Source organism: Anolis carolinensis, chromosome 2, assembly GCF_035594765.1.
Source record: "Anolis carolinensis isolate JA03-04 chromosome 2, rAnoCar3.1.pri, whole genome shotgun sequence".
Classification (NCBI taxonomy): Eukaryota; Metazoa; Chordata; class Lepidosauria; order Squamata; family Dactyloidae; genus Anolis; species Anolis carolinensis.
Window position 1 is genome coordinate 165,508,085 of NC_085842.1, and position 248,578 is coordinate 165,756,662.

The 248,578-nt window shown below is 41.9% G+C and overlaps 4 protein-coding genes and 1 long non-coding RNA gene across 14 annotated transcripts; 2 read left to right on the forward strand and 3 right to left on the reverse strand.

Moving 5' to 3' along the window:
* Positions 1-1,262: 1,262 nt before the first annotated feature.
* On the reverse strand, positions 1,263-12,528 carry bloc1s1 (biogenesis of lysosomal organelles complex 1 subunit 1). 3 transcript variants are annotated; one of them, XM_062971019.1, is made up of 6 exons: positions 12,355-12,528; positions 9,649-9,721; positions 8,031-8,096; positions 4,689-4,821; positions 3,848-3,878; positions 1,263-1,754 (listed from the first exon to the last, which is right to left on the reverse strand). In XM_062971019.1, the coding sequence occupies exons 1-6, from the start codon at positions 12,413-12,415 to the stop codon at positions 1,744-1,746; spliced, it is 375 nt and encodes a 124-aa protein (XP_062827089.1). In that variant the 5' UTR covers positions 12,416-12,528; the 3' UTR covers positions 1,263-1,743. The 3 variants fall into 3 exon arrangements, with proteins under 3 accessions (XP_062827089.1, XP_003223234.1, XP_008112604.1); XM_003223186.4 differs by lacking the exon at positions 3,848-3,878 and having other exon boundaries at positions 12,355-12,513; XM_008114397.3 differs by lacking the exons at positions 3,848-3,878; positions 8,031-8,096 and having other exon boundaries at positions 12,355-12,513.
* A 17,399-nt stretch (positions 12,529-29,927) lies between these two features.
* itga7 (integrin subunit alpha 7) lies at positions 29,928-103,330 on the forward strand. Of its 5 annotated transcripts, XM_062971020.1 has the most exons (26): positions 29,928-30,343; positions 63,946-64,073; positions 66,358-66,437; positions 68,729-68,984; positions 70,399-70,521; positions 70,967-71,086; positions 78,158-78,365; positions 80,876-81,069; positions 82,251-82,339; positions 82,520-82,647; positions 84,433-84,528; positions 85,823-85,884; positions 86,395-86,564; positions 87,336-87,485; positions 87,743-87,855; positions 89,049-89,238; positions 90,780-90,863; positions 90,973-91,052; positions 91,394-91,471; positions 93,897-93,999; positions 95,409-95,591; positions 96,361-96,459; positions 97,573-97,686; positions 98,544-98,642; positions 99,204-99,329; positions 102,395-103,330. In XM_062971020.1, the coding sequence occupies exons 1-26, from the start codon at positions 30,174-30,176 to the stop codon at positions 102,572-102,574; spliced, it is 3,423 nt and encodes a 1,140-aa protein (XP_062827090.1). In that variant the 5' UTR covers positions 29,928-30,173; the 3' UTR covers positions 102,575-103,330. The 5 variants fall into 5 exon arrangements, with proteins under 5 accessions (XP_062827090.1, XP_008112607.1, XP_016850467.1 ...); XM_008114400.3 differs by lacking the exons at positions 70,967-71,086; positions 102,395-103,330 and adding an exon at positions 99,811-99,921; XM_016994978.2 differs by lacking the exon at positions 70,967-71,086 and having other exon boundaries at positions 29,929-30,343.
* LOC134296339 (uncharacterized) lies at positions 89,184-96,366 on the reverse strand. Its single transcript, XR_010003051.1, has 3 exons — positions 95,719-96,366; positions 94,870-95,172; positions 89,184-89,279 (listed from the first exon to the last, which is right to left on the reverse strand). It is a non-coding gene; the product is annotated as an uncharacterized LOC134296339 (long non-coding RNA).
* A 3,668-nt stretch (positions 103,331-106,998) lies between the features above and the next one.
* On the forward strand, positions 106,999-119,040 carry mcrs1 (microspherule protein 1). Of its 2 annotated transcripts, XM_003223187.4 has the most exons (15): positions 106,999-107,141; positions 109,247-109,337; positions 109,966-110,095; positions 110,792-110,930; positions 111,187-111,345; positions 111,934-112,043; positions 112,868-112,976; positions 113,294-113,432; positions 113,526-113,601; positions 115,151-115,179; positions 115,560-115,652; positions 115,872-115,954; positions 117,186-117,273; positions 117,954-118,081; positions 118,531-119,040. In XM_003223187.4, the coding sequence occupies exons 3-15, from the start codon at positions 109,986-109,988 to the stop codon at positions 118,615-118,617; spliced, it is 1,350 nt and encodes a 449-aa protein (XP_003223235.2). In that variant the 5' UTR covers positions 106,999-107,141; positions 109,247-109,337; positions 109,966-109,985; the 3' UTR covers positions 118,618-119,040. The 2 variants fall into 2 exon arrangements, with proteins under 2 accessions (XP_003223235.2, XP_062827093.1); XM_062971023.1 differs by lacking the exons at positions 106,999-107,141; positions 109,247-109,337; positions 110,792-110,930 and having other exon boundaries at positions 109,965-110,095.
* A 1,391-nt stretch (positions 119,041-120,431) lies between these two features.
* Positions 120,432-192,884, reverse strand: kcnh3 (potassium voltage-gated channel subfamily H member 3). 3 transcript variants are annotated; one of them, XM_062971021.1, is made up of 15 exons: positions 192,281-192,876; positions 145,893-146,126; positions 144,229-144,441; positions 139,221-139,351; positions 136,778-137,030; positions 134,741-134,898; positions 132,260-132,467; positions 130,702-130,968; positions 129,126-129,325; positions 126,549-126,798; positions 125,508-125,722; positions 123,667-123,950; positions 123,042-123,145; positions 122,857-122,924; positions 120,432-121,766 (listed from the first exon to the last, which is right to left on the reverse strand). In XM_062971021.1, the coding sequence occupies exons 1-15, from the start codon at positions 192,354-192,356 to the stop codon at positions 121,197-121,199; spliced, it is 3,231 nt and encodes a 1,076-aa protein (XP_062827091.1). In that variant the 5' UTR covers positions 192,357-192,876; the 3' UTR covers positions 120,432-121,196. The 3 variants fall into 3 exon arrangements, with proteins under 3 accessions (XP_062827091.1, XP_003223275.2, XP_062827092.1); XM_003223227.4 differs by having other exon boundaries at positions 144,307-144,441; positions 192,281-192,875; XM_062971022.1 differs by lacking the exons at positions 120,432-121,766; positions 122,857-122,924; positions 123,042-123,145 and having other exon boundaries at positions 123,738-123,950; positions 125,549-125,722; positions 192,281-192,884.
* Positions 192,885-248,578: the final 55,694 nt, after the last annotated feature.

A 248,578-nucleotide genomic window follows, 5' to 3' on the forward strand; every position in this document is an offset into this window, starting at 1 on the left:
ATGATTCTATAAATGTCTGTCAGAGGTTCTGCTGGTAGCTAGCCACAGAATTACACTAGAGAGAACACTTCTCAAGATATCACTAGGTCCTTAAGGGAATTCTGCTATGTTTGGCTGGAAGCCCAAGACATTGTTCATTTCAGGAAGTAGGATTCCAGATTATACAAGAAAATCATATAATTTGAGTCCTTGTGTAATATGTGGATTTACTGTATTTGCTTTTCAGTTTAAAGGCTACAGACTAAATCAGATGTACATCAAATTCCCTGTTTATCCACCCCATTTCACTTTAAGCTGCACACTCTGTTGGAAGCAGTGGAATGAGAGTAAGAATATTTGCACTACAGCCTCAGTGTGGAAGTGCATCCCACTTCAGCAAGCAGTTCAAGTGGCTTTAAAATCTGGATCTCATAACTGGGAATTTCATGATCCTTGGGAAGTCGAACTAGACAATAACATATAACCCTTATTCTATTAAATGGGATGAAGCTTCTTCCTGAGTTTGACAGACAGCCTCCTGTTGATACCAGAAGATGAGAAGGTCTCATAATGGGGAAGAAGTTGGTAGGGCCATGGAAAGCGCAGAGAGCTGGGATACAATTGCCAAATCGTGACTCCTAATCTTGTGATCTTCAGGGCTGTTGCTTAGAAAGACTGTAATGAAAAGGCATTATTGATTCAAGAGCTCTCCATCCCTGTAGCTAGGAAGCAGATGGCAAGTGGTAGCTGTGCACAGAGGGGAGGGGAGGCAGGAAATTTGCCAGCTAAAACCTTCTTTAAGAGGGTGGCCAGGCTAAACATTGGGCCAAAACGTAGGAGTAGCATGGGACAAGGGAGCTTCCTTGAGCAAGGACTCTTCCTTGGCCACTTTTGGATTACCCCGTCTTCAATGCAATGAGACTGGCAAAAAATGTGGGTGAGAATTTTTTATGGGTGAAGACTGAACCCACTCCCTCCTTCCATGCCACCCCATTTATAAAGCGTGTACTGCATGTTGAATCACAGTAGATTAGAACAAACCACCCAGAGAAGGGTTCCTTTGTTAAGGTTTCAAAAGGACCTCAGAGAAGGATTTAAGAACTAAAGAGGATGAGGAGGCCACTCTGGGAGAGGTAATGGGCAGTAGGCCAACCCCACACTGAAGTACTCCAACTCCATGTGGTTGCCTTGTTTGGACATGGCAAACAGGAATGGCATCCTTCCTCGTTCTATTCAGAATGACTCTGGGTGCTCCATTTAGTGACTCACATAACACTTGCACAGTGTGTTCAAACAGTCTGTTTTTATTCCATTATTTCCAACTTTACAGCAAAGATCAATACAAACGTACCCAGAAGAGCCAAGCCCTTCATCTTTCAGTGCAATGTGAATACTGTTTTCGCCTCACTCCATCCAGCTCTTGTTTTTGTTTCCCCAGAAACAAGGCATTACCTCACTTGCGCAGAAGAAACACAACCACATCCCCACAGCAATTGAGGCAGTAGAGGAGGGATCTCTTTCCCTACTCTACAACATAGCCAAAGATACGTAGCAATAGTTTGCAGATATACAGCTTGCCACTTCACTGCCATTGGCTATCAAAAGAGAATGGGAGAAGGAACCCAAGCTCTGCAGGTACCAAGGACTGGCAGGCAGGTGTGCATTCAAGAGGTGGAAGGCTGCAGCTGCCCCTTGTAAACATACTCCAGTGCAGTGGCAATGGTCCGCATATCCATCTCAATGCTACGAGCCCAGTTTTCCACGTCACCAATTTCCTGCCAAGAGAGAAGAAATCACAATCAAAACTCTGTCTTCTTATGTTTTTCAATGTACACCCACATGCTCACCTCACTCCCAGAGACTCAGATTGGACTGAAGATACTTTTGTGGCTTTTGAATGAATTGAGATGAATTCCAGAATTGCTCCTCTATTCACCCTAATTTTAATTAAGTCTTTGGCATAACTTATTTGCACACCTTACTGCATTTTCTCCTATTTACCTTCATATATTTGCTGCCTCCTAAACAACCTGAATTTAGATTGCAGGCTTACTGGGGCAGGGAAATATCTATTTTCCTTAGGTTTCTCTGTAAAATGCCATGCTCACTGAGAATAATGAAGACATGCATGCAATTTACCAGTAACTACAGCTGCAATTCCATTTTAACAGGTCAAACTGTAACAAAAGTATATAATATGAACAATACAGTCATGACTATTTTTATAATACTGCCACATGCTATAAAGGAAGGCTTTGTTTGAGAACTCCACGATTAGAAAGCACAGTAAGCCCATAAATATTATATCCATTTGACTGGTCTTTTTTGGAGTCTAGATAAAATACTACCAAATCCACCCCATGACTATATCAGGACAGTAAAAAGGCACATCACCCAAAAAACAGGGGAATTCCAGACAGGAAGCAATCAGGGCCTCCGAACAAAGGATCCCCCCATAGGAAGCAGCCAGGCTTTGAAGCTGAAAGGGTATTCAATGCTAATCAAGGTGGTCAATTGCAATATTCACACTTGCCTCAAGCAGACAAGAGTTCTTTCTCCCACCCCGGACACTCCACAGATATATAGACCCCATTTGCCTAGTTTCCAACAGATCTCACAACTTCTGAGGACGACTGCCATAAACATGGGCAAAATGTCAGGAGAGAATGCTTCTGGAACATGGTCATATAGCCCAGAAAACTCACAGCAACCCAGTTTCAATCCTTTCTTGCCAAATTAATACCTATGTCCGGCAGGTGGTGCTGTACACCTAGTTACTATCAGAACTATCTGTTGGTCTGAAGCAGCAAGCAAAGTTCTAGTGTGACTGGAACCATCTCAACAGGGAATTATATCGTTTTTGATAGTGAATTTCTTCTAAATTGCTCTGAATAGAAGCATGCAGGTTCTTACTCTTCCCAGATTGCTCAACACCCATTCAATTATTTTAGCCGGGGCTTTCCTTGCTATGCTTTCCCGCTCTTATGATTTCATGTTCAACTCTGTACTATGTTTTCATCTGTGGCCCTCATTAGCTACTTGCTGTGGCAAATTTAATTCTTTCCCTGCGCCATGCTCAACCCACCATCTCAATGCAGATCAAGCTAGTTTTCTGTGGCTCTACACATGCAAAGCCCAAGGCCATCCAGATGTTTTGGTCTTCAGCTCCCAGAATTCCTGACCACTGGACAAGCTGGCTAGGGCTTCTGGGAGTTGGGGAGTCCCATACACCTGGGGGACCGCAGGTGTAGGACAAGGAGCACTGGATTGAAATTGCAGGAAAAGAGATTCCACCTAAACATCAGGAAGTTCCTAATGGTAAGATCTATTTGGCAGTGGAATATGCTGCTTCCTCACGAGTCCAGTGAGTCTCCTTCTTTGGAGGTTTTTAAGCAGAGGCTAGATGGCCATCTGTCAAGTGTGCTTTGATTGGATTTTCCTACATGGAAGGGGGTTGGACTGGATGGTCCTTGGGGTCTTTTCCAACTCTGTTATTATGTATGCCAGTTGAGTGACAAGTGTACATGGGCAAGGGATGAGAGGAATGCACAGGTAAGCCTATGAAGGAAGAAAAACACTGGCCTCTTATGGGGAACTGCAGTAACAATCTCTAATGGGGAACAGCAGTAGCAATAATCATTGGCAGCTGATATCCAAGAGAGAAAGTGCACCTCTGGCCAGACTGAATACAGCCAAGGAGACATGAATAGAAAATGATGCCATGCTGCAAGAATTGGAGGGGGTGCAAAGAACCTTTATGACCCAGGCTTCCACTCACTACTTCATTGCCCCTGTTTTGCCAGACATGGAAGCTGTACCAGGAGCAAGTGAATTTAACTGGTATCTGCAGATTAGAAAAGGCCCTTACGTCCTTGCAAAGATTCCTCAAGAAGGGGCAACAGCAAAAGGAAAGAAATTGTTAACCCTTTTCCGATTTTAGTTCACAGGATAGTTTTTGAGATAAACACAGAAGAAAGCAGTGTTCACATGAATAGGTGACAGGAAAAAAAACTAATCATGTCTTCTCTTTTCCAATGCAAGTTGCCTCCTGAGAGCAATGGGTGATGAAAAAGTGGAAAACATGCCTTTGTTAAACACAGCTGTAATAAAATGCAAAATCCACTTCTTAAGTAGAAAAATAATCCCAGGAATACTTATGCAACCCATACTTAGATGCTGCTTGAAACAAGGAAACATCTCATCCTATTTATGCAGTTACAAGGCCCTTGTATTCAACACAGCAAACCAGCATAAACTTTGTGTTACAAGCACAAGACAACTGAATACTTTGTTTTCACATATGTTGTGATGATACCCTGTGTAGAGGTGTGTAGAGGTGTGAATACTGTCAGTGATCAAGCCTAACTGGAAATTATATACTCCGGTCAAACAAAGTCTGGCCCTCCTGATGATGCAGGACTACAACTCTCAGCACATCTCACTATTGGCCATGTTGGCTAGGGCTGATGAGCATTGCAGTCCACTAACAACTGAAGGGTTGAACCTTGCCCACCACTTTTAGGGATAAACTCAGGATCAAGCATAGTTTTATCTATGCCAATTCCCCATTATTGTCCCTGAACCCAAGCCTTTTCCTTTGTATAAACTTGTCCTCCCTTCTTGAACCTAATCTTGTCCTTTCATATTGAGATGGAGTTAAACTTGTCTGGAATTTGTGCATTCTTCATTCATGTAGCCATCCCACTAACCTTCAAAGCCTGGTTGAAGTTTTCCACCATGCTGATCCACTGGCCTGTCTGCTTGGCAAACTGAGCCGCCTGGATCTGCAGTGTCTTCACTTCATGGTCAAGCTTCCTTTGGTTTACATAGGCTTGTGCAACCCTAAAGTGGGAGAAAGTTTCAGCAATAAATGTGATGAGAAAAAGAACAGGATAAACGTCCCCTCCCTGTTATTTCTCCCCACCAAGTGGCTTCCCAGCTCAGAGCAAGCTAACCCCAGGGGCAGAAGCAGGCGCTGGGAGTCTGCAGCTGGGTAAGTTCCCAAGCTGTAGCGGATTTAGGGGCTAAGCAACATCTGGCAATCATTATGCAGCACTGGGAACATCTGGATCCAATCATGGACTTAGGCAAAGGCAGGTGAAAGGTTGGGCATACTAAGGCGGGTGTGTGATTTCCCTCTCCAAGGGAGATAAAGGAATCACCCACAGAAGGGTGGATCTAGGGGAAGGGCTGCTTGATTGCCTTGTAAATATGGCAAGAAATCTGGCAAAAGGGTGTGTGTGCGAGTGCGTGTAGGAGGAGATATGGACAGTAACAGTAGGTCTAAAATGGTGGCCGAACTGTAATACAGAAAGAGAGAAACCAAATCTGAAGCAGTGCAAAGAATATCTTTTATTAGTACTGCATTTAAACAAATAAAACCCTCCCCCTCTGAAGCGCAGATCTATCCAAGTCAGTGGCCCTTAGTCCTGCAAAAACTACAGGCCCATCAGACTATGTTGTTTTGTAGGACATATGCAGCACACTGATGCAGAAAGGCCTCATTTTGCTTCACTGAACTGCCTTAATTTTCAGATACTAGGGTATCTTTTCCATCTGCTGTAGCAACTAAAAGAATCTAGTGCTCTCCAGATACTTTGAACTATGACTCCCATAAGGATAAGTTAGCATGGATTACGATCAGAAACTATGGAACTCATGGACCAAAATGTGGAGAGTGCCTATTGCTTGCTTCCAGGCATGAATGGGACAGAATGGGAGAGACAAAGTACTAAGGCACCAAGAACATTCTGTAAGCACTGAACTGTTCCACAAACTTCTCAGATAGCAAAGCATCTGGAGGCCACTCATACATCACTCTTTGATTTAGTTGTATCAATCATTCAGCCAAGGGTAGACTGTAGAAAATACAACAGGAAGGAAAAGAAGCTATTGCATGTCTTGGTCTTCCTTCCTGGAATATTTAATAACTACTGATACCACAGGTTTGTGGAGCTCTGCTTCCTAGGAACTGGAAGAAGACAATGCAGTTTTGATCCAGACTAGTTGAAGAGATGGGTGTGCCTTCTTGTCTAGTAAGATTATAAAGAAAGCAAACTACCACAAGGTTGTGCTGCCAGACATCAGGCAGAAAGCTTAGGTCCCTTTGTGGTAAGTCTTAAGGTCATGGAGAGAGAGGCTATTGGGGCTGTACTGCATGAAGATAGAGTGTGCCTCTTGTACGCCTCCATACATCTGAAAAAGGTTGTGAGACACCCAAATAAGGCATGCAGCTGAAATACTTGCAATTCTTGACTAGCAACTGTTGTCCTCTTGTTCTTGTTTTTGAGATAAATAATATCCAAAAAAAGAGAAGGATTTCTTGAAACTTTTAGATCCTGAATACTTCAATGCTTATGAAGTTTGCAATGTCAGTTGCTAGCCTATGGTTTGTCTTTCCTCAGGATGCACAAAGCCTCTGGCTGAAGTGCAGTTGTTTGCCTGCTTTGTATTTCATCTCTGAGTGAACTGCATTGTTATATATAGTCTTTCTAACATCTTGAGTGTTTCAATAGGAATCTAATCTTTATTTTTCTTCAATTAACAGCTTTCAACAGCTCTTCATGAAATCATGCTCCTGTCTAATGAACTAGGTCAATTAAAACTCTTTAATAGTCTATAGTGAATTAGGTTCCAATCCAGTCCTCCCCTTAATCAACCGGGCATTTATTCAAGTGTTTCCTCCTTAATCAAAAGTATTGTTTTGAGAACAAGTCCTTAGCTTTTAGTGAATTATTACAATTTGCCATATTTTCTTCTTTAACAAGCCATTTAATTAAGTCAATAGTTCTAGATTTATTATTACAATATTTTCTTATTGGAATGAACAATCAGTATTTCCTTTACGTGGAATACAATGGAAGGCAGCAACAGATGTGTATAGTGAACTGTGCAAAACCTCAGGGAGGCTCATATAGGAAGAAAATGTTCTCTCTACCACAACGTCCTCCCTTACATTCAGTCTTATTTCCCATGGACAACTATCTTCACTAAAGGCATTACTATCCTGTTATCCAAAATTATACCAGATCTGACAATCATGCAGAGTTTTAGTAATCTGGCCAAATGCACAATAATTAGTTCACCTAAAGTTAAAAGGGAAATTCTTGAACAAAGCTGATGTATTTTCCTTTATCCCTGAAGAATGTAAAGATCCCTATGTGAAACCCATATCATAGTTTCACTTACCCAAGCCTGGGGAAAAATGGACTTTCTAGGAATTTCCTGGGTCCTCCAGAGAATTATATGGTATGCTTCCCCAGAAGTTACTAAAGAGTTGCATTTGAGGACCCAGCAAGAAGATATTTCTTTAGAATCTCTAGGTTCTTCAACACAACTCTATGGTGTGCTAAGCCCATAAATCAGATAATTTAATGGCAGTCAATCATATCCAAACAAATATGGGAATGTATCCCCTTTGCATAAAGGTGTCTTTCTGTATTTACATTTGATCAGAGAACTAGTTAAAATTGTAATGATTTGACAAAAGATGCTTCTACTGCAAGGACTTTTCGCAGGAAGCAGAGACCGATTTTGTTGTTGTTGGAGACTGTTCTAGTGAGGTTTTCCACCCTATAGGAACTTCTCTGGATGTCCAGGTTTTAAGGAAAAGGTTTTCTCTTGGCCCACTACCATCAAAGGCACATTTGATGGGAATGTGAGATAGGCCTTCATGGTGGCTCCTGTGGAGCTCTCTCTCATGGAAAGCTGGCTCGGCCTTCTCTCCTTTTCTTCTACTACCAAGCCAATGCCTTTTTATTTAGGCAGGCTTTGGACATTTATTGTTTTGTGGAAGAGTTTTCAAAGTTATATTTTAGGTTTTTCTTTCTCATCTACTATGTTTTAAATACTTCAAACCTTTAAGTCAGTGCTGTCATAGATGGAAAGTTGCTGTGATAGATTTTTAGCTGCACTCCCTTTTAATCCATGTTGTAAGACACTTTGAGTTCCACATTGGGAGACTAGCAGGATATAAATAAAATTTTAAAATCCACTTTATTCTTTGTACAATCTGAGGATGTTAACAGTTTAAATAATCTGGTAAAACCAACCTGCTTGGGCCTCCCTGCAGCCTGGGGGTGCTGAGTGAGCCTCTTCCCAATTCCACTTTTAAAGGACTTGTGGGGGACAAGAAAAGAGGGGTATAAGATAGCATTCCTTTTCTCTAGGTCTCTTGGATACAATGATTAACTCCAATAGCAAGGCCAACGGGAGTTATAGTCCAACACATATGAATGCCATCAGATTGAGGAAGATCTTCACAGCACTGGCTATTCTAGTTTTATTCCTAATCTCAGAATGTTACAGGGGTAAAAGATCAACTTTCTACAGCTCAGTGCCAGCTTTAGGTCTGAATAGCATGGCACTTTACAATGTCTGAGCTATAACAGAGTTAATAAGACTGACAGATCATATCCACCTAACCCTGGAACTCAGGCAGCTGGAATCCAAGCAACTTTCCCAGGGAAGCTAAATGCAGTTAGCATTTGGAAGCAGTGATATGATATGCATTTCAAAATAGCAGGCGGAAAGATGAATAGAATGCATACAGTTTTTTTTACACAGAAGTAATGACATCCAAAAATGTACTTCAGGGCTGTATTCCTTCTTTCCCTCCAGATACACCATGCAGCAATACCACATAGGAAGTCCTTGCCAAATCATTTCTCCCACCATCCCAAGTAATTGCTTTGGACTTGCACTGCAGATGAAAACCCCTGGGGAAGCAAAAGCCTGGAAAATGAAGAGGCAGAAGCAGCTTCCTCCCTCCCCACCAGCTAACCACAGAGCTAGATGGCGCCAACAGCAGAGCTTGGACATGGTTTGTCAAGGATAGAAATCATGCCTTAAAACTGTAGGAACTCTAATTTCCCATTTAAATAAACACAGTAGAAAAGCAAGTGGGGAGGTGTGTAGCTTGAATAAGGCAGTGGGTTAAGGACATTTGCACCCACAATAAAGATAATTTTAAATATGATATGAGCTACAAAGAGTTCAGCTCCTCCAAACTGTGAAAGTACCAGACTCCCAAACTTCAGAAACTTGCTAGTGTAAGGCATCTTTCCTTTTTTTAAAATGCTTTTCTGATACAGCTGTATAATTCCTGGCAATTTCTTTTTCCGATTTGTGGACTTTGGACTTATGCTTCCAAAACTACTCTGTGTTATCATAATACAAAGAGATAAACATATACTATATTTGTAAAGCAAGAATTCTTGCATTCCTAGGCTAGGCAAATTGCTTTTTTGAGCAGCACAGAGATCCTAGCTATAGGAGTATTAAACATTGCCAAGCTAATTCAAGCAACAGAGGATTTCTCTAACTAAGCAAGATCCAAACAGCTTGAAGTTCAAAGCATTCACACTGAGATGATGCTAGGGGATCATATAGAAAGGGAATGGCTAGAAACATAACCAGACAGCTGTATATAGAAATACTGGGACCTCTTCAATTGAGAATACAGATAGGTGTGTGTAGTGGAAGGGTACATTATTCATAGATATTTATTAAAGAGTAAATGGTGGTATGAACAAAACAGATAAAGTCGCTGAAAAAAACCATGTATTTTGATTCTAACTCACAAACTAGAATAGTAACACTCATGTATATAATAATTATTAACAATGCTTTGCTGGGTCTTAGAATTCCGCTTTGCCCAAGAACACTTACCCTACATTCAAGTGGTCAACCAAAGCTTCTGTTACGCAAGTGGCTGCAGCAATGGCCTCCCGTCGCCGCCGTTCTAGAAAGAAAAACAGAGGCCCTTTCACTATTACATAATGTAACACGAGTTTTGTTCCTGGGTTATACATGTCATTTCCTAATTGGTTCTATTATCAAAAAACATGGAAAAAGTTTATTTAACTGCAAAAACTTTGTTTTTGCTGTATATCCTGCAGCACATGTTGTTATGGTTTTTCAATGACTATTTCACAGATTCAACCAATTCAAAATAGTTTGTGGCAGTCACAAAAACAAAGTTTCTGTAGTATAACAATTACTTTCAAAGCAAGTACCACACAATTAAACAGGAAATAACATTTTAAAACCAGAAACAGATTTTTTTTTCAAATTTTGTTACATAGTTTTATCTGAAAAGGATCATACATTTTTGGGTGGGGTCTAAATGAGAGATGCATCCACTTTCATGACATTTTGCTTCATTACTATCTGAGAGCAAAATTATAACACAGAGAGGATAATAATAATAATTTTATTTCTTACCCGCCTCTCCTTGTGGATCGAGGCGGGTTACGAAATAATTAAAACACATACACATTGTAAAAATACCACAAATACATGTATTAAAATGTATTTTAGGTAAGATACATATTAAAATGTATTTCTCTAAAATACGTATTAAAATACACAAAACAGAGATTAAACGAAGGTTTGTGGTTTTTTAACTTTTAATGTGTTTCAATGGACACATTAAATTGGGAATTTTTAATACTGGTTATATTTAATCCTGTTTTAATGTTCATATATTGGTATATTTTTAAATTGTTATGCTGATGCTTTTATTTAAGCTGCTTTGAGTTCCCTTCGGGGGAGATAAAGTGGGGTATAAATATAATGACGATGATGATTAAAATCCATGATTTACAACTGGCTGGGTAGGCCTGACAGAAGAGATAGGTCTAGATCAGTGGTTTTCAACCTGTGGGTCCCCAAGTGTTTTGGCCTACAACTCCCAGAAATCCCAGCCAGTTTACCAGCTGTTAGGATTTCTGGGAGGTGAAGGCCAAAAACATCTGGGGACCTAACAGGGTGAGAACCACTGGTCTAGACAGATATGTGTGTTGACTTTTCTTTTAAACACATGATTCATTCCTCCAGTTATTATTGGTGAGCATTACGTTACATGTGCACAATTGCAATGCCACTCCAGCAGTTTGACTCAGTGAGAAGCATTACGATAAAATCAGAGGTAACTGATAGGATTCAAAGACATGGCCATGTCAGGCCCCTCCCACACAGCGGAATAAAATCGCACATTGTCTGATTTGAACTGGAATATATGGCAGTGCAGACTCAGATAACCCAGTTCAAAGCAAATATTATGGGATTTTCTACCTTGATATTCTGGGTTATATGGCTGTTTGGAAGGGCCCCCAGTCTGGAATATCAGTATGCAAAGGGATCTTGTAGTAACTAAGAGGCTGAGTGAATGAAGTTGGTGGCATCAACCTTTGTAGATTACATCTTTCTTGGATGCAGGTAGTAGGCATTGTGTATCTACACCAGGCATGGGCAAACGTTTTTGCCTTGGGGCCGCATTGTGGGCCTGAACGAAAGGGCCGGGATGGGGAGTGGCTGGGAACTCACTGGGTGGGATGTGCTTGGAAGGAAGAGGGCCTGTGAGAGGGTGAGGCTGGGAGGGGGTGGGACGAGCCTGGGTCATCCTCAGGTTCTCCAGGCATAAGGATGGGTCTGCTCACCCCATCCTATGCGGGGAGAAAAACGAGGTGGAGGAGGGCGAGACATGCTGTGGCTGAGAGTGCTCCAGAGGGCTCTCAGCTGCTGTGTGGCTTCCTCCTCCAGTCCGTTATGCATAAGGATGTGACGGGCCACCACGTCCTTATGCTGAGAGGACAGGGAAAATAGAGGGCCTCAGGTAAGTGCCCAAGGGGCTGCATCAGGCCGCTGGACCTTAATTTGCCCATGCCTGATCTACACTGTAGAATTAATGCAGTTTGACACCGTGTTAGCTGTCAAGTCTCAATGTCATGGGATCCTGGGAATTGTAGTGAGTGCCTTGGCACCGTTTGGCATAGAAGGCTAAAGACTTTGCAAAACCATGTCTCCCATGGTTCCACCTCATTGAGACATGGCAATTAAAGCAGGATCAAACTGCACTGATTGTACAGTATAGGGCGGGCATGGGCCAACTGGAACTCACCAGGTGTTTGGGACTTCAACTTCCACAATTCTTAACAGCCTACCAAAACACCCAGAGGGCCAAAGTTTGCCCATGCCTGGCACTCCATTGCTGCAACTCTGTGGACAATCCTGTGTATAGCAGGCATGGGCAAACTTGGGCCCTCCAGGTGTTTTGGACTTCAACTCCCAGTGGGAGTTGAAGTCCAAAACACCTGGAGGGCCCAAGTTTGCCCATGCCTGGTGTATAGTGTTATACATATAGCATGTGGACGGGGGCTGGGGAAGTGATGCCTTCTAGACGCAACTGGAGTCCAACTTCCAGCAGGCCCAGCTAGCCTGGAGGACTTCACAACGTCTCTAGCGAGCCCTGCTGGGAAAGTGTCCGAAGGCCGCAGGAGGCAGAAGGGCTGAGCAACAACTCCTTCAAGTGGCCCGCCCCTTGGGTCCAGCCCCAACTCAATCGAGGGACGGAGGAACTGAGCCCTCCCTCACCTTGCAGCTCTTTCCTCTCGCCCTGCTTCGCCTGGTGTTCCCTCAGCAGCCGAGAGAGCATGGCGGCGATCTCCGCTTCCTCAGCTGCAGGGCCTCCGCTGTGGCCCCTTCCCCGTCACGTGACGCAGCCCAGATCTCACGTGACCACGTAGGCGGGCTGTCTCTCTCTCGCGCGCGCCCTGTTACCCGCAGGCGCGCTCCTTTGAAGAAGAGAAAGCAAATAAGAGCTGTAAGGATCCTCTCACTCTGCAGGAGTCTGCCCTATACCATACAGCTGTGGACAAGTCTACACAGGAACCACCAAATGCAGCAGCATTGTTCAGACACGAATCAAGGAACAAAAACGGCACTGCAGGCTAATACAACCAGAGAAGTCAGCCATAACAGAACAATGTGTTGTCGAAGGCTTTCATGGCCGGGATCACAGGGTTGTTGTATGTCTTTCGGGCTGTGTGGCCATGTTCCAGAAGCATTCTCTCCTGACGTTTCGCCCACATCTATGGCAGGCATCCTCAGAGGTTGTGAGGTATGGAGAAAACTAAGCAAAGAGGTTAATATATATCTGTGGAAAGTCTAGGGTGAGAGAGGTCAGTATGAATGTAGTGTAGTTAATCACTTAAATTAGCATTGAAAAGCTTATCTGCTGTCTTCTTCCTGCCTCTGGGGCATCCTTTGTTTAGAGTCGTTAACTGCCCTTGGTTGATTCATGTCTGGAAACCCTCTGTTTTCAGAGTATTGCTTTTTATTTACTGTTCTGATTTTTGAGTTTTGTAATACTGGTAGCCAGATTTTGTTCATTTTCATGGTTTCTTCCTTTCTGTTGAAGTTGTCCACATGCTTGTGGATTTCAATGGCTTCTCTGTGTAGTCTGACATGATAGTTGTTAGAATGGTCCAGCATTTTTGTGTTCTCAAATAGTATTCTGTGTCCAGGCTGGTTCATCAAATGCTCTGCTATGGCTGATTTCTCTGGTTGAATTAGTCTGCAGTGCCTTTCATGTTCTTTGACTCTTGTTTGGGCGCTGCGTTTGGTGGTCCCTATGTAGACTTGTCCACAGCTGCATGGTATCCGGTAGACTCCTGCAGAAGAGAGAGGATCCCTCTTGTCCTTCGCTGACCGTAGCATTTGTCAGACTACACAGAGAAGCCATTGAAATCCACAAGCATGTGGACAACTTCAACAGAAAGGAAGAAACCATGAAAATGAACAAAATCTGGCTACCAGTATTACAAAACTCAAAAATCAGAACAGTAAATAAAAAGCAATACTCTGAAAACAGAGGGTTTCCAGACATGAATCAACCAAGGGCAGTTAACGACTCTAAACAAAGGATGCCCCAGAGGCAGGAAGAAGACAGCAGATAAGCTTTTCAATGCTAATTTAAGTGATTAACTACACTACATTCATACTGACCTCTCTCACCCTAGACTTTCCACAGATATATATTAACCTCTTTGCTTAGTTTTCTCCATACCTCACAACCTCTGAGGATGCCTGCCATAGATGTGGGCGAAACGTCAGGAGAGAATGCTTCTGGAACATGGCCACACAGCCCGAAAGACATACAACAACCCCATAACAGAACACTTGATGAACCAACCTGGACACAGCATATTATGTGAGAACACAGAAATGCCAGACCACTCTAACAACCACCATGTGAAGCCATTGAAATCCACATGCATGTGGACAATATATTTATTTACTGTAGCGTCTCGCTTATCCAACATAAACGGGCCGGCAGAATGTTGGGTAAGCGAATATGTTGAATAATAAGGAGGGATTAAGGAAAAGCCTATTAAACCTCAAATTAGGTTATGATTTTACAAATTAAGCACCAAAACATCATGTTATACAACAAATTTGACAGAAAAAGTAGTTCAATACGCAGTAATACTATGTAGTAATTACTGTATTTACGAATTTAGCACCAAAACGTCACGATGTATTGAAAACATTGACTACAAAAATGTGTTGGATAATCCAGAACCTTGGATAAGTGAGAGACTACTGTATTTACCATATTTATATCCCACCTTTCTCAACCCCTGGGGGGACTCAAGGCGGTTTACAACCGGCACTACATAGTGCCTACAGCATAAACATAAGAAGTTACATTAAAATTAAAAGAAGAATACATAAAAACATGTTTAAATCTTAACAATCTCAACAGAAAGGAGGAAACCATGAAAATGAACACAATCTGGTTACCAGTATTTAAAAAAACCCCTCTAAATCAGGACAGTAAATGAAGAACAACACTCAGGATACATGGGAATTCCAGACAGGAAACAATCAGGGCCAGCTATCACCGCCAAACAAAGGATTCCCCCAGGCAGGAAGCAGCCAGGCTTCAAATCTGCAAGGCTATTCAATGCTAATAAAGGTGGCCATTTGCAACATTCATACCTGCCTCAGGCAGACAAGAGTTCTTTCTCCCACCCAGAATATTATTCCGCAGAGATATATATATATCCCATTCAGGGCCGTAGCCAGAAAAGAATTTCCGGGGGGGGGGGGGGGGTGTTGAAAATTTCCGGGGGGGGGGGGGTTGAACCCCTAGCACCCCCACCCCCGCTACAAACCTGTCAATATCTGCTTGAGATAGTGCCTGGAGGGACTCTTAGTGTTTTGCGTCTCATAGATTTAGCATGGGGATTTGGTTAACCAGTTTAAATTTATGAGTAAACCAGGGTTTTTTTTATAACCTGAAAAATTTCGGGGGGGGGGGTTGAACCCCTAACCCCCCCCTCGCTACAGGCCTGACCCCATTTGCCTAGTTTCCAACCTCACAACCTCTGAGGATACCTGCCATAGATTTGGGCGAAATGTCAGGAGAGAATGCTCTGGAACATGACTATACAGCCTGGAAAACTCAGCAATCCAGCTGTAGCTTTTCTTGTGTGAGTGTGGAGCGCAAGGGAGGGGAAAAAAGAAAGAAAAAGGAGGGCAAGGCAGGAAAGGAGAAGGGTGTCCCTTTCGGGGAGATGGGGTGGGATATAAGAATAAAGATATTATTATAGTATTATTATAAGGGAGAGGAGAAAGAAAGAAAAAGGAGGGGACAAAGGAAGTGGGCAGCAGTTCCAATGACACCCAAGCAACGCCTGGTAGATGTTTATGTGTGTGTATATATATACATAAAATAAAAATAAATATCTACAAAACACACATATAAATCTACACATGAATGTGTATGTGTGTTTTGTGCGGACCACTGCCCCTCTGCTTTCATCTACAGTAGAGTCTCACTTATCCAAGACTTGCTTATCCAAGGTTCTGGATTATCCAAGGCATTTTTGTAGTCAATGTTTTCAATCTATCATGATATTTTGGTGCTAAATTCGTAAATACAGTAATTGCAACATAACATTACTGCGTATTGAACTACTTTTTCTGTCAAATCTGTTGTATAACATGATGTTTTGGTGCTTAATTTGTAAAATCATAACCTAATTTGATGTTTAATAGGCTTTTCCTTAATCCCTCCTTATTATCCAAGATATTTGCTTATCCAAGGTTCTGCTGGCCCGTTTAGCTTGGATAAGTGAGACTCTACTGTACTTCCCTTCCTTCATGAAACTGATCAATTTAAAAGGGGTCGCGGATAGTGAGATCCCGACAGCAGATAGCAAAACCCAAAGTGTGAATACCGAGATCTGTTAAGCGGATAACAGGTCCTGGCAGCGGGCCTCCTGTGGATCTGTGCCTGGTGAGATGAAGAAACTATAACCCAATGTTCCCCAATCAAGAAGTCCTACCAGTTGAAGCAGAAGCCACCAAAGTAATTATTCAATCCAGCTGGACAGCTCACGGTAAGCCGCAAAAGGAAGCCAACATGTTTGGCAAGAGTAAAACAGGCATTTTTATGCAGTGAGGTTTTTTGTTTTCCCCGTACCCATCTACCTGGAGTTGGCTTTGCTCTGATTGGCAGAGCCATATTGACGTCACAGCCAGCTGGGGAGGATTCCCTCTGTGAGGCGGGCCTGATTCCAGAGGTGATGGGTGCTTGAGTCTATTGTGATTAAGCGATGACCAGGAAAACTGCTGGAGAGGATTCCAGCGTCAAGAGGTGTTGGTGAAAGGTTACCAGAATCTTGCTTCAGTGGCTTCAGATCTCCAAAAATTTATAAAACATAAAATATTATATGGTACACACCCAGAAGGTGTCTGTAGATACTGGGGGAACTCAATTATGGGAGCCAGGGTAGCCCCGGGGGCAAGGGTCGGTTTGGGGTGAAGGAAGGTTATATTCTGGGGAAAAGGAGGAGGGGAGCCCCGCTTTGAGGGCTGTGCAGTTACAGGGCCAGCTGCAAGAGGCAAAAGAAGAGAAAGAGAGAAGGATACAGGAGGCAAAAAGGATACAAAAAATCAAGTATGAGGATAACACACGGAAGTGACTTTGTAATAAAAGGAGGAAAGAAAGTTTCCAGACTGCATGGCCAGTCAGCTGGGTCCAGGAGTCTTCCCACTGTGGTTTCAACTTCGTATTTTTATTAATTTGATCGGGGGGGGGGGGGGGTCGTGCTCAACCCCACACAAACCCTCCCTTCAGTCCTTTTTCTTTCTTTCCTGCTCCCTCCCTCCCTTCTCCCTTCCTTTCTTTCCCTTTTTCTCTTTCCTTCCTCTCTTCCTCTCCCCTTTCTCCCTTCTCCAGCTCTTGAGAAGGCCTATCACACAATGTCTCCATGGCAACATAGCTTCCTTGTTTCCTTCCTTCCCTTCATATGCATGTCACCTTTCTTTCCCAGTGACATCACAAAGGGCCAATTCTAGCAGCAGACTTTATGGTCCAAATAGACAGATATATTTTCACACACACACGCACATGTATACTTACATATCTTGTTTTTCTTTGTTTCTTTGTCTTTGTCTTTGTTCTTTGTTTTTCTTTGTCTATATTTTCTATTAGAAATTACCCTCCTTCTTTTGCTCTCAAAAGAAGAATAACCATAGTCTTGCCTTTATTTATATACTTCTCTCTCTTAATTTCCTTTTCTTTTTTCTATAGCTTATCCAGCATTCTGTATTATCCAGTGTAGTCTGCCTTTTAGTAGTCAATGTTTTTGTAGTCAATGTTTTCAATACATTCAGATATTTTGGTGCTAAATTCGTAAATACCGTAATTACTACATAACATGACCATGTATGGAACTGCTTTTTCTGTCAGTTTATTGTAATACATGATGTTTTAGTGCTTAATTTGTAAAATCATAACGTAATTTGATGTTTAATAGGATTTTCCTTAATCCCTCCTTATTATCCAACATTTTTGCTTATCCAACGTTCTGCTGGCCCATTTATGTTGGATAAGCGAGACTTATTTCTTCCACCCTGGCCCTTGCACAGATATATAAAGAGAAGCCTCCCATAAGATGGTTAATCATCTGGCCGTCCCCTGGGTAACATCCTTGCTGATGACCAATTGTCTCACACCAGAAGTGCCTTGCAGTTAGTGAAGTCGCTCCTGACACCCTTTCCATGGCCAGGCCTCAGAGCCTCTTCCTTGCATAACTCCTCATGAGTGGTGAGGAGGCGGGCTTAGCTTTCCCTTGCGGCCCCACCCACACTGGTTGCTAAAGGTTGGCGTCTGCTTGGCTGTTGCTTGCATCGTTACTAAGGGGAGGAGCCATCTGTTATGACAGTTACTAAGGGAGGAGTTGAGTGCTTGGCCATTGCTAAGGTGAGAAGCCGTCTGTTAGGTTGGTAGCTAAGGGAGAAGGAGACTGATTGGCTTTGCTTAGGGGTATGATTTTACCTTTCTCAGGTGTGTCAGGTTTGTGAGAGTAGGCTTAAAACAGACGGCAGTTTGAATGCTATGTTGTGTCCAAATTTCATAGCATTCTGTAGAGTAGTTAGAGAGATATGAGGTCCCTCACTGATGGACATTACATATTTATTTATATAGAAGATATATTCACACACATGCACAAGTATTGGGAATGTTTTATTTTTTCTGCAGAAAGACAAGAGCTCTCACTATCTAACAGTTTTTTTAAAAAAAAATCCATTCCTGGTTTGAAAGTGTTATTTTCTGTTTAATTGTGCGGTATTTACTTTGAAAATAATATAATATAATTAATAAAACATTATTTATATCCCACACCTATCCCTGAGGGGACTCAGAGCGGTTTCTAACAAAATAATGGCAAACATTAAAAGTAGTTGTCATTCTCGAGAAACTTCATTTTTGTGACTGCCACAAACTATGTTGAATTGGTTGAGATGACGTATTCATTGAAAAACTATAGCAAAATGTGCTGCAGGTTGTCCCACCAAAAACAAAAAATGCAGTTTAATCAACTTTTCCCATGTCTTTATGATAGAAACAATTGGGAAATAACATTTATAACCCAGGAACAAAAATTACATAGTGTCTCTGACTAAGACAGGAACTTTATCCATGTCAACTAAATCATCCAGTTTTAACTCCCAACCGTCTTTTCTTAGAGGACTGTAGCTAGAGCTATAGCCTTGCTGAGGCACTTGTAAAATGTGACTGTTTTCCACTCCTGGGTTTTATGTTATTAGCAGCTGAGTCACTGGGCAAAAATATAGGAACTCCCTCAGCATGCAGACACAGTGAAGGGAAAAGTTTTCACTTGCTGAATTTCATCCTGTTTAACATCTGCACATTAAATATCTCCTTGTCTCTCTAAGGGTCCTTCTACACTGTAGAATTAATGCAGTTTGTCACCATTTTAATTTCCATGGCTCAGTGCTATGGAATTGTGGTAGTTGTAGTTTTATCTTGTAACACCCTGCCATTTGAGGAGGGTACGGGAAAAGGGCATTTGGGCAATTAGTCCAAACAGTAATAACCATACTGGAAATGATGATGAACTAAACTGAATTATGGTTAATAGACTGGCTGTCATTTGAAGGAACCAGGGTAAACTTGGCCTTTGTTGCTGAAAAAGCCAAGGAGCATTACAGGAATTCAGTGTCCCTGGCTGTGCCTTGTCATCGCATATCTGTCCAATAGGGTGAATCAGCAAAAGATGACACAGTGGTCTGATGATCTCACTGGATTGATTGATGTGTGATTCAAAGCTGGAGCTGAATCAAGGGGAGGCAGGAAGAGATTGTAATCTTGGACTGAAATAAAGTTGTGGATTGTGATGTCTAAGGTGGGGAGCAAAACAAGAATATCGAAGAAGGCACAGAAAAAAGTCCAGGAATGATTAAGGAATTAAAAAAAGCCCCACTTACCTTATAAAATCCTGTGGAATTCATGGAGTTTGGAGAGCTCCAAGTTGGGAAAAGATGGGCTAGATGATTGTTTTTGTTAATACCACTGACTTGAGTCAGGTGTATGTGCTTAGGATAGCAGCCTTGCAGAACCGTCTTCTGCCTGGAGTTAGATCCCACTATGTCCAATAGGGCTTACTTCAAAGTGAGTGTAGAACTTCTGTCTTACATCACAATCTATTGAATCCAATGGGACTTACTCCATGATAAGTGTATAGCAGTGGTTCTCAACCTAGGTCTCCAGGTGTTTTGGCCTACAACTCCCAGAAATCCCAACCAGTTTACCAACTGTTAGGATTTCTGGGAGTTGAAGGCCAAAACATCTGGGGACACACAGGTTGAGAACCACTGGTGTATTAGATTGCAGCCTTCATTATTTATATCAGGCTTGCACAACTTGTGGCCCTCCAGCTGTTTTGGCCTCCCAGAAGCCCTAGCCATCTTCTCTAATAGCCAGGAATTTTGAGAGTTGGAGGCCAAAACACCTGGTGGGCTGAAGGTTGTGCAGATGTATATAGTACATCCAATCAAACATCTTGGCTTTTTTTATCAGTGTTAAACTTTGGATGCTTAAGTAAATGCATAGACTGAACTCTAAACTATCAATCTACATCCCAACCCCACTACTTTCCATAAACTAGTAGACAAATGGATTGATTTTCCTTCCTGCAATTTTTTGCTGTTTGGAGGTTACAATCCATGATGAGTAACTGATGATGGACATGTTCTGTTTTAGTTTATAATATGCAACAATCCCTCAATTAATTTGTGGAGGAGTGATTGAAAGTATCTTGGGGATAATGAGTTCTACTGGTTGAGCCACAAGGAGAGGCGGGTAAGAAATAAAATTAGTATTATTATCATTGATTATGATATTTGTTTATTTATTTAGTACTTCAAACATTTATTAAGTGCTTTGCAGGACTAATTGGTCCCTGCCAGAATGGCTTTTAGGTTAGCAGAAATAATTAAAAAGGAAGAAAGAGCACACTAAAGAAGAAGGAAATAAGCATACTGAGATACTTCCCTTAATGTAAAAGAAGTTTAAATGGCCACTGACTGGTGGTGTCTTTTTTTTTTTTTTGAAGGTAAGAGGTTGAGTTTAGTGAAGGGGATGAAAACTCTGTTGAAACTGGCTCTGGTTTTTAGGATCACAGGTACTTAGTGCAGGCCAAATGTGCCAGCTGTGAGTACAACAAAGGGTAATCCATATACCAGCTCCCTCCATAACCCAAGACACAGGATGATGTAAGCTGACTTTTTTTGGTTAGTGTAAGAGGTCCTGTAAAGCCAGAGTTGACAATGATTCTGGTATTATTTTCTTTGCAGGCAGAAAGGGTTGCAACTATATTGAAAGCTATGTCTCAGCTCAGTGTGATGAAGAAGCGCTTCATCAGATTCCCACTTGTCCCCTACATACTCTTTTGCTTCATCCATCTTGGAGCCTGGAATGCCAACATAAAATTCTGAAGTGATTTGACCCCTCATTAATTAATATTCAAAGTGTTGTTTGAACAATTTTCTCTGTTTTTCTTTGCCTCATCTTGCATTTACAGTACAGACCCTGTATCTGTGGGGATTACGCACTTCACACAGATAGGCAAACCCATAGATAACAGTGACTCCTAATGAAATGAAGGACTTCTGACTCAATAATATCCTAGAGTCATGCTGGAGGACCTAGAAAATGCCCAGAGAGGACATTTTTTGTTAGATGTGGAAAATTACACTTTACATATTGATCCCATGGATATAGGGTTGTACTGTACCTGGAAAATTCAAATGGGGGTAGTACCAGTAATTCAGCCTGTGCTGAATTAACAAAAACGAATACTCAATCTTTGGCTGGCTCCTGCTTTGGCTATCAAAGTCTCATATCCTAATTTGTGAAATGTTGATCTCATACTTTGGCTGCCTGTTGAAAACTAGCATGAACAGGAGCTGGACTTTCTGGAAATTTTTGCTAACATCAAGAAAGGTTTTAGGGGCTAATAGTGTATTCCAAGCCAGGCATTGTTTTCCTTTCTTTGATTCACTGGTACCACTTCCAGGCTTTTTTAGAGAGAGCTGTCACCAGAATGTGATGGGAGAGTGAGCTCTGCTAAACCTAATTTGGAAGTTGGCATTTGGATTCTAAGGAATATTTCCCATGCAACTGGGGGCGGGGGGAAACTTGTATCTCTTCCAAGAGGAATGTATATACTTTCTGTCATCTGGAGGCAATAAGAATAGCCAACATTTATATAGCAATTTTCGTTCTTTCAGAAAGGCTGTTCAGAGCCAGCTAGAGAGCAATCCCCTTACTCACCAACTGCCATGTAGTTTCCTCTACTACCAAACAAGGCAATTCTGTTAGGATTCTCTCCCTCCCTCTTTGGTAGTAAGATTATAAAAAGTAGAGAGAAGATGGTTATGGCAGGCTATAAGAGATAAGGGACTTTTTAGAAAGGAAAGAGAAGGTTATGCTTGGTATTCAGGTCCTCAGTTCTCTCCCCTTTCCACTTCAAAATCATTTCAGTGATACTTCAGTGTGACTTACTCGCATCACTTGATCCCATATATGTTGTTTAAAAACCCCCGGAAGTGACTTCTCTTTTTTCTCAATGTGTGGTTTAGAGTTCTGTTGCCAAGACCATTTATTTATGTATTTATTTATGTATTTATTTATTTATTTAGTTATTTATTTATTTATTTATTTATTTTCTTCATTTATATCCTGCCCTTCTCACCCCGAAGGGGACTCAGAACAGCCTTATAAAATAGGCAGCAATTCAATGTCATGAACAAACATACAATAACATAAACAGTTACACGTAGAGCGTGTTGCAGTAGTCTATTCTAGATGTAACAAGAGCATGGGCTACTGTGGCCAGGTCTGGCTTCTCCAGATACAGGTGCAACTGGTGCACAAGTTTTAATTGTGCAAAAGCTCCCCTGGCCACCACAGACTCAACAATGAATCCAGGAGAACTCCCAAGCTGCGAACCTGTGTCTTCAGGGGGAGTGCGACCCCGTCCAACACAGGCTGTAACCCCTATACCCTGTTCGGCCTTTCGACTGACCAGGAGTACCTCTGTCTTGTCTGGATTCAATTTCAATTTGTTCGCCCTCATCCAGACTGTCACAGCTGCCAAGCACTGGTTCAGGACCTGAACAGCCTCCTTAGTAGTAGGTGGAAAGGAGTGATTGAGTTGGATGTCATCTGCATATAGATGACATTGAATGCCAAAACTCTGGATGATCTTTCCCAACGGCTTCATGTAGGTGTTAAACAACATGGGGGACAATACTGAGGCCTGCGGGACCCAACAAGACAAAGGCTGTGGGGCCAAGCAATGTCCCCCAACAACACCTTCTGGGAACAGTCCTCCAGAAGGGACCGGAGCCACTGCAAAACAATGCCCCCAAGATCCATTCCTGCGAGGTGTCCCAGAAAGATACCATGGTCTACATTATCAAAGGCCACTGAGAGGTCCAGGAGAATCAATAGGGACACACTCCCCTTACCTTTTTCTTACCTTTTGTGGGTTTTGGTTGCATTTATCAAGAAGTAAAGGTGTTCTTCATAATCGGGGAGCAACCTTTGCCATTCCAGATTCACCTCCATAATCTCTTAATCATTGACTAGGCTGCTTTAGATTACTGGGAGTTCAAGTTCAAAACATTTAGACAGCCAATGTATACTGTCCTAGTATATATTATTAAGATGGGCGGGGGGGGGGTGTCTTTTTTTTCTTTTTTTTCAGAGAAAAACTGAGAGAAAGAGATGGATCTTATAAAGGAGCACTAAGTCCCTCCGGGGAGATAGGACGGAATATAAAGTAGTAGTAGTAGTAGTAGTTGTTGTTGTTGTTAAGTTTGAAAACAAGCAATTGCACCTTACAATAATGTATTCAGATGGCAAGTGCTGACAGAAATGGAGCTGGAACATCATAACATCATCACTGAGAAACGAGTAAGAAACTGCATGCTCGGTAGATCTCTTCCCAAGGTTTCCAGTAAAAAAAATAATTCCAGAAAAGAAAACAGGCAAATAAGCAAATCTCTTAACATGCTGACTAATACCAAATGTCATTTGGATAAAAAGATGGCAAATGCAGTTTCTTTCAGGAAGAAAATACTGTCTTGGCCCTTAAATGGGAGCACTGTGGCTTTTTATTTCAAGTCCACTTGTTCCTCAATCATCATAATCAGAAAATTTGTCAAACAACAAGCTGATGAAGAAGTGTTGGCTAAGGAAGAAGGGAATGAATACTGGGGAAACAAAATAATAGTTCGATATTCATGAAAGGCCAAGACTCAGTCTTAGGAGCAAAGGTGTGGATACTACTGACAATATTAAAACCTAGTGTGATTTGTTTTGATCTGTGTGCATGGGTATATGTGCACCCTGAGTCCCTTTGGAGAGATAGGGCAGGTTATAAATATTTTGTTGTTGTTTATTTGTTGTCACTTCCGACTCTTCGTGACCTCATGGACCAGCCCATGCCAGAGCTCCCTGTCAGCAATCACCACCCTCAGCTCCTTCAAGGTCAAGCCAGTCACTTCAAGGATACCATTCATCCATCTTACCCTTGGTTGGCCCCTCTTCCTTTTTCCTTCCATTTTCCCCAGCATCATTCTCTTCCATAGGCTTTGCTGTCTTCTCATTATGTGGCCAAATATTTTTGCCTCTAAAATCCTTCCCTCCAGTGAGCATTATTTCCTGGAGTATGGACTGGTTGGATCTTCTTGCAGTCCAAGGCACTCTCAGAAGTTTCCTTCAACACCACAATTCAAAAGTGTCTATCTTCCTTCGCCCAGCCTTCCTTATGGTCCAGCTTTCGCATCCATACTACGGGGAATACCATTGCTTTAACTATGTGGACCTTCATTGCCAGTGTGATGTCTGTACTTTTCATTATTTTGTTGAGATTGGTCATTGCTGTCCTCCGAAGAAGTAAATGTCTTCTGATTTCCTGTCTGCAGTATGCGTCTGCAGTAATCTTTGCACCTAGAAATACAAAGTCTGCCACTGCCTCCACGTTTTCTCCCTCTATTTGCCAGTTATCAATCAATCTGGTTGCCATAATCTTGGTTTTCTTGTTTAACTGCAACCCAGGTTTTGCTCTTTCTTCTTTCACCTCCTCACTTTCAGCCATCAGAGTGGCATCATCTGCATATCTAAGGTTGTTAATGTTTCTTCCAGCAATTTTAACTCCAGCCTTGGATTCATCAAGCCCCGCATGTCGCATGATGTATTCTGCATACAAGTTGAACAGGTAGGGTGAAAGTATACAGTTTTGCCGTACTCCTTTCCCAATCTTGAACCAGTATGTTGTTCTGTGGTCTGTTTTTACTGTTGCCACTTGGTTGTTATACAGATTCCTCAGGAGACAGACAAGGTGACTTGGTATCCCCATACCACCAAGAACCTGCCACAGTTTATTATGATTCACACTGTCAAAGGCTTTAGAATAGTCAATAAAACAGAAATATATGTTTTTCTGAAACTCCCTGGCTTCCTCCATTATCCAGCGGATATTGGCAATTTGTTCTTTCGTTCCTCTGCCTTTTCTAAACCCAGTTTGTACTTCTGGCAACTCAATTTCCATGTACTGCTGGAGTCTACTTGCAGGATCTTGAGCATAACCTTACTGGCATGGGAAATAAATGCCACTGTACGAAAGTTTGAGCATTCTTTAGTGTTTCCCTTTTTTGGTATGAGGATATAAATTGATTTTTTCCCCAATCTGATGGCCATTCTTGTGTTTTCCATATTTGCTGGCATATGGCATGCATCACCTTGACAGCATCATCTTTCAAGATTTTAAACAATTCAGCTGGGATCCCGTCATCTCCTGCTGCCTTGTTATTAGCAATGCTTCTTAAGGCCCATTCAACCTCACTCCTCAGGACGTCTGGTTCTAATTCACTCACCACACTGTCAAAGCTATCCTCTATATTATCCTTTCTATACAGATCTTCTGTATATTCTCGCCACCTTTTCTTGATCTCTTCAGCTTCTGTTAGGTCCTTGCCATCTTTATTTTTGATCATGCCCATTTTTGCCTGAAATTTGCCTCCAATATTTCTAATTTTCTGGAAGTGGTCTCTTGTCCTTCCTATTACATTGTCTTCTTCCACTTCCATGCATTGCTTGTTTAAAAATAGTTCCTTATCTCTTCTGGCTAACCTCTGGAATTGTGCATTTAATTGGACATGTCTCCCTCTATCACTGTTTCCTTTAGCTTTCCTTCTTTCTTTTTATTTTTAAATAAAATAAAGTATTATTATAATATTATTATTATTTTGCATCCCTGTGTGCTACATAAAGTGTATGGATGTGTCTATAGACATGGAAATGAAGCAAATATTTGGAAAGTAGCGTTTCTCCTGGCATACAGAGACAGTGATGGAAAATGTTCCACTTGCCTTGGCATGCCACTCTTCAACACAGAGGACCTATGCCAGGAAAAATGTAGTAGTTTCACTCACTGCAAAATAATACAGTTCTAAGGTAATGGTGGGAGGGATTGGTGGACAGGTAATGGCTGTCATGTTAGGATAGTACATGCTCTGTGTGGCGTAAGGTGCCTTTAAGATACAGCCCTTTGTTAATACAGCTGCAGTGTATTTAGTGCCTGAAATAAGCAACTACCTTACAAGATACTGTACTCTGTTGGGTGGTGAGCCTGTTCATCCACCGGTTCAACAGTGAACATGACATTCTGTGTGTGTGTGTGTGTGTGTGTGTGTGTGTGCGTGTTAAGTGTTAGCCCTTCCTTTTGAAGCAACTCCCCAGTACGGTGGCTGCTGTCCTCCAAACAGGTTCAGAACTTCAGACAGCAACTTAATAGTTCATACTGGAATGTACTTAGTATTCCACTGGTATGGGAGCCATCAGCCATCACTGGACCAAACCATATTCAGCAAAATGGGAAATTCACATTTCCTCAGTGAATTCTAGAACAAAGGGTAATGCACTGTGAGCCCGACAGTCAACCAGATTGCTCCAAATAAGAAGGATGGGGATTGTAGGTGTCACCCTGGTGAAGCTTTGTGATCAAGTTTAAGAAAAAACAGTCTCCCCCTCCAGACCCTAATCTGATACGTTTTGCAAAAGAATTATTACGGTAACTCACTAGAAGAGAAGCTATCTTTACATTACCTGTGAAATATCTTCGGGGACGAAAAACCTGAAATGCATCAGATTATGTCTGATCGTGAAAACTAAGGTGTCTGCTGTGGCAGCCCGAGGCTCACCTGGAAGGTGATGCCATCAAATCCAGTTTTAGTCCAGCTTTTCCACTACCGATCCCAAGACGTTGTACTCTTGTGCTCCCTGACTCTATATTCTGTTTATAAGCTGGTCTGTGATCCTGACTCCCTCCTCTCTCAAGGGACATTTAAAATGTTACTGAGTGGGAAGGGCATGCGAGCTGGAATCTTTGTTTCTGAGTCTATCTGCCTGATATAGCATGAAGCATCTATTCAAAGCATGCTCTGTATATGTGTGTGTGCGTGTGTGTGCATGTGCATGTGTAAAGTGTTGGCGTTTAGGAATAAATAAACATTCTCTCTGGGGTCCACAGAATTGGGCCAATTCTCAGATTCTGTTCAGAAAAAGAGACCCGGTGTTCAGCAATTAGTATGGCAAGGTTACAGCAGTTTTGATAAACTGTAGGAAAAACAGTGAGACAATTAAGTAGATGAAACTGAATTTTTAGAAAAGGCAGGGCACTGGAATGAAGATGGAAAGAACCCCACCCCCCAGCAAGCAATAGCTCTATTTTTTGACAGTTGAGAAAAAAAAAAACCTCAAACAGTGAAAAGGGCAGCTCGCTAAAAAGCAACAGAAATCCTAAGGGATTGAGGACTTCCAAGTTTTTCCTGTGATGCTTGGGCTGTTCCTTTGCTGCTGCGTCCTGTAAATGATCCGGATTCCCAGGGACATGGGGCCTTTGCCAACACTCCAATGTCACTTCAAGCTTTCACAGTTATTTAAAAATAGCCTCTGTGTACTGGAAAATGTGATGGCTGCTTTTTCTCCTTTATGTGCCTCATGGTGGGAGCTGAAGCAACACTATTCTTAGTTGTCCTTTTTTTTTTTTGGCCTATAGGCATCCCTGGGGCATCTTGATTTGACATAGGGTCTGCAATAGGTCATAAAATTAGAAAAGCCTAGAGATCCCAAGGGCCATCCAGTCCAACACAGTCTGCTATATGGGAATACACAATCCAAACACTCCTGACAGATAGCCATCCAGCCTTTGTATAAAAAACCTCTAGAGAAGGAGGTCGGAGCCTCCAAGGCTTCTCAGTGTTGGCATTCAACCATCAAATATACAAAGTGTGGCATTAGTCTTTCATTTGAAGAAGACATGTTCAGGTTCAGCAAAATATTTCCTTTTCTAGTTTAGGATTTCAAGATGTTTGGACTAGAGCCCAGAGTGAATTTATCATTTATTTGGCAAGGGAGCCACCAGTTGTCACTAGTGAATCAGGTGAGTTATGTTCAGGTAATAAACCAAAGGTACCTGATGCCTTTAAGGCTGCTCTATGTAACCATCCTGCCTCTTGCTGTGCTGAAGAAAATACCAGTAGCTAAGGTTATATTTGCATATGTGATCGGAGGCAATTCTCAGGAAGAAGGTATTTTCAAAAATCAAGCTCAGCAGATTACCTTGCATTCACAGATAGCATTAGCACAGTTTACCACTGTTAGTCATGTTTTTGTCAGTGGCAACTAGACTTCATGCAGTCCTACTTTGGAAAAAAAAATCCCAAATGAGTTAGATCCTTAATCAGTGGAGAACTGTACTTGTCAGAATACTGACAAATGCTGTAGAATCATGAAGTGACGAGAACAGTGGTTCTCAACCTGGGGTCCCCAGATATTTTTGGCCTACAACTCCCAGAAATCCCAGCCAGTTTACCAGCTGTGAGGATTTCTGGGAGTTGAATGCCGAAAACATTTGGGGACCCCAGGTTGAGAACCACTGGACTAGAAGGAAAGAGGTTTGTTTGAGAGCATATGGTTCAAGTTTGTAAAGTATGTTACTTTCCTGAATTATTTCAGAGTAATTTCCCTGCAATCCTGTGGATGCAAATTGAAGGATTTAATAGACAACCAGCAAAAGGCGTATCTTCCCTTGGAAGCTTCAAAAATGCCTGCCACTTTTGGATTCTCGCTTGCTGATGTGTTCCTCGAGTATCTCTGTAGATCTTAGGAAGCTATTTCTTGATTCGACCTGCTGGCTGATATCCGAACAGGGGATGGGCCAGAGATGTCACTGCCTTGGTCCTTTCATAATTGGATTCTACTTTCCAGCGGATGTCAGGTATTGCAATACCGGCTAAACAGTATAGTTTCTCCAGTGGTGTAGAGCGTAGACATAAAATGAATACATCAAAATATATTTGATTGCAGTCAATATCTTGATATGCTCCACTGGCATTCTAAGGACTAGAAAGTTAAACCTGCCAAAAGTTACATTTTTTTGGAATTTTTATTACAACTGCCAGAATAGGAGTTTGCAGAAATCTGGACACTGTCCAAAAAAGGAGCTTCCTCCATGTACATATGTATAAAATTGTACTTAAATTCCTTTTTTGCATCTTTAAGAGTTTGAGATAGGTTACAGTACCCCTTTCTCAAAGTTCAAAGTAGTTTGAAAATGTTATCTGGTTTATCCTTCTCTCTTATGGCTAATAACACGTACATGTTTTTGTGTATTTAAAAAACTTTTTGAACAGGGCAAACATATGCTGTGTTATAGTACTGGAAATCAAATTACAGGGAAAAAAAACTTGCTTGCTTGCTTTCTTTTTTCTTTTCTTTCTTTCTCTCCCCTTTCATTCTTTTCTCTCTTCTTCCTTCTCTCCCTCCCTCTCTTTTTTCTTCCTTTCTTCTCTGGACCCTTCCTTCCGCATAACCCAGAATATCAAAGCAGAAAATCCCACAATATCTGCTTTGAACTGGGTTATCTAAGTCCACACTGCCATATGTCCCAACTCAAAGAAGAAAATGTGGGATTTTATTCAGCTGTGTGAATGAGGCCTCTGTCTCTTCCTTCCTTCCTTCCTTCCTTCCTTCCTTCCTTCCTTCCTTCCTTCCTTCCTTCCTTTCTTCTCTGTCTATCTCCCTTTTTTCCTTCCTTCCTTCCTTTTATCCTGTCTGCATTTTGTGACTAAAGTTTTATTTATAGTCTCTGGATTTGTGGCCTTTGGGTTTTTCTGCACCTGCTTTTCTTTTCTGGTTTCCCTCTTCATGATGTCCAGTGGTGAATTTGTAGGAAGGGGCGTGTTAGCTGTTTGAAAGCTGTGCTCCTCCTACCTGCACACTACAGAATGGAAGAGGAGAGGGAGAGGGAAAGCCATGTGAGGCAAGGTTGCCTGAGGATTGTACAGCATCAGTCCGGCTGGGCAGTCACGGTCAGTCAGCCCAGGGAGCGAGACAGAGAGAGCCGAGGGCGTGTGAGCCAACCAGGCAGCAGTCTGTCTCCTCCAAAGCCTCCCAGAAGAGAAAGGCTGGGAAGAGTTGCAGTGTCAGCTCCAAGTATTGTGCCTACTACCAGCTCCTCAGCATGCCTGGAGCTCTCCACTTTTCTCTTTTGTGCTTCAGTCTCCATTTCCTGGGGAGCTCAGCCTTCAACCTAGACATCACCGAAACCATCCTCAAGTATGGAGACAACGGCAGCTTCTTTGGCTTCTCAGTGGCTTTGCACCAGCAGCTCAGACCTCAGCCTGTCAGTTGGTGAGTCCCATGCTTTGCATGGCAAGAACGTATTTCTATTTCTCTCTGCATAGGTCTGAAAGGTGGTGTGTAAGCCGCAGGATCTGTAAAGTGAATGATCCTCATGCACAAGACTGATGAGGCTGAAAAGTCGCTCTCCTGCTTTCAGGCTGAATGACAAGGGCCACAAATCTTGCCGGGAGAGCTTCTTAATTTAGCAAGTCAGTTTTAAGCCTGGACTCTCCCCCTCTCTTTCTGTGTATGGGGAAGAGAGTGAGAGAGTGGGAGGAAAACCAGCACTTTAAATGCCTAAATCCCTGGTCATTGACATTAAAACGTATACCATTTGTGTCTGCTCCTTTGGGACTGCAATATATGAAATGGATATTCTGTGAGATTTTGTTGGCAGCAGCATTCACTGTTGCTGTTGCTGCCGCTGCCGCCAAGTTATTTACAAGGTGTTCTTTCCTTCCCTGCCCAGCCCTTTGGCTTTAGCCAAAGGTGCTGATGATGGTAATAATAATAATTTCTTTCCTCTAACCCTCTGGTGGGTGTTGATTGTTTCTTGAAATTCCATTCTTCTGATGCTTTTAGTACATTATTTTCAGGGCGGGAAGGTGGACACTCACAGGCCCTCCTTACATTCCCAATCCTGCCCAACCCTAAATATTTATAATGCTTCTGCAGAGAGGGTGCCTTTGACCTGCAGCTTATGTGCCAGAGTTTGCATTACTGTGTTGCTAGCTATTGTCCAAATAGGCTGCTTACCTTTTCCCCACAGTCTTTTCACACACTCCTTCTAATTTCACTAATAATCCATCTGGTAGATTTTGAAATATGTTCTTCTTCCATAAATGAGTGCTATTTTCTGCCATCTATCCTCCCCTTTTCTGTATCCTGGAACAGGCAGGAAAGATCTAATTCTGAACAATTTCCAAAGATACATGCAGACTCATTCCTTTGACTGAGCAGCCAAATCAGTGTTGAATCTGAGGACTCCCTTTTCCGGGACTGAAACCCAGAAATAGATTCTCATCTTATTTCCTCAGTTAATAAATATAGACTCCCTTCTTAATTATTGTGAGCTTGATATTTCCAAGAGTTAAATGCAAAAATCGCTGTGTGGTACTCAAGCTTTTGGATTTGGTTGCATTTTCCCCTTGCTCTGCTTGGCTATAGGTACACAGAGTGAGCAAAGGAGAAGCTGGCCATGTAGTACAAAATTAAGAGAGAGAAACCATGTTGGTCATCTCTCTTCCTGGTAGCTATGCAAAATGCATTAGGAAGGCTTGACTGGTATCATCACTAAGAGGCTTGTAGTCCCTAAAGGCTGGAGAGTGATTATCTGCCCTTAATTGGGTGGAACAGTAAATGTGGAGAACAGGAATTGTAGTGACTCTTTGAATTGTTTTGACTTTTGTCATAGCATAAGTCCCCCAATTGCTTTGCTTGCGCTCTTAAGCCCCTTCTTTTCAACAGACTTCCTGCTGAGCCTCCTTGTTTGACCCTCTGACTACCAGCCTGCCTCTTCTCTTCCCGTTCCTCTGAAAAGGGCTCCTGTTGTCTCTAGTGAGAGCTGGGAAAAGTTACTTTATTTGGACTTCAGGAATTTTCCCAGCTTTCATGGCTGTCAGGATTATAATAGCTTGGAGAGGAAGTCATATACCAACAGCTTTAAGAAGAGGAAACTCCACAGAGGAAGCAAGTCCTAGTGCCAATAACTGTAGCCACTCTGCTTGAGTGTGTGAGTGCATTAGAGAGTTGTAGTTTTAAAAACCCATTTTGAAACATACTCTTAATCAATGCTAGTCCTTTTGGTACTGTTATTTATTTATTTATTTATTTATTTACAGTATTTATATTCCGCCCTTCTCACCCCGAAGGGGACTCAGGGCAGATCACATTATATACATATAGGGCAAACATTCAATGCCAATATACACATAGAACCGAGACAGAGACAGACGCAGAGGCAATTTAACCTTCTCCTGAGGAGATGTTCAATTCTGGCCACAGGGGGGAGCAGCTGCTTCATCATCCACTGTGGCGGCACTTCCTCTTTCCAACGTCGTAAATTAATTAAATTTGCCTCCCCAATTTATAAGTGGTACCTTATTTCCTACTTGATAGATGCAACTATCTTTCGGGTTGCTAGGTCATCAACGAGCAGGAGCTATTTTTTATTTTTTAATTGACGGGTGCTCACCCCGCACTGGCTGGCCTCGAACTCATGACCTCATGGTCAGAGTGATTTATAGCAGCAGGCTGCTCACCAGCCTCTGCCACAGCCTGGCCTGTTATCTTGAAATTTACATATATTTGTAGTTGATTGTATAGCATAATAATACTAATATAATAATAACTTTATTTTTGTATCCCGCCCCATCTCCCTGGAGGGACTCGGGCGGCTTACATGGGAACAAAGCCTGGTACATCATAAAATACAGTATCAACACATTTAAAACAAGAACACATACAACAAGCACGTAAAACAAGCATAAAACAATTTTCTTCAGGACTGAATCACAGACTATCTCTGAAATATGAATTGTACATGACAAAGGATGGATGGCCCCAAGATGACAGGTCAAGGTCTCAGCTTGCTGCTTCAACAGTTTTGAGTAACACTGTCTTAATGCAGGCTTCCTCTGTACCTTCCCACTCAGCGGCTATTAGTACATCATTTTTGGCCAAGATATGGCCCTTGGGCTGCAGAGAAAGGAGCTCTATTGTTATTCTTTAGCAGTGTGGCCTAGTGTTGAAGCTGTTGAAGCTTGAGCTCAAGTATTTTATTTTCAAAAGTCCATCTATACTTTGGGAATAATTGCGAATGTAGAGGAATCAGAAAGCCATCCAGATATTGGCTGTGAAAGTTTTGCAGCTGAAGTCTGTATTGCGATGATACATTTAGTAGACCAGAAAGCCATAAGGTTGCATAATAAAGTGCTTGAAATGATTTATATGTTTAAAAATTATCTTGATTTAAGTGCAGCTCAGTGCAACTTATAGAGTTCTCGGGTAACATGCCCTATAAGATCACCTTAGCTTCAGCAACAGAACTTAAACCATTTGCTTTCTTACCACAGTGAGGACCGTGTAATGGTTACTGGAAGACAGAAGGCTGTTTTCTCAAATGGAAAATTTGGTGCACAGTTATTGCCTTCCATTGAAGATTTGTGGGTGTCCAGTGCAGACTTGATACAATTAGACATTGGGCACCCTTGTTGTATTAGTGCCTTCCCACAATCTGTACTGTGGACAGGGTTTTTCTATACCAGCATTTTTCAACCTGGGGTCGTGAGGGGGTGTCAGAGGGGTCCCCAAAGCCCATCAGAAAATACATAGGTATTTGTGCCAAATTTGGTCCAGATCCATCGTTATTTGGGTTCATAGTGTTCTCTGGATGTAGCTGAACTATAACTCCGAAACTCTAGATCATTGCTCACCAAACCCTTCCAGTATTTTTTGTTGGTCATGGGAGTTCTGTAAGCCAAGTTTGGTTCAATTCCATTGTTGTTGGAGTTCAGAATGCTCTTTGATTGTAGGTTAACTATAAATCCCAGCGACTCCAACTCCAAAATAACAACATAAATCCCACTCAATCCTACCAGTATTCAAATCGTATCGAGTATGTGTGCCAAATTTTGTCCAGTGAATGAAAATACATCCTGCATATCAGATATTTACATCACGATTCATAGCAGTAGCAAAATGACAGTTACGAAGTAGCATAAAATAATTTTATGGTTGGGGGTCAGCACAGCATGAGGAACTGTATTAAGGGGCCATGGCATTACGAAGGTTGAGAACCACTGTTCTATACTATGTTGTTCTTTCCTAAGTAGCAGTCTTTTGTAAGGATATTGTTTCTCTTCTAAGAGTGCTGAGAAGCAGGTAAAGGGTAACCACAACAATATGTAGGAGGAATTCATGCAAATTTAGTTGCTTGGGAATCTAGCACTTGTGGTGTAGCAATTCCATATTCTAACTGCATCAGGTCGTCTTCCTAATCTTGATTTATAACCAGAGCTGTCCAGAATCAGATCCCATACAGTGCCTACAAACAAGAAGATCATCTTATCGCTCACTCCATGTTTACCAGAAAGCTTCTGAGGCTCTCAAGCATTTTGTCAGTGCAGCAAGGATAGTGAATTTCAACAAGATTTAATATCAGAAGAGTCACACAGTCCCCTACCTCTGCTTTATGCAGTGTTCTGGGAGCCAGAACTGAATCCTGCTGCACAAACTTAGTAGTAAGACTTTCACAATTGTGGAGCAAGTGTGCTCGGACAAGGAAAGGCATTATATGCAAAATCCATATTAAAGTGTGGGCTCATTTCTCTCTCACATAACTTGGAAATATTTATTTTTCTCATGGCTTAAACACCACAGTTTTTGTTGAACCAATCCAATTTGCAGCCTATTCTCTGCACATCAGTGCATCAAAGGCCAGGAGCTAATGGACACCCTCCAAAAATTCTTTCCCATCAGAATTCCCTCCCAATAATTCATAAGGAGGAACTTCTTTATGGTAATTGCTATTCAACCATGAAATAGACTACCTCAAAAGCTAATGGCCTCTCATTGTTGTCATGTGGCTTCAAGTTGTTTCTGACTTATGGCAACCCTAAAATGAACCTATTGCAGGGTTTTCTTGGCAAGGTTTGTTCAAAGGGGTTTGCCTTTGCCTTCATTTGAGGCTGAGAGTATGTGACCCAGTCACTCAGTGGCCAAGTGGAAATTTGAACTCTGTTCCTCAGAGTCATAGCCCAAAGCTCAAATCAACACACTACTCTGGCTTCTCTTATTGTTAGGAGATTTCTAAACACATTTTTGAATGGCTATCTGTGTGAAATGCTTTAGCAGTGAATTCCTGAAAGGGATGAGGAGCTAAAAAGTATTTAAAAATCCACAGTAGGGTAATTTGTTGGGCTGCCTTTGTTAGGCCAACTTCAGGTTCACACTTGCTTTGAGGTCTCCGGATTTCTTTGTCAGTCAAGAAGTTACAAAAAGCGAACATGGAAGGTGGTTTCAAGGTGGTTTCAAGATGGAATGGAGGAGGAAGGGGCAGCAAACATTCAAGTTAGACTCTATCTTATAATATGAGGGTTTCAGGCTGTATTGAAACAAAAAAGGAATAAACATGGGGGGTAATCTCCCCTCCATTAAAAACATTTAGTAGTCATTCAGTGCTCCTTTCATCCTTGTGCAAAATACACGGCTTCCTTAGTCAATGGGAAATAGAATTATAGGGAATCTGGATTGTTTTTATATAGTACTAGCAATGCTGGAGATAATTTTAGATGGTGTCCCTGGTGTGGATAAGAAATAGAAGTTAATGTAGTTAACTTGAATTAGTAATTCCTGTTGCAATGCTGTCATCGCTGGCTCTATTTCCTGTGTTGTGCCTGCTCCACTGACTATACTCAAAATGAATGGGAATTTCCCTCTGCACCATCTCCCTGCCATAAATTATTTCCACTGTTGCTAATAAAACCATTCACCTTGAAGTGTCTAAAGACACTGCTTGAGTTTGGGAAGCAGACTCTGAAGTAGGTGTGGCTAGGCTTGCTCAAATAATTCGTTTTCCCCGTTAACCGTTATTAATTCGTTATTTTCGTTTGTTTTGAAGCAATTTTGAAGCATTGGTTGTCACACGTCTGGATATCGCGGTTTCGAATCGCGAGAGGCCGTTTTTCGTTATGTCGTCGTTTTTTTCGTTAGGAAAAAAAAGCTTTTGCAAAGCACCCAAACTCCCACCATTCAGGCCCTTCCCTTTTGCCCCTCAGCAAAAGGGGCGTCACGGGCTCAGCCAATGGGAGGGGGCGAGGGGGAAGGAGGCCGAGGAGGAGGAGGAAGACGGAGGGGGGAAATGGCCGCCGCCGCCTCGCCTCAGCAGCTGATAATAATTTATTATTATTACCTCCCAAGGGTGATCTCCCAATAGCCTACCGAGGAAGGACTGGGCCAGGTTTCTGTCTTCGGGAGGGAGGCTCTCGCTTGTCAGCGCCCAGGAAGGCGAGGCCCGCACGTCGGAAAGGAGGCGCGTCCACGTGTCTTTCCTTTCTTCTTCCAGGAGGGAAGGAGGGGGAGAGGGAGGTCCCCCCTTGGTTGCCCTCTTTCCCTCCCGAAGTGGCTCTTGAAAATGGGGCGCTTTTCCCCTTCCCTTCCCGCGACCTTCCCCAAGGTCTCCCCCGAAGAGCCCACCGGAGCCTCTCCTCCTCCTCCTCGGAAGCCTTGCGGGGAGGATGGGGCTGGGAGGGAGGGAGGGAGGGTCGCTTAGGAGGCGGAAGGCGAAGGCGGGCGAGGGGCGCGGGCGGCGCTGCTCATGCCTCCCTCACTGCCTGCCTCTGCTTCTCCCTCTGCCGCCCCCTCCTCCGCTTCCTCCGCCTCCTCCTCGCAAGGCGCATCCAGGCGGGCGGAGGCAGCGGATCGAGACCCCTTCCCCTCTGCTTCGTCCTCCTCCGGCGGCTGTCCTCCCTTCGCTCGCTCGCCCTTCCCTGCCTGCCAGGCCTGATACTCAGAGGTTTTGACGTCTGTGCGAAGCTAGGCAAGTGGGGTTTATATATCTGTGGAAGGTCCAGGGTGGGAGAAAGAACTCTTGTCTGTGGGAGGCAAGTGTGAATGTTGCAATTGGTCACCTTGATTAGCATTGAATAGCCTTGCAGCTTCAAAGCCTGGCTGCTTCCTACCTGGGGGAATCCTTTGTTGGGAGGTATTAGCTGGCCCTGATTGTTTCCTGTCTGGAATTCCCATTTTCTGGGTGTTTCTGGGAAGGTAATGGCACTCCATGTAGTCATGCCGGCCACATGACCTTGGAGGTGTCTATGGACAACACTGGCTCTTGGGCTTAGAAATGGAGATGAGCACCAACCCCCAGAGTCAGACATGACTGAACTTAACGTCAAGGGATACCTTTACCTTTACCTATACACACACACACATTATGCAGGGACTATATATTATATATATACACAGTATATATCACACACACACCAATTTAACAAAGTTTCAGCCACAAAAACAAAGTTTCTGAAGTAGAACAATGACTTTCACAGTAAAGACAACCCAATTTAACAGGAAATAAGACTTTCAAACCAGGAACAGATTTCTGCAATTATTAAAAAATGGTTTATTATAAAAGCTATGAAAATTCTCCAAAAATCAGAGGATAAGGGAAACGTTCCAAATTTTGGTGAGCTATCAGTTTTAAATGTGTTCTACCACTGTACAAAGTTGGAAGAAGATCACTCAAAAAATGAGGGTGGGAGAGTCCTGTAAAGTCCTCTCCCTCTGTGCTGTTTTTGGGAATTGCGCATGCGCGTCCGCCATTAACGAATTAATTTAGAAAATAACGAATTTTCGTTAATTTCGAAAATTTTTGGGGGCCAAATTCGTAAATAGCAACAAAAACGAAAAACTGCCCCCTCTAGTTTTGAAACGAGTTTAGAATCAAATTTTTCATGGATCGATCAAGCCTAGGTGTGGCAGAGTCCTATCCTTTTCTTTGAACAAACGGCACTCGCTTGAGAGCAGTGTCAATGTCGAGAACTGTTCTTCGCATCATTCTTTCCTTTAAAATGTTTGACAGAATCTACTTTATTAATAGGTGAAACTTTTAAAATATACCATTGGTCTACATACAGTAGAGTTTCACTTATCCAACACTCGCTTATCCAACATTCTGGATTATCCAATGCATTTTTGTAGTCAATGTTTTCAATACATCGTGATATTTTGGTGCTAACTTTGTAAATACAGTAATTACTACATAGCATTACTGTGTATTGAATTACTTTTTCTGTCAAATTTGTTGTATAACATGATGTTTTGGTGCTTAATTTATAAAATCATAACCTAATTTAATGTTTAATAGGCTTTTCCTTAATCCCTTCTTATTATCCAACATATTCGCTTATCCAACGTTCTGCCAGCCCGTTTACGTTGGATAAGCGAGACTCTACTGTATATGCAGTCCACCTCCAATGACTTTGACTGCCTCTTGTCAGCTGAAGTATAGGGAAAGTGTCTAAAAATGCATGGGTGTTTTATTTGTTATTGCCTGCATTGGAAAGCTAACTGCAGTTTCAAAGAAAATAATGCATGTTCAAAGGTCACATTATGTCCTGCTTCTGTGTGTTCTTGCATCGTAATGTTTTCTGCATGGGGAAGATCCTTAGGGCAAGATAACTTTATCTCCAGGATTTTTCCCACGCAGAAAACAATATTGTGCAAGTGAACATATGGAAGATGATTTTAAGGCCAAAATACTATAAGGCAGGGGTCTCAAACTTCCAAAGCCAAGGTCCGGTTCATGGTCCCCCAGATTGTTGGAGAGCTGAACTATCGTGTGAAAAAAAAATGAATAAATTCTTATGTACACTGCACATATTTTATTTGTAGTGCAAAAACTCCATGAAAGAACTATACAATATTTTAAATGAAGAACAATTTCAACCAACATCCCAGTATTTCAATGGGAAGTATGACCTGCTTTTAGCTGAAAGACCGTCAAGATTGTTGTTGTTGTGGTGGTGTGCCTTCAAGTTGTTTTAAGTTTTGGATGACCTTAAATCTAAAGTTTCGGGCAGGAGCTAGGTAATTTTTTTTTTTCGCGTCAGGAGCGACTTGAGAAACTGCAAGTCGCTTCTGGTGTGAGATAATTGGCCGTCTGCAAAGACGTTGCCCAGGGGACACCCGGATGTTTTGATGTTTTTACCATCCTTGTGGGAGGCTTCTCTCATGTCCCTGCATGGAGCTGGAGCTGATAGAGGGAGCTCATCCACTCTCTCCCTGAGTTGGATTCGAACCTGGCAGCCTTCAGGCCAGCAACCCAACCTTCAAGTCACAAGGCTTTAACCCACTATGCCATCGGGGGCTCCAGCTAGGTAAATGACTTTGGAGGGCCACATCTGGCCTGTGGAGCTCAGTTTGGGGACCCTGCCTCAAAGGCACTAGATTTCATCTGATCTTGGAAGCTAAGCAGAACCAGCTCTCATTGCTCCTTGAACAGAAGACTGTAAAGATATACCAGATGGTTTAGACTACGTTTTAGAGTAAGATATTGACAAAACCACCTTATGAGTACAGTATTGCTTACCTATGAAAACTCCATGAAATTATTGACAGGAATTGACAGGCGACTTGAAGGCACATGCACACACAATATGAGTTTTATTTCCCACTTAGCCTTCTCTGCTAAAGGAGTTGTAATACTGAAAAGGGATGCACAGAATTAATGGATGTAGTGATGAATATTTATAGCACAGCTTCCCGAGCCACTGGCTGCACGTAGAATAACTAATGGGACATTTGAGCAATGACACTGAAATCCACAGCTTCCCTCCTCCCTCCCGTCCTCCCTTCCCCACCTGGACACAGAGGCACATATGTTCCACTCTGGCCTTCACCATGAAGCCTCCCAAGGGGTGAAATGTACCCCACATATAGTAACCGGGGATGTGCCTTCCTGCTTTACATTGCCACTGCTTCTTCTTAGAGAACTGCCTTCCCCCACCTTTCACTCCTCAATTATTGAAAGGCAGCTAAAATCAATAGTCCAGATGGAAATGGGAAATCGGCCTAGCTCATAATAAGACCTATGGGCACAAGATGAATAAACAAACAAAATCCATATGCATACTTTTAAAGGTGATCTGACAGCCTTAATATGGTTTTATTGTATAATTTGTATGGCAGGTTTCGTTTGGCTAAGTGGTAGGAAGGGGGAAATGAGACATATGGCACTGTATACATAACATTTTAAATCATTAAGGACTGCAGTGGTGCAGTGTGTTAAAGCGCTGAGCTACTAAACTTGCAGACCAAAAGGTCGCAGGTTCAAATCCGGGGAGCGGAGTGAACACCCACTGAAAGCTCCAGCTTCTGCCAACCTAGCAGTTTGAAAACATGCCAATGTGAGTAGATCAATAGGTACCACTCCGGTGGGAAGGTAACGGCGCTCCATGCAGTCATGCCGGCCACATGACCTTAGAGGTGTCTGTGGACAATGCCGGCTCTTCAGCTTAGAAATGGAGATGAGCACCAACCCCCAGAGTCAGTCATGACTGGACTTAATGTCAGGGGAAACCTCTACTTTTACTTACATTTTATTAATATTGATTATTATTTGTTTTGGGAATGTGAAATCCAGGTGTTGTCACACATCCTCCTACAGTCCTATAATTAGTAAAAACAAATTAAATGTGCCCATATACAACTAATAAAAACAGATAAGAGTAAATAGGTCAGTATAAATCACATTTGAAATCCTAGACAGAAGAGATAAAGAATGACTAATATTTCTTTGCAGAAGTTGTCATCTACATAATTCAGATTCATTTTGGAGTATTTATTCCAGGCTAAAGCCTGATGTAACAAATGCTATAACACAATGAGGGTCTTGAAAAAATATTTTCAGAGATGCTATAACTTCCAGACATCCCCCCCCCCTCCCAAAGCCAACATGGTTAGGCTGGTTGGGAGATTTTGGAAGTGATCATTCAAAAAGTCATATGTCAATCAAAGTTAATCAAGACAGGTCTTCTCTTGTTTCTGTCCCAGTACAACTGTGAAAATGGCTCCTCAGGAGCATTTGGTGCTCATCAGATCGTCTCAGTCAAATATCTGTTCTGACTATGTTGGTAACAGGCAAGGCAGTTGTAAAGATCCAAACATACAAAACTGGATACGTCTTTTCTAACCCTCCTGACCTATGGGATGTCTTCTACTTCTGGAACCTTGTTTTTCTTACCAATGTCTCTTTGCTATATAAAAAGGACTCATGAGTCTTCTTTTGTTATTTCCCTCCCCAACTATATCCCATTTGCATGAAGTATAAATTAAACTCAAACAGAGAGATATTGATATGCCATGGATCATTTGTGTCTCCTATTGCAGTGCTCTATTTACATACTCTCCTTCCATCCCATCTGTGGCTCCATGTACACTATTGCTCATAGAGCAAAAATAGATGTGATGCAGGACATCCACAATCAAAGCTTCCCTATTAACAATAACAATTTCAAAGTGTCTGTAATGGTTTCTGACTCTGAGCCAGACCCTTGATCCCTCTAACTCAGGGTTATCTATGTACATTGACTCATAGAGGCTCTCCTCTCTTTCAAAGAGGGTTCTTTCCCAGTCTTAATTCCCACTGAGCTCTGCAACCCAGTTATCACTCTTACTGATGCATCTAACTCAGGGGTCCCCAAACTTTTTAAACTGGGGGCCACTTCACGATCCTTCGGACCGTTGGAGGGCCGGACTATAGTTGGCCACCAAGCAATAATAATAATAATAATAATAATAATAATAATAATAAAAAGAGGGTTGGAAGAGACCCTTTGGGCCATTGAGTCCAATCCCCTTCTGCCTTTGGGCACCAAAAGCACAAGCAAAGCACCCCTGACAGATGGCCTCCCAGCCTCAATGTTAATAATAATAAAATAATAATAATAATTTTCCTTGACAAAACTGAAAAAAAAAGCTGATAAGGAGAAGACCTGGCTATGGCTCACGAATGGGACACTGAAGAAGGAGACAGAAGGCCTGATCTTTACAGCCCAGGAGCAAGCCATCAGAACAAATGCAATTAAGGCCAAGATCGAAAAATCAGCAGATGACCCAAAATGCAGACTGTGCAAGGAAGCCGATGAAACCATTGATCATATCCTCAGCTGCTGTAAGAAAATCACACAGACAGACTACAAACAGAGGCACAACTACGTGGCCCAAATGATTCACTGGAACTTATGCCACAAGTACCATCTCCCAGCAGCAAAGAACTGGTGGGATCACAAACCTGCAAAAGTATTGGAAGATGAGCACGCAAAGATACTGTGGGACTTCCGAATCCAGACTGACAAAGTTCTGGAACACAACACACCAGACATCACAGTTGTGGAAAAGAAAAAGGTTTGGATCGTTGATGTTGCCATCCCAGGTGACAGTTGCATTGACGAAAAACAACAGGAAAAACTCAGCCGCTATCAGGACCTCAAGGTTGAACTTCAAAGACTCTGGCAGAAACCAGTGTAGGTGGTCCCGGTGGTGATGGGCACACTGGGTGCTGTGCCAAAAGATCTCAACCGGCATTTGGAAACAATAGACATTGACAAAATTATGATCTGTCAACTGCAAAAGGCCACCCTGCTTGGATCTGTGCGCATCATCTGAAAATACATCACACAGTCCTAGACACTTGGGAAGTGTTCAACTTGTGATTTTGTGATACGAAATCCAGCATATCTATCTTGTTTGCTGTGTCATACAATAAAATAAAAATAATAGTTGGAAGAGAAGAAGAGAACCCTTGGGTCTTTTAGCCCAACCCCCTTCTGCCTTTGTGCCGTGGGGGGCGGATAAATGCCTTCGATGGGCCACATGTGGCCCCCGGGCCTTAGTTTGGGGACCCCTGATCTAACTGGATCAGATTGTTGTAGTTGGGAAGGGAGAGAATACAGCCTCTCACCTGTCTCGCTCCAGTTGGTGCTGTAACCCTGCAGCTCCTGGCTGCCCTATTCACTTCTGCTGCGAAGGAGCATTTGGCTACTCGGCACCCTTGAAGAACCATGCTGGCTGAAGAATCTTGAAAGCTGTACTCTAGAAAAGTAACTTTTCAAAATTCAAACTGGCAGACTAGTGAGAGAGCGGATGGGATGTGGACAGCTCTCTTTTTTGGGAAGCGGGTAGTAGGCCAAAATAACACCTGCTGGCCGGTGACTGAATCAGAAGAGGCACCAGGCATTTCCAGTGCCCACAGTCGAGCTCAATGTGAGTCAGAGCCTGAGCTGGAAGCCGCAGGAGGAATGTGCTGCAAGGGCACCTTGGTATCCCCAGCTCCATGTGTAAGCCCTTTGTTTGATAGCTGCTGGGGTTAGGCAAGCGCCCACTGAGAGATTCCAGGAGCATGGTATTCACCGGCTTCCTGGCACAACTGCCTTTGCCTCTGGCAGTAGGAGTTTTGTCTTGCCTCCAGCTTGTGCCCACAGCTGTGAATCTCTTCCATTCAGTCCCAGTCTAAGACAAATTCCTGCTGATCAAAGTGTGACGGACTCTGCAAGCTTTTTCACACTATTAGGGAGTAGCTTTAGAGATGTGTTGCAGAGAGGTACCAAAGGAACATCTTGTTCCTTGAGCCCAACTTTCTGTCTGGCTCATGAAAGGGGGGCACCATTCTGTTATTTACATCTTGTCTTTTGGAGCTGAAGCTAGAGGTTGCAATAAAGTTTTAAAAAGCTCCTTGTTGGGTTACAACTCCAAGGATTCCTTGTCTAAATGGTCAGCATGGGGATTCTGGAATTGTAGTCTGAGAAAGAAACTTTCAAAATTCGATCCAGACTGTGGCTGTTTCATTTATAGGCTCCATAGGGTGGAGCCTAGAAAGTGGGTGCTTCTTCTCCCTGCAAGAATTGGCTTTGATACCTGCTATACATGTACAGTCCACGGGAAATATATTCCTGAACTTCGTGTGAATACCTGAAACCATGGATAACAGTGACCACTATTCAGAGCCATCCCGAGGTAATTTTTGGGAGTAGGTGACTGGAATTTTGGCGCCTCTCCTGAATTTTGCTGCCCCCCAAATGTTGATAAATACTGGCGCCGTTGACCTGGGAGTTTTAGTTCTCCCTTCCCCAGAGGGCCCTGCACCCAGCCAAGGACGGGCTTGGCCCTCGCCTCCCAACACAGGGCGCACCTCCTCCTCCTCACAACCCCACGCGAGAAGGCAGAGAGACCCACAAACAAGGAAGGCATGTCCCCAATCTTCCTCCCTCCCTCAGGGCTTCTCCTTCTCCTTCTCTCCGAGGCCTCCATCTTTCTCTCCCTCTCTCTCTCACTCTGCCCACACCAGCCCCTCCTTGCTGCCCGTCAATCAAGGCCGGAGAGTGGTACGCAGCCAATGGAGGGCCTCCGGTGGTCGGGGCATCATGGGCTCAGCCAATGGGAGGGGGTGGGGGCGGGCTCCGGGGAAGGAGGCTGAGGACAATGGTCGATGGTCCTATGCACATGCGCAGACCGTCCAGTCGACCCCGCAGTCGATTGAAAGGCCTGTGCACACGCACAGGACCATCGATGGGCGGGCGGCGGGCGACAGCGAGGGAGAGCAGGAGGGTGGCCGTGCGGATGGATGGCTAGGCTTTCTAAAGGCACCACCACCGCCTTGACAGCATCCCCGCATGGTCTGCGCCACAAGCAACGGCTTAATTGGCCTTAATGTTGGACCGTCTCTGCCCCTATTGAAATAAAAGATATTTGACCCAGGAATACCATAGAGTCATACTGGAGGAAGTAAAAAATGTCTAGAGAGGACGAATTTTATTGTTAGTAGATAAATGGCATGGATATAGGTCCTGCAAATACAGGGATTGTACAGTACATCACTATTAGCAAGGAGCTTAACTGGAGCCAAGATGCTTGCCTTGTGTTTTCCTGAGTGGCATAGTGTTTGTGTGTATATGTATCTTTATCTCTGTGTATATGAGAGAGCATCAGTTGCATTATTTTTCTCTACTGTAAACCCCCCACCAAACATTCTCTGCATTCCTCTTCCCTGAGGGGATTTGCTGAGACTTTCCACTGAAGGGACAGACGGCAAGACAGCAGCTTAGTGTGAATAAATAAGCTCTCTTTTCCCTTCACAGCAAAGGGCATGGCGACCCTGGAGGCTTTGGAGAGGTTTCCCTCCATCACCTCTTGTACGGGGCTCTGGCATGCTCTGCTTGAGTTCAGCTGCTTAGAGGAGTGGATGGATGTTTTCTCATGTGATCAGTCTCTTTTTCTTATCTGATTCTCCAGGCCCCTGCAGCCAGATGATTACCCAAGTAGGCAGGATCTTTCCGGATTTCATCTGATAATTAATTTATCAGAAGAAAGCTATGTCATTAGGATTCCTCTGTTGCACGCTTGATAAAGTGATATTTAGGCCTCTGACCAGGGCTTGATTTCAGCTGGATTCTAGGCCTGAAACTCACTTTGAATGCTTAGACCAGGGCTCCATGCTAAAGATATAACCTTAGCACATGCAAAGCAAAACTGCATTTATTTATTTGTGTACAGGTCAAGTATTCCTTTGGTGAAATTCAAAATGTTCCAAAACTTATCCCCATGGGTGGCTGAGATAGTGACGCTTTTTGCTTTTTGATGGTTCAATTTACACAAACTTTGTTTCAGGAACAAAAAATTATATTAAAATATTGTGTATAAAATTATCTTAGGTGATGTGTATAAAGAATACATGAAACATAAATGATTTTTGTGTTTAGATATTTCATTTAAAATATATTGTGTTAAGTTTATGCAAATATTGCAAAATCTGAAAAGAATCTGGAATTCGAAACACTTCTGGTTCCAAGCATTTCGGAGAAGGTGTACTTAACCTTTTATCTCTCCTTTCCTATATAGTCCGGAATCCAGTTGCTAGCCCAAAAAGAGCAATCCCATTGAATCAAACTCTGGAGGTGAAGTTAACATGTGTAAATTCTATTGGTTCAGTGTATTTTTACACTCCCCTTGAAGCACAGTTTGGAAGATCACTGTGAATATCCCTTCATGATGTGATTTAACCATACTGCCTCATTGATCAGATGGAGCCAAGGTTAAAGCAATTATTGTTCCAAAGAGGTAAATTGAAATGTCTTTAAAAACACCCTCCAAATTTGTTCTTACATGCTGGCTGAGAAGCAGATGCCTGACCTAATCTGGCCGGAGTAACAGGGCACTAGACATTCTTCGCATTGCTATAGTTATTTTTGATTGTCCTTTGCTTGTACTTATTGTCTCCGTTGGGCAGCAGGGGCTCAATGTTCTGTCTCACTCGCTCAGTCATTGGCATTTAGGGACAGGCAGGTGGTGATGTCATCGTCCTTTTTGTTGTTGTCATCACCACTACTACCACCACCACCACAACAACCAGTCCTTTAGAATTGCAGTAGAATAAGGCAGGGGGCCCAAGACATACATGAGGCACTCACCATGTTGTAGGATATGGGCTAGGTTTATTTATTTACTTCATTTCTATCCCGCCTTTCTCACCCAAAGGTATCAAGGTGGCTTACAAATCTGGCAAAAATTCAATGCCGATAAAAACCAACAATAACAGTAAAACATAAAACAGTTAAAAACTATTAACATTAAGCAATAATACACATAAAACAGTATACAAAATTTAAAAGCATATAAAGTGCATAGTTCCATTCATCCAAAAACCTTGCTCATAATCCTTAATCCACATCATGTTGAAGCTGTAGAAACGTATTCTTTAAACGATTGTGCGCAGGGCCAGGTCTTCTGCTTTTGTCTAAAACCCAGAAGGGATAGCGCCTGCCTGATGTCGCTGGGGAGGGAGTTCCACGGCCGAGGAGCCACCACTGAGAAGGCCTTGTCTCTTGTCCCACCAATCATGTTTGCGAAGCAAAGGGACCGAGAGCAGGGCTTCTCCAGACAATCTGAAGGTTCTAGTAGGCTCATAAGAGGAGATGAGTATGGACAGGTAAGTTAGACCAGTTTGGTCATCTTAAGAGGAGATGCATTCAGACAGGCAGGTTGGCTAGTTTGCACTAAGACATTTAGAGTTGTAGGCTGAATAAAGTAACATTCCCAGACGCTTGTAAAAATGTAATAATCACAAACTCTACAAATCGTCAATCTCCTGCTTCCTGGTGGCACTATTCATAAATGTATTGGGCAAATGGAAAGAAAGGGGCCTTGATGGAACAGCCAAAGGGGCTTCTTTTAGCAGTAGTGCTGGTGGCCATAAGGTGTATCTACATCTTATGGAGCTCCCAGTGGTGCAGCGAGTTAAACCGCTGAGCTGCTAAACTTGCTGACCGAAAGGTCGGACGTTTGAATCCGGTGAGCGGGGTGTGCTCCTGCTTTTAGCCCCAGCTTCTGGCAACCTAGCAATTAGAAAACATGCAAATGTGAGTAGATCAATAGGTACTGTTCAGCAGGAAGGTAACAGTGCTTCATGCGGTCATGCCAGCCACGTGACCTTAGAGGCGTCTACAGACAACGCCGGCTATTCAGCTTAGAAATGGAGATGAGCACCAACCCCCAAGGTTGGACATGACTAGACTTAATGTCAGGGGAAAAATTTTACCTTTACCTACACTGTAGAATGTAGTTTGACCTCACTTTAACTGCCATGGTTCAAAGATGTGGAATCCTGGGATTCGTAGGTTGTAAAAATACAACTCTCATAATCCCATAGCACTGAGCCATAGCAGTTAAAGTGGTGTCAAACCGCATTAACTGCACCATGTAGGTACATCCATAGAGTCCCCCTCACATTTCTTCATAATCCCGAGAAAGGTTGGGAGGAGGGTATGTTAGAAATTTGGGAGCGGGCACTTCCAGTCAAATACATGGCCACACAGCCCAAAAGACATACAACAACCCTGTGATCCCGACCATGAAAGCCTTCGACAATTCTTGAAAAGTGTTTGTGGGTGGTTCAGTCTCCATGTCCCTTGAATTGTGGAACACTGATGATACCCCATGGGCAGAAAGCATACACACATATACACAGTGGTATGAATATTTCTAGGCCCCCTCCTTTTTAGGACATGCTGAAGGCTGAGTTATTTTGAGTAAATTCCTGTTTATTTTTACCATCTCTCTCTTTCCCTGAACCTCCTCTCCCCCTCCACTCTTCTTCGCCACTCTGGCTCCTTCCTGTAGCTAAATTAACGTCCTCCCTGAGCCAGATCTATAGTAGTCAAAATGGGAATTCTTGGTGAGCCCGATCATAGGAACAGGGACTGCAGTGTTGCAGGGTGAGGTGTGGGAGCCAGGAGGAAATGGAGGAGGAATACTTGCTGGCTACAATTTTCACTAACATTTCACTCTAGATATGATTATCTTTACTCCTAACACTTAGGTCAGTATCTACACTTTCCATTACACTTCCGCATGCATGCTAATTAACACTTTTGGGGTGTCTTTCTACTGCTCTCTTTGCTATGACCTTGCAGAACTTTACTTTCCTGATTTAAAGTTAGCTTCTGTAAAGTCATACCAAAAAGAAATTGCACTGGCCATAAGAAAAACTCCATAATTAATACTGTGATGCTGATGTTGATTAAGCAAAAAACTCACATTTTCATGATGTTTTGGTTAACAAAAAATAATTACAGCAATGAGGAGTTTGGAATTTGTAAAGTCAGTCTCAGCGAGGTGGGGATCTTTGCTCCTCCAGATGTTTTCGTTTGTAATACCAGTCTCCTGACCAGCTAAGGACTTGTAGGAACAGTAGTCTAAAATGTCTGGAGGGCCACAGGCCCTTCACTACTGCTGGAGACCCATACTTGAATGGGTAGTGTTGGTTGTAGTTTAAAAAGTACCAAAAGGTATGATCATTTGTCTACACCAGCGGTTCTCAACCTGGGGGTCCCCAGATGTTTTTGGCTGACAACTCCCAGAAATCCCAGCCAGTTTACCAGCTGTTAGGATTTCTGAGAGTTGAAGGCCAAAACATCTGGGGACCCTAGGTTGAGAACCACTGGTCTACACTAACATTACTACAAGTGTTTAGCATCACTGTAATTTGTGTTCTCAAAAACTTTATTTCTTTAGATTAGATTTGGATTACCCTCATCTTTCAATGGGGGCGATGTAAAACTATATATATATATATATATATATATATATATATATATATAGTACAGAGTTGGACAAGGTAATCTGAGAGAACTGCCATATCCATATGAGAAAACCAGGAATTAATAGTAAAAGCAGCATGACATTTACTATCAAAAGCTGGTTGGCTCAATGAGAGCCTTACTAGCAGTTTTTATGGACAATAAAGAGGAAAGTGAATGTTAGTCCTTAGGGAGGAAGTTGCACATCTGTGATACCACGGTAGGAAAATCTCAAATACCTACCAATACCACCTTAATAAGTGAAGTGGGACATATAACAAGATCTCTGCTGCTAAATGCAAAGTTCAGGCAGGAACAAATAGGAAGAGGTAGTCTTTGATGAGTGTGGCTCTTGCCAGTTAGTGTTTCATAGGTAAGCACATGCTTAAACTTTTATATAATGTGATTTTATTTTGTAATGGTATCTGTTTTTATATGAATTGTTGTTTTGTACATTGTCTTATATGAATTGTTGTTTTGTACATTATTTTTAGGCACTGAATTTTTGCCTACTTATTGTAAGCCATCTTAAGTCCCCTCGGGGAGAAAGGCGGGGTAAAAGTGATGCAAATAAATAAATAAGCACAAATCCATTGATTTGGATTCAGAAATGAACTAGACTCCAGTGTAACTGTTTATTTCACATGCTTTTGTGGAAATTTTTTATCTGGCCACCACAATTTGAAACTAACTTCAGTGCAGATGGGGCCTGAGGCAGAGCAGCAAGTGGCTTCCCTTCCTCTTGTACTTGGTCAAGGTGCTAAGTTATTTTCATACGTAGAGAAGAAATTCCAGAAGCATCCCTTCCTCCTCTCTTGGGAGTTAAAAACACAGTAATAACAGATTAATACTGAGTTATTTATTGCCTCTCCCCCAAATCTGTGGCTTAAAGACAAGTGCTTCACTTTGCTGATGGTGTTGTCGACCGCGTTTTAGGGGATCGGGGCCCTTAAGGAGAGACCCGATCCGGTTCTGAGAGAACGGACCTTGGTGGAGCCAATAGGAAAATATGAGCCGCAATACAACCTGAAGCCGAAATGAAGAAGGTCCGCCAAAGTTGAAGGAAAATCCGCCAAGGAGTCTTTATTGAGCAATTCAGCTGAAGAGGACTCTAGTAGCGATCATTCGGTCTACTAGGGTACCATACAATCAAAATAAAGCCATATTTATACAAAATTTCAGTCTGACAGCCCTTTGAATTTCCCGCCCTGCTCCCCCGCCCATCTGATCGTTGATAGGCTAGAAGGTTGAGCGAGGCGGGCTTTCGTTTCCCGCCTTGCTCCGTTGGCCCAATAGGAAGCTGCCTTTTGTCTCTACTCGGGCCAATCAGGAAAGAGAAAGCGGGAGTTATTGAAACAATGAGGTGACAGGGCAGGAACTGTCGGATTAAGTCCTGCTAGACCGATTTCTAAAAGGGTGCTTAATTTATTAATGGCAGCAATCAAGGGTGTCTGGGTTTCTGTCACGTATACAGATTTTAGATATGCCTTGGGGTGTCAGAGGTGGAAGCAAAGATGGGTGGTGATGAGCCATATTGACAGGCTCTGCAGGGCGCCTTCCTGAGGCGTCCTGGTTTTTCCTTTGGGTGAGATATGACAATGTTTGCCTTGGGGCGAATCACCTTTAGGTCAACACTCCGAATTCGGCGACTCAAGCCCTATATTGTCCATGCAATTTGAATTTGATTGGGTTTAGCGGTGGCAGATTATCCTTTTGTTTTTGGGAAGGGAAGCCTGGGTCATAGGAAATGGGATAAGTTCTGGGGTTCAGGTTGAGTTCAAAATATTTCCTATTTGATTTCATGACTTGACAATTATATGAAATAAAATGAAAAATAAAATAAAGTTGGAATATAAACCATGCTGGGAAAAATACATATTTTCCGGGGATCCCAAAGAGTACAAATACATATAGGCAGATAGATAGCTTTCATGGAAATAAGGGAGAATCCATAAAAGTGAGTTACATTGCATAAAGGGGAATCATGAATGATATAAACAATTGAAAATATTTGATAAGAACGAAGTTCATAACATCTGGAGAACCCAGCATGGAAATTCATAAAAGTGGAGTTTTAGCAGCATGATTTTACAATTCATGAAGTTGTTATCTCTTGCCTCAGGCTAAAAGGTCAAACACCTTTTGTGCAGAGAGTCACAGTAAACTCCAGTAAAAAGTCTCAATCACCTTCTACTATAAATATATGGAATATAGAACATAAAGTCTTGATTTTTGAACTATCTTTTACAAAGTCCTGGGGGGGGGGGGGGGTGGTCACCTCGATCACAATGGTAGGGCCTAGTTTTCAGTTTCAGATCTTTCAAGCTGAATCCACACTAGGGCTGTATTCTAGTTTCAATGTGCAGTATCCTGTCCTGGTTTAATCCTGATAGTGTCACAGTCTTTTTGAAGTCCAAACTTAATTTGGTGTTCCCATCTGAAGCCACATCAGTGTAGAAGGGTATTTTCTACCATGGCCAAGTGTGTTAAAAAGTTAGTTTTTCCAAGCAAGGTTTCACTTTAAAATTAGCGGAGTGTCATGTGTTCCAACGGAACGGATCAAGGTAAAGGCAAATTATTTTGCAGTTGTGGATTCAGAATTAGTGATTACTACAAAATCCCCCCCAGTCCCAGTTAATATACATTGTCACTGTTCAGACGTCATGCTTTTCAGATATGTGGGACTGTTTGCACAACTGTTCAGAGAGATGTCTGAGCTTCCATATGTTTAACTGTCCTGTCCTACATGCACATACATGTGTTTTGCGACTATGGTGTGGAATTAAGCAACACCTCCCCCTCCATACACACACAAAAGAACAGCATTGCAAACACTGGTTTGTGTGCAGATGTACACACCTGTTATTTTCTGTCTTGAACCAAACCACATTTTTTTTGGCTTTGCTTTTGGTGGATGTGTACTTGTTGAAGTGAATAACAAATGGTTTTCCTGAGCTTAACACATTCAGGCTTTACCCTGTATCAGAGGCTTCATGGGATGAGCTGCATTGTAGGCGATAAACAGGGAAAAACAAATTGTATTGATTTCATCCCATTAGGACAGTGCAAATGCACGTGCACATTATGTGCAGAAACCACAACAGCTGCACAAATGTTATGAGCTCAACATGCATTCTCCCTGCAAAGAATGTACCTTCCCAACAAAAGCCCATTAGGATATAAGGTGTAAGAGTCGCAGCAGTGGGACAGCTGTCCTTGAGGCTGATTTTCCTTTTGATTTCTGTTATGTGATTATTTCTGGCTTCTGAACGGCACTGTTCCTTGGTGCTTATTTAGGACTCACTTGGGAAGCTATTGTAATCATTCTAGAGTGTCCTTTGCCTGTTTCTTTTGATCAGGATTCCCAACCCAACTGTAGACTCTTGAAAGTGGGCTTCCGTGGCTGAGCATGGATTCAAAGCCTAGTTCTTAGTCTAGTGTGCAAACTGTTAAACTACACTGGCTCTTACTCTCTGATCAGACGTTTCTTCTATGTCCCCAGCCGTGTGTACTGCATACTCACTCTGGATTAAAGTCAGAGCAGCCCCCGAGAGAGCAGTTGGTTCTTTGCAGACTGTAAATTGTCCAGACTATCGTGATTTTTATTGCAGAGGGGCTGCTGAAATCAAAAAGGTTTATTTGGCTAAGTTTCTGCAGCCTATACACAATTATAACACTATGATTCCAATTCAACCTCCATGATTCCCTTCTAAGGAATCCTGGGATTGGCAGTGGAGGGAGGAAAATGTAAAGCTCAGCCAGTGCTCCTCTTGTGCCTCTTGCCAAAATGCAAACTCTTCAGGATTTAGCCATGGCAGTTGAAGTGGAATCCATAGCACTACAACTAGGTATTGTAAAGGAAATCAAGGATGGGGTTGTTCTCCTGGCACATCCATCTTTCTCTTACTCACCATGATGCCTCATCTCTTGGAGATTAATTACTCAGAGGCTACTTTTTATTATGCATACCACTTCCTGGCATTGACATAGCTGTGCTCATTGGGTGCTTTATTACCAATACAGCCCTCTGATTAGATTGCCATCGGATCAGCACTCAAGATAACATTTTGCTGTCGGATCCTCTGCAATGCCAGGATAGAGCTGCACAGAAGGGTTGCTAAACCTTTCTTTATTGAGTATCCCCTTATGCTTGAAGCTCTATGTATCAAGTTTCAATAAGGGCGGAGGACAGGTGGTTGAATACAAATCCCTACCCTTTGGCTCGGAAATGTTCTGGAGACATATTTTCCAGAGTGGAATGAGCCTGCCATTGCTGCAACTACTATTTCTGATAAAGAATGAATTATTAGGTAACACTCCATTTAGGAACTAGAGGCCAGTTTGAGATGCATGAATCAAAAGAAAGAAAATAGTATTTATCTTCTCATCTGAACACCTGGGATAGTCTAGTCTTGCCCTGGGATAAAAAGCAGGATTCAACCTACCCAGTCCCATTGATGGAGGGGAGAACCTGAATCTGGTCTGCTAGGTTTCTCCAGGTTGTTATGATCCTTTCTCTACAATATTGTCATTTGATGGTCTTCCGGCTTGTGTGTGATTGTCCCCTGATTGAGAGAATGAGGTGGGCAATACTTACGGCAAATGAGAGCTCAAAAATTGAGCATGACCACCTAAAAACGGTAGAATGAGCAGCGGGACTACAGCCATTTGTAAATTTGGTGCTGTTCATATAAATACCCTAAAGGCAACCCATCCACCTGATCTTGGAAACTAATCACGATTAGCCCTGATTGTTACATGGAGTATTCCTTGCCTATCAAAACCGTATGAAACTCACAGGGCAGACATATGCACACTATCCACTGGGAATTTAGCTGAAATTCAATCCCACCCTTTAGCTTTGCTGTAGACATTAGGAGAGTCATTCTATATGTTAATGCCATTAATTCTGTTGATGAAAGTCTAGCTATGTTTTTAGCTGTCAGCTCTGCCTAAACCTAAAAGATAAAACTAGAGGCTTTCAGACACATTCTTCTTCAACTGTATGTAAAATGGGAAACATTTTATACATCTCGTCCATCTGGGGTTTCCTGGCAAAGAGAACCATAAAGGAAACTTGTTGATCCTATCTGGCTGCTTTCCTCGGTGGGCTTTCAGATGACATTTAATCAGCATGATAAATTAAATCTCTGCCTAATCTGAAACAGCGACTGGAAAGGATTTTTATTGGTTCAACACTACTTAATGCGTGATGTTGTGATCGGAGTTTGGAAACAGTTATTTTTGGACTATAAGCCCCACAACCCCTCAAGCATCATAACTGGTGAGAGATGTAATTAAAAAAGTGAGTTTTCCAGGCTCTAGAGACAATACATATTTGAAAACCAAATGAATGTTCCCCTTTTATTGCCTTTTGTTGCCAACATGAGAAACAAACAGGAATGGCCCTTGTTTGAAAGCCATGTCATATGTGGCTGTGATGCCTGTTTTGTTCTTTGACAGAAGCAAAGGATGGCCAACAAACCTTTGAGTGTTGGAAACTTTTGATCAGAATTTTTAAAATTTGCCATGACTTCTAGCCATTTACTTTCTCTAGTGAAGCCAAACTTCTGTGTTTATGTCATTTTTTGTTCATTCTTTTCTTAAATAGACCTACTCTCTGTCTGAAACTACCCCTTTTCTCCTCCCCCTTCCTGAAAATTCCCACTTTCCAATCATGTCACCATATTATTTCTTTGAATTCAGGAAAACTTAGTTTTGAGTAGAGGTGCATCGGCTTGTACTGTTTGGTGAACACAGCACTTTTTTGCATCTCATTCAAAGCAATGAGCAGTGCCCCTTCTCCACTCCAAGAGTTGTTCTGGGCTTTATATTCTGCTTGTTTTTTTCCCAGTCTTCTTCAGGCAGCAGATAATTTTAAAAAATTGAAAGTCATGCTGCCCCAGCTATTTCATGAACATTGCTCCAAACAAAGAAAGACCTAGTCCATGTGCCGCCTCTGCTTCTGAGCTCTTAAGACAGAAATGAATACTGTGCTGTGAGTTTGACATTATTAGAACTGTGATAAAAGATACATACATAAAATTGTTGTAGATTATACAGTAGAGTCCAATTAGATCTGAACTCAAGCAACCAGCAAAAAATTTGAAGAAATAATCCCACAATTATAAAGCTGTTTTTATAATACAGTGAAACCGTGTTAAATTACTTTAAGTTCATCTTTGTCTTCATTTACTTTTAATTACTGAATTTCAATATTAATATCAAGTCTGTGAAGAATTTCCGGTATAGTACGGTATGGGGTATAATATTAGGCCAGAAATTACATTTATCCGGCATGTACAGATCCCCAAAGGTGCTGATTAACTGGGAGTCTTTTGCATATTGTATTAACTATTTCCTCATTTGTCCTGTTATACAAAAGCTTACAAAGTGACATAGACCAGGAACACTTTCCACCACTGTGTCTCTGTTGGGGATGGCAAATCCAATTGAAAGCTTTACAGGGAAGTGGGGAAATGAGTGGGTTTTTCTCATTCCAACCAGAGAACAGATTTAGGATTGTTCATTTTTTTTGCTGGTTCCTCTGTGCTTTGCATAATTGTGCAGGAGAATGCATAGCTACATACTGTTTTCATAGTTTCTGTCTGTTGTTTTTGAAGATCCTCTAAAACTCTAGAGATTTCTGCATGTATATGTCCTGTGAAAATTTTGATGTACCGTAAGTGAAAGAAAACTGTAATGCAGAGTAAACCTTAAGTTTTTAGTTTTTTTGTGTCAGGAGTGACTTGAGAAACTACAAGTCACTTCTGGTGTGAGAGAATTGGCCATCTGCAAGAACGTTGCCCAGGGGACGCCCGGATATTAATATGTTTTTACCATCCTTGTGGGAGGCTTCTCTCATGTCCCCGCATGCAGCTGGAACTGATAGAGGGAGCTCATCCGTGATCTCCCCGGGTTGGATTCAACCTTCAGGTCAACAACCCAACTGTGATGACTCATGGGCCATGTAGTCCCGTTCCTAGTGCTGTTGTGAATGATGAAGAGGAAAACTTGGGTTTTCCACCATTTCAGCCAGAAAAGGAACTATCCCAGCCAGAAATTGAGCCTTTGCACCTGCAGGAGGCTTGTCTTCCAGAAATCTGCCAAACAAGCCCTGAGTCGAGTTCTCCCCCTTTTTCGCGCCGTAATTATTATCTCCAGCAAAAAGGAGTGCAACAAGCTAATCGCAGGAGTTTGAGAATTGCAGCAAAGCATTCAGATGATTAAGCCTGCTGCCATGAGAAATTTTAGGGAGTCATACATCTGGACACAGAGATTGACTTTTGTTTCTGATTCCCCAGAGAAGTGTTCTCTGGTGGGAAAACGAGGCCTATTTAGGTTCCTTGCTCCCGAAGGAATCTTGCGGAGTCAATTCGTCAGCTACCGGAGCAGCGTGTGTGGACAGCTACTCCTGCTTTCAAGCCTTTGTTCCTGTTCCAAGCCTTCGTTCTCAGCCTTGTTTTCTCCCCGGATCTTGCCTTGTTTTCCGGACCTCGCCAAGTAATTACCACGGATCTTGTTCTTGCTCCTCGTTTCCTTGTTGCCTTGAATCAAGCTTTGTGTGCCAAGAATCAAGTTATTTCCTAGCCTTGCTCAAGTTCATGGACTAAAGGACCTTGTCATCTCCCCTCACTTGCTTGGCAAGTGAGTGTTTCGGTTATTGGATTACAACTTTGGACCTTAATATTTCATATTGGACATTACTTTTTTGGACTAATTTTGACCTTTCCTGAAAGGTCTACTTCTGGACTATTTCCTATACTTGTTTTTATTAACTTTATATATTTCCTTAATAAAGATATTAGATAGATTCTGGCCTCTGTGTATGGTTATTGGTGCTCTGCAGCCTGGGTCGTGACACCAACCTTCAAGTCATCACCCTGCCGGCACAAGGGTTTAACCCACTGCACTGAAGTTTTTAGATGAAAACACTAGAGTCAATCCCACTATTAGGCAGATTGAGGCAGCTGCCACAGGGGGCACATTTGGAGTAACATGAGAAGACAGAGATTTTAAAGTTATTTTATTGTTGTTTACTGCATGAGGGCTTTTCAGCAGTGGAACTCGCTGCCCCAGAGTGTGATGGAGGATCCTTCTTTGGAGGTTTTTAAACAGAGGCTGGATGGTCATCTGTTGGGGGTGCTTTGCATGTGATTTTCCTGTTTCTTGGCAGGAGGTTGGACTGAATGGCCCATAAGGTCCCTTCCAAATCTATAATTCTATGAATCACACTTGGCCTGTTGCAAGTTCACAGCCTTGCCTTTTTCACCAGATCATTGCAAATAATTTTTTTAGTGGCCTTCAACTACCAGCTGGTAAACTGGTTGGGATTTCTGTGAGTTGTAGGCCAAAACACATGGGGACCTTAGGTTGAGAACTACTGCACTAAGGGGATGTCTGCCATCATCCCACTGTACTGGGCAGTAGGGCTAGTAAGTTGTCGTTCTGATTTTCTCACAGTGACCTTATCAATTGTGGGAAATTTGAAACAGATGCTGGAAGCTCACTAATGTAGGAAGACTCCACCAGAAAGGACTTTAAAAGTGTGATATCATCAGGCCCAGATGATTTGCCTTCTAGATACAGTACTGGATATGTTACACATCTCCTTTGAAGCTAGGATGTACTACTTACTGGAATGTTCAGCAATCCACATTTGATGGCAGATATAAGATTTTTACACGGTGCCTCAGGAAGATGACTAGTATTGACTCCTTGCTCCATGTGTTTGCTCTCTCTTGGTTCAGCCTCATCCAATGGCCACTTTCACTATTCTGTTGGACACTAGTCATGAACCATTCATCCTTTGCATGTATTGTAAAGCTACCTACACAGCCTTAATAAGTGTGTTTGCATGTATCCTAAATTCATGTAGTGTTTAGAACATTGCACTGGGATTTGGAAAATGTTAGTCAGTCATTACAGTACAATAGAGTCTCACTTATCCAACATAAACGGGCCGACAGAATGTTGGTTAAGGGAATATGTTGCATAATAAGGAGGGATTAAGGAAAAGCCTATTAAACAACAAATTAGGTAATGATTTTACAAATTAAGCACCAAAACATCATGTTATACAACAAATTTGACAGAAAAAGTAGTTCAATACGCAGTAATGCTATATAGCAATTGCTGTATTTACGAATTTAGCACCAAAATATCATGATATATTGAAAACATTGACTACAAAAATGTGTTGGATAATCCAGAATGTTGGATAAGTGAGACTCTACTGTATCTCTCAAAATGCATTCATTCTACAGAGTAGAATGAGACAGGAGCCACCAGCTACTATTGGAGGAAGAAAATCACACCTGCTACTTTGAGAGAATTGAAAAAAAAGAAGGAATGTAGATAAAACATATTTATTTATTTATTTTTCTTTTATCTATATTCCTTCTTTCTCTTGACATGGAAACCAAGGTGGCTCAGATCTTGAATTAAGACAAGATATATCTGAATAGCATAATGATGATAAAGTTTAAAATTAAATAAATCACTATATTAAAACATCAATATTTTTTTAAAAGGTAAAATACCATACAGAATGGCAACTTAGAAAATCAAATGCCTGTTATATTAAAAAAGGGTCTTTACTTGCTGGTGGATAAATTTTGAAAACATCTAATTAAAATTACTAATGAGTAATAATTAATAAAATAATTATTCTAGAGAGATGGGTTATCAGTGGTTTGAAAGATCAAACTGAGGTAGGTCATCTATGGTCTGGAAGATCAAGCTGAAGCAAATTGTGCAGTAGGAAACAAGACTAAACTTGGCTGGGGCTTCCTTGTTCCTGGCACAGCCTAGATCGAAGAACCGGTGCAGCTGTTCAGCCATGCTGAATTATTGTATTGGCCATGGTGCGTAGGTGGTTGTGTTGATCCACCCATCACTCTTTTACCCTGTTTTGAAGCATTCTGGCATCTAACTGTCATGCATAGTTATGTTGGATTCTGACATGCCTCTCTTGACCAAAGCTACATCTATACAGGGAGAGGTTTCTAATGCAGACACTCCTTTGGCCATCTTCATGGAAAAATCTCTGTCCAGAAGCTTGGACATCCCAGTGGGAAGAGCATTTGGTCCCTGAGAGGAGGAGAAGCAGGAAGCTGGGTGTGGGGAGAAAGGATTGGCCTTTGCAAACTTCATTCCCCAAAGGATTTGACATCCACAAGGGCTGTTGAAGGGTTTGTACTCTTTGCAAAGGGCAGTGTTCTCCCTGGGGTCTGTGAATACTGCCGTGGAACCAGAGTAATGCTGTATGGGTGGATCACATGAGGAACCACAGCGACCACTGCTGATTTCAACTTCAGGCACTTTGCTCCAGTTTCAGCACAGTTCTAGTTGAAATAGGAAACAGTGGATGCAGGTGATGAACTTTTCCTCAAAACATTAACTGTCTCGCAGGAACACGAGATAAACATTCAGCAGGGTTTTAAGCTTTGATCCATTCCTAGATCATCAGGGAATGAAACTGGTTCTTCCTTTTCTGCAGTTCTTAGATTCCCTCAAGTCCCTAGCAGGCTACATACCTTTCTGTGAATACTTACCAATCATTTAGCCTGTTTTTCACAATGAATCAAAATATTTTACCAGAAATCAGGACAGGGAATTATGTAGCCCTCCAAAGATTTATTAGACTGCAACTCCCAGTGTTTCTCACTTGTTGGCAAGGGCTGCTGAGACTGGCAGTCCAAAGGTGATTATTGATTATTAAATTGTCTATGTGTTGTCGAAGGCTTTCGTGGTTGGGATCACTGGGTTGTTGTATGTTTTCCGGGCTGTATGGCCATGTTCCAGAAGTATTATCTCCTGATGTTTCGCCCACATCTATGGCAGGCATCCTCAGAGTTTGTGAGATATGTCTCACAGTTATGTTGTTTGCCTTCAAACCATTTCTGATTTATGGCCACTCTAAGCTTTTTAGGGTTGGGAGTGTGTGACTTGCCCAGGGTCATCCAATGGTTTTCCATGGCTGAAAAGGGAATGAAACTCTGGTCTCCAGAATAGCACATTACTCAAACCACGACTCAACAAATACTTCAGTATCATTGCAAACGTATGACCTTCCTATTAGAAATTCATGCTATAAATCATGTATATTTTTCTGCTCATACTCCACATAAAAGACAATGTTTTTGCAACTCATCTTAATTAACAGTCGTACTTTACTGGTGCTGTTTCCATATCCACCAACACAGTTTCAACCAGCTTTCTCCCCAAAGCTGCCTTTCAGGTGATGCTTCCTTATGGCTGTGTAGTCTAATACGTCCGATGAAGACTAGATTAGAGTCCAAGGGTTTTCCATTTACGTGTATTGAAAGTACAAAGAAAAACTACTTTTCTGTCATGGTATTTATATGACAGAGCAGATAAGGAATGTTAAGGATAAGCTAGTTGTAACTATATACGCAAGCCATTGCATCTAACTATATATGTATTGTGACTACAGACAAGAATAGGCTACAACTGACTGGCTTATAGGCAAACAGCAAACCTTATAAAATGGTTCTCAGCCTGTTAACCTTATATTTTTGGACCTAGCTCTGGCATGTGACTGGGCAGGACTATGAGGCAAAGGCCGCTTTGTTTTGAGAGGCAAGCATGAAATCGTTTGCTCCAAATCACATTATGTCCTTAGCTAAGAATCCCAGGAGCTGAAATAGGAGGGAGGGAGGGAGGGGTGACAGACAACTGTGGTAGACATCCAGCAACAGGTGATGGATGTCAGTGATGCAATGGTGTTGGGGCATGCATTTCAATGGTGCTGATCAGATGTTTTCTTATATCCCGGTGGAAAGCTTAAAAGATCTGCTATTGCTCACTGCTTCCTCCATTCTCCCACACTAAAACAAATAAAATAAAAATAAAGAGTGATGGTGATAAAATGTGATTAATGAAGCACATTAATGTCTTGAGAATGGCCCAAGGTGGGTGGGGATGCCGAGACTATCTGTGGCATAGCACATAGGAGATAAGCAGGTACTACCTCAGTAGAAATCCAGTTCCCAGTTGGTTTTTATCCATAATTATTCCCTGCTCCAACACTTTTTTTTTGTATTTGCTGTATTTTCTATTAGTCTGGGGCCCCTGGTGGCACAGTGTGTTAAAGCGCTGAGCTGCTGAACTTGCAGAGCGAAAGGTCCCAGGTTCAAATCCTGGGAGCGGAATGAGCGCCCGCTGTTAGCCCCAGCTCCTGTCAAGTTAGCAGTTCGAAAACATGCAAATGTGAGTAGATCAGTAGGTACCGCTCTGGCGGGAAGGTAACAGCTCTCCATGCAGTCATGCCGGCCACATGACCTTGAAGGTGTCTACGGACAACGGCGGCTTTTTGGCTTAGAAATGGAGATGAGCACCAACCCCCAGAATTGGTCATGACTGGACTTAATTTCAGGGGAAACCTTTACCTTTACCCTCTCTATTAGTCTAATTTTCTTTCGTGTACATCTTTGTCCTGGGACAGTTCCTCTTCTGATCATTTTTTGCTCTGATCTATTCAACCTACGCTTTGAGACTTGGATTTTGTTTTGTTTTGTTTTGTTCTTTTCTCTTGAAAGCTGTTTCTCAGTAAACTCTCAGCTTTCCTCTGCTTTCTGCTTCAACTCAGTCCTCCCATTCCATTCCTGAAATTCAGTCTCGTATTTTAAATTAACGTTGCCTGTTTTTCATTTTGCATCTTTTGTACCTTAAAGCCAGTTGAACTCAGCTGGGCTTACTTTTGAGTATGGAGGATTATATTGTGAAACTGGGAAGATAAACGGAAAGGTGTGAAAGCATGAATAACTGGCTAGCCTCATATATCTGAAGCTGGATAACAGTTATGAAATCAGAACATATCCAGTTTTGTATAATTTTGAATACTAAGTGGGATTAGACCAATTGGTTATTACCTAAGGGCCTTCCACACAACCATATAACCCAGAACATCAAGGCAGGAAATCCCACAATATCTGCTTTGAACTGGGTTATCTGAGCCCACACTGCCATATATTTCAGTTCCAAGCAAATATTGTGGTATCTGGGCTGGGCTGTGGCGCAGGCTGGTGAGCAGCCTGCTGCAATAAATCACTCTAACCATGAGGTCATGAGTTTGAGGCCAGCCCGTGGCAGGGTGAGCACCCATCAATTAAAAAATAAAAAATAGCCCCTGCTCATTGCTGACCTAACAACCCGAAAGATAGTTGCAAATAGGAAATAAGGTACCACTTATAAAGTGGGGAGGCAAATTTAACTAATTTACGACGTTGGAATGAGGAAGTGCCGTCACAGTGGATGATGAAGCAGCTGCTCCCCCCGTGGCCAGAATCGAACATCCCCTCAGGAGAAGGTTAAATTACCTCTGCGTTTGTCTCTGTCTCAGTTCTATGTGTATATGGGCATTGAATGTTTGCCCTATATGTATATAATGTGATCCGCCCTGAGTGAGAAGGGCGGAATATAAATACTGTAAATAAATAAAAAAGTAAATAAATAAATATTTCCTGCCTTGATGTTCTGGGTTCAGTATTCATTTACAAGTGTTTTCTAGTCAGAATGATTCATTACAATTTTTAAATTAATGAAAATTCAAAGGAAAATTAATGAGTGCTTTTGCTTTTGCTGTGATTGTCAATCATGTCACATTACAAAAATAAAGAAACAAAAATACTTCTAGAATGGATAATTTCCTTACTCTTCAAGCAGAATGGGAAGGCCACCTGAGCCAGCCTTCCTTCTTTCATGACTGGGAGCAGCTTTGGGAGAGTCCAGGACTGTTTATGAACAATGGCTATGTCTTTATTTTATTTTATTTTATTTATTTACAGTATTTCTATTCTGCCCTTCTCACCCCGAAGGGGACTCAGGGCGGATCACATTGTACACATATGAGGCAAACATTCAATGCCATATAACATAGAACAGAGACAGAGACAGACGCAAAGGCAATTTAAACCTTCTCCAGCTTCCAGTTTCCAGAGGGTATGCTTGATTCCGGCCACAGGGGGAGCAGCTGCTTCATCATCCACTGCGACGGTGCTTCCTCATTCCAACGGCGGCTGGATGATTTTTATGGTGTCGGAAATTAGCCTCCCCACATATAAGGGGTACCTAAATTTCCTACTTGATAGAAACAACTATCTTTCGGGTTGCATAGGTCAGCAACGAGCAGGCGCTATATATATTTTTTTTAATTGTCAAGTGCTCACCCCAACACGGGCTGGCCTTGAACTCATGACCTCTTGGTCAGAGTGATTTATTGCAGCTGACTGCTAACCAGCCTGTGCCACAGCCCGGCTGGTGATGTGTTTAATAATGTTTAATGTTTTATTAGGGGAGGGTCAACTTTGATGTTTTATACTGTTTTTATCAAGGGCATTGAATGGTTGCCAACACTTTGAACCGTCCTGAGTCTCTTTCGGGGTTGAGAAGAGTGGTAAAATAAATATCGCAAATAAATAAATAAACAATGGACCAAATGTTGTAACTCAGAAGACAGCTTCCTAAGGAGGTTTCAGTGTCTGGTATCTGGCTTTTGTTTTTTTACATTTTTCCATAACCAACAAAAGTTAAGAGAGGCTACAGAAAGAAGAGTGCAAAATATCAATTCAACTTCAAATTAACATAACTACAAATTACTATAAATCATGCAGTCCATTTTTTGTTATTATAGATTTTAATTCCCTTGGCAATTAATGTTTTTTCACAAAATGTAATATGTCCTTATGGGCTTTTAAAGAATACAACATTTGTTGTTGTTGTTGTTGTGTGTCTTGGAGTTATTTCTGCCTTATGTGACCCTAAGGCTCTGATGGGATTTTCTTGGCAAGATTTGTTCTGAAGAGGGGTTTGCTTTGGCCGCATAGGGCTGCCCTATATTGCACCGCTAGCACAGGCTCATTAACAGCCATGAATTGGAACTGAGTCATTTTCTCCTTCCATCAGTGAACTTCTCCAAGCTTCCTGGTCCCCTGAATTCCATGTTCTGCTTTCTTTCAGGTTATTGGTGGGAGCACCACAGGCTGCTGCTTTGCAAGGTCAAAAGGCTAACAGGACTGGTGGCTTGTATGCGTGTCCCTTGACTCACGAGACCAATGATTGCAAACGTCTAACTATTGATGAGGGAGGTAAGGAAGCATCCTGGTTGTGTTTGCTTGAATGAAAACAATCTCCTTCATAAACAGTCATTCAGTGTTGGGTGTGGATCAGGCTTAATCTGGGATTACCCCTGAATGTATATTGGACACAATCCCTTCCAGAGTTGATAAAGTTACTTTTTTGAATTACAACAGCCACAATTCCTCAAGTAGATCGCATCTTTGCCTCCTATATATGGCTTCATTTATGCACAAGGCAAGGAATGCATCTGGGATCTGTTTCATTCAGTACTAGTACTCTGGTGAAGAATATATGAATCAAAATTAGGAAAAAGGATCAAGCGCCTTAAATGTATATTTAAATGCATAATTATGTATATTTTAATGTAATTTTTAATCTTGATGGATTTTTAAATTTGATGAACATTGTTTTTTGATGTGTATGTTTATATTGTAAGCCGCCCTGAGTCCCTTGATGGGTGAGAAGGGAGGGGTAGAAGTGATGTAATAAATAAATAAATAAATAAATAAATAAACAAACATGTAAACTATCTCAATATAACTATTGCCTCCTTCTCCTATGGTCAGAAATTAGAGACAGGGTCAGCAAGTTCCCAGAGTTGGGGGTCTAGATTGTCACCCAAATCCATCTGGGCAAAACATAACCCTGGTTCTTAAATTTGCCACAGCAGAAGTAAAAAAGGCATTTTTAATAGCACCATTTTCCTTTAGAACAAAGCAGTTGCATGCTACATACTTTTGATTGCAAGCAGATTAATGACTCCAGGTGGTTTCTAGGAATATGCATCTGTTTAAAAATCTCTCTGTGTGTGTATATTCATATATACATTCTTACTGATTTAAAGGCAAAACACTGCTTTTCTCATAATGGGGGCAAAGGACCTTTAGGATGTGGAAAACATTGCCAAAAATGAACAGTTGGTTGCATGTACAGCTTGTGGATGCCCACTCATTATCCAAATTCTGTGGTTTATGGATAGGTTTTCTCTTCAGGATCTTATGTTTTAGAAATTTAGCACTAGATGCACGGAAATTAGTTAAGATCTACACTTGATCCAGTTCAGTTGAGATTTGATATGTGCTAGTTATGGGAGAAGAGTGTGATGAGGAAGAGCTTCAAATGGAGTTCCCCAGAACCCTTTACTTGATGTTTATTCAATATTCATAATCTAGATTGGAGCAATTGTTGTTGTTGTTCTTATTATTTATTATTTATTATTTATGTTTATATGTTTTAAATGTTTTTATGTGATTGTATTTTATTGTGTATTGCTGGGTTTGATCCCCATGTGAGCCATCACGAGTCCCTTTGGGGAAAAGGGGCAGGATATAAGAATAAAGTTATATTATTATTATTATTATTATTATTATTATTATTATTATTATTATTGTATGACACAGCAAACAAGATAGATATGTTGGATTTCGTTTCACAAAATCACAAGTCAAACACTTCCCAAATTGTTATTATTATTATTATTATTATTTTCATGTATACACCACTTTCCTCTCTTAAACGAGACACAATCATTGTGTGTGATGATTTAACTTTCCCCCTCACCTTGTAGCTCCATGTTAGTCCCTCTGGAGCTGCTGTTAGTGTTGAACTTGTATGTGTTCCTCCTATCTATAATTAATACAGGCAGTCCCCAAGTTACAAGCAAGACAGGTTCTGTAGACTGGTTCTTAAGTTGAATTTATACATACAAACTGGCACTTTTTAAAGTGTAACTCCAGCTCTCTCTATATATATATATGAAATTTTGAAAAATGTGGTTCGTTGTGGAAACAAGGATTAGTGATAAAGCTTCAGTAGTGACATCTTTTCCCCATGATAACTTTTTCAGGAGTGGATTTCCCTTCTTGGGGGTAGATTTCCTCTCACTTCCTGTTGTCTCATTCTTGTTTGTAACTATGAGTCATTTGTAAGTCAGATGTTTGTAACTTGGGGACTGCCTGTAGATGCTTTGAGAGTATTTGAACAGAAGAAGTGGATTTGTGGGTGAGGTTAAGCTCCTTCCCCATTCTGTGACCTTTACCCAAATAGAGTTCTATGCATTCAATGACCTCTAACAAAAAGGAAATACAGTAGAGCGCCCAACCATTGATTTCTTGAGTAACATGTGTAGCTTGTTCTTAGTTCGCCTATCATGTGAGTCCTAAATGTGGTAGGCTACCTTCTAGCCTATTGTATTAAGAGAAGAGAATGTTCTTTGTGTGCTTAGCATCAGAAGAGAGTCCACTTCTTAAACTGAGATTGACAGAGTTCCTCCACCCTTTTCATATCTTGCAGTTGATCTGAAGAAGGAGAGCAAGGAGAATCAATGGCTGGGAGTCACCGTTAAGAGCCAAGGGCCTGGCGGCAAGATTGTGGTCAGTGGCCATGGCTGGCTGGGTGGGTGGTCATTCTGTTTAACCCCTTTGGACCTGGATTGCAAAGTATAATTTGTCCTCTCCCTTAGAGCAAGAGATAGAAACCTTTGTTATAAGTTATTCTTGTGGGTGAGATATTCAGAATGGTGTTGTGTACTTCTTTATTGCATAAACTCTCGGGTACAAGGAGGTAATTTCCTCCACTTTTTCTATATAAGAAGAGCCATGCTCTCCAAAGTATGTGAGGATATCTGAATCTGCTCTACTTTCTGGAGAAGAAATTGTCTGCCTCTCTGTGTAGTAAAACAAAAGGACTCTAGCGCAGGATGAAGGTGAAAAAAGCCCTACTCAGGTAACCCATGTGAACACATTATTCTTGACTGGAATGATCAAAGGGTTTTGTGGTTCCTTAAAGGGAATAGCATAAGCTTTTATAGATTTCAGGTCATGTCTTCAGGTGTGTGTCATATTAGAAAAGTGTGGTAGTGCTTCTAACAAAGAATACAAACTTTTGCCAGAAGGAGACATGGTGTAAAGCAGGGGTCCCCAAACTTTTTAAGCAGAGGGCCGGTCCACAATCCTTCAGACTGTGGACGGGCCGAATTATCATTTGAAAAAAAAAATACAAACAAATTCCTATGCATACTGCACATGTCTTATTTGTAGTGCAACAACAACAACAACAACAACGAAAGAACAATACAATATTTAAAAATGAAAACAATTTTAACCAACATAAATCTATTAGGATTTCAATGGAAAGTGTGGGCCTGCTACTGGCCAATGAGATAGTCAAGTTAATTAGGATTGTTGTTGTTGTTGTTGTTGTTGTTGTTGTTGTTGTTGTGTGCCTTCAAGTCATGTCAGACTTTGGCCGAGCCTAAGTCTAAAATTATTTATTTATTTACTGCATTTTTTTACTACATTTATATCCCACCCTTCTCACCCCAAAGGGGACTCAGAGCAGCTGTATGTACATCTATATATATAAAAGGGTAATGGAATCATGGCACCGGACAAAACAACTAAACTAAATGCCCCACAACCTCGAAAATTGACAGCACAACCTCTCAGCCACGCCTCTACGTTCATACAACAAAAAGAAAAGAAAAATTAAGTCTTAGCCACAGCAACGCGTGGCCGGGCACAGCTATACAATATATTATATTATTAGCATAACCCAATATTAGCATTATATATTACTATATTGAACTATACCACTATACTATTATATAATATGTAATATATAACATATAATTAATATTATTATATGGTATTACTATTAGTATTATATTGTATAACATAAGATTATTATCAATATTATATGTATATACAATATATTATATTATTAAAACTGATATAAAAATATTATATTATAAAACTGAGGGCGGGGGCCAGGTAAATGACCTTGGAGGGCCGCATCCGGCCCCCGGGCCTTTGTTTGGGGACCCCTGGTGTAAAGAGATCCATACCTGGTGTTAGGAGTCTCATAGGCTGAGGCTGGGACAAGGTCAAATCAGCTATGCATATTGGTCGGTGCTTCCGTTCCCAAACCCGCCCTGGGTAACATCCCTGGAAATAACATACCTCTGGACCAGTGATTCTCAACCTATGGGTCCCCAGGTGTTTTGGCCAGCCAGTTTACCAGCTGTTAGGATTTCTGGGAGTTGAAGGCCAAAACATATGGGAACCCACAGGTTGAGAACCACTGCTCTGGACTGACTAGCCCAATGGCAAGGAATCTGGCCCTCTACCTGTGCCTGGTCAACACAACCTGGCAACCTAGTGAGCTTTTATTTCAGCTCTGCCTTTTGACTCCAGGATTGACCCTGGGTTGGACACAACCTTCCTACACATCCTGTAGTTTGCTTTCAATGTGGCTTCCACACATCCAGGGTGGTTTCTGGCAAGGTTTTTTTGTTGTATTTCTCTCATTCAATGGATTTGAAGAGAGTTCCAGGCAATGTCTTCTCCCATTTATAGCCTTCCTGACCTTTTGCACAGCTTTCTCCATCTTTTCACATGAAATCCACTAAGGAGGAAAAGATGGAGCAGCTGCCCTGTGGTTTTTTGTTGGTTAACTTTAAGAACTTGCCATCTGGCAGCATCTTGGCAATCCTTCACTGAAACCTCAAATAGTACATTCCAGGAACAGAGACATATCAGTGTCTAGGGGCAACATAGGTTTGTTTCTTTCTGCTTTGCAGGTTAGTTTTCTTCAAAATTGAATCTTAACATGACATGCTTTCTAATCCACTGTGTCTTGTTGTTTCCCTTTTCATGTATCCCAGACCTGTGCGCACTTGTATGAAGCACGGAACCGGGTAAACGAACCTCTGGAGACAAGAGATGTGATTGGCCGCTGTTATGTACTCAGCGAGGGGCTGGAGGTGTCTGATGAATTTGATGGTGGCGAGTGGAAGTTCTGTGAAGGGCGCCCACAGGGTCACGATCGCTTTGGCTTCTGCCAGCAGGGGATGGCAACTGGCTTTACTGCAGACAGGCATTATATCCTGTTTGGAGCACCTGGTACCTACAACTGGAAGGGTAAGCTGATAAACATGCCCAGCCCAAGGGATATTCAACAAGATAGATGTCTCTTTTGTTTTTTAGCCCAGCTGAAAGCTGCAGTAGCTTCCAGGAGAGATTAATCTGCATCCCAAGTAAATGAATTGAATGTGACCATTAGCACCATTCTTGCCAGTATGATAATATATCCACATATTTGCATTATTTGCATAGGACCAGAAAAGGAGCACCAAGTCACTCCACTCTATGCTAGATGGATTGGCAGTATCCTCCCAAGGGTTCAGATAGAATCCGTCACTAATCCTACTGGAGAGACTGAGGACTGAAATGGAAATTTTCTGTATTCAGATCATATGCTGTGCCTATGACTTATAGCCTTTTTGCAATGCAATCAATATTGGTTGTCAGACAGGTTCTGAGATGGAAGAGATACTGAGTGTGCTCATTGGATCATAGCTTTTCTGCTGCTCAGTCTTGGTGTTGACCATGTCCACCTGCAAGTACTCCAAGGAATACTTAGGGCCCTTCCACACAGCCGTATATCCCAGAATATCAAGGCAGAATATCCCACAATATCTGCTTTGAACTGGGTTATCTGAGTCCATACTCAGATAATGTGGGATTTTCTGCCTTGATATTCTGGGATATACGGCCGTGTATAAGGGCCCTTCCAGACAGGCTCTATATCCCAGGATCTGATCCCAGGTTTTCTGCTTTAAACTGGATTATATGAGTCTCCACTACCAGAAAATCTGGGATAAACAGAAAATCTGGGATCAGATCCTGGGATATATGACCTGCCTGGAAAAACTCTTAGGTCCCTTCTACACTATCATACAATCTAAATTATCAAAGAAGATAATCCACATTATCTGATTTTAACTAAATTATTTGAGTCTACACTGCCATATAATACAGTTCAAAGCAGATAATCTGGCTTTTATATGGCAGTGTAGAAAGGGCCTTAGTAGAGAATGTGGCAGTTTTAAATTTCAGTTCCCAACTGGCCAGGGAAATTGGTAAAATTGTTGAAAAACAAATCCACTGTGTGTGAAGTGGGAAACACTCCTGGGCATATCTATTTCTGTAACATTTAGAAGACCCTGGAGTGGAAGTTGGAGGACCATTGACCTGCCAGATGTTTTGGGCAGCACTTCCTTGTAATCTCTTATCACTGCCCGCACAGCCTAGGGCATCTGGAAGTTGACATCCAAAACATCTGGAGGGCTAAAGTTTCTTCACTTTTGCCCTAATGAATGTTCCAGTTCTCAGCCGCATGTAGGCCTGTTACTACTTCAGATCTCATTAAGAGAGGGACAAACTGACGTGCCTCTGTACCAAAATACATGTCTTCCTTATTGTGTTGTGAGGCTGGACATCTCCCTGCAACTCTCCCATCCTGCCAATCACTAACAGGAGTTTGGTTTGGCAGGGACCATACGGGCAGAGCTGAGTGGCTTGGATTTAAGTCACTACGACGACGGGCCGTATGAAGCCGGGGGAGAAAAGGACCAGGACCCCTCGCTCATCCCCTTGCCTGCCAACAGCTACCTTGGTATGGGGCTGTGCCCAGCAGAGCAAGCACTACAGAGCAGTCAAGCAGGCCAACACAGGGCAGGGGCTAGTCACATCTGGAGACCAAAACTACCTTGATGGCATGGGGGGGGGGATTATGGCTTAAAGCAGACTCATAAATTTACCCAATATGCCCTGGGCAGATTTGGACTGAAGAAGTAACCCACTGTGGAGGAGTTCTCAATAAGCAGGCATTTTAATCTCTTGATCTTAAGAAGTGAAACATGGGCAAACCATTGTTCACAGAGGGGATAACAGTTCGGTAGGGCTAGAAAGAAGCCCACCTGAGGGTGCTGGGCATGAGTTTGGCCCAAGTCCTGCTAGTCCTGCCCAATGCTCTGTGGTGCTTCTCTGACTGGGTGCCAAAGTTTCTCATGCTGCTAACCCTCTTTCTCTTTCTCTCTTTCCTTCCGTTGGCCTTGCAGGGATATTGTTTGTGACAAACATTGATAGCTCAGACCCTGACCAGCTGGTCTATAAAACGCCAGAGCCCAGTGAACGGGTCCCCGGGAGTGTTGGAGATGTGGCCCAGAATAGCTACTTAGGTTTGTAAGGTGTTGGTGTGCCCGTCTCAGTGGTTTCTCCCCCTTGCCCCTCTCCTCCCTTCAGTACTTTTTTTTTAGCTAGTTTCTGTTGTTTCCCCCTTATGTTGTGTTTTGTCATTCCCCCTGCTCCCCCTTGGCCAAAAGATACATGACATTACAGCTCCTAAGTAGTACTCCTCTGAAACAGTTCTGTCTATAGTTCCTTCTAAGGTTTCTGTAGTTGTTGTATGCCTTCAAGTTGTTTCTGACTTGCGTCAGACCTATAATGGAGTTTTTTTGGCTAGATGTGTTCAATAGTAAGTTATAAGGCAGATGAGATGTTTGTTGACCAGAAGGGGAGACACGTGAAAAACAGTATTCTAAATGACTTAATAATAATGATTGACCTCTAATTAAGATTGACCTCTTAATTCAGAAAGAATTAGCATAGAAATATTGGTGTGTGTGTTTTAAAAGGTAAAGGTAAAGGTTTCCCCGACGTTAAGTCCAGTCGTGTCTGACTCTGGGGGGTTGGTGCTCATCTCCATTTCTAAGCCGAAGAGCCGGCGTTGTCCGTAGACACCTCCAAGGTCATGTGGCCAGCATGACTGCATGGAACGCCGTTACCTTCCCGCCAGAGCGGTACCTATTGATCTACTCACATTTGCATGTTTTCAAACTGCTAGGTTGGCAGAAGTTGGAGCTAACAGCGGGCGCTCACTCCGCTCCCCGGGTTTGAACCTGGGACTTTTCAGTCTGCAAGTTCAGCAGCTCAGCGCTTTAACACACTGAGCCACCGGAGGCTCCAAACAGTTAGGAAAGTGGTAAATAATGTGACAGTTTCTGTGTCTCTTTCAGAGAACATGCTGTTTATTCCCAGTGGCGTAGCGGGTTAAACTGCTGAGCTGCTGAACTTGCTGACTGAAAAGTTGGCCGTTCAAATCCGAGGTGCGGGGTGAGCTCCCACTGTTAGCCCAAGCTTCTGCCAACCTAACAGTTTGAAAACATACAAATGTAAATAGATCAATAGGTACCACTCCGGTGGGAAGGTAACAGTGCTCCATGCAGTTATGTCAGCCACAATCATCAGACACAATTAGACTTAATGTCAGGGGAAAACCTTTACTTTTACTTGTATGGGAATGAAAACTTTGTCCTCTATAGAAATGAAGGCATTTGTTCATAGTTACTTGTTTCCCTCATGTTCCAAAATAAATATGCTTCAATTTGAATGCAGTATTACGGTTTTTGTGAGTTTGAGAAGGAACATAATAGAAAAAAGTATATGCAGAACTGAAAACTTGTATATTTACAGCTCTATGTCATTGAAAGAATTAGCTGCTTGCCATTAAAATTACCTTAGAAAGATGCCAAAATACTCTACGGAAAGGGTTACTTAAAGCCTGTGAGCCACAAGTTCTTTAATGATGATATCTAGGAATAGAAAGAAACTTGCTGTGGGGCTATGAGAGAATGGATATAAGGCCACGAAGAGCAGATCTGAGCTTGAGCTCAGAGTTTCTGTTTTCTTAATACTTATGTGTTCCTTAGAATATTCAGAACTGGAAACCTGAAATGTGGTCTTGTTAAGAGTTAAGCTCTTTTAAGACAGAGTTGTTGCTGGGAGAAATGGAACCACATTTTCCCAGTGAATTTCATGTGAAGTGCTTAAGGCTGACTGGATTATATGTTGGCTGTTTAAGAAATGAAAACTAAGATTCTTGTGAGTATATCTAAAATAATCCATGACACTTTATAAAAATAAACAAAATGTAAAACCGGTTGAAGGCAAATTGCCCAGTGCATCAATAGGAGCATTACACGCATGTTCTCATGTTTACATTGTAGTACTAAAGAAGTTAAAAGGAGTAAAAAGTTTTATGGAGGCCATACAGAAAAAGGACATTATATGAAGAAAACGGTGACATGTATTACAGCAATGGTACAAATGTTTTAGAGATCATTACAAAAATAACTTTCACTGCAGAAGGAAAGTCCTGAAGACCTGGAGGCAAGGATAGAAATGAGTCAGGGGCAGATGGTGGGCTTCAAAAACACAAAAGGTTGACAACTGCAGCCTGCATTATAACACATTATTACAAAATGATATGAACTGAAACCATAGGTGTACAGATAGATCTGGAACCCAAAATGTACTAGAAGAAAAGAAAAGCTGCTGCATTCAGCTGAGGAGGAGTAAAAACTATGATAATAGATTGGTATTACCAGGAAATTATCTGCTATTAAGTGTAGTTTGGATTTCAAAATAAAATCTGTAATCACAGCAATAAAAATGGCAATTTGAGCAGTTATCCAGATGTGCTTCATAATCTCAGAGAGTTGAGAGCAAATGAAGTTAGCAGTTTATGTTAGAATGAGAACTGCTGTTTAGATTTTATCACAAACCATTGCAGTGTCCAGGCAATATGGATGAAATGATAAATGAGAGAGGAAACCCCAAAGCAGTCTTTTGTGGTTGTGTGCTTCTTGTCTCATATTGTTTCTGCTCAGTTGCATGAAGGCGTCTGTGTTACTTGCTCTTGGCTACTGAAAGGCAGAAGAGAACATTCAAATAATGGCCTTATTTTACATCATACAAGCCTTTATCCTTTGTTTGGTCTATCACATCATCGTCCCCATAAACTCTCATCAAAGGATGGGAAACAAATAGCCATACAGATGTTCTTCGTAAGTAACTTTCATCATCTTTAGTTATGGTTCGTACTAGCTTGGGCTAAGTGGAATTAAAGCCCAGCCACACCTGTAGGGCCAAGTGAATATCACTGCTGTGGACCCTGTTCCTATTAGTTTTGTCAAAAACCGAAACCTAATGATAGAGCGGGTAGAGTGGTATCAAACTGCTAACTGTAGATATACTCCCATATCCAGATTTGTCCTCTTTTCCATTCCCCACTGCATACTGCTTAGGCAAACTAGTAACAGGGTCCCTTGGCTTCTCACTAGTTGTCATTTTGCCTGCAATGGCTCAAAATAGGGTAGGCACTGAGTTCTTCCTCTGGCATATGCCATCCCAAAGGTAGAATTAGTATCTCACCTTCTGTTTGAACGCAGCCTTTCCAGCGTGGCTCTTTAAGAGGATATTTTATTCCTGACCAGTCACTGCTTCTTCAGTACAAAGGATAGAGACCTCTGAAAGGGTCTTCCCCATGGCCTGTTCTATTTCACTTAATCCATGTTAAGCCCCAACAGAGACTATGGTTGTGGCGATGGCAAACTGTGGCTTTCCAAATTTATTTAAATAAATAGTATTTATTTAATTTACAGTATTTATATTCTGCCCTTTTCACCCTGAAGGGGACTTAGGGCGGATCACATCGTATACATATAAGGCAAACATTTAATGCCATATACACATAGAACAAAGACAGAGACAGACGCAGAGGCATTTAACCTTCTCCTGGGTGGATGTTCGATTCCGGCCACAGGGGGAGCAGCTGCTTCATTATCCACTGCGACGGCACTTCCTCATTCCAATGGCGGCTGGATGATTATTATGGAGTTGTAAATTAGTTAAATTAGCCTCCCTACTTTATAAGTGGTACCTTAATTTCCTACTTGATAGATGCAACTATCTTTCGGGTTGCTAGGTCAGCAATGAGCAGGGGCTATTTTTTTATTTTTTTAAAATTGTTGGGTGCTCATCCTGACATGGGCTGGCCTCGAACTCATGACCTCTTGGTCAGAGTGATTTTTTGCAGCTGGCTGCTCACCAGCCTGCACCACAGTCTTGCACTGTGACTTCCATCAATCTTAGCCATTATAACAAATGATGAGAGAGTATGAAGTTGTATTATAACAGCATCTATCCGGCCACCATTTGCCCACCCCTGGGCTAAGGACATCCAGATGTCTCTGGGTGTGGGGAGTGAGGCTGAGGGGGAAAAGTGGCTGTGGAGTGTCTAATTTCAATCTTATTCACAAGGAGTACTATCTGAGAGGGGACTTTTGTGCCATTTATGGACGGTTCCCTTCACAAATTTCAGAGCAGAGCCCCCCACTCGGTCTGCTGTTTCCCAGCCTTTTACTTTGGATCCATGAGAGGTTGCGTAATTCTTATATATGATACAGTATATGCCTCTCTGGCCAGTGTCCAGTCTTCATTCTGGGACTCCAAAACAGTGGGAAGAAGCCAAAGGGCAATGCTATTATCAGAGCTTATGAGAGTTGACTGCAGAGAGATCATTTCACATAAAGAGATAATTTAAAAACCAAATCTTTGTTTTGATTTGCTTTAAAAAAGTGTTTCAACCCCTAGCTTCTTCTGTAACTCAGCATGGGAAGCAAGGAGGTGCTATGAGAGGGGCATACCCTTGACTTTGTTGCTATTTAAGATTGCTTTCTTTTCCAAAAAAAGATGCCCTTCGATTTTTCATTAGCATGCATTAAATACATTTGAATATGCAATGACTTTCTAGTATCGTTTATGAAAAACTGAACCCTAGATTTCAGTATCAAACAGCTTTTTGGCCTCGGAACAAGCAAACAGAAGAAATCAAAATTTAAAACTAGCCAAGTGGATACCCTGCTTCTCTTGTGTGTTTAATGGGCCCTTTGTTTCTGATGGGCTTTGGATGCTGAAGTCCCATTATATACAATGGCATCATAAAATAATGTCCTTTATATAAAATTGAGAACAATTCAAATGAGTGCTGGAAGGAGTCTAAGGATCTGTGAAATGATAGGAGGCTGCAACAGGGTGTGCCTACACATCAGTGTAGTGCTCAGCACACAGTAAAATCAAGATTTGCATTTTGGAATTTCCCCTGAATATTTTAAAGTAATGTTTGGTTGAAGCTATGGATGCGGAACCCATGGATATATTATTTGACCAGTATAGTTCCTAGTCTCTGGCCAAAAAGAATGCTCCTACTTTTAAACAAGATTAGAAGATAGCTCACTGCCATTGTATTAAATCGCAGTGCCCATCTGTAACACCATGAATGGTACATAGTGTTGAGTGGTGGCTTCTATGCAGTGGGGCAGTGAGGCTACTCCAAACTTTCCAGAAGCTATCTAGATGGTAAACTGGATTCCCTGAACAGGTTAATCACTTTGAACAGCTTCTTTACAATTAATGCTAAAACCTGGTGCCAATTTACCACCCCACCAAACTGAACTCTTACCCCAAGCCAGCCTTTGATGTCCCATCTGTTGGTTTATCCAATTCTTCTGAGGCCCCATCTACACTGCCATATTATCCAGTTTCTGAATCTAGATTATCTGCTTTGAGTGGGATTATATGAGTCTACATTGCCATATAATCCAGTTCTATAATTCAGTTATTGGTTGTTGAGCTATGTTGTTATGAGGTTTTTATGTTTTTTGTGTTAAATTACTGCATTTGCAATGTATTTTATACTGTTATATTTTGTTGTTGCTGCTGGATAGATATGCTGGATTTCGTTTCACAAAATCATAAGTCGAACACTTCCCAAGCGTTTAGGACTGCGTGATGTATTTTCGGATGATGCGCACAGATCCCAGTAGGGTGGCCTTTTGCAGTTGGCAGATCATAATTTTGTCAATGTCTATTGTTTCCGAATGCCGGCTGAGATCTTTTGGCACGGCACCCAATATGCCCATCACCACCGGGACCACCTGCACTGGTTTCTGCCAGAGTCTTTGAAGTTCAATCTTGAGGTCCTGATAGCGGCTGAGTTTTTCCTGTTGTTTTTCGTCAATGCGACTGTCACCTGGGATGGCAACATCAATGATCCAAACCTTTTTCTTTTCCACAACTGTGATGTCTGGTGTGTTGTGGTCCAGAACTTTGTTAGTCTGGATTCGGAAGTCCCACAGTATCCTTGCGTGTTCATTTTCCACGACCTTTGCAGGTTTGTGATCCTACCAGTTCTTTACTGCTGGGAGGTAGTATTTGAGGCATAAGTTCCAATGAATCATTTGGGCCACATAGTTGTGCCTCTGTTTGTAGTCTGTCTGTGCAATTTTCTTACAGCAGCTGAGGATATGATCAATGGTTTCATCGGTTTCCTTGCACAGTCTGCATTTTGGGTCATCAGCTGATTTTTCAATCTTGGCCTTAATTGCATTTGTTCTGATGGCTTGCTCCTGGGCTGCAAGGATCAGGCCTTCTGTCTCCTTCTTCAGGGTCCCATTCGTGAGCCATAGCCAGGTCTTCTCCTTATCAGCTTTTCCTTCAATTTTGTCGAGGAACTTTCCATGCAATGTTTTGTTGTGCCAGCTGTCAGCTGTAGTTTGTAGTGCGGTTTTCTTGTACTGGTTTTTTTGTCTGCTGTGCTTTGAGGAGTTTCTGATTTTTGATTTTTCTGATTTTTGATATTATTATTATTATTATTATTATTATTATTATTATTATTATTATTATTATTATTCAGATAATCTGAATTCAGAAACTGGCTTATATGGCAGTGTAGACCCAACCTTACTTGCAATAGGTCAAGTCTGAAGTATGAAATGGCATTGTTGTGGCGCTCACCTCGGAATATACACAGTCTTTTACTCTTAAATTTATTAAAACAGGGAACAGACAGTAGCCCAATGCAAGGGAGGGGAGTTTAGTCAGAATTTGTACCATAGCCAGAGTAACCCCATTTCCCCTGTTCCTGATTAGAGAAATCATGCGATAAGTTGTTCATACATTAGTTCTATGTGACAATGTAGTGGCTTCTGCTCCCAAGAGACTGCTGATGATACTTTCTAGACTGTGGCTCCTCCATCCAGCCTTTGAGTAGAACTGAGGATTTCATAAAATCAGTCTGCCTCTAACTTTGGTTATTTGTTTAATTACATGTGATTTCCCCTCATATGAGCCATCCTGAAACAACATGTGAAAATTTCAGCTTTCATTTTTTCATGTAAGCAAAGCAGTTGTGATGTTTGCAGGTGTCTTGTGCATGTGTGTTTGAATGTGTACACATGTGCCCTGAGTTCAGAATCAAGAGTAGAACCAATTGTTCCAAAAGATAACCCAGCATTAACATCTGCCTATTTTAAAGCTCATTTATAAAATTTCAAACAGCTGCTAATACTAATACTGTGCTAAGGAACACCCTTCTCTCTTCTGACTAACACACATTCCTCTTATTCTAGGATTTTCTCTGGACTCTGGAGTGGGAATCATCAGGAGGAATGAGTTGAGTTTTGTAACCGGGGCACCCCGAGCCAACCACACTGGAGCAGTGGTGATCCTGAAACGAGACAATGTCAACCGCCTGGTTCCTGAAGTTATCCTGGAAGGGGAGAAGCTTACCTCTTCCTTTGGCTATTCTGTGGCTGTGGTGGATCTAAATAATGACGGGTGAGGAATCTGAGATGAAGGGAGAAGGCCCTTTTTCCTGAACGCTTTAGTATTCTCATTAGCAATTGCTACACGACTGATGACTACTATACAGGGCTTGAATTACTATTTTTGTGCTTTATATGACCATGCCACCCACATTATGAGAGTCTGTGTTATTTAGTGAATGGAGTGCCAGGGTATAAAGTTCACATTGCCATTAAAGCGAGAAACATTTCCCTGAAGCAGTCGCCATCTTTTATCTTAATCGGCCTTTCAGGACTAATGTCAAGGTGTGATTATTTATTTGATTTATGGACTTTTCCTCAATGTGAGACTAAAGGTAGTTTGGGGGTGTTTCCAGGCTGTGTGGCCATGTTCTAGCAGCACTGCAATCTCTATGGCTTTGCCATTCCTCCATCTAGGTCATGACTATCAGCTATCCAAGAGGCAAACCTCTTGTGAGATTTCCAGGTTCCTGAAAGATTAGATATCTCATGGGAACCCAGAACTCCTGTGAAAGGCCTTCAGTAGGTCCTGGCAATGAATTTGGGTTAGTGCTGTGCCGAATCTGAGCTGATTTATATATTTTGCAAAAAGACATAATATTTTGCACGGAATGAATAGTTTGGAGTACTGCTAATGTTTGCCAGTACATTATTCCTCCACATTTGCAGTTTAGACTTTTGTGGATTTGATTAGCCATAGATTTGATTTAAAATGTTCTCTTTAGGAATCACTAGATTCTCTAGTGTAGGAATCCTCAAACTTTTAAAGCAGAGGGCCGGTCCACAATCCTTCAGACTGTTGAGGGGCCGAATTATCATTTGAAAAAAAAAACGAACAAATTCCTATGCACACTGCATATGTCTTATTTGTAGTGCAAAACAACAACAGCAATGAAAGAACAATACAATATTTAAAAAGGAAAACAATTTTAACCAACAGAAACCTATCAGGATTTCAATGGAAAGTATGGGCCTGCTACTGGCCAATGAGATAGTCAAGTTAATTAGGGTTGTTGTTGTTGTGTGCCTTCAAGTCATTTCAGACTTTGGGCGAGCCTAAGTCTAAAATTATTTATTTATTTATTTACTACATTTATTTACTACATTTATATCCCACCCTTCTCACCCCGAAGGGGACTCAGAGCAGCTGTATGTACATACAATATATTATATTATTAGCATAGCACAATATTAGCATTATATATTACTATATTGAACTATACCACTATACTATAATATTATATGTAAGATATAACATATAATTAATATTATTATATGGTATTATTAGTATTATATTGTATAACATTATAATATTTTTATCAATATTATATGTATATACAATATATTATATTATTAAAACTGATATAAAATATTATATTATAAAACTGAGGGCGGGGGCCAGGTTAATGACTTTGGAGGCCTTAGTTTGGGGACCCCTACTCTAGTGTGATTCTATGGCCAATTTCCTGTCATTGTGCTGGAGGACCTAGAGGGTTCTAGAGAAAACACCACTCTAGGAATCTATTGGTCCTGTAATGCAATTTCATAGCCAGCTTCCAGTGAAAGTTGGCCATAGAGATGTGTTGGAAGAACTACAAATTTCTAGAGGTGTTCTCTTAGATCAGTGGTTCTCAATCTGTGGGTCCCCAGGTGTTTTGGCCTACAACTCCCAGAAATTCCAGGTAGTTTACCAGCTATTAGGATTTCTGGGAGTTGAAGGAAAACATTTGGGGATCCACAGGTTGAGACCACTGTCATAGATAGAAAACAGCCATTTCTTTATTCGCTGCTTTTCACTTTCACAGTGACCTTATTCCCTTAACTCCAGAAAATGTGAAGAGCTGACTGCATTTCGGCCAGCCACTGTAGCAACATGTATGCAACAATATTAATAAAAATCTTTATCTGTGTAATATGAAAAACGAGGCCTACTTGTTTTCTACACATTGAGTTTTTGATATAGACACAAGAACAGACTAGGCCATTTCATCCTTCTTGGTTGACAGTCCTACTAAAAACATACTTTAGGAAAAGATGGGGACAGTTATAATCTTGCTTGAAATTTAGAATCCCATTGTTTCAAAAGGTGTGGAACTAGCAATTGGAAATAAATGAAAAATAATTCCTTTCTTAGAGTTTATGGATAAGTGGCCCCTGGCAAGGAAGAAATTAAGAACAGAAGAAGAGTTATGTTAGATCACACCAGCATAAGAAGACCTGTACTAGATTAGATTAATCTAGTCCAACACACCTTTTCCCAAAGTGATACTGGAGAAAATACATATCTCGTGACTAGTAGCTGCTGTTAGCTTTATCTCCTACGGGTTTGCTGAATTCCCTTTTAAAATAATTCATCACTGCATCTTGTGATAGTAGATCTGATATATAGCACAGTAGAGCAGTTGTAAATATTTTGTGGTATGGTTAGAGTGATTTACCTATAGTCACTTATTTAATGGCCGCTGTACTCTGAGACCAGTAGGTATTTCCATGGCAACTCCACTCACAACTTGTTATTTCTAGCTGGATGGACCTGGTGGTCGGGGCACCAAATCTCTTTGACCGCAAAGAAGGGATTGGAGGTGCAGTCTACGTGTACATCAACCAGGCAGAGCGCTTGAAAAATGTGATCCCTGTGCGCCTCAATGGCTCCTATGACTCCATGTTTGGAATCACGGTTGGTGCTGTAGGTGACCTCAACCAAGATGGCTTCCAAGGTATGCTATTGTGGGAATGGAGCAATTGGGGACTCTTGAACTGGCTTATTTTGGTGACAGTGGGATGAACTTCCAAATGCATATATTTAGAATTGTGATGCATGGTTAGCTCTTGGGATTAGACAGGAAGAAATCCATTCATAGCTTTGAGAAAGCCAGTATCTCACTCTGTGTGTGAGTGAGAGAGAGAATATAAGAGTGTGTAGTTATCTTAAGGCTGTATCTACATTTTCTGATTCCCTAGTTCATGTGATACAAGGATGAGCAAGGGGAAAGTATGTTACGGGTTTGTAGAAAAACAAACTGCGTGCAGTCCTGTCCAGATTTATCCAGTCCTTTGTTGTATCCACAATGAGCAAAAGAAAAACAAGCCACGAAAATGGAAGAGAAAATCAAAATTTACTCTTAAGTAGCAGAGTCAAAAATCATAATAAAACTTCCAGCAACAAAACTCACATAAAGTCTCTGGCATTAAATTCATGCATCTTCATAGTAGGCTCTCAGCAAGCATTCAGTAAGTCCCCAAGTAAGTCCCCCAGTAAGTCCCCAAAAGACATTACAAAAATTCCCAGATATACCCCATTCAGGGAGTGGCTCAAGCCTGTTAGCCCTGATTGTTCCAATTACTCAACCATGAGTTGTAATTGACCAGGTGTTTTTCTCTTAACACACACTTACACAAGTAGTGATCCCACAGAAACTTAGTCACATACATGCATATACAGTAATAAAGTATGTACATGACCTGTAGTCTGCTATGCATGTGAAGTTTAAGTTGTGTAAGAAGCTGGAATTAGGCAACTGTGCATAAAATATAGGTGTGGGGTGTTCGATGATGCTGGAGCTGTTTTTGCTTTAATGCACTTCCATAACATGGTGATGATTGATTCTCCATGTGGTCCATTAGCAATCAAGTGTAGCATGAGCTGGTCATGTTTATGAAGCTCTGTCATCCAGGAATGAAGAAGTTAGAAGGGGGAACTCTCTGCCCCGGACTGTGGTGGAGGCTCCTTCTTTGGAGGCTTTTAAGCAGAGGCTGGATGGCCATCTGTCAGGGGTGCTTTGAATGAGATTTTCCTGCTTCTTGCAGAGGGTTGGACTGGATGGCCCGTGAGGTCTCTTCCAACTCTACAATTCTATGATTCTACAGGAGCGTGAGTGAACTATTACTTTCTTTCCAGACTTTGCGGTTGGAGCCCCATTGGATGGTGATGGCAAAGTCTATATCTACCATGGCAGTAATTTGGGATTTGTCACCAAACCTGCTCAGGTTTGTCTAGCCTTTTCCCTGCCTTGCATTTGGGGTGCATACATGGTTTTGGGTACCTTGATATCCCTGCTTGTTTTTTTTTTCATTTCCTCTCTGAGCTCTGTGTGCCTTCCCTCCCCCTGTAATGAGCTTCCATCATGTTGATCCCCACTCTCCTGTTCTACCACTTGTCCACTACAGATCCTAACTGGGGAGAGTGTTGGCATTAAAATGTTTGGTTACTCCTTTTCTGGTGGTTTGGATATTGATGGCAACATGTACCCAGATCTCCTTGTAGGATCACTTTCCGACACAGTAGTTCTGTACAGGTAAGTTTTAAAAAAGAAACAAGGCGGAGGTAAATCCTCATCAGTCATCTTGCACAGTGAAAACTATAACCCATCAACTCGCCGTATTTGGTTCCCATCACTATCTCATTTCCATGTCTTTCTCCCTGCCACAGCTCTCTCTTAAGTAGGAATCTGTTAGCCAGGAAATTTACAAATGGGTGGCATTCCTTTTTTATTGAGAGGTCATTTCATCCTATCTTGTTGGAGATAATGAAGTCAGGCTACATTTGGACTACAACTGTAATTTACAGCATTTTTAGTATTCTGTGTTGGGTAGGGTAAGAGCAGGTGCTTGGATCAGAGCAGAACCAGTTGTTTATAGTCAAGTCAAGCAATAGTAAGACGACCCTGGAGCTGCAACAGCGTGCTCTGCTCTATCAGTCCTGAGCAGGGTTTGGGTCACTTGGAGACCCAGCCACTATTTATTTCCAATATTTATATCCCGCCCTTCTCACCCGAAGGGACTCAGGGCGGCTTACAACACTGGCACAATTAGATGCCTATACAAAATCAATCAATAGTACATAAAATCAGTTAGATCACTAGATGCTAGCTGCCTCCCCACCCCCATTTTTTAGATCAGGGGTCTCCGAACTAAGACCCACGCGCCGGATGCAGCCCTCCAAGGTCATTTACTTGGCCTCTGTCCTAAACTTTAGACTTAGGGTTGACCTAAGTCTGAAACGACTTGAAGGCACACAACAACAACAATCCTAATTTTGGACTATTTCATCATAGTCTCTCTCTCTCTCCCCCCCCCCCCCCCCCCCCCCCCGCCCAACAGTTTGAGGGATTGTGAACTGGCCCTCCGCCTAAAAAGTTTGAGGACCCCTGTTTTAGATACTTGTTCTCAACAGTGTACCCAGACTTGAAAGTCTGGCTATAATACATCAATTGACTATCTAAACAATTTTCTGAAGGCTATTGGTTACAACGGGGAACTTTAATTATAATCTTTAGAGTACCAAGGACCAGATTATTAGTAAATAGCAATCTAAAGCCAGATAACTAAGACCATGCTTTACTAACAGTCAAACCTTTATGCAAAACATTTGCTTGCAGAAGGCATCTGCTGTTTAGATTGTACCTCTACTGTGTTTGTGATGTTCATAGTACAGTAGAGTCTCACTTATCCAAGCTTCACTTATCCAAGGTTCTGGATTATCGAAGGCATTTTTGTAGTCAATGTTTTCAATATATCGTGATATTTTGGTGCTAAATTCGTAAATACAGTAATTACAACACAACATTACTGCATATTGAACTACTTTTTCTGTCAGATTTGTTGTAAAACATGATGATTTGGTGCTTAATTTGTAAAATCATAACCTAATTTGATGTTTAATAGGCTTTTCCTTAATTTCTCATTATCCAAGATATTCGCTTATCCAAGGTTCTGCTGGCCCATTTAGCTTGGATAAGAGAGACTCTACTGTATTTCATTTTCTGCTGTTGCACTAATGGACATTACAAACAACTTGAAGGAATGTATAGCAGAACCTAGGGTCTTTTTGTATGGAAAACTAGAGGAGTGACAGGAAAGTTAATGTATCATTTTGCTTTAATTTTTTTAATTACACTTGAAGGCTTTTCCATATCTCTTGGCTGTTTAATTGTGGATTCCTGAGCACCCAGAAAGTAACCCTTGTCTTGAGAAAATTGTAATATTAAGTAGTGTCCCAGTCCACATGACTTTTCAAGATATGAGACTCCAGTTGTCTACAGCTGGCCAATTCTCATTTTAATATCCAATCTCTGTTTTAGATCCCGACCAGTCATCCACATCTCCAGAAATATCACAGTCACCCCTCAAAATGTTGACCTGGAGAACATGAACTGCCGCTATTTTGAAGGCATCTGGTAAGGAGAAGCAAAACCTCTCCTCTTCCACCATTGAACCTCCTTGTCTCTGCCACTCCTGTTTTTCAGCTAATGCCAAACTGGGCTTTCATGGATATGTTGGCACCTTTGTTAGCAGCTTAATGCATGTAGATACAAAAGGAAAGTAATGTCCTTTCAACTCCCAGGTAGCCATTGGGGGTTAGCGAAGCGTGGGTCTGTATGCCAATTTTATATCACTTCAGACCATATCTCCCTACAGCAGTGCCAAGGTTTAGTGGTGTGATTTCCTCCTGGACTTTGGCATTCAGTTTAGAAGCAGGGGCTTTTGGAGGGGTCAAGTGTTGCCCATTTCTGTTCTACAGGGATGAATTTAAAAGATTGGAGGAAATCAATGCTTTCTATTCTGAACAGTAGGAAGAAATCAAGATTAGCAGAAAGGAAAAGACCCATCTGGGATAACTGAACATTCTTCAAAATATTTGTTCAGTATAAAAATACAGGATGTGATTAGTTATAATTGAAAGGTGAGGTGGGGAAATAGATCCCTGGTTTATTTTAGACCTTGGGGCCCCTGGTGGCAAAGTGTGTTAAAGCGCTGAGCTGCTGAACTTGCGGACCAAAAGGTGCCAGGTTCAAATCCTGGGAGTGGAATGAATGCCTGCTGTTAGCCCCAGCTCTTACCAACCTAGCAGTTCGAAAACATGCCAATGTGAGTAGATCAATAGGTACTGCTCTGGTGGGAAGGTAAGGGCGCTCTATGCAGTCATGCCAGCCACATGACCTTGGAGGTGTCTACGGACAACGCCGTCTCTTCAGCTTAGAAATGGAGATGAGCACCAACCCCCAGAGTCGGTCATGATGGACTTAACGTCAGGGGAAAACCTTTACCTTTACCCTTATTTTAGTAGGACGCAGGCCTCATATGTGTACAGCACATGCAGCAATATATCTGATACCCAGCTGGCTTCTCTGTAGCTCTCCAGGTGAGCTGCTGCTGTCACCAGAGCAGGTCAGCCTTATACTTGTGGACCCTCATTGTTTACGATTACTCCAGACCTTTTTGCTCTGAGCATACATACTATTTCTCATCTGGCCTACTGGCTGGCCTCTTTTGTTCAGTGGCAGTGAAAATTCACTCTCCCTGACCATCCTAATCCAGTGCTATTCTGGGACAAGGGAGCTATCTTATCAGAATGACTCAAAAGGTTGAGACTCCCAACTCCCACCCCTGAACTTAAGAAATATGACAAGCATCTCTGTGCTAATTCCTTTCAGTTGCTGAGTGAGTCTCCTCCTCTGTTTCCTTCCATAGTGTGGATGTGAAAGCCTGCTTCAGCTACACAGCTAACCCTCCAAGTTACAGCCCACCCATCAGTGAGTATTGGCTAGAACCTATCAACATTAATGGCTACATAGAGAGCCTTGTGGTGTCCATTCTTCATCCCTCTTAGTATGTCCTTGATATCATAACTATTCAAATGTGCTGTGGTGGCTTTTTCAACATATCCGGCATTGCAGGTCTGTCTGTAGTGGATGCTGCAAGGCAACAGTTGTGCATGCATGAAACCATCCTCCTGAGTCTGCTAGACTTTTGTTGGAAGATAATGCTGCTATGTCGCTTTGGGTCCATCTTCTAGCGTTAAAACCAGTTTGCAGGAGTGGTGGTGAACACTTTTCCAATGCCAGTTCAATTTGGTTCTGTATGTGGGAGATGATATCCAATCCTTGCCTTGGGCTTAGGTTAGCCCTTTGTATCTACCTCTTGGTGGCAGGCAAAGAAGCAGGTAGAGGCCTTAGCCTTGACACCAATAAAAGGAGCTTCCTACTTCTTCTCTCTCAGCATCTCTCCTACTCCAAACTCACAGCTTCCACTCCTTCCTTCAGCTCTTGAATACACTTTTGATGCTGATGCCGACCACCAGGAATTACGGCGAACTCCCAGAGTCACCTTCCGCAACAGGAAGACCAGCGACCCTGAGCATCAATACTCAGGGACAGTACAACTGCCCCAACAACATGTCCGTTCTTGCACCAAGGCCACAATGCAGTTAAAGGTGAGCCTGCATGCCAGAACATGAAGGACACTAAGGGAACTGTCAGTCTTTCAGTATCACCAAAGCTCAGCACTGTCATAATTGTTTTCCAAGCTCAGCAATGTCAGAAAAACTGTACATGAGTGTCATTATGCTGACTGGAGTCACATCATCCTTAATTTAAACTCCATGCTTCCATTTCTTGCATAGCTGATCTAGAAATGTTATTCTGGCATATCCCTCATTTTGGGCTTCAATGCAGTGCAGAAAAAGAAAAAAATTAAACAAAAATAATATATGGCACCATGCCCAAAGTCCTTATATAGTTGGCATGTGTCGGTCATCATGCTTAACAGTTTGCAAAGGACATTAGAAGACAAACTAATGTTGTCCTTAATGTTCAGCCTTCATTTCAAACATGTCTCTAGATTGTTTTTTTTTAAAGAATGTTTAAACTTCTCGAGATACCTTTTTAAAACATAGCTATTTTATTCATTTTATTCTTTCATTTCTCTGCAAGCCCATGATGCATTTAATATTTTAAAATTAAGTTATAACAGAAAACATTTCAAACAAATTTCCCAATTTGTCCTTATTATTAAGCATCTTTACCATTCCTGTTTTGCACCATATTCTTCATGAAATATGGACCATAAACCTCACAGCTCTCACATCCTGCCATTTGGAAGGCTGAGAGGCAGTGACATGACTGGCATTAGCTGAAATCTATGTAGAATCTATTTCATGGAGAAAAAGGGTTCCCTGTTCTTAATCTGATTACCTCTATTGCAGGATCATGTCCGTGACAAGTTGCGTCCTATTGTTGTGCTGGTGAGCTACAACATCAAGCATACCCGCAGCCGACGCCAGACCCCAGGTGCTACCCTGGGCGCACTGTCCCCTGTGCTAAATGCTCTGCCGCCCAATAGTCAGAGAACTGAGGTAGGCAAGCATATCATAATCCTGGCTGATTCGTGATAATTCTCTTTTTCCTCCCCTCATTTTATGGCTAATGACAAGAGTATAGGAGAAGAGAAACTGGAGCTCATTCAACCTGTACCTTCAGTGCTCTGGACATGAGCTGGAGCTTGAGCAGCATTTGACTCCTACCACAAACCTTTCAAGAGTGCCTTAGAAGTTGCATCCCCTTTTTCATTTGTGTGTCCCCCTTATCTTTTGGCCTTCTGTTCCTCCTACAGGTGAATTTCCTCAAGCAGGGATGTGGAGAGGACAAGATCTGTCAAAGCAACCTGCAACTGAGCCATAGGTTCAGTTCTCGTATTGATGATTCTCTCTTCCACCCCCTGCCTAGGTATGAGTGTGATATTGCTTCTCTGTTGGCTCTGTTATTTAGCACTAACAGTGTAGGTGCTGCACAGCAGGCATCAATGAGCAAAAATGCATGTGATTCTACATTCCAGTGTTCTGGTTTGCATAGAAGAGCGATGTTGCCAAAATCAGACCTTTCTCCAAATCCATTTGTCTTATCAACAGTGGAACAGTGGAACCAAGGCTTTCAGAATCAAAGGACATGACCTTTGGATTTTATTGAAACTGTACCATCCAGCACTTGTCCCCAGGCTTCTTTGTCACATCTGAGCTTTGCTGCAAATCCTCCGTATAATTTTGGATATGCAGAGAAGGGTTTTTCTTAAACACATGTATTGTTATGAGTTAGTTCTGTAGTAATACACAGTATTTTGAAGTGGGTTAGACTTGAATGGTATCCTATATACAATAGCTCTAGAAATTGTAATTAAAAAATCAACCCCTCAAAAACTGAGTCAACTTATCTACAGGTCAATGTAAGTACTATACCTTAAGTCTTATTTTAAAAGAATAAAAGAACCATTCCCTTCTCTGAGTAGTGTGGTGAAAGTGTAGTCGGTCTTGGGAGAACCCAGAAGATGCACCATTCCTCTAATCTCTCCAGCACAGCACCATTCCTGGCCTTTCTGAATGGCGAAGTGGAAAAATTGTGGTGGTAGCAAAGGACACCTGGCCCCAAGGAAAGGCTAGTACTTTCCCCTCTGTAGAATGACCTTTGACTTATCTTTGGGTCATATCAAAATCCATATTTTTGGCTCCAACACCTGCCTTAGATTTATATTTGAGTATATAGTAGTCAAGACCTATTTGCTTTACAAAACCCTTCTATATGCATATAAAAATGGCTAAAACTGGTTTGTTGCAATTGATCAGCACAGTTGCCAGCATTTTTGCCTTCTTCTTGAGAGTATGGCTATGGAGACCATAATGATGAGTGACCAAACCTCACAATATACCGATATATCACTAGGCATAACCAATCTCCTTATGCACTCATGAAAGGAGTTGGTTGGCTCAATGCACGATGCAAGGCCAGAAAGTTATTTTTGTTCTTTACAATATGTTCTGTCTACTTGATCTTAATGAAACAAATTGCATCCTTTGCATCCTTTGAAGTTGTTCTGGTTTGTGGTATCTCTAGCACGGCCTTCATGAAAGACTGTTTTTTTCCTCCAGAGGCGATGATGGCTTGGACATTTTTTCCATGACTGACCAAAAAGTAGTAGCCCTTGAGATCTTCATCACCAATTTTCCTTCAGACCCTGATAACCCACAGCAGGATGGAGATGATGCTCATGAAGCTATGCTGTTGGTCTTTCTGCCACCTACCTTACCTTACTCTGCCGTGCGCCCTTTCAATGCCTCGGTATGCTTTGGTATCTGCTGCAAAATATCCGGCTGGGTGGGCTGTCAATAAAAAAAAGGAAAGAGCTGGTCTGTGGGACTAGCTGACTGCTGTAGGTCTGATGTTTTTTCCAAAAACGAGGCAGGTATCTTGGGTTGGGGGTGTTGAATGGTGTTTGAAGGTACAGTGTTCCCTCACTACTTCACGGTTCACTTTTTGCAGATTCGCTGTATCACGGTTTTTCAATAAACTCTAAAAGACTATTATAAATCATAAAAAATTGCAATTTACAGCCTAAGGAAGGGAGGAAGGAGAAGCCGAAGGGAGAAAAAAGGAGCCCAAGCGGCAACAGGAGGAAAAGGAGGCGATTTATCAACACAGGATTTGTTGATAAAGACTTAAAATAGTGTATAACTACTAAAATAATGTATAAACATTAAAATAAATATAGTGTCCCTACTTTGCGGATTTTCACTTATTGTGGGTGGTCCTGGAACATAACCCCAGTGATAAGTGAGGGAACACTGTATGGCACTTCGGAGGGATGTATGGCTTCACTTATTTTGTTCTTGTACATGAGCATTTTTAAAAATATCAGTTTTACCATCGCCAAGCAAAATTGCAACAATTTGTACACATTTTGAGAGATTTTTCATATTTTGAGACTTCCTTTGTAAACGTGTTGCAAAAGTGCTTGTGCAAGTTACTGTTTTTGTTGTCGTCATGCTGACAAAAAAAGTGCTGGTATTTTGCTTTCCTACAAAGACAAATGATCTTATAGGTAACCATTTTTTATAGTATCCTGATATGCTGAGACACCTTTGCTCTAAGAATATGTTTTATATCTCTCATGTGGAGTTATTGATCATAGAGATTTTAGAAAAGGAAGGCTTTCAGCAATAGAATAGAGTCTCACTTATCCAACATTCGCTTATCCAATGTTCTGGATTATCCAACGCATTTTTGTAGCCAATGTTTTCAATACATCATGATATTTTGGTGCTAAATTCGTAAATACAGTAATTACTACATAGCATTACTGCATATTGAACTACTTTTTCTGTCAAATTTGTTGTATAACATGATGTTTTGGTGCTTAATTCGTAAAATCATAACCTAATTTGATGTTTAATAGGCTTTTCCTTAATCTCTCCTTATTATCCAACATATTTGCTTATCCAGTGTTCTGCAGGCCCGTTTACGTTGGATAAGTGAGACTCTACTGTAGTTACATTTGGGACTCAGTGGCTTCTGTTTTTCATAGCTGCGCTGGCATGCTAGGTTTAGTATTTTTGACACTACAAGGTAGTATGTAGATAGGTGGTTCTGCTGCATGTAACTATAAGCAAAATGTTGTATTGCTGGAAGTAAGGGAGAATGGCTCTACAAGGTGGGATGCATTGAAAAATACAAGGCAGGTTAAGTCAAAATGTGCAATGATTTGTTCTGCTTACACACCATATAGTGCAGAATTTTGACTGTGGTGATGGTTTTGTTTAGGGACACCACACAGTAATATTCAGCTTTTGCAAACATATGTTCAATAACTTTCTATTTTACAGGGTAAGACACCAGCCTGTGTGTCTAACCAGAATGCCTCTTATGTTGAATGTGAGCTTGGAAACCCCATGAAACGTGGAGCACAGGTGAAGTACAGAGCGACAAAGACAATGATCACTTCCACATGAGTAACTATCTGTGTTTTGTCATAATTCTTATTTCTGAATTCCCTACCCCTTCTGCTTTTCCCCTCAGTTTCGGTTCTACCTTGTTCTCAGCACCTCTGGCATTACTTTGGAGACTGAAGAGCTGGAAGTGGGGCTAGAACTTAGCACGTGAGTAGTGCTTTCTTTCCTCTCAAGAGATGGGCTTTCCTAGATCAAATCAAAGGACATTGCTAGACCCCTATCTGCTATGCAATTTTATGAAGTCAACCTTGGTCATGATAGCTCAGATCAAAGATCTGTCAGGTGAGGTTGCCAAGCCTGAAATACCTCTTGAGCAGTGTGGGTATGTTCATGTGTTAAACCTCTTTATTTAGGTCAGGGTTTGTGAGGCATCTACAGGAGATATCGAACTGTTTACTTAGGGAAAGAGAAAATAGCTGATTAACATGTGATGATAGTAAACTCTATCCTGGATAAACATCTCCAACTCAATTTTTTTCCCCCTACAGGACCTCAGAACAGCCTGGGTTGGCCCCTGTAATAGCACGTGCCCGTGTGGTCATGGAGCTTCCCCTCTCTGTTACTGGGTAAGAGCCATATGGGAAGACTTTACATTCACTTCCATTGTCATGTAGCCCCTGATTTTAAAAGCAGAAAGAGTTTTCTTTAGATTTCTTTCCAACACTGAATGGATCACAGTGCTACCCTATTTCCCCAAAAATAAGACCTACCCTAAAAATTAAGCGCTAGCATGATTTTTTCAGGATTTTTCAGGATGCTCAAAATATAAGCCCTACTTCAAATAGTAATAAGTCCTAGTTATAGTTCATTAAAAAGTCAATTTAAATAGTGTCCAGGTAGCGATACATAGGCCCTAATGAATCCTTTGGAACAAAAATTAATATAAGACCCTGTCTTATTTTCGGGGAAACAGAGTATGTGTTGTTGGAGGCTTTCATGGCCGGAATCACTGGGTTGCTGTGAGTTTTTTGGGCTGTATGGTCATGTTCTCAAATAAAAAACCTGGACTCAGCATATTATTTGAGAACACAGAAATGCTGGACTACTCTAACAACCACAATGTCAGAATAGTCAGAGAAGCCATTGAAATCCGCAAGCATGTGGACAATTTCAACAGAAAGGAGGAAACCATTAAAATGAACAAAATCTGGCTATCAGTATTAAAAAACTCTAAAATCAAAACAGTAAATAAAAAACAACACTCACACAGGGGAATTCCAGACAGGAAACAATCAGGGCCAGCTAACACCTCCCAACAAAGTATTCTACCAGGCAGGAAGCAGCCAGGCTTTGAAGATGTTAGGCTATTCAATGGCCAATTGCAATATTCACACTTGCCTCAAACAGACAAGAGTTCTTTCTCGCACCCTGGACCTTCCACAGATATATAAACCCCATTTGCCTAGTTTCCAACAGACATCACAATCTCTGAGAATGCCTGCCATAGATGTGGGCGAAATGTCAGAAGCGAATGCTTTTGGAACATGGCCACTCAGCAACCCCAATCACAGTGCTTTTAGTTGTTGAGTCAATTCAGCTTTTAGAGCTCAGGGGTCCCCAAACTAAGGCCCGGGGGCCGGATGCGGCCCATCGAAGCCATTTATCCGGCCCCCCATGGCACAAGGGCAGAAGGGGGTTGGGCTAAATGACCTAAGGGGTCTCTTCTTCTCTTACAGCCATTATTATTATTATTATTATTATTATTATTATTATTATTATTATTATTATTATTATTATGACACAGCAAACTAGATAGATATGCTGGATTTCGTTTCACAAAATCACAAGTCGAACACTTCCCAAGCGTCCAGGACTGTGTGATGTATTTTCGGATGATGCGTGCAGATCCCAGTAGGGTGGCCTTTTGCAGTTGGCAGATCGTAATTTTGTCAATTATTATTATTATTATTTGAAACGCAACAAGATGAGTCCACAGCAGACATTCTGCTGGCTGTTGTATTGGATCACACGCCGGACACTTCCCAAGTGTCTAGGACTGTATAATGTATTGGTGAATAATGCGGGCAGATCCAAATAAGGTGGCCTTCTTCAGCTGACAGATGGTAATTTTGTCAGTGCCGATTGTGTTTAAGTGCAGGCCAAGGTCTTTAGGCACTGCAGCCAGTGTGCCGATCACCACTGGGACCACCTTGATTGGCTTGTGCCAGTCTTTGCAGTTCGATCTTTAAATCCTCATATTGTGTTAGCTTTTCCAATTGTTTCTCCACAATCTTGCTGTCCCCTGGGATTGCAACATCGACAATCCATACTTTGTCTTTTAATTGAGAATAATAATAATAATAATAATAATAATAATTATTATTATTATTATTATTAACATTGAGGCTGGGTGGCCTTCTGTCAGGGATGCTTTGCTTGTGCTTTTGATGCACAAGGCTGAAGGGGGTTGGACTAAATGGCCCAAGAGGTCTCTTTCAACCCTCTTTTTATTGTTGTTGTTATTATTGTTATTATTATTATTCATTATTATTATTATTGCTCGGCCCACTATAGTCCGGCCCTCCAACGGTCCGAAGGATCATGAACTGGCCCCGTTTAAAAAGTTTGGGGACCCCTGGCTCAGCACATCTACACCCCTTGTGGCTGTCAAAAATAAAATCACAGCCTGCATATTTTATATCTTTTGAGGAATTCTGGGTTGCTTTGGTGCAGAATTTGTGGGATGGAGGTTGGTATAACACATGACAGCTGCCTGAGCATCCCCTGAGCTACCAATGGAACGTGTTCTCCACTTGTGAATGATGAAATGCGAAGAGAATTCAACTGCATGTGCTATGAATCCATGACATCAGAGATCCTGTTTCACATGCCCAATGGAAATTAAGGGAACAATTTAAATCTTATTTGTTTTCAGAACCATAGCTGTCTGTGATGCACAGTCAGTTCCAGATTGGCAGAGGGTAGATATTTCTGTGCCTATGGAGAGCTTCATGCACCCATTCCCGTCTTTCTCCTTCTGTCTTTCCCTAGAATGGTAGAGCCACAGCAGCTCTTCTACAGTGGAGAGGTGCGGGGTGAGAGTGCCATGACGAAAGAAAGTGAAGTGGGCAGTCCTGTGCGCTACCAGGTGATGGTGAGTCTTCTCCACATCAGAGCTTTGTTTATAGCGCAATTCATTAATTTCGTCTCTTTAACCCAACGCCCCTGATGTCTTAGACTAACTTCCATTATTGGAGTTGTCATGTTGGAGGAGGCTGTTTTACACCAGACTAGTTGTTATAGCGAGGAGTGAAAATACTTAGAGCCAAGAATCTGAAATCCTGTATTTTTGGGTGAGAAGATGGGAGGCAGCCATGCCAGAAGAGTAATGTGGTTGATAGTCAAGATTCAGCAGTAAATACACAATCACTTACTCAGATACTTTATTCTATGAGAAAGGCTATTGGGAGAAAGTTAAGCTTTCAGTTAGCCCAATCAAGCAGATACAAAGCAGATTCTTTGTTGCTTTAAGCATTCTGGAAAATAGCTGAAATTTTTCCGTTCTAGTACCTGGTTATGGATGAATTAGGGAGTTCACTTGTTCTAGCAACTGGGAATACAGAAATACTGAAAAACAAATCATAGTCTTCTGCATACATCATGTATGGAGATGGATATATGCAGAAGACTATAGTTTGTTTTAATCTGGTATATTATATATTATGTATGGAGATGAACTTGTGGACCAAAAGGTCCCAGGTTCAAATCCCGGGAGCGGAATGAGCACCCGCTGTTAGCCCCAGCTCCTGCCAACCTAGCAGTTCGAAAACATGCAAATGTGAGTAGATCAATAGGTACCACTCCGGCGGGAAGGTAACGGCGCTCCATGCAGTCATGCCGGCCACATGACCTTGGAGGTGTCTACGGACAACGCCAGCTTTTCGGCTTAGAAATGGAGATGAGCACCAACTCCCAGAGTCGGTCACGACTGGACTTAACGTCAGGGGAAAACCTTTACCCTTACCTTATTGTGATGGAGCCTCCATTAGCGCAATAAACCCTTGTGCCAGGAGGACTGCTGACTTGAAGGCTGGGTTGCTGACCTGAAGGTTGCTGGTTCGAATCTGGGGAGAGCTGGGAGAGCTCCCTCTGTCAGCTCCAGCTCCCCATGCGGGGACATGAGAGAAGCCTCCCACAAGGATGGTAAAACATCAAAACATCCGTGTGTCCCCTGGGCATCTTCCTTGTAGATGGCCAATTCTCTCACACCAGAAGTGACTTGCAGTTTCTCAAGTTGCTTCTGAAAAAATGTATGGAGATTGTATATCTGAAGATTGAAAGAAAATGTAATTGAGGCATGGCACTGTGCAGGGATAGCGAATCTATGATTTTAGTGTTGGTCAACCGTTTTCAATATAGCCAATAAAGAGGGATGATGGGAATTGTAGTCCTTCTGGAATATCATTTGTTCCCAGACTCTGTTGTAGGGAATGCTTTCTTCCCCTTTGGATAGAACTTTCGTGATTCACATGCAGCGTTTGCGCTCTTTTCTCTGGTCTCCAGGTCACAAACAGGGGCCAGTCACTGAACACCCTTGGCTCAGCTTTCCTCAATCTCATGTGGCCCCATGAAATTGCAAATGGGAAGTGGCTCCTCTACCCCTTGAAGTTAGAGCTGGAGGTCTCAACGCAGCCTCAGAAACGCACAACTTGCAGCCCAGAACCCAACCCTCTGCGTCTGGCTCTGGTAAGTATCATGAGAATGAGGCAACAAGGGAGAACATTTTGCAGAACATTTGGCTTTCCTGTCCCACTTCTTCATAGGCAAACACAGTCTTAATATAGATACCATGAGCTGCTAAATTCATGATTACCTGTTCTGCTTGTGGAGAGAAAACACACATAAAGAACAGTTTCTTTGCCTGCTCCTTCAGTGGTCCAAATGGCAATAATTTATTTTTACAGTTATTGTTGTCATCTCAGTCAAATTTGAAACGATGATCTGCCTCAAAAAAAAGAAAACACCCTGATTTGCAAATTTTGTGTTGTTGATATGATATTCACAATCCCAGAAATTATGAAATACATAGTCAACTGAATCATGTATAATTTAATTTTTAGAGGTATAAACCTATTTACAAGTTTTAAGGCATCTTTGTGTAAGCTTGTGTGATTTTGCTTCACAAACCAAAGCACAGTCCTGCTGTTTCACATTATGTCTATTTGAAAGCTTTGCCTTGTACTGTGAAAATAGACATTTGGTTTCACTGCAGATAGGTACCCACAAAAAAGAACAATCATCGGTTTTTTTTTGCTTGTCATGTCTAAGCAATCCAAATGTCCACCTGAATCACTGATTTATACATTTGTCAAGTTGATGAACTGTGTTTTGGATGCATGCCTGAAACCTTCATGGCAAATTTATTGCTTCTTTGAGAAAATTGTAAAGCTGTGGTGTTTAAGAACAGAAAATGCCAATATTTGCAATGCCCCTAATCTCCTGTTCTTTTTTTCAGGAGTATTCTCATCAAAGTAGGAAGAAACGGGAAGCTCAGCAGACAGAGGCACCCAGCAGGCCATTGACTTACTGGGAGAGGCGGAAAAACGCTACCTTGGTGAGTGGGACTCTGCAAGGGCAGTGACGGGGGCTGGGTACATTCCACCCACCCATGAAATTACCATGCAAGGGTAAAACCCAGTGCACAGCATGAAATTCAATGACATCCCAACTCCACACACATGTCCAGGCATAAAAAGGAGGAATTGCAAAAGAGTGTCATTATAAAAGTATAAAATGTTTTTAGAGGAACTTCTTTGTCAGAGGCTTGGTTAATGTTGATATGCATGATACTATACAACTAAAATCCCTTTTCACCCTTGTTTTCCTAATGTTCACATGAGAGTCTTCGGTTAGACTAGACTACTGCTTCTTCAAATGTGGGTCCTGATCCCAAATACGGTCCCCTTAGCTCAATGTTGGGGTTGCAAAAAATTGGCATCAGTAAAAGATTTTCAAACACGACCTATTTACACACATCTGATAATAATAACCTGCAGTGTTTATAGTCGACTCTGCGGAAGAGGCTTCAGCTGTACTCCACAAAAAGGGAAATCAGACTGTTTAGGAAGCCTTGCAAATGCTGATTTATTATCAGTAAATGTTTGATTTTTATACCTATTTTATAATCCTATGTCCTTGAGGTCATGTAAAAATTTCCCAGATGGAAATTAGTCACAAATTGAAATAGTTTTAGAGGCCCTGGAGTAGACAATGTCTGCAAATTTTGTCTCTCTGAAACCATGAGGGTCTGAAACCTGTTTTAGTGGGGTAAAATAAAAATTGGATCTCTTAGGATTCTAGTGCTTTAAATATATTACGTGCTAGAAACCAGATTCTGCAACTTAAATAATCAATACAGCCACTCAATCAGCAAGATGTATGAAAAAAAATAGTGGTTGTAAGCATTACATATGGCTATCCAACTGCAGCTACTCTTGGGAAGAGCCCATATGAAAAGGTCTACCTTAAATCCAGCATGAATGTTAAATGTTACCAAGGTGGCACCATTGGGACAAAGGAACTATGCATCTGCCTGATACTTCATTTTCTTTGAAAGTAGTTCAAGAACAGAGAAGGCACTTTACTCCATAATTTCAGAGTGAGGGCACAGCCTATGGTTATTGACCTGGCTCTAACACCATGTGTTATCTTTTACTTTTTGCTTTAGGATTGTGCCCAAGGCACTGCTCGTTGCCAGCTCTTTCAGTGCCCCCTCCACAGCTTCGACCGCTCAGCCGTCCTCACTATTTGGGGTCGTCTCTGGAACAGCACTTTCCTGGAGGTTAGTCTTGACTCCTCCTGCTGCATGTGAGAGGAATAACAACTTACAAGACAGACAGTGGGGTATATTTTAAACATGGTGTCATTCCAGCATATAGGATCATGAAGAATATAGGTTAGGCAAAATAATATAAATTAGTCAAAAACACCGTGACGTACTTTGTTATTAAGAAGTAGTAAGTACATCGTTACAGGAGCTGATGTGGCTTAGCCAGCAGCAACAGTGGCTTGCAGTTCTTGAACAGAATTTTCTGAAATGTTATTTTGATGAAATATTGGAGTAAACGTATTCCAGATAATAGTGCTGTGTATTTTTGCACCAACAATGAAAAGATTTACTGGACAATTAAATGACTCTTACGTGTCTCTTTATATTATTGAAAATTTGTCTGGCCTTTCATAAGCATTATTTTTAAAAAGGAGCCCCCGATGGTGTAGTAGACTAAAGCCTCGTGACTTGAAGGTTGGGTTGCTGACCTGAAAGCTGCCAGGTTCGAATCCCACCCGGGGAGAGTGCGGATGAGCTCCCTCTATCAGCTCCAGCTCCATGCGGGGACATGAGAGAAGCCTCCCACAAGGATGGTAAAAACATCGAAACATCCAGGTGTCCTTGCAGACGGCCAATTCTCTCACTCCAGAAGCGACTCAAGTTGCTCCTGACATGAAAAAAAAAAATTAAAACAAAAGAAAAAAGTGCCGTATGTTTTCACCATTGTTTTTCCTGTTGACTCACATGTATCCCTCTCTTTCTGTATCCACTGTTATGAAAGCATATTGCAAGAGGACAAATATAGATTGCTGTACTGATGTTTAAATGTCCAATTGGTTGTTCTGAGCTTTATTCCCTTTTGTCCGCAGGAGTACTCTGATGTGACATCTGTGGAAGTCATTGTTCGAGCCAGCATCACAGTGAAATCCACCATTCGTAACCTAATTCTGAAAGATGCCACAGCACAGGTACCAGATCCATAGGCCACTTCCACGTTATCTTTCCCTCATGTGTTTTGTGGTGACAGACGATTTCCTAAGTTACTCCTTCCAACTACACTGTCTATTCTTGCTCTAGGATTAAAGACAAGGAAGATCTTAGTGAAATCATAAATACATACAATGCCAAACCACTTTGTCCTACCATTGCAAAACAGATGGATTGAAGTGGCTGGCAGTGGCCAACAATTTCCATTAAAAGACAAAAAAAGTATGAAAATTATAAGGTGAATTGAAGGGATATTGTTAATAAGGTGCAAGATTTACTTAATAGTAATGTTATGAGATGAAGTGGAAACTGCACTTACTTCCAATACAAACAGAAGCAGAATGTTGCAGCATGGACTGATTTTGGTTTGGTTGTAATCTGTGGCCCTGTTGTGTCCACTGAGAGAGGCAGTTGATCACCTGCCTCTTTGGGTCAATTGTGTAGTCTGCTGGGTTGTTCTGCTGTCAGTCATTGTTCCTCATTGCACTTTTCAAGTCACTCTGCTCTATTTCTTTCTGCATTCTCTCCCCCCCCCCCCCCAGATCCCAGTGACTGTGTACTTGGATCCCATTGTGGCCTTGGCACGAGGGATTCCCTGGTGGATCATCCTCATTGCAGTTCTAGCTGGAATTCTCGTACTGGGTTTACTGGTTTCCATCCTGTGGAAGGTAAGCATGCTGACCGGGGGAAATGACAGTGCTTCCTGGGATACTTCTGGGAGATGGGTCAGTTTGGCCTTGACAACGATTTTAAAAGGCTGACTCCCCACTTGCTTTATCATGCTGAAATGTGTGTCCTAGCAATCTCAATATCAGTATCGAAAGTGGTACTGATTTTTTTGGAGAAAGTTTTATTGCAACAAGAGCCCAATCCCTGTAGTCTGTCCATGATCGCTACGAAGTCCGGGAAGGTATATCCTTCCAAAATCAACACAATTTATCAGCTAGTTTTCACATTTTGGACACAATTTTTCAATAATGAAAGACCTAATTCAAGGCACTTTGGAGTGTGATGGGAGATGCACTCCTTCAGGGTTACCTATGGACATAGGTGGATGTTTAAGGGAGCGGTCAGGGTTTTAGAGACCATTCCTGGGAGCTGGTCACTTGCAGAGCTGTTAATACCATTCATACTTCTCCCCATTCATAGTGTGGCTTTTTCAAGAGGACCAGTCGGGTATCCAAATATTCCACAAACTATTACCGGGCCCGGCTGGCCATCCAGCCGTCTGATGCTGACAGGCAGGCCATGGAGGCCTAGGGTAATGCCTGTTCTGACCCATCTAACTGACTCTCTGTTTGTATGTGTGCAGGAGTGTGAGCACAGATGGGGAATGGGAATTGTAAACAACGGAGTGTTCTTGATTGTGAGCTCACTGAAAGTACTAATGCATGGACCAACAAACAGTAACGTTTGAGCACTTTTGAGAATGCCTAAGTGTACATGGAAATGTGCCGAGAGAACTCTGCAGAGCCTAACAGACAGAAGTAACTATAACTATACTGACTGCAACAATGCATGATCATGAAAATAAATCTCATTACTCAAGGACTTAAGTAACCTATCAAAAATCTGATCAAGTGTGAATGTGCAACTTAATGGAATTCTGAAAATGTTTTGGGAGTCAAGTACATGCATGTGAAACATGTTATCAAGTGTGAAAGGCATTAGCTGCTGAAGTGTATGCATTTGAAGGCGCATTGAGGTACAACACCCACTTCGGTTAGCCTCCAACAGTAAGGCGATTCTTCAGGAATTCTGGGAGTTCAGAACATCTGAAAGCACCAAGATGCCTTACCTGGGCAACATAGACAGTTGAATCAGGGCTGATACCAGGGCAGACCCAAGACATTTTGCTCCTTTGGAAAAACAAGATTGCCCTGTTCTTTGTTCCACAAGGGAAGTCATTCTGTTGGTTGGTCCCAAACTATGGTATTCCCTTGCAGAGAGCTAAGTTAGCCACCTCTTTACTCTCTTTCTGTTCATAGCCAAATATGTTTTAATGTAATAAAGGCTTTCATTTGTCAATTGCCTGTTTCAGAAACACCTTTAAATGGGAGTGCTATATCTGTTATATTCAATATTATGATATTATTCGATATTAGGGAGCTCTGGCGTGGGCTAGTCCATGAGGTCATGAAGAGTCAGAAGCGATTGAACGAATAAACAACATTGTTTTTTAAATGCGTTAAACTATTTTAATTAGTTTTTAATAGAATTTCTTAAGCTGGCCAACTTAAGAGGATGCAGGGCCAGCCGTTAGATATACATGGCTTTATCCTACCAAAACTTGGCTGCCTATCCCACCACCTAAGATGGCTGTGTCACTTGGTCTAATGACAGGGCTTCCTTTGCTAGCATCTGTGGGGACTTAGTGGGGCCCACAGCCCCACAGGAGCCCATTGCCAACTCCTCAGTTCTCCCCCCTACAACACAGTTCCATAATAATAATAATAATAATAATAATACGTTATTTATACCCCACCACCATCTCTCCGCGGGGACTCGGGGCGGCTTACATGGGGCAGAGGCCCAGACAACATAGGACAAAATATAGGCAACATAATACAAATCACACTATAAAAAGATAAAACAGTAATACAATATATCAATATATCATCTATCCCCTCTAAGCAAGTGACAAGGAAAGGCATACCTTACCACCTTTCCTCTAAGCAGACTGGATTGAAAGGGGAACAAGGAATAGGTGGGCAACTGTGAGAGCAGCATAGACCCCCAGGAGGACACTTTGACTCAAGGTTTCATTGGTATTGGGATGATGTGTGAAGGAACGTTAATGTACAAGGGGATTAGGAACCATATATACCAAAATAAATTCAGATGGTTCCAGTTAATGGGAACAGATACACCATTTAGTACTTCTTTTCCTGCATAGTCCAAAACTCTTATCTTTGCTTTCAACCACAAAGCTGTTATAGCCGACATGAGATGTGCCGTTCATGTGGCTTTTCATAATGGCAGCAAGAATATCTTGGGTGGGAAAGGTATTAACTGCCTTTGCCCAGGATAGTTCTTATACAACTAATTATATTCCAAAGTATTAGGCCTGCAATATGGGAGTCCACCATCTGGATGTGTTCAAAGACTAGTCTCTGTACTAGCAACTGCAGAAGATTCTAAGGATAATTGCATGAAGTCAAGGGAGTTTGGATAAAGGAATCCTCATCAGTTTTTGTGTATCATTGTCAGAGTCCATGGTCACAGGGTATGTTTTTGAGATATGTGCTGTGTAGGGCCAGGCCATGATGATGTGCTACCTGAGGCAATGGGTAACATGACTTCCCCACCAGTCCAGTGGCCACTACTTGCGCTTCGGTCAGTGGCATACTCCCTGCAACATATCTCAAGGCAGTCAAATAATTGGGGGGGGGGGCAGTACAGGACAAGCACAGTGTCACACTTCTTTGACCTGAAGAGGGATGATGGAGATGAACTAGGAATGACTGGAGCATTGCTGTTGTCAGTCCTCAGCATCTGTTGTCTTCTTAGTGGTAGACCTGGTTCTGAGGATGTGTTGCAAGCAATATCTCTTGCTGGAAAGAAACGTTTGGTATGTAAAGAAGAGTCACACAGTTCTCTCTTGGTCATGAGTGGTGGATGTAATCTTTAGCTTGATAGCAAAAGAACATCCCACTTCTTACATTGCTACTTGGTGACCTGTTGACTAGTGATTACCGTCACTAACATAACAGCATACCCTTTTCTCTTCTAGCTCGGCTTCTTCAAACGCGTCCGCTATGAAGAAGCCAAGGTGCCACAGTACCATGCAGTCAAGATTCCTCGCCAGGAACGCCAGCTTTTTCGTGAGGAGAAAACAGGCACCATCACCAAGAAGGACTGGGTCACTAATTGGAGTGGAGACAATGATGGTTATGTTCCTGTCTCGGCCTAGAGACATTCCCACTTTGACCTTTAACTTACGATTGGTAGAGAGCTGCTACTTGAAGGACCTTTCTGGTGATATCAGACTGGATAACAGTAACAGTGTTTTTGCCCGCTCTTCTCTCTGAAAGATCTGCAGAATTGAGAAGAAGAAATGCTCAGCAGAGATTCAGGGGACATGTGCTTAATACTGGTGATGGTGGACAAAGGCCAATGGCTGTACGGGTCTTTCCTGGAATTCTGCTTTTTCTTATCAAGCTGAGTAGCACAGGATGCAGGAAACCGAGCCATTACCAGAAGAAACGTTCTGCTTTCCCTGTTCCCGACCCCCGTCAAAAAAAGAGAGGAGGAAAAGCCAACAAGTACCCTGCTGTTATACATTGTTATCTTCTCTACTGCAAAAGGACCTCACGTTTTCTGCAAGAGGCATGGTTCTTTCGGAATGAGGAGAACCGGAATACCTTGGATGTGTTATAAGCATTCAAAGCCAAAACAAAACTCTGGTAAAGAAGATAAAGAACTGCCTTCACCTGAGCAAAATTATTTTCTTCAGGCTAGCTTTTTATAATTTATATTGTCCAATTAATAATAAAGATGCCTGAAAGACAGAGAGGTTAGATTAAAGAGGACATACTTTAATCACAGAGATTCTGCATACCACTGTACAGGAGTGACACTAAAAGGCTTGCCTTCTCTAAAACCAAGCATGGCTCTGATTGTTAGAGTCATTTTTTTGTCCACCATAAAACATGCACTGACAAATACAGTATGTGTGGCTTATTCAGTCTAGCACAGATACAGGGCAGCTTAAGAGACACAGAACTTACTTCCCTCTGCAACAGAATAAAGAATGCAACACGGCATTTCCCAGTCTTTCCACTCTTGGTCACCAAATGGTGGCAGCATCTTTACGATACAGTGCTCTACTTGGATACTCATAAACAGGGCTTAGAAAAGAAACTTCCCCAAAACTGTTGACATCTGTGTGAGTTACACCCAAATTACTTGTTTATGGCTGCAGGTTCAATTGTGTCCATTCTCCTGCTGGTATATACACACTTGCACACTGGAATACTGCTCTGTTCTGGGTAATTTAGACAAGTGCCTGTCTCTAGCCACAATTCCTTCTCTAGAAACACAAGTGAGACACAGCGGTAAAGATAGAGTGGGGATGAGCATGATAAATGAGTGTTCACCATTCTTATGGTAAATGGTATAGACATTTTGAAGGACAAAACACAACTAGATCAAAACAGTCACGTTGAAAAGATAGTAAAGTTCAGATCTATTATGTTAAATGAAACTCACTGCCTAACACAGATATGTAATACAGAAGCAAATCCAAATGGGTGAATGTGGGAGAGAGGTAAACATGGCAGTGCATTACCCTTTCTGTCTTCAGGTGTTTTGGCCTTCAACTCTCAGAAATCCTAACAGCTGGTGAACTGCCTGGGATTTCTGGGAGTTGTAGGCCAAAACACCTGGGAACCCACAGGTTGAGAACCACTGCTTTAGAAGAAGCTAGGCAAGGGCCTGGAAATTTGCCATCAATGGCTTATTCCAAAGAAGTCAAAAGGAAGGCCTCACAGTGAATCCATGTCTTTCAGCAAAGGCTCAAGTCAATAAAATAGGTTAAATGTCCCATAGATTCTCCAGTCAGCAAATTATTATAGTGTACAGCAATACATTTGGAGGAGATGGTTGATTCTTTGTAAATTATTCAAATGATTTCAAATTGTTGCACAATATTTTATTCCTAATGCCTGCATTGTAATGTGCTTATACATTTGTCTCTAAATATGTAAGCAAACACATGTAATGACAAATGCCACTAAAATCTATAGCAGTATACAAGTTGCCCCTGATATCCACTGGGGTGTGGTTCTACCATCTGTACCAAAATGTGTGGATGCTCAAGTCCCATTAGATACAAAGGCATAGTAAATGGTACCCCCTATCTAAAATGTTTGGTTTTGGGTTATATATATTTCAAGCCATTGGGCAGCCGAATCGATGACAGACTGTGTATTCATAAGTAGTTATATGTAGCCTCCAGAGTACATAGCACTCCAGAGTAAATTAACATATGATTTCAGCCTGTAGATAAAATATATAGCAAGAGAGCCCACTGCAATGAAGTGCTAGTGACCAAACCTTGCAGGAGACAATGGTTTGTCCAATGGTATTATTAAAATGGTCTTCATTCTCAAATAAATATTTTACATATTTTAACAGGATGCCTAACAGTACAGTCCTTTACATATCTACTCAAAAGTCATGTCTACTGATTTTGATAGGACGTATTCTCAGTTACGTTTTGCAGTCAACAGCAATCCCATACTTAATAACCTAAAAGGCTCTCAAATCTTACTTCATTCTTGGAAACATCCAAAGTCCTCCAAAGCAATGTTTCACACAATACTTTTGCTTTCCTTCGGTTCCCTTCACACTAAACCATTTCAGCTTGAGTATCCCCATATTTGGAAACATGAAATGCTCCAAAATTATTCCCTTGGATGGCTGAGATAGTGACATCTTTGCTTTCTGGATGTTCAATGTACACAGACTGTTTAATGTGCAATATCTTCTCTATGTCAAAGTATGTTTGTTGGTTTGTACCACAAAGGTATCTAAATGGCTTGATGAAGCTGGACTGCATTTGGCACACATACCTTTCATTATCCAACTTAAAAGAGGTTTTAACATTGACCCCGTTGGGGGCAAGTTATTATTTATTTACAGAATTTATACTCTGCCCTCTCACCCCGAAGGGGACTCACAGTGGCTTTACAGAACACATATACGGCAAACATTCGATGCTGATTATGCAATTAACAAAGACAACACAGAAGAGGTGAAAACGGTTTTTCCCATCTTATTTCCAGCATCTTAGAGGCTGTGCTCGACTCTGGCTGTCTGGGGGGTGGGGGTTGCTGTCGCTCCATTTTCCATGCCGAAGAGCTTCCTCCTCCCAATCAATGCCCTTAAGGGTGCCTTTATAACCTCCCTGCTAAAAGCAGTTCTTATTTATCTACTCACTTTTCTGCGTTTGACCTGCTAGGTGGGCAGGTGAGCTGGGGCTAATGGCGGGTGCTCACCCCCAACCCACAATCCTTTCAATCAGCAAGATCTTTCTGCAGCACAGTGGTTTAGCTTGCTGTGCTAAGCCTGGCCCCTAGGATGGGAAATTCACTCCTGAAAGAGTTATCATGGGGAAAAGGTGAACCCACTGGAGCTTTGTTTCCATGACAAACCAATTTTGTTCAAAATCGTTATCCCAGGGAGAGAGCGTGAAGGAGAATATTCTGAACAGGAGCACAGAAAGAAAAACAATACCCTTTCCTATGCCACACACACACACACACACATATATACAGAGACAGAGTTGGAGTTACACTTAAGAGTTACACTTGTGTTGTCGCAGGCTTTCATGGCCAGAATCACTGGGTTGCTGTGAGTTTTCCGGGCTGTATGGCCATGTTCCAGAGGTTGTGACCTCACAACTTCTGAGGATACATGCCATAGGTGTGAGCGAAAGGTCAGGAGAGAATGCTTCTGGAACATGGCCATATTGCCTAGAAAACTCATAGCAACCGAGAACTTATCTTGATTCTAACATGGGGACTGCCTTATATAAAAATAAATTAATTTCACGTTTAGCCTACAATCCCATCTCCAAAATATCTCGTTCTGAATAAGCAAATATTCCAAAATTTGCTGAAAAAAAACCATATCCAGAACACTTGTGTTCCCCAGTATTTCAGATAAGGAAGATTTAAGCTACAAAGCAGGCCAACTCCATTAAACTCCAGAAGTTCCATCCTTTAGGACCCCAGTATCTGCAGTTTAGCAATGCAGCCTACCTGAATTCATTTATGACGGACCTACGATGATGTGCAATTAACGTTTAATTGCCTTTTGGGCTTCGCATCATTTCGTCTTGGATCTCACTTTAAGAGAAAGCCATAGGATGCATCTACACCAGGCATAGGCTAACTTGGGCCCTTCGGGTGTTTTGGACTCCAACTCCCACCATTCCTAACACCCTCAGTCCCTTTCCTTTTCCCCCTCAGCCACTTAAGCGGCTGAGGGGGAAAAGGATGGGGCCTGAGGCTGTTAGGAATGCTGGGAGTTGGAGTCCAAAACACCCGAAGGGCCCAAGTTGGCCCATGCCTGGCCTACACTATAGAATTCATGCAGTTTGATACCACTTTAGCTGTTCAATGCTATGGAATCGTGGGAGTGGTAGTTTGGCAAGGACTTTAGCCTTCTCCGCCTCACTGAACTGCAACTCTCCATGATTCCATAGCATTGAGCCATGGAAGTTACAAGTGGTGTTAAGCTGGATCCAGTCTACAGGGTAAAAGAGATGCCACCTTCAGAGCATGCCCGTAACAAACATGGCCGCCCCGCACAGGCCGAAGAGAGAGCCGCTCTTCCCGACTTCATTGGGTTGCCTCTATGGCAAAGCGGAAATGGGTGGGGACTTGTCATGCGTTTGTCTCCTCGTCATCCGGAAGTGATTCAGCTTTTGGTCGGGCTTCGGAGATGGATGCTGTAAGGAGGCCGCAGTCGTGGTAAGCGTCGAGAACGGTGAAACAGTGGGGCAAATAGGCTTTCTAAGCGCCGCAGAAGTGGGTTAAAAATAGGCAGCTTGATTCAGTTGGGGCGGGTGGGAAGCGCATGCGCAACCGGAGACTCCGGAGTGTGTGGTAGGACGGCGCATGCGTACCTTTCCCGTCCCTTTAGGGCCGTTACGGCGAAACTTTAGCAAGATAGTGCGCATGCGCGGGCTGTACGGTGCAGTTGGCGTCTAGTCCGTTGTTACTACCTTTGTGTTCTGCCTTCCCCCCGAAGAACTGAAAGCAAGGGGTTGGGCTAAATGGCCCATATTGGTCTCTTTCAACTCTATTATTCTGTGATTCAGTATAGGAAATTTTTCAGCGCTGGTTTTAATCTTCAAAACAAACCTGTGAGGTAGGTTATGGGTAGAGACAGGCCACCCCAGGATGCGCCTACACTGTAGAATTAATGCACATCGGTACTACTTTAGCTGCTATGGTTCAGTGCTATGCAATCAGGGAGTTGTAGTTTGCTGAGGCCCCAGTTCCCTTTGGCAGACTTTGTAAAACTATATCTCCCGTGATTCTATTATCATTGAGCCTATGCAATTAAAGTGGTGTCAAATTAATTGCATTAATTCTGATACATAGGCAGACAAGGCTGACATGGAAGATATTCCTAATGTAACCTCAAACCTGTATGGGCACAGAAACAGCCTGATCAAAAGTTATTTTAGCAAAACTTTATTCATAGAATCACGTCTTACTGGATTTAGTTTTGTCTTCAAGGATGTTTAATGTCTTCATAAAGGGAAAGTCAATTTTAAGGTGGTGAATATATACACACACAGGCAGTCCCCAAGTTACAAACATCTGCCTTACAAACAATATGTAGTTAAGAACAGGCGTGAGATGACAAGAAGTGAGAGAAATCTACTCCTTGGAAGGGAAATTCACTCCTTGAAGAGTTATCATGGGGAAAAGGCATCTCCACTGAAGCTTTTTCACCACTCCTTGTTTCCAAAACAAGCCAAATTTTTCAAAATCCAATTCTCACAAGGACAAAAAGCGAGGTGAAATCTTCTGAACACAGGCACAGACAGCAAGACAAGCACAACAGGGGTGTGTTAACCCTTCCTCATGCTAATATATATATTTGGGTGGAGTTTACACTTAAAAATTAACTGTTCCAACTTACAAACAAATGCAACTTAAGAACAAACCTACAGAACCTATGTTGTTTGTAACTTGAAGACTACCTATAGTAAGGTAAAGGTTTCCCCGTGACATTAAGTCTAGTCATGTCTGGGAGTTGGTGGTCATCTCCATGTACTCATCCTTAACCCACTTTTACTGCTACCTACCCATCTACAGGAGAGCACAGTGGGTTACACTGTTGAGCTGCTGAACTTGCTGATCAAAAGGTCAGTGGTTTGAATCTGGGGAGTGAGGTGAGCTCCTGCTGTTAGCACCAGCTTCTACCAACCTAACAGTTCGAAAACATGCAAATGTGAGTAGATCAACAGGTACCGGCTCTTCTGAGCTGAAGATGTGGTGTTGTCCGTAGACGCCTCCAAGGTCACATCAGTATGACTACATGGAGTGCCGTTACCTTCCCGCCTGAGCGGTACCTATTGATCTACTCAAATTTGCATGTTTTCAGAATGTTAGCTTGGCAGAAGCTGGGACTAACAGTAGGAGCTCACCCTACTCCCCGGATTCGAACCGCTGGCCTTTTGATCGGCAAGTTCAGCAACTCAGTGGTTTAACCCATTGTGGCCTCCTGTAGATGGGTACCTACCCAGCAGTAAAAGTGGGGTCAGGGTGAGTACAGGTAGATTTGCTTAGTAATAGGGTTTTTTTTTGTAAGGCAGGTGTAATGAGGTTAGGTTTATGTCAGATAGTACTATTTATTCTTTCTTTTCTGCTTACCTATATCTTGCTATTTGTGTTGTTTCTGTATATTTTCTGCTATGTATGTGTTTATGTATTTAATAAATTTAATAAAATATGTTTCAAGCATCAGCATGAACTCTCTCCTCCCAGTGAAACTGTCCAAAAATTAGGGATGTGGTGCCTCTACTCAGCTAATGACTCCTAATTCTTTTTCATTTGATTAGGTGAGTGCTGAATTGGCGCCTGGGATCAGTGATGGACTGGATGTGGGCCAATAAAGCGAAGCTCAATCCTAACAAGACTGAGGTCCTGTTGGTGAGTGGTCCATTTGATTTGAGAGACAGAGTACAGCCTCTTGCAATCAGTTACATTATCCCCAGAATGATCAGGCCATTATTTTGTTGCTGACCCAGCCTTGTCCCTGGAGACATCCCATTGTAGATAGGGATTTTTTCTCTGCAGCTACGATTGGTGTGACAGCTCTAAGATCTCTTCTACACTGCCATATAGAATCCAGATTATCTGCTTTGAACTGGATTATATGCCAGTGTAGACTCATATAATCCAGTTCAAAGCAGATAATGAGTCTGAGTGAGAGGATCTACCTTAGCAAAACTTGTGTATTGTTATCCCAATACCCCCATGCATATGGGATATATTGAGCATGGTGATCAGATCATGCTATGAATAAGGCCTTCTCGCGGACCACCCTGAGAATTTCAGGGGGGCAGGGCGGCTGAAGCCCCTCAAGCCCCCCCCCCCCCCCCCGGTACATGCCTACTTGCAATTAACAGAAGGGTTTAATTTTTCAAGATCAATCCATAAATATTGTGTGAAACATTAGAAACATTTTCTCGGATGTATCCAATATCATTTATATAAAGTTGATCAAACCTACATTAATGTTGTATCAAAGACTTTTTCTATATTCTTTCCCTGACAGACGTGTTGGATCCTAGACTGATGGCGTCAGGCACAGCGAGCCGCTCTGAAGACGAAGAGTCTCTGGCTGGACAGAAAAGGAGCTCCTCACAGGTTTCTGGTGCCATTCCAAAACGGCGCAGTTCTTCCAGGTAACCATTTGGTTCTGTTAGTGAACAATCTAGGGGGAAAGGGGGAAGTTTATGTCTGAGCATCCCTCTTGGAGAGTGGAGCCTTTGAATTGGATATGTTGCTTGCTTGTTCTTTTTATCTAGAAATTAAGAGCTACAGTCTGGTGCCTTTCATTTGCAAAAGTGGTATTTTGAGAGGAGAACCTGAATATAATAAAATCTATATTTATTCTTTTAGAACATCTGAAGCAGTGATATACATTCTTGTATCTACTTTTCGTAGATGAGAGCATCATATTCTGAAATTCTCGACAGAGTTTGTAGCATGCTTTAGACAGTACACTTTAAGGGGAAGAAATGAATTAAGCCAAAATGCTTCCTTCATCTAATTTGTAAAAGCAACCCCAAACCTGGGATTATATAAATAATGCAGACCTGATGCTAGTTGAATTAGAAATTAGAGAACCAGGTGCTGCTTTCAGAGCTATGACATGCTACCTGAGTAATTTTACATACAGACCAGGATGTTTGGTTGGTTGGTGGCTTTTTTTAGCAAACTCTTTCAAGTGAAGTGATCGTTCTGAATGCCTTCATAGGCTTTTGCTTTTAGGAAATTCCATTAACTTCCATTGATGTTGATATTGTTTGCACCCGTGCTGTGGTGGCAGAATAACTACTTTTAATAGAATATGGTAATGTGGATCTTCACTGTTCCAGGTTCATCAAGCGGAAGAAGTTTGATGATGAATTGGTAGAGAGCAGCCTGGCCAAATCATCCAGCCGGGCCAAGGGCCCTAGTGGGGTGGAACCTGGGCGCTGCTCAGGCAGTGAGCCTTCTTCCAGTGAGAAGAAAAAGGTGGGTTGTGTGACAGCCCCTGTGATGGCTAAGAGCCAGCAGGATCTCTCTTTTACCAGGAGATCTAAAGGTCATGCTTTAAAAACCTTCCTAGAATTCAACAGTGGCCTCCTTTTGTTGTTGTAGATGCCACTCTATAATCTTGCAATGAAATGTGCACTTGCCAATTTGTGACAAAGGTCTCTGTTGCCTTTTGGTTGTCCTTTCTCCTGAGTCTGTTGCTACCATCTATATGATGATCTCTCTGCCTCCTCAGGTGTCCAAATCCATCTCTACACCTGTTACTCCGAGCCCAGCTCCAAATCCTAGCCTCGCTAAACGGATGAAGAAAAGCAAGCAGCCCTTGCAGGTCACCAAAGATTTGGGCCGCTGGAAACCCACCGATGATCTCCTGCTCATCAATGCTGTCCTTCAGGTAGTGGAATGTGATTAGATTAGGGAGAAAGACATTTTTTAAAAAATTGATCAGGAAGTATTTTTGAATAACTTATGTGCCATTTTCTCCTTGAGTGAAGTACTTTGCATGAGACTAACAAGCAGTGTCCTCTCTCTATTTATTTAACTATGTCGTAGCTTGAAACCCTTCTTTTTGGTAATATGTTCCATCAGTTTTAGCTTGATGAAATTTCTAGTCCTGCAATATCTGAAGAATCCTGGTGTGGTCAGGACTGTAGCAAATGGAGCATTGGTCTGACTTCGTAGATGGTAGCTTCCGTATGTTCTCTCCATCCTTTGCTTGCCTTCCTTGCAATGTAACAGTATCTCCTCCTTATCCTCCACTGTATTAAACTCTTGAATATAAAAAGCGTTGAAGTTAAAAGTATGCTGGCGCCTTTTTTTACAGGCTATTTTTCCAAAGTCAGAACATATCTTATTTGCTTACCCCCTTAAATGGGCATCTCTTGTATTTGTCTCAGTGAAGTTTATGGATTGTTGTGCTATTTCTGCATGTTAGGAAAGAAGGGGGGCATTCTCATTTTCTCTCCTTCCTCTTTCCCTGCAGACAAATGACTTGACCTCTGTGCACCTGGGGGTGAAGTTCAGCTGTCGCTTCAACTTGAGAGAAATCCAAGAGAGATGGTATGCTCTGCTCTACGACCCTGTGATCTCCAAGTAAGTCCTCTTGTTACCAAAAAGTGCCATGGGAAAAGTGGGGATTGAACTGGTTCTTGACCCCTCATAGCCTAAGTTTTCCCAAGGTGATGTCTTGTTTCCAAGGACAGGGAAGTGTCAAAATGTTTCCTTCTCAATCTAATAGCAGTGAGCTGTCTCCTGCAGAGAAATAGCAACAGATCAGCCTGTAGTGGGAAACAAATTCTTTAATATTAAAAGAGGAATTTACATGTATCTTATGTTCAAAACCAAGGAGACTTAATGTTTTTATGTTGGTGTCATTTTAAAATGTCAGTGGAGTTTATTTTCGAGTACATTCTGATAGGAAGGGATGAACGCGGACTAGAATGTTGCAAAGCCTATAGTGTTTGTCTTTTGTTTTCTCCATTTTGGTATCACTTTGCAGAGGCAATTAAGGTCTGTTAAGGATGTATTTCTTCTGCTGGAGACTCTGTAAAACGTACTGTATTTCTTCAATTCTAAGACTCACTTTTTTCCTAGAGAAACATCTCTAAAAATGGGGTGCATGGGTGTATCTTATGTATTTTTGTTGTTGTTGACGATTGTTCTGAAATTACAATGCATCTTACAATCATTCTTGTCTTATAATTTCAGAAATACATATTCCCTTATTCTTTATCAAGGTTGGATAAGAGGGAGACTTCCTTTGTCTTTCATAACTGCATGATTGATAGATGGCTTGGAGATCCCTTTTGCTTTCCTCATTACTAGCTCTACAGCAAGAAATGCTGAGCTGCCCAGAGCTTTTATGCATACTTGAAAGTAATGCACTGGGACAATTCTGCCCTTTTCTCTTTTTTCAGGCTCTCCTGCCAGGCCATGCGGCAGTTGCATCCTGAAGCCATTGCCTCTATTCAGAGCAAAGTACTTTTCAGCAAAGCAGAAGAGCAGCTGCTGAGCAAAGTAGGATCGGTAAGAAACAAAAACTGGTTATTTGAAAATCCAGCCCTGTTTATTTAAAATAATATACACCAGGGGGTTTCACTTTCTCCCTTCTTTTTTCTAATATGTACATATATTCCCAAGAGAAATGAACAGGCAGTTGTATGTTTTGTGTGGTTGCTTATAAATTTCACTCTCATGGTCTTCCAAGAGAACATAAGTTGACTATTCTAGAATTGCATTTATATCTGACCCTAAGATTCCTTTTAACAAAAATTAACATATTGAGTAGCCCTTATAATAAAGGGGTTATTTGTGCTTGATGCTCTCCTCCCTCTCTGTCCCAGACCAGCCAGCCCACCCTGGATATCTTCCAAGACCTGCTGCACAAACACCCAGAGGTTTTCTACCCCTCTCGCACAGCCAAGGTGCTCCAGACACATTGGCAACTCATGAAGCAGTATTATCTCCTGGATGATCAGACAGGTAAAGCCAAACATCCCACTTTCCTCGCAGCTGCAGAAGTTGAGGCTTGTGCTAGGAGTCTAATCTGCCCTTTCCTTCTCTCGTCACTTGCAGTTCAGCCACTGCCCAAAGGGGACCAAGTGCTCAACTTCTCTGATGCTGAAGACATGATAGACGACAGCAAACTGAAGTAAGTGGAAGGGAATCATAGAATCATAGCATCCTAGATTTGGAAGAGATCTCACGGGCCATCCAGTCCAACCCCCTGCCAAGAAGCAGGAAAATCGCATTCAAAACACCCCCCACAGATGACTATCCAGCCTTTGCTTAAAAGCGTCCAAAGAAGGCGCCTCCACCACATTCCGGGGCAGGGAGTTCCACTGCTGAACAGCACTCACAGTTGGAAGTTCTTCCTAATAGAAAGAAGTACATTGTCAGAATAGAGCCGTACAAAAAGGGGATCTTGCTTTATATTCAGGTAGGGTCAACATAATTGGCTCAAGAAGTCATGAAAAGAGCAATTTTTGTATAAATCAGCTGAAGAAAATACATGTTTGGGAAAAATCATATGCCAGTTTCAATCTGCTATTGCCTTTGCTGCCACTTTTTTATAGGTAGCAGCAGAAGCTGCTTCTATTGATGTATGTTTCTACTGTAATTTAATTATTAGTATTTACTTATTGTGTGTGTGAACATACAGCATGGTATAAATTTAAATAAACAGGAACCTAAGATCCTGTCTTTGTATTACGTCAACAATGGATATATCTATAGAGTAGTATTGTCTCAATTGATTGGCAGTGGCTTTCTAGGATTTAAAAGAAAGATTCTTTCCCAGTCCTAGCTAGAAATGCCATTGAACATGGAACTGTTGACATATGAAGCAGATTGTCTGCCCCGGAGCTATAGCTTTTCCTCACTATCCTAATTAAACATAGGTTACTGTGCCTTGATGTTACTGGACTAATTATCTTGATTAATAGTACTAAGTGAAATTATTTTTGTTCCTGGGTTATAAATGTCATTTCCTAATTGGTTATATCATAAAAACTTGGGAAAAGTTTATTAAACTGCAAAAACTTTTTTTTTGCGGAACAGCCTGTAGCACTTTTTGCTATAGTTTTCCAGTGAATATCTTGTCAAGTCTCAAATAATGAAACATAGTTTGTGGCAACCACAAAAACAAAGTTTCTACTTTTAAAATAAGTACTACACAGTTAAACAGGAAATAACATTTTAAAACCAGTAACATATATTTTTTCAAATTGTGTTACATAGTGTAATCACATAACCTTATTTAAGGTTTACAGTGACAATCAGGCCTGTCACTGCTAGTCCCATTGGGCCAATTTGAAAACTAAAGATTGATACTGAAAGTTACCCACTGTTTCTTGAGAGAGGACATATTTGTATTTCGGCTTTGCAAACCTCTGCTTGATACCAGTTATTTGCTAGGATCTGCAATGAATTTAATTGTCAGCATTCTGTGCCTAGCAACTTGTTCCAACGGAACACCCCAGTTGGAAACATCAATGTTAAACACTATTGTAGTTACTACACCGCACACTTGGCAGAGTCCTCATCAAGTCAGCGCTCTTTGATGAATTTGTATCTGTAGATCCTACTTTTCACAGCAAAGTAAGACAATGCAGATGCAAAATGAGTAACAGCACAGATGGAGTCAGTTTAGAATCGTAAGGCTTATCTAAGCCCTTGCTGCTCTCTCTTTCTTCCTGCAGAGATGTACGAGATGAGGTCTTGGAGCATGGTGAGTTGGATTCCACTTGTTTTCACCTGGTTCCATGTAACAGAAAGACACCCTTTCCCCAAATAGCTCTGTTCCTGCACAGCTCTATGCAATAGGCTGTTATATTCCTGTCCCAGAGGGCCAGCTTTTGAACATAATGCAAAGAAATTATGAAGATGAGAATTACTATTAGGAATTCAAATCTCTGTTGGGAATTATGAACAAAAAGCAACACTGATCCTTAAATACTCCATATGAAAGGAAACAACATCCTCCTTTAACTCACAATATTTCTGTGTAATAACGCTGTTCTAAGGGCACTTAGCTTATGCTCAGCTGTAGCTTATCTCATCTTTCCTTTGAATACCTTTTCAACACACCTGCTGCCTTTCTCCTGGCAGAGTTGACCGTGGCAGACCGAAGACAGAAGCGTGAAATCCGCCAGTTGGAGCAAGAGCTACACAAATGGCAGGTTCTGGTGGACAGTATAACTGGTGAGAGAGGTTCAAAAAGGTCTCTTCTGATGGAAGCGCCAAAGTGAGGGGCTTTTGGGTGGGAAATAGGGGGAGAGGCTTTGCCCAAAGATCTTCCCTTGAGTTTGATGGCATGGACAAAGAAGTCACCCCCAATATACCTGGTCTCTAGAAGGAAAGCTTTCACTTTCTTCCAAAGGCCTCTTTTGTCGTAACTGTTCCTTTCTCCTTTCCTCCAAGGAATGAGCTCCCCTGATTTTGACAACCAGACATTGGCTGTGCTGCGTGGAAGGATGGTGCGTTACCTCATGCGCTCTCGGGAGGTGGGTTCAATCTTATGTTGATTTCCTTTAGGGTCAGACAGCATTGATCATTTCTTTATATAGAAGGTTAGAATTTGAATTCTTAAAAGTCCTCGGCTACAATCCTGGTAGGCATATTCATAGACCTTTCCCCTTTGGCTTTTATTTATTTGCGACATTCATATCCCAGCCTTCTCACCCCGGAGGGGACTCAGGGCGGTTTACAAGTATATATATATATATATATGTGTGTGTGTGTGTGTGTGTGTGTGTGTGTGTGTGTGTGTGTATATATATATATACACACACACACACATATACACAAAATATATTATATGACTATATTGCAATATTATTAGTAATATTGCATGTAATATAAATATACAATTATAACAGTGAATTATAATTATTATTACATTGTATTACATCATAATATTAATATCACATATATATATATACAATATATTATAATATTAGTATAGTATATATAGTATAGCTTTTCCACATGTTGTTATAACCCACAACTGGAGTGGATTTAATTTCCATTGTTACCACTTGGTGTAGACAAAGTGCTGTGCTGTGAAGGTGCTAAACGTTTTGATGAAGCATTAAAAAACCCAAAACAGGCCCATGTCAGTACCATCCACATCACTCCCTTGTTGAAACACAATCAAATGTAGCAAATGCAAAGAGGTGAATAGTTTGGCAGGGCAGTGCATTTACAATAGTATTTACTTTGATGTATTTTTACAGGTTGACCTTTCCTTGAACACAGAATACCTTTAAATATTCAGTGTGTATATAAGCTGCTTTGGAGCCAAATCTCTCTATAAAAGGACAGATTTAATCCACATTTAATCCAGAGAGGTAGCAGTAACTTTTTATTGAATCTATCAGAATTGATAGAAGTCAGAATTGTGTGTGCTAATAGCTCTTGCTCGTGACACGGTCTTTAGTGCAGATTCAGATATCCTTGGGAAAAACTAGACTTCACTTATTTTTAAATGGGTTTTCTAGCAAAGCCATACAGAGATACCTTTATCTACCCCCCCCCCCAAAAATCACAAGATTGTCTTTTGTAAGTAATGGCAACATAAGAATCAATTTTAGAATACAATGTTAATGCAGAATAAGAAAGGTTGTGTATGTATTTGTCTCCTTAATTTTGATTGCTGAATTGTAATTTTATCAGAGCAAAATGACGGTTCTCTTAATAGACAGTGTACATAGTCTTGCTCATCTCCTCTTCCAGATCACACTTGGTAGAGCCACCAAAGACAATCAGATTGATGTGGATCTAGCATTGGAGGGGCCGGCCTGGAAAATATCCCGTAAGCAAGGTAAAGTATAGAGAATGGAAAACTGGCTGTGAATGGTTGGAGTGGTTGGCAGCCAGTAGTGAGTTTTCATTACACAAGCTGTGTTAAGATGTGAAGCAGAGCGAGAAGCCAGACCCATGTTCTGATTTCTCTGTGGTTTCTGTTAGAAGGGTTGTTTCATGCTGTTCAATTGTTGGACATAAGAGATCTTTAAGGAATTCACTGGAATTTTCCAAACTCCAGTCAACTTCCCTTCCCTAGTATCACAAAAGCAGCACATGAAAAATCCAAATGCAGTAGCATTTTCCTGCTTGGCTGTTCTTTAAGAATTCATTGCCTTGGCAATAGTTAAGTTGAGCCTTTCAGCCTTAGCCATTTAATAAAAAGCAATTAAAATGGGTGGACAATGTCCAGGGGCCACAAGGTGCTCACCTCTCTCACCAGACCTTGGAGGGCCACATTGCCCACACTGCCCAATATCCTATGCCTTTTTCCTGTTTTTTTACTTCAGAAGGCCCTTTGCCCCTTCTGGGATTGAGGAAGCTACAGGTCTTGTATGTTTTTAAATCTTTCCTGAATTGTTGAGTTCAGAACATGCCTTAAAAAAACCTGAAAGTGTCTTAGAACCTAGAAGTGGTTACTTCATTTTCCTTTGGAATGTTGTATTTCTCATCATCATCCCACGTGTGCTATATCCATAGGGGTCATCAAGCTGAAGAACAATGGTGACTTCTTCCTAGCCAATGAAGGCCGACGGCCCATTTATGTTGATGGGCGCCCTGTCCTCTGTGGAAACAAATGGAAGCTCAGCAACAACTCTGTGGTTGAGGTGAGCTTGAGAGAAAAAATGCCTGTGCTTATGTCTTGCACAGCTTATCATGTAACAAGATGAATTTGGTATCTGGAATATCTTCCTAGTTGACCCACCTCATGCTAGAAATATTTACTTGCACATAGTTCTGACTTTTGCAAAGAGATAGCTATACCTGTGTATTCTTCATTTAGGAAGTGATTGTAGGGTTTTTCACCTCTTCCTGGTATGACTCCAGTGCTGTGAGGCAGAAATCTACAATGGAGGGATCTTGGAGTCAATTCTGTACTGACAGCCTTCTGCCTGGGGAAGCATCAGAGTCCCTGTCATGGATACTTTAAATCTCTTGTGGGGTATGACCCTGAGGTAGCAGAGATCTGGTTAGAGCAGGATACTTAAAAGCTGGAGCTATTTTTTTCATCTTCTGATTTTGATCTGTTCCTGTTTTTTTTTTGTTTGTTCCATAGATTGCTAGTTTACGTTTTGTCTTTCTCATCAACCAAGACCTGATTGCGCTTATCAAAGCAGAGGCTGCCAAAATTGGCCAGCCCTGAAACTTGGATCATACCAAAGGGGTCAGTGGACCTGGAATGTGGATTTCCCTGCCCCTTTCCCTCTGCCAGCAGGGTTTATCATCACACTCTCTGCGGAAGATGCCACTTCATACAGTCTGCCTTTCCCTTGGCCAGGACTGAACCCTCTCAGTGGCCTTTTCTTTTGTGGATGACGAGGGGCTCTGCTTCGTCAGCAGGAAGGTGTATATGGGAAAGCCAAGACTGAACCAAGATCTCTAACTGACAGAAGCACCTTGTTGGATGTCCCCGAAGGAGCTTTGCTGTTCCTGCAAAGCTAATGGGCCTGTTGTGTGTGGTTTTCTATGGGACAACAGAGTGACTCGCTCTTCCATGGAGGATTCAGAGATGGGAAACTGGGGGAGGAGTAAGTGTCAAGTAAGCTAATAAAATAGTTAATATTCACTCCTCTCTTCTGTGTTTTATTGGTGCCTTCTTACAATATACCGTATTTCTGAGATGCCATTGATTGTAAGAGGCCCACGAATTTCAGTACCACCAGTGGAAAGAAAGCTTTATATATACAAAAAAGCACCTGCGATTCTAAAATGCACCCTGTTTTTCAAACTGTTGATATAGGGGGAAAGGTGTGTCTTAGAATGGATAAAATACAGTACAGTAATATCTTGCCAAATATGTTTTTGCTATTAATTTTTATGCTATTAATTTGAAGCAGAAACAGAAGTCCAACAGTGTATATTTTCTTCTGCAAGAGCATTGGCATTTTTGCTACAATATTGACTGATAGCTTTAACTTACCTTACCCATCTAACTTGACATTTACTTCAGAGAAGGAGATCATGAAAAGGATGCTTGCCCAAATCTATTTGGACCTGTAATCTGAATAGTGGAATCTGTATATATTAAAGTTGTTGATCCATGCATGGTCGCTGTCTAAAACCAAAAGACATACCAAACCTAAGATGCCTTAATATGGATCATGATATTGCCATCTTTTAGGCATCTAGCTGTTGGGTCAAGTATATTAGCTGGTTTTTTGGATCAACTACCTAGTTATGTAACTACTTTTGTAACTTAGCTAAGTTGCATTGTACAGTTCAGTTCCCTCGATTCTGCTTTCTTGGGCAGCTGCCACTGCAATTGACAGAGGCCTGCTGTCCTGTTGATCAGATTCAGCAATGACATTTCCACTCCCTGCTGCAAGTGGTCACCAGCACAAGCAGAACCAGGATGCCTAATTCCTCCTTCCACAGGAGGGGAGTGGAAATAGGCTACTGTATCCCATTCAGCAAGAGAAAATAACACCATTGGTAAGGCAAATTTGGGACCTTTCCCAATATCTACATATTTGCTACATCCTTGAATACATAGGAATTTTGAATACAAATAGGTCATAAATGAGTAACTCTTTGTTATATATTTGTTATTGCAATTGTGAATCCTAGTCAGTTTTTAATGCAACCAACATGGTCCTACAGCTAGAGTTAGGCTTGCTCACAAAGATAAATCTACATTTCTACTTGGCAACAAAGTTTGATTGCTCACCTTTGCCACTGCCCCTTTGCCCCATCAATTACAAACATGGAAGTTTAGTTTACCTTTCATAACTTCTACAGTGGGAATGAAGGCTCTTGCGGTGTATTGGGATTATGTGGATATGAGGTTATTCCTCCAGCAGTGATTTAAGAAAATGTATATGTAATGGTCTGGGAGGCAAAATGATACACATTCACATTCATTTCCCTTTTTTTGGCTTGGAAATAATCTGTCTTACCTCCACATTAAAGATACAACACCACACTCTTGACTACTGTGACATATTTAGAAACCCAAAGTTCAATGTTCAAAATTTACCTTTTATTAAATAAAAAAATTGCTATCTTTGTAAGCCTTTGCATCAAAAGGGGCCAGAACGATTCTTTGTTCTGCCCTCCCACCAGAAAACTGCATGCACAATGGGATTCCCAGTCATTCCCTGATGCCACAGCTGATACATAACAATCAAGGTGCCTGAAGAAAGCTTTAATATGGTGAGTGTTTGTGTTTTGCATATTTCAACTGTCTTGAGTTTGACAATGTAATTCTGCAACCCAGGCAACATTCCAGCTAGCATGGGTCTAGCTTTTGGCAACAGCCTGCTGCAGCAGATTCAGTTTGTCCGCGTTTGCCAATAGTGATTGCTTGTTCTTTCGTTCTACAGAAATCTTCAAAGGTTATCTTATAATCCTTTTCTTCTATCACTACTGTGAGAATTACTGCAGCTTTCTTGAAATGTGCTTTCAAAGCCATTTACAAATTGATTACAAATTAGTCTCCTCTTCTGTCTTCTGTAGTTTCTGATCTCCATCTCATTTCCATTTGGCCACCATTGCCCTCTGCAAATTCTGCCACATGATAAGCCTCCTCTGGACTTCTTCAACAAAATCTTTGTTGTATTTTCTCAGGAATTGCTCTGCCTTGCTTTCTAGCATCTCTCTACTTAGATGTTTGCTGTTCCCCAGAACATGGTAGCACCTCATACTGTAAGACAGCATCTTTCTAGACCAAGAAAATCCAAAAGATGGATCTTGATGTAAACAGTCAAGCCAAACTATGGTATTTCATATGCCTGTCCCTTCCACCTCTGGCCAGTAAGGGGCAATATCTGTAGCTTCCTCCTCTGTGCCAATCTGCACCATCTCCAAACTTGAAAAATCACAGGCTTGAGTCTTGGTATATATGGTTTCTGGGATGCCTATGGGGGAGCACGCTTGGCTCTGATTTGGTGGCTGTGTATTTTCCCCTTTTTCCTTGGGTCCATGACCAGCAGATGAAATGGCAGCCCCAGCTTCTGAGCCCTTTCCTGACCCCAGGGTCCAGAGCGTTCCAGGCCAGGGTGAGCTCTGCCCGGCCGGCGGTGACCACATCCACTGAATCCGGCCACAAGCCCCATTTGGAAAGGGTGCAGGAGGTCCACTATGCGAACAGAAGGCTGGCAAGAGTCCAGTTTCTACTCGGAGTGGGCTCAGCAGTGGAGTTGCAGGAGCATCCGCATGGGGAAAAGGCCCGCAGGGTGGAGGATCTCTATGCGGCTCAGTTGGTGTCTGTGAGAGAAGGAAGAGCTGGACAGCTTGGCGCAAAGAGTGCAACCCTTCACGCATTTGTTGCACCTGCCCAGAAAGCTCAGCCACCTGGGGAATCATACAAGGGGGAATGAGTGAACAGAACTGACCATCCCTCTCCTTTCTCCCTAACCCTTAGGCTATAAACCAGTGGTTCTCAACCTGGGGTTCCCATATGTTTTTGGCCTATAACTCCCAGAAATCCCAGACAGTTTACCAGCTGTTAGGATTTCTGGGAGTTGAAGACCAAAACATCTGGGGACCCTAGGTTGAGAACCACTGCTATAAACCCAGTGCTATACCCAAGCTTGCTAAACAAATAACCCTTTTGCCTTGTGTTTGAGACACAGCATTCCTCTCTTGGAGATACTGGCAAGCTTGACATGGCCTATAGGTTTATACACCCAATGTGGAGGAGGCAGGGAGAAGGCCAATAAGTAGATTTGCCTTCTCATTTAGAAAATGAATATCCTTTTGAATGTGTCACTCTTCCTATATTTGCTAATAACTATAAATCAGAATAACTTATTTTGGTGGCTAATAAAGTTTTTACTTTGCTCTAGCCCAGTGGTTATCAACCTGAGAGGTCCCCAGATGTTTTTGGCCTTCAACTCCCAGAAATCCTAACAGCTGTTTACCAGTGTCCTAGCCTGAAAGATATTGAAGAGGGTGTAGAAGTAACTCTTCAACAACAATGCTCATTCATTCTATTCTATGGCAGAAGAGAAAAGAGGAAATTTCTTGAGATTAGAACAGAGACCTCAATATAGTCCTCTTTCCCCACAGTGGCCAAGCACCACTATCCTTGGAGAGCAGGATATAAGGGCCAAGAGCTCTCTGCCACTGTTTTCACTCTGCCAATGAGTAGTGAGAGGCAAGAAATGAAGAATAAACTGTTAAATTAGTTAGCACTTTTGAGATCACTTTGTATACTCAGCAGAATTAAGAGCTAGAATGACTTCACCAATTTAGGCAGTAAATACAAGCTCATATGTTAAGAATGGTCCAACATGACAGAGAAGGTCTAGCCCTATTCCTGGCATGCTTCTTTTATATCTGCAGTATTCCCCTTGCTTGACAGCATTTAGGTGTGGAATCACTTGCAGGCTGGAATAGCAGGGCCCATTCAGTACTGGTAAATGTATTAACTAATTCTCACCGCCTGGCGCAGTTTCTCAATAGTGTCAGCACTGGACAGCTCTGGGGGGATGGTGAGGAGGCCGCTGTCTGTAAAAAAAAAAAGGCTTGATTGAAAAAATAGGAGGAAATAATCTAATACAATACTAGTAATCTTTTGTCCCATGTGCTCAGTGCGGCACAGAAAATACTATGCAAAAAGTTTACCTGTGCCAGGTGAAGGGCTGTTGTAGTCTGCGCCTGAAGGGCCAAGCCAGAAACTAAAAAGGGGTTTGTCGGAGCCAGACCCATCCTCGATGCCGTCTACAACCCTTCAGTGGGAGAAGCAGGGAGAGGGGAGAACATCTAATAAGCAGGGAGCAAGAAAAAGGCATTTGCACTGGCAGATGAACGTGCATGCACATGTTTATCTGAATAGAAGCCTTAACCTGCAAAAAAGTGAGAAGTTTTGACAGATGTGAGAGAATCCTGAGGGCCAAGTACCTCAGATGGGTCAGCTGTGTCGACAAGAGAACGACAGCATGGAGACAGAGATTATTTCTTTTTCCCTTTAGTGAAACCATCACAAGTTTCATAGTAGGTCAGAAAGTTAAAAAAATCACTTCCACAGTTTCTCACCTGGTCCTACTTCTGAGACTCAAAAAGGGGCTGTGTTGCAATGTTTATAGACATGTCTATATATTAATTGATAGGCTGAATGCAAAATACAAATGACTGTGCTTTAGAAATGCAAAAGATAATTTCAAGTTAGATGAAGGCAGGAAAGAGAAGTGTCTGATTGGCTCCCATTCAAGCAGACTGTCTGTCCCTGTCTGCTTTCTGTCTTCCTTACCTGGGGCTGAGCTCTGGGGGGCCACTGCACGGGGCACTATTCAGACGCAACGCTGTGGGACGCAAGGACGCTTCTGAGGGTGGATGGCGAGGAAAACCTGAACGTGGCATCTGATGGCTGGAGGTTCCAGAGACAGAAGGGAACAAGGGTTTGGAGGGCTCATCCACTGCTTCTGGGGGCACGCAGGGGCTTCGGTGATGTGGAGGGAATGAGGCATTAGTATCCTTCCCCACTACAGAGAGAAGAGTGGTGGGTTCTCTGCTGCTCGGCGATGGAGACTCTGCCTGCAAAGAAATGACATGAGTGAGCAACCCTTACATGTTCCACCACAGCCTGCCCTCCTTTCTGCACTAGGCTCTACTGATGGTTCAGAGGGAAAGAAGAATGCTTCCCTTGTTGTGCCTAAATGCACTAGAAACATGATCCTTCCCCACAAAACCCTCCAAATAATGAAACTAATTCTTTGTCAGTTGCACAGTGGGTTAAACCACTGAGTTGCTGAACTTGCTGATCGAAATGTCAACAGTTCGAATCCAGGGAGCAGGGTGCAATCCTGCTGTTAGCTCCAGCTTCTGCAAACCTAACAGTTAAAAACATGCAAATGTGAGTAGATCAATAGGTACCACTCCAACAGGAAGGTAACGGTGCTCCATGCAGTCATGCTGGCCACATGACCTAGGAGGCACCTATGGACAACGGCTTTTGGGCTTAGAAATGGAGATGAGCACCAACCCCCCAGAGTCGGACACGACGACTTAATGTCAGGGGAAAACCTTTACCTTTAAGAAAATTATTCCTCCTTCAACACAAACTCACTTCACTTATGTTTCACACAACTCTTCATATATATGTATTTTAAAAATAATGAGGCTGTGAATCCCCTTAATTTTCCACCGTCTGGGAATGGTTTCATGGCTTAGCATTAGTATTTTGGAAAATACTAATTTATTCATGACAAACACATATGCAGAGAAGTCATGACTTTCTTTCCCTTTCCCATTGCTTTCCTATAGTTCCATGTAACAGAACATGAAACTCTCTTCAATTTTCAGATCTTTTTTTCCTCTCTTCAGCCATGCTTTGCTTATCTACCAACAAGATATGCATATTCCCTCACTTATCGCTGGGGTTAGTTTCCAGGATCACCCGCAATAAGTGAAAATCCGCGAAGTAGGGACACTATATTTATTTTAATATTTATACATTATTTTAGTAGTTATACACTATTTTAATCTTTATTGACTAATCATGTGTTGATAAATCGCCTCCTTCTCCTCCCATTGCCGCTTGGGCTCATTTCCCTTCCTTCAGCTTCTCCTTCCTCCCTTCCTTAGGCTGTAAAATTGTAATTTTTTATGATTTATAATAGTCTTTTAGAGTTTATTGAAAAACCATGAAACAGCGAATCCGCAAAAAGTGAACCACGAAGTAGTGAGGGAACACTGTAAGTGGAAAAGCTGCTTTTCTAAATTTATAACTTAAAACTGCTTGCATTTCTTGTTTTTGAGTCAGCTTCAATTTAGGAAAGCAAGGTGAGCTTGAGGTATGCTTGTATGGTACTTTGCTAAAAGAAGGCTAATTCTTAACAGTTTGAACTTTTGTAAAGTTTCATAAAAAGGTAACATTCAGCAAACTCTTAATTCCCAACAGTTTCACCCAATCTGGTGGTTGGCTTCTAAAATGGACCAGGGTCACAAATGTTAAAGTTGTATCTTCTTAACCAAGTAGCTAATCTAGAATTCCAGCTATGGTTGATAGGCTGATACGAAGGGCATATAGAGTCAGAAGCAACTCCTGCCCCATCATTTACTATTGTAGTTTGTGTAGTCACTTCCACTCACTGGAAGGTTGCTTCCCCCTCCCAGGTTGTAACTGAGCTCACAGGGCAGCTCCTGGAGAAATTTTCTGGCAAATTCTGGGTAGAGTTTGAGGCTCGCAAGGAGGCCCGGCAGGCTCAGGGATTGCAGGTCACAGTAGGTCAGACCTCGCACATCTGCGTTGGCTGGAACCACCCGGTCCCTGGATGAGATGTGGCAACCAATCAGGTCCCCCTTTCCTAGCAGAAGAAAAAGGGAAATCAGCAAAAATGCATGCGTTCTAATCCTGATTGACATGTGTCTCACAGCTTGGGAAAGTTACTTTTCTGGACTACAGTAATTCACACACCTGCAGAGCCAGAACTATGGACTCTGGGAAATATAGTCCTGAACAGTAATACAGTAGAGTCTCACTTATCCAACGTTCTGGATTATCCAACACATTTTTGTAGTCAATGTTTTCAATGCATTGTGATATTTTGGTGCTAAATTCGTAAATACAGTAATTACTACATAGCATTACTGTGTATTGAACTACTTTTTCTGTCAAATTTATTGTATAACATGATGTTTTGGTGCTTAATTTGTAAAATCATAACCTAATTTGATGTTTAATAGGCTTTTCCTTAATGTCTCCTTATTATCCAACATATTCGCTTATCCAACATTCTGCCGGCCCGTTTATGTTGGATAAGTGAGACTCTACTGTATTTCCAACCCCTGGATTTGGAAAAGGAAAACCAAATGGGCAAGGGTTTGGGTGCAACTATTGGAAAGCATTCCTTTTAAATGTCAAGGGCAGGTCTTTCTTAAGGGTATAATATTCAGGAATGCCTTTGATGGAGTTCACATTTAAACGTGTCCTCTGTACATGGTGCCCATGGAAATATGGCATGTCAAAGAAAATATTCCAGCTTAGCTCCCAGTGCCTCCCCACTGGAGTTTTGTAGTCATCCACTCTTTATTTATTTCCAAACTCTGTCACACATGCACATCCACATGCACAAAAAGCTCAGTTCTCAGCTCTGTCATATCGGATGGGGGAAAAAAATATAAGCACTATACCTAGGATAGCCAGGACAGTGCCATCTTTGAGCACCTCCATGGAGCCTGAGCAGACAAGATAGACGGCCTGAAGTGCATCCCCCTGCCGGATCAGGTATTCCCCAGGTGTGCAGAAGGAAGTACGGACACTGAGTGAAAGGGAGCGTCGGCAGCCCCGGCTTGCCCCCTCGAAGAGAGGGAGCTGGAGCAGGTCCTTGTGCAGGTGCAGGGCAATGTCGGCACGCAGCTCATCTGGGAGGCTCTGCAGCAGCTGGTAAATGCAGAGGAGAATGGGAGGGGAAAACAGGGACAGAAAGAGGGTTGGCAGTCAATTTTACCTGCCTTTTTTGAAATACTTTAAGATGCATTTTACCTGTGTGTATTTATTATATTTTATATGTATTATAGTGCTTTGTTTTATTTTAACAATGTATCCTGCCTCGGTGGCGAAGTGCGCTAAAGCGCTGAGCTGCTGAACTTGCAGACTGAAAGGTCCCAGGTTCAAATCCCGGGAGCGGCTTGAGCGCCCGCTGTTAGTTCCAGCTCCTGCCAACCTAGCAGTTTGAAAACATGCAAATGTGAGTAGATCAATAGGTACTGCTCTGGTGGGAAGGTAACGGCGCTCCATGCAGTCATACCGGCCACATGACCTTGGAGGTGTCTACGGACAACACCGGCTCTTCAGCTTAGAAATGGAGATGAGCACCAACCCCCAGAGTGAGACATGACTAGACTTAACGTCAGGGGAAACCTTTACCTTTTATCCTGCCTCGAGCCGCAAGAAGAGGCGGCCAATAAATAAATAAATATCAGCACTATTTCTGCTTTCCCCAATGTTTTGGACACATTCAAAAAAAATCCGAAGGAGCTACCATCACAATATAGTTGCCACTTGCCACTATAAAGAAGAATGTATAACTTGTGGGTGGCCTCATGCTCTTGGACTGCAACTTTCATCAGCTCTACTCAGAATAGCCTATGTTGAGGTGTGATGTCAGCTGCAGTTCCACTGTTTCATTTTAAAGCAAGTTCCTAGAAATTATGGCTGCAAGAACATGCTCTGAAAAGATGTCAGCATCATGAAATGTGGGGAGACTGAATAAAATTCTCTTTGTGAGATTTATTTATTTATTAATTTGCCCTATTTATACCCCGCCTTTCTCCACCCCGAAGGAGACTCAAGGTGGCTTACATGTGACAATTATTCAGTGCCTTAATACATACAAAACTAAGCTTAAAATAGATTGAATTAAAAATTAATACATACAGTAGGGTCTCACTTATGCAACCTTCACTTATCCAACGTTCTGTATTATCCAGCAGTCAACATTTTTGTATTAAATGTTGCGATATTTTGGTGCTAAATTTGTAAATACAGTAATTACTGCATAACATTACAGTGTATTGAACTGCTTTTTCTGTCAATTTGTTGTAAAACATGAAGTTTTGGTGCTTAATTTGTAAAATCATAATGTAATTTTATGTTTAACTAGCTGTGCCCGGCCACGCGTTGCTGTGGCAAAGTCTGGTGGTATGGGAAATAAAGTATTGAGGAATTGGTGGTAGTTAAGGTAAAGGATAAAGGCTTTCCCCTGACGTTAAGTCCATTATAAATGGGTTATATAGCTGTGTGGAAGGGCCTTGAGTCTACACTGCCATATAATCCAGTTAAAATCAGATAATCTGTATTTTATAGGCAGTGTAGAAGAGGCCTAAGTGAGGCCTAACTCTGCCTGTACCCTGGGCGGAGCTTAGCCTTCTAACTGGCAGCAATTGGGTAAAAACAATTATTCCTCTCCCTCTAATAAGGACTTTATTTTTCTTTTCTTTTTGTTGTATGAACATAGAGGCATGGATGAGGGGTTGTGCTGCCAAGTTTAGTGTTTCTGGGATGTGTAGTTTTGTTGTTTTGTCCTAGGCTGAAATTTCATTACCCTTTTATATATATAGATAGGCTTTTTTCTTAATCCCTCCTTATTATCCAACATTTTCACTTATCCAATGTTCTGCCGGCCCGTTTATGTTGGGTAAGTGAGACTCTATTTATTTATTTATTATTTACAGCATTTATATTCCGCCCTTCTCACCCCGAAGGGGACTCAGGGCGGATCACATTACACATATAGGCAAACATTCACTGCCTTTTAACATAGAACAAAGACAGACAAACATAGGTTCCGAGCGGGCCTCGAACTCATGACCTCCTGGTCAGAGTGATTCATTGCAGTGATTCATTGCAGCTGCTCTCCAGCCTGCGCCACAGCCCTACTGTATTACCATTTAAAAACATTACAATCTGTTGCTCTTATTCAGGGACAAGGGTAGCAGAATAAAACTATGCAAGAGGCATGTTTACACAATCTGAATAATATAGACAATTTTTGGGTGCAACATTTTGTGCTCCCCCCCCCCACACCCCATTCCCTTTATTTTTAGCAGTAAGTGTGCACAGCCTGCCCAAACCGTGAATTACTAGTGATCTCACAAACTAACCCGGTGCATAGAAGCATCAACTTCCTTATCTTTACCTTCAATTTCATTCATTGTGCCCCATTCCCTCTACTCATTTAGGACTTTGTCTGCAGGATTCAGTCTCACCTCCCGGGTATCAATGCCATTGTTGGCACTCCAGGTGGCCTGGAAGTACTCAAGCATTCGCTGCTTCAATGGTGGAGGGATGCGGTGAATGCGAATGTAGTCACGCAGGTCACGCGTGCGGCTGTGATAGAGGAAGCGGCGAGCATACATGCGCTGGATGATGGCAGTCACATTGCCAAAGACCACTGCATGCATCAAGGCTGGGGCGAAGAGGAAAGAGAGAGGAAGGAAAAAAAAGAGACACAGGACCAGCGACTGGCAAATGTGACAAAGAATGTCCCATCATCACCAACCCATACTGTGTGAGAAATGACATTGTAAAGTGTCCCACTGCCAGATAGGTAAGAGGAATTCCCAACCTGCAGGAAGCTAAATATGCAATACAAAAGAAACAACAAGGCCATAGCATTAAGCCATGCCAGTCAAAGTGGTGCCAAACCGCATTACTTCTACAGTGTAGAGCCACCCTTAGACTGTCCATGTTCCTGAAGGTTGGCCATATAGAGAACATTAATTGCATGGCTTTACCTGCCCAATCTCTCCCTCTTTCCCTTTCACCTTTTCTAATCTAATACAGTAGAGTCTCACTTATCGAAGCCTTGCTTATCCAAGCTTCTGGATTATCCAAGGCATTTTTGTAATCAATGTTTTCAATATATCATGATATTTTGGTGCTAAATTTGTAAATACAGTAGAGTCTCACTTATCCAACATAAACGGGTTGGCAGAATGTTGGATAAGCGAATATGTTGGATAATAAGGAGGCATTAAGGAAAAGCCTATTAAACATCAAATTAGGTTATGATTTTACAAATGAAGCACCAAAACATCATGTTAGACAACAAATTTGGCAGAAAAAGTAGTTCAATACGCAGTAATGCTACATAGTAATTACTGTATTTATGAATTTAGCACCAAAATATCATGATGTATTGAAAACATTAACTACAAAAATGCGTTGGATAATCCAGAACGTTGGATAAGCGAGTGTTGGATAAGTGAGACTCTACTGTAATTACAACATAACATTACTGCGTATTGAACTACTTTTTCTGTCAGATTTGTTCTATAACATGATGTTTTGGTGCTTAATTTGTAAAATCATAACCTAATTTGATGTTTAATAGGCTTTTCCTTAATCCCACCTTATTATCCAAGATATTCTCTTATCCACGCTTCTGCCGGCCCATTTAGCTTGGATAAGTGAGACTCTACTGTAGTTAGATTTAAGTTTAAACATGTTTTCAGTCCCTGCTCCTCAATTACTCCACCAGCTAAAGAATGAGAATCAAAAGCCATCTGCTTCTCTTTTCTGCTATGAGGGAAAAAAAACATACAAACTACCTGGCTGGATTTGGGTTTGATACCAAAATAAAGAGCACAATAATAGAAGGTGCCTGGATGGTTGTCATGATAACAGATGTCCCAAAACCCAGCATAAAAGCTGAAAATGGGGGAAACGGGAGCAAGAGGCTGGCGATGGCCTCCTAGCAGTGATGTTTCGACATTTCTAGTCCACAGATCATTGTTGCTGCTGCCCTCACCACCCAACCTCCTGGCTCGGGGCCCCACTCACCCCCCACCAGCATGGTGCATATGGAGAAGATCTTCTCTGAGTCAGTGTTGGCCGACACGTTTCCAAAGCCCACGCTAGTCAGGCTGCTGAGGGCAAAGTAGAGGGAGGTGATGTACGAGCTACGCAAGGAGGGGCCCCCCAGCAGCTCCCACACGCTGTTGTTCAGGGGGGGACCCGTCTCATTGGCAGAACTGTCTTCTCCACTGTTGTTCCTCTGGGCCAGGTAGTAGGGAGTCGACAGGCGCCGAGCCAGCTCCTGCAACCAACCTGAGAGGAAGAGGAGGACGGAGGGGGTTGAGGAAGAGGGCGGTCTGGTTGCAGTAATGTCCTGCACCAAGACCCCTTTCCCACCAGAGTTGGCCTCTTCTGTCACCTATCTAACCACCCTTGTGGGAGACTGGCAAATTACCTTCCTGGACTACAACTCTCAGAACCCTTCAGCCAGCATGGACTCTGGGAGTTGAAGTCCAAAAACTGAACTGTTCCAAGTTTCGTTCACTAGTCCTACATAGCTGTAGCTCAAATTACAAGCCTGCAGTCCTCAGTCCATTGGAATAGTGAACTTCCAGATGGGGTGAAGGAGATCCATTCAGCAGGTGAACAGAGCTCATGGAGAAGGATGTTTCCATCTCTCTCCCAAGAGGAAATAGGTCTGTGGCCAGCAGAAAAAGGACTTCTCTCACAAGTCCTTGTTTCCTCAATCAGAAGTTGAGTGCACTTCTTCGCTCACTTATCGCTGGGGTTAGGTTCCACGATCACCCGCAATAAATGAAAATCTGCAAAGTAGGGACACTGTATTTATTTTAATATTTATACATTATTTTAGTAGTTATACACTATTTCAAGTTTTTATCAACCAATCGTGTGTTGATAAATCGCCTCCTTCTCCTCCTGTTGCCGCTTGGGCTCTTTTTCTCTCCCTTTGGCTACTCCTTCCTCCCTTCCTTAGGCTGTAAATTGTAATTTTTTATGATTTGTAGTAGTCTTTTAGAGTTTATTGAAAAACCGCGAAACAGCAAATCCACAAAAAGTGAACCACGAAGTAGTGAGGGAACACTGTATACAGCCATTGTTTCAGGATGGACAAGGAGTGGGCCAGGCAAGCCCTCAGATATTACCTAGTTACATCCCCTTAACTAAATAGCTGATCTAAGATTTTATCAGATCATTTCATGCAATAAAATAGCTATCATGATGCTAAAAGGTTTGTCAAATTGTTCCCAAGGCTCTGCAATAATCCATTATCAGCATCTAAATTTCTTAATATTTGGTAACCCTGCCTGAAGGAAACTGCAGGAGCTACCAATTAATTGTCACTATGTAGTTTCCAGCATCTGCCCAACAATTGTAATTTTAACACCAACTAAGTGTACATGGATTATTTCTTTGTTAGAATAGCTGTTGTGGCATAATGTGCATCTACGCTTCCTTTTGTGCACACACAATTTCATCCTGAATCCATGATATATTGAGTCACACATGATTTGCTTTCAGATCGTGTGTAACTCAGTGTATGCCCCAAAGCACCCTCCGACTTCAAGATGTCCGTCTCACATACCTATTCCTGGAAGCTGGGAGGGGCTGCTCTCAACCTCACGCTGCCCGATGAAATACCAGACGCAGGCAACCCAGTGAGCCAGGAGTGCAAAGACAGTCATGAGCAGGGTGAGCACCACAGCACTGTACTGCGAGTATCGATCCAAGTTGGGTAGTAGGCGCAGCAGGCGCAAGAGCCTCACAGTCTTGAGTAAGTGAGCCCCAAAGTACTGGGAGGGAGAGAAAACAGGAGAAAACGTTGGCTCAAGTCACACAACCCATGCTGGAACCAAGGAGAAAAACAAAACTAATAGGCACAGCGGGTTAAACTGCTGAGCTGCTAAACTTGCTGACCGAAAGGTGGGGTGAGCTCCTGCTGTTAGCTCCACCTTCTGCCAACCTAGCAGTTCGAAAACATGCAAATGTGAGTAGATCAATAGGTACTGCTCCAGCGGGAAGGTAACGGCACTCCATGCAGTCATGCCGGCCACATAACCTTGGAGGTGTCTACGGACAACACCGGCTCTTCGACATAGAAATAGATATGAGCTCCAACCCTTAGAGTTGGACTCAACTAGACTTAATGTCAGGGGAAAACCTTTACCTTTACTAATAGGAAGCAAGGGAACAGGTTTTAACAGATGAGACTCTTGTTAAGTTGGTGGGGAAATACCACCCACAGTAAGGGGTGTTGCAGGAGATAGGGGAGTCCTCTTTTCACAATGTAAATGCTAAAAAAGCTTTCTATTCCTAATGAGCTGAATTTACTGACCCAGCAGTCTGTTTCCAACATTGGAATACAGTGTCCTTTAAACCAATTTCAGTGCCCATTTCTAAATTCAGGATTCACAGATGTTGTAGAACTATTTTTGTTCATAGAGATTAAGTTGTTAGCCCTCAAGGAGTTCTCATTTTTTTTTTAAGTAACAGTCTCAAACCATAAACATTTACTCTGATGCATTATAGTTGGACTATTTTTCTGGAGCACCTGGAGTAGCGAGCACTTTTGAGCATTTGAAGGTTCCCGAGTTCCATTTCATAAAGCACATTTTTTGTGGTATAATGCTGTATCAACAACTTTTTAAAAAACAGAATAAACATTAAAAAGAAACTGTTTTCAAAAAACAATGTAGGCCAGAACTCAAAATTACCATGTTGAGTGGAAGCTTTTGCCTAGCAAAGATTCTTCAACTCCTGCCTATTTTAAATGGAAACTGAGCTGCCAAAGTTTTTAAAGACACATTTGGATGCCTTAACCTCCAGAACAGTGGTTCTCAACCTTCCTAATGCTGCGACCCCTTAATACAGTTCCTTATGTTGTGGTTGTCAGGGGAAAATTCGTCACCCTGACTTATTGATGAGTCAAGTCTCACCCTCTCACCAGTCAGACCACTTAAGCATTGGCAAAGTGGCACCAACAAATGACACCTCAGTTGTAAATTATCTGCTGATCCCAGCGGTTCTAAATGCTTTATTTACAGACTATATACAATACTAAACACCATCACTCTCTGGACTCATGTTCCCTCGGCAATGGCAAAGCATGGCGTGTCCTCTCAGGAAGCCGAGTCTGTTATCAGTGCAAGCAAGGCACCTCCCAACATTCTACAGTTCATGACAAATGTTCTGTCCACGCAGTTGGAATGGAAGTCTTGACCCATTGGCCCTGCAGGCAATCAATCAGGGCTGGCATGTAATTAACTCCTGTGCTGCTGGAAAGCTTGCCGGACACATAGACACAATCCAACAGCAACAATTGATTTAACATTTCACACTATTACAACAAACACACTAACAGTGGTGACCCCCAACCATAAAATTATTTTCATTGCTACTTCATAACTAATTTTGCTACTGTTGTGAATTGTAATGTAAATATCTGATATACAGGATGTATTTTCATTCACTAAACCAAATTTGCCCCACATACCCGATACACCCACATTTGAATACTGGTGGGGTTGGGGGGAATGGTTTTGTCATTTGGGAGTTGTAGTTGCTCGGATTTATAGTTCACCCACAATCAAAGAGCATTCAGAACTCCACCAACAATGAAATTGAACTAAACTTGGTACACAGAATTCCCATGACCAACAGAAAATACTGGAAAGTTTTGGTGGGCATTGACCTTGAGTTTGGGAGTTGTAGTTCACCTACATCCAAAGAGCACTGTGGACGCAAACAATGATGGATCTGGACCAAACTTGGTACAAATACTCAATATGCCCAAATTTGAACATTGGTAGAGTTTGAGGAAAATAGACCTAGACATTTGGAAGCTGTAGTTGCTGGGATTTATAGTTCACCTACAATCAAAGAGCCCCTTGAACCCCACCAACAATCCAATTGGGCCAAGCTTCTCACACAGAACCCCCATGACCATATACTGGTATTTGGTGACTCCTCTGAACCTCCCTCATGCCTCCCCCCAGGGGTCCCGAACCCCAGGTTGAAAAACACTGCTCCAGAACATGCCATGATGAACCCCCTCTATCTTACTCACCACATTGACCTGGAAGGCATAGAGAAGATCAAAAGGCAGGGCTGCCAAGAGGTCCAGAACAAACCAACGGGTCAGGTAATGCAAGAAAATGGCACGAGGGTCAAATACCACCTGCCCTGATTTGCTGACAAAAGTAGTGCGGAAATTCAGCACAATATCTGGAAAGAGAAGCAAGAAAATTCATGATAGTTCAATGGGAGCCATCAGGACAACCATTGGCTCTGGAAGGACAACATATGTCAGAATAGGGAAGGTGCTGGGAGAGAAATGCCTCTTCCATGTAAAATACATAATTTCTTAGAGATGACCCAAAAGATATGAGTCAGGAAGGGGGCAGATGTGGAACATTTTTAGCCAGTTGTGCTGAGTGCTAGAGGTGAAGTATAACAGGAGCAACATGATATTGAGCAAGGTCCAGAGACTGTGGAGACATTCAGATATGGGAGAGACAACACTTGCTGGCGGATACTGGTTTTCCTGCAGATCCTTTGCAATCTCTTGCTTTGCAGGCTTACAGTTTTTTTTGGAGGGGATGGGGGGGTGGGGGGGGGGAGGAAGAGACCACAGCCCAAATCTCCAACAGTGTCTTTCAAAGGAAAGTAACTCATTGAAAACTACAGCATGCTCTCTATTTGCAAAGGAAGTAATAGTAAAACATGACGGAGATAATCCCATTCTTGTTTATCAAAGTCATTGCTTCTTACAAAGGAATCATTTCTTCATCTACTCCTGAAACAAGTTACAAAAAGAGAAAGCTGCTTTATTTCAAGTTGCTTCATTTTGGCACCTCATCTGTTATTGTCTAATCCAGTGGTTCTCAACCTGTGGGTCCCCAGGTGTTTTGGCCTACAACTCCCAGAAATCCCAGCCAGTTTACCAGCTGTTGGGATTTCTGGGAGTTGAAGGCCAAAATATTTGGGGACCCACAGGTTGAGAACTACTGGTCTAATCTGACTGGCAATTATCTTCAGGGGTAGTTATGTTGGCCATGCAGGAAAACACAACAACATTCAAAATATGGGGTTGTTGTATGTCTTTCGGGCTGTGTGGCCATGTTCCAGAAGCATTCTCTCCTGACGTTTCACCCACATCTATGGCAGGCATCCTCAGAGGTTGTGAGGTATGGATAAACTAAGTCAGGAAAGGAAAGAATATATATCTGTGTAGAGTCCAAGGTGTGGCAAGAGTTCTTTGTCACTGGGAGCCAGCATTAATGTTTCAAAATATGCATTATGATGATACCTTTATTAGGCAAACTAAAAGGTGCTAAATACAACACACTAGTTTTCAAAGCCCACATACTTCTTCATCAGAAAAAGTTGTTAAAATCATATAGGAGAAGAAATGTGACAGTGCTGGAGCCATGCCTTTGCATCAATATGTTTGCTTAACTTATCATGCTATACTGTTATATTGCTGTCATTCCATATTAACTGCTATGGAATCATCTTAGGATTTGCAGTTTAGGGGGGATGTTTAGCATCCTCAGCCAGAAATCTACAGGCCTTACTAAACTACCATTCCAAAGAATGTTTCCATGTCAGTTAAAGTAGAATAACAGCAGTATAAAAGTGTTGTGTGATAAAGTCCTCAGTGTTTCAGGGGGTCTTGAATAAGGGTTACTACAGACAGGAGCCTCACACCTTCCTGATCATGTGGGGTTGAGAACAAAGGTATAAAATGACAGGCACTCAAATGTCCATCACCACAAATTACTCCCATTCTTGTTCTTTGGAAGGTAACAAGGCCTCCTTTTTAGGCAGAAGACAGTGAGTATTTCAAGAACCCTTTGCCACACCACATCCGGAGAAAAATTTAGGTGCTATAGCAGGTTGAATTTGTCAGATTTGATTGTACCAAGCCTCTAGGGCAGAGAAAAATCTTTCACATCAGTTGCTCCTTGGTTCTTTTTTTCCAAACTGGGAGATCCCAAGGACTGAAATTGGAATCTGCCACTTACAGAGAATGCATGTTGCTGCTGAGGTATGTTGTCCCCATTTCCACCATCACCCCATTTTTAATCACTGTTCGTCTTACCTAGGATAAAAAGGATCTCAACAGAAAGATCACAAATGCTGGGAGGTGCACGAACAGGCTCAGGAAGCCCTTCCTCCTTGGCGCCGCTGAAGCAGACACTGTAGGGCACTGTAACAGCCACGTACAACGTAGCCAAAAGAATCAGTCCATCCCAGCCGGCCTTGAAGGTTCCATAATGCAAGAGGATAAATGGCGATTTGCGTGCTGCAGCCACCTTGTATTCAGGTAGGGCAGGCTTCTCCCCGAAGACCCCCTGTTTGGTGAGAGCGGGGAGATGTCAAGAAATACATCACTGAATTGCAGAGCTGTGGAACCACCGAGACTCACGAGCCCTATCCCATTTTGTTCACACGCAGATCAAAACCTAGAGCATAGTGTACTACAAGTAGACAGCAAAATGTTATGTCACAACAAGAAATGTTCAGGCCATTGGCAATTCAAGTAAGAGAACCAACCGATACACTGAGGAGAAGTAAAATACAAATCCCAGATTAATATCAGACCACATTATATATTTTTTCCCCAGTGGCGCAATGGATTAAAAACCTTTGTGCCAGCAGGACTGCTGACTTGAAAGCTGGGTTGCTGACCTGAAGGTTGCCAGTTTGAATCCAGGTAGAGCATGGATGAGCTCCCTCTGTCAGCTCCAGCTCCCCATGTGGGACATGAGAGAAGCCTCCCACAAGAATGGTAAAACATCAAACATTCGGGTGTTCCCTGGGCAACGTCTTTGCAGACGGCCAATTCTCTCACACCAGAAGCGATTTGCAGTTTCTCAAGTTGCTCCTGATATGGAAAAAAAACTTGGATGAACTGAAAACTATCTTGTCCATGAAAGTTTCCAAGGAGGCTTACTAGCCACGCAAAGCAGCTACTCACTTTTACTCACACTTAATATAAAACACTTTTGCCCTATTCTACACTGTCAAATAATGCAGTTTTAAATTGCATTATCTGGTCAGTGTAAACTCATGTAATGCAGTTCAATGCAGTTAACATTATATAGCAGTGCAGATGGGGCCTTTGGAATTTAAGGGAGGAGAACCTGAAAATTATAATATAGTTGTTTCCATCTACTCCTGAAAGCATCAATAGTACCATCTACTTCCCAAACCCTCATCCAAGCCCCTTCTCCTCTTTGTAAAGAATATAATTGATAGTCTCTTGACACATGGCTACGTGTATCAGGTACATAAATATCCAGATGTGAACCTTAATATAAAATGTTCTCCATTGAAAGATATGAAACACAGATGGGTGGCATCATATTTTGATATGCTTCCCAACCCCATCAATGAGACATGTGTATAAAGGCCCTGTTTCCATGATTGTTCTCCTTATTTGGATCTGGGCAAAATAATACATTGACAATTGTAACAGCTTTTCAAAGAGTAACTTATGTACTTTCAATTTGCTTGTTGACTTATGGTGATCCCATTGATTTCATAGTACAGTAGAGTCTCACTTATCCAAGCTAAACGGGCCGGCAGAAGCTTGGATAAGCAAATATCTTGGATAATAAGGAGGGATTAAGGAGAAGCCTATTAAACATCAAATTAGGTTATGATTTTACAAATTAAGCACCAAAACATCATGTTATACAACAAATTTGACAGAAAAAGTAGTTCAATACGCAGTTATGTTATGTTGTAAGTACTGTATTTACGAATTTAACACCAAAATATCACAATACAGTAGAGTCTCACATATCCAACATAACCGGGCCGGCAGAACGTTGGATAAGCGAATATGTTGGATAATAAGGAGGGATTAAGGAAAAGCCTATTAAACATCAAATTATGTTATGATTTTACAAATTAAGCACCAAAACATCATGTTATACAACAAGTTTGACAGAAAAAGCAGTTCAATACGCAATAATGTTATGTTGTAACTACTGTATTTATGAATTTAGCACCAAAATATCACGATGTATTGAAAACATTGACTACAAAAATGTGTTGGATAATCCAGAAGCTTGGATAAACGAGGCTTGGATAAGTGAGACTCTACTGTATTTTCTTAGACAAGGAACACTCAGAGGTGGTTTTGACTATTCCTTCCTCTGAAATACATCCTACAACACCTAGTAGTCTCCCATTCAAGTCATGACCAGGGCTCTCACTGCTTAGCTTCCAGATGGAATCTTGTCCATTAGGGTATCTAGGCATAAGGGCTACCATACACCACCACCCCACCATAATCATCATCAGAGCAGCAGAATATCATGTTTCACTATCATATCATTTTATATTACAATTATACATATCAACTTGAAAATTGGGTGACAAACATCTCATTTTTACTATTTATTTTGTAAATGAATAAAGAAATATTTGTCATTCACCACAGTACATGGATCCAGCCCAAGACTCTGCTGCTCACTAAACCATGGGAAGTTTCATCCCCTCGTCCCTTCTCTGGAGCTTCCCTCCCCATGTACCTTGTGGAGCTTGCGTTTCCCTTTGCCCTGCTTCTGGAGGTGCCCGGACAGGTGGTACAGCACAGCCCGGCTTCGGCGACGGTTGGCATTGAAGCCTTTGGCCCCACCGCGGTTGTAGCGTCGCCGTCCACCTAACACAAGGAGAAGTTGGCAACTTAGCACAAGAGATGTTCATCTGCAATCTTATAATAACACTTTAATAACACTTTATTTATAACTCGCCCTCTCTCCCCGAGGGGATTCAAGGTGGTTGAAAGAAGTCTTTTTCCATAAGTCATTCTTACGAAAATGATAACAAAGACATTCGGGAATGGACAGTACCAAGAAATTTGGAACCCTGCATTTTTAAGCTAGGTCTTTACCTAGATTTTTTTTGCCTCTGGTGAATCTCCTGTAATGTTTAAATTTTGGTGACAATAATTTGAATTTCAGTTCCACAACTGAGGCATTTGAAATGGTCTTTCTCCACTTTGTGATCATTTATCAATTGATGAGAATCACATACTATTTAAGAGTAATTATTTGAGGTTTCTTTCTATGTTTTGCAAACATAATCTCAATACTCTGGAAGTCTTAAAGTCACTGAAATAACTGTATGGGAGAGAGCTCTTGCTCACTGTGCCCAGATTTTTATTTATTATTTTTTGAAAGTGTGTGAAGTTTCTTTCCGGTGCCAAACACTGTGCATTAGCATGCCTTGCTCTGTGTCCTGCTATCTATGTCTTCCTTCCTTGCTGGCACTAAAAACCCCTCTTTGCCCATTAGCTATGGCAGTGTACAGGGAACACTATTCATCATGTAAACCACAAAGGGTTGTCAGTGTTTTTCATCTAGCTGAACTACTCTGCCAGCTAGCAGAACTAATTGGCTGCTTTTCCATCCTGAGTGTGGCATCACTGCTCAGGGGAATACAATATAAACACAGCCTTTTACATACACATCACCACATGCAGGAGAAAGAAGACTATACCTCCATCCAGAGTGTTGTGTCCAAGAGAGTAGAGCAAATATGCACCGTCAAAGTTAATGGGGCCTAAGTGCCAAAGTAGGGTTTTGAGTATAGCTCAATAATGGAACCCATGCCTTGGCGCTCGGAGGATCACAAGTTCAATCCAAGTAGGGCAGGGAAAGATCTCCAAACCCTGGAGACTGTTGTCATTACTGGGCCAAGTGGAACAAGGGTCTGATTCAGTATAAGGCAGCTTTCTGTCTCCCATATCTAAACAACACAAAAGGGTCCCGTGGCTGAAGTCCCGGTGAATGTAGATTTTAGAATGTAGAATGAAGTTTAGCTACGTTTCATTACATATTTAGAAAATAAGTACCGTATATACTCGAAGATAAGCCGAGTTTTTCAGCACTTTTTATGAGCTGAAAAAGCCTCCCCCGGCTTATAATCGGGTCAAGGTCGAGCCTGGAGGCCGTTTCTTGCAATATATGATATATTTATCTCTCATTTTACCCTCCCTTATCAGTGTTTACTTTTCCAAAGCCTCCCTCGCTCTTAATCAAGGGAATATTTTGAAAAGGGAAAGAAGCCCTTGCAAGTCAGGAAGAAGAATATATACCCATTAATCTTATAAAAGCATTTCCCCCTGAAATATTTGTTAATCTCTGCTAGATATATAAGCATTTCCCCCAGCAAGCCTTTGCAATCCCTATGTACCTAAATATTTCTATCTATCTATATACATTTATTTTATATATGAATTTTCCCCTCATATGTTTGCAAGTCTTTGTAAATCCTATATGCATATAGATATCTAGAGATTTCCATGTACCTGTACATATGTATCTACGTGTATACATTATTTTTATATATGACTTTTTGCCTCACATGTTTGCAAGTCTTTGCAAATCCTATACAGATATAATTATCTATATAGAGAGAGATGTCTATATATATATATATATATATATATATATATATATGGCTTACAAATATTGCAGGGGAAATGCACACACACACACACACACACAGATCTCTAGATAGATCTAAACATAGATATATAAAGCTTGCAAATATTGCAGGAGGGAAATGAACATATATAAAGAGAGGATTTGAAAACATTTCAGGTGGAAATGCATATGTGAAATTTGTATATATAATTATAGATCTATATCTATCTCTGCATTGTTTATGTAGGCATTGAATGTTTGCCTGTTACTATGCTGGAAGCTGGCCTATCTCCATGGGGAGATAGGGCAGGGTACAAATGAAGTTGTTGTTGTTGTTGTTGTTGTTGTTGTTGTTATTATTATTATTATTATTATTATTATTATTATTATTATTATTATTATTATTATTATGCTGTTGTTAATACCATATTGTCTTTGTTGACCCTACTTTTCCACTTACAGAGCTAGTTTACTGGGGTTTTTTGGAATACGGTAAATATTCAAAAACCTTTAACCAACTGATGCCTCAACACAATTTCATTGGGATCTATTTTCATTTTGAAATTTACCAGTAGCTGCTGCATTTTCTACTCTTGGCTTATACTTGAGTCAGTAAGTTTCCCCAGTTTTTTTGTGGTAAAATTAGGTGCTTCGGCTTATATTAGGGTTGGTTTATATTCAAGTATATAGGGTAAGTTCATATTAAAATGTGAACCAAACAAATTCCTCACCCAATTCAAGTGCTGCTGCGGTCCCATAAAATATGCACCACAGATCACACCATTAGCATTGTCTCATTTGGTCTTGAGAAGAAATACGTGAAAGTACAGGCAAAGCAAGCCCAGGTCTCTGCAACATTCCTTTTTCTCCTTTGCAGCCAACAAAGGCAACAATGGTTTATAATGTATTCAGAATGTACTGCATGGCTTCTCTGGGTAGAGAAGTCGGGTTGGAGGAGGCATCAAAGGTCATACATGGTGGGATTCTGGGATTAGTAGCAAAAAAAACCCCTCCCCATTTCCTAGTTCCGATTAAAAGTAAACTGTTTCTGAGAAGGGGATATGGGGCCACTGAAAATGTTCAGATCATTTACATATTTTCAAAAGATTTAAGAAATCCATGACAGTTCCTTAATGCATGTCCATCTATTCCAAGAGAATTCACATAGAATTTGACAAGTGATGTTTTGAGATGCCTCACATGATGCTTGCCACTTCTGTTTCTGGCAAGATCCCCATGCCTCTCATAGCTCTGTGACTTGAAGAAATTCAAAATGTGTCATTTTCCCCACCCCTGGAAAGGTGGCGGTGATGGAGCAAACTTCACCTGCCTCCTATGCAGCTGTTCATAGCAGAAGAGTCTTGCCAAGAAAAAATAATCTGCTAGATGGCATCGTCCTGGCTGAAATTCATAACACCATGTAGCATGATTTTTGTTCCTGGGTTATAAATCTCATTTTATAATTAGTTCTCTCATTAAAAACATGGCAAAAGTTTATTGAACTGCAGAAACTTTGTTTTTGCGGGACATCCTGCAGCACCTTTTTCTACAGTTTTTCAATGGATATCTCGTAGAGTCTCAATCAATTCAACATAGATTGTGGCAGCCACAAAAATGAAGTTTCTAGAGAATAACAACTACTTTCAAAGTAAGTACCACACAATTAAACAGGAAATAATAATTTCAAACCAGGAACAGTTTTTTTTTTCAAATTTTGTTACATAGTGTACAGTGTTCCCTCACTACTTCACAGTTCGCTTTTTGCGGACTCGCTGTTTCGTGGTTTTTAAATAAACACTAAAATAATATTATAAATAATAAAAAAATTATGATTTACAGTGGCGGTAGTCTCAGTCGAGTATGGGTGGAGGAGCGGAAAAGGAGCCCAAACGGCAGCGGGATGAAAAGGAGGTGGTGCTATGTCCCCCTGCCTCTTTCTTCCCTTCATCCCTTCCTTCCTCCTATCCTCCCTCTTTCTACTTTCTTCCTAAGGAGACTTCGCGGGTTTTCACTTATCGCGGGTGGTCCTGGAACGTAACCCCCGCAATAAGGGAGGAAACACTGTAATCATTTGAAACGTTCTCTCTCTTTTCCCCTTTCTGCTTTGCCTATCTTCATCACACAACCTTTTGCATGTATTAAAGGAAGGCATGCCTCTCACTTTGAGATATGTGGATTAAAAATGGTAATACAGTGTTCCCTCACTTATCGCTGGGGTTAGGTTCCAGGACCACCCGCAATAAGTGAAAATCCGCGAAGTAGGGATGCTATATTTATTTTAATATTTAAACATTATTTTAGTAGTTATACAGTATTTTAAGTCTTTATCAACGAATCCTGTGTTGACAAATCGCCTTCTCCTCCTCCCGTTGCCGCTTGGGCTCCTTTTCTCTCCCTTTGGCTTCTCCTTCCTCCCTTCCTTAGGCTGTAAATTGTAATTTTTTTATGATTTATAATAGTCTTTTAGCATTTACTGAAAAACCGCAAAACAGCAAATCCACGAAAAGTGAACCGCGAAGTATTGAGGGAACACTGTATATTTTATCCAGTCAGCAATAAAAATATTGCCCCATTACTATCTCAATGCAGTTAAACTGCATTATATGAGTCTACACTGACCATGTAATGCAGTTTCAAAAAGCATGTTCCATAGTGTTATGAATTTCAGCCAGAAGAGCAGTCTTCCTCACCCATCACATACTACAGAGGTCTAGAAATGTTCATTAAAAATACCCCCCCCCCCACACACAACTGGACTGACTCATCAAGGGATCAATGTGAGTACTGAACCGTAACTCTTTTCAAAAAGAGAATCATCTCCTTCTTTGAGAAGAGTGGTAAAGGGCAAGAACTTAGTCCATCCTGAGCAACTCTAAAAGAAGCACCAGCCCCCTCTATTCTCTCTGCCGTGGCACCAGTTCTGACCTTGATGGGAAAATGGTAGCAGTAGCCAGGTGCAGTTGTCCCTTTGAAGTGGCATCAGCATTTCCCCCTCTCTGTGGAATGACCTTCCCCCCACTTACGTATAAGTCTTATGAAAACCCAGAATTCTGTCCCCAAAACCTGCCTTTGATTTACACATGAGGCTGACTTATGCATGAATATATACAGTAGTTTCTTGATTTCTCTGATGCCTCTTGGATCCGCAGAACAATTCGGCCCTTCATTAGCCCTCCTCTGACCTCACCTCCTTCTTTCCAGTTTTCTGCCAATGCTCTGCTCTTGGTCTCCGTGATATCCTTGTGGGAGACCAGGAAAAGTGCCACCTCTCCCTTTTCATTCTTGATAGGCACTACATCCAGCAGGCACCAGAAGGGGACACCTAAAAAACAAGGAAATGTGTGAAATGAATTATGATATCAAATGTGTGTCTGATTTCTTTTTCTGGTACACCTTCAAATGAAGGAAAGCCAGAGAGAAAACAGCCGCAAGAACAATCCTTCATTAAGGGATGCATGTGAAAGACATTGCCCTTGGGAGGAAAGTATTGAAACCTCGTGAATCCCATACTCTGAATGGGAGAGCTTCTTCCAGGTTCGGCTGTGCCCACACACCCATTCCAGCAGTTGCTACACGGCCATTTCTGGGAAATAGTTAAACCACAAGATGCCAGCTTTGCATCACTGCACCCCAAACCCAGGCCAGCAAAAAAATAATAACCTTCTGCTGGGAAGGAACCATGGCTTATGTGGAGTGGCACCTGCTTTGCATGCAGAGAGACAAAAATTCAATTCCTGGCACCTCCGGCCAGAATAGGGATTGGGAGCAATAATTCCTTAGTTTAGTAATTTTCTAGTTCTACACTAGCCCCGGTGGCAAAGTGTGTTAAAGCACTGAGCTGCTGAACTTGCAGACCAAAAAGTCCCAGGTTCAAATCCCGGGAGCAGAGTGAGCGCCCGCTGTTGCTCCAGCTTCTGCCAACCTAAATCAATAGGTACCACTCTGGAGGGAAGGTAACGGCGCTCCATGCAGTCATACTGGCCACATGACCTTGGAGGTGTCTACGGACAACGCCGGCTCTTCGGCTTAGAAATGGAGATGAGCACCAACCCCCAGAGTCAGACATGACTGGACTTAACGTCAGGGGAAACCTTTACCTTTACCTTTACACTAGTTGGGCTAAAATCTAACCTGATATAAGACACCTTTCCTACATTCCTTAAACAACTTCTCTTAGCACCCCAAATGTGTAGAACAGGGACAGGGCAGATGAAGCACGGTTGTCAGGTGAAAAACAAATAGGGCCCCTGTACCTTTAATAGTTGTGTAATAGGGAGTATTATAGTAGGTTTTGCTTGAAATACAGCTATTATAGGTTGCCCTGGCTTTTATTTTACCTGGTAATATGGGTTGAAGAGATTAGTCTTCTGCTACATAACTGTGAAAGGTGCCCCATTGCTTACATTCTTAGGCCGAGGCTTAGGTCTGCTGTGAAAGGTGCCCCATTGCCTGGATCCTTAGGTCTGTTTGGAATTACTGCATTATTTATTTTTACCACTTTGTCCAGCCAGGTTTTGTCCCAGCAACCCCACCATTTGGAGAAAGTATACTGGGACCCAGAGCTTCTAATTCATCAAGAGCTTGGATAAATTCCTTTTCTTGGATTACAGTTTCCTGAAACATGTCCTGGTTGGGTATTCTGACTGTGTCAGACAAAATCATAGAGTTACTTTCCAAAGCTCTGACCCCATTGCTTGGGACTCCCCCGTTCCTTTCCCCAGAGAATAAAGGAATCTTGCCTGGATCATCCATTTGGTGGGAAGGAAAACTCACCACTTTTCCTGTAGAGAATGAGCTCGGCTTTGAACTCCTTGTGCTCATCGAGGGCTTTGCGGATCTGTGTGCGCACCAGTTCACTGGTGTCAGGCCCATAGAGGAAGCTGCAAGCACAGCAGCGCTGCATGACCTCCGCCCGGGAGAAGCCAGTCAGTTCGCAGAAGCCATCTGAACAGTAAACCACTGGAAAGGCTCCTCGCACTTGGGCATTGCCCAGGACAAAATTACTGTCTGCAAGAGAAAAAAGGAAGAAGTGCTTAAAAGGTGGCCTTGGATCTGAGTAAGGGATGAATTAAAGATCAGCTGAAACAGTACAACTATCCAGCAGAACTCAGGAAAGTCATTCTTTTTCAGTCTTTTTTCTGATACTTTAAAAACCGTAGGCAGGGAAATTTGTGTTTTTGAGCTATTAATTCCCCAGGTTCATAGGAGGCAGTCAGAGCAGCTACAAATGAAATTACAGTGCTAGATCTGTGTAGTTCGAAGCATCCTATTTCTCTAATGTATGATTTCTTTGTCAGCCTCTGAGGCTTTTTCCTCCTGTTGCCATTAACTCCGCCAACATAGTCATATTGGCTTTGTACACCAATATATTTTTGTCCTAAGATTGCAATCCTCCAGGTATTTATTTGGAAACAAGTTATACTACAATCATTGAACTTATTTTTGAATAAACATATTCAGGAATAGACTACAGTAAGAGGCTGCCATCCCATGTATACTCTCATAGGACTAAATCTCCCTGAGGTCAGTGGGACTTCAGTTCGAAGTCAACATGAAGCAAGTGAGCTGTGCATCACATTTCTTCAAGTGGAAGAAACTCAGACAGCCAAACAGCATGTTACATTAATTACACGGTTGCAATTAATACACTATTTTCTACCATTTAAATAGCCATGGAGTGAGACCACGTCAATCAGAAGTGGGATGACAGCATTTTCAGCCCTTTCTTCCCCTTACTTCAGTCTCAGTGATAAGCAACTCCTATTAGGTAGGGAAAATCTTCCATCCTGGAGCCAAGAGCATTTTCAAGAGGTCATTTAAATTTACCACAGCCAGTAAGAAGTTCCATTTTTGAGTCCCCTCTGGTAGCTATTTAAACTACTAAAAGGTTCACTAATTGAGACCTTGAATTAACAGGAATGAATCCAGTGAAATGCTGGAGCTATCACTAATGGAGCAGTAGTAAAATGGTAGTCTGGGGCCCACTACACTGTTATGGATGGTTTCAAAATTTGAGTAGGTTAATTTCTCTTAAAAATACTTTTCCATGTTTGCTTTGGCTGAATTTCTTGAATTAACCTAACATGTAGGGTGGTGCTTAATCACAACTAACCTGTGCTGGGTTGTATCTATTATCATCAAGCATCATCATTATCATCATCACCATCATGGGCTCATTTAAAATGTTGGTACAGTATGGTGAAGGGCTGGTGAATATGTCATTCTCTGATTCTGGATTACAATTCACTTTTCATTGCTGCTGGGTATACTGAATAGAGCTAATAGAAGTTGCCTCTAACAATATCTGGATGGCTTTCCTGGAGTAGTGATATTATGTTGAACTAAGGTCAGAGAGAACAAGGTTCAAACCCCTTTGGAGCATTGAAACTCCCTGGGTGACTCTTGATGTAATCTGTCTCTCAGTTCACTCTACTTCACAATACAGTATGCCCCCCACCCTCACACATATCCACATGGTATTTTCCAAGGCACATACACCCTGTGGATACCTGAAACTGTGGATAATAATGAACCCTATAATTTGACTATATTTGAATGAAAATATACCATAAAACTGCATTGGAGGACCCAGAGAAGCCCACAACCACGTTGGGAGAGGGGGGGAGGAAGATATTTTTGGAGTGTGGATAAATGAAACCTGAATATTGAATGCATTGATAAGGGAGCCATACTGTTTTGTTGTCAAAACAAAATGGTGGAAGGGACCCTTAGCAGTTCTTTAAAAAATCAGCTTGAAGGCGAAGACACTGACAGTATTTCAGCTGAGATCAAGTAACACAAAACTTCAGTGATTCCTTGGTCACTGCTGAAGAACAAACTCACCACTTCTGTGAGTGATGGGCATGCAAAAGACTGTCAGCTCCCAACTACTAATTATGGCTGTCAGTAGCCACTCACACAGTACACTGTGAAAATAGATAAGGAAAAGATTGGAAAGATGCAAGATCTGCTATTTACAAATTGTTTCACACTTTTCAGATCGGTAAAGTGTTAATCTGCATACGCTCAGAACATGCTGTGTATACCCTGTGTGTACTCAGTGAATCTCACAATTTATGGAACTACAATTCTTTTTAATTATGTACACAAATCAAAGGAGTTACAAGGCATTCAGAAGACATGAAGACATGCAATTAGTAGAGGGAAAGAGAGGAGAAGGAGCAGACAGTTGTATAAGGCAGTGTTGTTGTTGTTAGTATTGGTATTAGCAGTATTGACGGAGCCTTCGATGGCGCAGTGGGTTAAACCCTTGTGCCGGCAGGACCGATGACTTGAAGGCTGGGTTTCTGATCTGAAGGTTGCTGGTTTGAATCCAGCCCGGGGAGAGCGTGGGTGAGCTCCCTCTATCAGCTCCAGCTCCATGCAGGGACATGAGAGAAGCTTCCCACAAGGATGGTAAAAACATCAAAACATCCGGGCGTTCCCTGGGCAACGTCCTTGCAGAAGGCCAATTCTCTCACACCGGAAGTGACTTGCAGTTTCTCAAGTCACTCCTGACGTGAAAAAAAGCAGTACTGACATTCCATCTTTCTTCCAGTTTAGTGGAGATGTGGATAAATGGTTCCCAAATCAAGGCTTTAACACTCTGACCACTACAATAAGTGCTTCCATTTTTCAAATACACATAGATAGACAGACAGATAGATAGATAGACAGATAGATACACACGCACACAGACACATACACACAGACAAACCTGTTAGTTATATAGGCAGTGGTGCTAAGAGACAAAAGAATAAAAAATTGAAAGGGGGGGATAGGCTTAATTCAGGACTACCCAGTCTATGGGTGGCACAGTGTGTTAAAGCGCTGAGCTGTTGAACTTGTGGACCAAAAGGTCCCAGGTTCAAATCCCGGGAGCGGAATGAGCGCCCACTGTTTGCCCCAGCTTCTGCCAACCTAGCAGTTTGAAAACATGCAAATGTGAGTAGATCAATAGCTACCGCTGGGAAGGTAACAGCGCTCCATGCAGTCATACCGGCCACATGACCTTGGAGGTGTCTATGGACAACACCGGCTCTTAGGCTTAGAAATGGAGATGAGCACCAACCCCCAGAGTCGGACACAACTGGACTTAACGTCAGGGGAAATCTTTACCTTTACTAAAAGAGCTAATGTGTTATAACTCTTTGCATTGGATTACAAGTCTGGAGACCAAGGTTCGATTCTCTGCTCAGCCATGGAAAGCCACTTGGTGACTTTGGGTGAACTACATATCCTCTGCCTCAGAAAACCCCGTGAAAGCCTTGGGGCAACAAAATCAGAAATGATTTGAAGGCACATAACAACTAAAGTCAGCTGCAGGATGAGCACTACAAAAAAGCTAGGGATGGAGGTGAGGTGATATGTTTCCTGAGATGTGTGCAGGGATTAGAAACAGACCTAGAAGAAGCCTTGTCATCATCACAGCAGGTTGGGGAGAAAAGCAAGTAAATCTGTGGAGGATACATTGGGGAACATGGGTATAGGGCAGAGTAGGGGGTGTAGGTATCCTCTGTCATGTCCTCTTCCCCACTTGCCTGGCATAAAGCGTGGAAAGCAGGACGCCTCGCCCTGCTTCCCCACTATCTTCCCAGTTGGCACCATCTGGTACATATCCAGCTCCTGACTATTTTTACCCAATTGGATCTGTGCAGAGTTTAGTCATCGCTTGTGGCATATGGACCCAAATTCTCACCAGTGGGGAGAGCCAGAGCCCACCCCCAGTCCTGATTCCTTTACATTGATTTGACTAGGAAGAAGTTGACAGAAGGAGGAAATGGATGCTATGTTGGCGTCTTCCTCTACTTTATCCTTTCTATATCCAGATAGGAGAATGGGAAAAAAAATGACTGAAATCAGTTCTAGAGATGTTGAGCAGAGATGATAAGTATCAGAGAATGAAGCTTTCTTAGACCTGGCTGAAGGATGCAGCCTAGTGAGTAGAGCAGAAGCAATGGGTTGGAGGAATGAAAGGAAGGATGCCTATGGGGAGTAAATAAACTCCTGGGAATCAAAGGACAACTCCATATTGGAGAAACCTCTGTATCAATGGCTTTGAGCCCAATCGATCCTCAAGACAAATTGGATAATGTTGCACATTAGGCAGAATGGTTCTCAGTTTCAACTGCACCTCACAGGAGTCACAATCTTCACGCACACACGGCCTATTGCTTGCTCATGCTTGTTGTAAACATGACCCCTGATTAGGACCCAAGCCCAAACAAACACACTGATGTAGGTAAGTTAGCCAACGTCAACAGTCCAATGTCAGAAATGACAGAAAACAGCAGAATATCCAGATATCTGGTCCAAAGTCAGAAACCTGAAGTACAAACAAACCAAGACACCAATGCTAAGATATAGAGTTCTAGAAGACACCAATGCTAAGATATAGAGTTCCAGAAGTCAAAGTCAGAAGTCTTTTGGTAACAAACCAGGAGTCGGCTCTTATGGTAGGTCAAGTGCAAAATGGGCATTGGACTCAAGCCAGATAATGACATTGTCCACAGCGAGAGAGTCACAGCACTGAAAGTTTTATGGTATATTTCAAGATCTTCTGCTTGATTAATAAGTGTTTTTCAGCTAATCTCTAAGACCTGTGGAGACCTGTCCACTCTATCAACCAATCTGGAGGTGTGGGTATGTTTAACTGTTAAGACTTATCTTTATACAGCGCCTTCCAGTAGCTTACACCTGCTCAGTACTTTCAGTCTTCCAGTCTGCTTCCATAGTAGACACTTGAGCACATGCCCGGCCATTGTCAGTTTTTACTACTGTCTTTCCCCTAGTCTAGATGATATTACAGACTTACCACAATTCGCAGTATCTTGTCCTTGTAGACAGGTTTAATTGCATATAGACTTCACAACATCAAAAGGAAAGGGGGGAGGGAGAGGAAATACACTGAACATGGTTCCTTATATACAATGCATACACATAGTAATCCTTGATTGGTTACCAACTAATTGACCCAAGCCAAATTCAGGATTGCATCATTGACAATCACCTGGAGTAAGCCCAAACACATTCCCCAAATGATTCCTCAATAGAAGCCCATTAGCAGTGCATGACTCAGTACATTGTAAAACCTAACATTAACTCTACTGTAGCTTGCTCAGATGTGCTTGCTTCATCTTCATCTAGATTCTAGAAAGACTTGTACAGATAACTATGGAGTGTTTGTGTCAGCCGAGGCTCATCTTAAGCAATGTCTGAGCTAGGCATAGCAAACTGCTCAGAGCTGCTACCCTCCATCTCCTTTGCTGGCCTTTCTAGCTGTTCCTCAGCCTTGCTATCCAAGTTGTCCATGATAACACCAAAAGCTGAGTAGTGGCTAGAAAGGCCAGCATAGGAGATGGAGGGCAGCAGCTCCCAGCATTCTGATAACACAACTTCTGGAATTTTGTTTCACTGTGCAGGGACTATTATCATACAACCCTGACATTTCCATTCTGGTTCTGGCAGAAGAGTCAGCTTAAGCTCAGATGGAAAAAGTTTATTTATGCATGCAATTTGGAAAGCAAGTGTCTTCACATTAGGGAACTGGACACTCTTTTACGTATATACAAAAATGTGTGGGTTAATGCTTTTGATGTAATATGACATTCGAAAGGTTGTACCAAAGGCTTAGTAAAACTCTTTTCAGCTACTTCTACAACACCTTAATAATGCAAGTTCTTTGTTTTCTCTCCTCCTCCTCTTTCCCGCATCAACCAAGTTCTTCACAGTTTTCTTACAAACAACATTAAAATGAGTCAGTAAGATTCTAATCAAGAAAGGCATGTAGTTCCTGTAGCATATTGCTAATTTCAGGGTTCAAGTGCTGTTGGACCAGCCCTAAGGTCCATCAATCTAGTCCAACATCTGTTCTGCACAGTGGGCCAGCCAAATGCTTCCAACTAATGTTAGCAGTCAGCCGAATGGGGCAGTTTTGCACTGTTACTCAGTGCAAAAATATAGAGAGTAAGCCAGCTAATTAGCACAGCTAAGCCTCTGCCTAACTGTTAGACAGAGGCTCTGATGTTATTAAGTGAAGGTGGTGAAGCATACATGTGAGTTGATCTGTACTGTTTTCTGTTTATAGATCTGTACCCAGAGGGGATGCCAGTTCCCAAACACAGGAGGAAGACATTTGGAGGAATGTGTCACAGAGAAGTACAAGGAACAGTGATCATTCTATGAGTCGGAAACTACAGAATCAATTTGAAATGCCCTCTCTTACCAGTGTTGAGAAACATCAGTAACAATGTGGATTTGTAATTGGCTAAACCAAAAGAGCACACTTCAATGGCTGATACGATAGCCATGTTTAAATATTTGCAAGGGAGTCATATTGCGAATAGCAACTTTTGGTCTGATCCACAGGAGACAGGACCCCATCTGTCCATTTAATATACAGTAGAGTCTCACTTATCCAACATAAATGGGCCAGCAGAATGTTCGATAAGCGAATATGTTGGATAATAAGGAGGCATTAAGGAAAAGCCTATTAAACATCAAATTAGGTTATGATTTTACAAATTAAGCACCAAAACATCATGTTATATAACAAATTTGACAGAAAAAGTAGTTCAATACTCAGTAATGCTATGTAGTAATTGCTGTATTTACGAATTTAGCAACAAAATATCACAATGTATTGAAAACATTTACTACAAATATGCATTGGATAATCCAGAATGTTGGATAAGCAATTGTTGGATAAGTGAGACTCTACTGTAGCTAGCTTCAAACTGCGGAAGCCAGACCATGAACTCCCACAAAAGCACACAAAAGAAAACCTTTAATATGCATCAGTGCTCTGTGGTTTGTGTCATCATTCTTCGGACGGCACTTCCTCATTCCAGGTCGTAAATTAGTTAAACTTGCCTCCCCACTTTTTTTTTATAAGTGGTACCTTATTTCCTACTTGATAGATGCAACTATCTTTTGGGTTGCTAGGTCAGCAATGAGCAGGGGCTATTTTTTTATTTTTAATTGACGGGTGCTCACCCCGCCACGGGCTGGCCTCGGACTCATGACCTCATGGTCAGAGTGATTTATTGCAGCTGCTCAACAGCCTGCGCCACAGCCCGGCCCCTAGATATAGATATAGATATATATCTGGAGTTACACTTTTAAAATGTACCTAACTTTGGATAGTGCTTCCCTGTGCTGTTTGTTTTACTGTTTGTGCCTCTGTTCAGAAGATTTCACCTCACTTTCTGTTCTTGGGATCATATGATTTTGAATTTGCTTGTTGCGGAAACAAGGATTGGTGATAAAGCTTCAATGGAAACACCTTTTCCCCATGATAACTCTTTCGGGAGTGAATTTCCTTTCCGAGGGTAGATTTCTCTCACTTACTGTTGTCTCGTTCCTGTTGTTAACTATGACTCATTTGTATGTTGGATGTTTGTAACTCAAGGACTGCCTGTACTTTGAATGCATGGCAGGATAGGTTTGGACTGAATGGCTATGGTGGTTTCTTCCAGTTCTTTGATTCTGTGAATTGCATTTCTTTGTCCATTGCCTCAGAAGCCCTTATAGAAGGGTGATGCAGAATTACATCAAATAAACAAATAAATGAAGAAACAAACAACTTTTGCATTCACAAAACTGATTTCTTATCTATAGAAAGGACTGCACTAAGGACTGGCAAAGAACGATGGAAGCTGCATTCTAACTGCACTAAAGTTCCACATTCCATACCTTTTTCTCCACCGGGAGGGAAAAAAAACTACGAGGGTGTTAGATTTGAAAGGAAAAACAGCCAGCAGGGAAATGTTTGAGCACCCACCCACACACCCACACTTTATAGAATATGAGTGTCACTAAAGGCTGTAAGACGCCCACTAACAAGACTTGCTCTTGCACAGTTACCAAAAAGACTAACTCTACACAGAAGAAGGTTTTCTGAACACAGACAGAAATGAAGCACCATCATATGAAATTTCAAGGTTGGTTTTACCACTGTGACATGGACAAGATTCTGTCTGATCTTGGGAGCTAATCGGCGTCAGGCCTGATATTACTTGAATGAGAGTCCATTAGGAAATATGAAGTACAGTGTGTTATATTTCAGAGGAAGGACATGACAGAACCATCTCTGAGCTTTTCCTGACTAAGAAAATCCTACTTCTGAAATTCATGTGGCCATCCTAAATTGACAGGAAAATTGAAAACAGACACACCAACTATACAAATGCTTGTGGCAGTTGCCCCCAAAATGCCTTAGTTGGCTTTAGGTACCATAAATTTTTAATATGGGTACATGTGGAAGACACAATTTCCTTCTCTGTCTTTGGTACCAAAATACCTTGGGTGAACGTATCCATTTTGTTCAGCTGAAACTAAGAGTATCGAAGCAAGATCAGTTTTTTATATGCTCAGAAATGGAAAAAAACTAAGATTCCAACAAAAGAATACTGGATATTGAAGGTTTATGGAATGGCAGAACTACACAAACTATCTATTTTGAACAGAGAGAAATCTTGAGACAACGTTTAAAAAGATTGGGAACCATTTTTGTCTAGTTTAAAGAAGAAGAAGAAGAAGAAGAAGAAGAAGAAGAAGAAGAAGAAGAAGAAGAAGAAGAAGAGGAGGAGGAGGAGGAGGAAGAAGAAGAAGAAGAAGAAGAAGAGGAAGAAGAAGAGGAGGAGGAGGAGGAGGAGGAGGAGGAGGAGGAGGAGGAGGGAAGCTAATACTTGTAGGTTTTGAAGACTGGGTTTCACTGTTTAATTACTATGCTGAAGTTAAAATGATAGATAAATATGGTAGTAATGAGAAGTCTATAACAGTATTATTCTGAAATCATTGGTTTTTGAAAGTGGGAAATCAATTTTTAATTATTTTCTGGTGAGAGCTATATGGGGAGTGGACATAGCTTAGTGTTGGTTAGATTTGTTATAGTAGTTTTATTTAGTTTCATTTTAGTAATTTTGTTTTATGTATGTTTCTTATAGCTTTGTAAAGATATTTTTAAAATATCAGTTTTTAAAAAAAGAAAGAAAAGAAAAAGAACCAGCAGCGAGTAACACAGAAAATCCCATGGTGCTTATGCCATTCATATTTATTTCACTATTAAACTACTGATAAATCAGAATTCTCTGGGAAGAACATTATTTTTTAAAAAAAGAACCTATGTGAGGTGCACTGATTACACCCACCACACAGTCAATGACCCACTGAGGAAACTGACTCCTTCCAGGGTTTATTTGAAGACTTGTTTTGTTCATTCTACCCTTTTGCATGTATGATCAAGACAGGAGCTGCCTGATGCTTCCCATCCATTTCAAAACCTAAAAAACAATTTTGCATTAAAAACTGAAGGGAGAGCCTTGCTTTTGTAATATGTTTCAGGCTAAATATACAAGTTCTGAACCACACAGGCCCCTTTCACACAGCTGTATAAAATCCACATTGAACTGGATTATATGGCAGCGTGGACTCATATAACCCAGTTCAAAGCAGATATTGTGGATTATCTGCCTGGATATTCTGGGTTATATGGCTGTGTGGAAGAGCCCTTAGATGTTTTCACATTTTTTGAGGGAAAGGCAACAACCAAGGGTCATCATTTATAGCTTCCCTCCCAGCATGGTACTCTATGCAAAATCAAAGATTGACCAATGGCTATAAACAACATGGTTCACAGTCCAACACATCTGGAGGGCATATAGTGGTTGTGAGAAGCTGATCTATGGTATCCTTAGCTAAATAAGACAGGAAGATCAAAGCTCAGTGGACATAACTCTTCATCACTCAAAGTGGATTTATTCACCAGAATAAAATATGTAGCCCTGCCTTAGAAACTACTTTTCTCTGGTACCAGCTCCCTTTCTTCTATAGGGTAACAGTACCTGTTACTGTTGGGTATGCTTACACTATAAAATTAATACAGTTTGACACCACTTTAACTGCTATGACTCAATGATGTGGAATCCTGGGAGTTGTAGTCTTTCAAGGTCCTTTGCCTTCTCTGTCAAAAAGTACTAGTGCTTCATCAAACTACAACTCCCAGGACTCCACGGTATTGATCCATGGCAATTAAGGTGGTGTCAAACTGCATTAATTTTACAGTGTAGATGCATCTGTTTTTGTTCCTGCTTGTTAACTATCTAAAGCTATCTTCCAACACTATCTTAGCTCCTCACCAAAGGAAGGAAAGAAAAGATACACTCTCAAGCCCCCATGGAGACAGTGTGTAGGAACCAAGGCAATGAGCAACCTGGGGGATGATGCAGCTTTGTAACAAGTCATGGAGTCCCAGAGCAACAGAACAGTTTCCAGGAATACATTTGTAAAGCTGAAAATGACCAAGTCGCCTGGGGAAACTGGTTGTACCAAGGCTCCATTTAGAACTATATTTTTGTGAGGGGCACTAATGGATTCCTAATGGAGACCTCACTAAGAGACACAGCTCAGAAGTCCTGGGCAAGATGAATTCGAAGTTTGGCTTTTTCTTGAGAGAATATATGCTTCCCAGAAGTGTCCTCTAGGAGCAGGGCCTGGAAATTTATTTCTTTAGAAGAATGAATGTAAAGGCACATGATGCGCTGAACAGTGCTCTGATGTGTAGCTGAGCAGACCACGGCAATATGTGGATCCTTGTTTATTCGCATATCTATACTCTTTTTGAGAGGGGAGATTTTTATAAGGTAGCTCAGAATAAATGCTAACTGAATAACACTAGTACAATAAACTGGTACAGATTGAACTTCCCTTTTCTGAAATTCTAAAATTCTCCAAAATTATTCTAAAATATGGGCTGCTCAGATAGTGATGCCATTGCTTTCGGATTGTTCGATGTGTACAAACTTTGTTTCATATACAAAATAATTAAAAATATTATACTAAATTACCTGTGGGCTATGTATATAAGGTGTATATGAAAGATAAAATTAATGTTGTGTTTAGACTGGGTCCCATTCCCAAAATGTCTCATTATGTACAGTTATTACAAAACCAAAAACATCTAAGACCTAAAATACTTGTGGTCCCAAGCATTTTGGATAAGGGATACTGAACCTGTACAAATACTGAGTGGATGTTTTACAATAGACTGTTTCATTCTAAGTTATGCTCATTTTTTAAAGCTAGAGTCACACTATGGATTTTATTACTTTCTCTCAACACAGTCTTTCTGTAAAATCAGTCCAATTTAAACACCAATTCACCCTCTCTAGAATCCTACCCGATTTATTATCCATAGCACACTTGGGCAAAGATATATGCTTCACTTGTTCATTACAGGTTTCATATCATTGGTAAGTATCCTAATTATTTGGATTTCAATTTTTGGTGGATTTTTGGATTACCTGTATTTGCATAGCTTTATACACAATATTTTAAATATTTTTGTGCATGAAGCAAAGTTTGTGTACTGTCAGAAAGCAAATCTATCACTCTTTCAGTCATCCATATGGACATTTTTGGATTTTGGAATACTGTAATTCAAATTTCAGAATTCTGGATAACGGATAATCCACCTGTATTTATAAATACAAGCCTACAGAATATAGGTAGGTAAGTAAATAGATGATAAACACCTGCTCTGGGCTTCTGCTAATATCTATTCACTGCTCACTCCCCACTATACCTAATTTGTAAAGTTCTGTTTCAAAATCAGGGTTTTTTTTAGCCTTTGCAGTTTGCCCTTGCCATATTTCATGGCCTTTTCTACAGAATGGTAGTCCCATCGCTGAAACCTCAAGAGGGTTCCTCATTAACTCACCATCTAGGTGACATTTTTTATCAAGCACATTCGAGATAAAACACATACAGTACTTCCTCAAAATGCAGCTAAGACCCAAGGAACCAAGAGAGAGCAAAAGGCCCTAAATAGAAATAGTCTCTTCTGGTGTTCATTTGAGGCTAGGTTTGCAAGGTCAGCAATCTCACAAATCACAGAAGCATTCTTGGTGCTTGGGTGCTGTCACAGAAACAGACTATCTTTGGGAAACATCGATGGTTCACACAGAATTCCTGCAGGATTCAGCTTTCTTTCACCCAGAAGTCACAGAAGTCCAGCTGCCTCTTCCTCTGCTCTTCTCCATATCTCCACTGTTCATATTCTTCTTACTCGTCTAAATCCTTATATAATAAAGTAAGGGAGGACCAAGTCTGGAGACATAACTATACAAATTAGACTTGCATCCTGAGCATCACTCATCAGGTTTGTGGCCTGGGTTTATTTTTTGTCTTGCTCATGGTTTTTTAGATAATTCCACTGGCATACCAACATTTTAAAGGGCTGGGCAAATTCTTTAGCAGTCTTTTACTGCTCTTCGAGCGTCAATCTTCCTTGTTCAGTTGTATATATAGACATCAGAAAGATCAGTGGAAAACCATTCCTATGGTTCACTCTCTTTCCTCCTTTGTTGACACAATTTTTTGCTGGCTTCTTCCTCAGTTGACTTTTTGGACTAATTTAAAGAGTAACTTTTCAAAGCTCTGTAGCTATTGTTGTTGTGTGCTTTCAAATCACCTCTGACCTAAGCTAAAGGTAAAGGTTTTCCCCTGAAATTAAGTTTAGTCGTGTCTGATTCTGGGAGTTGGTGCTCATCTCCATTTCTAAGCTGAAGAGCCAGCGTTGTCCATAGACACCTCCAAGACCATGTGGCCAGCATGACTGCATGGAGTGCCGTTACCTTCCCACCGAAGCAGTACCTCTTGATCTACTCACATTTTCATGTTTTCGAACTGCTAGGTTGGCAGAAGCTGGGGCTAACAGCAGGAGCTCACCCACTCCCCGGTTTTGAACCGCTGATCTTTCAGTTAGCAAGTTCAGCAGCTCAGCAGTTTAACCTGCTGCACCACCATATTTGTTGGAAAGATTTGGTGAGGTTGCATTTGTCATTGCCTTCCTCTGAGGCTACCAAACAGTCTCTAGCCTCTCCTTACTTCCCTATATCCATCCTCCCTCCCTTTGCTTTGCATTAAAATGGCCCTGAGGGTAGAAAAGCTGCTACTGTAAGGGAAATGTTAACTTTGCAAAAGAGCGCCTCAGGTAGCTACCTGTAATTGCTGATAGTCTTACAGCTAGAGCTATAAGATGAGGACTGTAAAGATGTCATGATCATTGTGTTTTATTCATGATTGCTATGTTTAGGTTGACTGTTTAAGGTTATATATTTCAGCTATTCTTATACAGAAGTTGGGAGCCTCTAAGGCATGGCCAGGAAAAGGGGCGTGGCTTCACCTTGCTGGTGGAAGCCTTAGAATTCAAATTTAGCAGTTGGAATTGGGCAGTTGGAGTTTGTCGGTTGACCAGAGCAGTTGGTTCTGTTCAGTGGAAAAGGAGTGAGATCGAGAGAAGAGATTGTGGGAGGAAGTTGAGCAGCTAGAGAGTTTTAGCGGAGAAGGGCTAAAATTAAAGTTGCTGAGCTCTTAGTAGGGATAACTAAAGAGCTGAGGCTACATCCCTAAGTCAAGGAAGACTAGGGTTGACCAGTTAAACTCCCCAGTCCAAGTTTGATCGGGTATAGATCAACTAAGTTCAAGAGGGACAGTATTCCTAACTGAAAGAAACAAGTCATATAAAGCTGATACCATACTAAGCTCAGTGAAACTATTGAGAAATCTTGCAACACTTACTGTACAGAAGTAACATCGCTCACCTCAAAATATAACATTCTTGCGACTATTAAGCTTTGTGCCATAAATAAACAAGTTACTGTTTCTTCAAATGTTGCTTATTATTTGAGCTAAGCATCTTTCAGAGGTGGTGGCAGCGACAACATTGGAAAGTGGGATACATAGAGGTAGAAGTTGAATCCTTCGCAATTGGGTGGCAGCGGTGGGATCCAAAAAGATTCCATCCCTGTCATCATACTTCTTTACAAGGACACTTTCTATAAATAGTGACTCTTCCTTCTGAGTGGAGAGGATGAGTCTCAGCACCCAAGAAGGAACCTTGATATAAAAAGTATCCTGCGCTAGAGATACAGGTTGTCTCCGTATACAACCAAAGCTATGTATAATTTGAGACTTTTAAACTCACAAAGATGCTCACATAAACTTCACAGAAATTCTTCGATCTGTGGGGTACACTGGTTACACTTAAGCATCATTGCACAGCACTGAATGGTCTGGCTTTTGTTGTTCCCTGTCTGCTAAATAGGGGAAGGAGGCAAAGAGCATGGAAACTCCATGCCTTGGCCAAGAAGACATGTCCCATTTCCTGTAGAAAATGTTGCAATTGTTTGTTGTGTGTCCTCAGGTTGTTTCCTACATATGGTAACTTTAAGAAAAATTTTTACAAGATTTTATCAGAGATTTGACTTCACCTTCCTCTGAGGTTGAGAGAGTGTGGCTTGCTCATGGTCATCCAGTGGGGTTTCATGGCCAACTGGGGATTCAAACCTAGTATCCAGAGTCCAACACTCAAACCACTGCACCACCTGGCCCTATGCAGAAAATGTACACTCTTGAAACTTAGCTTTGCTGCCACAAGAGCTAACTCAAGAGGAAATGAACCTGAAATATCCTTGCATCAGATGGCAAAATATGCACACCATGGAAAGGCATCAGCCTAAGCAATAGTTTGCCTATTAAAGTGAAAAGAGGTGCCTCCCCCAAATCAACTTGTGCTATAGCAGCAAGTCTTGCAGCTGCTTTTTGCAATTTCTCTTCCCTCTCAAAAAACTTTACAGGCAGGCAGACCCTTCTTCCCACTGTTCTACATCATTTGAAGCCACAATACAGCTCTTTGAAATTAAAAGGCAATTAAAACACGGGGTGGGGGTGCATGGCAGGGGCCCCCGCATTCTCCTGCCTGTTTAAACTATACTCCCCAGCTCCACTTCACCCCTCTAATTATACCCAGGGTGACAGGAGCTTTCAGGCACTGCATGCTAGCGTTAGCTCTGCTTGAGTTGGTGCCGATGAGAGTGCCGGGGCCTGCTCTGTAATTTGCCTGCTGTTGCTACTCACTATTATCCATATGGGGTGGTTTAGGTATTTATAGAGCAACCTAAAGCTGGGGTCCTTTAGGAGTGCAGGCGACAGAGAAGCCAAGGCAGCCAGAGAATACGAGCATCTTCACTTGCCTGGCCCTTCATGACAAACTCAGCCCATTGGCCTTCCATGGCAACCTGCAAGCCAGTTGTTTGGCAAGCCTTGGGTTTTTGCAGTTCCAGGCTGTGTTGGTGACAGCAAACGTTGGAAGCAGGGGTGGTGATGGAATGGGATGAACTGAAGGTCCTGGTGGTGTGAATATATGATCGTTCAGACTTTTGAGTCAGAAGTTGTGCAGGCTGGTAAATTGATCTGAAGAGAGAGATGCTAGGATAAAATGAATTGAGATCTCCAACTAGCCCTCCCACTGTTATTTTTATCTCCTCCTCCTCCTTTCATCTCACCTCTCACCCACTTCTTGGTCTTCTCCTACACCTATGACTTCTGTTAGCCTGTCAGGATGCCCTCTACACATCTCACCTTCTTCCAGGGCATGCTTTCTGCTCTTTCTTGCTATTCACATTTATTCTGTCCACCTCTGCTACCTGACTCTCCATTGCCACATCAGATAGGTTTTCTGTTTTACCATAATTCTCTTGCACCCCATCACACTGATCACACCACACCACCCTTGCTCCCTCACTTCTCTACTGATCCCTGAACATAGGTTGTCTCTTACATGGGCTTGTCATTCTGCTCCAGGGTGTGTTACTAAAAAGATATGTTAGGAAGTGGTCCAGCCCTCTATCCAACTTCAGATATGAGGCAAGCCAACCCCTTCCAGTGGTGGAACCTGACTTGATTGTAAGGGAAGAGCATTTGCAGCCATTGCTGTCTCCCTTGTGCTCCTTACTCATTTCCATCTGATGAAGAAGTGTGATAGGTTTGCCAGATAGCCTGGCCTTCGCCCACTAAGATAAGTTTGCTGCCCTCAGGTGTGGTGGAAAATGCTCTCTTGCTGAAATAAGATTCAAGTGCCCATCTGGTCATCTTTTATACACGAGCTCAGTGGTGGCAGTATAACCACAATGGCTCACAAGTAAACAAGTAGCCCTGGTGTTTTGGTTCTACTTGTTTGGTGTTAGGTAAATCCAGCAAAAAGGAGATTTATTTAGGTTAGGCCGATGATGTGAGGGAGGAAGTGTTGTCACCTTGCCACCACCTGCTTTATGGAGACATACGGCTTCTATCACATGTGCCTTGCCTGCATATATGTGCACACACAGAGAAACTTAATATTCACAACCACGTACACATACCTCTAGGAGGATGCACATGCAAGTGAGGTGGGGAGAACTGACACTGACTCCCCTCCTGAATCCAGGCAACTTTTTCCCACCACAGGTGACATAGCTATTGTTGCAACTTGAGTCTGGATCTATTTATACCCCAGGACACTGTATGCTCCTGCCTATTGCAGTGTCCTTTCACTTACTAAGTGATGGTAGTCTGTAGTGGAGTGTGGCTCAGGGGTGCAAGATGAGAGTGCATATGCCAGAGTTTATGCATAGAAGGGGGGGAATCACTTTAGATGCCCACTGGAAAACATGGTGGCCCCATCTAAAGGTAAAGATTTCCCCTCACATTAAGTCCAGTCTTGTCTGACTCTGGGGGTTGGTACTTATCCCCATTTCTAAGCCAAAGAGCCGGTGTTGTCTGTAGACACCTCCAAGGTCATGTGGCCGGCATGACTGCATGGAGCGCCGTTACCTACTGGAGCGGTACCTATTGATCTACTCACATTGGCATATTTTCGAACTGCTAGGTTGGCAGAAGCTGGAGCTAACAACAGGCGCTCACTCCACTCCCGGGATTTGAACCTGCAACTTTTCGGTCTGCAAGTTCAGCAGCTCTGTGCTTTAACACACTTCGCCATCCGGGCTCCTGGTGGCCCCATCTACAGAGACCTAAAACATGGGCTTGGAAATGGGGCATCCAGATGGCATTTCAGGCTAATCTATTTAAATCCAGAATAAACCTGATTTACCTCAAAAGATTTGGACCTTCCCTTTGGAGATATGGAGCCTGTGGAGACAGATATCTGGGATCATCATACGCAATCCCAGCAGTCTGTCCTCAGAGCCATCCCATTTCCTCAGGCTCAAGAAGCCCAAGGGGAGGCTAGGTGGCAGCTCCAGCCTTCCTCCCAGCCCTCCCATTCTCCCTCCACTTACCAGAGGAAGACTTGGACGAAGGCCTCAAGGCTTCCTTTTCTTTCAGGTTCCTGGAAGAGTAAACAGAAGGCCTTGGTGGAGGAATTCCCTTCTCTTTCCAAAACCCTCTGTTAGCTGCATGATGAGCCTGGAAGAGAAGGGGAGCCTCCATGCCTTCATCCAAGGCTTTGGCCAGTAAGCTGAGGTGGGAATGGAGGGCTGGAAAGGGAGAATGGCAGTTCCCCTGCTCACCCATTCTGTTCTTGGATCAACACAGATTAGTATCTGGTTGTCATCCTGCCAAAATGGTGGGATTCTGGGTCGCCATATGGCTTTCAAATGCTAGTTTCACTCGGGTTTTAGGCCTGTGTGAAAGCGGCCAGGGAGATAGAAAAGTTGCTAGCAAAAAGAAATCAATTACATACATATGCGTTGAGATCTCTCTCTCTCTCTCTCTCTCTCTCTCTCTCTCTCACACACACACACACACACACACACACACATATACAAGTTTCATTTGGTCAGCCAAATTTCAACACTTGGAAGTTATTTTAACTCTAAAACACTAAGCCCAGACACCTGCTCTTATTGTCATGGGAACACACCACTCGACAGTGCCCTGTAGCTGAACAATGTACTGGGTCAGAGGCAATTCAATGCTATTTCCAGGAGGAAACTGCTTGCGATATGTGGCTGTGTGTTTATAAGTGCTCTGAAGCTTACTATGGGGTCCACATTTCCTGTTCATTATTTATTTCTATAGATGGGCTATTTGAGAAGCAGAGTAATGCAGTGGTTTCAGCATTGGACTACAATTCTAGGGACCAGATTTTGAATCCCTACTCAGACAAGAAAGCCACTGGGTGACTTTCAGCAAGTCACATTCTCTTATCCACAGAGGGAGGCAAAGGCAAAACTCTACTGAACAAATTATGCAGAGAAAACACTGTGATACGGTCACCTTAGGGACTATTGTTGGCATAGACAGAGAGAGGCAGCTGCCTCATGCAGTAAATGTTGGGTATCATGAAAAAGCAGTAAAGCTATTTTGCTGGCACAGAGAGGGAAAACATCTGTTCCCTAGAAAATGAAGTAAACCATGTAAACTGATGTAAAACAATAAGTGCTAAAACTTAGAACTTATGAAGTGTGAAGTTTTAAAACAGTACTTGTAGCCCCATAAAAAGAGCTCCCTTACCAACTAATCAACTTAAACTATAGCTGTTTAATTTACTGATTTCAACTTGCAACCCTAGTAATCACATCTGAAATTCTACATAGTATATATATGAAACCTAATGCAATGCACAAGACATGAAAACGAGGATGTGATTAAAATAATAATAATAATAATAATAATAATAATAATAATAATAATAAAACTTTATTTATATCCCGCCACCATCTCCCCAACGGGGACTTGGGGCGGCTTACATGGGGCCATGCCCAGAACAATACAATATAGCAAAATATAAAAACAACATATCATAATACAATTACAACAATACAAAAATAATCATGTACAGTACAACACAAAATCAAAAAAGCAATATAACAGGGTGGGCCGCATGAACACTCAGTTAAAACCTGGGGTGAGAAAAAGATAAGAATAAAACCACGGGGAGCAGAGACATAAAATAGCAAACAGTCTGGAGGATAGATGATGGGGGGAGTAACAAAAAAGTGTGTAACAGTTACTCTCCGAAAGCACATCGGAAGAGCCATATTTTTAGATCTTTCCTAAAGTCTAAAAGAGTGGGGGCTTGCCTGATTTCAATGGGCAATGAGTTCCACAAACGGGGGGCCACAGCGGAAAAGGCCCTCTCCCTTGTTCCTACAAGGCGGGTCTGGGATAAAGGCAGTGGCGACAGGAGGGCCTCCCCTGACGATCGAAGAGATCGGGCAGGTTTATGGTAGGAGATACGGTCACGAAGGTAGGTGGGTCCCAAACCGTTTAGGGCTTTATATATGATGGTCTGCACCTTGAATTGGGATCGGAAAATGAACGGTAGCCAGTGGAGCTCCTTAAACAGGGGAGTAGATCTCTCCCTGTAACTCGCCCCCATTATTAATCTGGCAGCCGAGCGTTGGACCAGTTGTAATTTCCGAGCCGTCTTCAAGGGAAGCCCCACGTAGAGCGCATTACAGTAGTCCAGTCTAGAGGTAACTAGGGCATGGACCACCGTGGTCAAGTCAGACTTCACGAGGTATGGTCGCAGTTGGCGCACAAGTTTGAGTTGTGCGAAAGCCCTCCCGGCCACCGCCGACACCTCAGCCTCAAGCGTCAACGCTGAGTCCAGGAGGACCCCCAAACTGCGGACCTGTGATTTCAGGGGGAGTGCAACCCCGTCCATCACAGGTTGCCACCCAATACCCCGATCTGACGAGCGACTGACCAGGAGGGCCTCTGTCTTGTCAGGATTGATCCTCAGCTTGTTCCTCCTCATCCAGTCCGCCACAGCGGCCAGGCACTGGTTCAGAATCCGAGGGGCTTCCTTGGAGTTAGATGGAAACAAGTAGTGGATTTGTGTGTCATCTGCGTAGAATTGGCAACACCCTCCAAAACTCCGGATGACCTCTCCCAGCGGTTTCATGTAGATGTTAAATAGCATGGGGGATAGGATAGACCCTTACGGGACCCCACAGGTCAATGGCCAGGGGTCCGAGCAAGTATCCCCCAGCTTCACCATCTGGGAACGACCCTCCAGGAAGGACTGAAGCCACAGCAGAACTGTGCCACCGAGTCCCATCCCGGCGAGCCTCCCCAGAAGGATACCATGGTCGATGGTATCGAAAGCCGCTGAGATGTCCAAGAGAACCAGCAGGGTCACACTCCCCCTGTCCAGCTCCCTGCGGAGGTCATCCACCAAGGCGACCAAGGCCGTCTCGGTGCTGTGCCCAGGCCTGAAGCCAGACTGCGAGCAGTCCAGAAAATCAGTGTCATCGAGGAACTCCTGGAGCTGCGTAGCAACCACCTGCTCCAGAACCTTGCCCAGGAATGGGAGGTTGGAGATTGGCCTGTAGTTGTTACATACAGATGGGTCTAACGAGGTCTTTTTTAATAATGGTTTTACTACCGCCTGCTTAAAGCAGGATGGAACTGACCCCTGAACCAGGGAGGCATTTATAATAGCCACAAACCAATCCAACAACCCATCTTTGGCCAGCTTCACCAGCCAAGAAGGACAAGGATCCAGAGCACAGGTGGTCGCCCTCACAGACCCAAGAATCCCCTCCACGTCATCAGGAAGGACAAGCCGGAAAGAATCCCATAAGATCGCACAGACAGGTACCCCGGTTACCTCCGCTGGAACCACAGTTAAGCTGGAGTCCAACTCACGGCGTATCTGAGCAACTTTGCCTGCAAAATGGTGCGCGAAATCGCTGCACCGAGTTGCCAAGTCATCAGGAAGCCCCTGGGTCTCAGGAGGCCGCAGAAGCTCCCCAACAACTCGGAACAACTCCGATGGCCTGTTGGCTGCAGACGCTATGCGGGCAGTCGTGAAAGCTTTCCTGGCTGCTCGCAGAGCCACGGAGTAAGCCTTAATAGCGGCTTTAGCCCGTGCTTGGTCGGACACATCCTGAGATTTCCTCGATGCACTCTAGTCCCCTCCTCGCACGCTTCATCACAGCCAGCTCCTCAGTGAACCAAGGAGTCGACGTGACTCTACGCAGCGAGAGGGGACGTTCGGGAGCAATCGTGCCAAGTGCCCTAGCCAGCTCACTATTATAGTGATCAGCAAGGACATCGACAGGATCGCCAGTCTCCAGCACAAGAAGATCCCCAAGAGACCTTAGGAGTCCATCCGGATCCATCAGCCTCCTGGGGCGGACCATCTTAATGGGTCCACCACCCCTGCGGAGGTTAGAAGCCATGGCGAAACTTAAACAGATCAGATGATGGTCAGACCATGACAATGGAAGAATATTTTGCTCTTCCACTCTGACTGTCCCACCGTCCACAATAAAAACAAGGTCCAGCGTGTGTCCCGCCTGATGTGTGGGCCCAGATATAACTTGAGACAGCCCCATGGTCGTCATGGCAACCATGAAATCCTGAGCTGCACCTGTCAAAGTGGTCTCGGCATGAATGTTAAAGTCCCCCAAAACTATGAGTTGTTGGGAGACCAAGGCCGAATTGGAGACCACTTCTGCTAGCTCGGACAGAGAGACTGCTGGGTCGCGGGGTGGACGGTACACCAGCAGAATCCCCAAGCTGTCTCGGGCTCCCACCTTCAGGAAGACACATGCAAACCTCGAAGACTGCGGAACGGCGCATCTGATCAGGGCGATGGACTGCCGAAAGATCACCGTGACTCCTCCTCCCCGCCCCCCAGCCCTGGCCTGCTGATGCACCCCGAAACCTGGTGGACACAGCTGGGTGAGATTCACACCACCCTGCTCGTCCAACCACGTCTCGGTGATGCATGCCAGATCCGCCCCCTCATCCAGGATCAGATACACGCACAGCCCTTTCCGCAGGAATAATTTGAGTTCAGGGTTCTGCAGGCTGGTTTAGGAAAACTGAAGTGGAGCTGGCCAGGGTCCTGAATGCCTTTGTCCCATTGAACACGCATAGCTGTGATGTGAAAGAAGATGTAGAGGAAGCAGTTCTTTTGTTTCAGATTGCTCCACATCATTCACTGAAGGAATTATTTCATTTATTCTGTTTCTTTAAAACATCTTCTAAAAAGGAGATATTGGTTTGTTCTTAATTGTTAAATGTCAGTTACAGGACATGTGAACTTTCCTTTCACTAGCATCAGTGGTGTATCTAAGGAACCATTTAAGCAAGACAGGTAAGAATGGACCTCAAATGAAGGTCTCCTTGGTCCAGCCTTCCACAAGCAAACAAAGTTAGTCCTTCTTTATTGTTGGTGTTCTGCAGCAACTGGTACTCGGGAAGCACATTTCCTCTGAGTATGGTGGTTCGGTTTAGCTGTCATAGCTCCTAGCAATAAAAGATCTATTCTTTATGGCCTTATTTACATCCTCAATGACTGGTGTTACATACTGCTTTATCAAATTATCTGGTAACATGAACAGAACCAAATATGAAGAGATCTGATCAAAGTCCCACCGGGTCCTACTTTTAGACAATGTAGATTCTGCATTTATTTCCAAATGATTTCCAAATGTGGCTGTGCTCCTGACCCCACTACATTCATTAGGTTTAGCTGCACAGGACCCACACAAAAGTGGAAAAATGCAAATATGAGAAGAATATTTTTTAAAACACAACACTTCTTTAGGAATTTATAGATCCTCCAGCACACCTCTACGGTCAATTTCTGCCAGGTGTTGGCCACAGAATTATGCTGGAGGACTTACAAATGCCTAGAAAAGTGTTCATTATAGTAATTGCTAGGTCCTCCAGCATAACTTATGACAAAGTTGACCACAGAGTCATGCTGGAGTACCAAGAGATTGCTAGGTAGAACATTTTCATCAAATCCATGAATAATCAAATCTGCAGAATTGAAACCTACAAATGTGGAGGGCCAACTCAAAATATAGGTGTTTCAAAATGATGGATCCAATTTCAAAACAGTATACTTCATGATGGCAGCATGTTACAATTACACAAAGGCTAAAATTGGTTTAACAAGTTATCAAGTTACTATGTTTTATTAACTATTTTGAGGTAGAAACAAATCTAAAAAAAACTTCGTAAAAGGAGGATATCTCATTTGGTCTTATGTTGTGGGGTTGCCATTTTGTGAATGGGTTGTTTGTGCTCTGGGAGAGGCATCTAACAGTGGGCTGTTTGTTGTTGCAGAGATATAGCGATTTCAAATCTGGTCCATCTTTTTGAATCACCTTATAGGAGTTGATGTTTTACAATTTTGCTATTTTAATTTTCAGTCCCCTTTCCAACTCTCTTTATCTTGCTCTTTTTCACTTGTACACTGATATACTCAGATGTATGATAATGATGTGTGCAATTAAATAATGCTATAAAATATGTCAAAACATAAGCCATGAACATTGCATCTTGTACACACAGGAAGAGAGTGAAGTTATGACCTGGTCTCACAAGTGTCCTCGTATGAGCAGAAGAGGCTTCCAGCTGAGCATAGAAAGTCCCTCTTCTTCCCCTTTACTACTCCAGCCTTACTGCACCACCTGAGGCACCTTGTTCCTGAGAAGCCTTCCCCAACATGATTTCTTTGAGGTGTATTGGGTGACAGCTATCATCATTCCCAAGCAATATGACCACTAGTCCCAATGGTTAGGAGAGATGGGAATTATACTCCAGTACATTGGGAGAACAGCAGATTGTGGACATTTATCCTAGGAAGTTCCATTATCCCTTTAGCAGATGTCTTGGAAGGGTCAAGTCATAGAGAAGAAGGAAAGTGGGAAATATTTCTTGGCTATAAATGGCTGCATCTTCCATTGTGAAGTTAAATAATATTGTGAACCTAACAATGCAAGCGATTATATCAACTATTGTAATGTTGACAAAGACTCACATAAGATTTTTCTAAGTACAATGAATAGAATACAACACATACTCTTGACTACTTTCATTTATTTTAACAGGACCTTTTGGGAAATTAAATAAATATATTATTGGAGATGGTGTGGAATAATATCGACTTACTTATATATTTATTGTTTTCTTTTCCTAGTTTAATGGCCTCCAGGCAGCTAGCTGTCACTGAAGTAAATATATCAATAAGCATATGTTAAAATCAACAATAATAGAACAAACACAATAAGCTATTTGCTCCTGCTGTAAAAATATACCATGTGCGCAATTGGATCTAAAGTTCTGCATACAACTCACACAATGCTAGAGGTGCCTGCAATAGACACCCACACAGTGATTTTGCTGGGGGATATTTATACTCACCAGACACATATTCTGTTTTCTCTAACTGCTGCTGTAAATATAGATAAAAGCAACTGGTGTGTGTGTGTAGAGAATGTTACCCAGCTGCAAATGGCTGACCTGTTTCGATGTCACGTCTGAAATTTCATTTGTTTGGCACCGAGTGTGATGAAATTACCTTTTAAGACTACAATCCCCATATTTCCCTATCCAACAAAGCTAATGGTCATGCTTGTTATGAGATGGGGTCTGAATTGTAGTCCAAAAGGAGAACTTTTTCAAGTACTGGTTTAGTTGCTCTGATGTCACTGAAAGGCCAGGTATAGGCAGGGATTTGGAGCACTGGAGGAGCTAAAATGGAAATGCATAGTGTCCAAACCAAAAATTATTCATTTAGTTACTGTGCATTTATTACATACCTCACAAAATGAGTTAATATCTAGCCATCTATAACAGTTTAAAAATATAACTGTCATCATTGAAAAAATATTCAAGGATAGCTGTGTTGGCCGTGCAGGAAAACACAATATAATCCAAAATTCACAAGCAGTTATACAGTTTTTGGGCCAACTCCAATACATAAAATACATTATGCAAGCCTTTAAACAACAAATCATTAAAATCCAACAAAACCCTAGATAAACAGTTTTTCAACAATGAAATATAATATGGAGTGTAACAGCTAAAACAATAACCAGCTACAGGTGGTAGCACTCCACTGCCACACACACACTTTTATCTGAGCAGCTGTCCAGACTACGGCATTCAAGAAATACCATACAATCATTAATTGTGTGTTGCTGTTTATTTCTGAAGAAGCTACAATACGATGGTGAAAACCACACAAGGTTTGTTTTCCCCCTTCAACCTGCTCTTTTCTTTTTAACTGGCTAAGCTTTCCACATAAACTGGATCAACAAGCCAGATAATAGAGAGCAGAGGATATCCACAGAAAAAATAGCTCCTGGTTTCTCAGGTCAGATAACCAAGCCCAGAATTAAGGGAAAGAACAAAACTGAACAAGAGATGTCTAAATAGCCCAAAGGCACCAGATTCTGATTGGTTTTGGAAACCTAGCAGGATCAGCTTTGGTTTAACATTGGCTTTAAACTACAGTAAAGGAGATTCCACCTGAACATTAGGAAGAACTTCCTCACTGTGAGAGCTGTTCGGCAGTGGAACTCTCTGCCCTGGAGTGTGGTGGAGGCTCCCTCTTTTGAGGCTTTTAAACAGAGGCTGGATGGCCATCTGTCGGGGGTGCTTTGAATGCGATTTCCTGCTTCTCGACAGGGGGTTGGACTGGATGGCCCATGAGGTCTCTTCCAACTCAATGATATTATGATTTTATGATTAATGGAAGACCACCAGTGAATACCAGGTGCTGTAGGCTGTATTTCAGAGGAAAGAGTCTCCATGTATTCATTGTGTAAGAAAGCCTTATGAAATTCACAAGGTTGCCATATGTCAGCAGGTGACTTGAAGGCAAACATACCAACTCAAAGCCAGAAACCTTTGTCCATCTGACTTGATAGAGATGCCTGTCTGTGCAAGCAATGGTGAGCATCCACCCACTCATAGGACAAAAAAAATTATACTCAGGTGGACACAGTTCTAATGCAACAATAGAAGAGGTTGTAGATCTACTAATGAATTGTATCACTTCCAGGTGTGGATGGATAGAAGCTCCCAAGACTCAATGTTCTTCTATACAAAACCCCCAAATATTTTCACACAGAAAACTAGTATATTCTATTCCGCCCTTCTCCCTGAAATTTCATTTTTATGTGGGGAATACATCTGGATGTATGAACACCCAAAAGCCTTCAAGTTGCATGAACCATGATTTGCACACACACACACACACACACACACACACACACACACACACAGGGCCTAGGCACCAAAGAAAGACTTTGTGTAAAACCAGCACACAACCTTCTGCCATGGTAAAGGTAGGTAAAGGTTTTCCCCTGACGTTAAGTCCAGTCATATCTGACTCTGGGGGTTGGTGCTCATCTCCATTACTAAGCTGACGAGCCGGCGTTGTCCGTAGACACCTCCAAGGTCATGTGGCCGGCATGACTGCATGGAGTGCTGTTACCTTCCCGCCAGAGCGGTACCTATTGATCTACTCACATTGGCATGTTTTCAAACTGCTAGGTTGGCAGGAGCTGGAGCTAACAGCGGCCACTCCCGCCGCTCCTGGGATTTGAACCTGGGACCTTTCGGTCTCCAGCTCAGTGCTTTTACACACTCCACCACCGGGGCTCCTCTTCTGCCATGATGGGATGAGAATGTGTTACGAGTCTACAGATTGTAAACATGGGGTGGTCAACTGTGACCCTTTGAATGTATTTGCCCTATAATTCCCCATCAGTCCTCACCAATTCAGTGAGCCAAGTCAACACAGGATTATGGGAGATACAACCCAAAAACTCAGGCAACGGTGGTTGCCCTCCTTTGATAGAAGAGGGTTTTGTATAATGACTTATTACAGTGTGTGGAATTGTATTTTTCGAAACCTCTCACCCTCAACCCAATTTTTAGCTTCAATTAGAATAGACCTTTTGAATCAATGGAGCCTTAAATAAGCATTGACATACCAAGATCAAATGAAGGATGCCCAGAAACAGTCTCCCCAGTAAATCAAAAGAATAGTTTTGCAATGAATAACTAAGCAAACCAACACCATTAAGCTGCATCCATGCAAAAAGATCCACTTAGGCCCCTGATAGTGTATATGTGTATATTTAGATGCAGGTGGATATGCTCATCCATTCCTATCAAAGGCCACAACACATTTTGGGTGACTGGGGGATTGGTTATACATAACTAGAGCTGCACTGGGACCATTATCCTACAATTGCTTTATCACACCAGTTGCAACTGTGTGCCATTTCTGCCATAATTCAGCCTCAATATGAGATAATTTGAAACAAGCGACCAGCTATCAATAATATCTATTATACCCCATGCAATCAAATTGCAGGGGGTCTGGGGAATTTATTTCAAATATGTGCGTCATATTTGCCTCTTTACCATCCTGATGGTACGCAGGCAGTGAAGGACTATAATGAAACACCACCACCACCAGCAAAACACAATATATTGTAAACCAGTTATATTATTTCCTACAAATTTCTTTTAAAGACAATTTCAAATACATGTAACAAAGTAAGTTAAATAAATAAATGCAGGTATAAACACACAGTAAAAACTGTCAACCTGCATTTCAGGAGGAAGGTGAGGAGCCAACAACTCTAAAAAGTCTTCCAGAATTAGATGCATGACAGCTAAGCCCGAAAGCCAAGAGAGAAGGGGCCAAGAGTTGTGCCTTGTGTCAAGCCAAGGTTTCCTGAGCAAGGGCCATACAACCAGGCTGCAGAAAGGATCCATGCCTTTGTAGTCCTCACTTCCCGCACAGGCAGCCCCAAGAACCATGCCTCCTCCAGAGCGTAGAAGGAGGAGGCCTTCTTCAAAGAACACATGCCACAGGAGGTTAAAGGGAGAAATTTCCAGAGATAAATCTCACATGTAAAAGACATACTATGTATATAAGCTTCAACAGAGCACAAGACACACACTGCTTGAAGCATCTAAAATAAAACAAAAGGGATGAAAGCCCCCACAATGTTTTTTGTTTTGTTTATCTTTGTCTTATTATTTTCACCCTTACAAATGGAACCAGCATAAGGTAGCAGTTGTGATGTTGGACTATGATTCTGGAGAAAAGGATTCAAATCATAGGGTTTTCAGAGATTAAGGGTGCGTGACTTGCCCGAGGTCACCCAGGAGGTTTTCATAGTCAAGTGGGAATTCCACCATGGCATTTTTATTATGGTACTTGTGTTCCCATGCCTTGTTGGAGTTTGTATACACAGGGTGTCTTTTACTTGTGGGATTTATCTCTAGCAATTTCTTTTCACTTTAGGGGCTTCATAAACAGAAATGACTTGAAGGTACACAACAACAACAACCACAGACAATATTTATTTATTTATTTATTTATTTATTTATTTATTTACAGTATTTATATTCCGCCCTTCTCACCCCAAAGGGGACTCAGGGTGGATCACATTATGTACATATAAGGCAAACATTCAGTGCCCATAAACACATCGAACAGAGACAGACAGACAGACAGACGCAGAGGCAATTGAACCTTTTCCTGAGGGGATGTTCAATTCTGGTCACAGGGGGGAGAAGCTGCTTCATCATCCACTCTGATGGCAGTTCCTCACTTCCTCATTCCAACATTGTAAATTAGTTAAACTTGCCTCCCCACTTTTATAAGTGGTACCTTATTTCCTACTTGATAGATGCAACTATCTTTCGGGTTGCTTGCTCAGCAACGAGCAGGGGCTATATTTTTAATTTTTAATTGATGGGTGCTCACCCCGCCACAGGCTGGCCTCGAACTCATGACATCATGGTCAGAGTGATTTATTGCAGCAGCTACTTACCAGCCTGCACCACAGCCTGGCCCCAATAATGCCTCTTCCCATCAGGATTGTTGTTTTTACACAAACAGGCAAATATTAGGTATAGTGCAGCACTCCCTAACCTGGCATCATCTAGATTTGGTGGACCACTACTCCCACCACCTGCAGTCAATGTGATCATAGGGGTTGGCTGTGGGCGATGGGCGTTGCAGCTCAAAGCATGTGGAGATGCTGGCTAGGAAGAGCTGATGCAGTATTTCAAAGGGTTTACATCTCAATTTATAATACAGTATCTCAGTCACTACACTATGCCAGGTCTCACAGCGTGTGATGCAGGCTCCAAGTACCCTCTAGGTGTATTCTAGATTGTTTGGGTCCATACGGAGATCTACAGTGAGCCCATGGAGGAATTCCATAACTACTGATACATAAATGTATATTGATACACCAAGAAAATAATGATACAGTATGCAAAGATAATCCCAATGCCAGAATAGGGAATTGTGTGGCCTTTGGATGTTTTTGGACTGCAACTGACAGCATTCCTAATAAATGGTCATCCTTGCTCAGAGTGATGGGACTTACAATCAGCCATATTTTCTCCATCAGTGTCCTAACTCAAGGTCAACAGTAGTCTTCAGTAATGAACAAGAGGAGAGAAACAGCTACTTTGTCAAAGTTGCTAATAGTTTGGGCTAAAAGCTGTGGCACGTATTTCTGAATGTCAAAAGTGGCAATGCTCCTTTTTTGGTGACATTCCCAGAAACCTCTCAGCTATCTCTGAAGGATTGTAGTCATACTCCAAATAAAGTAACTTTTTCAAACTCCGGTAGAAGTAAGTCTCCATTAAAAATAGAAAACCTCAATGTAAACCTGGACAGGATCGCACTAAACACCAGCAATGTATTTCCTTCTGGAAGCTGTAGTAATTTTCTAATGATCAGAGCTGCACAAATCTGGCCAATTTATGCAATGTTTAGAAAAGTAAAGGGAGCTAATTTAAGTTCAATTTGGAACCAAAACAGATTTGCAATGTCAGATAATGAGGGGTCTCTTCACTGCACCCAGCAGAAAATTTAACCTTTGTAATAATGATACATGAGAGGAAAGGAGCAGAGAAGACCTAAAACCTCTTACGACTGGTTTTATCTCCCATCCCATCTCTGATTAGTGTATGGTTCAAAAATAAATCAACAGGTTAAGTTAGAGTTCTTCTCATTCAAAGTAATTTCTTCAACTAGACAAACGCACAATTAGTTGCAAACTACATCTTGTACAGAGAGACTGAATGCCAGAGTTCAACATGAGCAGAAGCAAATCATTGTGTTGTAGTTCTAATTGTACCCAAAATAACAGGAAAGAGTGTATGAGAAAGAGAGATAGGTGGGCTCAGATTGTCTCAGTTAATGTTCAGGTTAAACAGCAGCCCAACTGCAGCAATATTATTTAATATGACATGGAGGGATCATTTATTTATAGACTGGTGCAGGCGTTGTTCCCTCACCACCCCTTTCTGAGACGAGAAACATTTGAAAGCGTATTCCCCTCAGGGCCTGCCTGCTAACATGCCTAAGCTCATTTCAACAATACACAAGCTACAGATGTGAGTCCTCCCATTTTATTACTATAGGGTTCAATATTTATCATTATGGATATATAATCTGTCCTAAGACTAAAGAGGAGGGAAGGTGTTGGTACAGGCAGTCCCCAAGATACAAACATCTGACTTACAAACTGTATTCATAGTTAAGAACAGGGGTGGAGACAATAGGAAGTAGAAGAAATCTACCCCTAGAAAGGGAAGTTCACTCGTGGAAGACTTATTATCATGGGGAAAAGGTGTCCCCAATAAAGCTTTCTCACCAACCCTTCTTTCCACCACAAGCTACATTTTTCAAAATTCAATTATCACAGGGACAGAAAGTCAGGCACAAACAACAAAACAAACACCATAGGGGTATTAACCCTTCCCTATGTTATCCAAAGCTTCTATCTATCTACTTACCTACCTACCTATCTAGTAAGGTTTTCCCCTGACGTTAAGTCCAGTCGTGACCGACTCTGGGGTTGGTGCTCATCTCCATTTCTAACCGAAGAGCCGGCGTTGTTCGTAGACACCTCCAAGGTCATGTGGCCGCCATGACTGCATGGAGCGCCATTACCTTCCCAAACTGCTAGGTTGGCAGGAGCTGGGGCTAACAGCGGGTGCTCATTCCGCTCCTGGAATTTGAACCTGGCACCTTTTGGTCTGCAAGTTCAGCAGCTCAGCGCTTTAACGCACTGTGCCACCAGGGGCCCCTATCTATCTACCTATCTGGAATTACACTTAAAAATGTCCCTGTTCTGACTTAATAACAAACTAGCTATGCCCGGCCATGCGTTGCTGTGGCGTTGTCTGGTGGTGTTGGTGAGAAATTGTTGAGGTAGTGGTGGTATTGAATGTCTGTTGTATGGTTGTCTTTATGTTTAGTATGCATTTGGTTGTTTGTGTACTGTGAAAGTGGTGAGGGTAGAGGGGGTCTATGTCCCTGTGTAGTATTGTATAGTATTTATACATTGTCCATGTGTTGGGAATGCTTGGATTGTGTCCTGCTGCATAGTAGAAAGGGTTGGGCTGGATAGCCCTTAGGGGTCTCTCCTAACTCTTGTGCCCTGGGCTGAGTGTGTTGCTAGGAGACCAAGTGGGCGGAGCTTAGCCCTCTAACTGGCAGCAATTGGATAAAAACAATTATTCCTCTCTCTCTAATTAGGACTTTATTTTTCTTTTCTTTTTGTTGTATCAACCTAGAGCCGTGGATGATGGGTTGTGTTGTCAAATTTCGAGGTTGGGGGGCCTGTAGTTTTGTTGTTTTGTCCGCTGCCCTGATGCCATCACTCTTTTATATATATAGACTAGCTGTGCCCGGCCACGCGTTGCTGTGGCGAAGTATGGTGGTATGGGAAATAAAGTATTGAGGAATTGGTGGTAGTTAAGGTCAAGGGTAAAGGTTTTCCCCAGACATTAAGTCCAGTCGTGTCTTACTCTGGAGGTTGGTGCTCATCTCCATTTCTAAGCCGAAGAGCCGGCGTTGTCCGTAGACTCCTCCAAGGTCATGTGGGATGACTACATGGAGCGGCGTTACCTTCCCGCCAGAGCAGTACCTATTGATGCACTCACATTTGCATGTTTTCGAACTTCTGGGTTGGCAGAAGCTGGAGCTAACAGTGGGGGCTCTCTCCGCTCCCCCAATTCAAACCTGTGGCCTTTCGGTCCAGAAGTTCAGCAGCTCAGCGCTTTAACATGCTGCGCCATCAGGGGATATTATTTCCTAAAGGTTGTGAATATACAATATTTCTGATTGGTTTTTTTTGTTTGTTGGAGGCAAGTATGAATGCTGCAATTAGGAAAAATGATTAGGATGTAATGGCCTTGCAGCTTTAAAGCCTGGCTGTTTCCTCCCTGAGTGAATTTTTTGTTGGGAGGTGTTAGCTGGCCCTGATTGTTTCCTGTCTGGAATTCCCTTGTTTTCAGAGTGGTGTTGTTTGCGATATTTTATGTGCTTCTACTGTCTGTGGCCCTGAGAAAACAGAGGATTTTCCAGACTTTGATGATGGGAATACTTTGTTGGGAGGTGTTAGCTGGCCCTGATTGTTTCCTGTCTGGAATACCCTTGTTTTCACAGTGATGTTGTTTGCGATATTTTATGTGCTTCTACTGTCTGTGGCCCTGAGAAAACAGGATTTGCCAGACTTTGATGATGGGAATACTTTGTTGGGAGGTGTTAGCTGGCCCTGATTGTTTCCTGTGTGGAATTCCCCTGTTTATTTACTGTCCTGGTTTTAGAGATTATATTGTTCTGCATTATTCTATCCCAGAAATTATTTCATATTAAAGAAGAATCTCACTTATCCAACATTCGCTTATACAATGTTCTGGATTATCCAACGCAGTCTGCCTTTTCATAATCAATGTTTTTGTAGTCAGTGTTTTAAATTCATTGTGATATTTTAGTGGTAAATTTGTAAATACAGTACAGTAGAGTCTCACTTATCCAATATAAACGGGCCGGTAGAACGTTGGATAAGCGAATATGTTGGATAATGAGGAATTAAGGATAACCCTATTAAACATCAAATTAAGTTATGATTTTACAAATTAAGCACCAAAACATCATGTTAGACAACAAATTTGTCAGAAAAAGTAGTTCAATATGCAGTAATGCTATGTAGTAATTACCGTATTTATGAATTTAGCACCAAAATATCACAATATATTGAAAGCATTGACTACAAAAATGCGTTGGATAATCCAGAACATTGGATAAGCGAGTCTTGGATAAGTGAGACTCTACTGTAAATACTACATAGCATTACTGCGCATGGAACTACTTTTTCTGTCAAATTTGTTGTATAATATGATGTTTTGGTGCTTAATTTGTATAACGATTACCTAATTTGATGTTTAATTGGCTTTTCCTGAATCCCTTCTTATTATCCAACATATTCACTTATCCTGCCGGCCTGTTTACGTTGGATAAGTGAGACTCTACTGTATATTTCTAATCTTATATTATCTGCTCAGAACTGGATTATCTGAGGCCCCTTCTTCACAGCTGTATAAAATGCACACTGAAGTGGATTATATGGTAGTGCGGAGTCAAGATAATCCAGTGCAAAGCAGATAATATAAGATTATAAATGGGTTATATAGCTGTGTGGAAGGACCTTGAATCTACACTGCCATATAATCCAGTGCAAATTAGATAATCTGTGGAAGAAGTCTAAGTGAGGCCTAACTCTGCCTGTCCCCTAACTGAAACCTGGCTGTGCCTTGGTTGCTAGGCAACCAAGTGGGCAGAGATTAGCCCTCTAAACTGGCAGCAATTGGATAAAAAAATTATTGCTCTCCCTCTAATTAGGACTTTATTTTTCTTTTCTTTTTGTTGTATCAACCTTGAGGCGTGGATGATGGGTTGTGTTGTCAAATTTTGAGGTTGGGGGGCCTGTAGTTTTGTTGTTTTGTGAATTGCCGTGATGCCATCACTCTTTTATATATATAGATTAAGAACAAACCTACAGAACCTATCTTATTTGTAACTTGCACAATTGCAAATACTATAATACTTTTGCAAAGGTTGCCTTGAATTTTGAAATCCTGGGTAGGAAAGTGAAGATTGTAGAGGCATCGGTGGGATTCCCACCAAGACTTCTAGTGAAAGATAACGGGCCATACAAGGACATGAAGATAGTGCAGATGAAGAACTAACTATGCAGATGATGTTGACAGAAAAGGTTTGGTTTCTGATTACACTGTCTTCATTTACTAGATGAAAAATTACAAGCCATGAATGCGCTGGGAGCCCCTGGTGGCACAGTAGGTTAAACCTCTGAGCTGCTAAACTTGCTGACCAAAAGAAAGGTCAGTGGTTTGAATCTGGAGAACGTGATGAGCTCCCACTGTAAGCCCCAGCTTCTGCCAACCTAGCAGTTTGAAAACATGCAAATGTGGGTAGATCAATAGGTACTGCTCTGGCAGGAAGGTAACAGTGCACCATGCAGTCATGCTGACCAAATGACCTTGGAGGAGTCTATGGACAATGCCAGCTCTTTGACTTAGAAAGCATATTCCCCTCAGGGCCTGCCTAGAGATGAGCACCAACCCCCCCAGAGTCGAACATGACTAGACTTAATGTCAGGAAAATACCTTTATTTTTACTATAGATGTGCTGTGCCTCACCAAGACCAGGAAGAAATAAAAGCATGGCAAATCTAATCAGGAGGTAGAAATCCAACCTTTGCATCTTCTTACATCACTTCATGAATACATTAGAACATGCCACATTGTTTGGATTTGTGCATAATACGTGACTGTTAAAAGTGATGAAGCTGCATGTGATTATTACAAAAGGGTTTTGTTGCAGAAAAACATGGCCCTGTTTTGTCCCTTTTGCTAGAATTTTAATTGGTTTATTTCCTATTTAGAATGTTATATTTTAGTTTATGACTGTTTAACAGTTTTTTTACGCCTTGAGGTTCCTGCTGGGATCATAAATCCAGGTTATATAAATAATGGATTATATAAGTTGCAGTTATTTAATTTAAGGTCCATCTCACTTTTTTTGACAAGTATTGGCACCCAGAATGGCTCGCTCATTCTCATATATATATGAGACAGGGCTTGCCCTGAGGCTTATGGATGGAAAGAGAGAGAATGAAAACGAGAGAAAGACACTAGAAAAAGGAACTGGGATGGGAAGGATGGACCTTTCTGTTATAGTCTAACACAGGGCATCTCAAACTAATTCCACTCATGACATTTTTTGTCCTGATAAATTTTGACATGATCCCAGGTATATAAAATAGGTATAAAAATCAAACATTTACTGATAATAAACCAGCATTTGCAAGGCTTGCTACACAGGCTGCTTTTCTTTTTTGCGGAGTACAGCTGAAGCATTTTTTGCAGAAGCCACTGTAAACACTGCAAGTTGTTGCTAAGAGATTTGTGTAAATAGGTGGCATTCAGAAACCTTATACTGTTGTCAAATTTTTCAGGACCCCAATATTGAGCTCAGGGGACCCCATTTGGGGTTGGGACCCTCAGTTTACGAAACAGTAGTCTAACATATGCATCTCTATGATTTCAGCAGTTCCCTAGTTCTCCTACCCGAGCTGCTGATTTACTTGTACTTTGCATTTGCACTTGAGGAACTTTCAATAGTTCCTCTGGTTCCTTCACTTTCCAAAGCCCCTGCTGTGTTCAGTTGAATTGCAACTGCACTGATACACTTTTGAAACGGTACATTTGGGATATGAAAAAAATGCCAATAAAGAAGAGTTCTGACTGTAATCTTAGATCTAGTATACTGGGCACTGGGTCTCTTACAATATGTAGACTTGGCCTTTGAGAAACAGTTACAAAGTTTGCTTCCCTGTTTCCTAGTGAGCAGACATGGTGGCCGTAATATGCCTTTCCACCTTCACCTGATACTCTCAGTTTTACCTCTGATTTCCTGCAGGCCAGGTACTACATTGCACCCCTTAATAAACTGTAAAGGTAAAGGTTTCCTCTGATGTTAAGTCCAGTCAGCTCCGACTCTGGGGGTTGGTGCTCATCTCCATTTCTAAGCCGAAGAGCCAACGTTGTCCATAGACATCTCCAAGGTAATGTGGCCGGCATGACTGCATGGAGCACCGTTACCTTCCTGCCAAAGCGGTACCTATTAATCTACTCACATTTGCATGTTTTCAAACTGCTAGGTTGGCAGAAGCTGGAGCTAACAGCGGGCGCTCACTCCGCTCCCCGGATTCGAACCTGCGACCTTTTGGTCTGCAAGTTCAGCAGCTCAGTAATAAACTGTACTGCTGATATAATCAATTCCACAGTCCCGCTCCTTCATTTCAGTTTACAGCTAATACACCAAGAAAGTGAAGTACTGCACTATGGTTGTCACAGGTCCTTTGATACACACAACTCCTGGAAGCCATGCTTTATGAAGAATAGCTTAGGGAGCTGGGAATATTTAGCTTGGAGCCATGTTTAAATATATGAAAAGATACCACAACAGAGGGGGAGAACATGCATATAACAGCACTGGGGTACCTTCCATGTATGGCACACTCCACATAAATTCATAGAGTTGGAAGAAACCCCAAAAGCCATGCAGTCCAACCCCATTCCACCATGCAGGAACACACAATCAAAGCATCCTTAACAGATGGTCATCCAGCCTCTGCTTAAAATTTCCAGAGAAGAAGTCTCCACCACACGTTGACTCCTATCATATGGATTTAACTCACAGCCTGGTCGCTGTCGTGTGTGTTTAACTATGAACTTGAACTACAATTTTATTTCTGTACACTTACATCCAACTGGGTTTATAGTTTCACTGTATAATTATGACAACCAAATCTTGTAAAACATTGCAGCAAAACAAGCTGCATTCATTTGAGCTGCCTGCTGGCCCAAGAGAACTCTCATCCATAAAAGAGCAGAAACTTCTCAACTGGCAGCTGGATTCTCAGAGACCACTCTCAAATTCTTGCTGACTGGCTGTGTACCTACAATTATTATAGTAAAACTGGGTAGGGGGTAAGCATCCCTACTTCCCCCATCACCAACAACCTTGACACCAATATGAGCAATGCTTTCTTGGGAAGGAGAGTAGGAGGCCAGTCCATATGTGCATCAGCCTGGAAGCTGACATAATGAAGTGTCAGCTTTTTAAAAAGATATGCATGCTTTTTAGTGACGCTGGTTTCTATATTCCTATGATGTTCTACTGCCCAGGCTCCACAAAACACATGAGGAAGCTTAATTTTTAAAGTGTTTGCAGACTTTACTTGATTATTTTTTTATCCTCGTTGCTTACGGAAGTATTTTCCAAAATATAGTAACCACAAAGTGACCATCCTCCCAACTAAAAGTCATTAGGAACACTATCTATAGACTTCAGCTAGTGTTTTGTATCTTAAAAAATGGATAGAAAGATATAATACAGTGAAAAGAGAAACATGCCTCCCCAAAGAATGGGAGAAGTCGCTAGCACACATACTTCTAATATTTGGGCCTGATCAAATTCATTGTGCTAAGAGATCTGACTAGTTACACAGAATTCTCCCTCAGCTACAGTATTTCTGAATAATCAGTATAACTCAAAAGACCATGAATCATACTCTGAATAAAAGAATACACTTCATTCTGGTAGTTCGATGCAATCCCTACTTAATATAACAAAATTCTGAGCAGCTGAGATCCATGCATTTGTAAGTTGTGAAAACACTATTCAGATTATCTGGCTATGTGGTATGGTGCTATCAGCTGCATTATGATGAACTCTGGTAGACTTTGCAGAAATACAGGTAAACCACAGAAATGTATAGATCCCTACAAGGCATATTTCCTCACTGATGAATTTGAAAAATGTTGAGAGGAGTGTGAATCTCTCATTACCCTTTAACATAGGCGGGCAAACTTTAGGTTTGTGGGATCTATATTGCTATTGCTATTTATCAGAACCCCAAGATATACCAACTACAGCCTGACTAAAAATGAAATTAATTTACAACTAAAGAAGGCTGAGTTTAGAAAATTATGATGATTACCAGAATTGCACTGAATTTCCAAACAGATACCCAAGTTCCTCCAATTTTCTTCATTGCAGCAATACAATTACAGCAATACAATTACACATAATGAGAAGAAGGAAAGTCTGGAGAATGATGCTGGGGAAAATGGAAGGAAAAAGGATGAGGGGCTGACCAAGGGCAAGGTAGGTGGATGGATGGTATCCTTGAAATGACTGGCTTGACTTTGAAGGAGCGGGGGGGTGGCGATGGCCAACATGGAGCTCTGGAGTGGGCTGATCCATGAGGTCACGAAGAGTTGGAAGTGACTGAAGAAATAAACAATAACAACAAGTAATTCAGGGATATGCGATTTGCTGGCCTTGGCCCCGTGTGAGCCGCTCCGAGCCCCCTTGGGGAGATGGAGGCGGCATATAAAAATAAAGTTGTTGTTGTTGTTATGACACAGAAAACAAAATAGATATGCTGGATTTCGTATCACAAAATCACAAGTCGAACACTTCCCAAGTATCTAGGACTGTGTGATGTATTTTCGGATGATGCGTGCAGATCACAGTAGGGTGGCCTTTTGCAGTTGGCAGATCGTGATTTTGTCAATCTCTATTGTTTCCAAATACCGGCTGAGATCTTTTGGCACGGCACTCAATGTGCCGATCACCACCGGGACCACCTGCACTGGTTTCTGCCATAGTCTTTGAAGTTCAATCTTGAGGTCCTGATAGCGGCTGAGTTTTTCCTGTTGTTTTTCGTCAATGCGACTGTCACCTGGGATGGCGACAGTTGTTGTTGTTGTTGTTGTTGTTGTTGTTGTTATTATTATTATTATTATTATTATTATTATAAGTCTTGTTGGTTCTACTGTTTGCTCATTCCTGCCTCCAAACACTGAGGAGACTTCCTAGTGTCTACCATCACAAACAAACAATAACCAGCCCTCAAAAAGGATGCTTCTCTCAAGAGCCAAATGTGAATTCCCTGTAGAAATAAAGATAATGGTGAGAACTTATCACAGACTCCACCAAATGATCAGGGGAATACTGTTCCTTAACTTTGCACCTTTCCTCTGCAAAAAAAATTATTCATTTTGTGAGTTTGAAGAAATTCCCTACTGAACTTGCCACCTCCAAGAGAAAGCAAGCAAGCAAGCAATAAAACCCCACCCATCGGTGCTGTACTGAAGTCAGAAGGACTGCAAAGGAATTGTTGTTTCCTGAATTTCCCTCTCTAATCCTTCTGCCTTTTGATCAATGCAAAGAATGGAATCTTACTTCTACAGGGGGAACGAGAAGTATCTATGTGGGGAGCACATGAGCTAGAAAACAAACTGGAAGAGGAGCGTATGGTGGGGAAAGTGTCACACGCCATCTTATCCCACCTTCTACCAACCAGGTTTGAATAAAAGCTATCGGATTCCTTTACAAAAAGCAAGGCTGTTATTGACTGGAGTCGTCTGTGCATATTACATAATATTAATGACTGTATTTGTTATCTTTCACAATAGCACATGCTGGAAAAGCTGGTGGGAATTGGAGTTCAACTTCATCTGGAATACTACTGATTCCTAAAGATGTTGTTCTTTATGCTTTCTCTCAGTCTGGTACCTTCCAAATTATTTGGACTGCCACTCCCATCAGTCCTGCTAACATGAGAAGGACATATTCTAAATGTGTTAGGGATTCCTTTTCTTCAGAAGAGGAGGGGGAGCAGGAAAGTGTTCATGAATCTGAGGGTGAGTTGGAATCTGAGGAGGAGATTTTGCAAGTACCCACATTTCAGGAGAGGCGAAAGCAAACAGGGCAGAGATGTCATTCAGCTAGAATAGCTGCCAGAAATGCAGCTGAGTAATTAGGAACTGCCCTAGCAGCTGGGAGGGGACTCAGGGCTATAAAGCAGAAGCAGGTGCAGCCAGCTCTTGCTGGTAACAAACTGACTCTTCGCTCCCCTTGTGCCTGCTTCAAGTTTGCATCTGGGAAACTGCTCCTAAGGTTTTATTGCTGTTTTTTGTATGAAGTAAGACTGTTATTTGATTGGGAATTTAACAGAGACTAAGAACTGTGTTTACCCTAAGACTTCCTTGCCTCCTTTTGCATTATTCTACTGAGTGTGCTGTACTTTATGTTTTGCTGAAGTAAAGCAGTTTTCATTTACTTACCACAGTGTTTTAAGGCTGTTCTTGAAAGACAAAACAGGACAAATGACACGTTATCTTTATGCTTTCCCAATGATTTGGATGACAACTCTCATCAGCCCAATCTAACATAGCCAACGGTGAGAAAGGAATGTGAATGCCCTGTTTGGGATGTTATTCTTTATGCCTTTCCTAGCCTAGTGCCTTCTAAAAGATTTGGACTGCATGGACACAAGTAAGTAATTACAGAAGTCCAAAGCATTTATGAAGAATGACTTATGAAATGCTGTGTGAGCACCTTCTAGGATAGGTTTTGGACTATAATTCCTGTAAACTCAATTAATGTAGTTGTACTCTAAATCCTTTGGAAAGTACCAGGTTGCCTGAATCAACCTTTGAATGTTTGTAGGCATGAGGCATGACGAATGCTGAGTGCTGAGTATATTCAAAAGGTCTGTCATCCTATCCTGATTCAAGCTTCAAAACAGAGTTTTGAAACCCAACCCAGCTATAGGGTGGTGAAAAGGGGTCTCTCAAAAGTGGTGACATGACTAAGCCCTTCATCCTGGGATTCCTTGTGGAAGGATAAATCATCTCATAGATGCTCAAATTATGAGAAGTGGGAGACTAGGAGAAACCTCACTAAAATCTAGAGATTCCCAGTTTTGACAAAGCCAGGGTCTTTGCATAGCTTTTTGCAAACAGCATCCAAGTAAGGCAGTGGTAAAAGGGTTTGTTAAAAAAGACAACCGCACCCTCAACCTCCTTGTACTTTGAGCACTGAATCTCATCTCTTTCAAATGCTGCCATTCCCTCACAAGCTCACATCCATTCTATCCTTGTCCTTTGACGTTGAACATAATTACTTCACAATTGTCTGGGAAAACCCTTTTGAGGACTCATGTGATTCTGTGACTGACAAGTTGGACTAAAGACTAGAATGGCTCAGCTTCAAATCCTTCATACAACAGTGAAGGCCACTGGGTGATCTTTGGGCCAAGATAAAGGGTGTTTGAAAAAGAACTCCCTATTCACCATTTAATTTAAATGGTGAATAGGGAGTTCTTTTTCAAACACCCTGTATAATTACTCTTTCTTCATCCTTTGAGGCACTTGCTTCACAAGGTAGTTCATTTATTATTTATTTACTAGCTTGGGGACCCAACGGTCCTCAGGTTATTAGAAGAAGGTATTGTTTGTTTTGGGATGTTAGGTAATATCACGGAAGTTTGGTCCAGATCCATTGTTGGTTGGGTTCAATACTGTCTGGATAAGGGTGAACTACAATTCCCAGATTCCCAGGGCAATCACCCCCAGACCCTGCCAGTTTTCGCAGTTGCAAGAGGTCACTATAACCAAAAATGTAATCTAATAATATAAACTATAAGACAGTATTTCCTATATATGCTATAGTCATAGAACATTCAATTTACAGACAAGGATTATAGAAATTCAAAATATACTAAATGCTTCAAAATACATATCTCTAAACCAAAATATAATTAACTAGCTGTGCCCGGCCACGCGTTGCTGTGGTGTTGTCTGGTGGTGTTGGTGAGAAATTGTTGAGGTAGTGGTGGTATTGAATGTCTGTTGTATGGGTTCTTTATGTTTAGTATGCACACTGAAGTTGCTTATATGGCAGTGTGGAGTCAAGATAATCCAGTTCAAAGCAGATAATATAATATTCTAAATGGGTTATATAGCTGTGTGGAAGGGCCTTGAGTCTACACTGCCATATAATCCAGTTGAAATCTGATAATCTGTGGAAGAGGCCTAAGTGAGGCCTAACTGTGCCTGTCCCCTGGGCTGAGGAGGTTGCTAGGAGACCAAGTGGGCGGAACTTAGCCTTCAAACTGGCAGCAATTGGATAAAAACTATTATTCCTCTCCCTGTAATTAGGACTTTATTTTTCTTTTCTTTTTGCTGTATCAACCTAGAGCCGTGAATGATGGGTTGTGTTGTCAAATATCGAGGTTGGGGGGCCTGTAGTTTTGTTGTTTTGTCCGCTGCCCTGATGCCATCACTCTTTTATATATATAAATGTGTTACAAACACACATACATTCATGGAAAGCAGAACTCTTATATTAAGGGTTTGTGAGTCCAATGACAACCAGAGTTCATGTTCCACTCTGTACAAGGGTGAACTACAACTCCAGATCCAAGGTCAATCATTCCCAAACCAGGTCTGTGTGCAAAGTTTGGTCCAGATGTGACATCAGCTGTGTTCAGTACTTTCTGGATGCAGGTGAACTATAACTCCCAAAATCAAGGTCCATTCCCACTAACCCCTGCAGTATGTGGGAATGGCTCCAGTCCATTGTCGGTAGGGGTCACAGTATAAGTGAAAGTATTGCAAGTCCTATTATCCGTGGCAAGTTTGGTCCAGATTCATTGTTGGTTGGGTGAACAGTGCTCTTTGGATGTAGGTCAAGTACAACTCTTGTAAATCATGGTGAATTCTCCCCAAACTTCTTGTTCAGTTGCTGATCAATTCCTATGTTAACTGTATGCCATAGGAAAGGGTAGGAAAGGGTTAAGGTAGAGGCAGTGAGTGGGTCATGCAAATTAAGGAACCCTGGGATCTCCATTCTGGAGGAGAAACAGAATATCTAGGATGAAATAGTCCCCACATGAAAGCCTTCACTTGGGTGGGGGGCAGGATGGTGTTTGTGGAGGACACTGGCAGGGTTTGGGCTCCTTGTTCATGGTGCTTACTATAACCTGCATGTCAGTGAAGGGAGGGCCATTGGTGTCCCCTGCTCAGTGGGAACTATAGCTGTTTGTGGAGGCCGGAGGCTCTCTGTTTAAGTGGAAACCTCCTCCACATACACACATACACATTTTTCACTTTTATTATGTGTATTTATTTATTCGCGGTATTTATATACCACCCTTCTCAACCCCAAAGGGGACTCAGGGTGGTTCACAGTGTTGACAACAATTCAATGCCCTCGATAAAAAACAGTATAAAACATCAAAATTGACCCTCCCTTAATAAAACATTAAACATTATCAAACACAGTTACCCATTTCACACATTGTAATTACAGTTCAGAAGGAGAAATGGCTTAGACTCATAGACACCCCTTTGTCACACTTAGACATTTGAAGTACACTCAAGATATCCGAGATCCATCTGACATATCACAAGAGCCACAAAAGCGGGACTATGAAATGTAGGCTCAGCAGGTAGCTATGATCCAACTTATTGTCCTTGAAAACACACATTTGCAAACTCTTATCTGTTGCATACACATGCAACAAAGATGTATTGGTAGAACAGGAAAGAGAAAGGGAGGGGGTTTAAGTTATTTCAGTGTGCAGTTCTAAGAAGTTCTATATACAAAATTCAAGGAGCCTCTCACTGGCTTTAGAAACACCCTTTCTCGTATCTGATCACAAAAGATATTTTCATCAGGCAGGTATAGCTCTCCTTACCTACAAAGATTGTGAGATAGTAGTGGTAATTATAACACTATGTAACACAATTTTTGTTCCTGGGTTATAAATGCCATATCCTAATTGGTTCTCCTAAAAACATGGAAAAGGTTTATTAAACTGCCAAAACTTTGTTTTTACGGGACATCCTACAGCACATTTTGCTATAGTTTTTCAATGAATATCTCATAGAGTCTCAACCAATTCAACATAGTTTGTGGCAGCCACAAAAACAAAGTTTCTGAAGTATAACAACTACAGTAGAGTCTCACTTATTCAACATTCGCTTATCCTATGTTCTGGATTATCCAACACGTTTTGTAGTCAATGTTTTCAATACATTGTGATATTTTGGTGCTAAATTTGTAAATACAGTAATTACTACATAGCATTATTGCATATTGAACTACTTTTTCTGTCAAATTTGTTGTATAACATGATGTTTTCGTGCTTAATTTGTAAAATCATAACCTAATTTGATGTTTAATAGGCTTCTCCTTAATCTTTCCTTATTATCCAACATATTCACTTATCCAACATTCTGGATTATCCCACGCGTTTTTGTAGTCAATGTTTTCAATACATCGTGATATTTTGGTGCTAAATTTGTAAATACAGTAATTACTATGTAGCACCTGCATATTGAACGACTTTTTCTGTCAAATTTGTTGTATAACATGATGTTTTGGTGCTTAATTTGTAAAATCATAACCTAATTTGATGTTTAATAGGCTTCTCCTTAATCTCTCCTTATTATCCAACATATTCGCTTTTCCAAAGTTCTGCCGGCCCGTTTATGTTGGATAAGTGAAATAACACTTTCAAACCAGAAACAGAACGTTTTTCATTTTGTTACATCGTGTAGTTAGTGAATTTCCCTGAGGAATGTCATTCTCCTCATGATAGACACAGAGTAAACCTTTATGATGAGATGCTCACAAAGTAAACATCTTGCTCTATACAGCGTGGACACTCAACATCTGGGATAAGAAACATGCAAATCCCCAGATGTTGTTGGACTTAAATTCCCATTCACCTGAGCCTGCTGGGCATGGGAGTCCAATATGTTCAGGAACATCACACAATCTCCACCTATGCCCTAAGATTAAGGATTTCCGTTGAATAAACGTGAAGATTGCCCAAGAACCTCGTGCAACTCAGGTGTGTATGGAAAGAGAGTTATACGACAGATGATTCCACATGTTCAATGTGTTGTTGAAGGATTTCATGGCTGGAATCTCTGGGTTGCTGTGAGTTTTCTGGGCTCTATGGCCATGTTCCAGAAGCATTCTTCCCTGACATTTCGCCCATATCTATGGCAGGCATCCTCAGAGGTTGTGGGGTCTGTTGGAAACTAGGCAAGGGGGAGTTTATATATCTGTGGAATAATGTCCAGGGTGGGAGAAAGAACTCTTGTCTGTTTGAGGCAAGTGTGAATGTTACAATTGGCCACATTGATTAGCATTGAATAACCTTTCAGCTTCAAGGTCTGACTGCTTCCTGCCTGGGGAAATCCTTTGTTGGGAGGTGTTAGCTGGCCCTGATTGTTTCCTGCCTGGAATTCTCCTGTTTTCTGAGTGTTGTTTGTTATTTACTGTCCTGGTTTTTAGGTTTTTTAAAATACTGATAGCCAAATTTTGTTCTTTTTCATGGTTTCCTCCTTTCTGTTGAAATTGTCCACATGCTTGTGGATTTCAGTGGCTTCCCATGGTGGCTGTTAGAGTGGTCCAGCATTTTTCTCAAATAATATACTGTTTCCAGGTTGGTTCATCAGGTGCTCTTCTACGGCTGACTTCTCTGGTTGAGTTAGTCTGTTGAGCCTTTCATGTTACTTGGTTCGTGTTTGGGCATCGCTGTGTTTGGTGGTCCCAGTGTAGACTTGTCCACAGCTGCATGGTATACAATAAACTCCTGCAGAGGTGAGCGGATCCCTCTTGTCCTTTGTTTAACACAGCATTTGTTGGATTTTCTTAGTGGGTCTGTTGATACAGTAGAGTCTCACTTATCCAACATAAACGGGCATAAGCAAATATGTTGGATAATAAGGAGAGATTAAGGAGAAGCCTATTAAACATCAAATTAGGTTATGATTTAACAAATTAAGCACCAAAACATCATGTTATACAACATATTTGACAGCAAAAGTAGTTCAATATGCAGTAATGCTACGTAGCAATTACTGTATTTACGAATTTAGCGCCAAAATATCATGATGTATTGAAAACATTGACTACAAAAATATGTTGGATAATCCAGAACGTTGGATAAGCGAATGTTGGATAAGTGAGACTCTACTATAGTTTGTAAGTTGTGTTTCTTTATCAGTTTCCCTATGTGGTCAGTGGTTCCCTTGATGTATGGGAAAAACACTTTTCCTCTGGGTGGATCTTTGTCTTTACTCTCGTGGCTTGTTCTTGGCCTCCCAACAAAGGATTCCCTCAGGCAGGAATCAGCTGGGCTTGAAGCTGCAAGGCGTTTCAATGCTAATCAAGGTGATTAATTGCAACATTCACACTTGCTTGCAACAGACAAGAGTTCTTTCTCCCACCCTGGACCTTCCACAGATATATAAACCCACTTGCTTAGTTTCAAACAGACCTCACAACCTCTGAGGATGCCTGCCATAGATGTGGGTGAAACGTCAGGAGAAAATGCTTCTGGAACATGGCCATAAAGGTAAAGGTAAAGGTTTCCCCTAACCTTAAGTCCAGTCATGTCTGACTCTGGGGGTTGGTGCTCATTTCTAAGCCGAAGAGTCGGCGTTGTCTGTAGACACCTCTAAGGTCATGTGGCCGGCATGACTGCATGAAGCACCGTTACCTTCCCACTGGAGTTGTACCTATTGATCTACTCACATTGGCATGTTTTTGAACTGCTAGGTTGGCAGAAGCTGGAGCTAACAATGGGCGCTCACTCCGCTCCCGGGATTTGAACCTGGGACCTTTTGGTCCGCAAGTTCAGCAGCTCAGTGCTTTAACACACTTCGCCATCGGGGCTCCATATGGCCATATAGCGTGCAAAACTGACAGCAATAAAGTGATTCCGGCCATGAAAGAATTTGACAACAAATTGCACGATTATTCCCACATTGTAGACAACCAGATGCGGGGACCAACCATCTCAAACAAAGGGGGGGGGGGGAGGACTCACGGGTGCCGTCGAAGCGGGTGGCGATGGTATCCAGGAAGGTGTTTTGGGGAGCCAAGAGGCCCCTCATCACGGGCATCTTAGGACAGGCGCCAGCACACTTCCATCGTCCGAGTTTGCTCAGGAGGGAAGAAAAGTCCCCTTAGATTCACAGACGGGGAAGAGCGAGGGCTCAGAGGGGGCAAGCCTGTCGCCAAAGAGAGTCCACTCCGTCGAGGCGTAAGGTGGGACCAGGAAGCCACGGAGGACAAGAGGATGAGGATGACGAAGAAAGTCCTTCGCCACGTCCAGCTCTTGCTTAGGGGCAGCCCCCATCCTCGCTGCTGGGCTGCTTCGGGCGCCTTTCCTCCTCCTCCTCCGCCTCCTCCTCTCCTGAGCATCCCGATCTGGAAGCGGCCGCGCAGGAGCCCCGCATCCTCGACCGCCCTTCTTTCCGCAAGTCCGACGGCCGGTCCCAGGCGCTGCTTTCCTCAGCCGCGTCCTCCTCCTCCCTCCGTCTCCGAGCCCAAAGTTGCTCCGCTTTGCCACTGGCACGCCTTGGCCTCCAGGGGGCGCTCGGGGACAGCGGCCCCAGCCTCCTTCCCTCCGACTAGGCGCCTCTCTCTCCGCATCTTCGCCTCAATTTAGGAGTTGCCATGGCTACTAAAAACCCACCCTGACGGCTCTCCCTTAAAGGAACAAGCCACCTGTAGAGCGAGAGGAAAGTTTGGGGGAACAGCAGGAACGACGGCTGGGTGGATCCTGGGGGGGCCGCTTGGCTGCCTGAGCAGAAGAGAGGGAGGCACGGTGGGGCCAAGGAGCAGGACGGTATCCTTGAAAGAGGTGTCCAGCTGCATTCATTCTACACTCTAGTGCAGGCATGGACAAACTTCGGCCCTCCAGGTGTTTTGGACTACAACTCCCACAATTCCTAACAACCTACCGGTCGGAATTATTTAATTGCTGTCAGTTTTCCGGACTGTATGGCCATGTTCCAGAAGCATTCTTTCCTGACGTTTCGCCCACATCTATGGCAGGCATCCTCACAGGTCCCCCGATGCCGTAGTGGACTAAGTGACTTGAAGGTTGGATTGCTGACCTGAAAGCTGCCAGGTTCGAATCCCACCCGGGGAGAGTGCGGATGAGCTCCCTCTATCAGCTCCAGCTCCATGCGGGGACATGAGAGAAGCCTCCCAAAAGGATGGTAAAAACATCAAAACATCCGGGCGTCCCCTGGGCAACATCCTTGCAGACGGTCAATTCTCTCACGCCAGAAGTGACTCAAGTTGCTCCTGACACGAGAGAAAAAAAATCCTCACCGGTTGTGAGTGTTGGAAACTACGCAAGTCGGGTTTATATATCTGTGGAAAGTCCAGGGTGGGAGAAAGAACTCTGGCCTGTTGGAGGCAAGTGTGAATGGTGCAATTGCCCAGTTTGATTAGCATTGAATGGCCTTGCGGCTTCAAAGCCTGGCTGCTACCTGCCTGAGGGAATCTTTCGTTAGGAGGTGTTCGTTGGCGCTGATGGTTTCATGCCTGGAAAGTGTTGTTGTTTATTTACTGTCCTGATTTTACAGTTTTTAAAAAAAAACATTGGAGCCATATTTTGTTCATTTTCAAGGTTTCCCCCTTTCTATTGAAATGGTCCACATACTTGTGGATTTCTGTGACTTCTCTGTATAGTCCAATGGTTCTCAACTCGTGGGCCATGGCCCAGCAGTGGGCTGCGAGAATGAAAATCTGATCCTCTTTATTTATTTATTTATATTTGTTTTATTTATTTCGACTCCTTTCCACACAGCTGACCATTGCATTGGATAGACCACATCAGCTCTAGATTATTAAATATGATTTTCTGTGAGCGAGCAGATGGCGACTACTGGATGGCACATGTTCTGTATCAGAAACTAGAGCTGATGTGTTCTATCCAATGCAGTTTTCTGAATCAGCACCCCAAATAACCAAACCGAATCTAAAGTTGACCAAAAGCTGATTTGTAACCCTTTTGGTCACCGGTCAAGTGGGCCATGGTCAAAAAAAGATTGGGAACCACTGGTGTAGTCTGACAGTTGTTAGGGGGGGTCGAGCATTTCTGTGTCCTCAGATAATATTCTGTGTCTAGGTTGGTTCATCAAGTACTTTTCTATGGCTGACTTCTCTAAAGACCTTGTAAAACTAGAACTCCCAGGATTCCATAGCATTGAGCCAAGGCAGTTAAAATGGGCTCAATCTGCATTCATTCCACAGCATAGATGCCCCCTTAGTCTTTAAGATGTTACAACATCGAATTACCTACTGATATTCCAGATTAACACATGGTGAATGCTGTCTAAAGTGGTCTTGGAATATATACAAGTAGATGCCCACCCCATGAGCAGTGGCTGGAACTTCCTTGCCTGTTGAAATAATAGGAATTGACTCCACTGTCATGACTCAGTGCTGTGAAATCCTGGGGGCTGTAGTTTTGCAAGGTCTTCAGCCTCCTCTGCCAAAGAGCACAGGCATCTCACTAAACTGCAAACTCCAGGTTTCCATAGTATTGAACTGTGTCAGTTAAAGTGATGTCAAACTGCATTCCACAGGATATATGTACCCCTAGTCTGCATATGCCATCAAGCAGGTGAACAGGAACAATTTAGAGTTCAGAAATGGCTGGTTTCGAGGTTCCAAATGGTGTCCTTTCTCTTCCAAATAAAGTCTGATCAACTTGTACACTGTCATAACAATAGACATGACTGAAGAAGGCAAATATCTCCCTTCTCTAGCAGAAACCCACATTCTAAAGAATACCTTGAAGTTTCAGCAACTTGGGAAAAGGGAGGGGGGTCACATAATGTTAATATATATTATTTTTCTCTACTAAAAGCAAGGATTTAACTTGTCTGAAAAGCCCATTGTGACTAAAGGGCCCGAGTTCTATCAAATGCCTGACACATAATAGAAATAAATTTCAAAGGCAACATGTAATTGGAGATTAACTGAGCTTGAGTAAAGAATTTAAGCAGAGATGTTTTTCAAAAGGCCTCTCACATACACATAGAAAACAAGAACAAAGTCAAGGTACGGATGCCTGCAAAAATAACCATTTCATTGTGTTGCTGTTGACACAGCACAGTTGAGAAGGTCCTTCACTCTGGACTTTCACTCTCAGTATACTCCAATGAGGACACACACACAATAGTTTGAGCAGGTGCGCCCTTGTGTTGCAAATCCCTCATTTATTTCAGTGTGCTAGTACAGTACATCTCTCAGAACTACTGTCCATCTTTTAATACACCATTAAATCTCCAGTTCATCTCCAGGGGTCCCCAAATGAAGGCCTGTGGGCCAGATGCAGCCCTCCAAGGTCATTTACCTGGTCCCTGCCCTAAGCTTTAGAGTCGCCTTGAGTCTGAAAGGACGTGAAGGCAACAGACTCTCATGGACTGACATAAGAAGTAACCCTGATTATGATTTTGGATTGGTGCTATATTATGCCATGCTATGTTTTGTATGTTTTAGTAAAAGGTAAAGGTTTCCCCTGACGTTAAGTCCAGTCGTGACCGACTCTGGGGGTTGGTGCTCATCTCCATTTCTAAGCTGAAGAGCTGGCATTGTCCATAGACACCTCCAAGGTCATGTGGCCGGCATGGTACCTATTGATCTACTCACATTTGTATGTTTTCGAACTGCTAGGTTGGCAGGAGCTGGGGCTAACAGCAGGCGCTCATTCTGCTCCCGGGATTTGAACCTGAGACATTTTGGTCCGCAAGTTCAGCAGCTCAGCGCTTTAACACACTGTGCTACCAGGGGCCCCATATTTTATGTTTAATTGATTTTAATGGTTATTATGTATGTTTTGTTGATCTTGTTTACTTGTGGCATTGAATGTTTGCTGAAGTCACTCTTGAATCCCCATTGGGGTGAAACAGGACAGGGTAAAAATAAATAAACAAACAACAACAACAACAATCACAATTAACTTGAATATCTCATTAACCAAAAGCAGGCTCACACTCCCAATTGAAACACTGGTAAGTTTATGCCGGGCTGTGGTGCAGCAGGTTAGTAGCCAGCAGCAATAAATCACAACTGACCGAGAGGTTGTTGGTTCGAAGCCCGGGTCGGGGTCAAGTTCCCGACTGTTAGTAGCCTAGCTTGCTGCCTACCTAAGCAGCTCGAAAACAGCTATGTCTGTAAGTAGAGAATTCTAGGTACCATTTAATGCAGGGAAGCTAATTTAACTTAATTTATGACACCATAAAATCCGAGGCATGCAAAGAACATGAAGAAGTACAGTGTTCCCTCACTTATTGCGGGAGTTAGGTTCCAGGACCACCTGCAATAAATGAAAATCCGCGAAGTAGGGACACTATATTTATTTTAATATTTATACATTATTTTAGTAGTTATATACAATCGTGTGTTGATAAATCACCTCCTTCTCCTCCCGTTGCCGCTTGGGCTCCTTTTCTCTCCCTTTGGCTTCTCCTTCCTCCCTTCCTTAGGCTGTAAATTGTAATTTTTTATTATTTATAATAGTCTTTTAGAGTTTATTGAAAACCGTGAAACAGCGAATCTGTGAAAAGTGAACCGCGAAGTAGTGAGGGAACATTGTACTGCCATCAAAAAGTACTCGGCGTCACAGTGGATGATGAAGCGGCAGCTCCTCCTGTGGCCGGAATCGAGCATACCCTCATGAAGCTGGAAGCTGGACAATGTTAAATAGCCTCTACTGTCTGTATATGTGGTATGTCTGATAATGGCATTAAATGCTGTCCTGTCCTGTCCAAACAGCATTGAATGTTTGTTGTGCATGTGTACTGTGATCCGCACCGAGTCCCCTTGGGGAGATAGGGCGGAATATAAATAAAGTGTTGTTGTTATTATTATTATTATTGTTATTGTTATGCTGCTTAAATATTTTAAATATATTTTTGTAGGGTTTTTTTGCACTACAATTAAGATATATGCAGTGTGCATAGGGATTCATTCTTTCTTTTTTTCAAACTATAGTCCACTCCTGGCCTTATGCTTTAAAAGTTTGAGGACCCCTGGTCTAAACTCTTAACCACTCCATCACTAGCACTATGACTGCTGCTGCTGTTAATCCTCTTTCCTTCTTTGCCCAAATACATTCTAGATTCGATAGTAAAGCAGTTATTCTGATAATCTCTATTATATTTAATTTACATTAGTTATATTTTCCCCAAATAGAATGTGAACAGTTCAGGATATGGAGTACATGCTTACTCTACTCTTAAGTCAGGGAATAAGCATGGCATTTCAGTTTTGATAATAGCATAGTTGGTGTATCTTAAAATTCTGATTTGCAGGATTAGGGTGGCTAAAAAGGACTAGTTCTCTAACTGCACACTTAGGGCTCGTGGATACAATATATGAGTATCGATATGTGACAAGCTGTAAATGCTCGAAGGGAAAAATGTTCCCTTATTCAGTACCAACAAACAGATTGTAGAACAATCTGATAAAATGTGCCTATGCATGTCTTGTTATATGTCTTAAAGTTGACACTAATTTATACTAAATAACAACAATAACAACCACTAGTGTCATATTATGTCAATCCTCTCATAGTGTTTTTCTTGGTAAGGTTTTTTCAGAGGGTTTTGCTCCTCCTTTGACACTGTGGGAATACATTCTTCCAGGGCAGAGTGGGGATTCATACTCTGGTCCTCCAAAGCCCTAGTCCAATACACAAACCTCTCTCTTCTTAGGTGATCCCTCGTTGTCCGAGTATGATTGTCTTCGAGGTGTGGTATCCTGGCGGTGGATATGTAGGTGACTGTGGAGCCCTATTCTTGATCTGCATGTTCTTCCACAGTGAGGACATCAGTTTCCGGTTGGAAGGCGGTCCCAATCGGGGTTGGCTTGATGCGTCTTCCTCATGACACATTTCTCCCTTTCACCCTCCATTCGTGCCTCTTTCAATTCCACAGCACTGCTGGTCACAGCTGACCTCCAACTAGAGCGCTCAAGGGCCAGGACTTCCCATTTCTCAGTATCAATGCCACATTTTTTAAGGTTAGCTTTAAGCCCATCTTTAAATCTCTTTTCTGTCCACCAACTCAAAATCACTATACCATGTTGGATATGCATTATCTACTCAGAAATAAATCCCATTATGTTAATAAGGTTATTCCCCTGCAGTCAGATTAGGATTTCAGCTCTAGTCCTCTTTTCACAGACTTTTCCTTACTTTTGCAAACCATTATACACGAGGAGGGAGGACTAGAACATACCAATACACATTCTTCAAAGAAGTGCCTTCTTCTTCTTCTTCTTCTTCTTCTTCTTCTTCTTATTATTATTATTATTAAAAAAACTCAATTTGTCAAGTGAGTAAATGCTGCTCATTGTACAATGTGTTGCGGTTATTAACCTGAGCCTCAGTAAATTACAAAGGTCTTGTCTTATGTGTATGCCCTTTGCACATATGCACAGATCTCATGCTGTCTTCAGAATAATCACAGAATGTTCCCCTTGTTTTTCTTGCGTTCAATGGAGGCTGTTCCACAGCTGTGACAAATGGACCACCTGACACACTTGCAATGAATTAAATCTTGTACTTCTACAAATACAGTAGAGTCTCACTTATCCAACATAAACGGGCCGGCAGAATGTTGGATAAGCGAATATGTTGGATAATAAGGAGGGATTAAGGAAAAGCCTATTAAACATCAAATTAGGTTATGATTTTACCAATTAAGCACCAAAACATCATGTTATATAACAAATTTGACAGAAAAAGTAGTTCAATACGCAGTAATGCTATGTAGTAATTACTGTATTTATGAATTTAGCACCAAAATATCATGATGTATTGAAAACATTGACTACAAAAATGCGTTGGATAATCCAGAATGTTGGATAAGTGAGTGTTGCATAAGTGAGACTCTACTGTATTGCTAAATTCCAGTTAAAGAAGTTCTACCAGCCCTGGTGGCTGAGAATTTGTTTCTTATGTTGCCCTTTGATACCACTTGAATTGCCATGAACTGTTTAGTCATAGGAGTCATGGTTTGGTGGGGCACCAATTCTCTTTGGCAGAGAAAACCAAAGCCCTAAGCTTAACTACAACTCCCATCATTCCCAAGCTTTGAACCACAACAGTTAAAAAGTTGTCAAACTACATTCATTCTACAGTACAGATTTAAAAAGAAACAAGTAACACAAAGAAAGCTAAGATGCTCCTTTGCTAATTCTGTTGCACTTAATAAATTCTGTGTGAAATTCCATGATAGACAGAAGCACAAAAGGCGAAACCCCAAACCAGTGGTTCTCAACCTGTGGGTCCCCAAATGTTTGGGCCTTTAACTCCCAGAAATCCTAACAGCTGGTAAAACTAGCTGGGATTTCTGAGAGTTGTAGGCCAAAACACCGGGGACCCACAGGTTGAGACCCACTGCCCTAATCTAAAGATACAACCCTCTATGAAATACTTTATATATACAATCTCATTGTCAAAACATGCCAGTTCCAACATTGATTATTCACAACACTTGGCAACAGCTGTCTCCTTCTGCTGCTTCACCTGCTTCTGTTCCTGTATGATAGAGAGGCATGTTTGGCCTTCAAAGGTTGTATCTCAGCAACAGGTCCCAAGAGAGACCCAACCAGGTCCCTCTAGGTTGCTTCAGGACAGCAGCCAATAACTCTTTCTTAGGAAAGCTTCTTAACACATCTCGAACCTAACAAGACATTACAGAAGCGGAGGAGAGCTGGGGTGATCAGGTTTTTAACAAGTTCTCCCTAACCCAGTTATCTCACAATATTTTGAATCAATACTTTATCTTGAAATTTTCACCCAAAATGTAATCATCATAATGGGTTTTTGTGTGTGTGCCTTCAAGTTGCCTGTCAATTTATGACAAGCCCCTTTATTTCATAGAGTTTTCTTAAGCAAGGAATACACAGAGGTGGTTCAACCAGTTCTTCCTCTGAAACCTAGCCTAATGCACCTTGCTTGTGAGATAAAATGTAAAAAAAAATGTTATACATAGAGACTTTTATCATCAACATTATTTCTTAATATTAATCCGCAAGATTAAAATCTTTAAAAAAATATATAAACAACCTTTCCAAATAAAAATTTAAAGACAAAATTTGGAGAGATTTGAAATTTAGCATCGCTGGATCCATAAAGTTTTATTCCTCAGTCTTATTTCATTTCATGTTTATTGAATACAAATTTAACACATGTGAAGTTTTCTGAGCTCAGCTTGTCAGGACCAGATGCGGTAAGACTATTGCAATTATTACCAGGCCATAAATCTGAGATCAACACAATGCAGTAACAGATTGATCCCTCCCTGGGGACCAGGTTGAAAGAAACTAGTGTTTGTAGGGTCAAAGCTCTGGTCCTTCTGAGTGGCAGGGAGAATGATATCATCTCCCATTTCCCTCAGCGGCTTCTTTATACTCTCTGAGCTCAGCTACAATCTTTATACTGTATCTGGCAGGGAAAGGGAATGTCAGGAGAACAGGGGTAGATAGATTTCCCCAGCAATGATTATTATGTTTGCTACAATTCAAAGCATTCTGAGGTCATTTGGCCTTCAATCAAGTCCCATTAACTTTACAAAATACTGGCTTCTGTTAGAGATGAAAAGAGCTAGAAAATGATTTTTTGAAATGCATTAACATAGTTGCCTACATAGGAGCCTCCAATGGTGCAGCGGATTAAACTACTGAGCTGCTAAACTTGCTGACCAAAACGCTGGCTCTTCGGCTTAGAATGTTCTCAATTTGCTTCTGACACTATAATAAAGTACTTGGGCTGAAACAATGTGTGGCTGAAAATAAATGCAAAGGATTGGAGATTGTTGACTGGCCCCTTTATGGTAATCTCACCATAATGTGTGTGGCATCAACAGGGTCAATGTGGATCAAGAAAATGCAATGCAAAACCTAATACTTTTAACCAGTGTAGACAAGCCCTTAGAGTGCTGTAGTCCACTCCCAGAATGAAGCCATTTTAAACATAATATTTGTTTATCCCAATGTACACCCAATCTTGGATTTGGATGCCCAAAAGAGACAAATAGGTGCAAATTTAACCAGTGAACCCTGTTTCAGTGCTTTCTGAAAGTGATCTCAAACCAAAAGTAAAAAATAATCCCCAGATCTATATATTTTGCAATCCCAGATCAGCTATGTGTTTTAACCAATTTCTGAGCTTAGACAAGAGTTCTAGGAATATGTCTTCTTTTCCATTCATATGCATTTTCTAGTGAAGAGCAGGCTAATAAAATTGCTGGGAGACTGATGTATGTACATTTCTTTGCAGTTCTGTATTGATTTTTCCTTTAAAACACATTGAACACAATCTGAATGTTAACTTTGTGTCAAACCTTGTACTTTTGGATGAGAAAATTGACATTCAGCAATGATTTCTTTGATGCCCTACATCAAAATACAACTCTAGCACTGGATTCTAACTGTCCCACTCAACAAACCCCAAGCCTAGGATTTCATAGGGAGGGATCACAGCAAGTTAAAGTGAAATCAAACTGCTCCAAATATATGATGTGATATGTGCTTTTGGTACTGGTATCAAGAACTTCATTCTCTTTATTTGCCAGGCAGTGGTTTTTGCTGCTACATGTATTGTCATTGTAGAAGTATAAAATTATAACTGGTATTAACATTTTTATCAGTTTCTTGTATTTTAAACTCTTGCTAGCTGCTCAAAATAGACCTTGCATGTTATTATGTTTGATTTAAATAAACTGATAGAACCGATGACAGAACTGCAGAAGCAGTCAAAATATTTTAAATAGTCAAGAGGGTATTGTAGGACAGAAAGGTGGGAGGTGTTTGTTCAAAGCACCAGTAATATTTGAAGTCTGGATTTTCATTTGAAAAGCCCCCAAGGCCTCTTCCACACTGCCCCTATATCCCAGGATCTGATCCCAGGTTATCTGGTAGTGGGGACTCATATAATTCAGTTTAAAGCAGATAATCTGGGATGAGATCCTGGGAGACAGGGTAGTGTGGAAGAGTCCCAAGATACAAAAACTGAGAAATAGCACTACTCGAATTGCTTTGGGGAATAACAGTTTCCAAGGTCTTTATATCTAGCCCACACTGGAACAAACTGCCATGGGTGAGCTGCAAACAGAACAGTGTGTACACTTTGACCATTGCTTCAGATGAAAAGAGACAGCTGTTTGTAAAAATGTAGTGAAGAATCATCAGAGCCAACACATATTTTGCTATCTCAAATGTTAGACTTGTTTCTGGGTATATTTGACCTGCTGATTCCAAAAATGCCGCCAGTCTCCCAATAGGTGCAATTTTTGAGATACAAAACGTATGTCATATGCCAGCCATCACTTGCTGCTTGCTCATAGAAAACTATGATAACTATATTTAATAAATATATTGATGTGGTCTAGCGAATGCTATTTTCTGCATCATTGCCCTAAAAAATCCCCGGAACAGGTCTCCAAATCAAGACACCAAGAAATCTTGTTGTTATCGGGCTATATAGTTTATGCTCAATTGCTTTATTTGCATAATTTCTTCTACTCATTATGGAGAAGAGCAAAGAACTAACTAGAGACCTCACATTTTCTTCCCTATTTGAACCCTCCAAATCATATGTAGCCTGTTTTCAAGGAGATAGCTACATTAGTCAGCCCAAGAAGAAATGACAGGAGAAGAACCTAGCAGCGCCATTTCAATTAATTGAAATATTTCAGCATAAAGTTCAAAGTTTAGCCTAGCTTTTAGATTGTAAGAGGTCATGGAGATTTCTGATGCACAACCAAGCCATTAAGTGGGGTGAGATAACTCTGCTCCTCACATGATGTTGGATAGTACCTCCCAGCAGAATTGCTGTCCTCCAATACCTGAAAAGTGAAAAACCTGCCATTTAAAATATACTACATACAAACTGATAATAATAATATACTTTATTTATATTCCGCTTTATCTCTCTGAGGGGACTCAGAGCGGATTACAGATACATATATGGCAAACATTCAATGCTGTTATACAATTTACAAAGACAGGCAGTACATAAACAGAGGCAAGGCTTCTCTCTTTTCATCTCCGGCATCCGGCTGTGCTTGACTTGGCCATGGGAGGTGCTGTTGTTTCATTTCCACGTTATCCATAGACACCTTTTCTGGTTGGATTTTTGCCAGCATGTTTTTTCAGGACGCCTTTTACCTCCCCGCCAAATAAGTACCTATTTATCTATTTATCTATTTTCATTGTTGTTTTTGAAGTGCTAGGTGAGCTGAAGCTGGGCTGATGGCAGGAGCTCACCTTGATCTGGGTTTGAATTGCCAACCTTCGGTAGGATCTTCTGTAGCAGACGGTTTAATCCCTTGTGCTAGCCCTGATTTTATTAGATTATAAATTCTCCAGCTGCTAAGAAATTTAGAACTTTTATAAAAAGGTGAAATGTATACAAATTCAGTAGGGATGATTCTGAGAACCATTTTTGTTGTGTGCCTTCAAGTTGTTTCAGACTTAAGCATACTTATCCTGGATTTTTCTTGTCAAGGTTTGTTTAGAATAGGTTTGCCACTGCCTTCCTCTGGGGCTGAGAGAGTATGACTTACTCAAGACCACCCAGTGGGTTTTCATGTCTAAATAGGGATTCTAACCCTGGTCTCTCAGAGTCCTATTCTAAGCAGTACAGCATGCTGAATCCAGCTCTAAGAAATCCACAAATAAACAACTAGGCTTCAGCCACTTGCGATTTTAAGGAAAAACTTCCTAACTGTAAGAACTGTTATGCAGTGGAACTTTCTGCCTTGGAGAGAGTTCTTTCTTTGGAAGCTTTTAAACAGACACTGGATGGCCATCAGTCGAGGGTGCTTTGATTGTGCTTTTCCTGCATGGCAAGAGGTTGGAGTAGATGGCAGATGTGGTCTCTTCCAACTCTATCTTTTTATGATTCTGTGATTCTATGATTCATCATAAACTGGGATTTGAACCTAGCATAACATTCAAGCCACTGGACCATGCTGCTTCTCACTAAAAAAAAGATAATCATTTGCTTTAGAACAGGATCTGGATCCTTTGTACACATTAATATCTTTCATATCAGTTCCTTAAGTCTTAAGTTTATTAAGTTGTCCCCACCCCTGGAACTAAAATAACCTCAGGAATTTTTAGCAGTAATAGATTTCAAGGCAAGTTTACATCTTATCCATCAGCAAAAGAAGACAGAGTGACAAGGTCGGGGGTGTTATCTGCCTGTGTACCTGCTTTTCCAGAACTGTCTCCCATTTTTGTGTGGGCGAGCACCCAACCCATTAGGCAAAGCCTTTTATCTTGAGTACTGCATGTGTGGGATGGACTGTGAACATGCTGTCTGGGTACAATAGGAAGGTGGAAAGCCAGAGGGAAACTGTTTGGAGTCAAGTGCCAAGTGCTGAGTGTGATGATTCAAGGGCAGAAAGGGAACAACACTGAAGTGTTTGGGTCATATTTCTGTTTCCTTTAGAACTGGCGCTCAATATGTAGGACCCTGGTTTCCAATGTAATAATAGCATTTAAAAATACACTTGCACAAAATACTTTTCAGATGGTACATTACACTGGTAAAATTGGCAAAATTTAACAAGGGCAAGAATGGGGAAGAGTGCTGGAAATGTAGGAAAGAGAAAGGGGTGGGGGTGTAAGAAGATTAAAAGGTTTTGGAGAACAATACAAAAGGAGATGGAGACCATACTACAAATAAAATTTGTACTAAAACCGAAATATTTTTTATTAGGGTTAACAGACTTTTTCATGGACTCAAATAACGAAAAACTGTTTATATACATGATAAGCACAGCTAGAATTATGATCGCAAAACTTTGGAAAACAGCAGAGATACCGTCACTAGAACAATGGACATCGAAACTGATGGATATACAGAATATGGATATATTAATACAGATAATTTTTTTTTAAAAAAGGGATAAAAACGGACCGGAATAAATTAAGAAAATACCTAAGGGAAAAAAGAAATTTGGAAATATAGAGGGAATTGTTGTTTAAGAGTAGAAACTCTGGGGTATGAAGAACTTGTTCGGGGGGGGGGGGAACTAAGAAGTAAATCGCAGAGCAGGGGAGCTGGAAGGCAACATGGAGGAGGGAGGGTCAAGGGGAGCCGGGTTTTTTGTAATCCTTTTTTTAAAAAATTTTTTGGTCACATGTGCCCCTCCTTTTTATTGTATCATTATAATCTATATATATAAAAGATTGATGGCATCAGGGCAACCCACAAAACAACAAAACTACAGGCCGCCCAACCTCGAAATTTGACAACAAAACCCATCATCTACGCCTCTAGGTTGATACAACAAAAAGCAAAGAAAAATAAAGTTCTAATTAGAGGGAGAGTAATAATTGTTTTGATCCAATTGCTGCCAGTTTAGAGGGCTAATCTCTGCCCACTTGGTCTCCTAGCAACCGACTCAGCCAAAGGACAGCCAGGGTTCAGTTAGGGGACAGGCAGACTTAGGCCTCACTTATGCTTCTTCCACAGATTATCTAATTTGCACTGGATTATATGGCAGTGTAGACTCAAGGTCCTTCCACACAGCTATATAACCCATTTATAATCTTACTAGCTGTGCCCGGCCACACGTTGCTGTGGCGAAGAATGGTGGTATGGGAAATAAAGTATTGAGGAATTGGTGGTAGTTAAGGTAAAGGGTAAACGTTTTCCCCTGACGTTCAGTCATGTCTGATTCTGGGGGTTGGTGCTCATCTCCATTTCTAAGCCGAAGAGCCGTCGTTGTCCGTAGACTCCTCCAAGGTCATGTGGGATGACTGCATGGAGCAGCGTTACCTTCCCACCGGAGCAGTACCTATTGATGCACTCACATTTACATGTTTTTGAACTTCTGGGTTGGCAGAAGCTGGGGCTAACAGTGGGGGCTCTGTCAGTTCCCCCAATTCAAACCTGCGGCCTTTCGGTCCAGAAGTTCAGCAGCTCAGCGCTTTAACACGCTGCGCCATCAGGGGATATTATTTCCTAAAGGTTGTGAATATACAATATTTCTGATTGTTTTTTTTTGTCTGTTGGAGGCAAGTATGAATGCTGCAATTAGGAAAAATGATTAGGATGTAATGGCCTTGCAGCTTTAAAGCCTGGCTGTTTCCTCCCCGAGTAAAATTTTTGTTGGGAGGTGTTAGCTGGCCCTGATTGTTTCCTGTCTGGAATTACCTTGTTTTTAGAGTGGTGTTGTTTGCGATATTTTATGTGCTTCTACTGTCTGTGGCCCTGAGAAAACAGAGGATTGGCCAGACTTTGATGATGGGAATATTTTGTTGGGAGGTGTTAGCTGGCCCTGATTGTTTCCTGTCTGGAATTCCCCTGTTTTCAGAGTGTTGTTCTTTATTTAGTGTTCTGATTTTAGAGATTGTATTGTTCTGTTTTATTATACCACGTTAGTTTTTATATATTCTGATTTTAGTGTTTTTGAATACTTGGAGTCAGATTGTATTCATTTTCACGGTTGACCGCAACACAATAATAATAATAATAATAATAATAATAATAATAGTAATGATAATGACTTTGGTAATATACAGTGCTTCACTCCCTTCTCAGCTTCCTTTCTGGAAGAATCCTTTCTTGAGAGGTGTTAGCTGGCCCTGATTGTTTCCTTTGTGGAATTTCCGATTTTCTTGCTTTCAGAGTGTTGCTCTTTAGTTACTGTCCTGGTTTTAGAGATTATATTGTTCTGCATTATTCTATCCTAGAAATTATTTCATATCAAAGTAGAATCTCACTTATCCAACATTCGCTTATACAATGTTCTGGATTATCCAACGCAGTCTGCCTTTTCATAATCAATGTTTTTGTAGTCAGTGTTTCAAATTCATTGTGATATTTTACTGGTAAATTTGTAAATACAGTACAGTAGAGTCTCACTTATCCAACATAAGTGGGCTGGCAAAATGTTGGATAAGTGAATATGTTGGATAATAAGGAGGCATTAAGGAAAAACCTATTAAACATCAAATTAGGTTATGATTTTACAAATGAAACACCAAAACATCATGTTAGACAACAAATTTGGTAGAAAAAGTAGTTCAATATGCAGTAATGCTATGTAGTAATTACTGTATTTATGAATTTAGCACCAAAATATCACGATATATTTAAAATATTGACTACAAAAATGCGTTGGATAATCCAGAACATTGGATAAGCGAGTGTTGGATAAGTGAGACTCTACTGTAATTACAACATAGCATTACTGAGCATTGAACTTTTTCTGTCAAATTTGTTGTATAATATGATGTTTTGATGCTTACTTTGTATAATGATTACCTAATTTGATGTTTAATTGGCTTTTCCTAAATCCCTTCTTATTATCCAACATATTCACTTATCCTGCCGGCCTGTTTATGTTGGATAAGTGAGACTCTACCGCATATTGATAATCTGATATTATCTGCTTAGAACTGGATTATATGAGGCCCCTTCTTCACAGCTGTATAAAATGCACACTGAAGTGGATTATATGGTAGTGTGGAGTCAAGATAATCCAGTGCAAAACAGATAATATCTATATATATAAAAGAGTGATGGCATCAGGGCAGTGGACAAAACAACAAAACTACAGGCCCCTCAACCTCGAAATTTGACAACACAACCCATCATCCACGCCTCTAGGTTGATACAACAAAAAGAAAAGAAAAATAAAGTCCTAATTAGAGGGAGAGCAATAATTGTTTTTATCCAATTGCTGCCAGTTTAGAGGGCTAATCTCTGCCCACTTCGTTGCCTAGCAACCAAGGGACAGCCAGGTTTCAGTTAGGGGACAGGAAAATTTAGGCCTCACTGAGGCTTCTTCCACAGATTATCTAATTTGCACTGGATTATATGGCAGTGTAGACTCAAGGCCCTTCCACACAGCTATATAACCCATTTATAATCTTAGATTATCTGCTTTGCACTGGATACCACCACATACCACCAGATTTCCCCACAGCAATGCGTGGCCAGGCACAGCTAGTTATAAATAAAATGTTTAAAAAAATACACTTGCACCAGCAGTTGTGGGGCATCTGTACACTGCAGAATGAATGCAGTTTGACACCACTTTATCTGCCATGACTCAATGCTATGGAATCAGGGGAGTTAACATAAGTTTGGTGAGGCAACAACATTATTTAGAAGAGGAGTTTAAAGACTTTGTAAAATTTCAACTCTCACAATTCCATAGCATTCAGCCATGGCAGTCAAATGCATTAATTCTACCATGCAGGTGCATCCTAGGAGGCAAGTAAAGCTGCTCTACTCAGAGGTCATGACACGTGGAAGGCAATTTAAATCCATTTATCACGGCTTTTGAGGATGACTAATCGTTCTATTCTTTCACTATTTCAATAAAATAGAAATAGAAAATAGAAGACGGATAAAGCCATGAGGAATAGAATCATGTATGCCACTTTAAGATGAGTGAAAGAAAGTCAGGAAACTAACGGAATAAATTAAATATTGTATCTATAGCTATCATGTTATGGCTCACAAAAATGTTAGAATAATAAGACTTTATTTGTATTCTGCCCTATCTCCCCTAGGGGACTCACTATGTACTACTATAGGAGAAAATATTTCACTTCCAACTGCACAGATTCAAATATTTATGACACTTTTAAAAAGAAAAGGTGTTGGAATGAGATATATTGTTTGCTGAATTCCTCTTTATCATGCAAGTGTTAATGCAAACAGATTTTTAAAAAATGTAAAACAAGTTAGGTGTTGTGACTGCGCCTTCGGGGATTATGGTTGATGGTGATGGAATTCGAAGAGGAAGAAAAAACCCTCGTGATGAGGATTCACTGGAGGAGTTGCGCAGGAAGCGACTTAGAGAGCTATATGGGGGATCTTCTGAGGAAGATTCAGATGGGGAGATGGATGCTGAGGAACAGGTGGTGGCTGGGGAAGCGGGCACTGAATGGGCACAGCCACCGGAGATGTCTGGGGATTTGGGGTCTATTGATACTTCTGAACCTGGGGTTTCTGCAGGAGCTGATCCCAATTGGGATGCTTGGAGAAGGGAGGATTGTTCTTTTAGTGTTCATGGGGCTAAGTGTGGGCAGGATGATTGGGACTCCGACGAATTGCTAGGTACTCCAGATCCACGAGCTCTAGCTGTGTGGAGTTCAGACTCTGAGTAGATTTGGGACACCTGGTGTTTGGGTGTGAGTGTTTGGTCACCCAGGAGGAAGGGGAATAAAATGGGAATGTTTGGCCACTGCACTTTGCGTGTGGCAAGGTGTTGCTGAGGCGCCATTGGGATCTCTGTGCTTTCGTGAAGACTGGACTTGGACTGTGATTCGGATCTGCTGATACCATCTTTGTGCCTTTTCGTGGACCTGGTTTGGATGACTGCACCCTCTTCGGACTCTGGATTGGTATTTGACCTGGCTTCTGTCTTCGCCCTCTGACTGACTACTTCTCCCGGCTTCTGACTACTGGTTTGTCTTTCGGAATTTATGCTGCCTCCTGACATGACCTTGGATTCTTCTGACGATGGCTATTCATCATCCCTTTGAGGCTCTCAGCTGCACCGTGGAAGCAGTTTTACTGCTTTTCTAGTTTGTTTATTTTCCAGCAATTAACTCTATTTGTTTTCCAAAGCTGAATTGAAGCGTTATTTAGTTTTTTATTGAATGCCAGCATGGGAAATTAGCCACGATCTCTGTTCCCAAGGGATTATGCAAACTGATGTCACAGGAAGGTAGCTGCCTTCAAGATACATTTTATACATTTAACAACTGACTCAATAAAATGATACAAATTACATATAGAATGTCACGTTGAATATTTATTAAAGGGCTAGATTTGATAAGAGATTTAAGGTACAGCTGCTGCTAGGTCCATCCCGGAGCCTCTAGTGGCTTTGATATTTTGCAACTTTGGAGTCACGGAAAATGTTTTAAAAAGAAAGAAAAAATCATATATCTTGTGTGAAGTGCTTTTATCTGAATTGTTATATATTTTTTTAAATTGTGTTTTTGCTTTGATTGATAGTTTTGTATTTGTGTCTGTGGGTATTTTGTCCCATGTATAAGCCACCCAAGTCCCTTCAGAGAGATGGTGGTGGGGTATAAGAATAAAGTTGTTGTTGTTGGTATTATTATTATTATTATTATTATTATTATTATTATTATTATTATTATGAAGTCTCTTCAATGTCCATAAACGTTTGGGGAGAGGATGTTGTGCATTGACAACATATTGAAGCATAATTAATACGTGAACATTGTTGCCACAAGATAGTAACTTAGATGATCTTGAGCAGGGATACATCAATGGCTACCCACCATGATAGATACATAAATCCTGTGATTCAGAAATTGTATAGTACTTTATACCAGTTGGCTAGAAGCAACAATGAGAAAATGGGATTGTTTCTCTTCCTGCTCAACAGGTGGGCTTCCAAACAAACCTGGTTAGCTTTTGGGGGGGGGGGGGGCACTACATGAACTCAAAAGAGTTGGAAACATTTAAAAATCTCTCAGATTTCTAGAACTGGTTATCCTAGCTGAGTATTCTGGGAGTTGTAGTCCTAGGAAGTAACTTCTGTTGATCCAACAGAAAGAGGATCTGAAGCCCCATCTATTTGGAAGTTGCTGTGTTTTTACTGTGAATCCTATCTACCTGCTCTGGTGTTGTTGTTTTTCATACGCTGTCTTGGCAGCACAACAGAATAATTAAAAACAAATTTTAATCTCAGAAATAAAGTTTTTTTCCTTTTTCTTTTTAAAGAAACAGAGAGCTGAAAGGATACTTCACTTTTAATTATTTCAGGAGATCAAACCAAAGAGACGTTCTCTTATGTGCCACACAATCCCAAGCAAATATGTTCCGAATTCTTCTGAGCCATTGTCATCCGTATCTGAAGATAAACAATGTAAATGCTACTTCTGCACAAAAACATTTCTGAGACTGGTGAATATACCCTGTATTTACTATATTGTGGTAATTTATTTTAAAGGGGGGAGAGAGGTAATCTGTACTGCTTTTCATAGTTCCACCCCTTCCACCCGCAACAACAGAAATTTTGGGAAGAGGAGACAGAAAATTTGGTGCTTGTTTTGAGGCATTTACAAGCCATAATGAGCTTTCATTATTCACATGAACAAAACATCCTTTAAAACCTGGTGCACTTACAATTATTGTTATGCTTACAGGAGAGCTGTGTGAAGCAACATGAAAAAATGTATCTGTAATAAAAAAAAAATCCACCTGAGGTTGGAAAAAATGTATTTAGAAGCTGGAGGGGGCAAGAGAAAAAAGTCTTCCCTATTTATGAGAGCATCAAAGTGTTTCTGTGCAAAGGAAAGCGTGAAGTCCCCTTGTTTGCTGTAAAGCTTGAGGGTTTTAAAAATAATTATTTACCTCCAGTTACAAAGCATTACATAAGCTGTTTGGTAAAGTAGAAGGCAGTAGGAAAAAATGAAGCCATAGAACAGGTGGATTGATTTAATCAAAGAAGCTACAATGGTAAGTTTGTAAGACACAAATTGGGCAATTGATAGCAAGGGCTCTTGGAGATCTGTCACAACAACTCCTTCTCCTAGAGTGAGAGCCAAAGTTGCTCTCAAAAACAATCAATTAAAACACATTCAGAATAATAGAGTCCTAAATTTCCAAGAGTTTTTATAATTTATTGTTATGGTGATACAAATATTGTAGTGCTTTACAGTGTAAGGTAAGAAAAGGAGAGGGCCTTGCCCCAAGTTCAATTTTTACATTGAGGGAATCTAAAAGAGGAAAAAAGAAAAGAAAAAGAAAAAGTGAGGAGCAATAGATATAGAGAGATTTGTTGTCGAAGGCTTTCATGGCCGGGATCACAGGGTTGTTGTATGTCTTTCGGGCTGTGTGGCCATGTTCCAGAAGCATTCTCTCCTGACGTTTCGCCCACATCTATGGCAGGCATCCTCAGAGGTTGTGAGGTATGGAGAAAACTAAGCAAAGAGGTTAATATATATGTGTGGAAAGTCTAGGGTGAGAGAGGTCAGTGTGAATGTTGTGTAGTTAATCACTTTAATTAGCATTGAAAAGCTTATCTGCTGTCTTCTTCCTGCCTCTGGGGCATCCTCTGGAAGAAACCATGAAAATGAACAAAATCTGGCTACCAGTATTAAAAAACTCAAAAATCAGAACAGTAAATAAAAAGCAATACTCTGAAAACAGAGGATTTCCAGACATGAATCAACCAAGGGCAGTTAACGACTCTAAACAAAGGATGCCCCAGAGGCAGGAAGAAGACAGCAGATAAGCTTTTCAATGCTAATTAAAGTGATTAACTACACAACATTCACACTGACCTCTCTCACCCTAGACTTTCCACACATATATATTAACCTCTTTGCTTAGTTTTCTCCATACCTCACAACCTCTGAGGATGCCTGCCATAGATGTGGGCGAAACGTCAGGAGAGAATGCTTCTGGAACATGGCCACACAGCCCGAAAGACATACAACAACCCTGATATAGAGAGAGTTCGGAAAGAACATATGGACTGGTTTTGAAAAGAACTGAAGAAACTTTTTATTTCTTAATTTGCTAACTTGGAAATATGCTCTGTAGATTCTTCTTGGTACATTTTGTTTTTGTTAGTAATTGTACATTGATTTGGCAGTAAAGATTTTTAAAGAAATTAATGATTTCAGGTCTGCTATAAGTAGATAACTGGTTTATTGTTATTATGTACCTTGAAATTGTTTCCAACTTTTGGCACCCTGTAACATGGGTTTCTTGGCAAAATTTGTTCAGGGAGTGTCATTGTTTTCCTCTGAGGCCAAAAGAGACTGACTTGCCCAAGGTTACCTGGTGGGTTTCCATGGTTGAGCAGGGATTCGAACTCTGGTATACTTAAATTCCTAGCTCAACATCCAAACCACTATAGCACATTGGCTTTCCACTGATGTGTGTGTGTGTGTGTGTGTGTGTGTGTGTGTGTGTGTGTGTATAGAGTCAAAGTATGTATGTATGTAGGTTTGTTTGTCTGTCTGTCTATCTGTCTGTACCACAAAGGCTGTTACTAAGTAAAGTGACCCTCCGTTATGTCACTGGGAAAAGTGACAGTTGTATGAGGTGAAGGGAGAAAGTAGCCAAGCAGCACTCCCAATGACACCCAGGCAACACCAGGTATATATGCACATATATGTATGTGTGCTTTGAAAATGGCATTTATAACCTTTTGGAAAAACACCTTTTGGAGATTATAACTTTTTAGAAAAGCATGACATTTCAGAGAAGAGCCAAAAACCCTTTAGAGAAGAGCCAAAAACCTGTTATCTCTGTTATGTTAGGAAAACAGAGATTTTGCCAGTGCATAAAAAACAGCAGTGCTTCAGAAGTGTTTTTAGTGCCTATATATATATATATATATATATATATATATATATATATATACACACACACACACACACACACACACACACACACACATACACACACACACACACACACACACACACACACACTCCCATAAAACAACTTGCTTTATATCATGCATTCAGGAAACAAAAATGAAGTAGACTTAGATAAAAATATCATATTTGGTTGACTCACCAAATGAACAATGGATGTTAAGACTAATAGATATCAAAAATATGGATACGTTGACACAAATAATATCTCAGAGTACTGCACTAAGAAGGAAAACAGACTGGAATAAGTTGAAACAGTACCTGAAAAGAAAGAAGATTGAACTCATGTGATGTATGATAAGAAATAACCCTGGGGGTTAGAAGGTGCATTATAGTTTAGCCGGAATATATTATGGTTAATAGATACACCTCGTGATGCAGAGGACTTGGAAGGAAATATATTATTTTTGGTTTTTTTTATTATTATCACTGTTTTTTTTTTCCTTTCTCTTCTTCTTTTCACGCTTGTTTTACTTTTGCCTTCTATATTTTTTCTATTTTTTTCCTATTTTTTTTCTTTTTTCGATCTTTATACATTGTTCATTTTTTTATGTATATTCAAAACGATAAATAAAATATTTTTAAAAAATGAAGTAGACTTAGATAAAAATATCATATTTGGTTGACTCACAACCTTCATGTGTTCAGCATACACAGGTACAAAACTTATCAGTTTAGTTTCAGATATGTTTGAGATAATTATCTGTGCCATCTGGCCAGGACATCTCTTACAGCAAAACAGCAAGCAAGTGTGCGATCTGAGGTCTGAAATTGTCTGTCTACAATCTGTCTGCCTGCTATAGTGATCATGTGGTCTGCAGTCCCTTTTATTACTTCTCAAGAACCATAAAAGAAATGCTTACCAGAACATACATACAGGAAACAGTAAGCAACAGGATCATAGATAAACATTACTAGTGAAGGCTTGAAGAAGCTTGTCATTTCCAACAGTGTATTGGAGTTATGATCCACCCTCATAACTTTCTTTAATGAGAGCAAGACAAGAGGAGCTATAAAATTCCTCTGGTACACAATACCTACCCAACAACTATTCACATTTTTGATCATCCCTCCTGGAATTACTGTTCCAATATTATATGCATTTAACTTTTTGTTTCTTAATGTCTGCAGTTTTAGAGGTTGAAAATTTTTATTACTCATGTTATGGCTCCCTCCCTTCTATCCTTCCGTAGGAAAGTTAAGACCTGGTTGTGGGACCAGGCTTTTGATTAATAACAGCAGCATCAATTATCACCATCTTAGAACTCAATGACAGATCAGTTATCAGATTCGAAATGCGCCAACTGTGTATTTATATGCATACTAGCTGTGCCCGGCCACGCGTTGCTGTGGCGAAGTATGGTGGTATGGAAATAAAGTATTGAGGAATTGGTGGTAGTTAAGTTAAAGGGTAAAGATGTGGAGTCCAGACAAACCAGTTAAAGCAGATAATATAAGATTATAAATGGGTTATATAGCTGTGTGGAAAGGCCTTGAGTCTACACTGCCATGTAATCCAGTTAAAATCTGATAATCTGTATTTTATAGGCAGTGTGGAAGAGGCCTAAGTGAGGCCTTACTCTACCTGTCCCCTGGGTGAGTGGGTTGCTAGGAGACCAAGTGGGCAGCAATTGGATAAAAACAATTATTCATCTCCCTCTAATTAGGACTTTATTTTTCTTTTCTTTTTGTTGTATCAACCTAGAGGCGTGGATGATGGGTTGTGTTGTCAATTTTCGAGGTTGTGGGGTGTTTAGTTTTGTTGTTTGGGCGATCGCCAGGATTCCATCACTGTTTTATATATATAGATTTTATCAATGTTTAATGTATTTAATTTTTAACAGATTGAATTGCCTGTAATATTTTTATACTGTGTTTTATTGTAAGCCACCCTGAGTCCCCTATGGGTGAGAAGGGCAGGATATAAGTATTGTAATAAATAAATAAATAAATAAATAAATAAAATATTATGTGCTGTAAGACTCAAAACAGTCAAAACCTTGAAAAAGTCAATAAAGAACTGGTTAAATAGGTTATGGGTTCTAGCGCTATTGGAAATTTTAACCTATAAATTAAGATTAGCAAAAGGAAAAATAAAAGGAGATTGATTTGATAATCCATGGAAGCCATTAGTGTCCTTTGTAAAAAGTATTGGTATATTCAAACCACCAAACAATCAAGAAAGACTATGGATGAAGAATTGAAAAATATATTATAATAATTATATAATGAGTGAAATTAGAATAAGTAGAAGTACAGTAGAGTCTCACTTATCCAACATAAACGGGCCGGCAGAACGTTGGATAAGCGAATATGTTGGATAATAAGGAGAGATTAAGGAGAAGCCTATTATACATCAAATTAGGTTATGATTTTACAAATTAAGCACCAAAACATCACGTTATACAACAAATTTGACAGAAAAAGTAGTTCAATATGAAATAATGCTATGTAGTAATTACTGTATTTACGAATTTAGCACCAAAATATCATGATGTATTGAAAACATTGACTACAAAAATGCCTTTGATAATCCAGAACGTTGGATAAGTGAGTGTTGGATAAGTGAGACTCTACTGTAATAGAACTGACAGCTATATTTTTATAACATTATGTGGATGAATGATGGGGTGGGGGAGAGGGGAGTATAGATTTGGGAATAGATGATGTAACAGGACAACTGTTAAATGTTTTGAAATAAGTAAATATATCTTTACTAGACAAAGAAAACTCAAGGTGCTTAAAAAACCCTGCTTCAGTTTAATACACTTTGCTGAGGAACAAACATTGTAAATTGTAAATAGGATCATAGCCTTTGTCTGTGAAGGAGTGTTGCACCTGTTACAACTGAACAAAGGCTGTAGTTGCAGAGTCAGCTCTTCCTTAAATGTGAAAAAGCAGCAGCTGTGATCAGACCAGGCAGCAGCTCCTAACCCTCCAAAGGAACTCCTGCAAGTCCTATGCAGGGCCGGTTGGACATACGAGGCTGCTGAAGCGGCGGCCTCGGGCGCTGGCCGCTAGGGGCGCTGTCGAGGCGTCGACAGCAGCCCATAGCGCCACAGCAGAGATTGCCCAATTCTCCCTTCGTTCCTAGACGCGGCCGCAGCTCGCCCTGGCGACCTGCGGCCGCGTCCAGGAAGGGAGAATTGGGCGATCTCTGCTGTGTGCACGCACACAGAAGAGATCGCCCAAACCTCCCTTCGTTCCTGGGCGCGGCCGCAGCTCGCCCTGGCGACCTGCGGCCGCGTCCAGGAAGGGAGAATTGGGCGATCTCTGCTGTGTGCACGCACACAGCAGAGATCGGCCAAACCTCCCTTCGTTCCGGCCCCCACAGCAGTGGCTTCCTCCTCCTTCCTCGAAGAAGGTGCATGCCGCTGCTGTCCTTTCCCTGCACAAGCCTTTGCAGCCCTTTCTGACCTCTCCCGGCAAAAGCATTTGCAGCCATTCCTGGCTCCTCCCTCTCCCTGCACAAGCCTTTCCTGCCTCCTTCCTCGCCCTGTGCCTGCCTGGAGTTGGAGTTTTGCTTGTGTTTACAAAGGTATTATAATTATTATTTAATTTGTGGTGGACAAAGGCAGAAGAGGGCTGGACTAAATGCCCCAAGGGGTCTTTTCCAGCCCTTGATATTATTTTTATTGTTATTATTACTAACATTGAGGCTGGGTGACCATCTGCCAGGGGTGCTTTGCTTGTGGTGGACAAAGGCAGAAGAGGGCTGGACTAAATGGCCCAAGGGGTCTTTTCCAGCCCTTGATATTATTTTTATTGTTATTATTACTAACATTGAGGTTGGGTGGCCATCTGCCAGGGGTGCTTTGCTTGTGGTGGACAAAGGCAGAAGAGGGCTGGACTAAGTAGCCCAAGGGGTCTTTTCCAGCCCTTGATATTAGCAGCAGAGATCGCCCAATCCTCCCTTAGTTCCTGGACGTGGCCGCAGCTCGCCCTGGCGACCTGTGGCCACGTCCAGGAAGGGAGAATTGAGCAAGGAGGAGGCAAGTGGACAATATCAACAGAAAGGAGGAAACCATGAAAATGAACAAAATCTGGCAAACAGCATTTTAAAACTCTAAAATCAGGACAGTAAATAAAGAAACAAACTGTGAAAACGGGAATTCCAGACATGAAACAACCAGGTAACACCTCCCAACAAAGGATTCCCACAGGTAGGAATCAGCCAGACCTTGAAGCTGCAAGGCTTTTCACTGCTAATCAAGGTGATTAATTGCAACATTCACACTTGCCTCCAACAGACAAGAGTTCTTTCTCCCACCCTTGAACATTCCACAGATATGTAAACTCTACATGCCTAGTTTCCAACAGACCTCACAACCTCTGAGGATGCCTGCCATAGATGTAGGTGAAACGTTAGGAGAGCATGCTTCTGGAACATGGCCACGCAGCCCGAAAGACATACAACAACCCTAAAGGGTAAATGTTTTCCTCCTGACATTAAGTCCAGTCATGTCTGATTCTGGGGTTTGGTGCTCATCTCCATTTCTAAGCCAAAGAGCCAGCGTTGTCCGTAGACTCCTCCAAGGTCATGTGGAATGACTGCATGGAGCGGCGTTACCTTTCCGCTGGAGCAGTACCTATTGATGCACTCACATTTGCATGTTTTTGAACTTCTGGGTTGGCAGAAGCTGGGGCTAACAGTGAGGGCTCACTCTGGTCCCCCAATTCAAATCTGCTGCGACCTTTCAGACCAGAATTTCAGCAGCTCAGCGCTTTCACACGCTGTGCCATCAGGGGATATTATTTCCTAAAGGTGAATATACAATATTTCTGATTGTTTTTTTTTGTCTGTTAGAGGCAAGTATGAATGCTGCAATTAGGAAAAATGATAAGGATGTAAAGGCCTTGCAGCTTTAAACCCTGGCTGTTTCCTCCCTGAGTGAATTTTTTGTTGGGAGGTGTTAGCTGGCCCTGATTGTTTCCTGTATGGAATTCCCCTGATTTCAGAGTGGTGTTCTATGCGATATGTTATGTGCTTCTGCCGTCTGTGGCCGTGAGAAAACAGAGCATTTACCAGACTTTGATGATGGGAATACTTTGTTGGGAGGTGTTAGCTGGCCCTCTCACGATATATTGAAAACATTGACTACAAAAATGCTTTGGATAATCCAGAACATTGGATAAGCGAGTGTTGGATAAGTGAGACTCCACTGTAATTACTACATAGCATTACTATGCATGGAACTACTTTTTCTGTCAAATGTGTTGTCCAACATGATGTTTTGGTGCTTAATTTGTAAAATCATAACCTATTTTGATGTTCAATAGGCTTTTTCTTAATCTCTCCTTATTATCCAACATATTTGCTTATCCAACGTTCTGCCGGCCTACTTATGTTGGATAAGTGAAACTCTACTGTACATGTTTAATGTTTAATCCCTTGTTTTGGGAGTAGTAGTTGGTGACTGAATGTTTTGTTAATTAATTAATTGAGTAGAGAGTTGTAGTTGCTGGGATTTATAGTTTTAATAATTATATATTATATATACTAGTTGTGCCGGACCACGCTTTGTTGTGGCGAAGTATGGTGGTATGGGAAATAAAGTATTGAGGAACTGGTGGTAGTTAAGGTAAAGGGTAAACATGTTGTCGAAGGCTTTCATGGCCGGGATCACAGGGTTGTTGTATGTCTTTCGGGCTGTGTGGCCATGTTCCAGAAGTATTCTCTCCTGACGTTTCACCCACATCTATGGCAGGCATCCTCAGAGGTTGTGAGGTATGGATACCTCACAACCTCTGAGGATGCCTGCCATAGATGTGGGCGAAACGTCAGGAGAGAATACTTCTGGAACATGGCCACACAGCCAGAAAGACATACAACAACCCTAAAGGGTAAATGTTTTTCCCCTGACATTAAGTCCAGTCATGTCTGATTCTGGGGTTTGGTGCTCATCTCCATTTCTAAGCCAAAGAGCCAGCGTTGTCCGTAGACTCCTCCAAGGTCATGTGGGATGACTGCATGGAGCAGCGTTACCTTCCCGCTGGAGCAGTACCTATTGATGCACTCACATTTGCATGTTTTTGAACTTCTGGGTTGGCAGAAGCTGGGGCTAACAGTGAGGGCTCACTCTGGTCCCCCAATTCAAATCTGCTGTGGCCTTTCAGTCCAGAATTTCAGCAGCTCAGCGCTTTCACATGCTGTGCCATCAGGGGATATTATTTCTTAAAGGTTGTGAATATACAATATTTCTGATTGTTTTTTTTTTTGTCTGTTAGAGGCAAGTATGAATGCTGCAATTAGGAAAAATGATAAGGATGTAATGGCTTTGCAGATTTACAGCCAGGCTGTTTCCTCTCTGAGTGAATTTTTTGTTGGGAGGTGTTAGCTGGCCCTGATTGTTTCCTGTCTGGAATTCCCGTTTTCAGAGTTGTGTTCTTTGCGATATGGTATGTGCTTCTGCCGTCTGTGGCCGTGAGAAAACAGAGGATTTACCAGACTTTGATGATGGGAATACTTTGTTGGGAGGTGTTAGCTGGCCCTGATTGATTCATGACTGGATTTCCCCTGCTTTGCTACACCCATTACAATGGTCCACGCTGGCGTGGCACTTCTGAAGGACAAGAGTTCACTTCCTGAGAAAGGAAGTGTCTATTCTCCTGGGGCTCCGTTCTCCCAAACAAAACTGATCTGAAGCTAGTCCGAAGTCTGAAAAATCTTCTGAAGAGATATCATGACCAGGAAACCTTTGTGTAGTACTTGTAGACTAGAAATAACAAAAAAATTAAAATTGTTGCAAAGTTTATTAAAATATTTATTTATTAAAATGCAAGATTGGTGTTAATTCTATGTAATGTTACTATATGAACATAATGTTGTTAATAAACTTCTGGTTGTAAGGTAAACTCTTTTATCCATTCTATTCACCTCTACCTTCTACCTTTTATTTCTCGGTGATTGGGGTTTTTTTGAGGGGGGGGGGCACCAAAATCCTGTTTCGCTTACACTTGAAAATTTCCTTGGGCCGGCCCTGCTGGCGACCTGCGGCCGCGTCCAGGAAGGGAGAATTGGGCGATCTCTGCTGTGTGCACGCACACAGAAGAGATCGCCCAAACCTCCCTTCGTTCCTGGGCGCGGCCGCAGCTCGCCCTGGCGACCTGCGGCCGCGTCCAGGAAGGGAGAATTGGGCGATCTCTGCTGTGTGCACGCACACAGAAGAGATCGCCCAAACCTCCCTTCGTTCCTGGGCGCGGCCGCAGCTCGCCCTGGCGACCTGCGGCCGCGTCCAGGAAGGGAGAATTGGGCGATCTCTGCTGTGTGCACGCACACAGCAGAGATCGGCCAAACCTCCCTTCGTTCCGGCCCCCACAGCAGTGGCTTCCTCCTCCTTCCTCGAAGAAGGTGCATGCCGCTGCTGTCCTTTCCCTGCACAAGCCTTTGCAGCCCTTTCTGACCTCTCCCGGCAAAAGCATTTGCAGCCATTCCTGGCTCCTCCCTCTCCCTGCACAAGCCTTTCCTGCCTCCTTCCTCGCCCTGTGCCTGCCTGGAGTTGGAGTTTTGCTTGTGTTTACAAAGGTATTATAATTATTATTTAATTTGTGGTGGACAAAGGCAGAAGAGGGCTGGACTAAATGCCCCAAGGGGTCTTTTCCAGCCCTTGATATTATTTTTATTGTTATTATTACTAACATTGAGGCTGGGTGACCATCTGCCAGGGGTGCTTTGCTTGTGGTGGACAAAGGCAGAAGAGGGCTGGACTAAATGGCCCAAGGGGTCTTTTCCAGCCCTTGATATTATTTTTATTGTTATTATTACTAACATTGAGGTTGGGTGGCCATCTGCCAGGGGTGCTTTGCTTGTGGTGGACAAAGGCAGAAGAGGGCTGGACTAAGTAGCCCAAGGGGTCTTTTCCAGCCCTTGATATTAGCAGCAGAGATCGCCCAATCCTCCCTTAGTTCCTGGACGTGGCCGCAGCTCGCCCTGGCGACCTGTGGCCACGTCCAGGAAGGGAGAATTGAGCAAGGAGGAGGCAAGTGGACAATATCAACAGAAAGGAGGAAACCATGAAAATGAACAAAATCTGGCAAACAGCATTTTAAAACTCTAAAATCAGGACAGTAAATAAAGAAACAAACTGTGAAAACGGGAATTCCAGACATGAAACAACCAGGTAACACCTCCCAACAAAGGATTCCCACAGGTAGGAATCAGCCAGACCTTGAAGCTGCAAGGCTTTTCACTGCTAATCAAGGTGATTAATTGCAACATTCACACTTGCCTCCAACAGACAAGAGTTCTTTCTCCCACCCTTGAACATTCCACAGATATGTAAACTCTACATGCCTAGTTTCCAACAGACCTCACAACCTCTGAGGATGCCTGCCATAGATGTAGGTGAAACGTTAGGAGAGCATGCTTCTGGAACATGGCCACGCAGCCCGAAAGACATACAACAACCCTAAAGGGTAAATGTTTTCCTCCTGACATTAAGTCCAGTCATGTCTGATTCTGGGGTTTGGTGCTCATCTCCATTTCTAAGCCAAAGAGCCAGCGTTGTCCGTAGACTCCTCCAAGGTCATGTGGAATGACTGCATGGAGCGGCGTTACCTTTCCGCTGGAGCAGTACCTATTGATGCACTCACATTTGCATGTTTTTGAACTTCTGGGTTGGCAGAAGCTGGGGCTAACAGTGAGGGCTCACTCTGGTCCCCCAATTCAAATCTGCTGCGACCTTTCAGACCAGAATTTCAGCAGCTCAGCGCTTTCACACGCTGTGCCATCAGGGGATATTATTTCCTAAAGGTGAATATACAATATTTCTGATTGTTTTTTTTTTGTCTGTTAGAGGCAAGTATGAATGCTGCAATTAGGAAAAATGATAAGGATGTAAAGGCCTTGCAGCTTTAAACCCTGGCTGTTTCCTCCCTGAGTGAATTTTTTGTTGGGAGGTGTTAGCTGGCCCTGATTGTTTCCTGTATGGAATTCCCCTGATTTCAGAGTGGTGTTCTATGCGATATGTTATGTGCTTCTGCCGTCTGTGGCCGTGAGAAAACAGAGCATTTACCAGACTTTGATGATGGGAATACTTTGTTGGGAGGTGTTAGCTGGCCCTCTCACGATATATTGAAAACATTGACTACAAAAATGCTTTGGATAATCCAGAACATTGGATAAGCGAGTGTTGGATAAGTGAGACTCCACTGTAATTACTACATAGCATTACTATGCATGGAACTACTTTTTCTGTCAAATGTGTTGTCCAACATGATGTTTTGGTGCTTAATTTGTAAAATCATAACCTATTTTGATGTTCAATAGGCTTTTTCTTAATCTCTCCTTATTATCCAACATATTTGCTTATCCAACGTTCTGCCGGCCTACTTATGTTGGATAAGTGAAACTCTACTGTACATGTTTAATGTTTAATCCCTTGTTTTGGGAGTAGTAGTTGGTGACTGAATGTTTTGTTAATTAATTAATTGAGTAGAGAGTTGTAGTTGCTGGGATTTATAGTTTTAATAATTATATATTATATATACTAGTTGTGCCGGACCACGCTTTGTTGTGGCGAAGTATGGTGGTATGGGAAATAAAGTATTGAGGAACTGGTGGTAGTTAAGGTAAAGGGTAAACATGTTGTCGAAGGCTTTCATGGCCGGGATCACAGGGTTGTTGTATGTCTTTCGGGCTGTGTGGCCATGTTCCAGAAGTATTCTCTCCTGACGTTTCACCCACATCTATGGCAGGCATCCTCAGAGGTTGTGAGGTATGGATACCTCACAACCTCTGAGGATGCCTGCCATAGATGTGGGCGAAACGTCAGGAGAGAATACTTCTGGAACATGGCCACACAGCCAGAAAGACATACAACAACCCTAAAGGGTAAATGTTTTTCCCCTGACATTAAGTCCAGTCATGTCTGATTCTGGGGTTTGGTGCTCATCTCCATTTCTAAGCCAAAGAGCCAGCGTTGTCCGTAGACTCCTCCAAGGTCATGTGGGATGACTGCATGGAGCAGCGTTACCTTCCCGCTGGAGCAGTACCTATTGATGCACTCACATTTGCATGTTTTTGAACTTCTGGGTTGGCAGAAGCTGGGGCTAACAGTGAGGGCTCACTCTGGTCCCCCAATTCAAATCTGCTGTGGCCTTTCAGTCCAGAATTTCAGCAGCTCAGCGCTTTCACATGCTGTGCCATCAGGGGATATTATTTCTTAAAGGTTGTGAATATACAATATTTCTGATTGTTTTTTTTTTGTCTGTTAGAGGCAAGTATGAATGCTGCAATTAGGAAAAATGATAAGGATGTAATGGCTTTGCAGATTTACAGCCAGGCTGTTTCCTCTCTGAGTGAATTTTTTGTTGGGAGGTGTTAGCTGGCCCTGATTGTTTCCTGTCTGGAATTCCCGTTTTCAGAGTTGTGTTCTTTGCGATATGGTATGTGCTTCTGCCGTCTGTGGCCGTGAGAAAACAGAGGATTTACCAGACTTTGATGATGGGAATACTTTGTTGGGAGGTGTTAGCTGGCCCTGATTGATTCATGACTGGATTTCCCCTGCTTTGCTACACCCATTACAATGGTCCACGCTGGCGTGGCACTTCTGAAGGACAAGAGTTCACTTCCTGAGAAAGGAAGTGTCTATTCTCCTGGGGCTCCGTTCTCCCAAACAAAACTGATCTGAAGCTAGTCCGAAGTCTGAAAAATCTTCTGAAGAGATATCATGACCAGGAAACCTTTGTGTAGTACTTGTAGACTAGAAATAACAAAAAAATTAAAATTGTTGCAAAGTTTATTAAAATATTTATTTATTAAAATGCAAGATTGGTGTTAATTCTATGTAATGTTACTATATGAACATAATGTTGTTAATAAACTTCTGGTTGTAAGGTAAACTCTTTTATCCATTCTATTCACCTCTACCTTCTACCTTTTATTTCTCGGTGATTGGGGTTTTTTTGAGGGGGGGGGCACCAAAATCCTGTTTCGCTTACACTTGAAAATTTCCTTGGGCCGGCCCTGCTGGCGACCTGCGGCCGCGTCCAGGAAGGGAGAATTGGGCGATCTCTGCTGTGTGCACGCACACAGAAGAGATCGCCCAAACCTCCCTTCGTTCCTGGGCGCGGCCGCAGCTCGCCCTGGCGACCTGCGGCCGCGTCCAGGAAGGGAGAATTGGGCGATCTCTGCTGTGTGCACGCACACAGAAGAGATCGCCCAAACCTCCCTTCGTTCCTGGGCGCGGCCGCAGCTCGCCCTGGCAACCTGCGGCCGCGTCCAGGAAGGGAGAATTGGGCGATCTCTGCTGTGTGCACGCACACAGCAGAGATCGGCCAAACCTCCCTTCGTTCCGGCCCCCACAGCAGTGGCTTCCTCCTCCTTCCTCGAAGAAGGTGCATGCCGCTGCTGTCCTTTCCCTGCACAAGCCTTTGCAGCCCTTTCTGACCTCTCCCGGCAAAAGCATTTGCAGCCATTCCTGGCTCCTCCCTCTCCCTGCACAAGCCTTTCCTGCCTCCTTCCTCGCCCTGTGCCTGCCTGGAGTTGGAGTTTTGCTTGTGTTTACAAAGGTATTATAATTATTATTTAATTTGTGGTGGACAAAGGCAGAAGAGGGCTGGACTAAATGCCCCAAGGGGTCTTTTCCAGCCCTTGATATTATTTTTATTGTTATTATTACTAACATTGAGGCTGGGTGACCATCTGCCAGGGGTGCTTTGCTTGTGGTGGACAAAGGCAGAAGAGGGCTGGACTAAATGGCCCAAGGGGTCTTTTCCAGCCCTTGATATTATTTTTATTGTTATTATTACTAACATTGAGGTTGGGTGGCCATCTGCCAGGGGTGCTTTGCTTGTGGTGGACAAAGGCAGAAGAGGGCTGGACTAAGTAGCCCAAGGGGTCTTTTCCAGCCCTTGATATTAGCAGCAGAGATCGCCCAATCCTCCCTTAGTTCCTGGACGTGGCCGCAGCTCGCCCTGGCGACCTGTGGCCACGTCCAGGAAGGGAGAATTGAGCAAGGAGGAGGCAAGTGGACAATATCAACAGAAAGGAGGAAACCATGAAAATGAACAAAATCTGGCAAACAGCATTTTAAAACTCTAAAATCAGGACAGTAAATAAAGAAACAAACTGTGAAAACGGGAATTCCAGACATGAAACAACCAGGTAACACCTCCCAACAAAGGATTCCCACAGGTAGGAATCAGCCAGACCTTGAAGCTGCAAGGCTTTTCACTGCTAATCAAGGTGATTAATTGCAACATTCACACTTGCCTCCAACAGACAAGAGTTCTTTCTCCCACCCTTGAACATTCCACAGATATGTAAACTCTACATGCCTAGTTTCCAACAGACCTCACAACCTCTGAGGATGCCTGCCATAGATGTAGGTGAAACGTTAGGAGAGCATGCTTCTGGAACATGGCCACGCAGCCCGAAAGACATACAACAACCCTAAAGGGTAAATGTTTTCCTCCTGACATTAAGTCCAGTCATGTCTGATTCTGGGGTTTGGTGCTCATCTCCATTTCTAAGCCAAAGAGCCAGCGTTGTCCGTAGACTCCTCCAAGGTCATGTGGAATGACTGCATGGAGCGGCGTTACCTTTCCGCTGGAGCAGTACCTATTGATGCACTCACATTTGCATGTTTTTGAACTTCTGGGTTGGCAGAAGCTGGGGCTAACAGTGAGGGCTCACTCTGGTCCCCCAATTCAAATCTGCTGCGACCTTTCAGACCAGAATTTCAGCAGCTCAGCGCTTTCACACGCTGTGCCATCAGGGGATATTATTTCCTAAAGGTGAATATACAATATTTCTGATTGTTTTTTTTTGTCTGTTAGAGGCAAGTATGAATGCTGCAATTAGGAAAAATGATAAGGATGTAAAGGCCTTGCAGCTTTAAACCCTGGCTGTTTCCTCCCTGAGTGAATTTTTTGTTGGGAGGTGTTAGCTGGCCCTGATTGTTTCCTGTATGGAATTCCCCTGATTTCAGAGTGGTGTTCTATGCGATATGTTATGTGCTTCTGCCGTCTGTGGCCGTGAGAAAACAGAGCATTTACCAGACTTTGATGATGGGAATACTTTGTTGGGAGGTGTTAGCTGGCCCTCTCACGATATATTGAAAACATTGACTACAAAAATGCTTTGGATAATCCAGAACATTGGATAAGCGAGTGTTGGATAAGTGAGACTCCACTGTAATTACTACATAGCATTACTATGCATGGAACTACTTTTTCTGTCAAATGTGTTGTCCAACATGATGTTTTGGTGCTTAATTTGTAAAATCATAACCTATTTTGATGTTCAATAGGCTTTTTCTTAATCTCTCCTTATTATCCAACATATTTGCTTATCCAACGTTCTGCCGGCCTACTTATGTTGGATAAGTGAAACTCTACTGTACATGTTTAATGTTTAATCCCTTGTTTTGGGAGTAGTAGTTGGTGACTGAATGTTTTGTTAATTAATTAATTGAGTAGAGAGTTGTAGTTGCTGGGATTTATAGTTTTAATAATTATATATTATATATACTAGTTGTGCCGGACCACGCTTTGTTGTGGCGAAGTATGGTGGTATGGGAAATAAAGTATTGAGGAACTGGTGGTAGTTAAGGTAAAGGGTAAACATGTTGTCGAAGGCTTTCATGGCCGGGATCACAGGGTTGTTGTATGTCTTTCGGGCTGTGTGGCCATGTTCCAGAAGTATTCTCTCCTGACGTTTCACCCACATCTATGGCAGGCATCCTCAGAGGTTGTGAGGTATGGATACCTCACAACCTCTGAGGATGCCTGCCATAGATGTGGGCGAAACGTCAGGAGAGAATACTTCTGGAACATGGCCACACAGCCAGAAAGACATACAACAACCCTAAAGGGTAAATGTTTTTCCCCTGACATTAAGTCCAGTCATGTCTGATTCTGGGGTTTGGTGCTCATCTCCATTTCTAAGCCAAAGAGCCAGCGTTGTCCGTAGACTCCTCCAAGGTCATGTGGGATGACTGCATGGAGCAGCGTTACCTTCCCGCTGGAGCAGTACCTATTGATGCACTCACATTTGCATGTTTTTGAACTTCTGGGTTGGCAGAAGCTGGGGCTAACAGTGAGGGCTCACTCTGGTCCCCCAATTCAAATCTGCTGTGGCCTTTCAGTCCAGAATTTCAGCAGCTCAGCGCTTTCACATGCTGTGCCATCAGGGGATATTATTTCTTAAAGGTTGTGAATATACAATATTTCTGATTGTTTTTTTTTTGTCTGTTAGAGGCAAGTATGAATGCTGCAATTAGGAAAAATGATAAGGATGTAATGGCTTTGCAGATTTACAGCCAGGCTGTTTCCTCTCTGAGTGAATTTTTTGTTGGGAGGTGTTAGCTGGCCCTGATTGTTTCCTGTCTGGAATTCCCGTTTTCAGAGTTGTGTTCTTTGCGATATGGTATGTGCTTCTGCCGTCTGTGGCCGTGAGAAAACAGAGGATTTACCAGACTTTGATGATGGGAATACTTTGTTGGGAGGTGTTAGCTGGCCCTGATTGATTCATGACTGGATTTCCCCTGCTTTGCTACACCCATTACAATGGTCCACGCTGGCGTGGCACTTCTGAAGGACAAGAGTTCACTTCCTGAGAAAGGAAGTGTCTATTCTCCTGGGGCTCCGTTCTCCCAAACAAAACTGATCTGAAGCTAGTCCGAAGTCTGAAAAATCTTCTGAAGAGATATCATGACCAGGAAACCTTTGTGTAGTACTTGTAGACTAGAAATAACAAAAAAATTAAAATTGTTGCAAAGTTTATTAAAATATTTATTTATTAAAATGCAAGATTGGTGTTAATTCTATGTAATGTTACTATATGAACATAATGTTGTTAATAAACTTCTGGTTGTAAGGTAAACTCTTTTATCCATTCTATTCACCTCTACCTTCTACCTTTTATTTCTCGGTGATTGGGGTTTTTTTGAGGGGGGGGGGCACCAAAATCCTGTTTCGCTTACACTTGAAAATTTCCTTGGGCCGGCCCTGGTCCTATGTTATGAAGCCATGATACTAGATAGACAATAAAATGAATGGCAGTTGGCAAAGAGATAGCAATGCTGTCTGTTTTTAGTACGAGCTTTTGTGGATTTTATTCCACTTCTTTAGATGCACTAGGTGCAATATACTCTTCAAGCCCACACTGTAGCTGTTATGAGGGGCTTAGAGTATAGAAATAGGTGATTTGTGACATTGAACAAAGTTTTTCTGTACTGGATTTTTTTTGGGGTAGACCATTACATTCTAAACCCCACCCAAGCAAGCATGCAATGCGCTTGAAGATTGCATTCCATCTATGTTCTTCTGATTAGAGTGAGATGAATACAGAGGCTAGAACATCTCTCCATAAAGGCTGCCCTTTTCACTAATCTGAACCTGGTACAATTCTTGCAACTGACAGGTGCCAGTTCACTTGCCTGCTAAGCAAGGAATTTGGATTCTTGAAACCTGTCTCTTTAAAGTCCTCAACTTTGCCTTCAAATGTGTCATGTAGTGAAGTAAGAAAAAGGACTTCTTTTCCAGACAATTTGCACTTGAGGCACTTTTGCTTTGAGGCCTCTCACATCACATCCAGATATGAGTAGGAAACAACGCTGCCACAGCAATGAGATGTCAAGAAACTATGGTTGCCAGTTCACAGGATAAAATACTCAGTCTGATCTGTCCCTGTGCCTTTTTTGTCAGGAGTCAGTCACACAGAAACCAGCAGTTGAAGCTTTGGTGGCACGAAACTAAACATTGGATGCTAATGGCTGCACAACAAAAGGCTGTTTAAAGATATAGCAGCTGTGGCTGTTTGCAAATCTAACCAGGATGTCTGCTAAACAGTTTGAAGTCCCTCCATTTGAGCAAAAGCATAAATAGCATACCCTACAATTTCTCAAGGGAAAACCAGGACATACCCCTGCCCCCAGGTTAAATGGTTACAAAGAAGTTTTCCACTTTAACACAATTTGCAACAACTAAAGTCAACTGAGAAGAGGGGGGAAGCAGAGGGGGAGGAGAGAGAAGCTGGAACTTTTAAAAAGCTGCTGGAAAAGTAGGAAAGCAGAGGATTAATTACAGCTGTATGTATGAGATTGGGACAGTTGAAGAGGATGAGATAAGAATAGAAAAATTGGGAGGACAATGGGCTAGCAAACATTTGGATACAATAATTGGCCTCATTCCTCACCAGAAGGGCTTAGTTTTGCCATATTTTTATTTCCTAACGAACCCAGCTCTTCTGCTTTTAGCATCAAGTACAAGGATGGAATTAATCAGAGTAGGAAAAGATGGGCTCATAACCATTACGCAGGGGGTAATGTGTTTTGTGTGTGTTTTGTTAATAGAGAGCATTAGAAATATTTAGACATTTAAAATTTATTGCACACTCTTTGTAAAACACAGGCAGAAATCTGGCAATGTTAAGATTTCCCTGGACATTTTATCTTCATGCATTGTAATGATTCTCTGCTTGAGTTTTGTATTTTTGAGCAGATAAAATTCAGAACAGTTTTTGGTTCAGGGAACAAATTCCAATTTGGAAAGGGTACGAGGTGTTTCTTTTTACAGCAGTAGGTTTGTTATGTGATTTCAGCTACCTTAAGAACTGTGGATTTAGAACCCAGTGTGCCAAACTTCCAAAGGGCCAGACAAGATACAGACAGGTTGAAGGCAAAATCAGAGGTTTCATTCGCCTTTATCAAGGCGGATGCCAGCAGTCTGTGTTCCAAAGACCGACATACTGCAATTGTAAACAATTGGTCACTCATTGGGTGCTGGCAAGGATTTGCCACCTCATTGGATGAGACATGTGTCCACTCTTGCCTTGATTGGTTCTAAGTTGAGGTGGGAAATTGAATAAAGTGTCACTGGTGAATTTGAAATCTTGCACATGTCTGTGGGTCCTCCCAGGAACAATGCACACTCATAAAGGAATGAAGTTGATCACGAGTTAATGGATCTTGATGTCCCGGTGCTGGGCTTGAACAATATGTGTCACCTGGACAGACAGAAAGGTATTTAGGGTGCTGGCATATATAATAGAGACTGCACAGAAGAGGGTTTGCCACAACACTATAGATGAGGAAACATTCCCAAGATAATATCAGATAATATCACAGCTCTTGTGGCTGTTCCGACAGACCCATTATGTGTGCCCTATGACTTTTCCAGGGTAGTGTAAAGGGGTTATACACAATATGTGGCTATCCCCTGAGGTCTGGGGTGTGGGAAAAGGTTAGGCAACATTCCAGGGAGAAGTTTACTGAAGGTTAGCTAAGTATTAAGGGAGAGGTCAATAGGCGCTCACTGTCTGTTCCTATTGAACTGTGAACTTTGGGGTTCAAATTTTTGGGGTCCAATTTTCAATAACAGATTGTGCTGAGGCCAGACATTGGCCAAAAGCATTCCTGGCTGGCACCTTCCATGCTAAAGAAGTGCTGAATTACCCTGTGTTTCAGTTGAATTGTAAAATAACTTCCCAAGGTGCCAAATCCTGTCTTTCAAAGAATTTCAACACTTTTGAAACCTTTTTTTAAAGTTTCAATTAAAATCTTAAATAGATTCAGTGCTTCAGTTCACACACGTGGAACCACCATATGCCTCTGAAGCAAAGAGGGAAGAATAAAGAGGAATTTTTACCAATCTGGATATTTTTCCATTATCATTTGTACAAGGTGCAGCTCATTTCTATATCTCAACTGAAGTAAATGCAAGCTCACTTTAATGCAGTCTCTTCTCAGAGGGCAACTCAGAGCTCAGTTTCTGAGCTGAAAATAACCTCGGATCTCTACTTGCTGGCTGGATATAATAGCAAGATACCATAGGACAAACAGGATATCCAGTGGCATTCAATCTGAAAATAACATCACATATACGTTGGGATTCACCACGCATTATGACAAATCCATTGGGTGTGAAGAACCTGTTGCCCCACGTCCCATATTGCCCGACTTACCTTTGGCCTCATCCTGCCTGGGGAAGCATCTGCTAGCCGGCTTCCCCTCATTATTGCAAATGCAACACGGGAAGCCTCCTGTGTAGCCGCACCAGTGTATTCTCTACTCTTTTGCCATGAAGCCAGACCAGAAGTAGATGTACATTGTGTAATGGGCTTGGTGGCAAAAGAGGAGAGTAACCAACACACAACGGACAAATTAGCCCATATGATGAAGTCGTAAATGGCATCACAAGGGGCCACCACGGATCTCAGATTTTAGTTAATTCAACTGAAGTCCCTATACTTGCCACATGTTGGGTCTACCAGGTATTTGATATAATGTTGATTTCTAAAATTCTAGGGAGAAAACCAGTTTGTTAAGTTCCTGGTAGATTGGTAAATATAACAAGAGGTTTAGGTTGAACTTCATGACCCATAAGTCGTAAAGGCATTTCTTAAAAGGTATAGGCCAGAAACTGGGATCATGCATGGACTCAATTATCACCCTGACAATTGATTACACTGGTTACATCAGATAGAAGGTGGAAACCAAAGGCATATTGAAGGGGTATTTATTCTCCATTCTAGGCACAAAAGCATAGGGTTTTTTTTAACATTAATTCTACACCACAAACTTTTTAAGCTAAACTTTTGTCTTGCACAATGTTGTCTTCACTCCAACTCTTAGCTTTGCTTGCTCTCCATGCACTTGCTTTGCTTTGCTTCCTTGCAGGTTCACCTAAGGGCTTAGTTTCTCTCCAGTGTCAGCATAGCAACATGACACTCCAAAACACACACCCCAATCCTTCTTGCATTAGTAAACTTTAGTGGGAGTGACAGGCCTAACTGAGAGAGATGAGAAGGTGTCTGAGAAAATTTGCTAGAACACTGTGGTGAGGTGGAGAAGGAGGGTTATTTTGCCAGCACACTACCCACTGAATCAGCACTTCCAGGGACATTGTCATTATGTGAACTTTACAAAATACTCTCACAAATACAAACTGCAAAATGGAGTTAAATGTGCTGGTGAAACTGGTTGACAGGAAAACTGAGCTGTGGTAACTGTGAGCACTACTCAAATGACATCTCAAGATCATGTTTGAAGACTGATGTGTTCAAGGATTCACAAATCCACTCGCCAGCTAGCCATTGGAAATGCCCTTTTTGTTCTGATGAGAAAGAGAATTCCAATCTTCTTTGTGGGCCTGGAGAACTGTCCACAGAGTTATGCTGACCTCAGAAGCATTGGAGAATGACAGGGGATTTTTCTCATGCTGCACACTCACAGAATCATGGAGTTGAAAATGGCCTCATGAGTTACTCTATCCATGTAGAACAGGGGTTCCCAAACCAAAGCCCTCCAAGGTCATTCACCTGGCTCTCGTCCTCAGTTTTACACTTAGGCTCACCCAAAGTCTGAAATGACTTGAAGGCACACAACAACAACAACAACAATCCTAATTAGCTTGACTATCTCATTGGTCAGAAGCAGGCCCACACTTCTCATTGAAATCCTGATAGGTTTATGTTGGTTAAAATTGTTTTTATTTTTAAATATATTGTTCTTTCATTGTTGTTGGTTTTTTTTTGCACTACGAAAAAGACATGTGCAGTGTGCATAGGAATTTGTTTGTTTCCCCCCCCCCCCCCCCCCAAATACTGGTAGCTAGATTTTCAGTGATTCTGGCCATGAAACCCTTCAACAACACATTTAGCAATAACAGTTTATTAAAGTTCCCACCAAACACAGAAACCAATCAGCTGTAGCGGCAGACGGGCCATCTCAGCCAACCAGTGTGCAGATCCTAGCCAGCACCAACTGCACCAATCGTCACTCGAGGCAGTGTTAGTCCATTGTTTTGAATAGCTGTCAAACCTCTAAATCCCAGTATGTATTCCATTGCTTTTATGTCAAATTTGAGAGCACAGACTCTCCTGACATCCACTTTGGCTGAGTGAATAAAGCCTCTGTCCCTGTGGCATTCATTCATGTCTCATTCAATTTTCAGAGCCTAGGCACAGCAGGATCCTGAACCCATGGTTTAGCAGAGCTGAAATCACACATCAGTAGGATGGGAGAAAGTGCTGCTGTTGGTAGAAAACTATTTCCAGGACTCTGAAGGACTAGCTGCTGCAGTAAAAACTACAAAGAGGTGCCTGTGACACTTTACAAATAGATTTATTGTAGCATTGACTTTGTGAAATAAAGATCCCACTTCAGCAAACACATGAAATATTACCTGAGAATAGCACAGGCCATTTTTCTGATGAAGTGGGCTTTCTGAGCTATGAAAGTGGCTGCTGCAAAGTCTAGAGAATTTTAAACTACCACATTGTTTTTATTAAAGATACAACGAATGATTTATAGATTATGCCCTCCCAACCCCAGAGCCTGGAAAACTGCTACAACTTCCTCCTCCCCTTTGACATACATCTTATTTTGAAAATGTCCAGTGGTAACCTATTTGATTTCTTTCTACCTTTACAAAGAGCGTTGCCTTAAGTAAAGTCAGTCCCATTAATCCATCTAGCATCACTCGATTGCTCTTGAGGGTGCCAGACAACAGCATTTTCTAGCAATGCCAAAGATGGAACTTATGACTTTCTACATACAAAACAAAGGCTCTGCCACTGTTCTTAATTTACAAGACTAAAGATTATAGCAAAATTAAGGTCTTTATACATTTCAGACAAAGCTATATATATGTATGTGTGTGTGTGTGTGTGTCTTTCTTTTCGATCTGACTAGTTTAGGTCTGGTTAAAAATATCCCAGTTTCTTTCTTCTCCTCTGACTTTGCATTTTTGTCCTCATCTTATCTCATTTGCTGCATGTTCAAAATGCAGAAGTAGTTTTCACTCAATTTAGTAGAGGGGAGGAGATGGCGGACTTTTGCCCTTCCTGTTGGGGTCAGGAGAAAAACTGCTGCAGCTTCTCCTTTCTTACCTGCTTTTCTTCATTAATCTTGACCACACTCCAGTTAGTTGCTTAGCCACCCATGTCATGGTTTTCATCTATGACATGTTGGAAGGTGCATTGTGGACTTCTGTGGGTGGGAAAAATTGTGCAGAATTTTGCTCTTGAGGAATCTTCCATGTGATGCAGAGTCTGGTACAATATGGATCTCAATCACTGGACATCTTCCCAGTATACTTATAGACCTGTTAGTTATCCACATTTGAACTAGACTACTTACTAATATATTTTAAAACAAATCTTAGCAATGGCTTCATGAGTAGCCTAAAGTCAAGTGTGAAGTTTTAGGAAACCAGAATGATTTAAGTATAAAAATGTCAGAACCTTTAAAGCTCAAAAGTGGAAGAGAGAAGTAGAAGAAAAAGAAGGACTTCATTTATGTACACATCCAAAACTGAAAATATTTTTACCCTCTGAAAGAACATCTCTTTTCCTCCTCTTCCTAGCCCTACTTCCCTTTATTTATATTCCACCTTTTCTCCAAATAAGAAAAGGGGAGGTCAGGAAGAGGAAGAGGAAGGAGGGGAGCAAATGTGAAAAAGTATGCATCCTGGAGTACTGTTTTTCACATCTTATAGTGAGAGATTAGCTGTGTAATTGGAATGTCAATAAATAACAATAGGTATGGTATCTTTGTTAAATCTGGTTGTAAATAACGTCTATGTCTAATGGTTCTTATATCGAGACAACCTTAATATAGCGCAAATTACAGTCAACATACAGATATGTGAATTCATATAAAATTTTAACGTAAATAGTCTCTTATTGTAGTAAGAGGGTTAGGGTTTAGGGTTAGGGTTAAGGTTAAGGGTTAGGGTTACAAATCAATTGGGTGACACAGGACTCTCTTTGATGAACCTCTCTTATAGCATCCCAGACCTCTTTCACAGTTTTATTCCTCACATGCACCAGCTGATTTGGCTGAGGGCACAGTAGTATGGACACCTTAGCCTTTGTATTGTCGAAGGCTTTCATGGCCGGGATCACAGGGTTGTTGTATGTCTTTTGGTCTGTGTGGCCATGTACTTCTGGAACATGGCCACACAGCCCGAAAGACATACAACAACCTTAGCCTTTTATCACTTCTTGATCTGTGCCTGTAATGGTGCCCTCTAGTTCTTCCTTGGTAAGGTAACTTTCCATCATTATGGACCAAATCTGATAATTTGAATCTGAAAGTTTCTCAAAGATCATGGTAATATGGCCTCTGGCTGCCATCTCTGCTGTTTCTCTCAGCGCTCCCAAGCTGTTGTTAAGCCTTCTTCAATATTTTGTGATCCACTAGGACTTCTAAACTTCAAACTGCCTCTTTGAGACCCTCAACACTCAAAGAGGCCAATCACTATTCACAGCCAGTAGCCCAATAGCCAGCATTCACCATATTTGCAGTATTTCTCCAAAGCTCAGTCTTTCAGTCCATTACCAGCCATAAATCTCACTACAGCTAATTAGTTTTTTATCAGCTTCTTCACACACAGAATGTTGCTGGCAGCCTGTATCTCAGGAAATTGAGATAAATCTTTATCTCATTTTTTCAACCTTGGAAGGAACTTCTTGAAAGCACAGAGATCACACAGACATAATGAAATTCAGCTTTCAAAGAAAGCGGCTTCCCTACTTTATTAACAAGATATTTACAAGGCATATTTCACATGTGTCTACTCTTATTCACTTCATGGTGAACAGAGCACCCAGTACAGAGCACATTGCTTTTCTTTTCTGGTTTGCACAGGAAACTCCAAATATGACATTCTATCAATTTTACACACCTCCATTGTTTTAACCTACGCACTACTGAAACCATAGTTTAAACTATAAGCCATTTTCACTCAAGAAACCATTTTTTACAGCCATACACTATGGACCAAGCCATCACAGATCAATTAAATAAATTCTATAAGAAATTATACTCTAGTAATCAAATAAAGAAAGGAAAAAAATCACAATATTTAGGAAAGCAAAATCTCCAGAGGATTTCTGACTATCACAAAGAAATATTGATTAAAGAAATAACCGAGGAAGAAATACAGTTATTAAGAAATTAGACTCAACCAAAACACCAGGCCCAGATAGATTAACGGAAGAATCAGAACTAATAACAACTCTGAAGAAACTAATGAACCAAGCTCTAAATGCCCAAAGAATTCCAGAGTCATGGAAGAGCGCAAACATCAGAATGATTCATAAAGAAAATTTGGAACCCACATTCGTCAAAAATTACAGACCAATTTCACTGTTGAACATTGATTACAAATTATTCGCCAGTATACTTGCGGAGAGACTAATGATATTTCTGATTGATTGGGTAAAAGAGGATCAAACAGGCTTCCTCCCTCAAAGGCATATAAAGAGCAACGTAAGAACAATTATAAACATAATTGAGTATTACAAAAAGAATGATTAAAAAAGAATGTGCACTGTTAGCCCTGGATGCAGAGAAGACCTTTGATAATGTAAATTGGGATTTTTAATATTATTAATTAAAGAAATGGGCATGGGGCACTATTTTACACTATTTTGCACTATTTTACGAATGCGATAAAATCAATTTATGATCAACAAGAGGTGAAAATTTCAATAAATAGTCTAAAGGCCAAAACTTTCAATATTAATAAAACAAGACAAAGTTGCCCCTTAAAGAATAATAGAATCATAGACTTGGAAGACACCTCGAGGGCCATCCAGTCTAACCCCCTGCTAAGAAGCACAAAAATCGCATTCAAAACACTCCCAACAGATGGCCACCCAGCTTTTGCTTAAAAGCTTCCAAAGAAGGAGCCGCCACCACACTCCGTAGTATAGATAGTAGTATATCCACTACTATTTATAATGTCCATGGAAGTTTTATTGAATAATATAAGAGAAGACAAAAAATTAATTGGAACCAAGATAAGAAAAGAATCATACAAAATATGAGCATTCGCCAATGATTTAATTTGTATCGTAGAAGATCCAATTGAAAATATACAACAATGGATGAATAAAATAGAAGAATTCAGAAAATTATCAGGCCTCAAAATAAATACGAAGAAGACAATGATTCTGACAAAAAATATAACTAGGAAGAGACAAGAAGAATAAGAAATTGTGGGAATCCAGATTACAAACAAAATTAAAAATTTAGGCGTATACGTTACCGCTAAGAACACTTAAATATTAAAAAATAAGAAAAATGGAAAGAAATAAAAAAAGGATGTAGAGAACTGGAAATACTTAAATCTCTCCTTAATGGGGAGAATGTTGGCAATTAAAATGAATATTCTATCAAAAATGCTATTTTTATTTCAAACCATTCCAATCCTAAGAAACAGATCTTTAAAACCTGGAACAAAGATCTAACAAAATTCATATGGTGTGGAAAAAAAGCCTAGAATAAAATTAGTGAACCCAATAGATGAAAAAAAAAAGAAGTGGTTTTGAACTCCCATATTTGAGATTATATTCCGAAGTGTTTGGGTTGCTCTGGATAAAGGTCTAGTCTAATCTTAGTAAAATCAAGATTCTGACATTAGAAGGTTTTGATTTGAGAAGCGGTTGGCACTTGTACATGTGATATGATAAAAGAAAATTTGAAAAAATGGTAACCATTTTATAAGGTCTGCATTAATAAAAATTTGGGGAAAATATAAAAATAAATTATACCAGAAATTGTGATGACTCATGGGCCTTGTAGTCCTGTTCCTAGTACTATTGTGGCAGACGAAGAGGAAAACATGGGATTTCCGCCGTTTCAGCCAGAATCGGAGCCTCTCCACCTGGAGGATGTTTGTCCTCAAGAATGTAGCCAAACAGGCCTTGGGCAGAATTCCCCCCCGGTTTCCCGGAGGGACAATTATAATAGAGATAGGGGAGCCAGAGAGGCTAATCGCCGGAGCCTGAGAATCGCTGCCAAACAACTAGCTGATTAGGTTCGCTTCTCGTTCTCTAGGGAAAGTGTTCTGTTGGCGGGAAAACGAGACCCAATATAGGTGCTGGTCGCAAGGGGAACTTTGCGGAGTCAATTGTTCAGCTTGAGGAGAGAGATCGTGTGTGGACTTCGTAACCCCAGTTCCTTGTTTCCCGGATCAAGTTTCCAGCCTTGCCTTGTTTCACGGACTTCCTTGGACTCTGTTCATGTTTCATGTTTGCCTCGTTCCAAGTCTTTGATCTAGCCAAGAATCAAGTTTATTTTCCAGCCTAGTTGTCAAGCTACATTGGACCTTAAGGACTCTGTCATTCCCCACACTATTGCTTGGCAAAGTGTGTGTTTCGGTCAAGTGGATTATAACTTTGGACTCTAATATCTTATATTGGACAATACATTTCTGGACTATATTTGACCTCATCTGGAAGGTCTGCTTCTGAACTTTATTCTTCACTTGTTTTTATTGACTTTATATATTTCTATAATAAAGATATTAGATAGATTCTGGCCTCTGTGTAAGGTTATTGGTGCTCTGCAGCCTGGGTCCTGACAGTTTGACCACCTTAAGCACCAAACAACCTAAGGCCAGAATGTCTACAGGAACCGGAGCAGAGGCTCAACCGGCCAGTTACACCATTTCCCAAGAAGAATTCAATAGAATCCGTGATACTCTCCGAACGCAGGAGGGTGAAATACTGGGCTTGAAGGAACGCGGAGTGCGTCTTCCTGCCCTAGCGCTACCAACCAAGTTTTCTGGAGAAGCTTCCAAGGTTCATGTTTTCCGTCGCCAGTGTCAGGCGTACTTAGAAGCCCGCCAAGCCGAATTTGCCCAAGAAGATGTCAAAGTGGCATGGATCTACAGTCTCCTAGATGGGCCTGCGGCCAATTGGGCGACGGCGCTGTTTGATGCGGGTTCCACGCACCTAAGCTCTGCACAAAGTTTCCTGAACCACCTTAGAAAGACCTGGGGGATCGAAGACGACGAGGAGGCGGCCGGCCATAAACTCCGGCGTCTCTTCCAAGGGGACAGGCTGTTGTCCTGGTACATAGCCGAGTTCCGGGTGCTGGCTCAGAGCACCGGCTGGAACGATATAGCCCTTAGAGGACAGTTTCGCGAGGGCCTCAACTTCGAGATGCAGGAAGAGATCTCTAAGGTGGATCCTCCAGGGACTCTTGAGAGACTCATCAGCCAGTGTCTACGTGCCGAAGCCCTGATAGCCAACAAAAAACAGTGGCTCCGAGGCCAGAGTGGAAGAGCCGGAGTGAAACCCCCCGCTTCTGCCAGTGTTCAGCCACGTCCAGCATGGAGAGTCCCACCGCCAGCCCCAAACCCCATGGGTAGCGAGGAGGAGCCGATGCAGTTGGGCAATGTCCGCCCCAGACTGGATGTTGCCGAAAAGGCCCGCCGCCAACGTTTGAATTTGTGTTGGTACTGCGGGAATGGGGGCCACTTCGTCAGAGAATGTCCAGCCAAAAGGAAGCCCGCCGCCCGCCTGGCGGCGGCATCCTCCATGGAGCCGGAAACGGCCGAGGCGGCTGGAGCCAAGCCGGCGGGGGAAGCCAGCGACCGGGCGTAGAGAGGCTCGCCAACCCGGTCAAAAACCCCACTCAAGAGCCGCAAACCGGGGTCCTATTTCTCCTGATGGTCACGCTGTGGTCAGTGAAAAAAGGACCCGTCATGATCCATGCCATGATAGATTCAGGGGCAACAAACAACTTCATCGATAGAGAGTATGCCGACTCTCTGGGATTACAATATCATGATTTCAAGAATGCCCGGGTGGTGCAAGCCATAGATGGCCGTCCCCTAAAGACAGGTCCAGTAAGCCAATGGACTGAACCCACCAGGATGTGGATAAGGGAACACATGGAAGAAATTTCCTTCTTCGTTACCGAGGTTCCCCACTTCCCTGTGATTTTGGGGATTCCATGGCTGACACTCCACGACCCAAACATCTCCTGGTCCAACAGAGAACTACAGTTTGCCTCAAGATATTGCCAAAACCATTGTCTAGTAGCCAAGGTCTGTCATGCCACGGACGCTGAGCCCATCATCACCTTGCCCAAGAAATATTCGGACTTTTGGGATGTTTTCAATGAAAAGGAAGCCGAGAAACTACCCCCACATAGACCCTACGACTGTGCCATTGACTTGGTGGAGGGGGCCCCAATTCCGCGAGGACACCTCTACTCCCTGACTGAACCAGAGCAAGAAGCTCTCAGGGAGTTTATAGAGTCAAACCTTCGCAAGGGGTTCATCAGACCCTCTCAATCCCCAGCTGCTTCCCCAGTGATGTTTGTGAAAAAGAAGTCAGGGGACCTACGCTTGGTTGTGGACTATAGAGCATTGAACAATATCACGAAGCGGAATCGCTACCCCTGCCTTTGATCTCAGACCTATTAGACCGGCTCCGAGGGGCCAAGGTTTACACCAAGCTGGATCTCCGGGGGGCTTACAATCTAGTTCGCATCAAGGAAGGGGACGAATGGAAAACCGCCTTCCAGACCAAATTCGGATTATTTGAGTCCCTAGTCATGAATTACGGTTTATCCGGAGCTCCCGCAACATTCCAGCATTTTGTCAACGATATCTTCCAGGATTATCTAGATCGGTTCTTGATCATATATTTGGACGATTTTTTGGTGTTTTCTAGATCACAATCGGAACACGAGCAACACGTCAGAATGGTGCTACAACGATTGCGGGATCATGGACTATATGCCAAGTTAGAAAAATGCACCTTTGATCTGCAAGAAGTAGACTTCCTGGGATACCGCGTCTCACCACTAGGGCTCTCCATGGACCCGGCAAAGGTTTCAGCAGTATTGGAATGGCGGGCGCCAACCAACAAGAAGGAAGTGCAGCGCTTCTTGGGGTTTGCAAACTACTACCGCAAATTCATCCCAGACTTCGCTCGCTGGACTGACCCAATCACCAGCTGCATCCGTGGGAAACAGCCTTTCCACTGGACGGAGCAAGCAGAGAAAGGGTTCCACCAGCTAAAGCAGTTATTTACGACCCAGCCAATTCTACAGCACCCTGATCCTAAAACCCCTTTTGTTGTGCAGGCTGACGCCTCTGATGTGGCAATTGGGGCTGTACTCATGCAGCCAGTGGGAGAACATCTTCATCCTTGTGCCTATTACTCCCGTCAACTGACAGCCCCAGAGAGAAATTACACTATTTGGGAGAAAGAACTTTTGGCCATAAAGGCAGCTTTTGAAAATTGGAGACATTGGTTAGAAGGGGCCAAATTTCCCATTGAAGTTCATACTGATCATCGAAATTTAGAGCACCTAAGGAACGCACGAAAGTTAAATCAAAGGCAGCAGCGCTGGGCCTTATTCTTTGAACGTTTTGATTTCCAGATCCATTATGTAACCCCGGCGCAGACCAAGCAGGCAGATGCTCTATCACGGAAACCAGAGTATGCTGCAGGACGCAGAGAAACCTCAGAATCCCGATTGCTGCAACCCGAAAACTTTGCCACGCTCACAGTGGGAAACACCAAATCCACTTCAATTGAACCAACTCCCTCTAACCCAGAATCCCTTTGCGCTCAAGAAATTAGAGCCAGTCAACAGGCAGATGCCTGGGCTCAAGAACAGATTCGCCAAGGACCACGTTTCCCTTTCTCACTTAAGGATGGGCTACTATGCTACAGGAATCATGTTTACATCCCCCCAGGTCCAGGCAGAGAAAAAGCACTTCATCTGTGTCATGACAGCAAGCCAGCAGGGCATTTTGGACTTTTTAAAACCATGCACTTGATCCTACGAGATTTTTGGTGGCCCAAGATCCGCAAGGATGTGGAGAAATATGTCAATACCTGTCCTGTATGTCAGCGTTCCAAGACACGAAGGGAGAAGCCGTCAGGGCTACTGCATCCCCTTCCCACTCCTTCTCGCCCATGGGAGATAATTTCCGCGGATTTTATCACTGACCTACCACCCTCCCTTGGATTCACCACGATCCTAGTGGTGGTGGACCTTTTTACCAAGTTGGCCCATTTCATTCCCTGCGATGGTCTCCCCACGGCCAAAGAGACTGCAGATTTATTCCTTCAACATGTTTTCCGACTACATGGATTGCCCAAGAGTTTAGTCACTGACCGTGGATCTCAATTCACCTCTCGTTTCTGGAAAGCACTACAGAAACTATTGGGTATAGACTCTCGTTTATCTTCAGCTCACCATCCCCAAACGGATGGGCAAACTGAGCGCACCAATGCCACTTTGGAACAATACCTTCGCTGTTATGTAAACTACCAACAGGACAATTGGGCTTCCCTGTTACCTCTATCGGAATTTGCTTACAACAATGGTGTCCAGGCTTCAACTAAGGAAACCCCGTTCTTTGCAATCTACGGCTTCCATCCACGTTTCTTTCCTTCTGTCATTGAAACTTCAGAAGTCCCTGCAGCGGAGGACTGGCTGCAAGAACTCACAGCGGTGCAACAACTCTTGCACCAACAACTGGATCAAGCCAAGGAGGACTATAAACGCCACGCTGACGGTCATCACCAGCCGGGCCCCGAGATCAAGGTAGGAGATCGGGTTCTGTTGTCCACTCGCTTTTTGCCCTCCCACCGTCCCTGCCGGAAGTTAGATGCCCGTTTCATTGGTCCCTACCCAGTGGTGGCGCAACTTAACCCCGTGACTTTCAAACTCCAACTTCCGCGCTCCATGCGCATTCATCCGGTGTTCCATCGTTCCCTGCTCCTTCCGGCGGATGGTGTACACCCTGATGCGAGCCGGTCGGCCCCCCGCCCCTGTTTTGGTGGACGGGGAGGAGGAATTCGAGGTTCAGGACATTTTGGATTCTCGCTTTCATCGCCGCCGCCTCCAGTATCTCATTGACTGGGTGGGTTTTGGCCCCGAAGAACGCTCTTGGGAAGACGCTTCCACAGTCCATGCCCCCGACTTAGTCCGCCGCTTCCATCAGGCCTACCCTGCCAAGCCGCGGCCCCGCGACTCGAGGAGAGGGGCCATGTTTGAGGGGGGCCTTGAGGGCGGGGATAGTGTGATGACTCATGGGCCTTGTAGTCCTGTTCCTAGTACTATTGTGGCAGACGAAGAGGAAAACATGGGATTTCCGCCGTTTCAGCCAGAATTGGAGCCTCTCCACCTGGAGGATGTTTGTCCTCAAGAATGTAGCCAAACAGGCCTTGGGCAGAATTCCCCCCCGTTTTCCCGGAGGGACAATTATAATAGAGATAGAGGAGTCAGAGAGGCTAATCGCCGGAGCCTGAGAATCGCTGCCAAACAACTAGCTGATTAGGTCTGCTTCCCTTGGGAAATTCTAAGGAGTCATGCATCTGGACAGAGTTGGGTTTCGCTTCTCGTTCTCTAGGGAAAGTGTTCTGTTGGCGGGAAAACGAGACCCAATATAGGTGCTGGTCGCAAGGGGAACTTTGCGGAGTCAATTGTTCAGCTTGAGGAGAGAGATCGTGTGTGGACTTCGTAACCCCAGTTCCTTGTTTCCCGGATCAAGTTTCCAGCCTTGTCTTGTTTCATGGACTTCCTTGGACTCTGTTCATGTTTCATGGTTGCCTCGTTCCAAGTCTTTGATCTAGCCAAGAATCAAGTTTATTTTCCAGCCTAGTTGTCAAGCTACATTGGACCTTAAAGACTCTGTCATTCCCCACACTATTGCTTGGCAAAGTGTGTGTTTCGGTCAAGTGGATTATAACTTTGGACTCTAATATCTTATATTGGACAATACATTTCTGGACTATATTTGACCTCATCTGGAAGGTCTGCTTCTGAACTTTATTCTTCACTTGTTTTTATTGACTTTATATATTTCTATAATAAAGATATTAGATAGATTCTGGCCTCTGTGTAAGGTTATTGGTGCTCTGCAGCCTGGGTCCTGACAGAAATCCCCATGATGGATTTCACCTTTAGAAGCCATACAAAGGAGAGAACTAGGATGAGAAAAATGGCCAACCTGAAAAAACAAAATGGAACTTACATCTTAAAATCCCAAGAAGAAATTAATAAATTATACAAAAACAGTTGAAAGGGTATTATAATAAAGACAAGAAAAGAGGATTTCAGATAAAGATTCAACATTGGACAAAATAATTGTATTAGAAAGAAAAATAATCACCAAAATATACAAAATTCTTTTGAAATGGTCAACAGAGACTGAACAAGTAAAAGATTGTATGACTAAATGGGCCACCAACATTGGACATTTGATAAAAATGGAGGAATAGGAAAGAATTTGGAATAATAAATCAAAGTATACTTATGCATATGATTTGAAAGAAAACTGGTACAAAATGATGTACCAGTGATATATTACCCTAATAAATTGGCAAAATGTTGGAATGTTTTAAGTTTTTGTCAAATATGTTGTGTTGTTGTTTTGGGCCTGTCCCTGTTGTGAGACGCCCCGAGTCCCTTCGGGGAGATGGGGCGGGATATAAAAATAACATATTATTATTATTATTATTATTATTATTATTATTATTATTATTATTATTATTATTTAAAAAATATCCAAGATAAAGGCTAGAAATATCAATCACATGTGGGCACCTTCTTCCACCTGTGGTGGTCCTGTAAAATTGCAAATAATTTTTGGAAAAATATACACGAAATAATCTAGAAAATATTAAAAATAAGAATTCATTTAAAACCAGAATACTTTCTTCTGGGAGTGACAAATGAAACAAAACCAGAGAAAAACAACGATATTTTATTTAACTATGTCATTACTGCAAGCAAGAATAATTTATGCAAGAAAATAGAGGGTTAAAGAAAATCCAGCAATAAAAGAATGATTAATGAAAATACTTGACATAATGAGTATGGACAACTTGACATGACAACTTAAGAACTATCAAGGCAACCCATAAAAAATAACAGATTGGACATTATTTAAAGACTATTTGAAACAAGAACAAATGAAAATGATAATCCAATTTTAGGAAGAATTACAGGGAATTTTCTTGGATCAGCACAGAGACCAACACACAATCTTCACAGAAGAGGTTCCAACTCAAAGGCATTGGATACTATGACCATTGGTGGCCGCTCTGTCTTCACAGCTATTCACTCAATGTCCACCAATGTCCACAAGATGGTGCTGTGTCCGTCTCTCTGCCTCCATCCTCCTCTCCCTCCTTCTCTTCCTCTCAGTGGTCAGCAAAACACAGCACCGTCTTCTCAGTTTCTATTTATTATGGGTTTAGCAAGGAAGGAACCTTTAAAGCAACAGTACACAAAGCCCCTGGTGGAGCAGCTGGTTAAATTGCTGAGCTGCTGAACTTGCTGACCAAAAGGTTGAAGGTTCAAATCTGGGGAGTGGGATGAGCTCCCGCTGTTACCCCCAGATTCTGCTACGGGGCTCCATGCAGTCATGCCAGCCACATGACCTTGGAGGCGTCTACAGACAACGCCGGCTCTTCGGCTTAGAAATGAGCACCAACCCTGAGAGTTGGACACAACTGGACTTAATGTCAGGGGAAAACCTTTACACAAAACAAAACAAAAATTATGATATTCTATTTAAAACATCTCTGAATTACTATTTATCAGAATAAAGATCCCATATCAGTCATAAATACTTCATATATGGGAACATACCAGCTGCTATAAATCACTACTGACCGAGAGGTCATGAGTTCGAAGCCCGGGTTGGGTTAAGCCTCCGACCATTAATAGCCCCGGCTTGCTGTTGACTTATGCAGCCCCGAAAGTCAGTTGCACCTGTCAATTAGGGAAATTTAGGGAGGCTTTATGCAGGAGGCTAATTTACAACACCATATAACTGCCAGCAAAACACGAGGAAAGGAATGAGGAAGTACAGCCACTACTGGATGGTGAAGCAACAGCTCCCCCTGTGGCCAGAATCGTGAAGCTGGAAAAATGTTAAAAATGCCTCTGAGTCTGTCTAATGTATGTTGTTTGTCTGTTGGCATTGAATGTTTGCCATATATGTGTTCACTGTAATCCGCCCTGAGTCCCCTTTGGGGTGAGAAGGGCGGAATATAAATACTGTAAATAAATAAAATAAATAATAAACATGAAAAGAGATTTTACCAGTTTAATACAACAAACACGATCTTTAAAATACAGGGGAAAGCTTCTCTGCTGAATAGTCTACATCCCTTCCAATTAACAGATTAATCCAAATGAAAGAGGAAGGAATTAAAACCATCAGAGGTAATTTGAAAAGTAAAAGAAAATGTTTTGAATGTTAAGAAATAATTTTGTCATTGAAAATTACGAAATCTCACTATCAAGGCATGAGCAGAATAAAGAGGGAAATGGGTGAAACCTGACCATCATTTTCATAAAGATTTGAATTTCTGAGTTTTATACTTTAGTTTTACATGGATTTCTTTTTGTAATCCCATGCAAGTGAATGATCACATCCATATTTGATTGGTTCTCCTGTTTTAACCATTTCAAACATGTAAAAATTTTGAGTGAAATGGAGACAACAGGTCTCAATGGTTAAGAGATAACTGGGATGCTGACTTTCCAGAAACAAAGGTACAAGAAAAGTAGGAGTGAATGCTACCATAAACTGGAGTTTACCATGATGCCATCCCATGTTACTCCTCCCGCCAAACTAGTGGTCTTTTTACTTCATCATCTCATGTTTTAAATTGGTTTCTTTGTTTTTACTGTTATAGTATTGCATTTGTATTTAAGCATGATTTTATTGTGTCTTACTTATTTGAATATGCTGTTTTATCTGTTTTACTGTTCTCGGGCTTTGCCCTGTGTTAGCCACCCTGAGTCCCTGCGGGGAGATGGAGGCAGGATAGAAAAATTAAGTTATTATTATTTATCTCTAAGTCGGTAACCTTAGGATGTTGTTCTTCAGTGAAATGCTTTTCAATAATTTACATTCATACCAAATGCGTAGCAAATGTCTTATTCAAATAACCTATTTCATGATAGTAATATTAATATTTTTAGATATTTTTTTAAAAAAGAAATGCCATGCCAAAAAGTCCTGAATGCAAGTAAGCCCTCAGACAGAGCGCTAGAGTCCCTTTGAGCAAACTTGAAATCTCAGAATGTTACTGGATGTTGCCATGGTAGTTAAAATGGAATATCACAATTAAAGGGGAGTATCACACTTTAATTGTATGGTTTGAAAAAACTTCCTCCCCCATCCTTTTGACATAAGGATGCAGCAGACTGCCTTACTTTGTCCATACCTGTCCTAGCCCCTTATCTCAGCAGAGCAGGAAAAATAGCCATATTATTAGGGAGAGGAGGGAGAACATGACCTCCGACAAAATGTTATGGTACTGAATAGAGGCTATGTAGGACTGTCCTAGTTAACTTCCCATAGATGTGGCCATGACTGATAGTTTCTAAAGAGCCCATTTTGTTTTCAGCTTTGGTAGATTTCTAAAATCACGTTCACTTGAAATAAGCGTATTTAAGAACAATATCTCATCTTCTTTCTTAGAAACCTCATCTAAAATCAGAATATTAAATGGGTCAACAAATTATATCCAGTGTTTTCTTCAAGGCAATCAGCTTTCTCAAACAGGCATTTGAGATGGTCTCTCTCAACCTCAAGGGAGCCTTTCTAATCAATGCAAAAAAGAAATATACGTTTTATCCCTTGTCTCATTATTGTTGCTCACCCCTCTTTCACTAGTATTTTCCTCTCCAATCCACTAAGCATCCATTGTTAGAATCTATTTAGGTGGATAGACGAGTTCTTCCACTCCACTATCCATTGACAGGCTTGAGAAATTTAAGGACTTTATTACGCATACTTTTCAAATAGTTGCAAGAATTTCTGATGTGGATATTTACCTCTTGGTAACTCTTAAAGTAAACATATTATTGTCTGTTGTTCATGCTTTTGAACCAACTTCTGTGGTGGTGTTACAAATCCTAGTTCTACTTTACACTACTAATTATGAATTCTAGCCCTACACAAACCAGTACTTTGTGAGAAATGTTTACTTCACCCAACTTTATGAGCAGTAGCTAATTTTTTGTGGATTTGAGCCTAGTTCATATATCTTAACTCGATTCTGATCTTCATAACCTAAATATGTAAGCTAATATATGATATCATTATAGAGATTATTTACCGTAAATATGAACTTTAAATACAATAAAGTGCTATAAAAACAAATAGTTGCTTA

Bases quoted from the DNA above. Each gene is read 5' to 3' on its own strand.
- bloc1s1 (XM_003223186.4), bottom strand. From the start codon at position 12,415: ATGCTCTCTCGGCTGCTGAGGGAACACCAGGCGAAGCAGGGCGAGAGG. The intron at 8,097-9,648 runs GTAAGTGTTCTT...GTCCCCCACAAG, and splicing joins GTTGACCACTTGAATGTAGG to TCCTTTAAAAGTGGAATTGG. The intron at 1,755-4,688 runs GTTAGTGGGATG...CTCTCTTGGCAG, and splicing joins ACTTCAACCAGGCTTTGAAG to GAAATTGGTGACGTGGAAAA.
- itga7 (XM_062971020.1), top strand. From the start codon at position 30,174: ATGCCTGGAGCTCTCCACTTTTCTCTTTTGTGCTTCAGTCTCCATTTC. The intron at 87,856-89,048 runs GTATGAGTGTGA...TTTTTCCTCCAG, and splicing joins CTCTTCCACCCCCTGCCTAG to AGGCGATGATGGCTTGGACA. The intron at 95,592-96,360 runs GTAAGTATCATG...TCTTTTTTTCAG, and splicing joins ACCCTCTGCGTCTGGCTCTG to GAGTATTCTCATCAAAGTAG.
- mcrs1 (XM_003223187.4), top strand. From the start codon at position 109,986: ATGGCGTCAGGCACAGCGAGCCGCTCTGAAGACGAAGAGTCTCTGGCT. The intron at 111,346-111,933 runs GTAGTGGAATGT...CTTTCCCTGCAG, and splicing joins TCATCAATGCTGTCCTTCAG to ACAAATGACTTGACCTCTGT. The intron at 113,602-115,150 runs GTAAGTGGAAGG...TTCTTCCTGCAG, and splicing joins ATAGACGACAGCAAACTGAA to AGATGTACGAGATGAGGTCT.
- kcnh3 (XM_062971021.1), bottom strand. From the start codon at position 192,356: ATGCCCGTGATGAGGGGCCTCTTGGCTCCCCAAAACACCTTCCTGGAT. The intron at 146,127-192,280 runs GTGAGTCCTCCC...TTTCTCTTGCAG, and splicing joins CACCCGCTTCGACGGCACCC to ACAGTAATTTTGTCCTGGGC. The intron at 129,326-130,701 runs GTGAGTGGGGCC...TCTTCGCCCCAG, and splicing joins ATGCACCATGCTGGTGGGGG to CCTTGATGCATGCAGTGGTC.